At 43.6% G+C, this 264,237-nt stretch overlaps 9 protein-coding genes and 2 long non-coding RNA genes across 16 annotated transcripts in view; 5 read left to right on the plus strand and 6 right to left on the minus strand.

Moving 5' to 3' along the window:
- Positions 1–7,010: 7,010 nt before the first annotated feature.
- Positions 7,011–19,372, minus strand: LOC118943595 (trace amine-associated receptor 6-like). The gene is made up of 3 exons (XM_036959084.1): positions 18,455–19,372; positions 7,165–7,291; positions 7,011–7,045 (listed from the first exon to the last, which is right to left on the minus strand). The coding sequence occupies exons 1-3, from the start codon at positions 19,370–19,372 to the stop codon at positions 7,011–7,013; spliced, it is 1,080 nt and encodes a 359-aa protein (XP_036814979.1).
- Positions 19,373–44,351: 24,979 nt separating this feature from the next.
- LOC110501936 (trace amine-associated receptor 13c-like) lies at positions 44,352–45,754 on the minus strand. Its single transcript, XM_021579814.2, has one exon. The coding sequence runs from the start codon at positions 45,568–45,570 to the stop codon at positions 44,608–44,610; it is 963 nt and encodes a 320-aa protein (XP_021435489.2). The 5' UTR covers positions 45,571–45,754; the 3' UTR covers positions 44,352–44,607.
- Positions 45,755–98,976: 53,222 nt separating this feature from the next.
- Positions 98,977–100,889, plus strand: LOC118943643 (trace amine-associated receptor 8c-like). The gene has a single exon (XM_036959599.1). It carries the CDS (start codon positions 99,070–99,072, stop codon positions 100,021–100,023), a length of 954 nt encoding a protein of 317 aa, XP_036815494.1. The 5' UTR covers positions 98,977–99,069; the 3' UTR covers positions 100,024–100,889.
- A 6,083-nt stretch (positions 100,890–106,972) lies between these two features.
- On the minus strand, positions 106,973–107,958 carry LOC118943614 (protein DVR-1-like). Its single transcript, XM_036959416.1, has one exon. It carries the CDS (start codon positions 107,897–107,899, stop codon positions 107,090–107,092), a length of 810 nt encoding a protein of 269 aa, XP_036815311.1. The 5' UTR covers positions 107,900–107,958; the 3' UTR covers positions 106,973–107,089.
- Positions 107,959–113,413: 5,455 nt separating this feature from the next.
- LOC110502177 (trace amine-associated receptor 8c-like) lies at positions 113,414–115,019 on the plus strand. Its single transcript, XM_036959600.1, has one exon. It carries the CDS (start codon positions 113,963–113,965, stop codon positions 114,932–114,934), a length of 972 nt encoding a protein of 323 aa, XP_036815495.1. The 5' UTR covers positions 113,414–113,962; the 3' UTR covers positions 114,935–115,019.
- Positions 115,020–120,222: 5,203 nt separating this feature from the next.
- Positions 120,223–131,116, minus strand: LOC110501935 (protein DVR-1). Its single transcript, XM_021579813.2, has 2 exons — positions 130,597–131,116; positions 120,223–121,186 (listed from the first exon to the last, which is right to left on the minus strand). Exons 1-2 carry the CDS (start codon positions 130,871–130,873, stop codon positions 120,324–120,326), a joined length of 1,140 nt encoding a protein of 379 aa, XP_021435488.2. The 5' UTR covers positions 130,874–131,116; the 3' UTR covers positions 120,223–120,323.
- Positions 131,117–137,979: 6,863 nt separating this feature from the next.
- LOC110501933 (trafficking protein particle complex subunit 10) lies at positions 137,980–166,032 on the minus strand. Of its 3 annotated transcripts, XM_036959417.1 has the most exons (23): positions 165,683–166,029; positions 163,104–163,185; positions 162,760–162,895; positions 160,512–160,711; positions 160,029–160,224; positions 159,018–159,129; positions 156,378–156,625; positions 155,234–155,380; positions 154,663–154,777; positions 154,419–154,495; positions 154,028–154,119; positions 153,679–153,819; positions 153,155–153,267; positions 152,233–152,762; positions 151,710–151,851; positions 146,551–146,709; positions 145,731–145,960; positions 145,411–145,511; positions 143,108–143,234; positions 140,635–140,799; positions 139,140–139,335; positions 138,836–139,024; positions 137,980–138,646 (listed from the first exon to the last, which is right to left on the minus strand). In XM_036959417.1, the coding sequence occupies exons 1-23, from the start codon at positions 165,744–165,746 to the stop codon at positions 138,399–138,401; spliced, it is 3,810 nt and encodes a 1,269-aa protein (XP_036815312.1). In that variant the 5' UTR covers positions 165,747–166,029; the 3' UTR covers positions 137,980–138,398. The 3 variants fall into 3 exon arrangements, with proteins under 3 accessions (XP_036815312.1, XP_036815314.1, XP_036815313.1); XM_036959419.1 differs by lacking the exon at positions 140,635–140,799 and having other exon boundaries at positions 165,683–166,032; XM_036959418.1 differs by lacking the exon at positions 146,551–146,709 and having other exon boundaries at positions 165,683–166,030.
- A 3,644-nt stretch (positions 166,033–169,676) lies between these two features.
- On the minus strand, positions 169,677–174,838 carry LOC110501943. The gene is made up of 3 exons (XR_002470275.2): positions 174,737–174,838; positions 174,226–174,312; positions 169,677–170,107 (listed from the first exon to the last, which is right to left on the minus strand). It is a non-coding gene; the product is annotated as an uncharacterized LOC110501943 (long non-coding RNA).
- A 9-nt stretch (positions 174,839–174,847) lies between these two features.
- LOC110501945 lies at positions 174,848–193,627 on the plus strand. Its single transcript, XR_002470277.2, has 3 exons — positions 174,848–175,148; positions 188,453–188,653; positions 193,373–193,627. It is a non-coding gene; the product is annotated as an uncharacterized LOC110501945 (long non-coding RNA).
- Positions 193,628–193,846: 219 nt separating this feature from the next.
- On the plus strand, positions 193,847–243,219 carry LOC110502172 (FTS and Hook-interacting protein homolog). 3 transcript variants are annotated; one of them, XR_005038845.1, is made up of 12 exons: positions 193,847–194,172; positions 207,135–207,554; positions 208,362–208,592; positions 221,547–221,792; positions 222,009–222,176; positions 223,873–223,952; positions 224,113–224,282; positions 230,914–232,290; positions 233,114–233,292; positions 235,342–235,504; positions 241,354–242,708; positions 242,745–243,219. XR_005038845.1 is itself a non-coding variant. In XM_036959420.1 (11 exons), exons 1-11 carry the CDS (start codon positions 194,044–194,046, stop codon positions 241,656–241,658), a joined length of 3,468 nt encoding a protein of 1,155 aa, XP_036815315.1. In that variant the 5' UTR covers positions 193,847–194,043; the 3' UTR covers positions 241,659–243,219. The 3 variants fall into 3 exon arrangements, 1 of the variants encoding a protein (XP_036815315.1); XR_005038846.1 differs by having other exon boundaries at positions 241,354–242,632; positions 242,783–243,219; XM_036959420.1 differs by having other exon boundaries at positions 241,354–243,219.
- A 13,726-nt stretch (positions 243,220–256,945) lies between these two features.
- The window catches only part of LOC110501934, a 12,196-nt gene continuing 4,904 nt past the window's right edge, over positions 256,946–264,237 (plus strand). For both annotated transcript variants that reach the window (XM_021579811.2, XM_021579812.2), the window contains exon 1: positions 256,946–257,290. The gene's annotated coding sequence lies outside the window, so the exon portion shown is untranslated. The remainder of the gene's footprint in view (positions 257,291–264,237) is intronic.

Below are 264,237 nucleotides of genomic sequence, written 5' to 3' on the forward strand. Positions count from 1 at the left end.
CATTACAACCAGCATGTCCAGAGATACAACCTCTCTCATCATCACCCAGTGCCTGGGCTTACCTCCGCTATACCCGCACCCCACCATACCCCTGTTTGCGCATTATGCCCTGAATATATTCTACCATGCCCAGAAACCTGCTCCTCTTATTCTCTGTCCCCAACGCCCTAGGCGACCAGTTTTGATAGCCTTCAGCCGCACCCTCATACTACTCCTTCTCTGTTCCGCGGGTGATGTGGAGGTAAACCCAGGCCCTGCATGTCCCCAGGCAGCCTCATTTGTTGACTTCTGTGATCGAAAAAGCCTTGGTTTCATGCATGTCAACATCAGAAGCCTCCTCCCTAAGTTTGTCTTACTCACTGCTCTAGCACACTCTGCTAACCCTGATGTCCTTGCCGTGTCTGAATCCTGGCTCAGGAAGGCCACCAAAAATTCTGAGATTTCCATACCCAACTATAACATCTTCCGTCAAGATAGAACTGCCAAAGGAGGAGGAGTTGCAGTCTACTGCAGAGATAGCCTGCAAAGTAATGTCATACTTTCCAGGTCCATACCCAAACAGTTCGAACTACTAATTTTGAAAATTACTCTCTCCAGAAATAAGTCTCTCACTGTTGCCGCCTGCTACCGACCCCCCTCAGCTCCCAGCTGTGCCCTGGACACCATTTGTGAATTGATCGCCCCCCATCTAGCTTCAGAGTTTGTTCTGTTAGGTGACCTAAACTGGGATATGCTTAACACCCCGGCAGTCCTACAATCTAAGCTAGATGCCCTCAATCTCACTCAAATCATCAAGGAACCCACCAGGTACAACCCTAACTCTGTAAACAAGGGCACCCTCATTGACGTCATCCTGACCAACTGGCCCTCCAAATACACCTCCGCTGTCTTCAACCAGGATCTCAGCGATCACTGCCTCATTGCCTGTATCCGCTACGGAGCCGCAGTCAAACGACCACCCCTCATCACTGTCAAACGCTCCCTAAAACACTTCTGTGAGCAGGCCTTTCTAATCGACCTGGCCCGGGTATCCTGGAAGGACATTGACCTCATCCCGTCAGTTGAGGATGCCTGGTCTTTCTTTAAAAGTAACTTCCTCACCATTTTAGATAAGCATGCTCCGTTCAAAAAATGCAGAACTAAGAACAGATATAGCCCCTGGTTCACTCCAGACCTGACTGCCCTCGACCAGCACAAAAACATCCTGTGGCGGACTGCACTAACATCGAACAGTCCCCGCGATATGCAACTGTTCAGGGAAGTCAGGAACCAATACACACAGTCAGTCAGGAAAGCTAAAGCCAACTTCTTCAGGCAGAAGTTTGCATCCTGTAGCTCCAACTCCAAAAAGTTCTGGGACACTGTGAAGTCCATGGAGAACAAGAGCACCTCCTCCCAGCTGCCCACTGCACTGAGGCTAGGTAACACGGTCACCACCGATAAATCCATGATTATCGAAAACTTCAACAAGCATTTCTCAACGGCTGGCCATGCCTTCCGCCTGGCTACTCCAACCTCGTCCAACAGCTCCCCCCCCCCCGCAGCTACTCGCCCAAGCCTCTCCAGGTTCTCCTTTACCCAAATCCAGATAGCAGATGTTCTGAAAGAGCTGCAAAACCTGGACCCGTACAAATCAGCTGGGCTTGACAATCTGGACCCTCTATTCCTGAAACTATCCGCCGCCATTGTCGCAACCCCTATTACCAGCCTGTTCAACCTCTCTTTCATATCGTCTGAGATCCCCAAGGATTGGAAAGCTGCCGCAGTCATCCCCCTCTTCAAAGGGGGCGACACCCTGGACCCAAACTGTTACAGACCAATATCCATCCTGCCCTGCCTATCTAAGGTCTTCGAAAGCCAAGTCAACAAACAGATCACTGACCATCTTGAATCCCACCGTACCTTCTCCGCTGTGCAATCTGGTTTCCGAGCCGGTCACGGGTGCACCTCAGCCACGCTCAAGGTACTAAACGATATCATAACCGCCATCGATAAAAGACAGTACTGTGCAGCCGTCTTCATAGACCTTGCCAAGGCTTTCGACTCTGTCAATCACCGTATTCTTATTGGCAGACTCAGTAGCCTCGGTTTTTCGGATGACTGCCTTGCCTGGTTCACCAATTACTTTGCAGACAGAGTTCAGTGTGTCAAATCGGAGGGCATGCTGTCCGGTCCTCTGGCAGTCTCTATGGGGGTGCCACAGGGTTCAATTCTCGGGCCGACTCTTTTCTCTGTATATATCAATGATGTTTCTCATGCTGCGGGCGATTCCCTGATCCACCTCTACGCAGACGACACCATTCTATATACTTCCGGCCCGTCCTTGGACACTGTGCTATCTAACCTCCAAACGAGCTTCAATGCCATACAGCACTCCTTCCGTGGCCTCCAACTGCTCTTAAACGCTAGTAAAACCAAATGCATGCTTTTCAACCGTTCGCTGCCTGCACCCGCACGCCTGACCAGCATCACCACCCTGGATGGTTCCGACCTTGAATATGTGGACATCTATAAGTACCTAGGTGTCTGGCTAGACTCTAAACTCTCCTTCCAGACCCATATCAAACATCTCCAATCGAAAATCAAATCAAGAGTCGGCTTTCTATTCCGCAACAAAGCCTCCTTCACTCACGCCGCCAAACTTACCCTAGTAAAACTGACTATCCTACCGATCCTCGACTTCGGCGATGTCATCTACAAAATTGCTTCCAACACTCTACTCAGCAAACTGGATGCAGTTTATCACAGTGCCATCCGTTTTGTCACTAAAGCACCTTATACCACCCACCACTGCGACTTGTATGCTCTAGTCGGCTGGCCCTCGCTACATATTCGTCGCCAGACCCACTGGCTCCAGGTCATCTACAAGTCCATGCTAGGTAAAGCTCCGCCTTATCTCAGTTCACTGGTTACGATGGCAACACCCATCCGTAGCACGCGCTCCAGCAGGTGTATCTCACTGATCATCCCTAAAGCCAACACCTCATTTGGCCGCCTTTCGTTCCAGTTCTCTGCTGCCTGTGATTGGAACGAATTGCAAAAATCGCTGAAGTTGGAGACTTTTATCTCCCTCACCAACTTCAAACATCTGCTATCTGAGCAGCTAACCGATCGCTGCAGCTGTACATAGTCTATTGGTAAATAGCCCACCCATTTTCACCTACCTCATCCCCATACTGTTTTTATTTATTTATTTTTCTGCTCTTTTGCACACCAATATCTCTACCTTTACATAAATATCTGATCATTTATCACTCCAGTGTTAATCTGCATAATTGTAATTATTTGCCTACCTTCTCATGCCTTTTGCACACAATGTATATATAGACTCCCCTTTTTTCTACTGTGTTATTGACTTGTTAATTGTTTACTCCATGTGTAACTCTGTGTTGTCTGTTCACACTGCTTTGCTTTATCTTGGCCAGGTCGCAGTTGCAAATGAGAACTTGTTCTCAACTAGCCTACCTGGTTAAATAAAGGTGAAATAAAAAAAAATAAAAAATAAAGTGTATTAAAGGTTGTAACCCATTAAAAGTAATATTCAGTTAAATTATGTATTTAGATATTGGTTCCCTTACCCTGTAAACAGTCTATGAACTTCTCTAATGAGTGACTGCAATCCACACTTTGGTTTAGATTCTCAGGGCCAACAAACAATAATGTTATAATTTTCAGACAAACACGTTACTTCCTTCAGCACACTATTAGGACAGTGTGTTTTTGGAATAAAATGTTCAATATATTTCCTTTAACGTCCTCTGTGTTGTGTGCTTATTGTTTAACCATTGATATGTTCTAGGTCATTTTGAAACCTTAAGGAGCATCAGGTACTGCTGGAATGTCTACCAATAGCATGTCCATCTTTATGTGATAAATTACACTGGTCATTGTTCAAAACATTTATAAAGTATAAAGAAAGTATAAATAGTCCTCCTTTTATATTAGGGACTGCAAAATGACTTTACTAATGATCAGTACCTGGTTTATAAGTTAATTAAAAGTTAATTAATTTAACATCTTATGAATTATCTTATGAATCAATATTGCAGACTATAAAAGTTGTTAATAAATGTGTGAATTACCAGCTTATTAAAACAAATGTGGGAGTAATAATACATGAATGATGAATAAACTATTTACTAATCCATTATACATTCTTAATTACAAAGTGTTATTATAAAGTGTTACCAATCTCTATATTAATTCAGACTCCACAGCATCAGAGAGAGCTGCTATGGCGTGACCCCTGACCTGGCAGCAGTGATGTAGTGAGAGTAGTGGAAGTGTTCATACCCAGTGTGTTGAGGTTGAAGTGTCTGCTGTGGTCTCCTGCACTGTTGTTTTTAATCATTCTTGCATATAGTAGTTATTTATAAATGTCAGAATAACTAGCTGACTAACATTTAACAATTGTGGAAGTAATGATTAATATATTGTGAACAAACTGTGAAAGGCTGACAAATGGTTTATTACTTAACATTATAGTGTTACTCTTAATTGCATATTCTTCCATTTTACCCTCAACTACTTACACAATACACCATTGTGATAGACGTTATCTGATATCATGGAGTATTGTGCATTTCAACTTTACTCCACTTGATGAAGACGCTGTGTCACAATTGCGCCACTAGAGGGAGGTGTTTAACAACATATAGAACAACTGATGACTTCCTCAGAATGTACATTTAGAATACTTACAAACTATTTATCATTGAATAACATGGAAAAACGACAGACTTCATGCCTTCTTATGCCTTCTCCATGTCCTTCAAATCCAATCCATCCAAATCATTCTGTATCAACACCACATGTATCGTTTGACGAGAACACTGAGATAAGTAATGTCAGTGTATTGTTACATCAAAGAAGCAATTACAACAATTGTATAACTTGACTATGTCAAACCTTTGTGAAACTAGGGAATAAAATTCTAGGAACTTCAGAGTTAAAATATGTTTAGCTGTCACTTTGAACCATGGATAAAATAATGCATCAATTATTATTATTATTATTTATTAAGGAATTAACAAGTGGTAGAAAACAGAGGAAAAGTGATAAATTGTCACAAAAAAAAAGACAAAAATAAGAAAAGAAATAGAGTTGAAATGCAACAAATTAGATAGTTGAAAACAACAATAGCTAGAGTTTTTGCTGCTTTTCTCTCAGACTTATTTGTCTGTACAGTTTTAACACTAGACACACTGACAGCCTCTTTTGAAAATACCTTTCTGGCCTGTGATCTGGCCACCACAAAGATTTTCATATAAAGTGTTATAATAACCGAGCACGGGACAACCATTGTAATTACAAGATCAGTGATATTAACCCAGATTCACCCTTTCAACAGTAAAACATTATTTCAAACACCTACTGGATACCTGTACATTTACAAAATATTGTATATTAGCAGCACGGTATATGATACAACAACACCAGGTAATGGATATACAACACACGTCAGCATACAAATGCACAACACAATATATTACATACCGTACAGAAAACTGTAATGTTAGTACACAAGTCACACATTTACATATTCACATATTATTCAAAACATGCAGTGCTCTGTCATAATGACACTTATATCACTCTACCAATTAAAGGCTCTGTCATAATGACACCAATTAAAGGTGTCAAACACAAACACATCTAATACATTGTGATTTGTATTTTCTTGTTGTTTGATTTATTCACACAGCGTGGGTCACCATTGAGAAGTGGGTCACCATTGAGAAGTGGGTCACCATTGAGAAGTGGGTCACCATTGAGAAGTGGGTCACCATTGAGAAGTGGGTCACCATTGAGAAGTGGGTCACCATTGAGAAGTGGGTCACCATTGAGAAGTGGGTCACCATTGAGAAGTGGGTCACCATTGAGAAGTGGGTCACCATTGAGAAGTGGGTCACCATTGAGAAGTGTTAATAATTAATAAAGATACTCATGAAGAAGTAGGGTTTCAGACTAAACCTCCCCCGAACCTCACTCAAGTCTCAATCATACATCCCTCTCTATAGTGTTTTTGATAAATAACAAATAACAATATATTTTCAGAACTGTGCAAAACTGAAATTACATTTTTTTATGTGGCCTCTGGATTGGAACATCCTGATTTCATGGGGCATGATCCAGGATCAACACATATATAATATGATCCAGGGTCAATATAGACATATCTTACATGCTAAAATACTCTAATGTGACCCCTGACATGGCAGCATTGATGTAGTGAGAGCTGTGGTAGTGAGAGTAGTGGTAGTGAGAGTAGGATTAGTGAGAGTACTGATAGTGAGAGTAGTGATAGTGAGAGTAGTGGTAGTGAGAGTAGTGATAGTGAGAGTAGTGGTAGTGAGAGTACTGATAGTGAGAGTAGTGATAGTGAGAGTAGTGGTAGTGAGAGTAGTGGTAGTGAGAGTAGTGGTAGTGAGAGTAGTGGTAGTGAGAGTAGTGGTAGTGAGAGTAGGATTAGTGGTAGTGAGAGTAGTGGTAGTGAGAGTAGTGATAGTGAGAGTAGTGGTAGTGAGAGTAGTGGTAGTGATAGTAGTGGTAGTGGTAGTGAGAGTAGGATTAGTGGTAGTGAGAGTAGTGGTAGTGAGAGTAGTGGTAGTGAGAGTAGTGGTAGTGATAGTAGTGGTAGTGGTAGTGAGAGTAGTGGTAGTGAGAGTAGTGGTAGTGAGAGTAGTAGTTGTGAGAGTAGTGGTAGTGAGAGTAGTGGTAGTGAGAGTAGTGGTAGTGAGAGTAGTGGTAGTGAGAGTAGTGGTAGTGAGAGTAGTGGTAGTGAGAGTAGTGGTAGTGAGAGTAGTAGTAGTGAGAGTAGTGGTAGTGAGAGTAGTAGTAGTGGTAGTGAGAGTAGTAGTAGTGGTAGTGAGAGTAGTGTTCATAACCAGCATGTTGAGGTTGAAGTGTCTCCTGCTCTGTTGTGTTTCCATCGTTCAGCCAGGTGATAACAGGAAGAGGAATGTATCAGGTTAGAGACACAGGGTTGTTCACCACCACACTCACATGTTCTAGACCTGGTTCTGAACAAAGATACTGGTGGAGACTGGAGGGACAAAACACACATACTGTGTATTAACACGCACACACACTCACACACACACACACACACACACATACTGTACACCTACATTCTGTAGTATTCTGAGGTTGTTGTTTACGTACCATATACCTGCAGGCTGTTCTCCTTGGCTGCGTTGCTGACGTCTGTGTAGATGGATGTGTTAACTTCTTTAGAGCACGTACGTGATGCAGCCCGGGGTGGTGCTGCATCACTGACCCTGGGTTGTGGCTAATAGTGTGGAGTTGCCTAGAGGTTAGCAATTATGCCTTTAAAGTGAAATTACTCACTATTTTTTTTATTTTTTTTACTGGTCCACTGTTGATACTGTCCCAAAATGTTTTGCATATCTGATATCAAGATATTGGACTTTCAAGAAGCAAAGTCTCACCAGCCACGTCATCATGTGATGGGTTTTGCATCACACGATATTTTGCATCCTCATGTGATGTGTTTTGCATCACACGATATTTTGCATCCTCATGATGATGTGTTTTGCTTCATACAATATTTTGCATCATCAGGATGATGTGGCCGTTGACACTTTGATTCTTGTTTTTGAGTGACATTTCCTTTTAAAGCTGGAATCCGTTGCGGTGAAACTGCCAGCAACTCTTCCTGGGGTCCAGCTAAATTAAGGCAGTTTGTACAATTTAAAATACATCACAATAAATTCAAAGATTTCACAACACACTGTGTGCCCTCAGGCCCCTAGTATATGAAGTACAATATCCATGTGTACATGTGTGTATAGTACGTATGTTATTGTGTGTGTGTATGCCTGTGTCTGTCCCTATGTTTGTGTTGCTTTACAGTCCCCGCTGTCCCATAAGGTGTTTTTTAATCTGTTTATCTAATTTTACTGCTTCCATGAGTTACTTGATGTGGAATAGAGTTCCATGTAGTCATGGCTCTATGTAAATCTGTGTGCCTCCCATCATCTGTTCTGGACTTGCAGACTGTGAAGACACCTCTTGTGGCATGTATTGTGGGGTATGTATGGGTGTCTGAGCTGTGCGCAGTAGTTCAAACAGACAGACGGGACACTCAAAATGTCAATACCTCTCATAAATACAAGTAGTTATGAAGTTAATCTCTCCTCCACTTGGAGATTTGAGAGACTGACACGTCCTGTTCTGAACCTATTGCAATTTTCCGAAGTATTATTTTGTGGCACCTGACCACACAACTGAAAAGTAGTCCAGGTGCGACAAAACGAGGTTCCACTGTTAAGAAGGTAGAGCACCGCTTTATTATGGAAAGACTTCTCCTCATCTTAGTTGCTGTTATATCAATACGTTTTGACCATGACAACTGCCCTGGGGAATTCCTGATTGGACCTTGATTATGTTGGAGAGGCTTCCACTAAAGAACACCCTCTGTGTTCTGTTAGACAGATAACGCTTTAACCACAATGTAGCAGGGGGTGTAAAGCCGTAACACATGCGTTTTGCCAGCAGCAGACTATGATCGATAATGTCAAAAGCCACTCTGAAGTCTAACAAGACAGCCCCCACAATCTTTTCATCATCAATTTCTATCAGCCAATCATCAGTCATTTGAGTAAGTGTTGTGCTCGTTGAATGTTCTTCTCTACAAGCATGCTGAAATTTTGTTGTCAATTTGTTTACTGTAAATACCATTGTATCTGGTCAAACACAATTTTTTCCAAAAGTTTACCAAGGGTTGGTAACAGGCTGATTTTTCGGCTATTTGAGCCAGTAAAGGGGGCTTTACTATTCTTAGGTAGCAGAATGACTTTTGCTTCCGGCCAAGCCTGGGGGCACACACTTTCTTGTTAGCTTAAACTGAAAATATTGCAAATAGGAGTGGCAATATCGTTCGCTATTATCCTCAGTAATTTTCCATCCAGTAGTAATGCCTCAAGTACTGAGATTCAGTGCCTTAGACCGCTACGCTATTCGGACAAATTGCCCATATAGCTACATATTACCCAGTGTTCTTTGCAAGTTTTCATTTACATTTTGGTCATTTAGCGGGCGCTCTTGTCCTTAGTAACGTACAGTGCATTGCTGCGGCAGGTAGCCTAGTGGTTAGAGGGTTTGGCCAGTAACCAGAAGGTTGATGGATTGAATCCCCAGGCTGACATTGTAAAAATCTTTATTTCTGCCCCTGAGCAAGGAAGTTAACCCACCGTGCACTGAAGACGTGGATGTTGATTGTGGCAGCCACCCGCACCTTTCTGATGTTAAATGCAGAAGACACATTTCAGTTGAATGCATTCCCTTTCAAACAAGGTTGATATTAAAGAACGCATATCACAGTCATAGCAAGTAAAACATTTATGTAACCATTACTGAAAATGTTGAATTACAATGGGGCAAAAAAGTGTTTAGTCAGCCACCAATTGTGCAAGTTCTCCCACTTAAAAAGATGAGAGAGGCCTGTAATTTACATCATAGGTACACTTCAACTATGACAGACAAAATTAAAAAAAAAAAAATCCATAAAGTCACATTGTAGGATTTTTTATGAATTTATTTGCTAATTATGGTGGAAAATAAGTATTTGGTCACCTACAAACAAGCAAGATTTCTGGCTCTCACAGACCTGTAACTTCATCCTTAAGAGGCTCCTCTGTCCTCCACTCGTTACCTGTATTAATGGCACCTGTTTGAACTTGTTATCAGTATAAAAGACACCTGTCCACAACCTCAAACAGTCACACTCCAAACTCCACTATGGCCAAGACCAAAGAGCTGTCAAAGGACACCAGAAGCAAAATTGTAGACCTGCATCAGGCAGGGAAGACTGAATCTGCAATAGGTAAGCAGCTTGGTTTGAAGAAAACAACTGTGGGAGTAATTATTAGGAAATGGAAGACATACAAGACCACTGATAATCTCCCTCGATCTGGGGCTCCACGCAAGATTTCACCCCGTGGGGTCAAAATCATCACAAGAACGGTGAGCAAAAATCCCAGAACCACACGGGGGGACCTAGTGAATAACCTGCAGAGAGCTGGGACCAAAGTAACAAAGCCTACCATCAGTAACACACTACGCCGCCAGGGACACAAATCCTGCTGTGCCAGACGTGTCCCCCTGGTTAAGCCAGTACATGTCCAGGCCCATCTGAAGTTTGCTAGAGAGCATTTGGATGATCAAGAAGAATATTGGGAGAACGTCATAAGGTCAAATGAAACCAAAATATAACTTTTTGGTAAAAACTCAACTCGTCGTGTTTGGAGGACAAAGAATGCTGAGTTGCATCCAAAGAACACCATACCTAATGTGAAGCATGGGGGTGGGAACATCATGCTTTGGGGCTGTTTTTCTGCAAAGGGACCAGGACGACTGATCCGTGTAAAGGAAAGAATGAATGGGGCCATGTATCGTGAGATTTTGAGTGAAAATCTCCTTCCATCAGCAAGGGCATTGAAGATGAAACGTGGCTGGGTCTTTCAGCATGACAATGATCCCAAACACACCGCCCAGGCAACGAAGGAGTGGCTTCGTAAGAAGCATTTCAAGGTCCTGGAGTGGCCTAGCCAGTCTCCAGATCTCAACCCCATAGAACATCTTTGGAGGTAGTTGAAAGTCTGTGTTGCCCAGCAACAGCCCCAAAACATCACTGCTCTAGAGGAGATCTGCATGGAGGAATGGGCCAAAATACCAGCAGCAGTGTGTGAAAATCTTGTGAAGACTTACAGAAAACGTTTGACCTCTGGCATTGCCAACAAAGGGTATATAACAAAGTATTGAGATAAACTTTTGTTATTGACCAAATACTTATTTTCCACCATAATTTGCAAATAAATTCATAAAAAATCCTACAATGTGATTTTCTTTTTTTTTTTTTCTCATTTTGTCTGTCATAGTTGAAGTGTACCTATGATGAAAATTACAGGCCTCTCTCATCTCTTTAAGTGGGAGAACTTGCACAATTGGTGGCTGACTAAAGATTTTTTTGCGCCACTGTAGTTAATAAGTTACGGCGAGGAGTAAGTTCCCTCAGGGAACTCCACCCCCCCGTTCAGCTGAAAAGGTGGCGCAGGGAATTCAAAAATATTCTTTAGAAATATTTAACTTTCACACATTAGCAAGTCCAATACCTCAAATGAAAGATAAACATCTTGTCAGATTTTTAAAATGTTTTACAGCTGAAACACAACATATATTTATGTTAGACCACCACCAAACCAAAGAAAAAACGCAGCCATTTTTTCCCCCCAAAGATAAAATCACAAAAGCAGGATTAGAGATAAAACGAATCACTAACCTCTTGAAAATCTTCATCAGATGACACTCATATGACATGTTACACAGTACATTTATGTTTTGTTCGATAATATGCATTTTTATATCCACAAATCTCGGTTAACATTGATGCCATGTTCAGAAATTCCTCCAAAATATCCGGAGGAATTATAGAAAGCTACGCCAGATAAAAGAAATACTCATCATAAACTTTGACTAAAGATACATGTTCTGCATATAATTAAAGATACACTGGTTCTTAATGCAACCGCTGTGTCAATTTTTTTTTAAACGGTACGGATATCAAATCAAATCAAATCAAATGTATTTATATAGCCCTTCGTACATCAGCTGATATCTCAAAGTGCTGTACAGAAACCCAGCCTAAAACCCCAAACAGCGAGCAATGCAGGTGTAGAAGCACGGTGGCTAGGAAAAACTCCCTAGAAAGGCCAAAACCTAGGAAGAAACCTAGATAGGAACCAGGCTCTGAGGGGTGGCCAGTCCTCTTCTGGCTGTGCCGGGTGGAGATTATAAGAGAACATGGCCAAGATGTTCAAATGTTCAGAAATGACCAGCATGGTCGAATAATAATAAGGCAGAACAGTTGAAACTGGAGCAGCAGCACGGTCAGGTGGACTGGGGACAGCAAGGAGTCATCATGTCAGGTATTCCTGGGGCATGGTCCTAGGGCTCAGGTCCTCTGAGAGAGAGAAAGAAAGAGAGAAGGAGAGAATTAGAGAACGCACACTTAGATTCACACAGGACACCGAATAGGACAGGAGAAGTACTCCAGATATAACAAACTGACCCTAGCCCCCCGACACATAAACTACTGCAGCATAAATACTGGAGGCTAAGACAGGAGGGGTCAGGAGATACTGTGTCCCCATCCACGACACCCCCGGACAGGGCCAAACAGGAAGGATATAACCCCACCCACTTTGCCAAAGCACAGCCCCCACACCACTAGAGGGATATCTTCAACTACCAACTGACCATCCTGAGACAAGGCTGAGTATAGCCCACAAAGATCTCCGCCATGGCACAACCCAAGGGTGGGCGCCAACTCAGACAGGATGACCCCATCAGTGAATCAACCCACTCAGGTGACGCACCCCTTCCAGGGATGGCATGAGAGAGCCCCAGTAAGTCAGTGACTCAGCCCCTGTAATAGGGTTAGAGGCAGAGAATCCCAGTGGAAAGAGGAGCCTAACATTGCAATAATCTGAGACGGCGCTCAGACGTAACCGCCATGTTGGAGTGAACAGAAATACGAAATTACAACATAAATATTCCCTTACCTTTGATGATCTTTCATCAGAATGTAGTGAAAGGAGTCCTAGTTCCACAATAAATCGTTGTTTTGTTCCATAATGTCCAATACTAGTGTCCAAGTAGCTGCATTTGCTATCACTTTCAGCTCACGAGCCCAAAAACTGACTGCTGACTGACACTGACTGTTTTCCCTCCCATTAGGTCAAAGTTCACAGCAAATGCTCCATTATATTTTCCACTGAATGAGGACATCTAGCGGAAGGCGTAGGAAGTGCTTCCAGATCCATATCTTGTTGGGAAAGGAGGGAGCGGGGGCGATGACGTCAAAGTTGCCCCAACTTTCAGAATTTCACTTCTTGTTTGGAAGATTGCCTGCCCTATGAGTTCTGTTATACTCACAGACATAATTCAAACAGTTTTAGAAACTTCAGAGTGTTTTCTATCCAATAGTAATAATAATATGCATATATTAGCAATCTAGGACAGAGTTTGATGCAGTTCACTATGGGCACGCAATTCATCCAAATTGAAAATACTGCCCCTATCCTCAACAGGTTTAAGGATATTGTGGTTTTCAAAATAATTTTATTTTCAACACTTATCTTATGATATTCAGTGCATTCCACAGGCCACATTCAACAGCCTGATCAACTCTACAAACAAAATGTTTCGTACTGCATGAGGCAAATGGTGGTCACACAAGATCCTGGCTGGTGTTCTGATCCACGCCCCAACTTTTTTTTTAAGGTACGCTACATGACCAAAAGTATGTGGACACCTACTCGTTGAACATCTCATTCCAAAATCATGGGCATTAACATGGAATTGGTCGGCCCTTTGCCGTGATGACAGCCCCCACTCTTCTAGGAAGGTTTTCCACTAGATGTTGGAACATTCCATCCAGCCTCAAGAGCTATAGTGAAGTCGACCATTGATGTTGGCCGATTAGGCCTGGCTCGCAGTCGGCGTTCCAATTCATCCCAAAGGTGTTCGATGGGGTCGAGGTCAGGGCTCTTTGCAGGCATGTCAGATTCTTCCATACCGATCCCAACAATCAAACTGTTGCCACAAAGTCTAGGATGTCATTGTATGCTGTAGTGTTATTAAGATTTCCCTTCACTGGACCTAAGGGGTCTAATGGAAAAATGGAAAAAATCCGCAGACCATTATTCCTCCTCCACCAAACTTTACAATTGGCACTTTGCATTGGGGAAGGTACTGTTCACCTGGCATCCGCCAAACCCAGATTAGTCTGTCGGACTGACTGATAGGGAAACGTGATTCATCACTCCAGAGAATGCATTTTCACTGCTCCAGAGTCCAATGGTTTCATGCTTTACACAACTCCATCCGACACTTGGCATTGAGCATGGAGATCTTAGGCTTGTGTTCAGCTGCTCTGCCTTGGAAACCCATTTCATAAGGCTCCCAACGAACAGTTATTGTGCTGACGTTGCTTCCAGAGGCAGTTTGGAACTCGGAAGGGAGTGTTGCAAAGGATATTTACTCACTACGAGCTGGAGAACTTGGCCTTCCAGTTCTGTGAGCTTGTGCGGCCTACCACTTAGAAGCGGAGTCGTTGTTACCCCGAGACGTTTCTACTTCACAATAACAGCACTTACAGTTGACTTGGGCTCCTCTTGTGGGACAGAAATTTGACGAACTGAATTGTTGGTAAGGTGGCATCCTATGATGCTCTTCAGTAAGACCATTCAGCTGCCAATGTTTGTCTATGGAGATTGCATGGCAGTGTGCTCGATTTTATACACCTGTCAGCAACTGGTGTGGCTGAAAAAGCCAGATAATTTGAAGGGGTGACCCCATGCTTTTCCATATGTAGTGTATCTGTGACCAGCAGATGCATATATGTATTCCCAATCATGTGAAATCCATAGATTAGGGCTTAACAAATGTATTTCCTTATATGAATGTAACTCAGTAAAATCTTGCATTTATATTTTTGTTCAGTATAGAATAAATAAAGTTATCCCTCTGTCACAGATTGTGAATTATACTGACTTCCTCTGGCCACTGCACATAATGAAAGCAAACAGTGTTTCACTCTCCAGGAAAACATTTAAAATTGTGGCTCTTTACTCCAACACTTTGGATATGAGATCAAATGTTTAATACGAGGCGACATTATATAATGTCACCTTTTATTTGAGGGTATTTTTATACATACAATGCATTCGGAAAGTATTCAGACCCCCACATTTTGTTACGTTACAGCGCTATTCTAAAATTTGTTAAATAATGTTTTTCTCTCATCAGTTTACACACAATACCGCAATTTTTTTGCAAACGTATTAAAAATATAAACAGAAATATCTTATTTACTTAAGTATTCAGACCCTTTGCTATGACTCGAAATTGAGATAAGGTGCTTCATGTTTCCATTGATCATCCTTGAGATGTTTCTACAACTTGTTTGTAGTCCACCTGTGGTAGATTCAATTGATTGGACAAGATTTGGAAAGTCACACACTTGTCTATACAGTATAAGGTCCCGAAGAACACAGTAGCCTCCATCATTCTAAAATGGAAGAAGTTTGGAACCACCAAGACTCTTCCTAGAGCTGGCCGCCCGGCCAAACTGAGCAATCAGGTAGAAGGGCCTTGGTCATGGAGGTGACCAAGAACCTGATGGTCACTCAGACAAAGCTCCAGAGTTCCCCTGTGTAGATGGGAGAACCTTCCAGATGGACAAACATCTCTGCAGCACTCCAACAATCAGGCCTTTATTGTGGAGTGGCACGACTGAAGCCACGCCACAGTAAAATGCACATGACAGCATTGGAGTTTGCAAAATGGCACCTAAAGGACTCTCAGACCATGAGAAACAAGATTCTCTGGTCTGATGAAACCAAAATGTAACTCTTTGGCCTGAATGCCAAGCGTCAAGTCGGGTGGAAACCTGAGACCATCCCTACGGTGAAGCATGGTGGTGGCAGCATCATGCTGTAGGGATGTTTAATTCTTGTGACTAGCAATCCCGGATCTGGGAGCGTAATCATAGCCTCAAACGAATTAGCATAATGCAGCGGACATAAATACCTCTAGAAAATGTTCCTATTCATGAAAATCGCAAATGAAGTATATTGAGACACAGCTTAGCCTTTTGTTAATCACACTGTCATCTCAGATTTTCAAAATATGCGTTACAGCCAATGCTAGACAAGCATTTGTGTAAGTTTATCATGGCATAATGCTATGCTAGGCTCTGCTGGCAGCAGGCAACATTTTCACGAAAATAAGAAAAGCAATCAAATTAAATAATTTACCTTTGAAGAACTTCGGATGTTTTCAATCAGGAGACTTCCAGTTAGATAGCAAATGTTCGTTTTTTCCAAAAATATAATTTTTGTAGGCGAAAAAGCTCCCGTTTGTTCATCATGCTTGGCTGAGAAATCGACCGGAAAATGCTATCATTACAACGCCAAACTTTTTTCCAAATTAGCTCCATAATATCGACAGAAACATGACAAACGTTGTTTAGAATCAATTCTCAATGTGTTTTTAACATATATATTTGATAATATATCCGTCGAGACAATTGGTTTCTCATAAGAAGCGATTGGAAAAATGGCTACCTCAGTATTTTACGCAAGATTTTCTGCGGGAGACATCAGGTGACCACTTGCTAAATGTGGTCCCTTACGGCTATTCTTCAACAGAAATGCGTAAAAAGACGTCACAATGCTGTAGACACCTTGGGGAAAACGTAGAAAATGTAAGCTCATTCGTAGCTCATTCACAGCCATATAAGGAGTCATTGGCACGAGGCGGTTTCAAAAAATGTGGCACTTCCTGATTGGATTTTTATCTGGGTTTCGCCTGTAACATCAGTTTTGTTGCACTCACAGACAATATCTTTGCAGTTTTGTAAACGTCAGTGTTTTCTATTGTGTTTTCTATTATATGCATAGTCGAGCATCTTTTCGTGACAAAATATCTTGTTTAAAACGGGAACGTTTTTCATCCCAAAATGTAAATATCGCCCCCTAGTCGTAAAAGGTTTTAAAGTGGTTTGGACAGAGAGACTAGTCAGGATAAAGGGAAAGATGAACGGAGCAAAGTACAGAGAGATCCTTGGTGAAAACCTGCTCCAGAGCTTTCAGGACCTCAGACGGGGTCAAAGGTGCACCTCCAAAAAGAGCAACGACCATGAGCACACAACCAATACAATGCAGGAGTGACTTTGGGACAAGTCTCTGAATGTGCTTGAATGGCCCAGCCAGAGCCTGACCGAACGTCTGTGGAGAGACCTGAAAATAGCTGTGCAGAGACTCTACCCATCCAACCTCACAGAGCTTGAGAGTACCGAGAGACTGAAAAAACAATGTTGTCTCAAAGCCATCAGACTGTTAAATACCCATCACAAGTCGACTACCACCCGGTTACTCAACCCTGCACCTTAGAGGAGGTTGCCCTACAGTCTGTACATAGTCATTGAATCACTGGTCACTTTAATAATGGAACACTAGTCACTTTAATAATGTTAACACACTGCTTTACTCATCTCATATGTATATACTGTATTCTACTGTATTTTTTGTCAATACCACTCAGACATTTCTTGTCCTAATATTTATATATTTCTTAATTCCATTATTTTACATTAAGATTTGCGTGTATTGTTGTGAATTGTTAGATACTACTGCACTGTTGGAGGAACAAAAGCGTTTCACTACACCCGCAATAACGTCTGCTAAATATGTTTATGTGGCCAGTATAATTTGATTCTAATTCTTAGTCTGTACCACTCTGACATTGCTCATCCATATATTCTTAATTCCAGTCCTTTACTTAGATTTGTGTGTAGTAGGTATTTGTTGTGAAATTGTTAGATATTGTTAGATATTGCTGCACTTTCGGAACTAGTTGCATAAGCATTTCGCTACACCCACAATAACCTCTGATAAACACATGTATGTGACCAATAACATTTCATTTGATTACTAATGAGTGACTGCAATCCACACTTTGGTTTTGATAGTCACTGCCAACAAACAAGAATGTTATAATTTTCAGACAAATACATTACTTCCTTCAGCACTCTACTACAACAGTTTGACTGTGATGGAATAAAACGTTCAATATATTTCCTTTATCATCCTCTGATATGTCCTTCGTCATTTTGAGAACTCAAGGAGCATCAGGAACTGCTGGAATGTCAACCAATATCATGTCCATCTTTTTGTGAGAAATTACACTGGTCACTGTTCAAAACATTTATAAGTATTTAGAAAGTGTGTATAGTCCTCACTTTAAATTATGGACTGCAATACAACTTTACTAATGATTAGTAAATGGTTTCTAAGTTAATTTATTAAACATCTGATGAGAGATCATATAAATCATTGTTACATACTATAAAAGTTGTTTATCAATGTGTGAATAACTAGCTTATTAAAACTAATGTGGAAGTAATGAGACAATAATGATGTGTAGCCAAAATAAACATTATACATTCTTTATTACAACGTGTTATTATAAAGTGTAAACATAACAACATGCAGAATGACAGATGACGTCCTCAAAATGTGCTATTAGAACACTGACATACTATTTATCATTAACATGGAACAACCACAGCCTTAGGTATTTGGAGTACACGATCCACAATGACTACAATGTCTTTTAGAAAACAAGCTTATTCCTTCTTATGCCTTCTCCAAGTCATTCCATTCCAATCCAGCCAAATCATTCTGCATCAACACCACATGTACCCATGATGAAAACACTGAGATAAGTCATGTCAGTGTACTATTACATGAAAGAACAACAATTGTATAACAAAACGATATCAAACTTATGTTTGTCAAACTAGGGCATAAAAACATATGAACTATGAACGCCTTAAATTGAGAGATAAAATACGTTTTGCTGTCACTTTGAACCATGGATAAAGGAAAGCATAAATGATTGGATTAATTAAAGAATTAACAAGTGCCAGAAAATTGATGAAATATGATAGTAAATTATCACTTAAAATAGAAAAAAATAAGAAAATAAATAGAGATGGAATCCAACAAAATAGATAGTTGAAAACAACAATAGCTAGAGTTTTTGCTGCTTTTCTCTCAGACTTATTTGCTTGTACAGTTTTAACACCAGACACACTGGGAGTCTCTTTTGAAAATACCTTTCTGGCCTGTGATCTGGCCACCACAAAGATTTTCAAATAAAGTGTTATAATTATAGAGCACGGGACAACCATTGTAATAACAAGATCAGTGATATTAACCCAGACAGACTCTTCAACAGTATTACATTCTTTCAAACACCTACTTCGTACCTGTACATTTACAAAATATTGTATATTAGCAGCACGGTATATGATACAACAACACCAGGTAATGGATATACAACACATGATTCTTGTTATTGTTATTTTAGAGTGGTACAATAAGGGATCACACACAGCAACATAGCGGTCAATAGATATCAAGACCAAATTGCCCAGAGTTAAAGAAGTCCATAAAGAAGCAATGTAGGCATGAAACACACAGAAATATCCCCCAAAACCCCAGCATGATTCCATTGTTGCTACAGTCATTACTGGTATCACAATCAGTCCCACCAGGAGATCTGATGCAGCCAGAGAGAGGATGAGCAGGTTGGTTGGAGTGTGGAGCTGCTTGAAGTGAGAGATGGAGATGATCACCAGTATGTTCAAAAATACTGTAACTGCTGAAATCAATGAGAAGAAGATGTACAGTGTTATGTAGATAGATGTCGATAGCAAAGCCTTTCTGCAAGAAGAGTTTCTGTCCTTAAAACAGTGTTGAACATCTTCATGTTTCTCCATTTGTAATAAAAAAGTAAAAAAGCTGAGATCCTGCTCCTGCTTGGTCCTGTGTGTGACCCTGTCAGGTCAGCCTTCTGACAAACTCTGAGCTCTGCCTCTCTCCTCTCTCTATTTGTACCTGAGTTACTGACAGAAACTCCCCTCCCTGGAGTCTCTCTGCACACACACACACACACACACACACACAAACACACACACACACACACACACACATCACCACCACCACCACCAACAGCAAAACATACACAAGTGAACACACAAGTTAACAAATGGTTGGATAAACAAATCATTTGTGAAAGCATGATGTAACGTATGACAGGATTGGATGTTGCTGTGCCCTCTTAGCCTGTCCTTCAGCCTTACTGATCGTTAGAGATGAGAGAAAAGGTACATTTACTCAACTGAGTATTTTAATGGGGATGGGGAAAATACATCATGGGTGATGTTTTGGTCACTCAAAGTCTATTTTACATTTTAAACTGTGTAAGACTAACTATTTTGTGCGATGTCAGAGCTCAGTTTGGACCATAATCTACAACCTCAGGACACATGATGGCATGGTCATTGTGTAGGAAAGTTGACAATAGGAAAGTTGATGAGATGCTAATAGCAAATGCAATCAAAATAGTGGCATGCCATAGGAACATTCCATAGACTCTAAAAATGTCGATATGAACTGAATAATTAATAAATCCTGTGTCTGAGCCGCTGAATTGCGACTCCACTTTGTCTCTATACTGACATGTTTCCTGTTTGTATCACACCCTGATCTGTTTCACATGTCTTTGTGATTGTGTCCACCCCCCTCCAAGTGTTGCCCTTCATCCTCATTATCCTCTGTGTATTTATACCTGTGTTTTCTGTCTGTCTGTGCCAGTTTGTCTTGTTTGTTCAAATAAAATGTATTTATTTATATAGTCCTTCTTACATCAGTTGATGCCACAAAGTCCAGTACAGAAACCCAGCCTAAAACCCCAAACAGCAAGCAAACAGGTGTAGAACCACGGTGGCTAGGAAAATCTCCCTAGAAAGGCCAAAACCTAGGAAGAAACCTAGAGAGGAACCAGGCTATGAGGGGTGGCCAGTCCTCTTCTGTCTGTGCCGGGTGGAGATTATAACAGAACATGGCCAAGATGTTCAAATGTTCATAAATGACCAGCATGGTCAAATAATAATAATCACTGTAGTTGCCGAGGGTGCAACAAGTCAGCACCTCAGGAGTAAATGTCAGTTGGCTTTTCATAGCCGATCACTGAGAGTATCTCCACCACTCCTGCTGTCTCTAGAGAGTTGAAAACAGCAAGTCTGGGACAGGTAGCACGTCCAGTCAACAGGTCAGGGTTCCATAGCCGCAGGCAGAACAGTTGAAACAAGCAGCAGCACGGCAGGTGGACTGGGGACAGCAAGGAGTCATCATTCCAGGTAGTCCTGAGGCAAGGTCCTATGGCTCAGGTCCTCCGAGAGAGAGAAAGAAAGAGAGAAAGAGATAATTAGCGAGAGCATACTTAATTTCGCACAGGACACCAGATGAGACAGGAGAAATACTTCAGATATAACAGATTGACCCTAGCCCCCCAACACATATACTACTGCAGCATAAATACTGGAGGCTGAGACAGGAGGGGTCAGGAGTAGATACATAAGTTGTTTCTGAATTATTTTTTTCCTCCTAATCAATCTACTCACAACTCATAATGATTATTGGGTCAGAGACATGGAAAGATTTTGTCTTGGCGTTGAGCCTGAAACTGGATACCTGTTATGTGGCTATTGGCCCAGTTTTATTGCAAGACATTCTAATTGGTCAACCACAGGATAGGGTTGGGTTATAAAACAACATCCTCTCTTTGTTCTGTGGAGAGAATCACTGAGGACAGGGGAGAATGAACATCTACCTCTCAGCATAACATCTATGATTTGTCCTCTTTGAATAAACCTGTTTTCTCCCCTTGATGTGTTTTGTGGTCTGTGTTATTGAAGAGTAACATCAACTTCTAACCTAACGAAGAAAAAACAGGTTTTATTTTTTTGGCAAATGTATAAAACATTTCAAACTGAAATGTACATAAATATTCAGACCCTTTACTCAGTACCTTGTTGAAGCACCTTTGGCAGCGATTACAGGGTATGACTCTACATAATTGGCACATCTGTATTAGGGGTGTTTATCCCATTTTGCCTTGCATATCCTCCCAAGCTCATTCAGGTTGAATGGGCAGCATCACTGCACAGCTATTTTCAGGATTCTCCATAGATGTTCCATCGGCTTTAAGCCCGAGCTCTGGCAGGGCAAGTTAAGGACATTCAGGGACCTGTCCCTAAGCCACTCTTGCGTTGTCTTGGCTCTGTGCTTAGGGTCATTGTCCTGATGTTAGGTGAACTATCGCCCCAGTCTGAGGTCCTGAGCGCTCTGGAGCAGGTTTAATCAATGATCTCTCTTTACTTTGCTCCATTCATCTTTCCCTCAGTCCTGACTAGTCTCCCAGTCATTGCCACTGAAAAACTTCCCCACAGCATGATTCTTCCACCATCATGCTTCACCACAGGGATGGTGCCAGGTTTCCTCCAAACGTGACACTTGGCATTCAGAGCAAAGAGTTCAATCTTGGTATCATCAGACCATCATCAGACCATAGAATCTTGTTTCTCATGGTGTACAAGTACTTAAGGTGCCTTTTGGCAATCTTCAAGGCAATCTTCAAATCTTCAAGAATTGATTGTTGGAGTGCTGAAGAGATGGTTGTCCTTCTGGAAGGTTCGCGGATCTCCAAAGAGGAACTCTGGAGCTCTTTCAGAGTGACCATTGGGTTCTTGGTCACCTCCCTGATCAACGCCCTTCTCCCCCGATTGCTAAGTTTTGCCGGGCAGCCAGCTCTAGGAAGAGTCTTTGTGGTTTAAAACTTCTTCCATTTAAGAATGATGGAGGACACTGTGGTCTTCGGGACCTTAAATGGTGCAGACATGTTTCTCCAGATCTGTGCCTCGACACAATCCTGTCTCGGAGCTCTACGGACAATTCCTTCGACTTCATGGCTTGGTTTCTGCTCTGACATAGACTGTCAACTGTGGGACCTTACATAGACAGGTGTCTGCCTTTCCAAATCATGTCCAATCAATTGAATATACCACATGTGGACTCCAATCAAGTTGTAGAAACATCAAGGATCATCAATGGAAACAGGATGCACTTTAGCTCAATTTCGTGTCTCATAGCAAAGGGTCTGAATACTTATGTAAGTATTCATGTCTTTATTTTTAATACCTTTGCAAATTTACAACAACATTCATGGGGTAATGTGTGTAGATTGATGAGAAATAAAAATAATTGACTACATTTTCGAATAAGGCTGCAACGTAACAAAATGTGGAAAAAGTCAAGGGGTATGAATACTTTCCAAATGCAATGTATGTATGAAAATACCCTCAAATGAAAGGTGACATTTCTAAAATGTCGCCTCATATAAAACATTTGAACTCATATACAAAGTGCTGGAGTAAAGGGCTACATATTTTAGACATTTTCCTGCAGAGAAAAACAGAGGACAGGGATTACTTTCAGTATGTACAGTGGCCGGAGTAAGGCAGTGTAATTCACAATCTGTGACAGAGGGATAACTTGACTGATTCTATTCTGAACAAAAATATAGAACAGAAGGTTACAGAGTCATGATCATCATAATGATTGGACCAAGGCGCATCGTGCGTAGAGTTCCACATATTTTAATAAATCAAAACTCACCAAACAAAACAATAAAACACAAACGAAACGTGAAGCTAATAATAGTTCTAACATGCAACTATCCATAGACAAGATCCCACAAATCACAAATTAGGAAATGGCTGCCTAAATATGATCCCAAATCAGAGACAACGATAAACAGCTGTCTCTGATTGGGAACCATACCAGGCCAACATAAACCACTAATCACCTGACGAGCGAAGGGACTTTCAACGTGGCACCGTCATAGGATGCCACCTTTCCAACAAGTCAGTTCGTCAAATTTCTGCCCTGCTAGAGCTACCCCGTTCAACTGTAAGTCCTGCTATTGTTGAATGGAAACATCTAGGAGCAACAATGTCACAGCCACGAAGTGGTAGGACACACAAGCTCACAGAACTGGGAAGGCAGGACTCCTCTGTCCTCGGCTGCAACACTTACTGCCGAGTTCCAGACTGCCTCTGGAAGCAACGTCAGCAAAATAACTGTTCGTCAGGAGCTTCATGAAAGGGTTTCCATTGCCGTGCAGCAGCACACAGGCCTAAAATCACTATGCACAATGCCTAGTTTTGGCTCGTGTGGTGTAAAGCATGCCACCATTGGACTTTGGAGCAGTGAAAAATGAATTCTCTGGAGTGACAAATCTGGATTTGGCACATGACAGCTTTGGAGTTTGCCAAAAGGCACCTTAAGTACTCTTAGACCATGAGAAACAAGATTCTCTGGTCTGATGATGCCAAGATTGAACTCTTGCTCTGAATGCCAAGCTTCACGTTTGGAGGAAACCTGGCGGATGCCATGAGAATGCTTCCTGCCCCAATGCATAGTGGCATCTGTATAGTTTGGTGGAGGAAGGAAAATGATCTGGGGCTGTTTTTCATGGTTGGAGCATGACCCCTTAGATCCAGTGAAGGGAAATCTTAACATTACAGCATACAATCACATTCTAGAATTTGTTTCAACAGTTTGGGGAAAGCCATTTCCTGTAACAGCATGAAAATGCTCCCGTGCACAAAGTGAGGTCCATTCAGCAATAGGTTTGTCGAGATAGGTGTGAAAGAACCTGACTGGCCTGCACAGAGCCCTGACCTCGACCACATTGAAAACCTTTGGGATGAATTGGAATGCCGACTGCAAGTCAGGCCTAATCGGCAAAATATTGTACAATTCAAAAGGCATCATCAAACTGTATGATGATGTGGCCAGTGACACTTTGATTGTTGAAAGTCAAATATCTTGAAAAGTTGACATGAGACACTCAAATAATTTTGGGACTGTATCAACAGTGGACTAGTAAAACAAAAACAAAAAAACATAGTTTTTGAGTGTAATTTCCCTTTAGGGGCATGATCGCTAACCTCTAGGCAACTCCACACTATTAGCCACAACACAGCGTCAGTGATGCAGCACCACCCCAGGCTGCATCATGTACGTGCTCTAAAGAAGTTAACAGCCATCTACACAGACGTCAGCAACGCAGCCAAGGAGAACAGCCTGCAGGTATATGGGACGTAAACAACAACCTCAGCATACTACAACATGTAGGTGTGTGTGTGTGTGTGTGTGTGTGTTTTAATACACAATATGTGTGTTTTGTCCCTCCAGTTTCCCCATTATCTGTGGTCAGAACCAGGTCCCAGAACATGTGATTGTGGTGGTGAACAACCATGTGTCTCTAACCTGTGACATCCCTCTTCCTGTTATCACCTGGCTGAACGATGGAAACACAACAGAGCAGGAGACCGCAGCAGACATTTCCACCTCAACATGCTGGTTATGAACACTACCACTACTCTCACTACCACTACTCTCACTACTAATACTCTCAATACCACTACTCTCACTACCACTACTCTCACTACCACTACTCTCACTACACCAGAGTCTTTCGGGACGTTAGATATGTCTATATTGACCCTGGATCATATTATATATGTGTTGATCCAGGACCATGCCCCATGAAATCAGGATGTGCCAACTCAGAGAGGCCATGTATAAAACATTTCATTTCAGTTCTGTACTTGTGAAAATGTCTTGTTATTTTTCAAAAACACTATAGAAAGGGTGTAGGATTGAGATTTGAGTGAGGTTAGGGGGAGGTTAAGTCTGAAAACTTGATTAATGCCACCCCCCTATCTGCTAAATGACTTAGATGGAAAATGTGTAGCAGAGGTGAGTTAGACTCATGCTCTCATGATAAGGTAGCCCTGACTGGTACGTTAAAATCAGTGTCACACTCAATCCAGGAAGGGCTTTTCTCTTGGACTATTGGTTAAGATGTTGGTTTTCCACTCAGGATAGCACAGTTCAGATCCCATCTGTGACAGAGTCTCAATTCAGAGGTGGGGTTCTTGACCTGTGCAGGGAAGACTAGTTTAGGGGTGAGGGTTGTAACTGAGGCTGAGGCCTAATGGAAGTTGTACTCACACAAAAGACAGTAGAGCTGTACTTAGGTTCACTACAGGTTTCAATGTTTATGCTGTATTGGGGTCTTATTAGGGCCCTGGAGGAATTTGTGTGTCTCCAACACCTTTAATTAGTAGAATTCCTTAGAGTTTATGACCTCATTGTTCCAGAACCTTGCATACAGGTGATAACAGGACCCTCTGGTGTCAGAAACTTAACCAAGTCAAACTAACATCATTAAAGAGTTACACAGTAGAGACAGTATAGTCCCAATGACATCAGTCACAGAGCACAGGTTGAGTTTTGCTGATGTAATATGCTCTCTAAGAATCATTCAGAGGTGAAATATGTATTTTTTGTCTGTCATTTAGTAGTCGCTCTTATCCAGAGCGAGTTACAAGAACAATTAGGGTTAAGTGCCTTGCTCAAGGGCAGATCAACAGATTTTTCACCTAGTCGGCTCTGGGATTTGAAACACTGACCTCTCTCTTACTGGCCCAACATTTAAACAGCTAAGCTACCTGGCAACAGATTTTGAGAGTTTGCTTTAATTAATCTTCTATATACATGTATTCTATGTTCATGTTCACAAGGCTTCCTTATAAATGAGACCTTGGTCTCAATGGTGACCCACCCTGTATGAATACATTTTAAAAAGTTCATAATGTATTAGATGTGTTGTGTGTAACACCTTTAATTGGTAGAGGGATATAAGTGTCATTATGACAGAGTTTGGACATGACATGTTTGGAATAATATGTGAATATGTAAATGTGTGACTTGTGTACTAACATTACAGTTTTCCGTACAGCATGTAATATATTGTGTTGTGTTTGTGCATTTGAATGCTGACGTCTCTAAATTAATTTCCATGTAAATGGACAATGAAGTCAATGGTATTATAGTGCTAACAGAACCCTCTGGAATCTGAGAGAACAACAACAAATTAGATTTAAAAAAAAACTGAAATCAAAGTTTATTGTTCACATACACAGATCTGTGAATAAATATGTACAGTAGTAAATACCGTGGGGTCTGAAGTGATTAACATCATTGATAAAGACTATAAAATATATATATATATATGTTTTAATTATATTATTTATACAAATGCAATTGCTCAGAGAAATATTTAGTTTGCAATTAACTTTTTTTTAAGGGTAAAAATTGACCTTATAAAGATTCTGACAAAAAAAGCAGTCAAAAGGTTACTATTTAGTCCCATATTCCTAGCACGCAATGACTACATCAAGCTCGTGACTCTACAAACTTGCTGGATGCATTTGCAGTTTGTTGTTTTGAGGCTGCTGTCACCACCCAACTCAGCCCACACCGCCACAAGAAGCCATCATGCACCTGAGGAAGATGAGTTGCCTACACACCTCTCACATCTAAGAGACTACCAGCTTTCCTCCAGGCCTCCTCAGTGCTCAGGGAGTGACCACACCCTCACCTGTTGGGAGCTGATGAGGGAATACGAGTACCTACATCACGAGCAGCAAGAGATCAGTTGTGCGTACTCAGGAGGGCGTACTCTAGGCCCTCTCAACCCTCACCGCCGCTGGAGCACCGATACCGCTGCTACTCTCCTGACCACCACAGCTCTAGGCCTCCCTGGCTAGAGCCATCATCACCACAACGAGAGCGCCATCTCTGCCGGTCCTCCACGAGTTGGCCAGGCTACTCCCCTGAGAGACACTAATCCAAGACCTCTCGGCCTGAGTGTTCACCACCTCCACGGGACCACTGGAACCCCAGATATTTAACAGATCTTCATCGCTCCAGGCCCCCCCGACTGGAGTCTACGTCGTGACTGCCATAACGTTGGGAGTGCCACCTCCCCCCGACGTGATCCAGCCACTCTCCCGACTGACGTCCCTCCAGGCCCCCCAGAGGTGATCCAGCCACTCTCTGGACCGACGTCCCTCCAGGCCCCCCAGAGATGATCCAGCCGCTCTCCCGACCGACGTCCCTCCAGGCCCCCCAGAGGTGATCCAGCCGCTCTCCCGACCAACGTCCGTCCAGGCCCCCCCGGCCAAAGGCACGGGAGCGTCGGGTGCACTTCTGCTCCCGAGAGCATCCTAGCTCCCAACTATATGAACTCCTTAGAGAGCACAGTCCACAACACCAAGGTCTGCACCCTCCTCAGCCAGCTCCTCGTCTAGCCAGAGTTAAGGAGACTCCAACTCCAAATTAGAGTTACAGTATCGGGCCTTCCAGGCAGGTATAAAGTGACAAAGGATTGAGTGTCCTGCCCCTCAAGTAGGTCCAGTGTATCCTATCTCCATGGTAGGTTTAGAGTTCCCTTCCTTATTTGTAGGGTGAGAATACCCCTGCTTCCCGTTTTGCTTCCTTCCCAGTATGGTCAGGTTTAGTGTACCCTCCTTTCCCAGTAGACCAAGTATGTCCCAAGCACTAGGTCATTCTTCTCCAGACGCACTAGGTCATTGGTCTCCAATTGCACTAGATCATTGGCCTCCAGCTGCACAGGGTCATTTGTCGCCAGCTAAATTAGGTCATTGGTCTTAAGCTGCACTAGGTCATTGGTCTCTAGCTGCACTAGGTTTGTTGTCTCCAGCATGAGTCGTCCCTCAGTCCCTATCACAGCTGGGTCATCAGCCTTTTGCCCCACTAGGCTTATAGGTGCCAGTTTCTCTAGTAGGCCCAGAGCTCTCCTATTCTCCATGTCCAGCGTCAGTTTCCCTGTCATGTCCAGAGTCATTCTCCCTGTCAATTTCATAGTTGTTCTCCCTGTCAGGGTCCAAATCGTTCTCCCTGTCAGGTTCAGAGTTGTTCTCCCTGTTAGGTCCGGAGTCGTTCTCCCTTTCAGGATCAGAGTCGTTCTCCCTGTCAGGTTCAGATTCGTTCTCACTGTCAGATTCAGAGAAGTTCTCCCTTTCAGGTTCAGGGTCAGTTTCCTTCTAAGGTCCAGAGTCTGATTCCCTGCCAGGTCCAGAGTCAGTTTCACTGTAATGTCAATAATCGGTTTCCCTGTCAGGTCCTGAGATTTTCTCACTGTCAAGCCTAAAGTTATCAGCACTAGGCTCACAGCCTTCAGCCGTTCTAGTTTCATTATCTCCAGCTCTAGTCGGCCATCAGTCCACTCCTCCAACAGGCTATAGGTTCTCTGCCCCACTAGGTTTGCAGCATCTGCCCTCAGTTGGTCGGCAGCCCCCAGCCTCAGTCAGCAAGCAGTCAGCTCCCTCAGTGCTACATGCCAAACCACCTGCCCCAGTTCTTGGCCCTGGGTCTCCCGTCCCGCTAGACCCGGAGTTATCTGCTCCTCTAGGTGTGGAGTTAGACAGTTCACAGCCCTCAGCCTGCAAACAGTCACCTATACTCACGCTAGACTATACGTTCCCTGCTTGGGTTGGTTTGCAGCCTCCCACAATACCATGCTAGCAGTCCTCAGATTTTGAAGTGGTTTCGAAGTTCCCTGCCCTGCTTTGCCGTAAGCTCCCTGATATGGGGGAACCACCATTCCCTGACCCATGGGGCCTGCTGTCTCTAGTCCTGGGGGGCCACCCACCTCCTGCCTTGGACAACCCTCAGCCCTTCCTCCAGATCACTGATGATCCTCGCCCATTGGTCCCCACATGTTCCAACATGGGACTCAGCCGCAGCCAGTGAGCGGCCAACGATAGTTGTGGCTGGCATGTCACATTTCTCCGCCGCAGTAGAATAACCACCTGCTTCAGCTGTGGCCAGCCTCCGGTGTTGCACTCAGCTCCTAAGGATGGGGCCCAGCAGCCCTGCACCAGCTAAGTTAGAGGACCCCCCCCACGTGGCGTTCCATGGGGCGGCCCCAGGACTGTCTCCACATATCTCTGTACCTCCCTCGTCGGGTGGTACCTAAGCCATGCATTTTCTGCAAGGTAGGATTTGTCACGCTAAGAATAAGCTTCCCCCTGAGGCATGTGGCTTTTCAGAGACTTTGGGCTTTTAAATAATGTGGCCCCCATTAGAGACTTTGACTTTGACTTTCTTGACTTTGCGACTGTAAAAAAAGCTTTCCTGCTTCTCTCTACCTAACTTCTCCGCACAGTCCCTTCAGTTTCCCTTAAGTTAGTTTCACTTCTCAGCCTACCCAAATTATCCCTCACCAATCTTACCGCTTCCATTCCCAACCAATAAGATTGAGCATCACATCTGGACACTAAACCCACCCACTCAGGTCATAGTGTTATCATTGTCCGACAGGAGAAGGCGCACAATTTGGAGGACTTTTTACTGTCGACAGTAACACGAATATCTGAATTTTGAGCGTGCATTGCCCAGATGCGCATTTCCACATGATCTAGGAACATAACAGCTTTCTTAAATTTCACAAATCTCTGTTTTGGAAAATGTGAACAAAATGACGCTATTTACACTTTGTACAACATTTATACACTAGAATCAATGTTTCTAACTAATATCGATTCAGCAACGGCCTTTTTCAACCAGAGAAGTTGATTTTTGAGTTCAGCTGCCCTTTAACGTCTCAAAATTACCAATCACAAATCAATGGTTAAACAATAATAACACAACAGAAAGGATGTTAAAATAAATATATAGAATATTTTATTCCAAAACAGCTATACTGTTGTAATAGTGCGATATGTAACTTCAGACACCGTTTGTTTTGAGTAAAGTAACGTTTTTCGACAGCAAACGATTTGGTTTTGTCTACTAAAACCAAAGTGTGGATTGCAGTCACTTATTTGAGCAGTTCAAAGACTGCTTACCGGGTAAGGAAACCAATATGTAAATACATAACTTGATGAACATTACAGTTCTAAGCTTCTACCCCCAAGCCACATGTCTGCTGAACAACTAATCAAATGGCCACCGGACTATTACATTGACCCCCCACCTCCTCCATTTGTTTTGTACACTGCTACGGCTCGCTGTTTATTACTATGCATAGTCACTTCACCCCTACCTACATGTACAAATTACCTCTAAACCTGTACCCCCGCACACTGACTAGGTACCGGTATGCCCTGTATACGCCATGGATTACAGGGAACATCCGCACTGAGCAAAAGGCTCAGTTACCTCATTCAAAATACCTCTAACACTAATCCGGACGATTGTAAGAAATCATGCTACGTCCTCAGACGAACATCCTCAGACGAACCATCAATACTAAGATTGAATCCTATTACACCGGCTCTGACACTGTTTGAATGTTTAAAAAATATATATATTTCACCTTCTGTGAAATGTGTCAGAGCTTGAAAACTATTACAGAGGAAGAAGGGAAACTCAGCCACGAGCTGCCCAGTGAAGTGATCCTACCAGACGAGCTAAATGCATTTTAGGCTCGCTTTGAGGCAAGCAACACTGAAGCATGCTTGAGATCACCAGCCGTTCCGCACGACTGTGTGATCACGCTTTCGGTAGCTGATGTGAGTAAGACCTTTAAACAGGTCAACATTCACAAAGCTGTGGTGCCTGGCGGACATCCAGGACGTGTACTCAAAGCATGCTCGATCCAACTGGCAAGTGTCTTCACTGACATTTTCAACCTCTCCCTGATCGAGTCTGTAATACCTATATGTTTCACGGAGAGCAGCATAGTGTGCCCAAGGAGCTAACGTAACATGCCTAAATGATTACCGACCCGTAGCACTCACGTCGGTAGCCATGAAGTGTTTTGAAAGGCTTGTAATGGCTCACATCAACATCATCATCCCGGAAACCTTAGACCCACTCCATTTCGCATCCATTTTGCCCCAACAGATAAACAAATAATGCAATCACAATCACACTCCACACTGTACTTTCCCACATTGACAAAAGGTTGAACCCCACTACGACTACTCTCACTACATCACTATCAGTGCTGCCAGGTCAGGGGTCATGCCAGAGCAGCTCTCTCACATGCTGTTGAGTCAGAATGAATATGTGACCGACCGACTTGATTCTTTCCTGTGTAGCAACATTGTAAATGGTGTTTTTTACATTGAATACAAGTAGAGTCTAGTTCACACTGCTAGTTCACACCCTCTTAAGTAGTAAGGAAGTGTAGTAAACAACCAAAGATTTCAAGACTAAAAGTGGTGAAAGTAGTTGCAAAACTACACTTTATCTAGTCCTGGGCCTATGAAAGCACTGAAGCAGGAAGCATCAGTGACTCAGTCAATGAAAAAGTCAATGAAAAAGTGGTCAGATGAAGTAGATGCTAAACTACTGGACTGTTTTGCCATCACAGACTGGAACATGTTCCCGGATTCTTCCGATGGCATTGAGGAGTACACCACATCAGTCACTGGCTTTATCAATAAATGCATCAAGGACGTTGTCCCGACAGTGACTGTACGTACATTCACCAACCAGAAGCCATGGATTACAGGCAACCTCCGCACTGAGCTAAAGGCTAGAGCTGCCGCTTTCAAGGTGCGGGACTCTAACCCGGAAGCTTATAGGAAATCCCGCTATGCCCTCCGACCAACCATTAAACAGGCAAAGCGTCAATACAGGGCTAAGATTGAATCATACTACACTGGCTTCGAAGCTCGTCGGATGTGGCAGGGCTTTCAAACTATTACACACAACAAAGGGAAGCACAGCCGTGAGCTGCCCAGTGACACGAGCCTACCAGACAAGCTAAATCACATCTATACTCGCTTCGAGGCAGGCAACACTGAGGCATGCATTAGAGCGTCAGCTATTCCGGATGACTGTGTCATCAAGCTCTCCATAGCCAATGTGAGTAAGACATTGAAACAGGTCAACATTCACAACACTGCGGGGCCAGACGGATTACCAGGACATGTGCTCTGGGCATGTGCTGACCAACTGGCAGGTGTCTTCACAGACATTTTCAAAATGTCCCTGATTGAGTCTGTAATACCAAAATATGGTCAAGATAAAGGAGATGATTGTGGACTACAGGAAAAGGAGGACCTAGCACACCCCCATTCTCATCAACGGTGATGTGGTATCCACATCACCAACAAACTAACATGGTCCAAGAACACGAAGACAGTTGTGAAGAGGGCACGACAAGACTATTCCCCCTCAGGAGACTGAAAAGATATAGCATGGGTCCTCAGATCCTCAAAATGTTTAACAACTGCACCATCGAGAACATCCTGACTGGTTTCATCACTGCCTGGTATTGTAGCTGCTCGGCCTCCGACCGCAAGGCACTACAGAGGGTAGTGAGTACGGCCCAGTGTTACATTGCCCCCCTCCTCTTTGACCCTGCTGCTACTCTTTGTTTATTATCTATGCAAAGTCACTTTAACTCGACCTATATGTACTGTACATGTTATCTCAATTACCTCGACTAACCGGTGACCCCGCACATTGACTCTGTAGCAGTACACCCTGAAAATAGCCTCTCTATTGTTATTTTACTGCTGCTCTTTAATTATTTATTCATTTTTTGATGATTTATCTTAAACTTAACTTAAAACTGCATTGTTGGTTAACGGCTTGTAAGTAAACATTTCACTGTCAGGTCAACACCTGTTCCGCGCTTGTGACAAATCAAATTTAATTTGATCTGAATTGGAGAAAAAATACAATTTCAATAATCAATAATGATCAGTAAGGCTAAAGAACAGGCTAGCTGGGCACAGCAATATCCCATCTGGTAATACATTGAATCATAATTTCATTAATTATTTGTTTATCCAACCGTTTGTTCATTTGTGTGCACACGTTTGTGTGTGTGTGCGTGCGTGCGTGTGTGTGTGTGTGTGTGTGTGTGTGCAGAGAGTTCCTGGGTAGGGGAGTGGCTGTCAGTAACCCAGGGATAAATAGAGAGGCAGAGCTCAGAGTTAGTCAGAAAGCAGACCTGACAAGGTCACACACAGAACCAAACAGGAGCAGGACCTCAGCATTTTTACCAAATGGCGAATATGGAAGATGTTCAATACTGTTTTCAAGACAGAAACTCTTCTTGCAGAAAGACTTTGCTATCAACATCTATCTACATAACACTGTACATCGTCTTCTCATTGATTTCAGCAGTTACAATATTTTTGAACCTACTGGTGATCATCTCCATCTCTCACTTCAAGCAGCTCCACACTCCAACCAACCTGCTCATCCTCTCTCTGGCTGTGTCAGATCTCCTGGTGGGACTGATTGTGATACCAGTAATGACTGTAGCAATAATGGAACCATGCTGGTGTTTTGGGAAATATTTCTGTGCGTTTCAATTCTACATTACTTTTTTATGTACTTCTTTATCTCTGGGTAATTTGGTCTTGATATCTATTGACCGCTATGTTGCTGTGTATGATCCCTTATTGTACCACTCTAAAATAACAACAACAAGAATGATGTGTTGTATATCCGTTACCTGGTGTTGTTGTATCATATACGATGCTGTTATTATACAAAACTTTGTAAATGTGCAGGTACCAAGTAGGTGTTTGAAAGAATGTTTTATTGTTAAAGGAATAATCTCGGTTAATATAATTTACATTGTATTTATAATGGTTGTCCCGTGCTCTATTATTATAACACTTTACATTAAAATATTTGTGGTGGCCAGATCACAGGCCAGAAAGGTATTTTCAAAAGAGGCTGCCAGTGTGTCTTGTGTTAAAACTCTACAGGCAAATAAGTCTGAGAGAAAAGCAGCAAAAACTCTATCAATTGTTGTTTTCAACTATTTCATTTGTTGGATTCCATTTTTATTTTCTTTCTTTTTGTATTTTTTAATTGACATGTTCTTATCATATTTCCTCATTTTTCTGCCAATTGTTAATTCCTTAATTAATCCAATAATTTATGCTTTTTTTTATCCATGGTTCAAAGTGACAGCTAAACTTTTAATAAATTTGAAGATAAGACGTTCATAGTTCCTATAATTGTATTCCCTAGGTTGGCAAACAAAGGTTTGATATGGTTTTGATCTACAATTGTTGTATTTATTTATTTCAGATTTATTTCAGATAGCAATACTCTGACATTACTTATCTCAGTGTTGTCATCATAGATACAAGTGGTGTTGATACTGAATGATTTGTCTGGATTGGAATGGAATGACTTGGAGAAGGCATAAGAAGGAATAAGCTTGTTTTATAAAAGACGTTGTAGTCGTTGTGGATTGTGTATTCCAAAAACCTAAGGCTGTGGTTGTTCCATGTTACTTAATGAGAAATATAACATTCTGAGGACGTCATGCCTCATGCTATATGTTGTTTAACATCTCCCTCTAGTGGCTCAATTGTGACACAACGTCTTCATCAAGTGTATGAAAGTTGAAATGTACAATACTGCATGATATCAGATAACGTCCAGGTCTAAATAACTTCTGTATTGTGTAAGTAGTTGATGGTAAAATGTAAGAATATGCAATTATGGGTAACACTCTATAATAACATTCAGTAATAAACCATTTGTAAGGAATTTAGTCTGCTCACCTTTTAATATTATGCCCACATTTGCAAAATGTTATTCAGCTAGGTATTCTGGCATTTATAAATAACTACTACAGTATATACATTAATTATTCAACACAACAGACCAGGAGACCACAGCAGACACTACAACCTCATCATACTGGTTATGAACTGTACCCCTACTCTCACTACATCACTACTGTCAGGTCAGGGGTCACACCAGAACAGCTCTCTCAGAAGCTGTTTACGCTGAATGAATGTAGAGATTGGGAAACACACTAAATAGTTTCTAATGGATTAGTTAATAGTTTATTCATCATTCGTGTATCATTACTCCCACATTTGTTTTAGTTAGCTAGTTATTCACACATTTATTAACAACTTTTATAGTCTGTAATAATGATTCAGAAGATCATTAAGGAGATGTTTATTAATGAATATCCTTATCAACCATTTAATAATCATTAGTAAGTAATGTATAGTTTGAATTTACAGTTTGTTCACCATTTATTAATCACTACTCCCAAATGTGTTAAATGTTCGTCAGGAAGTTATTCTCACATGTGTAAATTACTAGTATTACAAGTATAACTCAATGGTGTATTGTGGAAGTAGTTGATGGTCAAATTTAAGAATATGCAAATATGGGTAACACTTTATAACAGCATTCAGTAATAAAACATGTGTAAGGAATGTACAATCAGGTAGGTATTCTATTCTCAAATGTGTAAAATACTAGTGTATGCATTAATGATTAAGCACAACAGCGCAGGAGACCACAGCAGACACTTGAACATCAACATACTGGTTATGAACACTATCACTAATCTTACACCCACTCCATCACTGCTGGCAGGTCAGGGGTCACACCGAGCAGCTCTTTCAGATGCTGTGGAGTCAGAATGAATGTAGAGATTAGTAACACTTTATAACAACACTTTGTAATAAAGAATGCATAATGGATTAGTAAATGGTTTATTCATCATTCATGTATCATTACTCCCACATTTGTTTTAGTTAGCTGGTTATTCACACATTTATTAACAACTTTTATAGTCTGTAATAATGACACATAAGATCATTCATAAGATGTTTAATGAGATAACATCCTCTGTGTTGTGTGCTTATCGTTTAATGAACTTATAAACTATTTACTAATCATTAGTACATGCATCAATGATTAAGCACAACAGTACAGGAGACCACATCAGACAGCTCAACCTCAACATACTGGTTATGAACACTACCACTACTCTCACTACCACCACTCTCATTACATCACTGCTGGCAGGTCAGGGGTCACACCAGAACAACTCTTTCAGATGCTGTGGCGTCAGAATGAATATAGAGATGGGTAACACTTTGTAATAATGAATGTATAATGTTTATTTTGACTCCACATCATTAATGTCTCATTACTCCCACATTAGTTTTAGAAAGGTAGATATTCATACATTGATCAACTTTTATAGTATGTAATAATGATTTATATGATCTCTCATCAGATGTTTAATAAATGAACACTTAAACCATTTACTAATCATTAGCAAAGCAGTCCCTAATCTAAAGTGAAGACTATTCATACTTTCTTAATACTTTATAAATGTTTTGAACAGTGACCAGTGTAATTTATCACATAAAGATGGACATGCTATTGGTAGACATTCCAGCAGTATCTGATGCTCCTTAAGTTCTCAAAATGACCTAGAACATATCTATGGTTAAACAATAAGCACAAAACACAGAGGATGTTAAATGAAATATATTGAACATTTTATTCCAAAAACACACTGTCCTAATAGTGTGCTGAAGGAAGTAACGTGTTTGTCTGAAAATTATAACATTATTGTTTGTTGGCCCTGAGAATCTAAACCAAAGTGTGGATTGCAGACACTCATTAGAGAAGTTCATAGACTGCTTACAGGGAAACAGGGGTATCAATATCTAAATACATAATTTAACTGAACATTACATTTAAAGGGTTACAACCTTTAATACACTACAAGTGAAGGTGTCATATACAATTCATGTACAAAATTCTGGAGTGAAGAGGCCAGTTGAAAAACAGTTTTACTGCAGAGTTTTACACCCACTGGGCCAACACTGGTTGAATCAATGTTGTTTTTTTATCCAACATAGAGTTGACATTGAATTCATGTCTGTGCCCAGTGGGCAGGGATTGCTTTCAGTATGTGCTGTTGCCATAGGATTGTGATTGGTCATGGGTAATTTCAGTGTAGGAAAGGATGAAACAGCGTCTGTACCACCAGTAAGTACAGATAGTAGTATAAATCCCCTCACACAGTCCCTGCAGCCAGACAACTTTCTCATGTCTTCTGGAGGGAAATGCTGTAGGAATGCTCAACCGGTGTCGCTCATTAAGCCGACAGAAACTTTCAACCAGTTCTCCACATTAAGCAGCGAGTCGTAGTCAGAGGCCGAGCCTTCTCTGGTCTCTCCTCTTCCCGTTACAGGGTCTGAGACGCCGAAGCCTCCGACCATTAGCTCTGACAAATTGAAAACCCTAATCATTGGCAACTCCGTTACCCGTAGTATTATACTTAAAACGAATCCTCCAGCAATCATACACTGTTTACCAGGGGGCAGGGCTACCGACGTTAAGGCTAATCTGAAGATGGTGCGGGCTACAGCTAAAACTGGCGAGTGTAGAGAGTATAGGGATATTGTTATCGGCACCAACGATGTTAGGATGAAACAGTCAGAGGTCACCAAGCGCAACATAGCTTCAGCGTGTAAATCAGCTAGAAAGATGTGTCGGCATCGTGTAATTGTCTCTGGCCCCCTCCCAGTTAGGGGGAGTGAGCTCTACTGTCACGTCCTGACCTAAGTTCCTTTTTTAGTTCTTCTTTAGTTCTTTCATATTCCTGTTCCTCAGATGAAGAAGATCGTAACATCTACAGCAGTCTCACAACTCAATCGCTGGTTGAAAACAGTTTTCTGCCCCTCCAAAAAGATAGAATTTGTAGATAATTGGCCCTCTTTCTGGGACTCATCCACAAACAGGAACAAGCCTGGCCTGTTGAGGAGTGATGGACTCCATCCTAGCTGGAGGGGTGCTCTCATCTTATCTACGAACATAGACTGGTCTCAAACTCCCGTAGCTCCACAATGAGACAGGGTGCGGGCCAGGCAGCAGGTTGTTAGCCAGCCTGCCAGCTTAGTGGAGTCTGCCACAAGCACAGTCAGTGTAGTCAGCTCAGCTATCCCCATTGAGTCCGTGTCTGTGCCTCGACATAGGTTGGGCAAAACTAAACATGGCGGTGTTCGCCTTAACAATCTCTCTGGAAAAAAGACCTCCTACATTCCTGCCATTATTGAAAGAGATTGTGATACCTCACATCTCGAAATAGGGCGACTCAATGTTAGATCCCTCACTTCCAAGGCAGTTATAGTCAATTAACTTATCACTGATCATAGTATTGTTGTGATTGGCCTGAGTAAAACATGGCTTAAGCCTGAAGAATTTACTGTGTTAAAAGAGGCCTCACCTCCTGGTTACACTAGTGACCATATCCCCCGCGTGTCCCGCAAGAGCGGAGGTGTTGCTAACATTTATTATGGTAAATTTCAATTTACAAAAAAAATTACTTTTCGTCTTTTGATCTTCTAGTCATGAATTCTATGCAGCCTACTCAATCACTTTTTATAGCTACTGTTTACATATAACCTTTCTCCTTCCTTCAACCCTCAACCTTCTGGCCCGTAGCCCTGAGTGGCATCGTCTGTGCCACAAAAGCATCCTGAAGTGGCAAAGTCTATACCCACATTTTTAGGGTCGCTACAGTTATTGTTATTTGTGGTCGTACACATTATTTTGAATACATGTTTTAATGTACAAATGGAGGGTCGTGAAAATATTCAGAGTAAATTGTGAACTGTCCCTAATAACTTGAGGTGCTTTTGAGATCATTGATTGATACAACTGAACTAGAAATCACATTTCTCAGTCACATTTTCTTCTGAGAAAACAACACCACAGAAATGGGAAACAACATCAACAGGATTGGGTCAGATTACAGTGTGGTTGTTCTGATGTCTGACAAATAGTATTTGTCCCCATGATGTAAGTGAGACAAAGCCTACCTCAACTTGAAGAAGTATGGTTAAAGGTTGTAACCCCTTAAACTTAATGTTTAATGAAATGAAGTATTTACATATTGGTTCCATTACCCTGTAAGCAGTCTATGAACTGCTCTAATGAGTGACTGTAATCCACACTTTGGTTTTGGTAGTCACTGCCAACAAACAAGAATGTTATCATTTTCAGACAAAACACATTACTTCCTTCAGCACTCTACTACAACAGTGTGACTGTTTTGGAATAAAATGTTCAATATATTTCCTTTAACATCCTCTGTGTTGTGTGCTTATCGTTTAACCATTGATTTGTTCTAGATTATTTTGAGACCTTAAGTAGAATCAGGTAGTATTGGAATGTGATACATTTTTGTGATAAATTACACTGGTCACTGTTTTGCACACTGGTCATTTATAAAGTATTAAGAAAGATGGAATAGTCCTCCCTTTATATTAGGGACTGCAAAACGACTTTACTGATGATTAGTAAATGGTTTAAAAGTTGATTCATTAACATCTTATGAATAATCTTATGAATCAATATTGCAGACTATAAAAGTTGTTAATAAATGTGTGAATAACTAGCTTTCTAAAACAAATGTGGGAGTAATGATACATGAATGATGAATAAACTATTTACTAATCCATTATAAATCCTTTATTACAATGTGTTATTATAAAGTGTTATCAATCTCTATATTCATTCTGACTCTCCAGCCTCTGCTGCTATTGTGTGACCCCTGACCTGGCAGCAGTGATGTAGTGAGAGTGGTGGTAGTGTCTGCTGTGGTCTCCTGCGCTGTTGTGCTTAATCATTAACACATGTTGTAGTTATTTATACATTTGAGAATACCTAGTTTATTAACATTTAATTAAAGGTGGAGTAATGATTAATACATGGTGAGCAAACTGTAAATGACTCACAAATGGTTTATTACTGAATTTATAAAGTGTTACCCATAATTGAATATTCTTGCATTTTAACATCAAGTACTTACACAATACAGAATTTATTTAGACCTGGACGTTATCTGACATCATGCAGTATTGTACATTTCAACTTTACTGCACTTAATGAAGACATTGTGTCACTATTGAGCCACTAGAGGGAGATGTTAAATAACATGTAGAATGACTCATGACGTCCTCAGAATGTACTATTAGAATATTACTATTTATCATTAAGAAACACGGAACAACCACAGCCTTAGGTTTTTGGAGTTCACAATCCACAATGACTAAAATGTATTTTATAAAACAAGCTTATGCCTTCTCCAAGTCATTCAAATCAAATCCATCCAAAACATTCTATATCAACACCACATGTATCTTTGACGAGAACACTGAGATAAGTAATGTCAGTGTACTGTTACAAGAAAGAAGCAATTACAACAATTGTATAACATAACCATGTCAATCCTATGTTTGTGAAACCAGAGTTAAAATAGGATTAGCTGTCACTTTGAACCATGGATAAAAGAAAGCATAAATTATTGCATTTATTGAGGAATAGAAGTGTCAGAAAACAGATGAAACGTGAGAATTTGTCAATTGCTGTTGTTCTGGGGTTGATTTGCACTTTTGCCACCAAAGTATGTTCAACTCTAGGAGACAGAACACATCTCCTTCCTGAGCGGTATGATTGCTGCATGGTCCCATGGTGTTTATACTTGCATACTATAGTTTGTACAGATGAACGTGGTCTACAATTTTTTTCTGAGGTCTTGGATGATTTCTTTTGATTTTCCCATGATGTCAAGCATAGAGGCACTGAGTTTGAAGGTAGGCCTTGAAATACATCCACAGGTACACCGCAGATGATGTCAATTAGCCTATCAGAAGCTTCTAAATCCACTATAGAATTTTCTGGAATTTTCCAACTGTTTAAAGGCTCAGTCAACTTAGTGTATGTAAATTTATGACCCACTGGAATTGTGATAATGCGAATTATAAGTGAAATAATCTGTCAACAATCGTTGGAAAAATTACTTGTGTCATGCACAAAGTAGATGTCCTAAACGACATGTCAAAACTATAGTTTGTTAACAAGACATTTCTGGAGTGGTTGAAAACCGAGTTTTAATGACTCCAACCTAAATGTATGTAAACTTCCAACTTCAACTGTATATTAAACACAGTGTTGTAAAAAAAATTAAAAAAAATAAAAAGGTGTAAACATCTAAAGAATACATGGGTCAAGACCCGTAATAACAAGTGCACACTGACAAGGTGTCACGGTCGTCCTCTTCATCTGAAGAGGAGAGGCGAGATGGATCGGAGGACCAAAATGCGGCGTGGTATGTGTTCATCATGAAATTTAATAAAGAAAACACTGAACACTGAAACACTACACAAAAACAATGAACAAAATAACCGTGAAGATAATGAGAACTGTGCTGAAACAAGCAATCAACATGGACAAATCACCTACAAACAAACAGTGAAACCCAGGCTACCTAAGTATGATTCTCAATCAGAGACAACTAATGACACCTGCCTCTGATTGAGAACCATACTAGGCCGAAACATAGAAATCCCCAAATCATAGAAAATCAAAAATAGACTGCCCACCCAACTCACGCCCTGACCATACTAAATCAATACAAAACAAAGGAAATAAAGGTCAGAACGTGACACACGGTAACATGTAAGCCTATACAACAGAGCACAGATCCTCACAAGACCAAGAGAAATGGAACAATAATCGACAAGGGCAATGTGGAACAAAGGACACATATTTACACATACTTATCAGGGGGAATAGGAACCAGGTCAGTGACAAAGTCCACCAAGAGGTGAGACCAGTTTCAATGTGGAACCGGCAGGGAAAGGCACTTTCCATAAGGGAGGTTTCTGGGCGTCTTACACTGGGCACAGATGGAGCAGGAAGAGACGTAACACCCTGACATCTCTAGCCAATGCACACTGAATTAAAGGTTAACTACACTAAAAAACAAACATTTCTCAGATTTATACCAGAACTGAAAAGTAATCCCCTGATGTGGTTTAAGCATTGTTGTGAACACAGATATTCCAATGTAGTTGTTTTTCTATAAATAAATAAAAAGGTTTTTAAAATCAGAAAAAAGTGAAATATCTGAAAGCTGAATAAAATAAACCAAGAAAACGGAATTAGGTGAAAAAAACTGAAAGTTGTGTGTCTTCCTGCTGCACAGCATTTTGGAGAAAGTTGAGGTCAGGTCCCAATATTGTGTATGCACCCAAGAGGGAAAGAGGTTGGGTCATCCTAGAAATGTTTTAGAGTAATACAATACATACAATTTAGCAGATGCTTTTATCCAAAGCGACTTACAGTCACTTGTGCATACAATTTTACCTATGGGTTGTCCCGGCAATCAAACCATCTATCCTGGTATTGCAATGCTCTACTGAAATGCATGACAAGGTAATACATGCTTTGTGATGCCTCAATGTCATATGATTCATAAATCCTTTATTAAGCATAGCTTATGCCACCCTTTATAAAGCACAGGTTTATTTCCTATTTGACTTAGTGGGTTATGTCACATTTGACATTAATGCTCATGTCACATAGTTAAAAGCCACATGTACGTGATAACATTTTTTTTGACATTTTTGCAAATGTATTGCAAAATAAATACAGAAATATGTAATTTACATAATTTTCACTTTTTTCATTTGAGTTGATGTTATAGAATGTCAGCTTTTATTTGAATGTATTTTCATACATACAGTGAACCCTTCATAGAGGATGACATGTGGTTGTAGATGATTTGTGACACATTAATGTAGTGTTTATAAACGCTTTATGAAGTCTTTATGAAGCCTTTATAAGCTGCTTGTGATATAAAATAGGACCCTTATGTAAATGAGATATTTCTGTATTTAATGTGCATTCACATTGTTTTCACTTTGTCATTATGAGGTGTTGCATGTAGATGATGAGAAAAAAGTGTTTTCATACATTTTAAATTCAGGCTGTAACAAGATAAAATTAGGATTAAATATAGTGGTATGAATATTTTCTGAATAATCTGTATTCAGGGAGTTTTCTGTAATGAAAAGGCTTTGGTATTATTCAGACAGATGGTCTCTTCTCAGTTTGTCAGAGGCACACTTTTCACCTTACACATAAAGTTCAGATATATGTTGTCTTAATAGAACATAAATAATTATCTTTCATATAGAATGAGTCAAGTCATCCTTCTCAGACACAGATTGTATACTACAGTACCATCCTATGGCCAACATATACTGAAAGCAGTCCCTGCCAACTGGGCACAGACGTCAATTCAATGTCTACACCATGTTGGTTGAAAAATAAACAACGTTGATTCAACCAGTGTTTGCCCAGTGGGTGTAAAACTCTGAATGCAACTTTTTTATTTTAGGGAATTTTCATATATATCTGTTTTCCCATTTAGAAATTAAAACACCTTATGTATCTATTCTCCCCATTTAAAGAAGTCATAAGTATTTGTACACCTTCACTTGTAATGTATTAAAGGTAGTAACCCTTTAAACTTAATGTTCAGTTGAATTATGTATTTAGATATTGGTTCACTTACCCTGTAATCAGTCTATGAACTGATCTTAGTCTGTGCCACTCTGACATTGCTCATCCATATATTAATATATTCTTAATTCCAGTCCTTTACTTAGATTTGTGTGTATTAGGTATTTGTTGTGAGATTGTTAGATATTGCTGAACTGTCGGAACTAGGTGCATAAACATTTCGTAACACCCGCAATAACATCAAATAAACAAATGTTTTTGACCAATAACGTTTTATTTTATTTCTACTGAGTCACTGCAATCCATCACTGCCAAGAAACAAATGAATAAACTCTTTACTAATCCATTATAAATTATTTAGTGTGATACCCACTCTCTATATTCATTCAGCGTAAACAGCATCTCAGAGTTCTGCTCTGGTGTGACCCCTGACCTGGCAGCAGTGATGGCGTGAGAGTAGTGGTACTGTTCATACCCAGTATGTTGAGGTTGAAGTGTCTGCTGTGGTCTCCTGCACTGTTGTGTTGAATAATTAATGTAAATACTGTAGTAGTTATTTACAAATGTGAGAATACCTAGCTGAATAACATTACACCAAAGGGGGCTTAATATTAAAAGGTGAGCAGACTGTAAATTCCTTACAAATGGTTTATTACTGAATGTTATTATAAAGTGTTACCCATAATTGCATATTCTTACATTTTACCATCAACTACCTACACAATACAGAAGTTATTTAGACCTGGACGTTATCTGATATCATGCATATTGAACATTTCAATTTTTCTACACTTGATAAAGACACAATTGAGCCACCAGAGGGAGGTGTTAAACAACAAATAGAACAACTCATTATGTCCTGGGAATGCACTTTTAGAATACTTACTATTTATCATCATGTAACACAGAACAACCACAGCCTTAGGTATTTGGAGTACACAATCCACAATGACTACAATGTATTTTATAAAACAAGCTTATGCCTTCTCCAAGTCATTCCAATACAATCCAGACAAATCATTCTGTATCAACACCACATGTATCTATCATGACAACACTGAGATCAGAAATGTCGATATGTTGTTACATGAAATAATTACAACAATTGTAGAACAAAACCACATCAAACCGATGTTTGCCGAACTAAGGAATAAAATTATAAGAACTATGAACCTCTTATCTTCAAAGTTAAAATAAGTTTAGTTGTCACTTTAAACCATGGATAAAGGAAAGCATAAATGATTGGATTAATTAAGGAATTAACAAATGACAGAAAACTGATGAAATATGATAATAAATGATCACGTAAAAAAGAAAAAAAATAGAAAACAAATAGAGATGGAATCCAACAAAGGAGATAGTTGAAAATGACAATAGCTAGAGTTTTTGCTGCTTTTCTCTCAGACTTATTTGCCTGTACAGTTTTAACACCAGAGACACTAGCAGCCTCTTTTGAAAATACCTTTCTGGCCTGTGATCTGGCCACCACAAAGATTTTCAAATAAAGTGTTATAATAACAGAGCACGGGACAACCATTGTAATTACAAGATCAGTGAAATTAACCCAGATTGACCCTTCAACAGTAGTACATTCTTTCAAACACCTACTTGGTACCTGTACATTTACAAAGTATGTAATATTAGCAGCACGGTATATGATACAACAACACCAGGTAATGGAAATACAACACATGATTCTCGTTGTTGTTATTTTAGAGTGGTACAATAAGGGATCACACACAGCAACATAGCGGTCAATAGATATCAAGACCAAATTGCCCAGAGATAAAGAAGTACATAAACAAGCAATGTAGATCGGAAACACACAGAAATATTTCCCAAAACCCCAGCATGGTTCCATTATTGCTACAGTCATTACTGGTATCACAATCAGTCCCACCAGGAGATCTGACACAGCCAGAGAGAGGAGAAGCAGGTTGGTTGGAGTGTGGAGCTGCTTGAAGTGAGAGATGGAGATGATCACCAGTAGGTTCAAAAATACTGTAACTGCTGAAATCAATGAGAAGAAGATGTACAGTGTTATGTAGATAGATGTCGACAGCAAAGCCTTTCTGCAAGAAGAGTTTCTGTCCTGAAAACAGTATTGAACATCTTCATGTTTCTCCATTTGTAATAAAAAGTAAAAATGCTGAGGTCCTGCTCCTGCTTGGTCCTGTGTGTGACCCTGTCAGGTCCGCCTTCTGGCAAACTCTGAGCTCTGCCTCTCTATTTATCCCTGAGTTACTGACAGAAACTCCCCTCCCAGGATTCTCTCTGCACACACACACACGCACGCATGCACACACACACACACACACACACCAACAAAACATACACAAGTGAACACACAAATGTAATGTTGGATAAACAAATAATTTGTGAAAGCATGATGTAATGTATGATGTGATTGGCTGTTGCTGTGCCCACCTAGCCTGTCCTTCAGCCTTACTGATCGTTAGAGATGAGAGAAAAGGTACATTTATTCAATTGAGCATTTTAATAGGGAAACTATAGCATGGGTGATGTTTTGGTCATTCAAAGGCTATTTTATAAGACTAACTGTTTTAGGCCATGTCAGAGCTCAGTTTGGACCATAATCCACAACCTCAGGCCACATGATGGCACTCCACATTTCAGCTGGTTAGTGTGTATGTCACGCCCTGACCATAGTTTGCTTTGTATGTTTCTATGTTTTGTTTGGTCAGGGTGTGATCTTAGTGGGCATTCTATGTTGTATGTCTCGTTTGTCTGTTTCTGTGTTTGGGCCTGATATGGTTCTCAATCAGAGGCAGGTGTTAGTCATTGTCTCAGATTGGGAACCATATGTAGGTAGCCTGTTTTGTCATTGTGGGTTGTGGGTTGTGGGTGATTGTCTATGTGTAGTGTTTGTGTTCAGCACGATTGTTCATTAGCTTCACGGTTGTCACTTTGTTCTTTTTTAGTGTTCCGCTTTGGTCCTCTCTTTCCACCGAGGACAACCGTGACAGAATCACCCACCACAAAAGGACCAAGCGGCGTGGTAACGGGCAGCAGCAGCGCCTGAAATTTCAGGACTCCTGGACATGGGAGGAGATTTTAAACGGAGAAGGACCCTGGCCACAGGCTGGGGAATATCGCAGCCCCAAAGCAGAGCTGGAGGCAGGGAAAGCTGAGCGGTGGCGATATGAGGAGGCAGCACGGCAGCGCGACAGGTACGAGAGGCAGCCCCAAACATTTTTTTGGGGGGGGACACGGGGAGTGTGGCTAAGCCAGGTAGCAGACCTGAGCTCACTCCTCGTGCTTATTATAAGCAGCACGTTACTGGTCAGGCACCGTGTTATGAGGTTAAGCGCACGGTGTCGCCAGTACGTGCCCATAGCCCGGTGCTCTATAGGGCAGCCCCCCGAAAGTGTCATGCGAGTGTGGACATCCAGCCAGGGCGTATGGTGCCTGCTCAGCGTGTCTGGTCGCCGGTACGCCGTTTCGGTCCAGGGTATCCTGCGCTGGCTCTGCGTGCTGTGTCTCCAGGGCGCTGGGAGGCTGCAGTTTATCCTATGCCTGCACTCCGCTTGTGCCAGGCAAATGTGGGAGTGGAGCCGAAGGGAGAGGTGCGCTTAGTAGGCACTAGATCTCTAGTGATTACCCACAGCCCAGTTCAACCTGTGCCTGCACTCTGGAGGGTCCGGGCTAGAGTAGTTATCCAGCCTGGGGGAGTGGTGCCAAGGCTGCACACCAGAGCTCCAGTGCTCCCCCACAGCCCGGTCCTTCAGGTGCCTACTCCTAACACCAAGCCTCCTGGAGGTCTCCTCCCTACAGGTGGTCCCGTCTGTCCAGCACCGCCTGAGCCGCCCGTCTTTCCAGTGCTGCCAGAGCCTTCCTCCTGTCCTGAGCTGCTAGAGTCTCCCATCTGTCCGGAGCTGCTAGAGTCTCCCGTCTGTCCGGAGCTGCTAGAGTCTCCCGTCTGTCCGGAGCTGCTAGAGTCTCCCGTCTGTCCGGAGCTGCTAGAGCCGCCAGTCAGCCAGGAGCTGCGACAGCCGCCAGTCAGCCAGGAGCTGCGACAGCCGCCAGCCAGCCTGGAGCTGCCAGAGCCGCCAGCCAGGAGCTTCCAGAGCCGCCAGCCAGCCAGGAGCTGCCAGAGCCGCCAGCCAGCCAGGAGCTGCCAGAGCCGCCAGCCAGCCAGGAGCTGCAAGAGCCGTCAGCCAGTCCTGAGCTACACTTCAGTCCTGAGCTACCCTTCAGTCCTGAGCTACCCCTCAGTCCTGAGCTACCCCACAGTCCTGAGCTGCCCCTCAGTCCGGAGCTGCCCCTCAGTCCGGAGCTGCTCCTCAGTTCAGTGGGGCCCTTGAGTAGGGTTGCCAGTCCTAGGTTGGCTGCGAGGGTCGCCGTGGAGTCAGAATGAATGTAGAGATTGGTAACACTTTCTAATAACACTTTGTATTAAATTATTTATAATGATTATTCCGACTCCACATCAATAATGTCTCATTACCACCACATTTATTTTGTAAGATGGTTATTCAGACATTGATAAACAACTTTTATGGTATGTAATAATGATTTCTAACTTCATTCATAAGATGTTTAATAAATGTCCTTATAAACCATGTACAAATAATTAGTAAAGTATGTTTGCAGTATCATATACCGTGATGCCAATATAAAACACCTTTACAAATGTACATGTATGAAGTAGGTGTTTGAAAGAATGATTTGTTGTTGAAAGGTCAATCTGGGGTAATATAATTGACCTTCTATTTACAATGGTTGTCCCGTGCTCTGTTATTATAACACTTTATATGAAAATCTTTGTGGTGGCCAGATCACAGGCCAGAAAGGTATTTACAAAAGAGGCTGCCAGTGTGTCTGGTGTTAAAACTGTACAGGCAAATAAGTCTGAGAGAAAAAGAAAAAAAAACTCTAGCTATTGTTGTTTTCAAGTATTTAATTTGTTGGATTCCATCTCTATTCATTTTCTTATTTTTGTCTTTTTTAAATGACAATTTATCATTTTTCATCCTTTTTCTACCACTTGTTGCAGTAATGGGGAGAGCCAGCGTTGGACTAGTAACCGAAAGGTTGCAAGTTTGCAATCCCCAAGCTGACAAGGTACAAATCTGTCGTTCTGTCCCTGAACAGGCAGTTAACCCACTGTTCCTAGACCAGTTAACCCACTGTTCCTAGACCAGTTAACCCACTGTTCCTAGACCAGTTAACCCACTGTTCCTAGACCAGTTAACCCACTGTTCCTAGACCAGTTAACCCACTGTTCCTAGACCAGTTAACCCACTGTTCCTAGACCAGTTAACCCACTGTTCCTAGACCAGTTAACCCACTGTTCCTAGACCGTCATTGAAAATAAGAATTTGTTCTTAACTGACTTGCCTAGTAAAATAAAAATAAATAGTTAATTCCTTAATAATTTTTGCATTATTTTATCTATTGGTTCAAATTGAAAGCTAAACATATTTTAACTCTGAAGTTCCTATAATTTTATTTCCTAGTTTCACAAAGGTTTGATATAGTCAAGTTATACAATTGTTGTAATTGCTTCTTTCATGTAACGATACACTGACATTACTTATCTCAGTGTTCTCGTCAAAAGATACATGTGGTGTTGATACAGCAGACACTACCATTACTCTCACTACATCACTGCTGCCAGGTCAGGGGTCACGCCATAGCAGCTCTCTCAGATGCTGTGGAGTCAGAATGAATATAGAGATTGGTAACACTTTATAATAACACTTTGTAATAAAGAACGCATAATGGATTAGTAAATAAGTCAATAGTTTATTAATCATCCATGTATCATTACTCCCACATTTGTTTTAGAAAGTTAGTTATTCACACATTTTTTTAACAACTTTTAAAGTCTGTAATAATGATACATAAAATCATTCATAAGATGTTTAATGAATTAACTTATAAACCATGTACTAATCATTAGTAAAGTAGTTTTCAATCCCTAATCTAAAGTGAGGACTATTCATACTTTCTTAATACTTTATAACTGTGTTGAACAGTGACCAGTGTAATTTATCACAAAAAGATGAACATGCTATTGGTAGATATTCCAGCAATACCTGATGCTCCTTAAGTTCTCAAAATGATCTAGAACAAATCAATGGTTAAACAATAAGCAAACAACACAGAGGATGATAAAGGAAATATATTGAACATTTTATTCCAAAACAGTCACACTGTTGTAGTAGTGTGCTGAAGGAAGTAACGTGTTTGTCTGAAAATGATGACATTCTTGTTTGTTGGCAGTGACCACCAAAACCAAAGTGTGGATTGCAGTCACTCATTAGAGAAGTTCATAGACTGTTTACAGGGAAACAGGGGAATCAGTATCTAAATATATAACTTAATTGAACATTACGTGTAAAGGGTTACAACATTTAATACACTACAAGTGAAGGTGTCCAAATACTTATGACTTCTTCAAATGGGGGACTAGATACATCATTTGTTTTTGTTCGTAAACAGTAAAACATATGTATGAAAATACCCTCAAATAAAAGGTGACATTTTATAATGTTTCCTCATGAAACATTAGATTTCATATCCAAAATGCAGGAGTGAAGAGACAACTTTAAAAACAGTTTTACTGCAGAGTTTTACACCCACTGGGCCAACACTGGTTGAATCAACGTTGTTGTATTTTAACCAACATGGAGTGGACATTGAATTGATGTCTGTGCCCAGTGGCCAGGGATTGCTTTCAGTATGTGCTGTGGTCATAGGATGGTGGTATACTTCACAATCTGTGACTGAGAGGAACAACTTTACTCATTCATACATGAAAGACAAGTTTGTCCGTTCTATTAAGTAAATGTGTATCTGAACTCTGTTTGGTGAAAGTGTGCCTCTGCCAAACTGAGAAGAGACCGTCTGTATAAATAATACCAACGCCTTTCCATTACAGGAGACACCCTGAATCGGGTACCTTCAGAAAGTATTCATACCCCTTGACTTTTTCCACATTTTGTTGTGTTACAGCCTGAATTCAAAATGAATTAAATATATATTTTTTCATCCATCTACATGTAACAATATAACTTTAATCCGTCCCCTCGCCCCTACCTGGGCGCGAACCAGGGACCCTCTGCACACAGACAACAGTCACCCTCGAAGCATTGTTACCCATCGCTCCACAAAAGCCGCGGACCTTGCAGAGCAAGGGGAACCACTACTTCAAGGTCTCAGAGCAAGTGATGTCACCCATTGAAACGCTATTTAGAGCGCACCACCGCTGACTAAGCTAGCCGTTTCACATCCGTTACACACACACACATACACACAACACCACATAACGAGAAAGTGAAAACATGTTTTTAGACATTTTTACAAAAAGGCTTCATAAAGCCTTTATAAATACTCCATAAATGCATCACAAATCATCTATAGAATATGTCATCATCTATAAAGGGTTCATAACTGTGTGCCATTAACGTCAAATGTTACATAACTCACTAGGTCAAATATGGCATAAACCTGTGCATTATAAAGGGTGCCAAAAGCAACGTGTAATAAATACGGACTGACTGTCAAATTTGAACGAATTATATTACATGTGTATGTATTAAATGAATGTATTTTCAGGTGGTGTTGGTCGTCTTACGTTTCAGTCAATCCAGGCTTACAACATGTTTTTATACATTTTTAAAATAATATGACAAAGTGACGTTTTTATAACTATTCTACGCATTATTTTATATGCGGAATATATATGCTTAATACTGAAGGGTCATGAAAAGTGGTTAAACCAATGTATGTTGCCTATTATAGTGTATTGTCAACAATTCAATCATATCTTTAACCAAAATGAGTATTTTTAATAAAAACTAAATGTACCTATTCTTAGTCCACCGTACTTTTTACTGACATATCAACCACCTGGTTAAGCACATTTTTTTTGACAATTCTTGTTTTTCAGCCTTTTTACATTTTGACTATTTATTTTCATATTCCTACCATTCAAGGTCTCTATTAACAGGAATGGTGCTATATTAATCCCTCACCAATTGAATTCCTGCCTTGTGTCTGTGTCTGGTGACTGCTTTTGAGTTCTCTTACAGCCCTTTGAATGTGCAAAGTTAGAGTCTCACAACACTGAACTGCAGCAACCAAAATCAATACAAATGATGTTAATTGATGCTGGAGGGCTGGGGGAGTTGACCAATCAGGTTTAAGGTTTGTTTCATATCCACTTCCAAATCCATTGGCTAAACATGCTCTGCCGGCCGGTTGAGAACAGGATTCAATAAAGGGTAGAGCCTTCATAAATGGTTCCATGTAGCACCAAAAAGGGATCCGCTATGGTTACAAGGAACCCTTCTTTGGTACCATATAGAACCATTTGTTTTCAGATGATCTCATACTACTGTATCTCTTCTACATCTGAAGACACAGCTGAAAATTCAGGTAAGGGGCAACTTCAGAATAGCTGCCCCCTGTTTTCTGGAGCTCAGCTGTCTTAGATGATCATCGATTGGATAGAGGGCCCTCTTGGCCCAAAGCCATGGGCAGTAACATTGAGGGCTTTCACCATTTTTAAGTAGTCAGCTGGGTGGGACTTGCTAAGTGCTAAATAAGAATTACATAATTCCATCCAGGTCAGCAGACATTCCGTAACTGCTGGTGGAACTTATCCTACCCATCTTAGCTTTATCTCTGTTCAGACACAGTAGGTGGTGCTATGCACATTTTCAGTTAATTTATGAGCTGCCAACACAGTCATAGAAGTAGAAGAAGAAGTCATTGACTACATGGAACAATCACAGATTTTCTGCAAGGTATGGTTACTGTTACAATACAGCAGTAAGACTTGTATAATAGGTGGTCCTTGTGCCCAGGTTTTGGGGGATTTGTTTGAAGCTGTTGAGGAGGGCTGACTTGATTAAATGGCTAATAGTGAATTATTCCAAAAGAGTTGTAATTTTTCATGAAATGTTCTTTCAACATAAGGGACTGTTTGTAATTTACTGGGGTAGGGGGAGGGGTGTCCCAAACATGTTTTTTTTGGGAATGTTGTGTGTTTTTTTTATTGGACACGTGGAGGGGGGGGGTAGTGTGCGTTTTACCTGGTTTACATTTGTTCTTTTGTAGGTTTTACTGAATCATTTCTTCCATCCTAGTCAAATGTTCTCATTGCTTGCTTGTGCTTTTTGTAGTTCCTTTTTGCACTACAGTTTTCCGTAAAATAAAAAGGCCCTGTGGTGTGTTTGTTTCATTCCATTTGGATCAGTTGTGTGTCTACACTCAGCAGTTTATAAGGTCTAGAAAGGCTGTATTTGTACTTCTCATACTGAGATGCTTTGTCTGTTGCAGATACAGTGTCTTGCGAAAGTATTTGGCCCCCTTGAACTTTGCGACCTTTTGCCACATTTCAGGCTTCAAACATAAAGATATAAAACTGTATTTTTTTGTGAAGAATCAACAACCAGTGGGACACAATCATGAAGTGGAACGACATTTATTGGATATTTCAAACTTTTTTAACAAATCAAAAACTGAAAAATTGGGCGTGCAAAATTATTCAGCCCCCTTAAGTTAATACTTTGTAGCGCCACCTTTTGCTGCGATTACAGCTGTAAGTCGCTTGGGGTGTCTCTATCAGTTTTGCACATCGAGAGACTGATATTTAATAGATACCATTTGCTTTTTGAAAACAATTGCATCTGGGGTTCCTTCACAAACATTGGTTAATTTTGACCCAAAACCAATGAGTAATAAATGAGGGGGACAAAGTCAATAAACATTTGGTTTCTTTATTTCAGATAAAGGCCTATGTTGACTGTGACGTTGTCAGGTCCTGAACTAAGTTCCTTTTTTATGTCTCTATTTTAGTTTGGTCAGGGCGTGAGTTGGGGTGGACATTCTATGTTTTGGTTCTGTGTGTTTATATTTCTATGTGTTTGGCCTGGTTTGGTTCCCAATCAGAGGCAGCTGTCAATCGTTGTCTCTGATTGAGAACCATACTTAGGTAGCCTGTTTTCCCACTATGATTTGTGGGCAGTTGTTTTCTGTTTTTGTATTAGTTACCAGACAGAACTGTTTCGGTTGTTCGTTTTGTTACTTTGTATTTTAGTGCTGTTGAATAAAATTACGAACACTTACCACACTGCATATTGGTCCTACTCCTCCTCAGACAAAGAGGAGATCCGTTAGAGACGTAAAATGGCTGTGGAGAAGAAGGCGGATCTATGTGTCCCCAACTGATTTTGTTTTTATGTTTGTTTATTTGCGTTGTTTGTAACTTGTTTTTTTTACTTATTTTGTTCAGAGAGATGGTACCGCTTCCATCTCTTATGACCGAAAATAACTTCTGGATATCAGGACTGTGATTACTCACCACAGGCTGGCAGAGTCCTTTTTTTTCATTTAACGATTCTGACAAGCCCGATGCGAATGATATCCTGCTTTCTCGGGAACAGGCCTAGATCCCCGTGATTTGCGATTGAATAAACCCCACTTCCTTCCATTCTGCTAGCAAATGTGCAATATTTGGAGAATAAAATGTATGACCTAGATGGAAGATCAAACTACCAACGGGACATTCAAAACTGTAATATCTTATGCTTCACGGAGACGTGGCTGAACAACGACACTATCAACATACAGCTGGCTGGTTATAAGTTGTACCAGTAGGATAGAACAGCGGCTTCTGGTAAGACGAGGGGCGACGGGCTATTTATTTTTGTAAATAACAGCTGGTGTACGTTATCTAAGGGAGTTTCGAGCTATTGCTCGCCTGAGGTAGAGTATCTCAAGATAAGCTGTAGACCACACTATCTACCTAGAGTTTCATCTGTATTTTTCATAGCTGTTTTACATACCACCACAGACTGAGGCTGGCACTAAGACATCATTGAATGGGCTGTATTCCACCATAAGAAAACAAGAAAACTCTCACCCAGAGGCGGCGCTCCTAGTAGCCGGGGACTTTAATGCAGGGCAACTTTAATACATTTTTCCAAATTTCTATCAGCATGTTAAATGTGCAAGCAGAGGGAGTAAAAACTCTGGACCACCTTTACTCCAGACACAGAGATGCATACAAAGCTCTCCCTCGCCCTCCATTTGGCAAATCTGAATATAATTCTATCCTCCTGATTCCTGCTTACGAGCAAAAACTAATGCAGGATGCACCAGTGACTAGATCAATAGAGTGGTCAGATGAAGCAGATGATAAGCGACAGGACTGTTATGCTAGCACAGACTGGAATATGTTTCAGGATTCCTCCAATGGCATTGAGGAGTGCACCACATCAGCTATTGGCTTCATCAATAAGTGCATCGATGACGTCCTCCCCACAGTGACCGTATGTACATATCCCAACCAGAAGCCATGGATTACAGGCAGCATCCGCACTGAGCTAAAAGCTGGAGCTGCCACTTTGAAGGATCAGGATTCTAATCCGGAAGCTTACAAGAAATCCCGCTATGCCCTCCGACGAACCATCAAACCGTCAAGTGTCAATACAGGACAAAGATCGAATTGTACTAAACCGGCTCTGGTGCTCGTCGGATGTGGCAGGGCTTGCAAACCATTAGACTACAAAGGGAAGCACATCCAAGAGCTTCCCAGTGATACGAGCCTACCAGATGCGATAAACTACTTCTATGCTCGCTTCGCAAATAACACTGAATCATGCATGAAAGCACCAGCTGTTCCGGAAGACTGTGTGATTGCCATCTTCGCAGCCGATGTGAGTAAGACCTTTAAACAGATCAACATTCACAAGGCCACAGGGCCAGACGGATCACCAGGATGTGTACTGCAATCATTGGTAACCAACTGGCAAGTGTCTTCACTGACATTTTCATCCTCTTCCTGTCCAAGTCTGTAATACTAACATGTTTTAAGCAAACCACGTAGTTCCTGTGCCCAAGAAAACTAAGGTAACCTGCCTAAATGACTAACAACCCGTAGCACTCTTGTCTGTAGCCATGAAGTGCTTTGAATAGCTGGTCATGTCTCACATCAACATCATTATCCCAGAAACCCTAGACCCGCACCAATTTGCCTTCCGCTCCAACAGATCCAAAGATAATGCAATCTCTATTGCACTTCACACTGCCCTTTCCCACCTGGACAAAAGGAACACCTATGAGAATGCTATTCATTAACTACAGTTCAGTGTTCCACACAATAGTGCCCTCAAAGCTCTTCACTAAGCGAAGAACCCTGGGACTAAACACCTCCCTCTGCAACTGGATCCTGGACTTCCTGATGGGCTGCCAACAGGTTGTAAAGGTAGGTAACAACACATCCACCACGCTGATCCTCAACACAAAGGCCTCTCAGGGGTGCGTGCTCAGTCCCCTCCTGTACTCCCCTTTCACTCATGACTGCACAGCTTGGTATGACTCCAGCACCATTAAGTAGGCCTGACCACCGACAACAAAGAGCCAGCATATAGGGAGGAGGTCAGAGTCCGTGTGGTTAAAGGACAACAACCTCTCCCTCAACGTTATCAAGACAAAGAAGATGATTGTGGACTACAGGAAAAAGAGGACCGAGCACACCCCCATTGTCATCGACTGGGCTGCAGTGGAGCAGGTTGAGAGCTTCAAGTTCCTTGGTGTCCACGTCACCAACAAACTAACATGGTCCAAGCACGCCAAGACAGTCATGAAGAGGGCACGACAAAACCGATTTTCTCCCTCAGGTGACTGAAAATATTTGGCATGGGTCCTCAGATCCTCCAAAAGGTTCTACAGCTGCACCATAGAGAGCATCCTGACTGGTTGCATCACTGCCAGGTATGGCAACTGCTCGGCCTCTGACCGCAAGGCACTACAGAGGGTAGTGAGTACGGCCCAGTACATCACTGGGGCCAAGGTTCCTGCCATCCAGGGCCTCTATACCAAGAGGAAGACCCTAAAAATTGTCAGCCACCCTAGTAATAGACTGTTCTCTCTGCTACCACACGGCAAGCGGTACTGGAGCACCAAGTCTAGGTCCAAGAGGCTTCTAAACAGCTTCTACCCCCAAGCCATAAGACTCCTGAACATCTAATCAAATGGCTACCAGACCATTTGCATTGCCCCCCCCCCTACTTTTACACCGCTGCTACTCTCTGTTGTTATCATCTATGCATAGTCACTTTAAATACTCTACCTACTGTGACGGCCCTGAATTATTCTGAACCGTCTCAGTACTTCTCCTTCCAATAGGGTGCTTTCCCTTTAATTCCCAATTAAATAGCCAGCATCAGCTGCGCAAAAGGGGGGTTTGTGATGGAGACGTGACTGAGGATGTGTTCCCGAAGCTTCTCTATTCCGGTTGTTTTGTTGCTGTTAAACGTGTGTTTTGTAGCCTGAGAGAGTTTACCCAGGATCGGATCCACTCTTTGCGTCCGTGGACTACACCTCTCCATTCTTCGTGGCCTTTCTCCGCTGGAGATCTATTGGCGGATTGTCTGACTGACCGACTGACTACCACCTTTTTTGTATACGGTATTTCATTTGTTTTGATATGATGTATACGGTGATGATTTATGTAGTTAGATGTAGTTGAGGACTTAGTAAGAGCTGATACGCTTTAAAGTTCTGTGGTAAAATTGTTATATTGATTGTATGATTTAATACTGGGTTTACGCTACACGGAATGAACGGACAAACATTGCGTGACAAAAGTCACTTGAGTTCACTGAACTCCTTTACCGGGCTGGACTCTTTTTAGGCCCGAGGTACAGGACATTTCTGGAGGAACCAGAACTCATTGTGTTATATTATTATGTGTGTGTAATCCATTGATGTTGCTAATACAACCCACGCAAAAGAATACAGTTGTTTTTTGAAGTTCTTTTCAATGTTTTAAGGGTTTATGAAAAGTTTATTTCCCTCCTGACGTTTACATAAGTCCTTTGTATTGGTGTAGACTTGACGGACCAGATGGGACTCATTCCCTCCCAAACTAAAAGGAGAAACCAATGTTTTCTCTGGTAGGCACAACCTACCTGGCACCCCTATAAATAATAACCTCAAGTCAAAACCGTTACACTACATGTACATACTGTATTACCTCAACTAACCGGTACCACCCTGTCTCGCTATTGTTATAAATACTTGTTACTTTTATTGATACTTTTACTTATTCTTATACTTGTTCTTCTTGTTACTTTTTGTTATTTCTTATTCATATTTTTTTAACTGTATTGTTGGTTAGGGGCTTGTAATTAAGCATTTCACTGTAATGTCTACACATGTTGTATTCGGGGGATGCGACTAATAAAATTTGATTTGACATTCCAAAAATTGCAAATTGAAACCTAGCTGTGAACCTAATGTCTCATTTTGTCTGTCCTCTGCAGGTAGACTGGTGTCAGGCTGGAGCGGCAGCTGCCACGGCTGTGTAGAGAATAATCTGTTCTTCAACATCTCTGTCCTGCAGCCAGTGGAGCAGCTTTCTCTGGCACAGTTGGAAATGAAGATCCAGTGGAAACCAAGGCTCCTCCTGGTCCCACAGCCCTCAGCATGTCCCTGTACAAGGTGCCACAAGACCAATCGCAGACTGTTGCTGTCCCAGTAGGTGCAACTGGAACCACTCTAAAACATTTCCTGTAAAATGTACAGTAACTTACAGGAAGCAATTGGCCAGTAAGTTACTGTAATTTATTTTACAGTACAGTGACTGTAATCAATTTTATGGCAATTAATTTTATCGTAATACAAATGTTACTGTAGTCTACTTTTACAGTATATTACTGGAATTGCCTATGTAGCTACATATTACCCAGTGTTCTTTGCAAGTTTTCATTTTTACATTTTGGTCATTTAACGGGCGCTCTTGTCCTTGGTAACGTACAGTCAGTGCATTCAACCAAGGTTGATTAAAAAAGAACGCGTATCACAGACATAGAAAGTAAACGATTTCTGTAACCATTACTGATAATGTTGTTTTAGTTAATTAAGGATATTGTGGTTTTCAAAATAATTGTAATTACAACACTATCTTATGATATACAGTGTATTTGGAAAGTATTCAGACCTCTTGACTTTGTCCACATTTTGTTAATAAGTGCCCCATGGTGGGGTTATGGTATGGGCAGGCATAAGCTACGGGCAACAAACCAATTCCATTTTATCGATGACAATTTGAATGCACAGAGATACAGTACGAGATCCTGAGGCCCATTTTAGTTCCATTCATCCGCCGCCATCACCTCATGTTTCAGCATGATAATTCACACCCCCATGTCGCAATGATCTGTGCACAACTCCTGGAAGTTGAAAATGTCCCAGTTCTTCAGTGGCCTCATACTCCCCAGACATGTCACATATTGATCTGCTCTGGAATGATGTGTACGGGAGCATGTTCCAGTTCCCGACAATACAGCCATTGAAAAGGAGTGGAACAACATTCCACAGGACCTTCTATTTCACGTTTATTTAACTAGGCAAGCCAGTTGAGAACAAATTCTTATCTACAGTGACGGCCTACACCAGCCAAACCTGTGCCAATTGTTCAACCGCCTTATGGGACTCCCTGTTGTGATACAACCTGGATTCGAACAAGGGTGTCGGTACTGACACTTCTAGCACTGATATGCAATGCGCCACTCGAGAGCCCAATCAACACTGCAAAGGAGATGTTTTTCCCTGCATGAGGCAAATTGTGGTTACATGAGATACTGACTGTTTTTCTGATCCACCCCTCTACTTGTACACTTCATGACCAAAATAATGCTCCTGCTCGTCGAACATCTCATTCCAAAATCATGGGCATTAATATGGAGCTAGTCCTCCTTTGCCGCTACTACACACTCCACTCTTCTGGGAAGGCTTTCCACTAGATGTTGGAACATTGCTGCGGGGACTTGCTTCCATTCAGCCACAAGTTAATTTGGCCATTGATGTCGGGCGATTAGGCCTGGTTTTCAGTCGGCGTTCCAATTCATCCCAAATGTGCTCGATGGGGTCGAGGTCAGGGCTCTGTGCAGTCCGGTGAGGTTCTTCCACACAGATCTCAAAAAAACATTTATTTATGGACCTCACTTTGTGCACGGTGGCTTTTTCATGCTGAAACAGGAAAGAGCATTCCCCAAACTGTTGCCACAAAGTCTAGAATGTCATTGTATGCTATAGTGTTAAGATTTCCCTTCACTGGCACTAGGGGGCCTAGTTCAAACCATGAAAAACATCCCCAGACCATTATTCCTCCTCCACCAAACTTTACAGTTGGCACTATGCATGGGGCAGGTAGAGTCCTCCTGGAATCCGCCAAACCCAAATTCGTCCATCGGAATGCCAGAGAGTGAAGCGTGACTCATCACTCCAGAGAAGGTGTTTCCACTGCTCCAAAGTCCAATGACAAAGTGCTTTACACCACTCGAGCCAACACGGCATTGTGCATGGTGATCTTAGGCTTGTTTTCGGCTGCTCGGCCATGGAAACCAATTTCATGAAGTTCCCGATGAACAGTTCTTGTGCTGACGTTGCTTCCAGAGGCAGTTTGGAACTTGGTAGTGAGATATGCAACCGAGGAAAGAGGATTTTTACTCACTACGTGCTGGAGCACTCGGCCTTCCCGTTCGGTGACGTTGTGCGGCCTACCACTTAGCGGCTTAGTCATTGTTGCTCCTAGACGTTTCTTTTTCAAAACAACAGCCCTTACAGTTGACCGGGGCAGCTCTAGCAGAGCAGAAACTTGACGGACTGACTTGTTGGAAAGGTGGTATCCTATGAAGGTGCCACATTGATAGTCACTTAGCTCTTCAGTAAGACCATTCTACTGCCAATGTTTGTCTATGGAGATTGCAAGACGGTGGGCTCAATTTTATACACCTGTCAGCAACGGGTGTGGCTGTAATAACCAGTTCAACTAATTTGAAGGGGTGTCCCCATACTCTTTTATATAGAGTATATCGGGGACCAACAGATGCATATCTGTATTCCCAATCATGTGAAATCCATAGATTAGGGCCTGACACATTTTATATATTCCTTATGACTGTAAATCAGTAAAATATTGCATTTATATTTTTGTTAGGTATAGAATCAATTAAGATTGTGAATTCTACTGCCTTCCTCTGGCTACTGCAAATACTGACGTAATCCCTGTCCTCTATTTCACTCTGCAGTGTCCACATCCAAAGTGCTTTACTCCAGCACTTTGGATATGAGAGTTTATTTAACATGAGGTGACCTTATAGATTGTCAGATTTTATTTGAGGGTATTTTCATACATACAGTGCATTCATAAAGTATTCAGAACCCCTGGCTTTTTACACAGTTTGTTACATTACTGCCTTATTCTAAAATGTTTTAAATATTTTTTTATCTCTTCAATCTCCACACAAAACCCCCCAAATAGTTTTTTTGAAATGTTTCCAAATGTATTAAAAATAAAAATAGAAATACCTTATTTACATAAGTATTCAGACCCGTTGTTATGCAACACGAAATTGAGCTAAATAGCATCCTGTTTCCATTGATCATCCTGGAGATGTTTCTACAACTTGATTGGAGTCCACCTGTGGTAGATTCAATTGATTGGATGTGATTTGGGCTGCCGAGTGGAGGAGCGGTCTAAGGCACCGCATCTCAGTGTTAGACGTGTCACCACAGACACCCTGGTTCAAATCCAGCTGTAATACAACTGGTCGTTATTGGAAGTCCAATAGGACGGCACCAAATTGGCCCAGCGTCCTTTGGCTTTGGCCGGTGTAGGCTGTCATTGTAAAAAATAATTTGTTCTTTAACTGACTTACCTAGTTAAATAAAATTACTTTTTGGAAAGGCACACACCTGTCTACATAAGGTCCCGCGGTTGACAGTGCATGTCAGAGCAGAATCCAAGCCATGAGGTCGAAGGAATTGTCTGTAGAGCTCCGAGACAGGAAAGAGTTGAGGCACAGATCTGTGGAAGGTTACCAAAACTTTTCTTCAGCATTGAAGGCCCCCAAGAACACAGTGGCCTCCATTCTTAAATGGAAGAAGTTTGGAACCACAAAAGCTGAACTGGCTAGAGCTGGCTGCCCATCCAAACTGAGCAATCGGGTAGAAGGACCTTGGTCATGGAGGTGACCAAGTACCTGATGGAGAGCTCCAGAGTTCCTCTGTGGATATGGGAGACCCTTCCAGAAGGACAAACATCTCTGCAGCACTCCAACAATCAGGCCTTTATTGTAGAGTGGCCAGACTGAAACCACACCACTGTAAAAGGCACATAACGGCCTTGGAGTTTGCCAAATGGCACTTAAAGGACTCTTTTGGCACCTAAATGGCACCTAAAGGAAACCAAAAATGAACTCTTTGGCCTGAATGCCAAGCATTGCTTTGGGAGGAAACCTGACACCATCCATACGGTGAAGCATAGTGGTGGCAACATCATGCTGTCGGGATGTTTTTCAGTGGAAGCGACTGAGACTAGTCAGGATAAAGGGAATGGGAGAAAATCCCCAAATACAGGTGTGCCAAGCTTGTAGCATCATACCCTGTATTAGCTGGCTAAGATGCTTCAACAAGGTACAGAGTAAAGGGTCTGAATACTTAGGGCTCTACAGAGGGTGGTGCTGTCTGTCCAACGCATCACCGGGGGCACCCTGCCTGCCCTCCAGGACACCTACAGTACCCGATGTCACAGGAAGGCCAAAAAGATCATCAAGGACGTCAACCACCAGAGCCACAGCCTGTTCACCCCACTACCATCCAGAAGGCGAGGTCAGTACAGGTGCATCAAGTCTGGGACCGAGAGAACGAAAAACAGCTTCTATCTCAAAGCCATCAGACTGTTAATTAACCATCACTAGCCGACTATCACCATGTTACTCAACCTTGCACCTTAGAGGATGCTGCCCTGTGTACATAGACATGGAATCCCTTGTCACTTTCATAATGGAACACTAGTCACTTTAATAATGTTTACATACTGCTTTACTCATCTCATATGTACGTATATGTATTCTAGTGTATTTTTTGTCAATACCACTCAGACATTACTTGTCCAAATATGTATATATTTCTTAATTCCCTTCTTTGACTTTCAGATGTGTGTGTATTGTTGTGAATTGTTAGATACTACTGCACTGCTAGGAAGAAAAGTACTTCACTACACCCGCAGTAACATCTGCTAAACATGTGTATTTGACCAATAAAATGTGATTTGATTTGATTTTGTAGTGCATTACAGGTAGTAACCCTTTAAACGTAATGTTCAGTTAAGATATATATTTAGATATTGGTTCCTTTACCCTGTAAACAGTCTATAAACTGCTCTTAGTCTATACCACTCTGACATTGCTCATCCATATATTCATATATTCTTAATTCCAGTCTTTTACTTATATTTGTGTGTATTAGGTATTTGTTGTGAAATTGTTAGATATTACTTGTTAGATGTTGCTGCACTGTCAGAACTAGATGCACAAGCATTTCGCTACAACCACAAAAACATATGCTAAACACACGTTTGTGACAAATTATATGTGATTTGATTTCTAAAGAGTGACTGAAATCCACACTTTGGTTTTGGTGGTCACTGCCAACAAACAAGAATGTTATCATTTTCAGACAAACACATTATTTCCTACAGCACACTACTACAACAGTGTGACTGTTTTGTTTTTGTTTTTTCAATATCTTTCCTTTAACATCCTCTATGTCCATTGATATGTTCTAGGTCATTTTGAGAACTTAAGGAGCATCAAGAACTGCTAGAATATCTACCAATAGCATGTCCATCTTCTTGTGATAAATTACACTGGTCACTGTTCAAAACATTTATAAAGTTTTAAGAAAGTATGAATAGTCCTCCCTTTAGATTAGGGACTGAAAACTACTTTACTAATGATCAGGTAATGGTTTATGCGTTCATTTATTAAACATCTGATGAGACATCATATAAATCATTATTACATACTATAAAAGTTTATCAATGTATGAATATCTACCTTTCTAAAACTAATGTGGGAGTAATGAGACATTGATGATGTGGAGTCAAAATAAACATCATACATTCATTATTACAAAGTGTTACCCATCTCTATATTCATTCTGACGCCACAGCATCTGAGAGAGCTGTTCTGGTGTGACCCCTGACCTGGCAGCAGTGATGTAGTGAGAGTCGTGGTAGTGAGAGTAGTGGTACTGTTCATAACCAGAATGTTGAAGTTGAGCTGTCTGATGTGGTCTCCTGCACTGTTGTGCACTGTTGTGCTTAATCATTAATGCTTTAGTAAATATATTTATTTATAAATTAATTAATTAAACATCTTATGAATGATCTTATGTATCATTATTACAGACTTTAAAAGTTGTTAATAAATGTGTGAATAACTAGCTTTCTAAAACAAATGTGGGAGTAATGATACATGATTGATGAATAAACTATTTACTAATCCATTACACGTTCTTCATTACAAAGTGTTACCAATCTATATATTCATTCTGACTCCACAGCATCTGAGAGCTGCTCTTGCGTGACCCCTGACCTGGCAGAAGTGATGTAGTGGTTGTAAGATTAGTGGTAGTGAGAGTAGTGGTACTGTTCATACCCAGTATGTTGATGTTCAAGTGTCTGCTGTGGTCTCCTGCAATGTTTTGATTAATCATTAATGCATAGACTAGTAATTTATACATTTGAGAATAACTTCCTGACTAACATTTAACAAATTTGGGAGTAATGATTAATAAATGGTGAACAAACTGTAAATTCCTTACAAGTAGATTATTACGAACATTATAAAGTGTTACCCATATTTGCATATTCTTAAATTTGACCATCAACTACTAACACAATACACCATTGAATTATACTTGGATGATATCATGATATCATGCATATTGTATATTTACATTTTACTACACTTGTTGAAGGCGTTGTGTTCCAATTGAGCCACTAGAGGGAGATGTTAAACATACAGTACATAATGACTCATGACGTTCTCAAAATATACTTTTAGAATAGTTACATGCTGTTTATCATTAAATAACATTAACATGGAACAACCACATACTTTGTTATTTGGAGCATACAACAAAAAATGACTACAAAGTAATTTATAAAACAAGCTTAACCCTTCTTATGCCTTCGCCAAGTCATTCCAATTCAATCCAGTCAAATCACTCTGTATAAACACTACATGTACCTAAACACTGAGCTAAGTCATGTCAGCGTATTGTTACATGAATGAGATACTTACAACAATTGTATAACAAAAAAATATCAAATTTATGTTTGAACAATGAACGCCTTAAATTCAGAGATAAAATAAGTTTAACTGTCACTTTAAACCATGGATAAAGGAAAGCATAAATGATTGGATTAATTAAGGAATTAACAAATGACAGAAAACTGATGAAATATGATAATAAATTATCACTTAAAAAAGAAAAAAAAAAGAAAACAAATAGAGATGGAATCCAACAAATGAGATAGTTGAAAATGACAATAGACAGAGTTTTTGCTGCTTTTCTCTCAGACTTATTTGCTTGTACAGTTTTAACACCAGAAACTCTGTGAACCTCTATAGAAAATACCTTTCTGGCCTGTGATCTGGCCACCACAAAGATTTTCAAATAAAGTGTTATAATAACAGAGCACGGGACAACCATTGTAATTACAATGTCAGTGATATTAACCCAGACTGACCCTTCAACAGTAGTACATTCTTTCAAACACCTACTTGGTACCTGTACATTTACAAAATATTGTATATTAGCAGCACGGTAGATGATACAACAACACCAGGTCATGGATATACAACACGTGATTCTTGTAGTTGTTATTTTAGAGTGGTACAATAAGGGATCACACACAGCAACATAGCGGTCAATAGATATCAAGACCAAATTGCCCAGAGATAAAGAAGTACATAAAGAAGCAATGTAGATCTGAAACACACAGAAATATTCCCCAAAATCCCAGCATGATTCCATTGTTGCTACAGTCATTGCTGGTATCACAATCAGTCCAACCAGGAGATCTGATGCAGCCAGAGAGAGGAGGAGCAGGTTGGTTGGAGTGTGGAGCTGCTTGAAGTGAGAGATGGAGATGATCACCAGTATGTTCAAAAATACTGTAACTGCTGAAATCAATGAGAAGAAGATGTACAGTGTTATGTAGATAGATGTCGACAGAAAAGCCTTTCTGCAAGAAGAGTTTCCGTCTTGAAAACAGTATTGAACATCTTCATGTTTCTCCATTTGTAATAAAAAGTAAAAATGCTGAGGTCCTGCTCCTGCTTGGTCCTGTGTGTGACCCTGTCAGGTCCGCCTTCTGACAAACTCTGAGCTCTGCCTCTCTATTTATCCCTGAGTTACTGACAGAAACTCCCCTCCCTGGAGTCTCTCTGCACACACACACACACACACACACACACACACACACACACACACACACACACACACACACACACACACACACACACACACACAACCCCCAACAAAACATACACAAGTGAACACACAAATGAACAAATGGTTGGATAAACAAATCGTTTGTGAAAGCATGATGTAATGTATGACGGGATTCGATGTTGCTGTGCCCACCTAGCCTGTCCTTCAGCCTTAAGATCGTTAGAGATGGGAGAAAAGGTACATTTATTCAACTGAGCATTTTAATGGGGAAAATATAGCATGGGTGATGTTTTGGTCTCTCAAAGGCTATTTTACATTTTAAACTGTGTAAGACTGACTATTTTGGGCGATGTCAGAGCTCAGTTTGGTCCATAATCCTCAGGACACATGATGGCACGTCACATGTCAGCTGGTCAGTGTATAGGAAAGTTGAAAGTAGGGAAGTTGATGAGATAACATAAGTTTATGGTGTACATGCTAATAGCAAATGCAATCAAAATAGTGACATTCCATAGGAACATTCCATAGACTATAAAAATGTCGATCTGAACTGAATTATTAAAAAATCCCGTGTCTGAGCCATTCAATTGCGACTCCACTTTGTCTCTCTACTGACATTTTGCCTGTTTGTGTCACACCCTGATCTGTTTCACCTGTCTTTGTGATTTGTGTCCACCCCCCTCCAGGTGTTGCCCTTCTCCTCATTATCTCCTGTGTATTTATACCTGTGTTTTCTGTCTGTCTGTGCCAGTTCGTCTTGTTTGTTCAAATCAAATGTATTTATATATATAGTCCCTCCTACATCAGTTGATGCCACAAAGTCTGCCTGCCGTCCTGTACCTTTCCCGCACTCCTCTGGACTATTGACCCCTGCTTGCCTTAACCTGTCTGTTTGCCTGCCCCTTTGGGATTTTTAAACTTTTTGATATCCAACGTGGTCTGAATCTGGTTCTTACCTTCATATCTGATAGTATGAATTTGCCCTGACTGACCCAGTAGACCCAGACCAGCTGAGCAACGACATCTCCTCCCAAGGAGCCTCCATTGGTAGGCATGAGGAATTTCTTCGTGGGCTGATGGAGGGGGTTCAAACGTTGGCTGAGCACCATGACCGGGCGTTGGACATGATACAGGAACAATTCCGCCGGTTGTCTGGGGGGCATCCTGCCACGGTGGCAAACCCACTCCCCTCCAGTAACTCGGCGGGTAGCAGCGCCGCCCCACCGGCTACTCCACCTTCCTTGGATCCCTGGATATCTCCCCGGATATCTCCCACGAAACTCTTTAATAGAGAGCTGAGCACCTGTTGGGCGTTTTTTTAGCAAAGTGTGTCGTCATTTTCAAGCTTCAGCCCTCCTCCTTCCCCTCGGATCGCTCCAAAATAGCCTACCTCATCATGTTGATGTCTGGAAGGGCTTTCACCTGCTCTACCGCCTTGTGGGATCAGCAGCCGGCCATATGCGTGAGCCTGGGGGGTTTCGTGGGAGAAGTGACAAAGGTTTTCGAAGCCCCGTTCTCCAGGATAGAAGCTGCCCGGAGTTTAATCCAGCTCCGGCAGGACTCCCGCACTGTGGCCGACTATGCAGTGGATTTCCGCACGTTGACAACGGAGAGTGCGTGGAGCCCAGAAGCATTATTCGACATGTTCCTGCAAGCCGTCTTGGAGGAGGTTGAGGACGAGCTTGCGGCTCGGGAGTTACCCATGGATCTTGGATCCCTCATCGTTTTGACCATCCACATCGATGGGTGATTGCTGGAATGACAGATGAGCAGTGAATTCGATGTCGCGCGCCCGTCCAGAGATTCCACCTCGCCTTCGAGCCATCCTGCAAGTCCACCAAGGTTTCCCGACGTTCCTCGAGAGTCACCAAAAAGGGGAGAGGAACTGTTTCCCAACACCATGCAACTAGGCAGAGCTGGGCTGTCGCCAGCAGAACGGCAACACAGGATCAGCACAAGGAGCTGTCTTGCGGGACTTTTGGTCATTTTTTATTATCATGTCCACTAAGTATCACATGTATATACTGTCATGTATTTGGCATCATTAAAAGTAAAGACTGTTATTTTAACAAATCAATTCTCTGTAATTATTATTACATGATTAAACTAATCATGTAAATGTAGTCAACTAGGAAGTTGGGGCACCAAGGAAAATCTTAACATTACAAAGTCATAATTTTCCTAATATAACGCTTCAGATATTTTAATAGTAGTCCTCTAATTAATGAAGTTTCTTTACCTCACATTAGTCGCATTCCAAACTTTGTCAATTGTTGGTTATCTGCACGGACCCAGCCTTTACTATGAATCATCCATACACCTAATTGTCAGGTAGTGGGTGTAGCTGGTGCATAAAATCAGGCACAGGAGAGCAGAGATGAGTGAACAACGCACTTAATAAATAGCACAAAGTAAACATACCAATGTGCGAACAATAATGGTTGCCACAAAACACGGTGAAAACAGCATCCGGAAAAAAACAACCGGAAATGTACCAATCTGAACAATAAACAATCACACACAAAGACATGGGGGAAACAGAGGGTTAAATACATGACCAGTGATTTTGAAATGAAAACCAGGTGTGTGGGAAACAAAGACAAAACAAATGGAAAATGAAAAGTGGATAAACGATGGCTAAAAGGTCGGCGACGTCGACTTCCGAGTGCAGTCTGAACAAGGAGAGGAACCGACTTCGATGGAAGTTGTGACAGTACCTCCCCCCCTTGACGCGCGGCTCAGGGATGACCCGGAGGGCGAGGTGCAGGTCGATCCGGACGGAGACGGTGGAACTCCTGCAGCATTGAAGAGTCCAACACATCCTCCACCGGAATACAGCATCTCTCCTCTGGACCGTGCCCCTCCCACTCCACAAGGTACTTAAGGCCCTTTGCCTGACGCCTCGAGTCCAGAGGGGGCGGAGGGTTCTCCTGCGCCTCAGGCTCCGTGGAGCAGACGAGCCACCACCGGCCTGAGGAGAGACACATGGAATGAGGGGTTAGTACGGTAATGGGGGGAAGCTGCAACCTGCAAGATACCTCGTTCAGTCTCCTCAGGACTTTAAATGGCCCCACAAACGGCGGGACCAGCTTCCGGCAAGGCAGGCGGAGGGGCAGGTTTCGGGTCGAGAGCCAGACCCGGTCCCCAGTGCGAACACTGGGGCCTCACTGCGGTGACGTCCGCGCTGGATTTCTGGCGCAGCACAGCCCACTGAAGGTGAACATGAGCGGTGTCCCATGTCTCCTCCGCGCGTCAGAACCAGTCGTCCACCGCAGGAGCCCCGATCTGGCTCTGATGCCAAAGCGCCAGAACCGGCTGGTACCCCAGTACGCACTGGAAGGGGAGAGGTTAGTAGAGGAGTGTCGGAGCGAGTTCTGGGCCATCTCTGCCCAGGTCAATAACGCCGCCCACTCCCCTGACCGGTCCTGGCAATAAGACCTCAGAAAGCTACACACATCCTGGTTCACTCTCTCCACCTGCCCGTTACTCTCGGGGTGAAAACCCGAGGTAAGGCTGACCGAGACCCCCAGACGTTCCATGAATGCCCTCCAGACCCTCGACGTGAACTGGGGACCCCGATCAGACACTATATCCTCAGGCACCCCGTAGTGCAGGAAGACGTGTGTAAACAAGGCCTCCGCAGTCTGTAGGGCCGTAGGAGACCGGGAAAAGGGAGGAGATGACAGGACTTCATAGTTCCGCTCCGCCGGGCTGAGTTTCTTTGAGAAAAAGCACAGGGGCGGAGCTTCGGTTGCGTGCCCCGAGTGCTGAGAGTGCACAGCTCCTATCCCAGCCTCAGATGCGTCCACCTCCACTATGAACGCCAAAGAGGGGTACGGATGGGCCAGCACGGGAGCCGAGGTAAACAGAGCCCTTAGGTGACCAAAAGCCATGTCCGCCTCAGCCGACCACTGCAAACGTACAGGACCCCACTTCAGCAGTGAGGTAATGGGAGCCGCCACCTGGCCAAAACCCCAAATAAACCTCCGGTAGGAATTGGCAAACCCTAAACATCGCTGCACCTCCTTTACCGAGGTGGGAGTTGGCCAATTACTCACAGCTGAAATGTGATCACTCTCCATCTCAACCCCTGAGGTGGAAATGCGGTACCCTACAAAGGAGATGGCCTGCTGGAAGAACAGGCAATTCTCAGCCTTGATGTACATGCTCCAACAATAGTCCAAGCACTCTGCGCACCAAGGACACATGCTCGACGTGTGTAGCTGAGTATATCAGAATGTCATCAATATACACCACTATACCTTGCCTGTGCAGGTCCCTGAAAATATAGTCTACAACTGCTTGGAAAACTAATGGAGCATTCATCAACACGTATGGCATGACGAGGTACTCATAATGTCCTGAGGTGGTACTGAACGCCGTCTTCCACTCGTCACACTCCCGGATACGCACCAGCTTGAACACGCTCCTGAGATCTAGTTTCGTGAAGAAGCGCGCCCCATGCATAGACTCAATCGCCGTGGTGGGTAGCGGGTAACTGTACCTCACCGTGATTTGATTTAGACCTCGATAGTCAATGCACGGGCGCAGACCTCCCTCCTTCTTCTTCACAAAAAAATAAACTCGAGGAGGCAGGTGAAGTGGAGGACCGAATGTACCCCTGACGCAGGGATTCGGAGACATATGTCTCCGTAGCCGCCGTCTCCGCTTGTGACAGGGGAAACACATATATATGTTTGTTTTGGGCTTCGTCCCCGTCAAGTCCTTGACCAGAGCTGCCAGAGTCTCCTGTCTGTTCTGAGCTGCCAGAGCTGCCAGTCTGTCCTGAGCTGCCAGAGCCGTCAGTCAGCCAGGACCTGCCAGAGCCGTCAGTTAGCCAGGAGCTGCCAGAGCCGTCAGTCAGCCAGGAGCTGCCAGAGCCGTCAGTCAGCCAGGAGCTGCCAGAGCCGCCTGTCACGCCAGCAATGCCGGAGCCTCCCGCCTGTCCGGCGCTGCCGGAGTCGTCTTTCACTCCGGCACTGCCAGAGTCTCCCGCCTGTCCGGCGCTGCAGGAATCTCCCGTCCATTCGGGACCCATTGCTAGGGTCCCCAGTCTGAGGTCGGCGGCAAGGGTCACTGCTCGTAAGATGCCACGGGGGCGGTTGAGGAGGCGGACAAAAACTATGGTGAAGTGGGGTCCACTTCCCGCGCCAGAGCCGCCACCGCGGACAGACGCCCACCCAGACCCTCCCCTATAGGTTCAGGTTTTGCGGCCAGAGTCCGCACCTTTGGGGGGGGGGGGGGGGGGGGGGTACTGTCACATTCTGACCTTAGTTCCTTTGTTTTGTCTTTGTTTAGTCTGGTCAGGGCTTGAGTTGGGGTGGGCAGTCTATGGTTTTTTTTCTATGTTGGTTTCTGTGTTCGGCCTAGTATGCTTCTCAATCAGAGGCAGGTGTCGTTAGTTGTCTCTGATTGAAAATCATACTTAGGTAGCCTTTTTCCACCTGTGTTTCGTGGGTCAGTGTTTGTCGCCACACGAGACTGTTTCGTTTATTCACGTTATTTGTTTTGTTCCAGTGTTCTGTTGTGTTTGATTAAACATTATGGACACTTACCACGCTGCATTTTGGTCCTCCGATCCTTCTCGCTACTCCTCCTCAGAAGAGGAGGGCGAGATTCGTTACACATTAGCTAAATATTTGCAATACAACACTTCCTCACGTCTTTGGAAATAGTTGTTAAATAATAGTATTTGTGAATTAAATGTTAGATATATTTCCTTAAACATCCTGTGTTGTGTATTTATTATTTTAACACTGTCACGCCTACTCCCGCTAACCAACGGTCCTCTCAACCCACATTACACACACCTGGCATTCATCGTTGCACAAACCTGGACTTAATCACCACCCTGACTACTCTCCTTTTATACAACAACCAGTAGCCTCATTCATCAGGCAGTGATGGTTTTGTTCACCTTCAGTGTGCGTCTCCCGTTTTCTTTATCTGCTTTTTCTCGTCATTAAACGTACCTTCTGTTCCTGACTCCTAGCGTGTACGTTACAGAATACTGCCTTACAAAATATGGAAGCAGCAGAAGATATCAGCATCTTCCAGTGTCACGCCTTGACCTGAGAGAGCCTATTCATGTCTCTATTTTGGTTTGGTCAGGGTGTGATTTGGGTGGGCAGTCTATGTTTTGTTTTCTATGTTTCTTTATTTCTATGTTTTGGCCGGGTATGGTTCTCAATCAGGGACAGCTGTCTATTGTTGTCTCTGATTGGAAACCATACTTAGGCAGACCTTTTTCCCACCTGTCTCTGTGGGTAGTTGACTTTGTTTATGGCACATAGCCTTTAGCTTCACGGTTTGTTTTGTGGTGTTTATTGTTTTGTTTGGCGTCTTTTCTAATAAAGAGAATATGTACGCTCACGACGCTGCACCTTGGTCCTCTTCATTCAACAGTCGTGACAGTTAGAGGCATCATAGCCCTGTTAAGCTTCACGGTCGTTTTGTATTGTTTATTGTTTTTGTTGGCGACATTCTAATAAAAAGGAATTTGTACGCTCGCCACGCTGCACCTCTGTCCACTTCTTACGACGCCCGTGACAGAACTACCCACCACTAAATGACCAAGCAGCGTGGTAAAAAGGAGGACTGGACATGGGATGACATCCTGGATGGCAAAGGATTCTGGATATGGGAGGAGATCCTGGCCGGAAGGGATCGCCTTCCATGGGAACAGGTTGAAGCAGCCAGGAAAGCGGAGGCAGCTGGTAAAGGGGCCCATCGTTACGAGGGAGCATGGCTAGCAAGGAAGCCCGAGAAGCAGCCCCCAAACATTTTTGGGAGGGGGCACACGGGGAAATTGGCGGAGACCTGAGCCAACTCCCCGTGCTTACCGTTGGGAGAAGCGTGGTACTGGTCAGGCACCGTGTTATGCGGTGGAGCGCACGGTATCTCTAGTGCAAGTTCACAGCCCAGTGCGCTACATCCCAGCTCCCACTATCTGCTGGGATAGGGTGAGCATCCAGCCAGGAAGGATGGTGCCGGCTCAGCGCGCCTGGTCTCCAGTGCGTCTCTTTGGCCCAGGATATCCTGCGCCAGCTCTGCGCACTGTCTCCGGTACGTCTGCACAGCCCAGTGCATCCTGTGTCAGATAACCATCCAGCCAGGAAGGGTCATGCAGGCTCTACGCTCGAGACCTCCAGTGCGCCTCCACGGCCCAGTGTATTGGGTGCTTCCGCCAATAACAAGCCTCCAGTATGTCTCCCCAGCCTGGTGAATCCTGTGCCTGCACCCAGAAGCAAGCCTCCAGTATGTCTCCCCGGCCTGGTGAGTCCTTTGCCTGCGCCCAGAATGAAGCCTCCAGTGATGATCCATGGCAAGAAGCCTTCAGTGATGATCCATGGCAAGAAGCCTCCAGTGATGATCCATGGCTCCAGTCCGGAGCCAACAGCGATGGTCTCCAGTCCGGATCCCGCAATGAGCGTGCCCAGTCTGGGGCCTGCAACGAGGGTGCCCAGTCCGGGGCCCGCAATGAGATGCCCAGTCCGGGTTCCGCAATGAGGAGCCCAGTCCGGGGCCCGCAACGAGGGTCCCTATTCCGGGTCCTGCAGAGAGGGTCCCCAGTCCGGGGTTGGCGGCGAGGGACCCCACACCAGAGGCGCTACCATTGTGGAGTGAGCCAGAGGTGGAGAGGGGTCTACGTCCCGCACCAGAGCCGCCACCGCAGATAGATGCTCACCCGGACCCTCCCCCATAAGTTCAGGTTTTGCGACCGGAGTCCGCACTTTTGGGGGCGGGGGTATTGCCAAGCCCTGACCCGAGAGAGACTTTTTTTTATATCTCTATTTTGGTTTGGTCAGGACTGCTTTTGTTGACTTTTTTTTAGCCCACTCGCAGAACAGAACAGCTCCCCTCCTTTGTAAAGGACACCAGCAGTATGATCTCTATCATTGAATCTCTTGAGTACTATATCTCTTGACACAATGATGAAAATAATCATGGCCTCTAAACCTTCAAGTTGCATACTGGACCCTATTCCAACTAAACTACTGAAAGAGCTGCTTCCTGTGCTTGGTCCTCCTATGTTGAACATAATAAACGGCTCTCTATCCACCGGATGTGTACCAAACTCACTAAAAGTGGCAGTAATAAAGCCTCTCTTGAAAAAGCCAAACCTTGACCCAGAAAATATAAAAAACTATCGGCCTATATCGAATCTTCCATTCCTCTCAAAAAATTTTGAAAAGGCTGTTGCGCAGCAACTCACTGCCTTCCTGAAGACAAACAATGCATACGAAATGCTTCAGTCTGGTTTTAGACTCCATCATAGCACTGAGACTGCACTTGTGAAGGTGGTAAATTACATTTTAATGGCATCGGACCGAGGCTCTGCATCTGTCCTCGTGCTCCTAGACCTTAGTGCTGCTTTTGATACTATCGATCACCACATTCTTTTGGAGAGATTGGAAACCCAAATTGGTCTACACGGACAAGTTCTGGCCTGGTTTAGATCTTATCTGTCGGAAAGATATCAGTTTGTCTCTGTGAATGGTTTGTCCTCTGACAAATCAACTGTAAATTTCGGTGTTCCTCAAGGTTCCGTTTTAGGACCACTATTGTTTTCACTATATATTTTACCTCTTGGGGATGTTATTTGAAAACATAATGTTAACTTTCACTGCTATGCGGATGACACACAGCTGTAAATTTCAATGAAACATGGTGAAGCCCCAAAATTGCCCTTGCTAGAAGCATGTGTTTCAGACATAAGGAAGCAGATGGCTACAAACTTTCTACTTTTAAATTCAGACAAAACAGAGATGCTTGTTCTAGGTCCCAAGAAACAAAGATATCTTCTGTTGAATCTGACAATTAGTCTTAATGGTTGTAAAGTCTTCTCAAATAAAACTGTGAACTGTGACCTCAGAGTTACTCTGGACCCTGATCTCTCTTTTGAAGAACATATCAAGACCATTTCAAGGACAGCTTTTTTCCGTCTACGTAAAATTGCAAAAATCTGAAACTTTCTGTCCAAAAATGATGCAGAAAAATTAATCCGTGCTTTTGTCACTTCTAGGTTAGACTACTGCAATGCTCTACTTTCCGGCTACCCGGATAAAGCACTAAATAAACTTCAGTTAGTGCTAAATACGGCTGCTAGAATCCTGACTAGAACCCAAAAATGTGATCATATTACTCCAGTGCTAGCCTCCCTACACTGGCTTCCTGTCAAAGCAAGGGCTGATTTCAAGGTTTTACTGCTAACCTACAAAGCATTACATGGGCTTGCTCCTACCTATCTCTCTGATTTGGTCCTGCAGTACATACCTACATGTGCGCTACGGTCACAAGACGCAGGCCTCCTAATTGTCCCTAGAATTTCTAAGCAAACAGCTGGAGGCAGGGCTTTCTCATATAGAGCTCCATTTTTATGGAACGGTCTGCCTACCCATGTGAGACGCAAACTCGGTCTCAACCTTTCAGTCTTTACTGAAGACTCATCTCTTCAGTGGGTCATATGAATGAGTGTAGTCTGGCCCAGGAGTGGGAAGGTGAACGGAAAGGCTCTGGAGCAACAAACCGCCCTTGCTTTCTCTGCCTGGCCGGTTCCCCTCTTTCCACTGGGATTATCTGCCTCTAACCCTATTACAGGGGCTGAGTCACTGGCTTACTGGGGCTCTCTCATGCCGTCCCTGGAAGGGGTGCGTCACCTGATTGGGTTGATTCACTGATGTGGTCATCCTGTCTGGGTTGGCGCCCCCCCTTGGGTTGTGCCATGGCGGAGATCTTTGTGGGCTATACTCAGCCTTGTCTCAGGATGGTAAGTTGGAGGTTGAACATATCCCTCTATTGGTGTGGGGGCTATGCTTTGGCAAAGTGGGTGGGGTTATAACCTTCCTGTTTGGCCCTGTCCGGGGGTGTCCTCGGATGGGGCCACAGTGTCTCCTGACCCCTCCTGTCTCAGCCTCCAGTATTTATGCTGCAGTAGTTTGTGTCGGGGGGCTGGGGTCAGTTTGTTATATCTGGAGTACTTCTCCTGTCCTATTCGGTGTCCAGTGTGAATCTAAGTGTGCGTTCTCTAATTCTCTCCTTCTCTCTTTCTTTCTCTCTCTCGGAGGACCTGAGCCCTAGGACCATGCCCCAGGACTACCTGACATGATGACTCCTTGCTGTCCCCAGTCCACCTGACCTTGCTGCTGCTCCAGTTTCAACTGTTCTGCCCTATTATTATTTGACTATGCTGGTCATTTATGAACATTTGAACATCTTGGTCATGTTCTGTTATAATCTCCACCCGGCACAGCCAGAAGAGGACTGGCCACCCCACATAGACTGGTTCCTCTCTAGGTTTCTTCCTAGGTTTTGGCCTTTCTAGGGAGTTTTTCCTAGCCACCGTGCTTCTACACCTGCATTGCTTGCTGTTTGGGGTTTTAGGCTGGGTTTCTGTACAGCACTTTGAGATATCAGCTGATGTACGAAGGGCTATATAAATACATTTGATTTGATTTGATTTCTTTCATAACCAAGTGTCCCCAAACATTTGAACGGTAGTGTATATACATTACATAGATGCATAACGTCAATACATAGACACAAATACATTACATAGACTCAGTAAAAAAAGAAACGGTCCTTTTTCAGGACCCTGTCTTTCAAAGATAATTCGTAAAAATCCAAACATCTTCACAGACCTTCATTGTAAAGGGTTTAAACACTATTTCCCATGCTTGTTCAATGAAACATTAACAATTAATAAACAATTAATGAACATGCACCTACATAGATACATTACATAGATGCAGATGCATTACATAGGTACAGTGGGGCAAAAAAGTATTTAGTAAATCACCAATTGTGCAAGTTCTCCCACTTAAAAAGATGAGAGAGGCCTGTCATTTTCATCATAGGTACACTTCAACTATGACAGATAAAATGAGAAAAAAATCCAGAAAATCACATTGTAGGATTTTTAATGAATTTATTTGCAAATTATGGTGGAAAATAAGCATTTGGTCAATAACAAAAGTTTAACTCAATAGTTTGTTATATACCCTTTGTTGGCAATGACAGAGGTCAAATGTTTTCTGTAAGTCTACACAAGGTTTTCACACACTGTTGCTGGTATTTTGGCCCATTCCTCCATGCAGATCTCCTCTAGAGCAGTGATGTTTTGGGGCTGTTGCTGGGCAACACAGACTTTCAACTCCCTCCAAAGATTTTCTATGGGGTTGAGATCTGGAGACTGGCTAGGCCACTCCAGGACCTTGAAATGCTTCTTACGAAGCCACTCCTTCGTTGCCCGGGCAGTGTGTTTGGGATCATTGTCATGCTGAAAGACCCAGCCACATTTCATCTTCAATGCCCTTGATGATGGAAGGAGGTTTTCACTCAAAATCTAACGATACATGGCCCCATTCATTCTTTCCTTTACACAGATCAGTCGTCCTGGTCCCTTTGCAGAAAAACAGACCCAAAGCATGATGTTTCCACCCCCATGCTTCACAGTAGGTATGGTGTCCTTTGGATGCAACTCAGCATTATTTGTCCTCCAAACACGACGAGTTGAGTTTCTACCAAAAAGTTATATTTTGGTTTCATCTGACCATATGACATTCTCCAATTCTCTAAATTTTCGTCTCATCAGACCACATGACCTTCTCCCATTCTGCCTCTGGATCATACAAATGCTCTCTAGCAAACTTCAGACGGGCCTGGACATGTACTGGCTTAAGCAGGGGGACACGTCTGGCACTGCAGGATTTGAGTCCCTGGCGGCGTAGTGTGTTACTGATGGTAGGCTTTGTTACTTTGGTCCCAGCTCTCTGCAGGTCATTCACTAGGTCCCCCCGTGTGGTTCTGGGATTTTTGCTCACTGTTCTTGTGATCATTTTGACCCCACGGGGTGATATCTTGCGTGGTCTTGTATGTCTTCCATTTCCTAATAATTGCTCCCACAGTTGATTTCTCCAAACCAATCTGCTTACCTATTACAGATTCAGTCTTCCCAGTCTGGTGCAGGTCTACAATTTTGTTTATTGTGTGCTTTGACAGCTCTTTAGTCTTGGCCATAGTGGAGTTTGGAGTGTGACTGTTTGAGGTTGTGGACAGGTGTCTTTTATACTGAGAACAAGTTCAAACAGGTGCCATTAATGCAGGTAACGAGTGGAGGACAGAGGAGCCTCTTAAAGAAGAAGTTCCAGGTCTGTGAGAGCCAGAAATCTTGCTTGTTTGTAGGTGACCAAATACTTATTTTCCACCATAATTTGCAAATAAATTCATTAAAAATCCTACAATGTGATTTTCTGGAAATGTTTTTCTCATTTTGTCTGTCATAGTTGAAGTGTACCTATGATGAAAATTACAGGCCTATCTCATATTTTTAAGTGGGAGAACTTTCACAATCTGTGGCTGACTAAATACTTTTTTGCCCCACTGTATATTGCATAAATACATTTCATAGATACAGATACATAGCTAGATTACGTAGATACAGATACATTACAGATCAGATACATAACATTGGTGCATTACACAGATACATTACATAGATACGTTACATGATTAAAAATGTTATTTCACCTTTATTTAACCAGGTAGGCAAGTTGAGAACAAGTTCTCATTTACAATTGCGACCTGGCCAAGATACAGCAAAGCAGGTCGACACATACAACGAGTTACACATGGAGTAAAACAAACATACAGTCAAAAAAACTGTAGAAAAATAAGTCTATATACAATGTGAGCATATGAGGTGAGATAAGGGAGGTAAAGCCAAAAAAAGGCCATGGTGGCGAAGTAAATACAATATAGCAAGTAAAACACTGGAATGGTAGATTAGCACTGGAAGAATGTGCAAGGTAGAGATAGAAATAATGGGGTGCAAAGAAGCAAAATTAATAAATAAATGAAGAGGTAGTTGTTTGGGCTAAATTATAGATGGGCTATGCACAGGTGCAGTAATATGTGAGCTAATCTGACAGCTTGTGCTTAAAACTAATGAGGGAGATAAGTGTTTCCAGTTTCAGAGATTTTTGTAGTTCGTTCCAGTCATTGGCAGCACAGAACTGGAAGGAGAGGCGGCCAAAAGAGAAATTGGCTTTGGGGGTGACCAGAGAGATATACCTGCTGGAGCGCATGCTACAGGTGGGTGCTACTATGGTGACCAGCGAGCTGAGAGAAAGGGGGACTTTACCTGGCAGGGTCTTGTAGATGACCTGGAGCCAGTGGGTTTCGCGAAGAGTATGAAGCGAGGGCCAGCCAACGAGAGCGTACAGGTCGCAGTGGTGGGTAGTATATGGGGCTTTGATGACAAAACGGATGGCACTGTGAAGGACTGCATCCAATTTATTGAGTAGGGTATTGGAGGCTATTTTGTAAATGACATTGCCGAAGTCGAGGATCGGTAGGATGGTCAGTTTTACGAGGGTATGTTTGGCAGCATGAGTGAAGGATGCTTTGTTGCGAAATAGGAAACCAATTCTAGATTTAACTTTGGATTGGAGATGTTTGATGTGAGTCTGGAAGGAGAGTTTGATAATATGTAAAATCGGCAGTGTTTCCTACTTACAAAGCATGTCTGTAATTTTTATCATAGGTACATGTCAACTGTGAGAGATGGAATCTAAAACAAAAATCCAGAAAATCACATTGTATGATTTTTAAGTAATTAATTTGCATTTTATTGCATGACATAATTGTTTGATACATCAGAAAAGCAGAACTTAATATTTGGTACAGAAACCTTTGTTTGCAATTACAGAGATCATACATTTCCTGTAGTTCTTGACCAGGTTTGCACACACTGCAGCAGGGATTTTGGCCCACTCCTCCAGACAGACCTTCTCCAGATCCTTCAGGTTTCGGGGCTGTCGCTGGGCAATACAGACTTTCAGTTCCCTCCAAAGATTTTCTATTGGGTTCAGGTCTGGAGACTGGCTAGGCCTCTCCAGGACCTTGAGATACTTCTTACGGAGCCACTTCTTAGTTGCCCTGCCTGTGTGTTTCGGGTCGTTGTCATGCTGGAAGACCCAGCCACGACCCATCTGCATTGCTCTTACTGAAGGAAGGAGGTTGTTGGCCAAGATCTCACGATACATGGCCCCATCCATCCTCCCCTCAATACGGTGCAGTTGTCCTGTCCCCTTTGCAGAAAAGCATCCCCAAAGAATGATGTTTCCACCTCCATGCTTCACGGTTGGGATGGTGTTCTTGGGGTTGTGCTCATTCTTCTTCTTCCTCCAAACACGGCAAGTGGAGTTTAGACCAAAAATCTAAATTTTTGTCTCATCAGACCACATGACCTTCTTCCATTCCTCCTCTGGATCATCCAGATGGTCATTGGCAAACTTCAGATGGGCCTGGACATGCGCTGGCTTGAGCAGGGGGACCTTGCGTGCGCTCCAGGATTTTAATCCCTGACGGCGTAGTGTGTTACTAATGGTTTTCTTTGAGACTGTGGTCCCAGCTCTCTTCAGGTCATTGACCAGGTCCTGCCGTGTAGTTCTGGGCTGATCCCTCACCTTCCTCATGATCATTGATGGCCCACGAGGTGAGATCTTGCATGGAGCCCCAGACCGAGGGTGATTGACCGTCATCTTGAATTTCATCCATTTTCTAATAATTGCGCCAACAGTTGTTGCCTTCTCACCAAGCTGCTTGCCTATTGTCCTGTAGCCCATCTCAGCCTTGTGCAGGTCTACAATTTTATCCCTGATGTCCCTACACAGCTGTCTGGTCTTGGCCATTGTGGAGAGGTTGGAGTCTGTTTGATTGAGTGTGTGGACAGGTGTCTTTTATACAGGTAACGAGTTCAAACAGGTGCAGTTAATACAGGTAATGAGTGGAGAACAAGAGGGATTCTTAAAGAAAAACTAACAGGTCTGTGAGAGCCGGAATTCTTACTGGTTGCTAAGTGATCAAATACTTATGTCATGCAATAAAATGCAAATTAATTTATTAAAAATCATACAATGTGATTTTCTGGATTTTTGTTTTAGATTCTGTCTCTCACAGTTGAAGTGTACCCATGATAAAAATTACAGACCTCTACATGCTTTGTAAGTAGGAAAACCTGCAAAATTGGCAGTGTATCAAATACTTGTTCTCCCCACTGTACATGACATAGATACATGACATAGATACAGACACATTACATAGATTCAGACACATTAAATAGATACTTTACATAGACACATTATATGTCACACCTGCTCCCGCTCTTCCTCCCTGGCACTCGAGGGCGCCAGGCTGCCCTGCATTGCGCACACCTGCCACCATCATTTCTGCACACCTGCCTTCCCTTGTCACGCACATCAGTGATATTGGACTCACCTGGACTCAATCACCTGTTTATTACCTTCCCTATATTTGTCAGTTCCCCAGCTCTGTTCCTCCCTGCTGTTTTGATTGTTATTTTTCTGTGTTACCCGTGTGCTGACGCTGTTCCTGTGTCATTCAATGTCCGTTCCATATTAAATGTTTGACTCCCCGTACCTGCTTCACCTCTCCAGTGTCATCCCTTGACAACATAGATACATTACATAGACACATTACATACATAGATTACATAGATACAGACACATTACATAGATACATTACATAGATACAGACACATTACATATATAGATTACATAGATACAGACACATTACATATATAGATTACATAGATACAGACACATTACATATATAGATTACATAGATACAGACACATTACATAGACACATTACATATATAGATGACATAGATACAGACACATTACATAGACACATTACATAGATACAGATACAATACATAGATACAGACACATTAAATATATATATTTTACATAGATACAGTACATACCGTTGAAGTCGGAAGTTTGCAGCCCCATCACAGAGATACAGACCGAAAAAGGTTGTACTTTTCATACATTAGCCAGCTTTTGACCTTCTTTTTAAAATTGGTTTTGGCTGGTACGGCTTTGAGTTATTGTAGTAGTTTGTTCCATTTAACAGTGCCAGTATGTATAAATGTAGTTGAACTGTTATATTTAATATAGTGAATATTAGACTTTCTGACTCAGGTTTTATGATGGTGGACATCTTCCTTACAAATGGAAAATAGTTATATCGGTACCTGGGGGCTGAGTCTGTGATAAGTATGTGGACCAGACAAAGTTAAATTAATACTAGTCTTTTTTTTCCACAGATGGCCAGCTTAGCTGCTTAAAATGCTTGACTTCCAGAGGAGTATGAGGCGGGAGGGATTTTAAGTACAATTCTTACAAGCTTTTTGGCTGGTCTGTAGCTTAATCTTTCGATGTTTGGGGCTGCTGGTGAACTATCATGTACAGGCATAATCAACGTGACACTAGACTAGCGCACTTGCCAGAGACTTTTGGGTGACACTAGCAAGGTTTTTTATCCAATTGGCGACAGACATTTAAAAAATGGTGAAAGCCCTTAATGGTGTTGCCCAAGCCAAAACAATCTTTGGGCCAAGAAGGCCCTCTATCCACTCAATGATCAGTTCAAACAGCTGAGCTCCAGAAAACATAGGGGGCAGCTATTCTGAAGTTGCCCCTTACCTGAATTTTCAGCTGCCTCTTCAGCTGTAGAAGAGATACAGTAGTATGTGATCAGCTGAAAACAGATGGTTCTGTATGGTGCCAATTGAGAGTTCTTTATCTCGTAACCATCGCAGATCCCTTTTTGGTGAAATATTGAACACTTTGTTAAGGTTCTACCCTTTACTGAACGCTGTTCTCAGCTGGATGGTAGGGCCTGTTTTGACAATGGATTTATTATTGGATATGAAGCAAACCTTCACATGAACCTGATTGGTCAACTCCCCTAACCCTCCTGCATCAATTAACATGAACCTTTCCCATTCAGAGGGCTTTAAGAAAACTCTAAATCTGTCACCAAAGATTATTATTTATTTATTTTTGACCTTTATTTAACTAGGCAAGTCAGTTAAGAACAAATTCTTAATTTCAATGACGGCCTAGGAACAGTGGGTTAACTGCGTGTTCAGGGGCAAAAGATGTTGGATAAAAGTCAGGAATTCAATTGGTGAGGGATGAATATAGCACCATTCACTTAAGTAGAGACCGTGAACCGTAGGATTATGGTAACATAGTGGAAACATGGTGGAAGGACCTGGATTCATTGAAATGTAAGAAAACCAACACCACCTGAAAATTGATTAATTTCATTCACAGGGACATGATCGTAAGGTTCTAGTTGAAACCAACAAGCCTGCAAGATACAAAACTAATGGCAAGCGTTAGAAGCCAAATCCGATGATAGTCTCGGTAATGTGTTTTCGGACCTTCCCTTGGTCGTATTCTCGCGGGGCAGAAATCTCAGAGACCAATTGGTCAACTCTGATTTACCACCCCAAGATATTCCTGAACCATGTCTATTTGCACCCCTACTGGATGGAAATTACAAGTGTAATGGCTGTGCTCAATGCAATGGCTCTTATAAATGTAGATCCTTCAAACACCCACAAACAGGAAAATCGATCCCAATAAAAGGTGTTATTACGTGCTCCACTAAGGCAGTTATTTATCTTATAACTTGTCCTTGTGGTAAAAAAAGTATTTTTTAATAATGCTTTATTTTTAAGCATTAGAAGCCAGCCTTGCCATTGAAATGCAAAATGTGAAACTGAAGTTCTTTAGACTTCCAATATTCAAGATAACAAAATGAGACTTGGAAGGATGGCTTTGCGAAACTACAGGACACATCACGGCATATGTCATTTGGCCATAAGAAAATAACATTCAGGCAGTTGATAAGATGGTACATCTTTATGGTGTATGTTCTAATGGCATTTCATTGGAACATTCCATAGACTTGTACAAATGTCCATCTGAACTGAATTATGAAATAATTGTTCAAGTTGTGGGAGACAGTTACATCATTGGGACACATAATGTTTGCCAGAGATCACTCTGCAGTATTCTGACCCAATCATATTTTTTGTCTAATTAGTTACCTCAGATTCAAGAGGGACCAGTTAGCACTAATATGCAAGGCTCCGTAATAATGACACGTCACTCTACCAATTAAAGGTGTCAAACAAGAACACACACACACACACACACACACACACACACACACACACACACACACACACACACACACAAAGTCAGCCAGACACAAACAAACACACACACGCACACACATGCAAACATTCATGTAGTATACTGTCATTTCACCTCTCTAGTTCTCTTGATTCTCAAAGAGCATATTGCATCAGTATAACTCAATCTGTTCTCTGTGACTGATATCACTGAGACTATATTGTCTCTACTGGGTAAGCGAACACCTCTTTAATGATGTTAGTTTTACTTTTTTAAGTTTCTGACACCAGAGGGTCCTGTTATCCAATGTATCCAAGGCTCAGGAACAATGAGGTTCAAAACTCTAAGGAATTCTACCAATTAAAGGTGTTGGAGACACACAAATGCTTTCCTCCATGGCCCTAATAAGGCCCCAATACAGCATAAACATTAAAAGTGAACCTAAGTAAAGCTCTATTGTCGTTTGTGGGAGTGTAACAGTGTTCCTTCTGTACCTCTCCTCACCCTTACCTGGGCTCGAACCAGGAACCCTCTGCACACATCACCCTCGAAGCATCGTTACCTATCGCTCCACAAAAGCCGCGACCATTGAAGAGCAAGCAACAACTATTTCAAGGTCTCAGAGAGGGTGACGTCACCGATTCAAATGCTATTAGCGTGCATCCTGCTAACTAGCTAGCCATTTCACACCGGTTACATGAGCACAACTTCCATTAGGCCTCAGTCTCAATACAACCCTCAACCCTAAACAGGTCTCATCAGGAGACCATGAGTCTGACTCACCTCTGCTACACATATTACATTTTAGTCATTTAGCACATGGGGGGAGGGGGGCGGTAGTGAGAGTAGTGGTAGTGAGAGTAGTGGTAGTGAGAGTAGTGGTAGTGAGAGTAGTGGTAGTAGTGAGAGTAGTGGTAGTGAGAGTAGTGGTAGTGAGAGTAGTGGTAGTAGTGAGAGTAGTGGTAGTAGTGAGAGTAGTGGTAGTCAGAGTAGTGGTAGTGAGAGTAGTGGTAGTAGTGAGAGTAGTGGTAGTGAGAGTAGTGGTAGTGAGAGTAGTGGTAGTGAGAGTAGTGGTAGTAGTGAGAGTAGTGGTAGTGAGAGTAGTGGTAGTGAGAGTAGTGATAGTGAGAGTAGTGGTAGTGACAGTAGTGGTAGTAGTGAGAGTAGTGGTAGTGAGAGTAGTGGTAGTGAGAGTAGTGGTAGTGAGAGTAGTGATAGTGAGAGTAGTAGTAGTGAGAGTAGTGGTAGTGAGAGTAGTGGTAGTAGTGAGAGTAGTGGTAGTGAGAGTAGTAGTATTAGTGAGAGTAGTGGTAGTGAGAGTAGTGGTAGTAGTGAGAGTAGTGGTAGTGAGAGTAGTGGTAGTGAGAGTAGTGGTAGTGAGAACAGTGGTAGTAGTGAGAGTAGTGGTAGTGAGAGTAGTGGTAGTGAGAGTAGTGGTAGTAGTGAGAGTAGTGGTAGTGAGAGTAGTGGTAGTGAGAGTAGTGGTAGTGAGAGTAGTGGTAGTAGTGAGAGTAGTGGTAGTGAGAGTAGTGGTAGTAGTGAGAGTAGTGGTAGTGAGAGTAGTGGTAGTGAGAGTAATGGTAGTGAGAGTAGTGGTAGTAGTGAGAGTAGTGGTAGTGAGAGTAGTGGTAGTGAGAGTAGTGATAGTGAGAACAGTGGTAGTAGTGAGAGTAGTGGTAGTGAGAGTAGTGGTAGTAGTGAGAGTAGTGGTAGTGAGAGTAGTGGTAGTGAGAGTAGTGGTAGTGAGAGTAGTGGTAGTGAGAGTAGTGGTAGTAGTGAGAGTAGTGGTAGTGAGAGTAGTGGTAGTGAGAGTAGTGATAGTGAGAGTAGTGGTAGTGAGAGTAGTGATAGTGAGAGCAGTGGTAGTGAGAGTAGTGGTAGTAGTGAGAGTAGTGGTAGTGAGAGTAGTGATAGTGAGAGTATTAGTAGTGAGAGTAGTGGTAGTGAGAGTAGTGGTAGTAGTGAGAGTAGTGGTAGTGAGAGTAGTGATAGTGAGAGTAGTGGTAGTGAGAGTAGTGGTAGTAGTGAGAGTAGTGGTAGTGAGAGTAGTGGTAGTGAGAGTAGTGGTAGTGAGAGTAGTGGTAGTGAGAGTAGTTGTAGTGAGAGTAGTGATAGTGAGAGTAGTGGTAGTGAGAGTAGTGTTAGTGAGAGTAGTGGTAGTGAGAGTAGTGGTAGTAGTGAGAGTAGTGGTAGTGAGAGTAGTGGTAGTGAGAGTAGTGATAGTGAGAGTAGTGGTAGTGAGAGTAGTGGTAGTGAGAGTAGTGGTAGTGAGAGTAGTGGTAGTAGTGAGAGTAGTGGTAGTAGTGAGAGTAGTGGTAGTGAGAGTAGTGGTAGTGAGAGTAGTGGTAGGGAGAGTAGTGGTAGGGAGAGTAGTGATAGTGAGAGTAGTGGTAGTGAGAGTAGTGGTAGTGAGAGTAGTGGTAGTCAGAGTAGGAGTAGTGGTAGTGAGAGTAGTGGTAGTGAGAGTTGTTGTAGTGAGAGTAGTGGTAGTGAGAGTAGGAGTAGTGGTAGTGAGAGTAGGAGTAGTGGTAGTGAGAGTAGTAGTAGTGAGAGTAGTGGTAGTGAGAGTAGTGGTAGTGAGAGTAGTGGTAGTGAGATCAGTGGTAGTGAGAGTAGTGGTAGTGAGAGTAGTGGTAGTGAGAGTAGTAGTAGTGAGAGTAGTGGTAGTGAGAGTAGTGAGAGTAGTGGTAGTGAGAGTAGTGGTAGTGGTAGTGAGAGTAGTGGTAGTGAGAGTAGTTGTAGTGAGAGCAGGAGTAGTGGTAGTGAGAGTTGTGGGAGTGAGAGCAGGAGTAGTGGTAGTGAGAGCAGTGGTAGTGAGAGTAGTGGTAGTGCGAGTAGTGGTAATGAGAGTAGGAGTAGTGGTAGTGAGAGTAGTGGTAGTGAGAGTAGTGGTAGTGAGAGTAGGAGTAGTAGTAGTGAGAGTGGTGGTAGTGTGAGTAGTGGTAGTGAGAGTAGGAGTAGTGGTAGTAAGAGTAGTGGTAGGGAGAGTAGTGGTAGTGAGAGTAGGAGTAGTAGTAGTGAGAGCAGTGGTAGTAAGAGTAGTAGTAGTGAGAGTAGTGTTAGTGAGTAGTGGTAGTGAGAGTAGGAGTAGTAGTAGTGAGAGTAGTGGTAGTGAGAGTAGTGGTAGTGAGAGTAGGAGTAGTAGTAGTGAGAGTAGTGGTAGTGAGAGTAGTGGTAGTGAGTAGTGGTAGTGAGAGTAGGAGTACTAGTAGTGAGAGCAGTGGTATTGAGAGTAGTGGTAGGGAGAGTAGTGGTAGTGAGAGTAGGAGTAGTAGTAGTGAGAGCAGTGGTAGTAAGAGTAGTAGTACTACTCATCTTCCCATTATCCCCTGCGTATTTATACCTGTATTCTCTGTTTGTCTGTTGCCAGTTCGTCTTGTCTTGTCAGGTATTACCAGTGTTGTTTTCCACCTTTCTGTTTCTCTAGTTCATTTTCCTACAATGTATAAAAATATCCTCCGTGTACACCAAATAATGCATGCAGAGCAGAATTAGGTCGATACCCACTATTTATCAAAATCCAGAAAAGAGCCATTAAATTCTACAACCACCTAAAAGGAAGCGATTCCCAAACCTTCCATATCAAAGCCATCACCTACAGAGAGATGAACATGGAGAAGAGTCCCCAAAACAAGCTGGGCCTGGGGGTCTGTTCACAAACACAAACACACCCCACAGAGCCCCAGGACAGCAGCACAATTAGACCCAATCAAATCATTAGAAAACAAATCAAATCAAATTATCAAATCAGATAATTACTTGACATATTGGAAAGAATTAAGAAAAAACAGAGCAAACTAGAATGATATTTTGCCCTAAACAGAGAGTACACCGTGGCAGAATACCTGACCACTGTGACTGACCCAAACTTAAGGAAAGCTTTGAGTACGTACAGACTCAGTGGGCATAGCCTTGCTATTGAGAAAGGCCGCCGTAGGCAGACATGGCTCTCAAGAGAAGACAGGCTATGTGCACACTGCCCAAAAAATGAGGTGGAAACTGAGCTTCACTTCCTAACATCCTGTCTAATGTATGACCATATTAGAGACACATATTTCCCTCAGATTACACAGATCCACAAAGAATTTGAAAACAAACCCAATTTTGATAAACTCCCATATCTACTGGGTGAAATTCCACAGTGTGCCATCACAGCAGCAATATTTGTCACCTGTTGCCACAAAAAAAGGGCAACCAGTGAAGAACAACCACCATTGTAAATACAACCCATATTTATGCTTATTTATTTTCCCTTGTGTACCCTTAATCATTTGTACATCGTTGCAACATTGTATATATATACAGTATATATACACTCCTCAAAAAATAAAGGGAACACTAAAATAACACATCCTAGATCTGAATGAATGAAATATCCTTATTAAATACTTTTTTCTTTACATAGTTGAATGTGCTTGACAACAAAATCACACAGAAATTGTCAAAGGAAATCAAATGTATCAACCCATGGAGGTCTGGATTTGGAGTCACACTCAAAATTAAAGTGGAAAACCACACTACAAGCTGATCCAACTTTGATGTAATGTCCTTAAAACAAGTCAAAATGAGGCTCAGTAGTGTGTGTGGCCTCCACGTGCCTGTATGACTTCCCTACAACACCTGCGCATGCTCCTGATGAGGTGGAGGATGGTCTCCTGAGGGATCTCCTCCCAGACCTGGACTAAAGCATCCGCCAACTCCTGGACAGTCTGTGGTGCAACGTGACGTTGGTGGATGGAGCGAAACATGATGTCCCAGATGTGCTTAATTGGATTCAGGTCTGGGGAACGGGCGGGCCAGTCCATAGCGTCAATGCCTTCCTCTTGCAGGAACTGCTGACACACTCCAGCCACATGAGGTCTAGCATTGTCTTGCATTAGGAGGAACCCAGGGCCAACCGCACCAGCATATGGTCTCACAAGGGGTCTGAAGATCTCATCTCGGTACCTAATTGGCAGTCAGGCTACCTCTGGCGAGCACATGGAGGGCTGTGCGGCCCCCCAAAGAAATGCCACCCCACACCATGACTGACCCCCCGCCAAACCGGTCATGCTGGAGGATGTTGCAAGCAGCAGAACGTTCTCCACAGCGTCTCCAGACTCTGTCACGTCTGTCACATGTGCTCAGTGTGAACCTGCTTTCATCTGTGAAGAGCACAGGCCGCCAGTGGCAAATTTTCCAATCTTGGTGTTCTCTGGCAAATGCCAAACGTCCTGCACGGTGTTGGGCTGTAAGCACAACCCCCACCTGTGGAAGTCGGGCCGTCATACCACGCTCAAGGAGTCTGTTTCTGACCGTTTGAGCAGACACATGCACATTTGTGGCCTGCTGGAGGTAATTTTGCAGGGCTTTGGCAGTGCTCCTCCTGCTCCTCCTTGCACAAATGCGGAGGTAGCGGTCCTGCTGCTGGGTTGTTGCCCTCCTACGGCCTCCTCCACGTCTCCTGATGTACTGGCCTGTCTCCTGGTAGCGCCTCCATGCTCTGGACACTACGCTGACAGACACAGCAAACCTTCTTGCCACAGCTCGCATTGATGTTCCATCCTGGATGAGCTGCACTACCTGAGCCACTTGTGTGAGTTGTAGACTCCGTCTCATGCTACCACTAGAGTGAAAACACCGCCAGCATTCAAAATTGACCAAAACACCAGCCAGGAAGCATAGGAACTGAGAAGTGGTCTGTGGTCACCACCTGCAGAACCACTCCTTTATTGGGGGTGTCTTGCTAATTGCCTATAATTTCCACCTGTTGTCTATTCCATTTGCACAACAGCATGTGAAATGTATTGTCAATCAGTGTTGCTTCCTAAGTAGACAGTTTGATTTCACAGAAGTGTGATTGACTTGGAGTTACATTGTGTTGTTTAAGTGTTCCCTTTATTTTTTGAGCAGTGTATATATATATAATATGACATTTGTAATGTCTTTATTGTTTTGAAACTTCTGTATGTGTAATGTTTACTGTTCATTTTTATTGTTTATTTCACTTTTGTATATTATCTACCTCACTTGCTTGGGCAATGTTAACACATGCTTCCCATGCCAATAAAGCCTTGAATTGAATTGAATAATATGTATATTTGTATCCCAATCATGTGAAATCCATAGGTCTAATGAATTCATTTCAATTGACTGATTTCCATATGACTGTATGCAGTAAAATCTTGCATTTATATTTTTGTTCAGTATAGAATAAGTGAAGTTGTCCCTCTGTCACAGATTCTGAATTATACTTCCTTACTCTGGCCACTGTACATACTGAAAGTAATGCCTGTCCTCTGTTTCTCTCTGCAGGAAATTGTTTTAAAAAATGTAGCTCTTTACTCCAACACTTTGGATATGAGATCAAATGTTTAACATGAGGCAACATTATAGAATGTCACCTTTTATTTGAGGGTATTTTCATACATGAAGGGCACTATTCGGCATTTGCTGTATGATTGATGAGGATCTCCATATCGCAAATGTACGGTCCCTTACTAGACGTCCACAAATGTTTTTAAAATACATTGACGTCCTGGAGCCATGCCCCAGGGCCAGATCTACAGGGAAGTCATCAAAATAAGTCTCTCAGACATTTGTTTTCCGTTTTATTATTTGTATTTATTTTCCCGCTGTTCGGTAAAATTCCACCAGATGGCGGGTGGCTGCTTATTGCAAATGGACAAAACATCACCAACGTGACATGGCCATTTCTCCTAAATGGAAAAGACTTCGAAGACGAAACTCGGTGAGCACGGGTTTGGCCAATGGGCTGTTAGCCCAGAAACAAGATGGTGTCGAGGCCTCAAAACTTTTTGAGTTAAGGCCCATGTTCTGGGATTAAAGTTAAACAATGTTCATTAATCGCTAATTTGACACGCTTCAAGTCAAAGTACATGAACCTACGATGTCAGGAAAAAAAGAACCAGCCATTTATCTATCGTAATTCATGAGAATTAGTACAATATACAATTGGTGATGGTTAAAAAAAAAATTCAGAGATCTACGTGATTTCTGTGATTTTCTGAAATCAGACACACACACACGCAATCAATTGGCAGGGACACAGTGTGGGGCTTAGAGACACACCTGCAATAGTTACCTGCGTTCAAACTATCAAAGAACCGTCAGACCTAGACCTCTGAAACTTTCTATACAGGTTCTAGAGCTTAATTTGGTGATTTATGTGGCTCTAGAAAGTTCTCAGGAAGAGAAACTGCCTTGTACATTTGCAATTACTTCAAATTAATTTTGACCATCACAAAAATGACGATATTTAGAAAAGTCCCTGAGTTGTAAGACTAGGTGCATTGAAATCGCCTCGGCCCATAGAGACGGAACATAAAGTTTCTGTCCGATAGCTCTTTCAGGGACCCCGTAGCAATTCCAAGAAAAAGGGAATTTTCAGGACTAATTAAGGCCGCTGCTCGGGCTCCGAATGACCTATCGAGCCGAAACTCGGGATTCGGGGGTCGCCTCAGCTAGGCCTACACATAATGTCGGAACTGGACCCACAGCTAGAACGTAACTATGTGTTTTACATTTTTATTGTTGATTAAACAGAAGGCGCTGTGAATTTTGGGCCTGCTCTGAAATATGTGATAGTTGGCTTCTAAACGAGTTGGACAAAGTGGGTTTGGTGTCAGTTTGTATCAGTTTGGTGTCAGAATGATATCTTATTGACTGATGGACGCTGACTTGCTGGCTGACTTTTGTACATTTGCAATAAGTTTAAACAGTGATAAACCATCACCAAATTGACATGAAGAAATCAACACCATTGAGCGATGGAGAGGAACCACTATCACTGCCCGGCCATCCCGAGCTCAACGGGCCAGTCAATTGGGCATATCTGCACTATATTAGAGCATGTCAAATTCGTGATGCAGATACAGCTGATCATGCAGAGTATCTCTATCGCTCCTGCTGTCTCTAGATAGTTGAAAACAGCAGGTCTGGGACAGGTAGCACGCCCGGTGAACTGGTCAGGGTTCCATAGCCGCAGGCAGAACAGTTGAAATTGGAGCAGCAGCATGGTCAGGTGGACAGGGGACAGCAAGGAGTTATCAGGCCAGGTAGTCCTGAGGCATGGTCCTAGGGCTCAGGTCCTCGAAAGAAAGAAAGAAAGAAAGAAAGAAAGAAAGAAAGAAAGAAAGAAAGAAAGAAAGAAAGAAAGAAAGAAAGAAAGAAAGAAAGAAAGAAAGAAAGAAAGAAAGAAAGAAAGAAAGAAAAAGAGAGAAAAAGAGAGAGAGAATTAGAGAGAGCATACTTGAATTCACACAGGACACCAGATAAGACAGGAGAAACACTCCAGATATAACAGACTGACCCTAGCCCCCCGACACATGAACTACTGCAGCATAAATACTGGAGGCTGAGACAGGAGGGGTTTGGAGTGTGCGGCCCGTCCGATGATACCCCCGGCCAGGGCCAAACAGGCAGGATTTAACCCCACTTTTTAACCCCATTTAACCCCACCCCACTTTGCCAAAGCCCCCACACCACTAGAGGGATATCTTCAGCCACCAACTTACCATCCTGAGACAAGGCCGAGCATAGCCCATAAATATCTCAGTAACGGCACAACTCAAGGGGGGGTGCCAACCCAGAAAGGAAGATCACGTCAGTGACTCAACCCACTCAAGCGACACACCCCTCATAGGGACGGCATGGAAGAGCACCAGTAAGCCAGTAACTCAGGCCCTGTCATAGGGTTAGAGGCAGAGAATCCCAGTGGAGAGAGGGGAACCGGCCAGGCAGAGACAGCAAGGGCAGTTTGTTGCTCCAGTGCCTTTCCATTCACCTTCACACTCCTGGGCCAGACTACACTCAATCATAGGACCTACTGAAGAGATGAGTCTTCAATAAAGACATAAAGGTTGAGACCGAGTCTGCATCTCTCACATGGATAGGCAGACCATTCCATAAAAATGGAGCTCTATAGGAGAAAGCCCTGCCTCCAGCTGTTTGCTTAGAAATTCTAGGGGCAGTAAGGAGGCCTGCGTCTTGAAACCATAGCGTACGTGTAGGTATGTATGGCAGGACCATATCGGAAAGATAGGTAGGAGCAAGCCCATGTAATACTTTGCAGTTTAGCAGTAAAACCTTGAAATCAGCCCTTGCCTTAACAGGAAACCAATGTAGACAGGCTAGCACTGGAGTAATATGATCACTTTTTTTGGTTCTAGTCAAGATTCTAGCAGCCGTAGGCAAGAACACAGACCAAGACTCACAACACACAACTACTCACTATACACAATGACCAAAACTATGCATAGCAGTGAAAGTTAACATTATGTTTCCGAATGACATCACCAAGAGGTAAAATACATAGTGAAAAAATAGTGGTCCTAAAATACAGCCGTGAAGAACACCGAAATGTACAGTTGATGTGTCAGTGGACAAACCATCCACAGAGACAAACTGATATCTTTCCGACAGATAAGATCTAAAACCAGGCCAGAACTTGTCCGTGTAGACCAATTTGGGTTTCCAATCTCTCCAAAAGAATGTGATGAACGATGGTATCAAAAGCAACACAAAAGTCTAGGAGCTCGAGGACGGATGCAGAGCCTCGGCCTGATGCCATTAAGCTATGATGGGGTCTAAAACCAGACTGAGGTGTTTTGAATACATTGTTTGTCTTCAGGAAGACAGTGAGTTGCTGCGCAAGAGCTTTTTCTTACATTTGTGAGAGGAATGGAGATTCGATATAGGCTGATAGTTTTTTGTATTTTCTGGGTCATGGTTTGGCTGTTTCAAGAGAGGCTTCATTACTGCCACTTTCAGTGAGTTTGGTACACATCCGGTGAATAGAGAGCCGTTTATTTTGTTCAACATAGGAGGGCCAAGCACAGGAAGCAGATCTTTCCATAGTTTAGTTGGAATAGGGTCCAGAATGCAGCTTGAAGGTTTAGGGGCCATGAATATTTTCATCAATGTGTCGAGAGATATAATACAAAAAAACTTGAGTGTCTCCCTTGATCCTAGGTCCTGGCAGAGTTGCGCAGAGTCGGGACATCTGAGCATTGGAGGAATACGCATTGTTAAAGAGGAGTCCGTCAATTGCTTTCAAATGATCATGATCCTTTCCTCAAAGAAGTTCATGAATTTATCGCTACTGAAGTGAAAGCGATCCTATCTTGGGGAATGCTTCTTTTTAGTTAGCTTTGCAACAGAATCAAAAATAAATGTGGGATTGTTCTTATTGTCCTCAATTAAGTTGGAAAAATAGGATGATCGTGCAGCAGTTAGAGCTCTTCTTGCACGGTACTGTCTTTCCAAGCTAGTCGGAAGACTTCCAGTTTGGTGTAGCGCCATTTTCTTTCCAATTTTCTGGAAGCTTGATTCAGAGCTCGGGTATTGTCTGTATACCAGGGAGCAAGTTTCTTATGACAAATGTTTTTAGTTTTTAGGGGTGCGACTGCATCTAGGGTATTGCGCAAGGTTAAATTGAGTTCTTCAGTTAGGTGGTTAACTGATGTTGTACTCTGACGTCCTTGGGTAGGCGGAGGGAGTCTGGAAGGGCATCTAGGAATCTTTGGGATGTCAGAGAATTTATATCACGACTTTTGATGATCCTTCATTAAATAGTACCCGCAAAACACCAGTCTCAACGTCAACAGTGAAGAGGTGACTCCGGGATGCTGGCCTTCTAGGCAGAGTTGCAAAGAAAAAGCCATATCTCAGAAACTGAAATTAAAAGAAAAAATGAAAAACTTCTTATGGCTGGGGGCAGTATTGAGTAGCTTGGATGAATAAGGTGCCCAGAGGCGCCCAGAGTAAACTGCCTGCTCCTCAGTCCCAGTTGCTAATATATGCATATAATTAGTATATTTAGATGGAAAACACTCTGAAGTTTCTAAAACTGTTTGAATGATGTCTGTGAGTATAACAGAGCTCATATGGCAGGCAAAAACCTGAGAAAAAATCCAAACAGGAAGTGGGAAATCTGAGGCTTGTAGTTTTTTAACTCAGCCCCTATTGAAGATACAGTGGTTATGTTGCACTTCCTAAGGCTTCCACTAAATGTCAACCATCTTTAGAAACTTGTTTGAGGTTTCTACTGTAAAGGGGGGCTGAAAGAGAGGGGAATGAGTCAGAGGTCTGCCAGCAGCCACGGGCTGGTCACGCTCATTTCACATGAGAGGTAGCTCCCTTTCCTTTCCTTTTCTGAAGACAAAGGAATTCTCCGGTTCGAACCTTATTGAAGATTTATGTTAAAAACATCCTAAAGATTGATTCCATACATCGTTTGACATGTTTCTACGGACAATTCGTCTGCAACTAGTGAACACGCTTTGTGAGTTTTGATTTGTTTACGAAACGTGCTAACAAAAGTAGCTATTTGGACATAAATGATGGACATTATCAAACAAATCAAACATATATTGTGGAACTGGGATTCCTGGGAGTGCATTCTGATGAAGATCTTCAAAGGTAAGTGAATATTTATAATGTTATTTCTGAATTCTGTTGGCTCCAACATGGCGGATATATGTATTTGTTGTCTGAGCGCCGTTCTCAGATTATTGCATGGTTTGCCTTTTTCCGTAAAGCTTTTTTGAAATCTGACACAGCGGTTGCATTAAGGAGAAGTGTATCTAAAGTTCCATGCATAACACTTGTATTTTCATCAACATTTATAATTTGTATTTCTGTAAATGAATGTGGCTCTCTGCAAAATCACCAGATGTTTTTGGAACTACTGACCGCGCCAATGTAAACTCTGATTTGTTTTATATAAATATGAACTTCATCAAACAACACATTCTTATATTGTGTAACATGAAATCCTATGAGTGTTATCAGATGAAGATCATCAAAGGTTAGTGATTAACTTTATCACTTTTTGTGCTTTTTGTGACTCCTCTCTTTGGCTGGAAAAATGGCATTGTTTTTCTGTGGCTTTGCTCTGACCTAACATAATCATTTGTGGTGCTTTCGCTGTAAAGCCTATTTGAAATCGGACACTGTGGCGGGATTAACAACAAGATTACCTTTAAAATGGTATAAGATACTTGTATGTTTGAGGAATTTTAATTATGAGATTTCTGCTGTTTTGAATTTGGCACCCTGCACTTTCACTGGCTGTTGTCATATTGATCCCGTTAACGGGATTTCAGCCCTAAGAAGTTTTAAGATGGGCAAAATAACACTGGACTGGACAGAGGAACTTTGCCTAGCATCCCACAGTCGCCTCTTCACTGTTGACGTTGAGACTGGTGTTTTGCGGGTACTATTCAATGAACCTGACAGATTTTAAAGCTAAGCCTTCGATACTGGTAAGGCTTAGAAGGTAGGGAGGGATGTATTTTCTGTTTGTCGCTATTGTCAAAGTATGATTATTGTGATGATGAAAATGCAAGCCATGATATTGAAGCGCCGAAGTGGGTATGCTTTGTTTTTAGTTGTGTGATGCATTGGCACAGAAAACTATTGGTGAAAACGTATGTTGCGTTCCATGCATTGTATATGATTGGGATGAAAATATTGGATATCTAATATCCCCCTAGATTTTAATTGCCTGCAGCCAGATCTCATTGTGTTGTAGGCCTAATGAAACATGCAAGGAGATTGAGCTCGTCCGTGGTGGTCGGCGATCCCTCAACCTTCTGGCCCGTAGCCCACCCAGGCATCGACTGTGCCACAAAAGTATGCTGAAGTGTCAATGTCAATAACCACGTTTCTAAGCATTATTTAGAGTTAATTCAATGAGGGGGGAGGGTGTGTACATTTGTTTTTACAGTACAAGGGTTCAATGAAAATATTCCCAGTACATTTTGAACTGCCCCTAAGTGCTTTTGAGATCACTGATCGATACAACTGAGCCGAACTGGAAATCATATTTCTTAGTCACATTAAAAAAACATCAATGGGTGATTTGGTCAGAATACATCTTGGTTGTTCTGATGTCTGACAAAAAGTACTTGTCCCCATGATGTAACTGAGACAAAGTGTCCCTCAACTTGAAGAAGTGTGGTTCATAATTCAGTTCAGATGGACATTTCTAAACGTCTATGGAATGTTCCTATGGAATCCCACTATTAATTCTGATTGAATGTGCTATAAGAATGTACACAATAAAGTTATGCCATCTCATCAACTTCCTTATTATCAGCTTTCCAACACCAGCCAGCTGACATGTGGCGTGCCATCTCGTTTCCTGAGGTTGTGGATTATGTTCCAAACTGAGCACTGACATCACCAAAAACAGTAAGTCTGCACAGTTATCCTATTTCCCATGTTTAAAAACCTTTGTTTTGTGACTAAATCCTCACCCATACTATTGTATATCTTCCCATTAATATTGCTCAGAATGGTCTTCCTGACGGGCCGCCCCCAGGTGGTAAGGGTAGGTAACATCACATCCCGCAACGCTTATCCTCAAAACAGGGGGCCCCTCAGGGGTGCGTGCTCAGTCCCCTACTGTACTCCCTGTTCACTTATGTCTGCATGACCATATGACCAGGCACAACTCCAACACCATCATTACATTTGCCGATGACACAACAGTGGTAGGCCAGATCACCAACAAATATGAGACAGCCTATAGGGAGGAGGTCAGAGACCTGGACGTGTGGTGCCAGTGATCAAGACAAAGAAGATTGTGGACTACAGGAAAAGGAGGAGCGAGCATGCACTCGTCCTCATTGACGTGGCTGTAGTGGAGCAGGTTGACAGCTTCAAGTTCCTTGGTGTCCACATCACAAACAAACTATCATGGTCCATGCACACTAAGACAGTCATGAAGAGAGCACGACAAAGTCTATTCACCCTCAGGAGACTGAAAAGATTTAGCATGGGTCCTCAGATCCTCAAAAAGTTCTACAGCTGCACCATCGAGAGCATCACTGCCTGGTATTTGTAACTGCTCGGCCTCCGACCGCAAGGCACTACAGAGGGTAGTGAGTAAGGTCCAGTACATCACCGGGGCCAAGCTTCCTGCCATCCAGGACCTATATACCAGGCTGTGTTAGAGGAAGGCCCTATAAATTGTCAAAGACTCCAGCCACCCTAGTCACAGACTGTTCCCTCAGCTAACGCACGGCAAGCGGTACTGGACTGCCAAGTCTAGGTCCAAAAGGCTTCTTAATATCTTCTACCCCCAAGCCATAAGACTGCTGAACAACTAATCAAATAGCTACCCAGACTATTTGCATTGTTCCCCTCCTCTTCTACTCTGCTGCTACTCTCTGTTTATTATCTATGTATAGTCACTTTAACTCTACCTACATGTACATATTACCTCACTTACCTCGACTAACTGGTGCCCCGCACATTGACTCTGTACCGGTAGCCCCTGTATATAGCCTCCACATTGACTCTGTACCGGTACACCCTGTATATAGCCTCCACATTAACTCTGTACCGGTATGCCCTGTATATAGCCTCCACATTTACTCTGTACCGGTACACCCTGTATATAGCCTCCACATTGACTCTGTACCGGTACCCCCTGTATATAGCCTCCACATTGACTCTGTACCGGTACCCCCTGTATATAGCCTCCACATTAACTCTATACCGGTACCCCCTGTATATAGCCTCCACATTGACTCTGTACCGGTACACCCTGTATATAGCCTCCACATTGACTCTGTACCGGTACCCCCTGTATATAGCCTCCACATTGACTCTGTACCGGTACCCCCTGTATATAGCCTCCACATTAACTCTATACCGGTACCCCCTGTATATAGCCTCCACATTGACTCTGTACCGGTACCCCCTGTATATAGCCTCCACATTGAATCTGTACCGGTACACCCTGTATATAGCCTCCACATGGAGGTGTGCCTCGATATTGTTATTTTACTGCTCTAATTATTTGTTACTGTTATTTTTTACTTATCTATTTTTCACTTAAAATGTATTTTTTCTTAAAACTGCATTGTTGGTTAACTGCTTGTAAAGTAAGCATTTCACTGTAAGGTCAACACCTTATCGGCACTGTTGACAAATAACATTTGATTTGAATTGGAGAAAATGTACCTTTTCTCTCATCTCTAACTATCAGTAAGAATGAATGACAGGCCAGCTGGGCACAGCAACATCCAATCCTGTCATACATTACATCATGCTTTCATTAATTATTTGTTTGTGTGTGTGTGTGTGTGTGTGTGTGTGTGTGTGTGTGTGTGTGTGTGTGTGTGTGTGTGTGTGTGTGTGTGTGTGTGTGTGTGTGTGTAGAGACGCTGGGGAGGGGAGTGTCTGTCAGTAAATCAGGGATAAATAGAGAGGCAGAGCTCAGAGTTTGTCAGAAGGCTGACCTGACAGGGTCACACACAGGACCAATCAGGAGCAGGACCTCAGCATTTTTACTTTTTATTACAAATGGAGAAACATGAAGATGTTCAATACTGTTTTCAAGACGGAAACTCTTCTTGCAGAAAGGCTTTGCTATCGACATATATCTACATAACACTGTACATCTTCTTCTCATTGATTTCAGCAGTTACAGTATTTTTGAACCTACTGGTGATCATCTCCATCTCTCACTTTAAGCAGCTCCACACTCCAACCAACCTGCTCATCCTCTCTCTGTCTGTGTCAGATCTCCTGGTGGGACTGATTGTGATACCAGTAGCGACTTTAACAATAATGGAACCATGCTGGGGATTTGGGGAATATTTCTGTGTGTTTCAATTCTACATTACTTTTTTATGTACTACTTTATCGCTTGGCAATTTGGTCTTGATATCTATTGACCGCTATGTTGCTGTGTGTGATCCCTTATTGTACCACTCTAAAATAACAATAACAGGAACTATCTGTTGTATATCCGTTTCCTGGTGTTGTTGTATCACATGCGATGCTGTTATTATACAAAACTTTGTAAATGTGCAGTTACCAAGTAGGTGTTTGAAAGAATGTGTTATTGTTGAAGGAATAACATGGGTTAATATAATTTACATTGTATTTATAATGGTTGTCCCATGCTCTATTATTATAACACTTTATTTGAAAATCTTTGTGGTGGCCAGATCACAGGCCAGAAAGGTGTTTTCAAAAGAGACCGCCAGTGAGTCTGGTGTTAAAACTGTACAGGCAAATAAGTCTGAGAGAAAAGCAGCAAAAACTCTAGCTATTGTTGTTTTCACCTATCTCCTTTCTTGGATTCCATCTCTATTTATTTACTTTGTTTTTTCTGTTATAGGTGATCATTTAATATCATATTTCACTAGTTATCTGGCATTTGTTAATTCCTTAATTAATCCAATAATTTATGCTTTTTTTTATCCATGGTTTAAAGTGACAGCTAAACTTATTTTAACTTTAAAGTTATAAGACGTTCATAGTTCCTATAATATGATTTCCTAGTTCGGCAAACATAGGTTTGATATAGTTTTGTTCTACAATTGTTGTAATTATTTCATGTAACAATACACCGACATTACTTATCTCACTGTTGTCATCATAGATACATGTGGTGTTGATACAGAATGATTTGTCTGGATTGGAATGGAATGACTTGGAGAAGTTATAAGGAGGCATAAGCTTGTTTTATTAAAGACATTGTAGTCATTGTGGATTGTGTACTCCAAATACCTAAGTCTGTGGTTGTTCCGTGTTAATGATAAATAGTATGTAAGTATTTTAATAGTACATTCTGAGGACGTCATGAGTTGTTCTATATGTTGTTTAGCATCTCCCTCTAGTGGCTTAATTGTGACACAACGTCTTCATCAAGTGTAGTAAAGTTGAAATGCACAATACTGCATGATATCAGATAACGTCCAGGTCTAAATAACTTCTGTATTGTGTAAGTAGTTGATGGTAAAATGTAAGAATATACAATTATGGGTAACACTTTATAATAACATTCAGTATTAAACCAGGTGTAAGGCATTTCCAGTTTGCTCACCATTTAATATTAAGGCCACATTTGTGAAATGTTACTCAGCTAGGTTTTCACACATTTATAAATAACTACTACAGTATAAATATGAATTATTCAACACAACAGTGCAGGAGACCACAGCAGACACTTCAACCTCAACATACTGGGTATTGTCACAGGCCGGCTAATAGCCTTTTGGCAAAAATGAGGGGACACGAGCAGGTATAGCCCAATCAAAAAGGTTCTTTATTATAAAGAAAAAACTATTAACTTTAAACAAAGAAAAAGGAATGAGGTGTGAAAGTATCATAATGTAGGGTGTATGTAAAGTGCAGGGATGCGTGAATCTGTGTGTGTGTGAATATGACTGAGTGAAAACTAAGTAAAACTACAAAGGAACAAACAAGACAGGATCATACCTGGAGGAGCAGAGAGCGAGAGCGAAAGCGAGAGAGAGAGAGAGAGAGAGAGAGAGAGAGTGATTAGTGAAGCAGTGTAAATACCCTGAGTCCAGGTAACTTGTCACGGTGCTGACTTTTGCCTGTAGTCTGCAGCATAGGCCTCTATCCCGTCCTCTGGCTGGGCAGAGTACTTTAGGATTTTAGTCACTTCGGTGTAACAAGGGCCTAGCCATGCGGTCCTACCAACCCTTCTATTTATTCGTAATGGCCCTTCGCGTGAGTTGGGTTTGTTCCTTCGTTCACGTTGTCACTCCCTTTATTTCCCGGGCTAGTATGGGGCCTTGGATAAATGTACTCTTTCTTAGCATTCTAAGTTTATAGATTCTTCCTATACTCCCTTACCTTGAGTCTTGTTCTCTTATATATCAATACCTAATAACTAATCTTCTGTTAGTTATTATGCTCGTCAGCAAGTAGTCACTCGGAAACTAGTATTGGTATATGTTTTGACTCTCCTAAAAATATATTATTGTCCACACAATGAAATATTCTTTAGTGCAATCACTTTAACCTATAACCAGGGTCACTTTCTGTTCAGTGAGAGAGTCAAAGTTCAATTAATTTTCTCATTGTGCTTCTCTTGCAGTATACTCAGAATTATGTAGGACTCAGTCCAATGTTAAGTCCCTCAGTACTGATGACCATAAGTCTTCCTCCGTTGGGGCGTTGGTTTGGTAGAGCTGTTTATACCACTCCTCCTCAGGTTTCACATAGGTTGGTTCTTGTTTTATTTCCAGTTCTTTCAGAGCATGTTCGTTTGGCTCCCCCTGCTGGTCACTTTCCATTGTGGCAGTTTCTTCCTGCACTCCCCAGTCAATAGTTAGTCCTAGAGCCCATAGATGTGGCTCTGGATCTGGGCCGGTTACTGGGGGAGGGGTCCGATCTCTTTTGGTTTTTGCCACAGACTCCAATTACTAGCGACCCTCCTCTGCCTGCAGGAGGAACCGCCCCTGCACTGCAGAGGAGGAGGAGCCGTGACAGTATGAACAATACCACTACTCTCACTACATCACTGCTGCCAGGTCAGGGGTCACACCAGAGCAGCTCTCTCAGATGCTGTTTACTCTGAATGAATATAAAGAGTGGGTTTCACAATAAATAATTTATAATGGATCAGTAAATTGTTTATTCATAATTTATGTAATTAATCTGATATTTAAGTAAACTGGTAATTCACATAATTATAAACAACTTTTATAGTACATAATGATTCATAAGATCATTCCAAAGATGTGAAATAAATGTATTTTAACCATTTAATACTCAGTAAAGTAGCTTTTCCCCTAATCTAAAGTGAAGACTATTCTTTATAAATGTTTTGAACAGTGACCAGTGTAATTTATCACATAAAGATGGACATGCTATTGGTAGACATTCCAGCAGTACCTGATGCTCCTTAAGGTCTCAAATTGACCTGGAACATATCAATGGTTAAACAATAAGAACACAACACAGAGGACGTTAAAGGAAAGATATTGAACATTTTATTCCAAAAACAGTCACACTGTTGTAGTAGTGTGCTGAAGGAAGTAATATGTTTTGTCTGAAAATGATAACATTCTTGTTTCTTGGCAGTGATGGATTGCAGTCACTCAGTAGAAATAAAATAAAAAAATGTTGTCAAAAACGTGTTTATCCGATGTTATTGCAGATGTAGTGAGAGGTTTATGCACCTAGTTCCGACAGTGAAGCAATATCTAACTAGTAATATCTAACAATTTAACAACAAATACCTAATACACTCAAATCTAAGTAAAGGGAATGGAATTAAGAATATATGGATGAGCAATGTCAGAGTGGTATAGACTAAGAGCAGTTTGTAGACTGCTTACAGGGTAATGGAACCAATATCTAAATATATATCTTAACTGAACATTACATTTCAAGGGTTACTACCTTTAATACACTACCAAACCAAACCAAATCATATTTTATTGGCCACATACAAATATTCAGCTGAGGTTATTGAGGGTGTAGTGAAATCATTTTGTTCCAACAGTGCAGTAGTATCTAACAATTCACAATAATACACACAAATAAAAGTAAAATAATATAATTAAAAAATATAAATATTTTGATAAGCAATGTCTGAGTGGTATTGACAAAATACATATGAGATAAGTAAAGCTAGTGTTCCATTATTAAAGTGACCATGGATTCCATGTCTACAGTGCCTTGCGAAAGTATTCGGCCCCCTTGAACTTTGCGACCTTTTGCCACATTTCAGGCTTCAAACAAAGATATAAAACTGTATTTTTTTGTGAAGAATCAACAACAAGTGGGACACAATCATGAAGTGGAACGACATTTATTGGATATTTCAAACTTTAACAAATCAAAAACTGAAAAATTGGGCGTGCAAAATTATTCAGCCCCTTTACTTTCAGTGCAGCAAACTCTCTCCAGAAGTTCAGTGAGGATCTCTGAATGATCCAATGTTGACCTAAATGACTAATGATGATAAATACAATCCACCTGTGTGTAATCAAGTCTCCGTATAAATGCAGCTGCACTGTGATAGTCTCAGAGGTCCGTTAAAAGCACAGAGAGCATCATGAAGAACAAGGAACACACCAGGCAGGTCCGAGATACTGTTGTGAAGAAGTTTAAAGCCAGATTTGGATACAAAAAGATTTCCCAAGCTTTAAACATCCCAAGGAGCACTGTGCAAGCGATAATATTGAAATGGAAGGAGTATCCGACCACTGCAATTCTACCAAGACCTGGCCGTCCCTCTAAACTTTCAGCTCATACAAGGAGAAGACTGATCAGAGATGCAGCCAAGAGGCCCATGATCACTCTGGATGAACTGCAGAGATCTACAGCTCAGGTGGGAGACTCTGTCCATAGGACAACAATCAGTCGTATATTGCACAAATCTGGCCTTTATGGAAGAGTGGCAAGAAGAAAGTCATTTCTTAAAGATATCCATAAAAAGTGTTGTTTAAAGTTTGCCACAAGCCACCTGGGAGACACACCAAACATGTGGAAGAAGGTGCTCTGGTCAGATGAAACCAAAATGGAACTTTTTGGCAACAATGCAAAACGTTATGTTTGGCGTAAAAGCAACACAGCTCATCACCCTGAACCACCATCCCCACTGTCAAACATGGTGGTGGCAGCATCATGGTTTGGGCCTGCTTTTCTTCAGCAGGGACAGGGAAGATGATTAAAATTGATGGGAAGATGGATGGAGCCAAATACAGGACCATTCTGGAAGAAAACCTGATGGAGTCTGCAAAAGACCTGAGACTGGGACGGAGATTTGTCTTCCAACAAGAAAATGATCCAAAACATAAAGCAAAATCTACAATGGAATGGTTCAAAAATAAACATATCCAGGTGTTAGAATGGCCAAGTCAAAGTCCAGACCTGAATCCAATCGAGAATCTGTGGAAAGAACTGAAAACTGCTGTTCACAAATGCTCTCCATCCAACCTCACTGAGCTCGAGCTGTTTTGCAAGGAGGAACGGGAAAAAATTTCAGTCTCTCGATGTGCAAAACTGATAGACATACCCCAAGCGACTTACTGCTGTAATCGCAGCAAAAGGTGGCGCTACAAAGTATTAACTTATGGGGGCTGAATAATTTTGCACGCCCAATTTTTCAGTTTTTGATTTGTTAAAAAAGTTTGAAATATCCAATAAATGTCCTTCCACTTCATGATTGTGTCCCACTTGTTGATTCTTCACAAAGAAATACAGTTTTATATCTTTATGTTTGAAGCCTGAAATGTGGCAAAAGTTCGCAAAGTTCAAGGGGGCCGAATACTTTCGCAAGGCACTGTATGTACATAGGGCAGCATACTCTAAGGTGTAGGGTTGAATAACTGGGTGATAGTCTGCTTGTGCTGGCTATTTAACAGTTTGAGGGCCTTGAGTGCCAGCTTTGATGCACCTGTACTGACCTCGCCTTCTGGATGACAGCGGGGTGAACAGGGTGTGGCTCAGGTGGTTGATGTCCTTGATGATCATTGGGCAGACCACACCACTCTCTGGAGAGTCATAAGAATTCAACAAGGTACTGAGTAAAGGATCTGAAGCACATTTGCCAGTGATTCCAGGGTATGACGCTACAAGCTTGGCACACCTATATTTGGGGAGTTTGGCCCATTCTTCTCTGCAGATCCTCTCAAGCGCTGTCAGGTTGGCTGGGGAGCGTCGCTGCAGCTATTTTTAGGTCTCTCCAGAAATCTTCAATCGGGTTTAAATCCGGGCCACAAAAACATTGAGACTTGTCCCGAAGCCAATCCTGCGTTGTCTTAGCTGTGTGTTAGGGTCGTTGTTCTGTTGGAAGGTGAACTTTCGACCCAGTCTGAGAACCTGCTCCAGAGCTATCAGGACTAATTAAAGGGTAATAAGGCTGGTGGAACTCTACATAGAGGGTTCTAGGATGAACACTCCAAAGATTCTAAGCTGAGACATGGAATTGTTTTAAGATGGTCATACTATGGATCATTTAGCTATTTTTTTTTATCCATTTTAAAATAAAGCTGTAATGTAACAAAATGTGGAAAAGGTAAAGGGGTCTGAATACTTTCCCAACACACTGTGTACATGGTAAAAACAGATACTTCCTTTTGATTTATTTTTGGACTCTATTTGTTGGCACTAAATTATTTCCATACTTCCCTTCATTTTTAAAAACTGGTACGGGGTTACCTTGAGGCGAGTCTCGTGAGTCTTGAGGGCATCATACAAAACAACCAACATGTAGGAGTTTGTGAGAGTCGACGGCGTGGTCATATTAGTTTGTTGTCCAAACCGTTCGGATGCTACAGACAGAAGTTTTCCCATCGGAGGTACCAACTTCAGACAAGGCCCGTGAAACTTGTGGGCCTAGAGACGCTACAGACATTGTCTTGTCGTGAAAAATACCGATTTTAGGAATATCGCTGTAGCTCTGCCACCTTCCACCGCAGATGCAACATCGGTGGATTGAAATGCAGCCTGTGCCAAAAACCATACATCTCCGGCTTAAAGATGGATTTTGATGGGGAGGCCTGCTTCGTCAGAGGGCTTTCAACATGTTGCAATAGTCAACACATTAACATCAACACGCCACAGGATATACTCATTGGACTTTAGGCTCTGAGCTGAACTCCCAGCAGAGCCCACCTCATAGCCTATGGGATATTCATTGAAGAGGTGGATGGTAAATGTGATCTGCATAACATACCTCTGTAACGCCTTGTCTGTATGCCTGCAAAACAGACACAAAAGTGAGCAGTTCAGTCATCTGCATCCAGTACAGATCGTCTTCACCATAGTCTTACCTCTTCGTTGGTTGATATTGTGTCCCATTTTCTGTTTTAGAAAGATTTGCACAAATATGAAAACGCTAGATGGTATCATCATAAAACAGACAAGGGACAAACTTAAATTGAGGACATCTTTACTTGATTCATAAAGTGTATTCCTTTTAAAATGGTAAGACATGTATTTAAAAAAACAAAAAAAAATGAAATTCTATACCATTGCCTCATATGAAAATGTTAAGCTCAAATCCAAAAAGCTAGTTTGAGTCAAGATACATTTTATTTCATTGTACTTTTACCACTTGTTCCCAATTGGTAGTTATAGTATTGTTCCATCGCTGCAACTCCCCTACGGACTCGGGAGAAGGTAATCATGCAGCAACAAGACATTAATTACGTGGATAACAAGAAAATAAATTGTTTGGGGGTTGATACATTTTTTCATTAGCAAATCAAGTCTTTGGAAATTACAAACTTTAGAAGCCTTTGTAAACCGTGAATGCACAAGATTGCATTTCCCGCTCAGCAACAAAAGCGTGATCAAATTAAGATCCTACATCAGTATATGACAGAAGTAGGTCTCCTCTATAAAGTAAATTTTTATCTGAACTTTGTTTGGTGAAAATGTGCCTCTGCCAAACTGAAAAGAGATCATCTGTCAGAATAATACCAAAGCCTTTTCATTACAGGAGAATCAATGGATAAGCGTTTTATTACGGGTAAAAATGTTAAAAACAACAATTCAAACTTCTCTACAATCCACACCACCAACCAGCAATCACACCGAATGCATTTTATCTGCAGCCACACTCATCCACCACCATGTCCTGGTAATGACGTAGGACTACGTTGTCGTTGTTGTCGTAGTAGAGCATGGATACAGGTGACAGGCGGATGGGTACGCAGCAGGGCTGGGGTGTGCTGTGGGGGTCCAGGGAGTGCACCAGAGTCTGCAGGATGGCATGGTTAGTGCCGTTCAGGCTCTCGCTCAGTGGGAACGGGCACTCTCCGTGGCAGTAGTTGGCAAGGTAGCCCTGCGGAGCGATGATCCAGTCCTGCCAGCCCACATCCTTGAATTCAATGTAGAGGCGGCGCGGCTTACACACGTTGCTGGGTGTAACCGGCAGATAGACGGCGCTCCTCTTCTGCTGAGAGCGGCACTGGAGTGGATTCAGGGATACAACCACCAGGGAGGCATGGAACTGTGGGAGGGTTACGGTCGGCCCTAACGGGACGGAGTTCACCAGGTTCTGGGACATGAAGATGTCCGTCGCCAAGGTGTGGACAGGGTGTAACTGCAGCTCCAGCACCAGGCCGTAGTTATGACCCGGTTTACGCCAGTTCTGTGCCAGTGCTGTGAGGTCCAAGGTGAGGGATCCGGCCTCTGGTTCCAGCTGCACCGACTGTGACAGCACCAGCCTGCGGTGGGCCTCGTGGCTCGCTCCCCTCAGGGTCGCACGCAACACCTTGTACAGGGACACGCTGAGCGCCTGTGGGCCCAGGAGGAACCTTGGTGTGCGGAACATGTCCCACTGGAACTTGATTTCCAGCTGCGCCAGAGAGAGCTGCTCCACGGGCTGCAGCACAGACATGTTGAAGAACATGTATTTCTCCACACAGCCGTGGCAGCTGCCGCTCCAGCCTGACACCAGCCTACCTGCAGAGGACAGACAAAAAAACAAAAAAAAAGGACATTAGGTCTACACTCTAGAAGTAGGACCTAGGTTTCAATTGACAACTTTATTAGCACTGTTAAGGCTATAGCCAATAAACAAAGCAAATTCTCATACTTTGTCCCCCTCGTTTATTTTACCGAGGTAGACAGTTTCAAGTTGGATATTTGACAGATATTCACACTTTCAAGCCTCAATAGCTTTCATACCACTTGAGCCACAGACTCCAAATAAGTGCCATGATGTTGGAAACATTGCAACAGGTCTTATTTTCACGATTTGGACATTACACTTTCCAAAGCTAATAAACATGTGGAAATGCGAGCAGCATTTTGTATTCCTAGTTGAATTAGTTAGGGAGCGTCGACAAAGTACAAACTTCTTTTACATTCAAATTTAAATTGCTCCTTAGTCATGTGACCTACTGACCACAAAGGTTCAGAATGTCCACTGGCTATACCTTCATATCGCACACTCGGTCTACTTTCATCTCATGCTTAAAATCTGTAGGCGTCGCAGACCATTTTACATGCGTGTTAAAAAAATTAAAATAAAATGTTTGAAGTTAACAAATGTTGCAGCCTCGCAATAACGATCTTTCACATGGACACTGAAAAGATCCGCAAATGGCTGTATGTGGTTTGGATCAAGGACAGGAGAGGTGTTCAAGCGGAGGTACTTAAAGGAAGGCGCACAGGTAGGCCTCATGAAAAACAATGTTTCATATGCTCTTTTTAAATCACAGTAATTTGTCAGTCCAAGTGAGCTTGATAACGTGAAAGAATCCTTTTCATAGCATCACTTTCATAATACTGTACATGAAGACAAATCCTTCTATGTTGAGTATTAGAACCCAGTTTACAGAACCTGATATTTGAGTGCATTCACCACAAGCTACCTGCAGACAACTTACAAAATGCAATAGTGCATTTGAGGGTTTTTTTTTCTGATAGTAGTTATGATGCATTGCCTACTATTTCTAACTGGAAAATGATGTGAGTAAAATCCTTTTTCCAAAATTGATTTAGGTACATTTTTGTGAAGAGGTATGAGTGTTGTGATATGGGTCATTGAATAGTAAAATAATTTAATGAATCAATACATTTCTATATTGCTTCCTCGGTATCTGCATGAACCATCAGGCCAAGTGTTTTTGGTTGTTCCTGTACCGGTACCCCCTGTATATAGCATCCACATTGACTCTGTACCGTAATACCCTGTATATAGCCTCCACATTGACTCTGTACCGTAACACCCTGTATATAGCCTCCACATTGACTCTGTACCGTAATACCCTGTATATAGCCTCCACATTGACTCTGTACTGGTACCCCCTGTATATAGCCTCCACATTGACTCTGTACCGTAATACCCTGTATATAGCCTCCACATTAACTCTGTACCGGTACCCCGTGTCTATAGCCTCCACATTGACTCTGTACCAGTAAACCCTGTATATAGCCTCCACATTGACTCTGTACCGGTACACCCTGTATATAGCCTCCACATTGACTCTGTACCGGTACACCCTGTATATAGCCTCCGCATTGACTCTGTACTGATACCCCCTGTATATAGTCTACACATTGACTCTGTACCAGTAAACCCTGTATATAGCCTCCACATTGACTCTGTACTGATACCCCCTGTATATAGTCTCCACATTGACTCTGTACCGTAACACCCTGTATATAGCCTCCACATTGACTCTGTACCAGTAAACCCTGTATATAGCCTCCACATTGACTCTGTACCGGTACCCCCTGTATATAGCCTACACATTGACTCTGTACCCCCTGTATATAGCCTCCACATTGACTCTGTACCTGTACACCCTGTATACAGCCTCCACATTGACTCTGTACCGGTACCCCCTGTATATAGTCTCCACATTGACTCTGTACCAGTAAACCCTGTATATAGCCTCCACATTGACTCTGTACCAGTAAACCCTGTATATAGTCTCCATATTGACTCTGTACCGGTACCCCCTGTATATAGCCTCCACATTGACTCTGTACCAGTAAACCCTGTATATAGCCTCCACATTGACTCTGTACCAGTAAACCCTGTATATAGCCTCCACATTAACTTTGTACCGGTACCCCCTGTCTATAGCCTCCACATTGACTCTGTACCGGTACCCACTGTCTATAGCCTCCACATTGACTCTGTACCAGTAAACCCTGTATATAGCCTCCACATTGACTCTGTACCAGTAAACCCTGTATATAGCCTCCACATTGACTCTGCACCTGTAAACCCTGTATATAGCCTCCACATTGACTATGTACCGGTACCCCCTGTATATAGCCTCCACATTAACTCTGTACCAGTACCCCCTGTCTATAGCCTCCACATTGACTCTGTACCAGTAAACCCTGTATATAGCCTCCACATTGACTCTGTACCGGTACCCCCTGTATATAGCCTCCACATTAACTCTGTACCAGTACCCCCTGTCTATAGCCTCCACATTGACTCTGTACCAGTAAACCCTGTATATAGCCTCCACATTGACTCTGTACCGGTACACCCTGTATATAGCCTCCACATTGACTCTGTACCTGTACCCCCTGTATATAGTCTCCACATTGACTCTGTACCGGTACCCCCTGTCTATAGCCTCCACATTGACTTTGTACCAGTAAACCCTGTATATAGCCTCCACATTGACTCTGTACCAGTAAACCCTGTATATAGCCTCCACATTGACTATGCACCTGTAAACCCTGTATATAGCCTCCACATTGACTATGTACCGGTACCCCCTGTATATAGCCTCCACATTAACTCTGTACCAGTACCCCCTGTCTATAGCCTCCACATTGACTCTGTACCAGTAAACCCTGTATATAGCCTCCACATTGACTCTGTACCAGTAAACCCTGTATATAGCCTCCACATTGACTCTGCACCTGTAAACCCTGTATATAGCCTCCACATTGACTATGTACCGGTACCCCCTGTATATAGCCTCCACATTAACTCTGTACCAGTACCCCCTGTCTATAGCCTCCACATTGACTCTGTACCAGTAAACCCTGTATATAGCCTCCACATTGACTCTGTACCAGTAAACCCTGTATATAGCCTCCACATTGACTCTGTACCGGTACCCCCTGTATATAGCCTACACATTGACTCTGTACCCCCTGTATATAGCCTCCACATTGACTCTGTACCTGTACACCCTGTATACAGCCTCCACATTGACTCTGTACCGGTACCCCCTGTATATAGTCTCCACATTGACTCTGTACCAGTAAACCCTGTATATAGCCTCCACATTGACTCTGTACCAGTAAACCCTGTATATAGTCTCCATATTGACTCTGTACCGGTACCCCCTGTATATAGCCTCCACATTGACTCTGTACCAGTAAACCCTGTATATAGCCTCCACATTGACTCTGTACCAGTAAACCCTGTATATAGCCTCCACATTAACTTTGTACCGGTACCCCCTGTCTATAGCCTCCACATTGACTCTGTACCGGTACCCACTGTCTATAGCCTCCACATTGACTCTGTACCAGTAAACCCTGTATATAGCCTCCACATTGACTCTGTACCAGTAAACCCTGTATATAGCCTCCACATTGACTCTGCACCTGTAAACCCTGTATATAGCCTCCACATTGACTATGTACCGGTACCCCCTGTATATAGCCTCCACATTAACTCTGTACCAGTACCCCCTGTCTATAGCCTCCACATTGACTCTGTACCAGTAAACCCTGTATATAGCCTCCACATTGACTCTGTACCGGTACCCCCTGTATATAGCCTCCACATTAACTCTGTACCAGTACCCCCTGTCTATAGCCTCCACATTGACTCTGTACCAGTAAACCCTGTATATAGCCTCCACATTGACTCTGTACCGGTACACCCTGTATATAGCCTCCACATTGACTCTGTACCTGTACCCCCTGTATATAGTCTCCACATTGACTCTGTACCGGTACCCCCTGTCTATAGCCTCCACATTGACTTTGTACCAGTAAACCCTGTATATAGCCTCCACATTGACTCTGTACCAGTAAACCCTGTATATAGCCTCCACATTGACTATGCACCTGTAAACCCTGTATATAGCCTCCACATTGACTATGTACCGGTACCCCCTGTATATAGCCTCCACATTAACTCTGTACCAGTACCCCCTGTCTATAGCCTCCACATTGACTCTGTACCAGTAAACCCTGTATATAGCCTCCACATTGACTCTGTACCAGTAAACCCTGTATATAGCCTCCACATTGACTCTGCACCTGTAAACCCTGTATATAGCCTCCACATTGACTATGTACCGGTACCCCCTGTATATAGCCTCCACATTAACTCTGTACCAGTACCCCCTGTCTATAGCCTCCACATTGACTCTGTACCAGTAAACCCTGTATATAGCCTCCACATTGACTCTGTACCGGTACCCCCTGTATATAGCCTCCACATTAACTCTGTACCAGTACCCCCTGTCTATAGCCTCCACATTGACTCTGTACCAGTAAACCCTGTATATAGCCTCCACATTGACTCTGTACCGGTACACCCTGTATATAGCCTCCACATTGACTCTGTACCTGTACCCCCTGTATATAGTCTCCACATTGACTCTGTACCGGTACCCCCTGTCTATAGCCTCCACATTGACTTTGTACCAGTAAACCCTGTATATAGCCTCCACATTGACTCTGTACCAGTAAACCCTGTATATAGCCTCCACATTGACTCTGCACCTGTAAACCCTGTATATAGCCTCCACATTGACTATGTACCGGTACCCCCTGTATATAGCCTCCACATTAACTCTGTACCAGTACCCCCTGTCTATAGCCTCCACATTGACTCTGTACCAGTAAACCCTGTATATAGCCTCCACATTGACTCTCTACCGGTACCCCCTGTATATAGCCTCCACATTAACTCTGTACCAGTACCCCCTGTCTATAGCCTCCACATTGACTCTGTACCAGTAAACCCTGTATATAGCCTCCACATTGTCTCTGTACCGGTACACCCTGTATATAGCCTCCACATTGACTCTGTACCTGTACCCCCTGTATATAGTCTCCACATTGACTCTGTACCGGTACCCCCTGTCTATAGCCTCCACATTGACTTTGTACCAGTAAACCCTGTATATAGCCTCCACATTGACTCTGTACCGGTACACACTGTATATAGCCTCCACATTGACTCTGTACCTGTACACCCTGTATATAGTCTCCACATTGACTCTGTACCGGTACCCCCTGTCTATAGCCTCCACATTGACTCTGTACCAGTAAACCCTGTATATAGCCTCCACATTGACTCTGTACCGGTACACCCTGTATATAGCCTCCACATTGACTCTGTACTGATACCCCCTGTATATAGCCTCCACATTGACTCTGTACCGGTACCCCCTGTATATAGTCTCCACATTGACTCTGTACTGATACCCCCTGTATATTGCCTCCACATTGACTCTGTACCTCGATATTGTTATTTTACTGCTCTAATTATTTGTTACTGTTATTTTTTACTGATCTATTTTTCACTTATAATGTATTTTTTCTTAAAACTGCATTGTTGGTTAACGGCTTGTAAAGTCAGCATTTCACTGTAAGGTCAGCGCTGTTGACAAATAACATTTGATTTGAATTGGAGAAAATGGCCAGCTGGGCACAGCAATATCCAATCCCGTATCACATTACATCATGCTTTCATTATTTATTTGTTTATCCAACCGTGTGTGTGTGTGTGTGTGTGTGTGTGTGTGTGTGTGTGTGTGTGTGTGTGTGTGTGTGTGTGTGTGTGTGTGTGTGTGTGTGTGTGTGTGTGTGTGTGTGTGTGTAGAGACGTTGGTGAGGGGAGTTTCTGTCCATAACTCAGGGATAAATAGAGAGGCAGAGCTCAGAGTTTGTCAGAAGGTGGACCTGACAGGGTCACACACAGGACCAAGCAGGAGCAGGACCTCAGCATTTTTACTTTTTATTACAAATGGAGAAACATGAAGATGTTCAATACTGTTTTCAGGACAGAAACTCTTCTTGCAGAAAGGCTTTGCTATCGACATCTATCTACATAACACTGTACATCTTCTTCTCATTGATTTCAGCAGTTACAGTATTTTTGAACCTACTGGTGATCATCTCCATCTCTCACTTCAAGCAGCTCCACACTCCAACCAACCTGCTCATCCTCTCTCTGGCTGTGTCAGATCTCCTGGTGGGACTGATTGTGATACCAGTAGCGACTTTAACAATAATGGAACCATGCTGGGGATTTGGGGAATATTTCTGTGTGTTTCAATTCTACATTACTTTTTTATGTACTACTTTATCACTTGGCAATTTGGTCTTGATATCTATTGACCGCTATGTTGCTGTGTGTGATCCCTTATTGTACCACTCTAAAATAACAATAACAGGAACTATCTGTTGTATATCCATTACCTGGTGTTGTTGTATCATATACGATGCTGTTATTATACAAAACTTTGTAAATGTACAGACACCCAGTAGGTGTTTGACAGAATGTGTTATCGTTGAAGGAATAACATGGGTTAATATAATTTACATTGTATTTATAATGGTTGTCCCGTGCTCTATTATTATAACACTTTATTTGAACATCTTTGTGGTGGCCACATCACAGGCCAGAAAGGTATTTTCAAAAGAGGCTGCCAGTGTGTCTGGTGTTAAAACTGTACAGGCAAATAAGTCTGAGAGAAAAGCAGCAAAAACTCTAGCAATTGTTGTTTTCACCTATCTAATTTCTTGGATTCCATCTCTATTTATTTACTTTGTTTTTTCTGTTATAGGTGATCATTTAATATCATATTTCACTAGTTATCTGGCATTTGTTAATTCCTTAATTAATCCAATAATTTATGCTTTCTTTTATCCATGGTTCAAAGTGACAGCTAAACTTATTTTAACTTTGAAGATAAGACGTTCAGAGTTCCTATAATATGATTCACTAGTTCGGCAAACGTTTGTTTGATATAGTTTTGTTCTACAATTGGGGAATTATTTAATGTTTCAATACACCGACATGACTTATCTCAGTGTTGTCATGATAGATACATGTGGTGTTGATACAGAATGATTTGTCTGGATTGGAATGGAATGACTTGGAGAGGTTATAAGAAGGCATAAGAATGAATAAGCTTGTTTTATTAAAGACATTGTAGTCATTGTGGATTGTGTACTCCAAATACCTAAGTCTGTGGTTGTTCCGTGTTAATGATAAATAGTATGTAAGTGTTCTAATAGTACATTCTGAGGACACCATGAGTTGTTCTATATGTTGTTTAACATCTCCCTCTAGTGGCTCAATTGTGACACAACGTCTTCATCAAGAGTAGTAAAGTTCAAATGTACAATACTGCATGATATCAGATAACGTCCAGGTCTTAATAAATTCTGTATTGTATGAGTAGTTGATGGTAAAATGTAAGAATATGCAATTATGTTTTACACTTTATAATAACATTCAGTAATAAACCATTTGTAATGAATTTAGTCTGGTCACCTTTTAATATTAAGCCCCCTTTTGTGTAATGTTATTCATCTAGGTATTCTCACATTTATAAATAACTACTACAGTATAAATATGAATTATTCAACACAACAGTGCAGGAGACCACAGCAGACACTTCAACCTCAACATACTGGGTATTGTCACAGGCCGGCTAATAGCCTTTTGGCAAAAATGAGGGGACACGAACAGGTATAGCCCAATCAAAAAGGTTCTTTATTGTAAACAAAACTATTAACTTTAAACAAAGAAAAAGGAATGAGGTGTGAAAGTATCATAATGTGAGGTGTATGTAAAGTGCAGGGATGCGTGAATCTGTGTGTGTGTGTGTGAATATGACTGATTGAAAACTAAGTAAAACTACAAAGGAACAAACAAGACAGGATCATACCTGGAGGAGCAGAGAGAGAGAGAGAGAGAGAGAGAGAGAGAGAGAGAGAGAGAGAGTGATTAGTGAAGCAGTGTAAATACCCTGAGTCCAGGTAACTTGTCACGGTGCTGACTTTTGCCTGCCGTCTGCAGCATAGGCCTCTATCCCGTCCTCTGGCTGGGCAGAGTACTTTAGGATTTTAGTCACTTCGGTGTAACAAGGGCCTAGCCGTGCGGCCCTACCAACCCTTCCATTTATTCGTAATGGCCCTTCGCGTGAGTTGGGTTTGTTCCTTCGTTCACGTTGTCACTCCCTTTATTTCCCGGGCTAGTATGGGGCCTTGGATAAATGTACTCTTTCTTAGCATTCTAAGTTTATAGATTCTTCCTATACTCCCTTACCTTGAGTCTTGTTCTCTTATATATCAATACCTAATAACTAATCTTCTGTTAGTTATTATGCTCGTCAGCAAGTAGTCACTCGGAAACTAGTATTGGTATATGTTTTGACTCTCCTAAAAATAAATTATTGTCCACACAATGAAATATTCTTTAGTGCAATCACTTTAACCTATAACCAGGGTCACTTTCTGTTCAGTGAGAGTCAAAGTTCAATTAATTTTCTCATTGTGCTTCTCTTGCAGTATGCTCAGAATTATGTAGGACTCAGTCCAATGTTAAGTCCCTCAGTACTGATGACCATAAGTCTTCCTCCGTTGGGGCGTTGGTTTGGTAGAGCTGTTGTTACCACTCCTCCTCAGGTTGGTTCTTGTTTTATTTCCAGTTCTTTCAGAGCCTGTTCGTTTGGCTCCCCCTGCTGGTCACTTTCCATTGTGGCAGTTTCTTCCTGCACTCCCCAGTCAATAGTTAGTCCTAGAGCCCATAGATGTGGCTCTGGATCTGGGCCGGTTACTGGGGGAGGGGTCCGATCTCTTTTGGTTTTTGCCACAGACTCCAATTACTAGCGACCCTCCTCTGCCTGCAGGAGGAACCGCCCCTGCACTGCAGAGGAGGAGGAGCCGTGACAGTATGAACAATACCACTACTCTCACTACATCACTGCTGCCAGGTCAGGGGTCACACCAGAGCAGCTCTCTCAGATGCTGTTTACTCTGAATGAATATAAAGAGTGGGTTTCACAATAAATAATTTATAATGGATCAGTAAATTGTTTATTCATAATTTATGTAATTAATCTGATATTTAAGTAAACTGGTAATTCACATAATTATAAACAACTTTTATAGTACATAATGATTCATAAGATCATTCCAAAGATGTGAAATAAATGTATTTTAACCATTTAATACTCAGTAAAGTAGCTTTTCCCCTAATCTAAAGTGAAGACTATTCTTTATAAATGTTTTGAACAGTGACCAGTGTAATTTATCACATAAAGATGGACATGCTATTGGTAGACATTCCAGCAGTACCTGATGCTCCTTAAGGTCTCAAATTGACCTGGAACATATCAATGGTTAAACAATAAGAACACAGAGGACGTTAAAGGAAAGATATTGAACATTTTATTCCAAAAACAGTCACACTGTTGTAGCAGTGTGCTGAAGGAAGTCATATGTTTTGTCTGAAAATGATAACATTCTTGTTTCTTGGCAGTGATGGATTGCAGTCACTCAGTAGAAATAAAATAAAAAATGTTGTTGCAGATGTAGTGAGAGGTTTATGCACCTAGTTCCGACAGAGAAGCAATATCTAACTAGTAATATCTAACAATTTAACAACAAATACCTAATACACTCAAATCTAAGTAAAGGGAATGGAATTAAGAATATATGGATGAGCAATGTCAGAGTGGTATAGACTAAGAGCAGTTTGTAGACTGCTTACAGGGTAATGGAACCAATATCTAAATATATATCTTAACTGAACATTACATTTCAAGGGTTACTACCTTTAATACACTACCAAACCAAACCAAATCATATTTTATTGGCCACATACAAATATTCAGCTGAGGTTATTGAGGGTGTAGTGAAATCATTTTGTTCCAACAGTGCAGTAGTATCTAACAATTCACAATAATACACACAAATAAAAGTAAAATAATATAATTAAAAAATATAAATATTTTGATAAGCAATGTCTGAGTGGTATTGACAAAATACATATGAGATAAGTAAAGCTAGTGTTCCATTATTAAAGTGACCAGTGATTCCATGTCTATGTACATAGGGCAGCATACTCTAAGGTGTAGGGTTGAATAACTGGGTGGTAGTCTGCTTGTGCTGGCTATTTAACAGTTTGAGGGCCTTGAGTCCCAGCTTTGATGCACCTGTACTGACCTCGCCTTCTGGATGACAGCGGGGTGAACAGGGTGTGGCTCAGGTGGTTGATGTCCTTGATGATCATTGGGCAGACCACACCACTCTCTGGAGAGTCATAAGAATTCAACAAGGTACTGAGTAAAGGATCTGAAGCACATTTGCCAGTGATTCCAGGGTATGACGCTACAAGCTTGGCACACCTATATTTGGGGAGTTTGGCCCATTCTTCTCTGCAGATCCTCTCAAGCGCTGTCAGGTTGGCTGGGGAGCGTCGCTGCAGCTATTTTTAGGTCTCTCCAGAAATCTTCAATCGGGTTTAAATCCGGGCCACAAGAACATTGAGACTTGTCCCAAAGCCAATCCTGTGTTGTCTTGGCTGCGTGTTAGGGTCGTTGTTCTGCTGGAAGGTGAACTTTCGACCCAGTCTAAGAACCTGCTCCAGAGCTATCAGGACTGATTAAGGGGTAATAAGGCTGGTGGAACTCTACATAGAGGGTTCTAGGATGAACCCTCCAAAGATTCTAAGCTGAAACATGGAATTGTTTTAAGATGGTCATACTATGGATCATTTAGCTATTTTTTTTTATCCATTTTAAAATAAAGCTGTAATGTAACAAAATGTGGAAAAGGTAAAGGGGTCTGAATACTTTCCCAACACACTGTGTACATGGTAAAAACAGATACTTCCTTTTGATTTATTTTTGGACTCTATTTGTTGGCACTAAATTATTTCCATACTTCCCTTCATTTTTAAAAACTGGTACGGGGTTACCTTGAGGCGAGTCTCGTGAGTCTTGAGGGCATCATACAAAACAACCAACATGTAGGAGTTTGTGAGAGTCGACGGCGTGGTCATATTAGTTTGTTGTCCAAACCGTTCGGATGCTACAGACAGAAGTTTTCCCATCGGAGGTACCAACTTCAGACAAGGCCCGTGAAACTTGTGGGCCTAGAGACGCTACAGACATTGTCTTGTCGTGAAAAATACCGATTTTAGGAATATCGCTGTAGCTCTGCCACCTTCCACCGCAGATGCAACATCGGTGGATTGAAATGCAGCCTGTGCCAAAAACCATACATCTCCGGCTTAAAGATGGATTTTGATGGGGAGGCCTGCTTCGTCAGAGGGCTTTCAACATGTTGAAATAGTCAACACATTAACATCAACACGCCACAGGATATACTCATTGGACTTTAGGCTCTGAGCTGAACTCCCAGCAGAGCCCACCTCATAGCCTATGGGATATTCATTGAAGAGGTGGAGGATGGTAAATGTGATCTGCATAACATACCTCTGTAACGCCTTGTCTGTATACCTGCAAAACAGACACAAAAGTGAGCAGTTCAGTCATCTGCATCCAGTACAGATCGTCTTCACCATAGTCTTACCTCTTCGTTGGTTGATATTGTGTCCCATTTTCTGTTTTAGAAAGATTTGCACAAATATGAAAACGCTAGATGGTATCATCATTAAAACAATCATACAAGGGACAAACTTAAATTGAGATCTTTGATTCATAAAGTGTATTCCTTTTAAAATGGTAAGACATGTATTTAAAAAATACACCAAAAAAATGAAATTCTATACCATTGCCTCATATGAAAATGTTAAGCTCAAATCCAAAAAGCTAGTTTGAGTCAAGATACATTTTATTTCATTGTACTTTTACCACTTGTTCCCAATTGGTAGTTATAGTATTGTTCCATCGCTGCAACTCCCCTACGGACTCGGGAGAAGGTAATCATGCAGCAACAAGACATGAATTACGTGGATAACAAGAAAATAAATTGTTGGGGGGTTGATACATTTTTTCATTAGCAAATCAAGTCTGTGGAAATTACAAACTTTAGAAGCCTTTGTAAACCGTGAATGCACAAGATTGCATTTCCCGCTCAGCAACAAAAGCGTGATCAAATTAAGATCCTACATCAGTATATGACAGAAGTAGGTCTCCTCTATAAAGTCAATTTTTATCTGAACTTTGTTTGGTGAAAATGTGCCTCTGCCAAACTGAAAAGAGATCATCTGTCAGAATAATACCAAAGCCTTTTCATTACAGGAGAATCAATGGATAAGCGTTTTATTACGGGTAAAAATGTTAAAAACAACAATTCAAACTTCTCTACAATCCACACCACCAACCAGCCATCACACCGAATGCATTTTATCTGCAGCCACACTCATCCACCACCATGTCCTGGTAATGACGTAGGACTACGTTGTCGTTGTTGTCGTAGTAGAGCATGGATACAGGTGACAGGCGGATGGGTACGCAGCAGGGCTGGGGTGTGCTGTGGGGGTCCAGGGAGTGCACCAGAGTCTGCAGGATGGCATGGTTAGTGCCGTTCAGGCTCTCGCTCAGTGGGAACGGGCACTCTCCGTGGCAGTAGTTGGCAAGGTAGCCCTGCGGAGCGATGATCCAGTCCTGCCAGCCCACATCCTTGAATTCAATGTAGAGGCGGCGCGGCTTACACACGTTGCTGGGTGTAACCGGCAGATAGACGGCGCTCCTCTTCTGCCGAGAGCGGCACTGGAGTGGATTCAGGGATACAACCACCAGGGAGGCATGGAACTGTGGGAGGGTTACGGTCGGCCCTAACGGGACGGAGTTCACCAGGTTCTGGGACATGAAGATGTCCGTCGCCAAGGTGTGGACAGGGTGTAACTGCAGCTCCAGCACCAGGCCGTAGTTATGACCCGGTTTACGCCAGTTCTGTGCCAGTGCTGTGAGGTCCAAGGTGAGGGATCCGGCCTCTGGTTCCAGCTGCACCGACTGGGACAGCACCAGCCTGCGGTGGGCCTCGTGGCTCGCTCCCCTCAGGGTCGCACGCAACACCTTGTACAGGGACACGCTGAGCGCCTGTGGGCCCAGGAGGAACCTTGGTGTGCGGAACATGTCCCACTGGAACTTGATTTCCAGCTGCGCCAGAGAGAGCTGCTCCACGGGCTGCAGCACAGACATGTTGAAGAACATGTATTTCTCCACACAGCCGTGGCAGCTGCCGCTCCAGCCTGACACCAGCCTACCTGCAGAGGACAGACAAAAAAACAAAAAAAAAGGACATTAGGTCTACACTCTAGAAGTAGGACCTAGGTTTCAATTGACAACTTTATTAGCACTGTTAAGGCTATAGCCAATAAACAAAGCAAATTCTCATACTTTGTCCCCCTCGTTTATTTTACCGAGGTGGACAGTTTCAAGTTGGATATTTGACAGATATTCACACTTTCAAGCCTCAATAGCTTTCATACCACTTGAGCCACAGACTCCAAATAAGTGCCATGATGTTGGAAACATTGCAACAGGTCTTATTTTCACGATTTGGACATTACACTTTCCAAAGCTAATAAACATGTGGAAATGCGAGCAGCATTTTGTATTCCTAGTTGAATTAGGGAGCGTCGACAAAGTACAAACTTCTTTTACATTCAAATTTCAATTGCTCCTTAGTCATGTGACCTACTGACCACAAAGGTTCAGAATGTCCACTGGCTATACCTTCATATCTCACACTCGGTCTACTTTCATCTCATGCTTAAAATCTGTAGGCGTCGCAGACCATTTTACATGCGTGTTAAAAAAATAAAAATGTTTGAAGTTAACAAAATGTTGCAGCCTCGCAATAACGATCTTTCACATGGACACTGAAAAGATCCGCAAATGGCTGTATGTGGTATGGATCAAGGACAGGAGAGGTGTTCAAGCGGAGGTACTTAAAGGAAGGCGCACAGGTAGGCCTCATGAAAAACAATGTTTCATATGCTCTTTTTAAATCACAGTAATTTGTCAGTCCAAGTGAGCTTGATAACGTGAAAGAATCCTTTTCATAGCATCACTTTCATAATACTGTACATGAAGACAAATCCTTCTATGTTGAATATTAGAACCCAGTTTACATAACCTGATAATGACTTGATATTTGAGTGCATTCACCACAAGCTACCTGCAGACAACTTACAAAATGCAATAGTGCATTTGAGGGGTTTTTTTTCTGATGAAAGTAGCATTGCATACTATTTCTAACTGGAAAATTATGTGAGTAAAATCCTTTTTCCAAAATTGATTTAGGTACATTTTTGTGAAGAGGTATGAGTGTTGTGATATGGGTCATTTAATAGTAAAATAATTTAATGAATCAATACATTTCTATATTGCTTCCTCGGTATCTGCATGAACCATCAGGCCAAGTGTTTTTGGTTGTTCCTGTACCGGTACCCCCTGTATATAGCCTCCACATTGACTCTGTACCGGTACCCCCTGTATATAGCCTCCACATTGACTCTGTACCGATACCCCCTGTATATAGCCTCCACATTGACTCTGTACCGGTACCCCCTGTATATAGCCTCCACATTGACTCTGTACCGATACCCCTGTATATAGCCTCCACATTGACTCTGTACCCCCTGTATATATCCTCCACATTGACTCTGTACCGGTACCCCCTGTATATAGTCTCCACATTGACTCTGTACCGGTACCCCCTGTATATAGCCTCCACATTGACTCTGTACCCCCTGTATATATCCTCCACATTGACTCTGTACCGATACCCCCTGTATATAGCCTCCACATTGACTCTGTACGGATACCCCCTGTATATAGCCTCCACATTGACTCTGTACCGGTACCCCCTGTATATAGTCTCCACATTGACTCAGTACCGGTACCCCCTGTATATAGTCTCCACATTGACTCTGTACCGATACCCCCTGTATATAGCCTCCACATTGACTCTATACAGGGTGTTCCGGTACATAGCCTCCACATTGACTCTGTACCGGTACCCCCTGTATATAGCCTCCACATTGACTCTGTACCGTATACACCCTGTATATATCCTCCACATTGACTCTGTACCGTATACACCCTGTATATAGCCTCCACATTGACTCTGTACCGGTACCCCCTGTATATAGCCTCCACATTGACTCTGTACCGGTACCCCCTGTATATAGCCTCCACATTGACTCTGTACCCCCTGTATATATCCTCCACATTGACTCTGTACCGGTACCCCCTGCATATAGCCTCCACATTGACTCTGTACCCCCTGTATATAGCCTCCACATTGACTCTGTACCAGTACCCCCTGTATATAGCCTCCACATTGACTCTGTACCGTAATACCCTGTATATAGCCTCCACATTGACTCTGTACCAGTACCCCCTGTATATAGCCTCCACATTGACTCTGTACCGGTACACCCTGTATATAGCCTCCACATTGACTCTGTACCGATACCCCCTGTATATAGCCTCCACATTGACTCTATACCGGTACCCCCTGTATATAGCCTCCACATTGACTCTGTACCGGTACCCCCTGTATATAGCCTCCACATTGACTCTGTACCGATACCCCCTGTATATAGCCTCCACATTGACTCTGTACCGATACCCCCTGTATATAGCCTCCACATTGACTCTATACCGGTACCCCCTGTATATAGCCTGTAATATTTCTATATTGCTTCCTCGGTATCTGCATGAACCATCAGGCCAAGTGTTTTTGGTTGTTCCTGCGGGACAGAAAGAGAAAGGAGGAATCGGAACACGCTGCATTCAAATTCAGGTCATGTTTATTCCATTGTACTGGATCTAATACATACATTCATAAGTGTAATAATTTATGAAATACTGTGAAAAACTCTTGGCTGCTGGCTCGGTCATTTTCAGACATGCGCAGAGCAGACTGAAAGGGGAAGGGTAGCTCTTGACTTGAACCACAGGGGTTCTCTGTCTAGAGAGTATTCCAAAAGGCACAGACACACCCCTTGACTTGCAATTGGCACCGTTGACCTGTATGTATTCTCTCCTGATTGCCTCTGTGGTGCACAGTCTGGCAGTCTGACTAAAGTGACAGAGGTATGAGGAGACATCCTCCTTTATTTATGGGAGCAAATATTTCCTAACACGTTGGATCCTATTCTTGGACAGTTAGAGGACAATGCATCAGTCCACATTTTTTTTTGAGTAACCTCAACCTTGTGGGTCTTTGGGCCAATAAAGTGCCAACTCAATTCTACCACTGACTAGTCTCTCATGCCACTGTGAACGGGGACACAGTCGTTTTTTAATCTAAACCAGACTTTTTTTTTACTGTAGTACACGAACCCCTAATTGGGTCTCTTTTCTTGACACACAGAGGCAGTTTACCAGATAAAAGGTCAGGAAGACCAAAAAGTAGATTGTTTTAAGGGTGTATTACGTCCTGTGCTGCCCCACTGTCATATCCATTCTGGATTCTGAGTGGTAAAATCATAGCTGAAAAATGCCTCTATGTATGTGTATACATTTTCCGCCAAGACAGAACTGCCAAAGGGGGTGGAATTGCAATCTACTGCAGAGACAGCCTGCAGAGTTCTGTCATGCTACCTAGGCCTGTGCCCAATCTACTGCAGAGACAGGCCTGCAGAGTTCTGGAGACAGCCTGCAGAGTTCTGTCATGCTACCTAGGCCTGTGCCCAATCTACTGCAGAGACAGGCCTGCAGAGTTCTGTCATGCTACCTAGGCCTGTGCCCAATCTACTGCAGAGACAGGCCTGCAGAGTTCTGGAGACAGCCTGCAGAGTTCTGTCATGCTACCTAGGCCTGTGCCCAATCTACTGCAGAGACAGGCCTGCAGAGTTCTGTCATGCTACCTAGGCCTGTGCCCAATCTACTGCAGAGACAGGCCTGCAGAGTTCTGGAGACAGCCTGCAGAGTTCTGTCATGCTACCTAGGCCTGTGCCCAATCTACTGCAGAGACAGCCTGCAGAATTCTGTCATGCTATCCAGGTTTGTGCCCAAGCAGTTCGAGCTTCTACTTTCAAAAATCCACCTTTCCAGAAATAAGTCTCTGTTTGTTACAGACCCCCCTCAGCTCCCAGCTGCGCCCTGGACACCATATGTGGATTAATTGCCCCCCCATTCATCTTCAGAGTTTGTACTGTTAGGTGACCTAAACTGGGATATGCTTAACGACCCGGTCGTCCTACAATCTAAACTAGATGCCCTCAATCTCACACAAATTATCAAGGAACCTACAAGGTACAACCCCAAATCCGTGAACTCGGGCACCCTCATAGATATCCTGACCAACCTGTCCTCTAAATACACCTCTGCTTTCTTCAACCAGGATCTCAGCGATCACTGCCTCATTGTCTGCGTCAGTAATAGGACCGCGGTCAAACGACCACCCCTCATCACTGTCAAACGCTCCCTAAAACACGTCAGCGAGCAGGCCTTTCTAATCGACCTGGCCCGGGTATCCTGGAAGGATTTGACCTCAGTCTGTCAGTTGAGGATGCCTGGTTATTCTTTAAAAAGTGCTTTCCTCATCATCTCAAATAAGCATGCCCAATTCATAAAATGTAGAACCTCCTTGGTTCACTCCAGACCTGTCTGCCCTTGACCAACACAAAAACATCCTGTGGCGTTCTGCATTTGCATCGAATAGCCCCCGCGATATGCAACATTTCATGGAAGTAAGCAATTGTTAGGAACAAATATACACAGGCAGATAGGAAAGCAAAGACAAGCTTTTTCAAACAGAAATTTGCATCCTGTAGCACAAACTCTACAATGTTCTGAGACACTAAAATCCATGGAGAATAAGAGCACCTCATCCCAGCTACCCACTGCACTGAGACTAGGAAACACTCACCACCAATAAATCTACGATTATCGAGAATTTCAATAACCATTTTTCTCCACCTGGCTATCCCTACCCCGGTCATCAGCTCTGCACCCCCAATAGCAACTTGCCAAAGCCTCTCCCATTTCGCCTTCACCCAAATCCAGATGGCTGATGTTCTGAAAGAGCTGCAAAATCTGGACCCCAACAAATCAGCCGGGCTAAACAATCTGGAACATCTCTTTCTAAAATTTCCCACCACAATTGTTGCAACCCCTATTACTAGCCTGTTCAACCTCTTTTTCGTATTGTCTGAGATTCCCAAAGATTGGAAAGCTGCCGCAGTCATCCCGCTCCTCAAAGTGAGTCACTCCAGACCCAAACTGCTACAGACCTATATCTATCCTACCCTGCCTTTCTAAGGTCTTCGAAAGCCAAGTTAACAGACAGATCACCGACCATATTGAATCTCACCCTACCTTCTCCTCTATGCAATCTGGTTTCCGAGCTGATCATGGGTGCACCTCAGCCATGCTCAAGGTCCTAAACGATATCATAATCGCCATCGACAAAAGACAACACTGTGCAGCCGTCTTCATCGACCTGGCCAAGTCTTTCGACTCTGTCAATCACCGCATTCTTATCGGCAGCCTCAATAGCCTTGGCTTCTCAAATGACTGTCTTGCCTGGTTCACCAACTACTTCTCTGATAGAGTTCAGTGTGTCAAATCGGAGGGCCTGTAGTCCGGACCTCTGGCAGTCTCTGCGGGTACCACAGGGTTAAATCCTCTTTTCTCCGTACACATCAATGCCATACAACTCTCCTTCCGTGGCCGCCAACTGCTCTTAAAAGCAAGAAACTAAATGCATGCTCTTCAACCAATCGCTGCCCGCACTTAGAATACGTGGACAACTACCTAGGTGTCTGACTAAACTCTCCTTCAAGACTCATTAGGCATCTCCAACCCAAAATTAAATCAGCTTCCGATTTCGCAACAAAGCATCCTTCACTCATGCTGCCAAACATACCCTTGTAAAACTGACTATCCTACCGATCCTTGAATTCGGCGATCTCATTTACAAAATAGCCTCCAACACTCACCTCAGGAAATTGGATGCAGTCTATCACAGTGCCATCCGCTTTGTTACCAAAGTCCCATATACTACCCACCACTGCGACCTGTATGTTCTCGTTGGATGGCCCTCGCTACATATTCGTCACCAAACCCACTGGCTCCAGGTCATCTATAAGTACTTGCTAGTTAAAGCTCCGCCTTAGCTCACGGGTCACCATAGCAGCACCCACCCGTAGCACGCGCTCCAGCAGGTATATTTCACTGGTCACCCCCAAAGCCAATTCCTCCTTTGGCTGCTGAAGCTGGAGACTCATCTCCCTCACTATCTTTAAGCATCTGCTAGCAGAGCAGCTTACAGATCATTGCACCTGTACATAGCCCATCTGTAAATAGCCCATCTAACTACCTCACCCCCATATTGTTATATATATATATATATATATTTATTTATTTATTTTTGCTCCTTTGCACCCCAGTATCTCTACTTGCACATTCATCTTCTGCACATCTGTCACTCCTGTGTTTATTTGCTAAATTGTAATTATTTCGCCACTACTGCCTATTTATTGCCTTACCCCCTACTCTTACTTCATTTGCACACACATATAGACTTTTCTATTGTGTTATTGATTGTACGTTTGTTTATTCCATGTGTAACTGTGTTGTTGTTTGTGTCACACTGCTTTGCTTTATCTTGGCCAGGTCGCAGTTGTAAATGAGAACCTTTTCTCAACTGGCCTACCAGGTTGAGTAAAGGTGAGATAAAAAAAAAAAAAAATACTGTATGTGGGAATGTCTTATGTCCGTCCTACATGTAGTGTTGGTACATGGAATATCCCTCAACTACATATATCATAAAACTTATATTTGCAATAGCAATTTATGTTCAACAACTGACATTTTCAGATATTATTTTGACACACACTTTGGTGCTTACAATTCATTCTCTGTTGTCAGATTGTGGGTACTGTCATTCGTGATATGACTTTAAGTACATACTGAACTTTCAATTTTTTTTTGTTTTTCTTAAAGTCTACAAACGCTCTACATTTACTCACTCTGATAGGGTTGGATCCTATTTGCTACTTTTATCATTGTCCTGTAAATGGTTCAGAGCCTATAATTTAGGCTGTGTGTGTGTGTGTGTGTGTGTAGAATGGGGCATAAAGGAAATTACCTCTACTACTAAATTACTACTAGATTATAGTGATAAGGAAAACAGCATACAAATTTGGCTTGTGTATTCATTTGCCTATAGCTAATCAGAATTCCATTATGTTTACATAAAATACTTCAAAATGAGAAGATCCTGCCATGGTATAGAGGACTGGGTGGACATAAAGTGGAAAGGAGGGGAAATAACTCCCACCATGCAGCAGGACACCTTCAGCTGCGGGGTCTTTGTAATGCAGGTTTGATAGTTATATTTTCAATAATGAATGGTTAGCTGTTATGTGAGTTTTTTCTACCCATTTTATTTTTTGGTGAAGATGGCCAAGGAAGTTGCACAGACCTTCCAACATCCCCTCCCAAATTGATATGGAACTTTCAAAAACACATGGAGCGAACTGCGAAAATAAATGGCTGAGGATATACAAAAAAAAATATCTGGTATGTAATGACATTTAATTCAAAGTTAATGTAAATTATTTATTTTTATGTAGTTGTGTGGGACAGCCATATGTTCAGTTCATGCCTATGATTTGAGTTCAACAAAGCCAACAACTTCTTCATGTGTGCCACTGATAAAGAACCTGGATGTGGCCCAAAGACTGACCGGGTTGGTAACTTTTGACAACAGTGACAGCATGTAAGACAATTTATGATGTAATACAATGGATGGCTAATTCGTCATTCATCATTGATATTATTTATAACGTGTTGCGCTTTGTATTGTTTTAGATTGAATGGTTTGCATGGCAACGGTGGTTCCATGTGCTATGTCTAGGAATGAAGACAAGAGTTCAGAGTAGAGAACACAAACAGGAAGTACAGTTTGTTGTTGAACATGTATGCTATAGCCCATCCACACTGAAGAGGCTCTGACATGTACATCAACCAGGGATAAAGAGAAAGTTAACACTGAAATGTTTCATACTTAATTGAAAGGGTCTGTTGACATGTTGAAAAAGATTAAAGGTCTACAATTTCTGTTTAATTTGTCAATATTACATTTTTTTATTCATTTATTTACTGGCCACCATTACTGTGGTTACATGTTCAGTATATGTACGGACCAGCAAACCCACTGCAGCCTACCTCACTCTCCATCCCTGCATTGGACCAGTAATAGCGTGACTCTCGTACTTTGCCCTTATGTTTGATATTATCTGTCTCTCTCCTATTGTGTACCGCTGTTAAATACTGCGGAAAAATAAAACCATGGAAAATAAGTACTTAACTACCAATTATTGTAGATCAATATCAAAGAAAAGGGTTAACACGGGACTGAACCCCGTAATTGTCAAACTAATATTAATGTACAACAATATAGAAGAGACATGACTAGAGGTTATGCAATATGGGTGTATATCCACCGCACGCTTCTTAGGTGTGTAATGGACATGACCAAGGAGCTGTTGAAATGTGTATGTTACACCACGTGATTTTACATCAGGGTAGTCAGTGTACATTCTGCACCATGTTTGAAGTCGGTAGGTCACAAGACCAAGGAGCTAATTAACTTTTCTACATTTAAAATGTCAATGTTAAATCATGTGAGATGAAAATGGACAAACTACAGGGTGTGCAATGTGTAAGGGCACTGAGTGGACATTCTGCACCTGGTTTGGAGTCAGTAGGTCACATGACCAAGGAGCTATTGAAAGTTCCATGAAGTTTGAAAAATTAATGGAAAATCATGCGAGATGAAATAAACGGTGCGCAATAGAAGGGGTTGGGTTATTCTGAACCTTGTTTGAAGTCACTAGGTCACATGACCAATGAACTACTGACATTCCAAAATGTCAATAAATCACAACATGTGCAATGTGTCTATGCCATGGGGTCAGCTACACCCAGTTGTTAAAGTTTGAGGGGTAATGGGTAAAGAGTTATAGAAATATTTGATTTGTCACTACGTTGACGGAAAACTACAGGCGAAAATCCGTCGAATATTCAACCGGAAACTGTCTTTACCTCGGTGGTTAATTTTGGCCCCAAAACAACGTGAGTGAAGGTATTCCTAAATAACAAACATGTTCGAAAATTGATTGTGTATAGAGCTATGTAACTCAATAATGAATTGATCTCACATTGTAATTATGATAATATTTTCAAACCCGACGTTCTCTCGGTCATCCACTGAAGGGGCAATCTGCCTTCCCAACAATGTTTACCACGCCACTTTTTCGGTAAACAGCGGAGACATGTGGGTGTAGAAATGTAACCTAAACACGTAAATGCATACAGACGCCATGAAGGCCCATACATTATATCAAAATGAGAGTTTTAACCATGTTCAGGCTATACAGTTCACAATTACATTTAAAATGGTTACTTAATTGTTTTACAAACAGGGTAAGACAAGTTCATATTTTGGGTTTTTAGAGGGTACAACCGTTGAACTAAACGCATGGGGCATTATGTATCAGTTATATTAAATAAATAATCAATGAGTAGCCTTTATATCGTTAATTTAAAAGTAAAATAAAAAAAAATGAACGTAACAATCGCAGAACACAGAACACAGTACTATGGGGGAGCCGCATGATGGAAGGAGAGACATAGGGATAAAGCTCACCTTGGTCCTGCACAAATCGAACAATGTTTCCGCGAACTCCATACTCAGACACCATGCACGGGTCTCTTTCGTGGGTGTCGTTCTCCCGGTTGCTGGTACGTTTGAACATCCTCCACAACACCGAGGGAACGCGGCGGTGTTCTGACGGCTTTGGCCGAGCGGAGAGGCCCAACGAATTTAAAAACAAGCGCTCCTGAGTCTTCAAATCTTCTCCATTTCCTAAAGCAGACGCACTAATGGATAAAATAGCTAGGGCTAAAATAACCAAAGTCGCCATTCTTCACGTTTGACCTAGGCTTTGCTACAAACAAACTAGCCTCTACAGCGTGTGTTCTGCTTTTCTTTCTCTGTCTGCTTGTGAATTTAAAAGTCCCTGCGTGCCAATGTGTGATTGATCATTGGCGCTGATTGATTGGCATCCCGGATGGTTTCTATCGACACCTAGGTGCGAGACTGCGTAGACAAGATATGCTAATGAGGACCTATCTCAGATAAAGAGCATTTGCCTAAAATATACAAAAGTTACATTCAAGTTAGCCTACCTCAATTATGCCCGCTTTTCTTGAGTTTCTATCATTATGACAGAACGAAAACAATTGTATTTCTGCTATCTCTATCCAAATTAATCTCTGAGGATCTTGACATTAACTGTCTCCAGATGTAATGTGGCATATTTCTAGGGACACTAGAGGTGCTTCTTTCCACTGTGATGATGCCAGGTTTCCCACATTGGGATCAGGGAGCCAATGGCAATCAATATTTTAGATGTGCTGTCCAATCCAATTTCACTAGCAATATCACTGGTTCATTGATGATGATTTACCGCATCAGTTAACAAGGGCCATGGCAATGGCTGCCTCCTCTGGCTCAGACAGAAACTGGTCATAGACCAAACAAACCACTTAATAGCAACAGAGATGCGTTAATTAACTCCCTACAAATGTGTGAAATATTAGCAACAGTGGATATGGATATGTTATCTCCAGCAGGGCCATAGCTATATATGAGTATTTTTATTTTATTTATATATATATATATATATATATATATATATATATATATATATATATATAAATAAAATAAAAAGCCCATGTCACTCATTCAAACTCTGAACAGTCATCTGAGTCCCTAAATCTATATTTAAAAAAAATAAAAAAATAAATATATATATATATATATATATTTATTTTTTTATTTTTTTTAAATATAGATTTAGGGACTCAGATGACTGTTCAGAGTTTGAATAGTAAAATGGACATGATGCAATTTAGAAACTTGATTGTGAATCATCAGTTTTCCTCTTGTTATATGTCACTCACTGACAGACACTCAATTAGCCCATGTCACTCACCTTGTGCTGTGCTCACTTGAACAGGAAGACAGCGCGGCTGTCCTTCATGAGCAAATTTTGTCATCAGTCTGGCATTCTCTGGATTTATGGTGCTTTCAAAACAAATGGGAACTCGGAAAAAAACTAGGTTGAATCATGATGACGTCATTGATCTTCAGAGACCGGATTTACAATTCCGAGTTGGATGACTGTTCAAATCGTATTTTCCCAGTCGTAGCTAGTTTATTCCCGACTTCAAGTTATCTTGAACTCACTGAAGTCAAGTTTTCGCATTTCTGAGTTAATTGTTTTGAGCGCGGCACAAATCATTCTTCATTGACAGCGTGGCCAATGTTGAATTAGGGCTACACTCTAGAAGTAGGACCTAGGTTTCAATTGACAGAATTTGGAAGGTCACAGTCAATATCGGCCTTTAGCTGCATAAACAAACCAAATTCTCTCTGACCTTGTCCCCCTTGTTTCCCTTTTCATTGGTCAATTCTGGCTCTAAAACAACAGGAGTGAAGGAACTCCAGATGTAATTGTTTTCAAAAAAAACTAAATGGTCCAATATCTGTAAAATATCAAACAAGCACTGCAGTGTGGATTGTGTAGGCCCATGTAGCACGATGACTCATTTAATATTTTGTTTAAAAAAAACAGACATTCCTTCTGTCATCCACTGATCTTAAAGGGGAAATATGCAACCTTTTAGGAAAACAGCCGAGGGATGTGGCTTTAGAAATGTAGCCTAACCACTCAAATTCATACAGGCCCATCCATTTTATCAAAAGGATAGTTTTAACCATGTTTTCAGGCTATACAGTTCACAATTACATTTAGATGTCACTTAATTGTTTTACACACAGGGTAAGAGAAGCTTATATTCTTTCTCTGTCTGTCCCACATTTGCTTGTGAATTTAAATGTCCCTGCGTGCCCATGTGTGATTGATCATTGGCGCTGATTGATTGGCATCCCGGATGGTTTCTATCGACACCTAGGTGGGAGACTGCATAGACAAGATATGCTAATGAGGACCTATCTCACAGATAAAGAGCATTTGCCTAAAATCTACAAAAGTTACCTTCAATTTAGCCTACCTCAATTATGCCCGCTTTTCTTGAGTTTCTATCATTATGAGAGAACGAAAACAATTGTATTTCTGCTATCTCTATCCAAATTAATCTCTGAGGATCTTGACATTAATCAAATCACATTTATTTATAAAGCCCTTCTTACATCAGCTGATATCTCAAAGTGCTTGTACCAAAACCCAGCCTAAAACCCCAAACAGTAAGCAATGCAGGTGTAGAAGATTTTCAAAAAGTAAGTGAATATTTAATCTCCATTTGTGAATTTATGAAACCTTTGCCGGTGTAAAAATATTTTGATCTGGGGTGCTGTCCTCAAACAATCACATGGCTACTGTAAATCGGACAGTGCAGTTAGATTAACAAGAATTTAAGCTTTTAACCGATATAAGACACTTATATGTACCTAAATGTTTAATATCCATAATTTTTATGATTATATATTTGATTTGCGTTCCCTCCAGTTTCCCCGGAAGTTGTCCCGCTAGGGGAATGCCTAGCCCTAAAAAGGTTATTAAGAATTTCACTGCAAATACTTCTGCGACCCTGTGCATGTGACTAAATAAACATCGAAACTAATCTACAAAAAAATGTATAGGAGGGCACACTTGCCACTGGACTGGAAAGCCCTCTATGGGCTTTCCTATCACCATGGCAAACATCAGAGGTGCACACTCTCTGTACATTTCTATGGACAGCAGCTTTCATGACTTTTCTCCAAACAGTCTTTCTCCACTCACTCGAGAACTGAATGAGGAAACAAGCTAAAGATATGAGTCAAAGTAACGCACGCGTTGTTTGACAAAATAACTGTAATATTTACCCAATAAAAAAAAGGGAACACGTTACTTTGTACTTAGTGCAGCTGGTGGCCACACCAGATACTAACTCTGTTAGTCATCGGACACTGGACACTGTGTTTGTAGGTGCACTGACGTGAATGAAGCTACAGCAGCCATGGTGAAAATGGGTAATTTTGGCTTGTTTTTGCTGTTCTCCAAATAGCATTTTTTGAGTTTTGAAATTGTATATTTTTTAAATGCCGTAAGTAAGCGACAAATACATTAAAATTCAGACAATGAAGACGTGTTGAGAAGAGAGAGGAAGAGAGAAAATATTACCACAAATGAAAAATAATATAACATTTTAAAAAGACACTGGTGTCTGGAGGTTGGTGATGCTGGTAACTTGACATAATATGGACACAGACAGTACAATGTATATCGTCAGCAATACAGACAGTAGTAGTGGCAGTAGTGGCATAGTCAGCAGTGGCGACCCGTCATTCAGGGCAGTCGGGGCTCTGAGCCCTACATTTTTTGTTATTTTGGCATTAATACATCTCACCTATTAGTTTGCAAACAATGTACAAAAAAATTGAAAATCATTGAGTTAATAAAGCCGTATTCAAACATGGTCTCTTGTTTTGCTTTCTTGAGTAAGGCAGCTCCAAAATGCAGGTGTTTCAGTCTAGCTCAGTGCTTTCTGTGGTGGTGGGGCAGCCAGCGGAAAAATACGGAGCGTAGGGGTTGGTAATGTTCTCTAATTGCGCCGTGATTGGCTCAGTGTTCTGTCACTCATGGGGACACTATTTCTAGCTCACAAGGGTAGAGATAGAAAATTCAAGCTCCTTGTGTGCTGCCATAGGGTTACATTAGAAGTGCCCATCCAAGAAGTCTCAAGGTTATTGGCCACAGATAAAATTACATCAAATCACAGTATATCCACAGTAGCTTTGATTCGACATCATACTTTCAAAATCTTAGCTAGCAGGCACCATTTTGAATCAAGTCGACAAGCTACTGGCAAATCCTTTTTAATCCTTGTCATATGAAGACAAATAATGAAGAGAAATTATAGATAAAACGTATCGGTGCTCATCGGCCATTGGACATAAACATTACACAACAAGTTGGAAATCACAAATTCAACAATGAGTGGTGTGGAAGGAATCAGTGGTTAACTGCAAGCATTGCAGTGCAATCACTAGCCTGCTATTCAGTGGAGTGGGTGTGTGGTACCAATTCTAGGTTTAAGGGTCTCTTTTCCAAGCTTATGATAAAATGATAAACATTCAACATTCAACATTGGCCATGCTGTCAATCCAGCATAATTTCTCCATGCTTAAAACAAGTGTTAACTCGGAACTGGGAAATCTGACTTCAATGGGTTCAAGACAACTTGGAATTCAGGAAAAAACTAGCTCTGACTGGGAAAATACTTTTGAACGGTCATCCAATGCACAGTTGTAAGTCGGGAACTCGGGCCTCTTTCTAGAGCTACAACCTGAAGATCACTGACGTCATCATGATTCAACCTCGTTTTTTTCCCTCCAGAGTTCCCAGTTGTCTTGAAAGCACCATAAATCCAGAGAATGGTAGACTTTGATGACAAAGTCTGATGACAAACTTTGCCCACGAAGGACTGCCGCTTCACCTTCCTGTTCCAAGTGAGCAAAGCACAGCAAGGTGAGTCCAACAATGTATTGTACGCTGCTGCATAAATGATGTAATATGCCAGGGAGATATGTATACTGTAGCTAAGAAAGTCATACTAAGTGTATGTTGTGTGGTAAGCTGTTAGTAGCCCATGTGCCTCACCTTAATAATCTGGTCTATTTTCCCCCTCTTAATTTCACCTACTGTTCTGACTTGGTGGTGCACGTGTAGCGTATAACCTGTTTTAGAGAAATGTAATCATATAATATTGTAAGAGCTTTCATTGTCTGATTTATATGCCCCCTTTATTTATCCTAAGGTTCTGACTTGGTGTACAGGGAGAACTCTGTAAGAACGGCCCATGCTCTGAATTGTCACTGTACATTTCAAAAGTTCTGAACAAATAGTTATATTAACTATGTCTGTCCTAGCTCACTCATTAATGTCTTAATCGAAATTATGGATTTCCTCTTATCCCTTTATGCGATAGTTTGTAGAGCTTAATTGTCATTAGAAACCACATTGGTTTAAGCAAGTCAGCCACATCAGCTATGTTTTTCTAAAAGGCAGTAAATGAGGCTGAATGAACTGTTTCGCTGCCAGACAAGGCTCCGCTGAAAGACCGGTGTGGCAGTGGTAAAGTGTTGGGACTGCTGTTGGGACTCTGCTGTTTGGACAGCTTTATGTAGGTCCTAACAGTTTATGGTCACCGTTTGTCACTGTTATAGTGCAATTCATGTATTGTTTAGTGTTGTGTTGTGTAGTGGCTTTGCTGGCATGCATCCCCCAATTTTTGTTTGTTTGTTTGCCCTATCAAGATTTACATGCTAAAATCACCACTGATAGTCAGTATGCTATCTATATCTTATCTCTGCTGTAAAAGCTTTGGATGCTACTCCTCAGTCTACTGAAGTACTGCTATGCTAGGGCATAGTTTGACTTAGTCCTGACTATGTGTTCTCAGTGAGTAGTCAACCCTTCGGCTGACATGGCTCTGGGCCTTCACTGTGTATGTCGCCTGGACAACAGCAGCAGGTGACCAGACACATCTTCATCACTCCAAACACACCTACAGCCAGCGAGTACAACACTCTGACACACACAACCATCCACTCTAACACACAGGGCGGCTCACAATTGGCCCAGCGTCGTCCGGGTTAGGGTTTGGCCGGGGAAGGCCGTCATTGTAAATAAGAATTTGTTCTTAACTGACTTGCCTAGTTAAATAAAAAACATTTTTTTTTACAATTTAGTTATGGTTGATGTGAATGGACTTTAGGATGCTGAGTACAGTTTAGAGCTGAATCCAGATTAGAATTGACATGTAAATAGTAGTAGTCCTGAGTAGTGTAGAGCTGAATCCAGTTTAGAGCTGAATCCAGTTTAGAGCTGAATCCAGTTTAGAGATGAATCCAGTTTAGAGATGAATCCAGTTTAGAATTGAATCCAGATTACAGCTGAATCCAGTTTAGAATTTAATCCAGTTTAGAGCTGAATCCAGCTTAGAGCTGAATCCAGTTTAGAGCTGAATCCAGTTTAGAGCTGAATCCAGTTTAGATCTGAATCCAGCTAAGAGCTGAATCTAGTTTAGAGCTGAATCCAGTTAGAGCTGAATCCAGTTTAGAGCTGAATCCAGTTTAGAGCTGAATCCAGTTTAGAGCTGAATCCAGCTTAGAATTGGATTGCTTACTGTTGTAGAGGTTTGCAGAGAAACGACAAGGAGTCTCTTTTCATTGTCATATTTATTTACATCTTTCTGGATCGACAGGCATCTCCTCTTGGCCTTAACGAGGAGTTTGACTTGAAATCGTTTTTATAGTTCCAATAAATCTAAAATCTATTGTTTTTTTTAATCCTAATTGAAAATTGTATGTGTATTACTATAAATATTGATCACATGCTCTGTGTATGATCATATATTTTGATACATTGAATGTTAATATTGTGAAACTATGTAATACATCTGTTTCAGGAAGTGATGTCACTGAGTACTGCCCCTATATATAGGACCTTTCCACCCCCACCTGAGATATGGAGGCCTGATGAAGACCTAAGGATCAAAACGTTAGAAATAAATAATCACCTGGCAGCATCACCTGGCAGCATTACCTGGCAGCATCACCTGGCAGCATTACCTGGCAGCATCACCTGGCAGCATCACCTGGCAGCATCACCTGGCAGCATCACCTGGCAGCATGAGCAGCAGTGTGCAGCGTTTTCCTTTCTGTTTTTCAGTGAGTTTGCCTACAACTCCAGCACCTGTGGAAAGTACCTGGATGTGCGTATATTCTTCAGCTTTTGTAAATTTACTTATACATAAAACAGTATGTACAGTGGTCAGATGAGGGCAGTGTAGCTACAAATGTTAGTTATGGACTGTGGGTTTGGTGAGAATGGTGAAAGGCCAGAAGGAGACATGAACGCGTACATAGCTGAGACATACATCAGTATGTGAGCGTCCGTCCGTCAGTCAGTCAGTCAGTCCCGTCCGTCAATCACACACTCTTTACTATACTCAGGTCTTTGTTGCATTTGAGTTTAATACAGAAAGTTTGAGGAAGGACAAGATTGCCTTGGCTAAGGTCTTAGCATGTCAACAGGGTTTGACAACGTGTGTCCTCTCCCTTTTCTGAGACCAAGTAGTCAAACACAGATCTATTCACTGAGCCAAAACACAGTCTGAAGAAGAGACGGAAAACATATGTCAAGACATCAGCAGGTTGTGGTGTGTCTAGTTCATCAGGGCTCTACGGATGTGACTGTGTTCGCTCCAGGCTCGGGGGCTAGTCCAGCTAGCAGAGCCCACAGTCAGAGTCCATAGTCTGATCTTAGAACAGCTACTTTTGGGTCCCAACCAAACTTAAGAGCTCCAGAACAGCGGAGCCCCACAGGAGGTCTGGGGCAAGAGGTGATGGTAGTGGGTGTTGACCAACCACCAGGGTCACGTAGCGTTGATCTCTAGAACGCAGTCATCAGTAGAGGGAAGCACCAGGACCTGGCATCCCTGGCTGTGGTTGAACACCTGTCCCGGGCTGAAGGGCTCCAGGCGAGGCATGGGAAGAACCCTGGACTGCTGCTCCCCGCTGCCCACAGAGTGGACACTTCCCTGGCTACAGAAGCTGGCCGTGTCCCCCTGATCATCCAGAGGCCGGTCTATCAGGGAGAGCATGCCGTTTTCTACACAGCTGTCTGTGAACAGAAGGGTAAAGGGGAGTTAGCACCTGGCACAATGCATAATTAAAAACATTTAAAAACATACATTCATGTCAATGGTTGATTTGCATGAATATCCAATATACACAAGTTAGGATTTAGCCCTGTGAGAGTCAAACCTCTGTGAGAGGAGGAGAGAGCCTGAAGAAGGGAGGTAGGACTCACCTGTATCAGGTTGGCTGGCGGAGTTGGCACTGGGAGGTAGGTACTTAAACACCTTGATGTCAGGGAATGGCAGGTGGCCAGCGAACAGGGGCATCAACTCAACCTGTACCCTGTGGTTGGCATTAGCATCCGCTGGCATGGACACCAGCCCTGAGCTTCTGCCATACACCACCCAGCTACTGCCTGCCACTGGGGGAGAACAGAGATGGGTTTAATGTGCTCACCACACACACACACACACACACACACACACAATAATCCACCACTTGAAGTAAACCCACTTTCTGAGTTTATGCACACTTACCTTCATACATGAGCTTGGTGGAGCAGACCTCCTCTGTCTCTGTCTGCCCTTTTTCCTCTGTCCCTCCATCATCTTCCTCATCATCATCAGGTTCAGCCAGTCGTGTAATGGACATCTCCAGCCCACAGAGGGAGCCAGAGTGACAGTTTTGTTGACCAGCCGCAGGCATGATCTCTGCCCTCACACTGTACAGTGTCTGCAACACAACACACCAGGGTTGGGCTCAATTTTGAATTCAGGAACTGATTTGAATTTAAAAGAAGTGAAAAACAGATTTTCTGCTTTTCAGTTTACTTTCTGAATTGACTGACTAATTCCAATTGACCCCAACCCTGCAGAACACAGATATGAAGTAGAACACAGATATGAAGCAGAACACAGATGTAGAACACAGATATGAAGCAGAACACAGATGTAGAACACAGATATAAAGTAGAACACAGACGTAGAATGGAACACAGACGTAGAGTGGAACACAGACGTAGAGTGGAACACAGACGTCGAGTGGAACACAGACGCAGAGTAGAACACAGACGCAGAGTAGAACACAGACACAGAGTAGAACACAGACGTAGAGTAGAACACAGACGCAGAGTAGAACACAGACGTAGAGTAGAACACAGACGTAGAGTAGAACACAGACGTAGAGTAGAACACAGACGTAGAGTGGAACACAGTAGTCGAGTGGAACACAGACGCAGAGTAGAACACAGACGCAGAGTAGAACACAGACGCAGAGTGGAACACAGACGTAGAGTGGAACACAGACGTAGAGTAGAACACAGTAGGGTTGAACACAGTAGTCGAGTGGAACACAGACGCAGAGTAGAACACAGTAGTAGAGTAGAACACAGACGCAGAGTAGAACACAGACGTAGAGTAGAACACAGACGTAGAGTAGAACACAGACGTAGAGTGGAACACAGTAGTCGAGTGGAACACAGACGCAGAGTAGAACACAGACGCAGAGTAGAACACAGACGCAGAGTAGAACACAGACGTAGAGTGGAACACAGACGTAGAGTGGAACACAGACGTAGAGTAGAACACAGTAGGGTTGAACACAGTAAAAAAAGAAACAAAAATAGCTGTTTAGCAAAACGCTAAAGCAATCATTTTGCTATGACTGTCTGGGAGTGGTCTAAATGAGGGGCATAATTGGACGAGCCTAATGGGAGGAATATGGAACCTGAAAACTAGCTGTTATTGGTAGAGAGGTTTGAAACTCTGTTATTGGTCTATTAACTTATATGGCCTGGTGATGTCGCCAGGCAAGCTAAAACTCCAGCCATGCAAATCTGCTGATTAGTAGGACCTGTGTAGATTGTATTTTCAATCAGAAAGTACCAGGAAATAACAGATGAAAATGTTTCACACTTTTACAGTGTTAGTTTCATCAGCTGTTGTACAATATGATACAAAACACAATAAAAACAGAACTTTGACTTCACTGGGCCTTTTAAGCCGACAGGATCAGGTACATTAGGCTACTCACTGTCACTCTCTCCAGTTGAAACTCGTAGTGGTAGGGCTTGAAGGCTGAGACTTCCTCAGAAGCAGAGGAGAAGCTGGCAGAGAACACACACTGTAGACAGACTGGCATGTTTTCCTTCCACCTCACATCCCACACGCAGTAAACACTCTGCTTACTGCACACCAACTATATATAGAGAGAGAAGGACCACACTCTGCTTACTGTACACCAACTATATATAGAGAGAGAGAACCACACTGCTTACTGCACACCAACTATATATAGAGAGAGAGAACCACACTCTGCTTACTGTACACCAACTATATATAGAGAGAGAAGGACCACACTCTGCTTACTGTACACCAACTATATATAGAGAGAGAGGACCACACTGCTTACTGCACACCAACTATATATAGAGAGAGAAGGACCACACACTGCTTACTGCACACCAACTATATATAGAGAGAGAAGGACCACACACTGCTTACTGCACACCAACTATATATAGAGAGAGAGAACCACACTGCTTACTGCACACCAACTATATATATATATATATATATATATATATATATATATATATATATATATATATATATATATATATATATATATATATATATATATATATATAGAGAGAGAGAGAGAGAGAGAGAGAGAGAGAGAGAGAGAGAGAGAGAGAGAGAGAGAGAGAGAGAGAGAGAGAGAGAGAGAGAGAGAGAGAGAGAGAGAGAGAGAGAGAGAACCACACTGCTTACTGCACACCAACTATATACACTGCTCAAAAAAATTACGGGAACACTTAAACAACACAATGTAACTCCAAGTCAATCACACTTCTGTGAAATCAAACTGTCCACTTAGGAAGCAACACTGATTGACAATACATTCCACATGCTGTTGTGCAAATGGAATAGACAACAGGTGGAAATTATAGGCAATTAGCAAGACACCCCCAATAAAGGAGTGGTTCTGCAGGTGGTGACCACAGACCACTTCTCAGTTCCTATGCTTCCTGGCTGATGTTTTGGTCACTTTTGAATGCTGGCGGTGCTTTCACTCTAGTGGTAGCATGAGACGGAGTCTACAACCCACACAAGTGGCTCAGGTAGTGCAGCTCATCCAGGATGGCACATCAATGCGAGCTGTGGCAAGAAGGTTTGCTGTGTCTGTCAGTGTAGTGTCCAGAGCATGGAGGTGCTACCAGGAGACAGGCCAGTACATCAGGAGACGTGGAGGAGGCCGTAGGAGGGCAACAACCCAGCAGCAGGACCGCTAAACTCCGCCTTTGTGCAAGGAGGAGCAGGATGAGCACTGCCAGAGCCCTGCAAAATGACCTCCAGCAGGCCACAAATGTGCATGTGTAAACTCCATGAGGATGGTATGAGGGCCCGACGTCCACAGGTGGGGGTTGTGCTTACAGCCCAACACCGTGCAGGACGTTTGGCATTTGCCAGAGAACACCAAGATTGGCAAATTCGCCACTGGCACCCTGTGCTCTTCACAGATGAAAGCAGGTTCACACTGAGCACATGTGACAGACGTGACAGAGTCTGGAGATGCCGTGGAGAACGTTCTGCTGCCTGCAACATCCTCCAGCATGACCGGTTTGGCGGTGGGTCAGTCATGGTGTGGGGTGGCATTTCTTTGGGGGGCCGCACAGCCCTCCATGTGCTCGCCAGAGGTAGCCTGACTGCCATTAGGTACCCGAGATGAGATCCTCAGACCCCTTGTGAGACCATATGCTGGTGCGGTTGGCCCTGGGTTCCTCCTAATGCAAGAAAATGCTAGACCTCATGTGGCTGGAGTGTGTCAGCAGTTCCTGCAAGAGGAAGGCATTGATGCTATGGACAGACCCCTGTTCCCCAGGCCTGAATCCAATTGAGCACATCTGGGACATCTTGCACCACAGACTCTCCAGGAGTTGGCGGATGCTTTAGTCCAGGTCTGGGAGGAGATCCCTCAGGAGACCATCCGCCACCTCATCAGGAGCATGCCCAGGCATTGTAGGGAGGTCATACAGGCAAGTGGAGGCCACACACACTACTGAGCCTCATTTTGACTCGTTTTAAGGACATTACATCAAAGTTGGATCAGCCTGTAGTGTGGTTTTCCACTTTAATTTTGAGTGTGACTCCAAATCCAGACTTCCATGGGTTGATACATTTGATTTCCATTGATAATTTTTGTGTGATTTTGTTGTCAGCACATTCAACTATGTAAAGAAAAAAGGAGTTAATAAGAATATTTCATTCATTCAGATCTAGGATGTGTTGTTTTAGTGTTTATTTTTTGGAGCAGTGTATATAGAGAGAGAACCACACACTGCTTATTGTACACCAACAATACAGAGAGAGAGAGATCTTACATCAAGTGAAAGTTACAAAAGTGAAGGTCTTACATCTGTGATGAAAATAGGGCTATTGGAATATTGCTGATGTTGAGACTTGTCAGAGCTTATGTCTCTTCTGATGGTTCATTGTTAAGTTACCTGGTGTGCTTTAGTGTTGAGGGACTGCAGTTCCAGAGAAGACTCGTGATGTTTCTCTGTTAGCCTCTGGTCCATCAGGTGAAAGTTCACATCTGACACGTTCTGCAGACACACCTGGATGTACTTCCTGTGAGTCAGGTCAAAGGGTAGCGGTCAAAAGGTCAAATTCTTTCAGATCTGCAAACAGAAAACCAGCAGTACCCCGGACCTCATAGGTTAAGATTTGAATACTAGGTGTTGTTTTTTCCCCAGGTTACCTGTTCCCTGCTGATAATAGTGAGGGTTTAACTGTTCCCTGCTGATAGTAGTGAGGGTTTATCTGTTCCCTGCTGATAGTAGTGAGGGTTTAACTGTTCCCTGCTGATAGTAGTGAGGGTTTATCTGTTCCCTGCTGATAGTAGTGAGGGTTTATCTGTTCCCTGCTGATAGTAGTGAGGGTTTATCTGTTCCCTGCTGATAGTAGTGAGGGTTTAACTGTTCCCTGCTGATAGTAGTGAGGGTTTATCTGTTCCCTGCTGATAGTAGTGAGGGTTTATCTGTTCCCTGCTGATAGTAGTGAGGGTTTATCTGTTCCCTGCTGATAGTAGTGAGGGTTTATCTGTTCCCTGCTGATAGTAGTGAGGGTTTATCTGTTCCCTGCTGATAATAGTGAGGGTTTAACTGTCCCCTGCTGATAGTAGTGAGGGTTTATCTGTTCCCTGCTGATAGTAGTGAGGGTTTAACTGTTCCCTGCTGATAGTAGTGAGGGTTTATCTGTTCCCTGCTGATAGTAGTGAGGGTTTATCTGTTCCCTGCTGATAGTAGTGAGGGTTTATCTGTTCCCTGCTGATAGTAGTGAGGGTTTATCTGTTCCCTGCTGATAATAGTGAGGGTTTATCTGTTCCCTGTTGATAGTAGTGAGGGTTTATCTGTTCCCTGCTGATAGTAGTGAGGGTTTATCTGTTCCCTGCTGATAGTAGTGAGGGTTTATCTGTTCCCTGCTGATAGTAGTGAGGGTTTAACTGTTCCCTGCTGATAGTAGTGAGGGTTTATCTGTTCCCTGCTGATAGTAGTGAGGGTTTAACTGTTCCCTGCTGATAGTAGTGAGGGTTTATCTGTTCCCTGCTGATAGTAGTGAGGGTTTAACTGTTCCCTGCTGATAGTAGTGAGGGTTTATCTGTTCCCTGCTGATAGTAGTGAGGGTTTATCTGTTCCCTGCTGATAGTAGTGAGGGTTTAACTGTTCCCTGCTGATAGTAGTGAGGGTTTATCTGTTCCCTGCTGATAGTAGTGAGGGTTTATCTGTTCCCTGCTGATAGTAGTGAGGGTTTATCTGTTCCCTGCTGATAATAGTGAGGGTTTATCTGTTCCCTGCTGATAGTAGTGAGGGTTTATCTGTTCCCTGCTGATAATAGTGAGGGTTTATCTGTTCCCTGTTGATAGTAGTGAGGGTTTATCTGTTCCCTGCTGATAGTAGTGAGGGTTTATCTGTTCCCTGCTGATAGTAGTGAGGGTTTATCTGTTCCCTGCTGATAGTAGTGAGGGTTTATCTGTTCCCTGCTGATAGTAGTGAGGGTTTATCTGTTCCCTGCTGATAATAGTGAGGGTTTATCTGTTCCCTGTTGATAGTAGTGAGGGTTTATCTGTTCCCTGCTGATAGTAGTGAGGGTTTATCTGTTCCCTGCTGATAGTAGTGAGGGTTTATCTGTTCCCTGCTGATAATAGTGAGGGTTTATCTGTTTCCTGTTGATAGTAGTGAGGGTTTATCTGTTCCCTGTTGATAGTAGTGAGGGTTTATCTGTTCCCTGCTGATAGTAGTGAGGGTTTATCTGTTCCCTGCTGATAGTAGTGAGGGTTTATCTGTTCCCTGCTGATAATAGTGAGGGTTTAAATGTTCCCCGCTGATAATAGTGAGGGTTTACCTGTTCCCTGCTGATAGTAGTGAGGGTTTATCTGTTCCCTGCTGATAGTAGTGAGGGTTTATCTGTTCCCTGCTGATAGTAGTGAGGGTTTATCTGTTCCCTGCTGATAGTAGTGAGGGTTTATCTGTTCCCTGCTGATAGTAGTGAGGGTTTATCTGTTCCCTGCTGATAGTAGTGAGGGTTTATCTGTTCCCTGCTGATAATAGTGAGGGTTTATCTGTTTCCTGTTGATAGTAGTGAGGGTTTATCTGTTCCCTGCTGATAGTAGTGAGGGTTTATCTGTTCCCTGCTGATAGTAGTGAGGGTTTATCTGTTCCCTGCTGATAGTAGTGAGGGTTTATCTGTTCCCTGCTGATAATAGTGAGGGTTTAAATGTTCCCCGCTGATAATAGTGAGGGTTTACCTGTTCCCTGCTGATAGTAGTGAGTGCTTGGCCTTAAAGGGGATGTAGAAGGTGAGGGATATTGGAGTGGAGTAGATGGACCAGGGACAGTCTACAGACATCTGTGCACAGAGAACAGAGAGAGACCATGACAGAATATGTTACTCGTCTCCATTCAAAATAAGCCATCCAATTCTTTATAAATTAAGAAAAATAATATTTAACTTGACAATGTAGACAAAATGCATAACAAATCCCAAAAGTCATTGAAAATCACTATATCTACATTATTTATCCTGCATTGCTATTAACAAGATCAAACATATCTCTGTCCTCAGTACCCTCTGGTTGATGGCGGTCATGTGGTTATCGGGGTGGCTGTAGCTCCGGGGACGGTGGTGTATCTCTCCGTTTGTGAGTCTCTGGTTCTCGGGCCGGACTGGATCAGAAGGGATGACACACAGTACCTCCAGCTGAAACTCCAGGGTGTGATAGGGTGGGGTGGGAGGTAGAGAGATACTGGTCACTTTGTCAGACGACTGGATGAACAGAACACTCTCATCCACACGCTCTGCAGACGAGAGGAGAAGAGGGGAGGGTGAGGACAAAGAGAGAGAGACTCAGTGAGGGATGAGGAAGGATGATTGGTGTGGAACTAAGTTGAGAAGGAAGACACGGACGAGCAGAAAACTACAGCTAGGATCAGGATACAATTTAGAGAGGGTGCTTTCACATGTCGCCCCCCCCCCCCCCCCCCCCCTGTATAATCCGGATCCCGGAGCATTTAGTGTGCTCATCCGAGCCATAAAGCATGTAATGAAACGCAAACGAACTCTGGCTGAAATGAGTGCCGGGTATTGTGACGCAGGCATCGTAATTCGCGTGTAACTTTTTGTTCATTGTAAACAAGCTAGCTTGCTAATAATAACATCATGTAGAATATGCGTCTTGCAAATCGCATCCTGAAACTGTTATTTTCAGGGCTTGTGGAAGCAAAATTTATTTTTTTGTAGAATTCTATATTTTTTGTAGAATTCTATATTTTTTGTAGAATTCTATATTTTTTTGTAGAATTCTATATTTTTTGTAGAAACGCTCCAGGATATCGAACCAGGGAACCGAATTTCATGTGAACATTTCTCACGATTTCTCTGTTCTGACCTGCAGTGCTGTTGAAGATGGTAGCAGGGCAGGAGGAGGAGGTGAGGATGGGAATGCTGTCTATGTTAGTGAGCTGCAGGGCGTCTCCCTTCTTCACAGTGTAGTGACCTGTCTGCAGCCTGACCTTTGCCCTCTGGGGGAGGCCTGCCAGCAGCTGGTCTGAGACAGAGACAGTGTGTGTTTTTTGAAAATGGTCCGTTCAAACATTGTATTTAACATTTACAATACATGACAGTCACACAAAAACAACAACAAAACATACAATATATACAAAAACAAATTAAATGCATTACACAAAGCAGCAATGACATATATGAAATGTATCAAAAAGACAAGGAAAATACAGTATGGGCAGTGATGGAAAAAGTACCCAATTGTCATACTTGAGTAAAAAAAAAAAAAAAAATGAAAGTAACCAAGTAAAATACTACTTGAATAAAAGTCTAAAAGTATTTGGTTTTAAATATACTTAAGTATCAAAAGAAAAAGTATAAAGCATAAATCATTTTAAAGTTCTTATACAGAAGAAGGAGAACAAGTATTTGATAACCTGCAAAATCGGCAGGTTTTCCCACTTACAAAGCATGTAGAGGTCTGTCATTTTTATCATAGGTACACTTCAACTGTGAGAGACGGAATCTAAAACAAAAATCCAGAAAATCACGTTGTATGATTTTTAAGTAATTAATTAGCATTTTATTGCATGACATAAGTATTTGATACATCAGAAAAGCAGAACTTAATATTTGGTACAGAAACCTTTGTTTGCAATTACAGAGATCATACGTTTCCTGTAGTTCTTGACCAGGTTTGCACACACTGCAGCAGGGATTATGGCCCACTCCTCCATACAGACCTTCTCCAGATCCTTCAGGTTTCGGGGCTGTCGCTGGGCAATACAGACCTTCAGCTCCCTCCAAAGATTTTCTATTGGGTTCAGGTCTGGAGACTGGCTAGGCCACTCCAGGACCTTGAGCTACTTCTTACGGAGCCACTCCTTAGTTGCCCTGGCTGTGTATTTCGGGTCGTTGTCATGCTGGAAGACCCAGCCACGACCCATCTTCAATGCTCCTACTGGGGGAAGGAGGTTGTTGGCCAAGATCTTGCGATACATGGCCCCATCCATCCTCCCCTCAATACGGTGCAGTTGTCCTGTCCCCAAAGAAAGCATCCCCAAAGAATGATGTTTCCACCTCCATGCTTCACGGTTGGGAGGGTGTTCTTGGGATTGTACTCATCCTTCTTCTTCCTCCAAACACGGCGAGTGGAGTTTAGACCAAAAATGTATATTTTTGTCTCATCAGACCATATGACCTTCTCCCATTCCTCCTCTGGATCATCCAGATGGTCAGTGGCAAACTTCAGACGGGCCTGGACATGCGCTGGCTTGAGCAGGGGGACCTTGCGTGCGCTGCAGGATTTTAATCCATGACGGCGTAGTGTGTTACTAATGGTTTTCTTTGAGACTGTGGTCCCAGCTCTCTTCAGGTCATTGACCAGGTCCTGCCGTGTAGTTCTGGGCTAATCCCTCACCTTCCTCATGATCATTGATGCCCCACGAGGTGAGATCTTGCATGGAGCCCCAGACCGAGGGTGATTGACCGTCATTTTGAACTTCTTCCATTTTCTAATAATTGTGCCAACAGTTGTTGCCTTCTCACCAAGCTGCTTGCCTATTGTCCTGTAGCCCATCCCAGCCTTGTGCAGGTCAACAATTTTATCCCTGATGTCCTTACACAGCTCACTGGTCTTGGCCATTGTGGAGAGGTTGGAGTCTGTTTGATTGAGTGTGTGGACAGGTGTCTTTCATACAGGTAATGAGTTCAAACAGGTGCAGTTAATACAGGTAATGAGTGGAGAGCAGCAGGTCTTCTTAAATAAAAACTAACAGGTCTGTGAGAGACGGAATTCTTACTAGTTGGTAGGTGATCAAATACTGTCATGCAATAAAATGCAAATTAATTACTTAAAAATCATACAATGTGATTTTCTGGATTTTTGTCTCTCACAGTTGAAGTGTACCTATGATTTAAAAAAATACAGACCTCTACATGCTTTGTAAGTAGGAAAACCTACAAAATCGGCAGTGTATCAAACACTTGTTCTCCCCACTGTATATGGCAAATTAAGCATTTGTGTTTAGTAAGTCCGACAAATCAGAGGCAGTAGGAATGAGCAGGGATCTTCTCTTGATAGGTGCGTGAATTTGTCAACTTTCCTGTCCTGTTAAGCATTCAAAGTGTAACGAGTACTTTAGGGTGTCAGGAAAAATGTATGGAGTAAAAAGTACCTTACTCTCTTTAGGAATGTAGTGAAGTAAAAGTAAAAGTTGTCCAAAATATCAATAGTAAAGTATAGATAGACCAAAAAAACAACTTAAGTAGTAATTTAAAGTATTTTTACTTAAGTATTTTACACCACTGAGTATGGGTTCAGCATATTAATGTGTGTGGCAGGGTAGGCTCCTCAGAGGAGGACCATCCTACTAAGTGAATTTCCTACATTTCCTACAGTCAAGTCACCAAATAACTAATTAAAACACTGTTTTGCAATGGTCTACAGAAGCCTCAACAGCACCCTCTAGGGAAGCACCATGGTATGGTATAGCCGGAGGACAGCTAGCTTCCGTCCTCCTCTGGGTACATTGACTTCAACACAAAACCTAGGAGGCTCATGGTTCTCAACCCCTTCCATAGACTTACACAGTAATTATGACAACTTACGGAGGACGTCCTCCAACCTATCAGTGCTCTTGCAGCATGAACTTAAATGTTCATCCAATAAAAGGATCAGAGAATGAATCTAGTACTAAAAGCATAAGCTATAGCTAGCTAGCACTGCAGTGCATAAACTGTGGTGACTAGTTGAATCAAAGAAAGAAAGACAATTTAATTTCTTCAAAAATGAAGAAGCAGCAGAGAGCTAGCTATATTTCTTTTTTTTCTTAGTTTACCTTTCACTTACTTAGCTAATGCCGCTAATTTAAGTCTACTCAATAACCTGCCTCAAACAGAGAGGAATACTATATATGTTGGCTAGCAAGCTAACTGGCTAAAGCTATCCAACACTGCAACTCTTCCAAGTAAGGTATGCTTTTCGGTTTTATACATTTATTGCCACCGGGGTCCGTAGATTCTGTTGCAAAATGTTTCTTAATTAAAGGGATACTTCTGGATTTTGTCAATGAGGCCCTTTATCTACTTCCCAGATGAACTCGGAGACATAAGAATAATATCCACATGTCCAGTAAGAAGGTAGTACAGGTGTGTGGTGGTAGTACAGGTGTGAGGTGGTAGTACAGGTGTGAGGTGGTAGTACAGGTGTGAGGTGGTAGTACAGGTGTGAGGTGGTAGTACAGGTGTGAGGTGGTAGTACAGGTGTGAGGTGGTAGTACAGGTGTGTGGTGGTAGTACAGGTGTGAGGTGGTTGTACAGGTGTGTGGTGGTAGTACAGGTGTGAGGTGGTAGTACAGGTGTGAGGTGGTAGTACAGGTGTGTGGTGGTAGTACAGGTGTGTGGTGGTAGTACAGGTGTGTGGTGGTAGTACAGGTGTGTGGTGGTAGTACAGGTGTGTGGTGGTAGTACAGGTGTGTGGTGGTAGTACAGGTGTGAGGTGGTAGTACAGGTGTGAGGTGGTAGTACAGGTGTGAGGTGGTAGTACAGGTGTGTGGTGGTAGTACAGGTGTGTGGTGGTAGTACAGGTGTGAGGTGGTAGTACAGGTGTGTGGTGGTAGTACAGGTGTGTGGTGGTAGTGCAGGTGTGAGGTGGTAGTACAGGTGTGAGGTGGTAGTACGGGTGTGAGGTGGTAGTACAGGTGTGTGGTGGTAGTACAGGTGTGAGGTGGTAGTACAGGTGTGAGGTGGTAGTACAGGTGTGTGGTGGTAGTACAGGTGTGTGGTGGTAGTACAGGTGTGTGGTGGTAGTGCAGGTGTGAGGTGGTAGTACAGGTGTGAGGTGGTAGTACGGGTGTGAGGTGGTAGTACGGGTGTGAGGTGGTAGTACAGGTGTGTGGTGGTAGTACAGGTGTGAGGTGGTAGTACAGGTGTGAGGTGGTAGTACAGGTGTGAGGTGGTAGTACAGGTGTGTGGTGGTAGTACGGGTGTGAGGTGGTTGTACAGGTGTGTGGTGGTAGTACAGGTGTGAGGTGGTAGTACAGGTGTGTGGTGGTAGTACAGGTGTGTGGTGGTAGTACAGGTGTGTGGTGGTAGTACAGGTGTGTGGTGGTAGTACAGGTGTGAGGTGGTAGTACAGGTGTGAGGTGGTAGTACAGGTGTGTGGTGGTAGTACAGGTGTGAGGTAGTAGTACAGGTGTGAGGTGGTAGTACAGGTGTGAGGTGGTAGTACAGGTGTGTGGTGGTAGTACAGGTGTGTGGTGGTAGTACGGGTGTGAGGTGGTTGTACAGGTGTGTGGTGGTAGTACAGGTGTGAGGTGGTAGTACAGGTGTGTGGTGGTAGTACAGGTGTGTGGTGGTAGTACAGGTGTGTGGTGGTAGTACAGGTGTGTGGTGGTAGTACAGGTGTGTGGTGGTAGTACAGGTGTGAGGTGGTAGTACAGGTGTGAGGTGGTAGTACAGGTGTGTGGTGGTAGTACAGGTGTGTGGTGGTAGTACGGGTGTGAGGTGGTAGTACAGGTGTGTGGTGGTAGTACGGGTGTGAGGTGGTTGTACAGGTGTGTGGTGGTAGTACAGGTGTGAGGTGGTAGTACAGGTGTGTGGTGGTAGTACAGGTGTGTGGTGGTAGTACAGGTGTGTGGTGGTAGTACAGGTGTGTGGTGGTAGTACAGGTGTGAGGTGGTAGTACAGGTGTGAGGTGGTAGTACAGGTGTGTGGTGGTAGTAGTACAGGTGTGTGGTGGTAGTAGTACAGGTGTGTGGTGGTAGTACAGGTGTGATTATATCAGTCATTTGAATTGTGTGTATCATAAACTAAATTTGAGTGTTGCAATTAGTAGTTGTTTAATCTGTTAACAAACTTTATTTTTTACTTGTATCTAGTTTTTTAGTGGTTTGGTTTTCATATAAGCCCTTGGATTCCAACCATACCTGTACACCGTTTTATTAAAATGATTCAAATCTGCATCTCAAACTAAATGTGAGAGAGAGAGAAGAGAGGAGAGAGGAGAGAGGAGAGAGAAGAGAGGAGAGAGGAGAGAGGAGAGACCTGTGAGGGGCTCCACAGTGAGTTGGGGCTCCTGAGAATAGACCTCATACTGGACCAGAGGAGAGATGTGAGGGAGGACAAACTGGACCTGGCCCACTGTGGCACACAGCTGACGCAACGTGTAGGTACCGAGCTCCTGACTCTACACCAGGGGAGAGTGAGGGCGCGAGAGAGGGAGAGAAGGAGGGAGAGGGAGAGAGGGAGAGAGAGAGAGAGAGAGAGAGAGAGAGAAAGAGGGAGGGAGAGAAAGAGGGAGGGAGCGAGAGGGATGGAGCGAGAGGGAGGGAGCGAGAGGGAGGGATCGAGAGGGAGGAAGCGAGAGGGAGGAAGCGAGAGGGAGGAAGCGAGAGGGGGGAAGCGAGAGGGGGGAGAGAGGGAGCGAGCGAGCGAGAAGGAGCGAGAAAGAGAGAGAAAAGAGTCAATAGACAATCTACAATCTCAAGTGATAATGACGTCCTGTATTTGCAGTTAAAGCCCTGTCCTGTGGAAGAGGACAACCACAGCATTATAATAAGGGTCTTACTGGTACACTGAAGACAATGCTGTTGTTGCCCGGCAGCAGAGTGACATCACCACTCATTAGCATCTTTGCCCCGTCCTCCATGACAACAGGAACTGGGCTGACAAGGTTGGGCGTGTCCGGTGACGGGCTGCTGTCACGACGACGCATGACCAGGTGTGTGTTCTTACACACCATGCCGGTGGAGTTGAGTGTACGAGGGTCCGAGGGGCTGCGGTCCTGGATCTCTTCCAGCTCCAGAGAAGGGACAGCAGCGGAGGGGGGCATCGCTGAGGAGTTACCCAGGGGAAAAAGCACCGTCCCTGGGTATGGCCGTCTCTGTGGCCCCCTGGTCTTCCCGTTAGTCTCTCCCTGCTCCAGGTTAAAGTGAACACTGGCAGCCAGCTGTTCCAGAGGTACGGCCACAGGCATCAAGCTGCGCAGACACAACTCCACCTGCAGGGCGGTGCCAGAGTGCACCGTGGCTGTTGCCGGGCGGAACTGCAGCTGCTTGAGCTGGGCGAAATAACTCATACTGAGCGCCACCTTCTGGGCTGTAGAGGGATAAGAGGTGAAGGGAGAGAGAGACAGGGGCACGGTGAAATATAATAGTGTGTCAATAGATGGATCTACAACAGGGCTCCAACACTAACCAACACTAACCTAGGACACCTGACATGCAACGTTCTGGAACTTTCCGATAGAAATATGTTATGTAGAACAAACACGCCTCTCTGACATGTAGAATAAGGAATCACATCGGCTCCAATCATTGGCATTTCTATCCGCAACATTCAAAAACGTTTGGTAACCGAACGAGGCCCAGGTTTGTTACGACTGGGGTTTGAGCGAAAACCTACAGGACAGGAGAGTAGTTCTCCTGGAACAGGGTTAGACATAAATCATGTTGACTGACTAAAATAATCTGCTATGACTGGCTGCTTACCCTTGCTGTCTGTTGATTGGTCGGCGAAAGTCAGGATCTCCTGACAGAAGTGAATCCTCTCCTCATTGGTCAGATTGGCATCACCTGCCAACAAGGCACTTGTCTGCAGGTAGCTACGGGTGGGTTGTCAAGGAAACCAGCAGCCAACGGGCAATGAGAACAAGAGCTACAATATGCGAAAGAAATTGGTCCTTCAGACTAGCTTATAGTTGTAAACATCCTTTGCTATTTGTTTCTTAGTTGTTTTAATTCAACGTTTTTATGTGCTGTGTGTTATGACTGCTGCAAAAAGAATTGCCTCTCGGAGGACATCAACATTCTCTGAATCTGAATATAGAAAAAGTGAATGGCATTCATTCAAAAGAGATGACATAAATGGCAACACTTGACCTATTTGGCATTACACTTTTCTACTCATTTACATCCAGTGACAATTCCTCTGTAGGTTTCTTCCTAGGTTCCTGCCTTCCAGGGAGTTTTTCACACTGTGCTCCTGCCTCTGGTCTTTCATTGATTGGGGATACTTCTCTGTCTTCCCCAGCAGTTTCTGGCACTCAGCCATCTGCTTCCTGGTGTGAGTGACAGGTAGGCTCCACCCCTCTGATACGTATGACCCCAGAGCATTCTGCAAGAAGCTCTCCGCCTGCTCAGGATCACCTTTCCTCCTTATCGCACGCACGCACACACACACACACACGCACACACACACACCACACACAGCACACAGCACACAGCACACAGCACACAGCACACAGCAAGCACACACACACTTAAGTTACTACATGTCCTGTACTTGACTTCTTGACTGTGCAGAAGACGGTAGAAAGACATTTACAGGCGGAAGTGGAATTGATGACCATCACGGTCTCTTACATGTAGAACTCAGCCAGGCTCTTCCCAACGAGCCGCGCTGACCTCATCCTGCCAATGGCCGTGTACATCTCCACAGCAGCATGGGACAACTCCTGATGGACGGATAGAGGATGGAGGGAAGGAGGGAGGAAAGGAGGGAGGATGGAGGGAAGGAGGGAGAGAGGAAAGGAGGGAAGAAAGGAGGGATGAGGGAGGAAATTAGGAACGTAGGGAGGGAGGGAGGGAGGGAGGGAGGGAGGGGAGAAAGAAGGAAGGAGAGAAAGAAGGAAGGAGAGAGGGAGGCACAGGGGGATAAATTGATGCCGTTTAGTTTAATGAATCAAGCCGACATACTTTTTATCTGACAGCCTGTCACCACATACAAACCAACATGTTTCATATCTGAACTTACAAGATAATGTCTCTCAAACGCCTCCACAGAAGACAGGGCCTCCTTCAGTTTTTTATACGGGCTCTGCAAGCTGTGGACTGAAAGAGGAACTAGGACAAGTGAGGAATTGATCCCACTAGAGTAGTGCTCTGTACATTGCTGTTGCATTTGGCTCAGAACCTAGATCTCATCCCGTCTGCTTCGTCAATGCCAATCTACTGAGAGCCAATATCAAGCCCCCCCCCCCCCCCACACACCCCCTCACCAGTCTCAGCCTTCTCATCCCCCAGTCCAGCCAGCAGGTCCACAGTTCGGTTCAGCTCCAGAGACAGTGGACCCCTCTCTGACACCAGACCACACATATAGCCCAGAGACTTCAGCTGGGGGAGGGAGGGAGGGAGGGGAGTTGGGTTTGAAAGAAGTTAAGAAAATAAAAATATAAACTTTTAATTTAACTAGGCAAGTCAGTTAAGAACAAATTCTTATTTTCAATGACGGCCTAACAATGGGTTAAGTGCCTGTTCAGGGGCAGAAGACAGATTTTCACCTAGTCAGCTAGGGGATTCGACCCAGCGACCTTTCGGTTACTAGCCCAATGCTCTAACCACTAGGCTACCTGCCTAGGTTCAAGATGAGTAGTTATGAGTCGTTATGAGGTACATTTATAGTAGCTATAATATAACAATGCTTCAACCAATCAAAGCCCTTTTTACATCAGCATTTGTCACAAAGTGATTTACAGATACCCAGCCTAAAACCCCAAAGAGCAAGCAATGCAGAGGCAGAAGCACAGATGAAAAACTCCTTAGAAGGCAGGAACCTAGGTGGAAGCCTACCTTGTCAGTAGCATAGGCCCACAGGCCCACAGTGTGGGAGACATTAGCCTCTAGCTGGGCCTGGTCACAGCAGCCTTCTATACGATGCAGCACCTCCAGGCAGCTGAGGAAGACCCAGCAGTCTAATGCACCCTCTAGCATAGACACCTACACAACAACAACAGTTTAGCTAACAGCACACTGCAAAACGCTTGTAATTAAACAGAGATTAAAACAGAGAGAGAGAGAGAGAGAGGAGAAGCAGCAAGAAAACTCCACCCCATCACCACCCAGTAACAGTACCTCCATCACCACCCAGTAACCGTACCCCCATCACCACCCAGTAACCGTACCTCCATCACCACCCAGTAACCGTACCCCCATCACCACCCAGTAACCGTACCCCATCACCACCCAGTAACCGTACCCCATCACCACCTAGTAACTGTACCTCCATCACCACCCAGTAACCGTACCCCATCACCACCCAGTAACCGTACCCCCATGACCACCCAGTAACCGTACCCCATCACCACCCAGTAACCGTACCCCATCACCACCCAGTAACCATACCCCCATCACCACCCAGTAACCGTACCCACATCACCACCCAGTAACCGTACCCCTTTACCACGCAGTAACCGTACCCCCATCACCACCCAGTAACCGTACCCCCATCACCACCCAGTAACCGTACCCCATCACCACCCAGTAACCGTACCCCATCACCACCTAGTAACCGTACCTCCATCACCACCCAGTAACCGTACCCCATCACCACCCAGTAACCGTACCCCCATCACCACCCAGTAACCGTACCCCATCACCACCCAGTAACCGTACCCCATCACCACCCAGTAACCATACCCCCATCACCACCCAGTAACCGTACCCCCATCACCACCCAGTAACCGTACCCACATCACCACCCAGTAACCGTACCCCTTTACCACGCAGTAACCGTACCCCCATCACCACCCAGTAACCGTACCCCCATCACCACCCAGTAACCGTACCCCATCACAACCCAGTAACCGTACCCTCATCACAACCCAGTAACCGTACCTCCATCACCACCCAGTAACCGTACCTCCATCACCACCCAGTAACCGTACCCCCATCACCACCCAGTAACCGTACCTCCATCACCACCCAGTAACCGTACCTCCAGCAGGCATAGCTCCTGGACACAGTTATGCAGCAGCTCCAGGGCTCTCTGTGTCACCTCCCAGGGCCTCTGGAGGAAGATGAGCAGGGTACACTGACGACAGAACAGGTAGCTGCGTAACTCTAGCAGGCTAGCCTGCCCGCGTTGGATCCCATCTCTCTTCTCCATGTCTATGGGGCGCCTCAGGAGCAAGCCAGTCCAGCTCTTCACCGGGGAGCAGAAAGAACCCAGCCAGTTGGCACCGTCTACAAACAGACGAGCAGAAAGACACAACTATGTGCTGGTTTTAATGCATTGAGTCGCTGACTTATAAAGCTTGAGTGATTTTGGGGCATTGTTTGGGGGGTATTTTATTAGTATCTCCATCAGCTGTTTTCTGGTATTTTATTAGGATCCTCATTAGCTTTTTCAGCAGCTCCTCTTCCTGGGGTCCACACAACATGACATAATACAGAACATTATAATACAGGACAGTAATAGACAAGAACAGCTCAAGGACAGAACTACACACAGCCTACATATCAATACATACACACCAACGATCTAGGTCAGATAGGAGAGAGGCATTGTGCCGTGAGGTGTTGTTTTATCTATTTCTTGAAACCAGGTTTGTTGTTTTATTTCAGCAATATGAGATGGAAGGAAGTTCCATGCAATAATGGCTCTATATAATACTGTACGCTTTCTTGAATTTGTTCTGGATTTGGGGACTGTGAAAATACCCCTGGTGGCATGTCTGGTGGGATACGTGTGTGTGTCAGAGCTTTGTATTAGTTGACTATGCAAACAATTTGGGATTTTCAACACATTGATGTTTCTTATAAAAATAAGTGATGCAGTCAGTCTCTCCTCAACTCTTAGCTTTCTCCCCATTTTCGTGTTGGCCAATTGGTAGTTACAGTCTTGTCTCATCGCTGCAACTCCCGTATGGACTCGGGAGAGGCGAAGGTCAAGAGCCGTGCGTCCTCCGAAACACGACCCAGCCGAGACGCACTGCTTCTTGACACAAGGCCCACTTAACCCGGAAGCAAGTTGCATCAATGTGTCGGAGGAAACACCGTATGAGTCTCCCGGTCACCAATTGTGGGTCTCCCGGTCGCCAATTGTGAGTCTCCCGGTCCCGGCCAGCTGCGACAGAGCCTGGACTCGAACCAGGATCTCTAGTGGCACAACCTTAGACCACTGCACCACACGGGAGGTGGCTATATATTTATGTGGACTTTAGCTCAGTTGGTAAAGCATTCTGTTTGCAAAGCTAGGGTTGTGGGTTCGATTCCCGGGACCACTCGTCTGTAAAACGTAAGCACGCATGACTATAAATTGCTTTGGATTAAAGCGTCTGCTAAATGGCATATAATGTTATACAGTACCTTCGGAAAGTATTTAGACCCCTTGATTTTTCCACATTTTGTAACGTTACAGCCGTATATCAAAATGGATTAAAAACATGTTATCCTCGTCAATCTACACACACACACACACACATTACCCCATAATGACAAAGCAAAAACAGGTTTTTAATTATTTTTGCTACAACCCCAAAGCATGATGCTGCCACCACCATGCTTCACCGTAGGGATGCTGCCACCACCATGCTTCACCGTAGGGATGCTGCCACCACCATGCTTCACCGTAGGGATGGTGCCTCCACCATGCTTCACCGTAGGGATGGTGCCTCCACCATGCTTCACCGTAGGGATGGTGCCAGATTTCCTCCAGACATGACGCTTGGCATTCAGGCCAAAGAGTTCAATCTTGGTTTCATCAGGCAAGAGAATCTCGTTTCTCATGGTCGGAGAGTCTTTAGTTGTATTTTGGCAAACTCCAAGCGGGCTGTCATGTGCCTTTTACTGAGGAGTGGCTTCCGACTCTACCATAAAAGCCTGATTGGCCAGTACTGCAGAGATGGTTGTGATAACCTTCCAGAAGGACATCTTCACAGAGGAACTCTAAAGTTCCGTCAGAGTGACCATCGGGTACCTCCAAGACCAATACCCTTGCTCAGTTTGGCCGGGCTGCCAGCTCTAGGAAGAGTCTTGGTGGTTCCAAACTTCTTCCATTTAAGAATGATGGGAGGCCACTGTGTTCTTGGGGACCTTCAATTCTGCAGAAATGTTTTGGTACCCTTCCCCAGATCTGTGCCTCGACACAATCTTGTCTCGGAGCTCTACGGACAATTCCTTCGACCTCATGTTTTGGTTTTTGCTCTTACTTGCACAGTCATCTGTGGACTTTATATAGACAGGTGTGTGCCTTTCCAAATCATGACCAATCAATTGAATTTACCACTGGTGAACTCCAATTAAGTTGTAGAAACATCTCAAGGATGATCAATGGAAACAGGATGCACCTGAGCTCAATTTCAAGTCTCAGAGCAAAGGGTCTGAATACTTATGTAAATGTGAAATCTGTTATTTGTTTTAATTAAATTATAAAAAATGTCTAAAAACCTGATTTTGTTTTGTCATTATGGGGTATTGTGTGTAGACTGATGAGGGAGAAAAAAATACAATTTAATCAATTTTAGAATAAGGCTGTAACGTAACAAAATGTGGAAAAAGTCAAGGGGTCTGAATACTTTCCAAAGACACTTATTAGAACACCTATAAAGCTTGCGTGAGAGGGCTATACATGTACCTCCAGCCCCGAAGTTGAGAACATACTGAGTGAAGAGGGCGTCCAGCTCGTCGTACTGTAGCAGAGCATCCTCAAACTGCTGTAGCATCTCAAACACAAAGGCCAACTCCTCCTGCACACAACAAAACACAGATACACATCACACGTGATCGAACATACATACTAATCATACATGATTAGTACACACACACACACACACACACACACGCACCCATCCAAAAGCATCCCGGAGTCGCCTCTTCATTATTGACGAAGATGCCAGTTGCGGACTTGTGAGGCGTCTGTTTCTCAAACTACACACTAATGTATTTGTCCTCTTGCTCAGTTGTGCACCGGGGCCTCCCACTCCTCTTTCTATTCTGGTTAGAGCCAATTTGCGCTGTTCTGTGAAGGGAGTAGTACACAGCGTTGTACCAGATCTTCAGTTTCTTGGCAATGGACTAGCCTTCATTTCTCAGAACAAGAATAGACTGACGAGTTTCAGAAGAAAGTTATTTGTTTCTGGCCATTTTGAGCCTGTAATCGAACTCACAAATGCTAATGCTCCAGATACTCAACTAGTCTAAGGCCAGTTTTATTGCTTCTTTAATCAGAACAAAAGCTTTCAGCTGTGCCAACATAATTACAAAAGGGTTTTCTAATGGTCAACTAGCCTTTTAAAATGATAAACTTGAATTAGCTAACACAACGTGCTATTGGAACACAGGAGTGATGTTTGCTGATAATGGGCCTCTGTACGCCTATGTAGATATTCCATAAAAAAAATCAGCCGTTTCCAGCTACAATAGTCATTTACAACATTAACAATGTCTACACTGTATTTCTAATCAATTTGATGTTATTTTAATGGACAAAAAAATGTGCTTTTCTTTCAAAAACAAGGACATTTCTAAGTGACTACAAACTTTTGAATGGTAGTGTATACACTATATATATAAACACACACCCTCTTCTTCCTGTATAAAACCACAGATTCACCTGAGACACACAGACTGGCAGGTACAGACCTACCTGTACCATGAAGTAGTCACAGAAGCTCCATCCGGGCTGATTGCGTTTCTCCCGGAGGGTGCGCATGTCCTCCTCGAAGCGTCCCAGGTTCTGAGTGAAGGACATCAGCAGTAGAGTCCTCAGCTTCAGCAGGAAGGCACTCCACGACTCCTGAGACCTGGACGAATTCTTTAGAGGGTCTGACAGAACCACACAACTAGGTGAGAAAGAGAGAGGAGAGAGGAGAGAAGGAAAGAAGGAAAGAGAGAGGAGAGAAGGAGAGAGAGAGAGTAAGAGCAAATGAGAGACATTTGTATCTGATCTATCAGAACAATTCTTTCTTCTTGCTATTTGTGTTTTTCATTTCCAGCCTCCATTTTGTTTGTATCTTGTGTTGTAAAGTGTGTCCATTTTGTTTGCATCTTGTGTTGTAAAGTGTGTCCATTTTGTTTGTATCTTGTGTTGTAAAGTGTGTCCATTTTGTTTGTATCTTGTGTGTCTCACCGGTCATTCTGCTTGTTACAGAAGTCGTTGCGGATCTTGTCCACTAAGGAAGAGCGAGGCAGGATGTTGGTCTTGTTCTTCTTCTTGGCGTCGCTGGTCTCCACGACAACGATGACCCAGTCAGCTGACCCGTGGAGCCGCAGGTTGCCCTGCCACCTCATCATGTTGTCCCTGACTGACGCCTTGTACACCTCAGTGTCCTAGAGGGTTTATTGACAGTTCATTATTCATTCATTGGTTAGTCCTTTCTGAACCCCTAATAATAATACCAATAATAATATTAACAATAACAACAATAATAATACCAGCAAAAACAATAAAACCAACAATAACAATAATAATAACAACAATAACAATACTAATAACATTAACAACGACAATAATAATATCAACAATAATAATAATAATAATAATAATAATAATAACATTTGTTAATAATAACAATAACAATAATAATAACACAAATATTAATAATTATGATAATAACAATAACAGTAATAATAACAATAATAATGATAATAATGACATCATAACAATCATAATAATAACAACAATAATAATAATAATCATAATAATAACAACCATAAAGGTATTTTTTGTTGGTTCACTGTTTCAGACAATCATAAAGTAACTCTCTCACATTACGAGTAAAAACAAAAATAAACTGCTGTGTATCTCCAGTCCCTTTTCAGGGCATCAAATGCCAGGAAATAGTAATGGTGCAAACCTCTATAGGAGTCATTACTATCAAATGCCCTGGATGAATGACATGTATTATTTAATGAGTCCAAACAGCCTTGATATACTAAAAGTGCTTGTAAAACAACAAAAGGCTCTCTGCCATAGCTATCCGTCACGCACTGTTTCCCACGTCGGTCACGAGTCGCCGGCTGGACGGCACCTTCCTTAAAACAACCGCCCTTTTAGTACATCAACAAACTTCTGTTTCCTCAGCACTGCTCTGCTCTCCCTGAACAGACTGAGGGGCCAGCCAGGTTACACTCATTAGGACAGACAGACAAACTGAGGGGCCAGCCAGGTTACACTCATTGGGGCGGCAGGGTAGCCTAGTGGTTAGAGCGTTGGACTAGTAACCGGAAGGGGGTGGGGGTGAGAGTGAGAGTGAGAGTGAGAGTGAGAGTGAGAGTGAGAGAGAGAGAGAGAGAGAGAGAGAGAGACAGGACAGACAGACAGACGAGGAATAGAGGAATCCTCCTGAGACTAAACGCAAACAACATGTGAACCAGCTGGAATACACAACATGTAATGTGTTGTATCTGTCTGCCATCCATCTGCTGCCTGCACTGAGAATAATACTGATTATCCACTCTGGAGCAAATCATCTAGCTAGGCTGTTACATCCCACCGGTTATTTAATGGAGGGTAGAGTAGAATGTATGTGTGTGTGTGTGTGTGTGTGTGTGTGTGTGTGTGTGTGTGTGTGTACACGTGTTCAAGTCCCCACAAGAATAGTAAACAAATGAGAATTTTACCATCTGGGGACATTTTCTTAGTCCCCATGAGGTCAAATACTATTTCTAGGGGGTTTAGGGTTAAGGTTAATTACATTAAGGGTTAGCATTAAGGGTTAGCAGCTGGGGTTCGTTTTAGGGTTATGCTGGGGTTAGTTTTAGGGTTAGGCTGGGGTTAGTTTTAGGGTTAGGCTGGGGTTAGTTTTAGGGTTATGCTGGGGTTAGTTTTAGGGTTAGGCTGGGGTTAGTTTTAGGGTTATGCTGGGGTTAGTTTTAGGGTTAGGTTTTAGGGTTATGCTGGGGGTTAGTTTTAGGGTTAGGCTGAGGTTCGTTTTAGGGTTAGGTTTTAGGGTTAGGCTGGGGTTAGTTTTAGGGTTAAGCTGGGGTTAGATTTAGGGTTAGGCTGGGGTTAGTTTTAGGGTTATGCTGGGGTTAGTTTTAGAGTTAGGCTGGGGTTAGTTTTAGAGTTAGGCTGGGGTTAGTTTTAGGGTTAGGCTGGGGTTAGTTTTAGGGTTAGGCTGGGGTTAGTTTTAGAGTTAGGCTGGGGTTAGTTTTAGGGTTAGGCTGGGGTTAGTTTTAGGGTTAGGCTGGGGTTAGTTTTAGGGTTATGCTGGGGTTAGTTTTAGGGTTAGGCTGGGGTTAGTTTTAGAGTTAGGTTTTTGGGTTAGGGTGAAAGGGAAAACAGGATTTTGAATGGGACTGAATTGTGTGTCCCCACAAGGTTAGCGGTACAAGAATGTGTGTGTTTACAGTAAAACGGGCACGGCACCACGTACACAGCAGTCTGTCCAGTAGATATGGAGGAAGGGGAAAGTGAGGAGGGCTTTGTTTCCCTCTTTAGGGAGGAGTTCCTCTTTGAACTGGACAAAGTTGGCCTCTAAATGGATCATCTTTGGTGCTCGTCCATACGACCTAAGATAAAAAATATATATATATATATTATGGTATAGACGTTCTATAAAGGAGTTTATACATTATAATGCTTATACACTGAGATGCTCTTATCTAGCATAGACCAGTAATCCAACATTTAGTCGACAGTCATTCAACAGTTCTAACAAAAAAAAAAACCTGTTTCAATTAGACCAATTACTTCCTGGCACATCTTGTCAGCACTCACCTCTTCCACTCCATTGGTTCCCTGGGAAGCTGCTGGGCCAATGGGGTGTAGAGAGAAGTGAACAAGGCCTGGTCCCCAGCACCTGGTGGAGAAAGGGGGGAGATTAGGGAAGAGGAGGGAGGAAAGGAAGGAAGGAGGAAAGAGAGTGAGGGTAGGAGGAGAGAGAATGAGGAGAACAGAAAATCCCCTGATACCCAATAAGTACCTGTCAACACAGGATTATGCGTTCATTTAAAACAGCCAGTTGAACTTCAGGACTGTAATTGAATAGCCCTGCCCTATGATCCAGCTACACTCAATAAGCCCTGCTGGCTATCACCCCTCTGTCCTAGTGGTGTTTCCAAACCCGTCCACGGCTGAAAAAAGCACAGGTTTTGAAGATACTGACATGACAGGCGGTACCCCATCCCCCACCAGACTCCCAGAACCAACCTTTTCCTGTGTGGTTAAAGGTTGATATGTCAGGGAGTACCCCATCCCCCACCAGAGGGGGGAGCAACACCTGTTCAGAAATTTGATGCGGAGACAAATTTTGTCTCTGTAAACAGCATTCTGTTGTTACCTTGACAACAGCAAAGCAAAGCCCATTACTGGGCATTCAGGACTAAGAGACATAACAAGGCTTGACGTAATGAAGCTGTGGGAATATTCTAATACACTGTGGTACACATGCACTGGAAGAATGTAGAATGTCCCTTCTATTGCTGCTGTTTTGTGTGTCTGTCACAGGCAAACAGCCATTGGACTTCAAATCTAATTGACCTTTCAATCATACAAGTGCTGCAAGGCTGCGCTGCACCATAAAGCTGAGACTTTGCCCTTGTGAATAGGGCTGTTCAGAGACCAACGCTGTATAGCTCTGCTAGTAAATCCTGTTGTTGCCTCTAATAGTAAAACTGCACACAGCCCTGGTATGGTCCCCCCCCCCCCAGAGAGAAGAGCCCTGGTATGGTCCCCCCCAGAGAGAAGAGCCCTGGTATGGTCCCCCCCAGAGAGAAGAGCCCTGGTATGGTCCCCCCCCAGAGAGAAGAGCCCTGGTATGGTCCCCCCCAGAGAGAAGAGCCCTGGTATGGTCCCCCCCAGAGAGATCCCTCAAATGAAGTATAGGAAACCTATAGGATGCCAGTAGTATAGCCAACTAAACGCAATGATTTATGATGGAGATGGACTAGAGCTCCGACGTCTTATAAAATTACGTTTTTTAATCAAGAACGACTGATTTCATCACCCAGAGAATAGTCCGCAATTACATAAAACAATCAGTCGTTTTTTTTATTAATATATATATTTTTAAACAACTTTAAGTGACACTAGTCACCGCACCATAAATTGCAGAGTTGAGTTTAATCGGCTACTAGAAGTATGGTATATTAAGCCCATAGGTTACCAACCCAGCCAGGTCACCTGTGATTACAAGTCAGTGTTCGACGTATATCCATGTTCGAAGGGCGTTGGGAGATTACGTAGAAACAGGATACTAGGGGCAACAGTGAGCGCTGTTACCTTAAAATAGGTTTCAGTTTGGCAAGGTCCTTGTGGACGGGGATAGTGGATGGGAGTCTTTGTCTGGCACCAAAGGTTGCATGTTTCGTATCCAGTGATAGAACGTTGTTTTTGAGATTTCTGTTTTAAGTCTATCCCAAACCCTTAACCATTTGGAGTTAATGCCTGACCTTACGATTTCAGAGTTAATGCCTGAAACTTAACCTTAAACAGTTTGACGTTTGATGTTTGGAACAACTTTGAAATGTGACTTTTGAGAAAAGGTTTTTAACCTAGTAATGACGTGACTGTGAGAGCTTGTTGACCAGCCAGGGTGGTCCAGGGACAAGCAGGCCAGAGCTGTCAAGACCACCAATAGGGTCAAACCTTAAAATAACTTTTCTGAGAAGCTCACTTGAAAGGCCAACAGAGGAGATTCTCCCAACACACACACTCAGTGGAGGAAAAAGTACCCGATTGTCATACTTGAGTAAAAAACAAAGATACCTTAATGACTCAAATAAAAGTCACGTAAAAGTAAAAGTTGTGAAACATATAAATAGTGAAGTACAGATAGCAAAAAAAACCCGACTTAAGTACTACTTTAAAGTATGTTTACACCACTGCTCACACTGTAGCCACTGTCTGCATGTAGCCTGAAGACTCATTAATTTGTGTGTCCCCCGGCTAAGCCAGGTGTTATGTATCCAGTCTGAAGCAGGTGCATGATGACAGCAGGTTGATGAAACTGCATCACGAGCTGTGGCGTAAGGAGAAGGACAGCACATATGATCTGTCTACATTAGCTGATATAGTAGCGTAGCCTAATGCATATCTCATTATAAAATGATAAGGAAAGAAACTGTGATTGAAGATGGTTCAATGAGCGTTATCAATTTGTCAAGCGGCGACGGTCACTGTCCTGCAAGAAATGGTGCTGACGTTAAAAAAGCCAGCCCATTCTTTAAGGCCACTGATAGGCGGCGGCAACTGGCTGCCTTGCCTGAGCTCAGTGTCAAACTCACAAACCTCGCTACAATCGCTGCCCGGCTGAATAAAAAACGACCGCAACATCATCCCAGCAACAAAACACTCACATGTCACAATCGGCTTGTTCTCCATTGTGTAAATAATGGGCTTCTCCTCTTGAGGCTCCATCATGGATTCTGATAGTCAGTGATAGCCCCCCATGTCATGTAAAAATCCGGTTTGTTTTTAGTAAATGCTTATGCATGCAGACAGTCGTGGGGTGTAATCATTAGTCCAAACAGTTACAAAACAGTTGTGTTGAGCAACGAAAACGTTAGTTTCAATTGGACAAACTCAGGTAGGTCCATCCCCATTTCGTTCCGTTTTTCTTCCGTTTAAGAAACGTTTTGCAACAGAATCTTAATGAATACGCCACTGATGTATGGCTGGGGCTGCGTCCACTGGCCGTGTCCCGTGACACTTCCTGGAACACACCTTCACTCTACTACGTAGGGCTATGCGCAATTTAAAGGGAACGCCGCATAGAACGCTGCAGCAGCTGATGGCTCCCCTGGACGGCTCACTAAGTGAAAATGTATAAATGCCTAACCGAATCCGTTCTCATGTGGTGTTCCTAACTGGAAACAGACCAATCAATAAAATGTATCTTTTAAATAGATTTTTTCAAACATATGGATGTTTGATTACAATGACTATTCGGAATGACTGTTTAAAATAACTGTAGTAACATTTATGTAAAGTTATAATTGACAAGTAGGTGGCAGGTAGCCTAGCAGTTAAGCGTGTTCGGATAGTAACTGAAAGGTCACAGGTTCAAATCTCCGAGCTGGCAAAGTGGAAAAATCTGCCGTTCTGCCCTTGAGCATGGCAATTAACCCTCAATGACTACTGGTCCCTGGATGTTGATTATGGCAGCACCCCACAACTCTCTGATTCAGAGGGGTTGGGTTAAATGTGTTAGACACATTTCAGTTGAATGCTTTCAGGTGTGGAACTCACTAGCTTATCCCCCCTTTTCTATCGATTCACGTATAATAGAAAATATTACCGGAGTGCCAAGTCTGGGACAAAAAAGCTTCTCAACAGTTTTTACCCCTAAGTCATAAGACTCCTGAACAGGTAATCAAATGGCTACCTGGATTAGTAGCGAGTCCACGTACCCAGACTCGCTACTGTTTTTCACTGTCGCTACTGTTGTTTTTATTTCTTTACTTACCTATTGTTCACCTAATACCTTTTTTTGCACTATTGGTTAGAGCCTGTAAGTAAGCATTTCACTCAAAGGTCTACTACACCTGTTGTATTCGGCGCACGTGACAAATAAACTTTGATTTGATTTATTACTATCTGCTCCCCTATCAAGGTAAAAATGGCTATGTCGTCATGGTACGTTGGTTAGCACTTTCCTGTCAAGGTTGGTGCAGAAAGAGAACAGCTTCTTGTGGTTTTACAGTGCATTTGGAAAGTATTCAGACCCCTTGACTTTTTCCACATTTTGTTAAGTTAAAGCCTTATTCTAAAATTGATAAATACTTTTTTTCCCTCATCAATCTACACACGACACCCCACAATGAAAGTGAAAACAGGTTTTTAGACATTTTTGCAAATGTACAAATAATAAAATCCAGGCACAACCTTATTTACATAAGAATTCAGGCCCTTTGCTATGAGACTCGAAATTGAGCTCAGGTACATCCTGTTTCCATTGATCGTCCTTGAGATGTTTCTACAACTTGATTTGAGTCCACCTGTGGTAGATTCAATTGTTTGGACATGATTTGGAAAGGCACACACACCTGTCTATATAAGGTCCCACAGTTGACAGTGCATGACAGAGCCATTAGCCACGAGGTCAAAGGAATTCTCTGTAGAGCTCCGAGACAGGTTTGTGTCGAGGCACAGATCTGAGGAAGGGTACTAAAACATTTCTGCAGCGTTGAAGGTCACCAAGTAAACAGTGGCCTCCATCATTCTTAAATGGAAGACGTTTGGATGAGGTAGGATTAGCCAGTCTGGGCATGTCCCACGATGGAGGCAAACACCAGCATGGTGATCAGCAGGTCTGCCATCATAAACAGGTAGTCATGTCGCCCACAGTGGTGAAGATATGCACAGAGAACCAGAAGAAGTAGAAGTACTGGTGCCTCAGCGAGGCGAATACAGGGATGGAGATGTCGGGGTCCATCCAGCGTTCGGACCCGAAACCGATACCCAGGCCAGCCTTCCAGCATGAATATGTGTAGAGCATAAGCTTGGAGAGATGAGACCAGGGGTGAGGGTCAACCCCTGGTGAGGGTCAACTGCTTCCCGTGCACCTCCAGCCAAACGTGGCCATGGACTGAATAAAGACCAGAACCTCCTACTCTGACAGTGGGTTTTGACCAGAGGCGGTACCTCCTCTTGACAACACTTTGCTCCAATGCTTCGCATCGCTTGAAATTTAAATAAAGCTGAACCTTTTCGACCACTCAGCTTCCCACAATCCCCCTCACGTTTCTCTGCGTGCCCTCATTGGAAATAAATATCCTCAACAGGAAGCGTGCTCCAGGAAACCTGCAGGGGGAAGCACAACACAGATACAGTCTTGGTCAGAGTAGTTCATATCCAGAGAAATATAAATAGAACATTTCGTTACTAAGCCTTGGAGTCATCATCAAAGAAAACCCCAACTCTCTCTCCCAGGTCATTGGCTCTCCACAATATATCTTTTCACGTGTTTTTAAATGCATTAACAAGCACAAAGGATTATTTCCAACCCACCACTGGTATACACACACACACGCACACACACACACACACACACACACACACACAAACACACACACGCACACTCACACACACACCCACACACACACACACACAAGGTTCCACCTGTTAAAAAAATAAATCTAAATTTGACGATGGTACCAGCCATATAAAGTGTTAAACAAAAATACACAGTGTCTCCAGAAAGTCTCTCCCCCCTCTGTCTCTCCCCCCCTCCGTCTCTCTCCCCCTCCGTCTCTCCCCCTCTGTCTCTCCCCCTCTGTCTCTCCCCCCCTCCGTCTCTCCCCCTCTGTCTCTCCCCCTCTGTCTCTCCCCCCCTCCGTCTCTCCCCCTCTGTCTCTCCCCCTCTATCTCTCCCCCCCTCCGTCTCTCCCCCTCTGTCTCTCTCCCCCCTCCGTCTCTCTCCCCCTCCGTCTCTCCCCCTCTGTCTCTCCCCCTCTGTCTCTCCCCCCCTCCGTCTCTCCCCCTCTGTCTCTCCCCCTCTGTCTCTCCCCCCCTCCGTCTCTCCCCCTCTGTCTCTCCCCCTCTGTCTCTCCCCCCCTCCGTCTCTCCCCCTCTGTCTCTCTCCCCCCTCCGTCTCTCTCCCCCCTCCGTCTCTCTCCGCCCCTCCGTCTCTCCCCCTCTGTCTCTCCCCCCCTCCGTCTCTCCCCCTCTGTCTCTCTCCCCCCTCTGTCCCCCCCCCCCCCACGTCTCTCTCCCCCCTCCGTCTCTCTCCCCCCTCCGTCTCTCTCCGCCCCTCCGTCTCTCCCCCTCTGTCTCTCTCCCCCCTCCATCTCTCCCCCTCCGTCTCTCTCCCCCCCTCCATCTCTGCCCCCCTCTGTCTCTCTGCCCCCTCCGTCTCACACCCCTTGACTTGTTCCACGTGTTCTTGTGTTAAAGCCCGTGTCACTGATCGACACACAATACCCCACAATTTGGAAGTGGAATTTTGTTTTTAGAATTTTTTTTTTTTTTTTTTACAAATTATTAAAAAATGTAAAGCTGAAAATGTTTTGAGCGAATATGTATTCAAGCCTTTTGTTATGTCAAGCCTAAATAACATCAGGAGTAAAAATGTGCTTAACAAGTCACATAATAAGTTGCATGGACTCACTCGGGATGCAATAAAAGTGTTTAACATGATTTGTGAAGGATGATCTCATCTCTGTACCCCAAACATACAATTATCTGTGAAATAATTGGTCAGAGAAGTAGCCGAGTGTAAGCCACAGTGCCACGTACGATTCATCTATTGCAGGTAATCATGTCTCATTAAAATAATGTTAAATAACATAGAAAATATCCACAAAATTAACATTTCAATTGGTTTAAAAAATAAAATGGTCTATGAGGTGGTCTATTTATTCTTCTCTTTATTATCTTTCCAATCAAATCACAATTTATTTCATGTGTACAAGGTCTCAACATATTTTACACAAAGAGGAAAAACACAAAAAAATAAACAACAGAAGAAGAACAGAGAAACAGAGAAACAGTACATTGACACGAAGCGAACCCCTTGAAATGGATAACCGGCCAGCCATAGGCTACATTTGATGTAAGCATATGCAGATGAAGAGAACCCAGACGTAGAAGATGGGAAAGGTCATGACCTGTAGCCATCCATAAATACAACTCCTCTGATGGGTCAACCACCAACTCCTCCTCTGTTCCTCTGGTGATGTAGAGGTTAATCCAGGACCTGCAGTGCCTAGCTCCACTCCTATTCCCCAGGCGCTCTCTTTTGATGACTTCTGTAACCGTAACCACCAACTCCCTCCAGCCGACTAGGAGATGGAGAGAAAGAGAAATGGATGAGAGAAAGTGATGGATGAAAATCGAATTAAATCAAAGTGTATTGGCCACGTACACAGTTTAGCGGGTGCAGAGAAATGCTTGTGTTACTAGCTCCTAACAGTTCAGTAAAGGAGTACAATACATTTAGTAATATCAACGTAGAGCCGGAAAATCATCTATGCTCTCATAGGCCCTTTTCCAGTAACCCAACACACTGATACATCATTTAGTTCTCCCTCCCGCATATGCTGTGACATCACCTGGTTTAAACGTCTCTAGAGACAATATCTCTCATCATTACTCAATGCCTGAGTTTACCTCCAATGTACTCACATCCTACTCTACCTTTGTCTGTACATTATGCCTTTGTTTTATTAACTGCTTTAGCACACTCTGCCAACCCGGATGTCCTAGCCGTGTTTGAATCCTGGCTTAGGAAGACCACCAAAACCCCTGAAATTTCCATCCCTAACTATAACATTTTCCGACAAGATAGAACTGCCAAAGGGGGAGGAGTTGCAATCTACTGCAGAGATAGCTTGCAGAGTTATGTCTTACTATCCAGGTCTGTACCCAAACAATTCGAGCTTCTACTTTTAATATCCACCTTTCCAGAAACAAGTCTCTCACCGTTGCCGCTTTCTATAGCCCACCTACTGCCCCCAGCCGTGCCCTGGACACCATATGTGAATTGATTGCCCACCATCTATCTTCAGAGCTGGTGCTGCTAGGTGACCTAAACTTAACACCCCGGCGATCCTACAATCTAAGCTTGATGCCCTCAAACTCACACAAATTATCAATGAACCCACCAGGTACAATCCCAAAAACGTAAATTCTGGCACCCTCATAAATATCATCCTAACCAACTTGCCCTTCAAATACACATCTGCTGTTTTCAACCGAGATCTCAGCGATCACTGCCTCATTGCCTGCGTCTGTAATAGGTCTGTCGTCAAACGACCACCCCTCATCAATGTCAAATACTCCCTAAAACAATTCAGCGAGCAGGCCTTTATAATCGACCTGGCCTGGGTATCCTGGAAGGATATCGACCTCGTCCCGTCAGTAGAAGATGCCTGGTTATTCTTTAAAAGTGCCTTCCTCACCATCTTAAATAAGCATGCCCCATTCAAAACTGTAGAACCAGGAACAGATATAGGCCTTGGTTCTCTCCAGACCTGACTGCCCTTGACCAACACAAAAACATCCTGTGGCTTTCTGCATTAGCATCGAACAGCCCCCGTGATATGCAACTTTTCATGGAAGTCAGGAACCAATATACACAGGCAGTTAGGAAAGCTAAGGCTAGCTTTTTCAAACAGAAATTTGCATCCTGTAGCACAAACTCAAAAACGTTATGGGACGCTGTAAAGTCCACGGAGAATAAGAGCACCTCCTCCCAGCTGCCCACTGCACTGAGGCTAGGAAACACAGTCACCAACGATAAATCCACTATAAATGAGATTTCAATAAGCATTTTCTACGTCTGGCCATGCTTTCCAACTGGCTACCCCTACCCCGGTCAACAGCTCTGCACCCCCCACAGCAACTCGCCCAAGCCTCCCCATTTCTCCTTCATCAAAATCCAGATAGCTGATGTTCTGAAAGAGTGGCAAAATCTGGACCCCTACAAATCAGCCGGCCTAGACAATCTGGACCCTCTCTTTCTAAAATTATCTGCCGAAATTGTTGCAACCTCTCTTTCGTATTGTCTGAGATTACCATTGGTTGGAAAGCTGCCACAGTCATGCCCCTCTTGCTGCTTGTGATCTTTGATCCACCTCTACGCAGACGACACCATTCTGTATACCTCTTCGGACACTGTGTTAACCAACCTCCAGACGAGCTTCAATGCCATACAACTCTCCTTCCGTGGCCTCCAACTGCTCTTAAATGCAAGTAAAACTAAATGCATGCTCTTCAACCGATCGCTGCCCGCAAATGCCTGCCTGTCCAGCATCACTCCTGTCCAGCATCACTACTCTGGACAGTTCTGACTGTAAACTCTCCTTCCAGACTCACATTAAACATCTCCAATCCAAAATGAAATCTAGAATCGGCTTCCTATTTTGCAACAAAGCATCCATCACTCATGCTGCCAAACATATCCTCGTAAAACTGACCATCCTATCAATCCTCGACTTTGGCGATGTCATTTACAAAATAGCCTCCAACAACATACATACATACATACATACAGTGGGGCAAAAAAGTATTTAGTCAGCCACCAATTGTGCAAGTTCTCCCACTTAAAAAGATGAGAGAGGCCTGTAATTTCATCATAGGTACACTTCAACTATGACAGGCAAAATGAGGGGGAAAAAATCCAGAAAATCACATTGTAGGATTTTTAATGAATTTATTTGCAAATTATGGTGGGAAATAAGTATTTGGTCACCTACAAACAAGCAAGATTTCTGGCTCTCACAGACCTGTATCTTCTTCTTTAAGAGGCTCCTCTGTCCTCCACTCGTTACCTGTATTAATGGCACCTGTTTGAAGTTGTTATCAGTATAAAAGGCACCTGTCCACAACCTCAAACAGTCACACTCCAAACTCCACTATGGCCAAGACCAAAGAGCTGTCAAAGGACACCAGAAACAAAATTGTAGACCTGCACCAGGCTGGGAAGACTGAATCTGCAATAGGTAAGCAGCTTGGTTTGAAGAAATCAACTGTGGGAGCAATTATTAGGAAATGGAAGACATACAAGACCACTGATAATCTCCCTCGATCTGGGGCTCCACGCAAGATCTCACCCCGTGGGGTCAAAATGATCACAAGAACGGTGAGCAAAAATCCCAGAACCACACGGGGGGGGGGGGGACCTAGTGAATGACCTGCAGAGAGCTGGGACCAAAGTAACAAAGCCTACCATCAGTAACACACTACGCCGCCAGGGACTCAAATCCTGCAGTGCCAGACGTGTCCCCCTGCTTAAGCCAGTACATGTCCAGGCCCGTCTGAAGTTTGCTAAAGAGCATTTGGATGATCCAGAAGAAGATTGGGAGAATGTCATATGGTCAGATGAAACCAAAATATAACTTTTTGGTAAAAACTCAACTCGTCGTGTTTGGAGGACAAAGAATGCTGAGTTGCACCCAAAGAACACCATACCTACTGTGAAGCATGGGGATGGAAACATCATGCTTTGGGGCTGTTTTTCTGCAAAGGGACTAGGACGACTGTAAAGGAAAGAATGAATGGGGCCATGTATTGTGAGAATTTGAGTGAAAACCTCCTTCCATCAGCAAGGGCATTGAAGATGAAACGTGGCTGGGTCTTTCAGCATGACAATGATCCCAAACACACCGCCCGGGCAACGAAGGAGTGGCTTCGTAAGAAGCATTTCAAGGTCCTGGAGTGGCCTAGCCAGTCCCCAGATCTCAACATCATAGAAAATCTTTGGAGGGAGATGAAAGTCTGTGTTGCCCAGCAACAGCCCCAAAACATCACTGCTCTAGAGGAGATCTGCATGGAGGAATGGGCCAAAATATCAGCAACAGTGTGTGAAAATCTTGTGAAGACTTACAGAAAACGTTTGACGTCTGTCATTGCCAACAAAGGGTATATAACAAAGTATTGAGATAAACTTTTGTTATTGACCAAATACTTATGTTCCACCATAATTTGCAAATAAATTCATTACAAATCCTACAATGTTATTTTCTGGGAAAAAAAATCTAATTTTGTCTGTCATAGTTGAAGTGTACCTATGATGAAAATGACAGGCCTCTCTCATCTTTTTAAGTGGGAGAACTTTCACAATTGGTGGCTGACTAAATACTTTTTTGCCCCACTGTACATACATACATAAATACTCTGCACATCTACCATTCCAGTGTTCAATTGCTATATTGTAATTATTTCGCCACCCTGGCCTAATTATTGCTTTACCTCCCTTATCTTAACTCATTTGCACGCACTGTATATAGACTTGTTCTACTGTATTATTGACTGTATATTTGTTTATTCCCTGTGTAACTCTGTGTTGTTGTATGTGTCGAACTGCTTTGCTTTATCTTGGCCAGGTCGCAGTTGCAAATGAGAACTTGTTCTCAACTAGCCTACCTGGTTAAATAAAGGTAAACATTTTAAAACACACCTGTTGATCATGCTGGTCTGTCTCCATGGAGGGGAGCAGGTGACTCTCCAACCAGACAGCAGTCTCCAGGGACCAACTAGTGCTATCCTGCAGCAAATACCAAACAATTATGACTGCATTGATATCTTAGTTCATTTGATGGGGCCTAAACTATAAACCAATCAAACCAAGAAAGTTGTAGCCAATGGTTGTTAATTGAGCTATATTATAATATTGTAATGAAACGGCAGGGAGCAGGTCCCGAAGTCTAGAGGGCTATCGACTGTGCCGTAAATGCAAGCTCCAGCGGTAAAGTCGATATCCGCGTTTATAAACCCAGGGTCGTTAAAGTATATTCTACAATCCTCCTCTGTATAACCCTCACTCACCCACACAATCTGACACATTTATACGGATCTATGCAGCTCCAACATGACTATTATGCGTTAGGAAATGTATTTTGTTCCACACACACACACACACACACACACACACACACACGACAGGTTAAAAAAAAAAGTGCACGACTGACTTTCACATAGGACGTTCTCTTTCAAGGGCGGCGGAGAAAAGAGTACCGGGATGTGGCGGCGAATCCGGGATAGCGGTTTGTGAAAACGTCACAGCGTCCCTTGCGTGTGGGTGTGTGTCTGTGACAGAGGAAGATGGCAACGGAAAAAAAGAGAGAATGATTGTGAAATCAGAAAATGCTTTGTTGTTGTCTAAAAAGGAGTAATCTGTGCGACAAAAGGATACATTTTTTTTTAAACATTTTTTTAGGCGATCTTGTTTGCGTTCGTATGTAGTTTTGTTGTTTTGTTTGTGTAATGTTGGCTCCATTTTTACAGTGTACACCCTGATTGACTGACAGTGGAATTGCCCGTATAGCCACCGTTAGCATTTTGGCTAACTAGCAAGCTAAGTTGTTTCGTGGAAATCACTGCGTGAGTATCTGCCTGTTCAATTGAAATATGTTTCATAATTTGCCTTTTTTATTTTTTTACTTGCTAACGTTATGTAGCTATTTAGCATTCAGCTAAGTCTGAAAGTAGGAGGGAGACATCTCTATATTTAACTAGTTATCTATAATATCTGACACACAGCAGCATTTAGCTGGCTGACAGTTGCTACGTGAATTGTTATGCTCATCAACTGTTTTTATATGAACGTTTAGGCGTTGTTTTACTTGGCTAGCTAGCCAACACATTTTTCCCCAAATTGTTGTAATTGTTAACGTTTAATAAGTCATGCTGAAACTAGCTATCTTTTTTTGTTGAATAGTCATAAATTATAAACGACTAAACGTTATTCAACAATGAATGCTATTTGGTTATAATTCAACCTGATCTCATAGACTAGACGTAACGTAGTACATTTTTTACATCTGAGAGGATGAAATTAGTTTTATGTTATGTTTGGATAAGGTTACATAAGACACAGATTTTTTTTGTTGACTTAAGTCACCAATTTTAAAATATGTAACCTTTTGTACAGTTTGCAAAACATCATACACATTGTAATTCGTAACATATCATATGAAATGGATGATGGATATAAACAAAATAATACATGCCATACCAAAAAAAGTAACATCATACTAAATGGAGTGTCCTGTCTTTACGTAAGGAATAATTAAGCATTAAGGCACATGGGTGTGTGGTATATGACCTATTTAACATGGCTAAGGGCTATTCTTAATCACGATACAACACTGAGTGCCTGGATACAGCCCTTAGCCGTGGTATATTGGTCATATACCAGGTGCCTTATTGATATTATAAACTGGTTACCAATGTCATTAGAACAATAACAAATCACTTTTTTTGTCATGCCCGTGGTATACTGTCTGATATGGTCTCGGACCATCCACGGCTTGTGGTTAGAGCGTTGCGCCAGTAACCGAAAGGTTGTTAGATCGAATCCCCGAGCTGACAAGGTAACAATCTGTTGTTCTGCCCCTGAACAAGGCACTGTTCCCCGGTAGGCTGTCATTGAAAATAAGAATTTGTTCTTAAGGGACTCGCCTAGTTAAATAAAGGTTCAATTAAAACAATTAAGGAGGTATAAGCTCTATGGAAAATAATGGAAGGTGTGCGCAGTAGCGATAACCTTACACAGACTTACATCAGTTTCCAGAAATATATTTACATAGAGCTCCAAGTTAATTATGTCACAGTTATAATTTAACACATTTGCCTCTAGAAATGTGTTAAACATTCACTGAAGTCACTAGCAAGTTTACTAGATTTGCTACAGGATCTGGCTCTGACTGTAATTCCTCAGCGATGTCATGTTGGTCTTGAGAACATTTGAAACATGGCTGAGCTTTCCAGGTCAGGAGGTTTTTGAGATGGACTTGACATGCTTGCCACTCAATAATGTATCATGCGGGCACATGTCCCGTGGCCAGGCCAGCGGCGAGGGAGAGAGTGGGAGACCTTTTCCTTACACGATGTGCACAGCTTTTGACCAGAATCTTGTGGGCCCTGTTCAAAACTAGTTCAATTTAGGGTTCCATTTCAGACGCAGATACAGTGTTCAGTAAACATGACTGTGGTCAGTTAGCTTCTCTTGGAAAAATATTTTCCCTACCTCTACGTTCTGTCCTCTACGTTCTGTCCTCTACGTTCTGTCCTCTACGTTCTGTCCTCTACGTTCTGTCCTCTACGCTCTGTCCTCTACGTTCTGTCCTCTACGTTCTGTCCTCTACGCTCTGTCCTCTACGCTCTGTCCTCTACGTTCTGTCCTCTACGTTCTGTCCTCTACGTTCTGTCCTCTACGTTCTGTCCTCTACGTTCTGTCCTCTACGCTCTGTCCTCTACGTTCTGTCCTCTACGTTCTGTCCTCTACGTTCTGTCCTCTACGTTCTGTCCTCTACGTTCTGTCCTCTACGTTCTGTCCTCTACGTTCTGTCCTCTGCGTTCTGTCCTCTACGTTCTGTCCTCTACATTCTGTCCTCTACGTTCTGTCCTCTACGTTCTGTCCTCTGCGTTCTGTCCTCTGCGTTCTGTCCTCTACATTCTGTCCTCTACATTCTGTCCTCTACATTCTGTCCTCTATCTGGCCATTGGTGAGGGATAGGCGCTCAAACGTACCTTTTTCAGTAGTGATGTGTGCTTTTTTTTTAAAATTATCCTGTTTAGCTTTGTGTCAGTTATTTAAATAAATAATCAAGGTTTACAGTTTAGATTATTATTTTTTAAATCACTTGGCATTGTGTGGGTTGAATACTGTAACAACAAACGATAAAACAATACGTTCAATGATGGTAGTAACTGCTCATCACTTATCAACTATTTTATTCACTTTACTTTGATAAAATATTTCAGTTGTGTTTATTCCATTTTATTTTACTTTATTAATTATTTCCAAGTCATATCATCTCTATAGAGCTGCTGCCTATGCTTTCTGACAAAATTACTTGTTATTTAGTTCTTCAAAGGTAAATAAGGCATACTTTTATGACTGCTGAATACCAATTATCAATCACTTAGAGCGTGTACAGTTGAAGTCGGAAGTTTACATACACTTCATTTGGAGTCCATTAAAACTCGTTTTTCAATCACTCCACAAATGTCTTGTTAACAGGCCTTGAAATACATCCACAGGTACACCTCTAATTGACTCAATTAGCCTATCAGAAGCTTCTAAAGCCATGACATAATTTTCTGGAATTTTCCAAGCTGTTTAAAGGCACAGTCAACATAGTATATGTAAACTTCTGACCCACTGGAATTGTGATAGTGAAAATAATCTGTCTGGAAACAATTGTTGGAAAAATTACTTGTGTCATGCAAAAAGTAGATGTCCTAACCGACTTGCCAAAACTATAGTTTGTTAACAAGAAATTTGTGGAGTGTTTGAAACATTTAGGCTGGAGTCATTAAAACGAGTTTATGTAAACTTCTGACTTCAACTGTATACGAGAATGCTGTTCATTGACTCAACGTTTCCACACCATAGTGACCACAGAGCTCATCACTAAGCTATGGATTCTGGGACTGAACACCTCCCTCTGCAACTGGATCCTGGTCTTCCTGACGGGCTGCCCCCAGGTGGTAAGGATAGGCAACAACACGTGGGCGCTAGGCAATCTTCAACACGGGGGCCCCTCAGGGGTGCGTGGTCAGTCCCCTCCTGTATTCCCTGTTCACCCACTACTGTGTGGCCAAGCATGACTCCAACACCATCATTAAGTTTGCTGACGACACAAAGGTGGTAGGCCTGATCCCCGACAATGATGAGACAGCCTATAGGGTGAAGGTCGGAGACCTGGCAGTGTGGTGCCAGGACAATAACCTGAAAAGATTTGGCATGGGTCCCCCAGATCCTCAATGTTCTACAGTTGCACCATTGTGAGCATCCTGACCGGTGTCTGGTGGAAAGCAGACTGACCCGGTTTTTCCTCTCGGATTTTACCTGTGGTTTGTTCCAATCTAGGGTTTTTTTTTATCCTGAAAAACTCCCCAGTCCTTATGACGACAATCATACCCATAACATGATGCAGCCACCACTATGGAGAGTGGTACTCATTAATGTGTTGTATTGCATTTGCCCCCTACTCATTAGGGGCTAACGATTGGATTAGAACTAGCCGCTCTCATTTCCCCAGACACGTGCACTGCTCTGTTTCAGCACACTCAGTCATTCGTATCAGGGCATACGTTTCCTCTTCTTCAAACATAGTGTACATAATGAATCTGTAGCTAGTCATTGTTGTTCAAACTAGTCATTTCCTGTCGGCTGAGGTCATATGGTTGTTTTAGACTAATTGGCGTTGTTCAGTAGGCCTACTTTGTCTGTCCGTATAATTACTCCACTGACGTCTGTCTTGAGCTTTGCTATTATAATTTTTTTCTTGCCCAGTCATGTTTACTGAGCGACAGATCATTATGGTGTCGGCAGAGAAAAGCTTTGGAGAGGAGCAAAGTGAAACAATATGGAGCAAGAAAATTAGCCTAGCTTCTAAATCTGTGTCTGGAATACACGCAGACAGTAGTAGCCAGCCATGCAAGGGGCCTTATGTATTTGTCTATTCCGTTGATAATTGAATAAGACTAAGTAAAGTAATCATGTGCATTTTCATCTCTCAGGGTTCATTTTAACAAAGCACACTTCTGAGTTTTCCCATCACCAGTAAATCCAATTACCAGTATCAGGTTTGATAAAACGGATACGATTACGACGAGATCGGCACGCTCGGTGTCCATAACATGATGCAGCCACCACTCGGTTTGTCAATATGGAGAGCGATATTCTGTAATGTGTTGTAAATATGGAGAGCGATACTCAGTAATGTGTTGTAAATATGGAGAGCGATACTCAGTAATGTGTTGTAAATATGGAGAGTGGTACTCAGTAATGTGTTGTAAATATGGAGAGTGGTACTCAGTAATGTGTTGTAAATATGGAGAGTGATACTCAGTAATGTGTTGTAAATATGGAGAGTGATACTCAGTAATGTGTTGTAAATATGGAGAGTGATACTCAGTAATGTGTTGTATTGTAAATATGGAGAGTGGTACTCAGTAATGTGTTGTAAATATGGAGAGTGGTACTCAGTAATGTGTTGTATTGTCAATATGGAGAGTGGTACTCAGTAATGTGTTGTAAATATGGAGAGTGGTACTCAGTAATGTGTTGTAAATATGGAGAGTGATACTCAGTAATGTGTTGTAAATATGGAGAGTGATACTCAGTAATGTGTTGTATTGTAAATATGGAGAGTGGTACTCAGTAATGTATTGTAAATATGGAGAGTGGTACTCAGTAATGTATTGTAAATATGGAGAGTGATACTCAGTAATGTGTTGTAAATATGGAGAGTGGTACTCAGTAATGTATTGTAAATATGGAGAGTGATACTCAGTAATGTATTGTAAATATGGAGAGCGATACTCAGTAATGTGTTGTAAATATGGAGAGTGGTACTCAGTAATGTGTTGTAAATATGGAGAGTGGTACTCAGTAATGTATTGTAAATATGGAGAGTGGTACTCAGTAATGTGTTGTGTTGTAAATATGGAGAGTGGTACTCAGTAATGTATTGTAAACATGGAGAGTGGTACTCAGTAATGTATTGTAAATATGGAGAGTGATACTCAGTAATGTGTTGTAAATATGGAGAGTGGTACTCAGTAATGTATTGTAAATATGGAGAGTGGTACTCAGTAATGTGTTGTAAATATGGAGAGTGGTACTCAGTAATGTGTTGTAAATATGGAGAGTGATACTCAGTAATGTGTTGTGAATATGGAGAGTGGTACTCAGTAATGTGTTGTGAATATGGAGAGTGGTACTCAGTAATGTGTTGTAAATATGGAGAGTGGTACTCAGTAATGTGTTGTGTTGTAAATATGGAGAGTGATACTCAGTAATGTGTTGTGTTGTTAATATGGAGAGTGATACTCAGTAATGTGTTGTAAATATGGAGAGTGGTACTCAGTAATGTGTTGTAAATATGGAGAGTGATACTCAGTAATGTGTTGTATTGTAAATATGGAGAGTGGTACTCAGTAATGTATTGTAAATATGGAGAGTGGTACTCAGTAATGTATTGTAAATATGGAGAGTGATACTCAGTAATGTGTTGTAAATATGGAGAGTGGTACTCAGTAATGTATTGTAAATATGGAGAGTGATACTCAGTAATGTATTGTAAATATGGAGAGCGATACTCAGTAATGTGTTGTAAATATGGAGAGTGGTACTCAGTAATGTATTGTAAATATGGAGAGTGGTACTCAGTAATGTGTTGTGTTGTAAATATGGAGAGTGGTACTCAGTAATGTATTGTAAACATGGAGAGTGGTACTCAGTAATGTATTGTAAATATGGAGCGTGATACTCAGTAATGTGTTGTAAATATGGAGAGTGGTACTCAGTAATGTATTGTAAATATGGAGAGTGGTACTCAGTAATGTGTTGTAAATATGGAGAGTGGTACTCAGTAATGTGTTGTAAATATGGAGAGTGATACTCAGTAATGTGTTGTGAATATGGAGAGTGGTACTCAGTAATGTGTTGTAAATATGGAGAGTGGTACTCAGTAATGTGTTGTGTTGTAAATATGGAGAGTGATACTCAGTAATGTGTTGTGTTGTTAATATGGAGAGTGATACTCAGTAATGTGTTGTAAATATGGAGAGTGGTACTCAGTAATGTGTTGTAAATATGGAGAGTGATACTCAGTAATGTGTTGTGCTGTTAATATGGAGAGTGATACTCAGTAATGTGTTGTAAACATGGAGAGTGGTACTCAGTAATGTATTGTAAATATGGAGAGTGATACTCAGTAATGTGTTGTAAATATGGAGAGTGGTACTCAGTAATGTGTTGTAAATATGGAGAGTGGTACTCAGTAATGTGTTGTGTTGTAAATATGGAGAGTGATACTCAGTAATGTGTTGTAAATATGGAGAGTGATACTCAGTAATGTGTTGTAAATATGGAGAGTGGTACTCAGTAATGTGTTGTAAATATGGAGAGTGGTACTCAGTAATGTGTTGTAAATATGGAGAGTGGTACTCAGTAATGTGTTGTAAACATGGAGAGTGATACTCAGTAATGTGTTGTAAATATGGAGAGTGATACTCAGTAATGTGTTGTAAATATGGAGAGTGGTACTCAGTAATGTGTTGTAAATATGGAGAGTGGTACTCAGTAATGTGTTGTAAATATGGAGAGTGGTACTCAGTAATGTGTTGTAAATATGGAGAGTGATACTCAGTAATGTGTAGTAAATATGGAGAGTGGTACTCAGTAATGTGTTGTAAATATGGAGAGTGGTACTCAGTAATGTGTTGTAAATATGGAGAGTGATACTCAGTAATGTATTGTGTTGTAAATATGGAGAGTGGTACTCAGTAATGTGTTGTAAATATGGAGAGTGATACTCAGTAATGTGTTGTAAATATGGAGAGTGGTACTCAGTAATGTGTTGTAAATATGGAGAGTGGTACTCAGTAATGTGTTGTAAATATGGAGAGTGATACTCAGTAATGTGTTGTAAATATGGAGAGTGATACTCAGTAATGTGTTGTAAATATGGAGAGTGATACTCAGTAATGTGTTGTAAATATGGAGAGTGGTACTCAGTATTGTGTTGTAAACATGGAGAGTGGTACTCAGTAATGTGTTGTAAATATGGAGAGTGATACTCAGTAATGTGTTGTAAATATGGAGAGTGATACTCAGTAATGTGTTGTATTGTAAATATGGAGAGTGGTACTCAGTAATGTGTTGTAAATATGGAGAGTGGTACTCAGTAATGTGTTGTAAATATGGAGAGTGGTACTCAGTAATGTGTTGTATTGTCAATATGGAGAGTGATACTCAGTAATGTGTTGTAAATATGGAGAGTGATACTCAGTAATGTGTTGTAAATATGGAGAGTGGTACTCAGTAATGTGTTGTAAATATGGAGAGTGGTACTCAGTAATATGTTGTAAATATGGAGAGTGATACTCAGTAATGTGTTGTAAATATGGAGAGTGATACTCAGTAATGTGTTGTAAATATGGAGAGTGGTACTCAGTAATGTGTTGTAAATATGGAGAGTGATACTCAGTAATGTGTTGTAAATATGGAGAGTGGTACTCAGTAATGTGTTGTAAATATGGAGAGTGGTACTCAGTAATGTGTTGTAAATATGGAGAGTGATGCTCAGTAATGTGTTGTAAATATGGAGAGTGGTGCTCAGTAATGTGTTGTAAATATGGAGAGTGGTACTCAGTAATGTGTTGTAAATATGGAGAGTGATACTCAGTAATGTGTTGTCAATATGGAGAGTGGTACTCAGTAATGTGTTGTAAATATGGAGAGTGGTACTCAGTAATGTGTTGTGTTGTAAATATGGAGAGTGATACTCAGTAATGTATTGTAAATATGGACAGCGATACTCAGTAATGTGTTGTAAATATGGACAGCGATACTCAGTAATGTGTTGTAAATATGGACAGCGATACTCAGTAATGTGTTGTAAATATGGACAGCGATACTCAGTAATGTATTGTAAACATGGAGAGTGGTACTCAGTAATGTATTGTAAATATGGAGAGTGGTACTCAGTAATGTGTTGTGTTGTTAATATGGAGAGTGATACTCAGTAATGTGTTGTAAATATGGAGAGTGGTACTCAGTAATGTATTGTAAACATGGAGAGTGGTACTCAGTAATGTGTTGTAAATATGGAGAGTGGTACTCAGTAATGTGTTGTAAACATGGAGAGTGGTACTCAGTAATGTGTTGCATTGGATTTGCTCCAAACATAACATGTTCTATTTGGGACATAAACATTTTTTTTGCAGTATTACTTTCATTTCACTGTCAGTTAGATTAGTATTGAGGAGTAACTACAATGTTGTTGATCCATCCTCAGTTTTCTACTATCACAGCCATTCAACTCTGTAACTGTTTGAAAGTCACCATTGGCCTCATGGTGAAATCTCTGAGCGGTTTCCTTCCTCTCTGGCAACTGAGAAAGGACGCCTGTATATTTGTAGTGACTGGGTGTATTCCATCCTAAGTGTAATTAATAACTTCACCATTCTCAAAGGGCTATTCAATGTCTGCTTCTTCTTTACTCTTCCACTAAAAGGTGCCCTTCTTTGTGAGGCTTTGGAAAACCTCCCTGGTCTTTGTGGTTGAATCTGTGTTTGAAATTCACTGCTCGACTGAGCGACCTTACAGATAATTGTATGTGTGGGGCACAGAGAGAAGGTAGTCATTCAAAAACCATGTTAAACACTATTATTGCACACAGAGTGAGTCCATGCAACTTATTATGTGACTAGTTTAAGCACATGTTTACTCCTGAACGTATTTAGGCTTGACATAAAGTGGTTGAGATCTTATTGACTCAAGACATTTCAGCATTTGTTAAACAGAAACATAATGGAAAACATAATTCCACTTTGACTTGGGAGAATGTGTGTGTAGGCCTGTGACACATCTCAATTTAAACCATTTTTAAATTCAGACTGTAACAGAGTCAGCTGCTGCTGAACATGTTTCACCTAAACTGCTCCTAGGTTTGAGGGTCAGCTGCTGTTGAACATGTTTCACCTAAACTGCTCCTAGGTTTGAGGGTCAGCCGCTGCTGAACATGTTTCACCTAAACTGCTCCTAGGTTTGAGGGTCAGCCGCTGCTGAACATGTTTCACCTAAACTGCTCCTAGGTTTGAGGGTCAGCCGCTGTTGAACATGTTTCACCTAAACTGCTCCTAGGTTTGAGGGTCAGCCGCTGCTGAACATGTTTCACCTAAACTGCTTCTAGGTTTGAGGGTCAGCTGCTGCTGAACATGTTTCACCTAAACTGCTTCTAGGTTTGAGGGTCAGCTGCTGCTGAACATGTTTCACCTAAACTGCTTCTAGGTTTGAGGGTCAGCTGCTGCTGAACATGTTTCACCTAAACTGCTTCTAGGTTTGAGGGTCAGCTGCTGCTGAACATGTTTCACCTAAACTGCTTCTAGGTTTGAGGGTCAGCTGCTGCTGAACATGTTTCACCTAAACTGCTTCTAGGTTTGAGGGTCAGCTGCTGCTGAACATGTTTCACCTAAACTGCTTCTAGGTTTGAGGGTCAGCTGCTGCTGAACGTGTTTCACCTAAACTGCTTCTAGGTTTGAGGGTCAGCTGCTGCTGAACGTGTTTCACCTAAACTGCTTCTAGGTTTGAGGGTCAGCTGCTGCTGAACATGTTTCACCTAAACTGCTTCTAGGTTTGAGGGTCAGCTGCTGCTGAACGTGTTTCACCTAAACTGCTTCTAGGTTTGAGGGTCAGCTGCTGCTGAACGTGTTTCACCTAAACTGCTTCTAGGTTTGAGGGTCAGCTGCTGCTGAACATGTTTCACCTAAACTGCTTCTAGGTTTGAGGGTCAGCCGCTGCCAAAAAGCCTCACTGTGCTCAGGCAGGCTATAACATTTCTCACTTCTGCTCTTGTCGGTCAGTGTGAACAGAAAGGTTTAGTTCTGTTCACTTATTGATGGCCTCTGTCTTAGTGATGGCCTCTGTCTTATTGATGACCTCTGTCTTACTGATGACCTCTGTCTTACTGATGACCTCTGTCTTACTGATGACCTCTGTCTTACTGATGACCTCTGTCCTACTGGGATACATTTTATTTGCCATCTCATTGTTACTAGCATTGGAATCTGAGCAGCTGAACTTTGAACTTACCGACATTTTACGCCACTGAGGAATGTAACCTGAATAATGAAATCCCCTTTTGATTGTAACCGTTTTATATAGTTCTTCTTCTCTTATTTACCGACGTTAGGCCAGGGATCGAAAGGTTCACTTGATGGTTTTTATGTCTGAAATGTTGAGCCTTCAGCTTAGCTGTATCAGGGTTTTAGTTAGCTGGTGATATCTGCCTTACATTATTTTTGAGGGGTTTAATTGATTTAAAGAGCTACTGTTTTTTATTTCTCAACTGGTAATTGATGCGCGCTTCCAAATATTGATTCGCCATTCAAATGCATAGGCAACGGAGGTAGTATGCATTTTGTAAACGTATAGCTACTTCATAGTTTGAAACCTGAATGTTTTACTATATATATTAGGAGGCATGTTTTAGCCCGCAGCATACCACCCTGCATCCCACCCTACATACCACCCTGCATACCACCCTGCATCCCATGGCTGGCTTGCTTCTGAAGCTTAGTAGGGTCGGTCCTGGTCAGTCCCTAGTTGGGAGACCAGATGCTGCTGGAAGTGGTGTTGGAGGGCCAGTAGGAGGGCCAGTAGGAGGCACTCTTTCCTCTGGTCTAAAAAAATATCCCAATGCCCCAGGGCAGTGATTGGGGACACTGCCCTGTGTAGGGTGCCGTCTTTCGGGTGGGACGTTAAATGGGTGTCCTGACTCTCTGAGGTCACTAAAGATCCCATGGCACTTATCGTAAGAGTAGGGTTGTTAACCCCAGTGTCCTGGCTAAATTCCCAATCTGGCCCTCAAACCATCATGGTCACCTAATCATCCCCAGTTTACAATTTGCTCATTCATCCCCCTCCTTTCCCCTGTAACTATCCCCCAGGTTGTTGCTGCAAATGAGAATGTGTTCTCAGTCAACTTACCTGGTAAAATAATGAAAAAATAAAAAATATGACTTGCGATTGAAACCAGTAGCCTTATTGCTCTCATGTTCTATTGGTTTTCCAACTGTCTTTATCCGGTATCCAAACGAACATTCACACGTAGCTGCGCTAATAATGTTAAACTAGTATTTTTTTTTTTATCAACATTTCTGACCTCCTTGTTTATTTTGTTTTATGTTTTATGTATCCTAGGCTTACTGGTTGTAGGGATTTGTCCCACAACTTCTTTGTCGACAAGCTGACTAATAGAATAATAGGTCAACGCTTCTACTATGAGACAGTAGTAAATTGACAGGCTCATAGGCGTTGGGTCCGTAAGGCTATGGGGAAGCTAAGCTTTCCCTAAGTAAATTATCGAAGTGATATAGCCTAACTAGCCGTCTCCTGTGTCTACAGAAATAAATACAATGTTTTGAGCTTCCCCTAGCCTTGAAACATGTCGTACATTATTTATTTGATTAAAGTGTCATCTTCAGGATTCCCAGCCCACGTGGGCTTTGTTACACCTTATTTGCTTTAGCAAATAAATACACACACACACACACACACACACACAGTGCCTTTGGAAAGTATTTAGATCCCTTGACTTTACCACATTTTGTTTCGTTACAGCCTTATTCTAAAATGAATTAAATAGCTTTCCCCCCCTCATCAATCTACACACAGAATGACAAAGCAGAAAGCGCATTGGGCAGTGATTACAGCCTTGAGTCATGCATATGATTCTAAATGCTTGTCACACCTGTATTTGGGGAGTTTCTCCCATTCTTCTGAGCAGATCCCCTCATGCTCTGTCGCTGCACAGCTATTTTCAGGTCTCTCCAGAGATGTTCGATCTGGTTCAAGTCCGGGCTCTGGCTGGGCCACATTTCAGAGACATATCCCGAAGCCACTCCTGCAATGTCTTGGCTGTGTACTTAGAGTTATTGTCTTGTTGGAAGGTGTTCCCCTGAGGCACTGAGAGCTCTAGAGCAGTTTTTCATCAAGGAACTCTCTGTACTTTGCTCCGTTCATCTTTCCCATGATCCTGACTAGTCTCCCGGTCCCTGTTGCTGAGACACATCCCCACAGCATGATGATGCTGCCACCACCACCATTCTTCTGCATAAGGATGGTGACAGGTTTCTCCCAGATGTGATGCTTGGCATTTAGGCTGAAGAGTTCAATCTTGGTTTCATCAGACCAGAGAATCATGTTTCTCATGGTCTGAGAGTCCTTTTGGCAAACTCCAAGCAGGCTGTCATGTGCCTTTTACTGAGGAGAGACCTCCATCTGGCCAATCTACCATAAAGGCCTGATTGATGGAGTGCTGCAGAGATGGTTGCACTTTCCAGATGAAGATTAAATATTGCTTTATGCCTTGGCTGGGCTCCTACTTTTTACTTTGTCACTTAGTCACAACTCAGCAATCCTCTGGTGTTTGCCGCACTGGCTGTCCAAATTGCAGGCCCTTCCGACTGTAGGTGAATGCTTTTTTAAAAATGTTATTCACAATTTTATTTTAAGAATCTAATGATCCTCTGTGACCAAATCATGCGATCTGGTGTAGTAGCCTATTTTGAAAGATTTTTATTTCTTTTTTTTTGTAGACAGGAGTAGGCAAATTAGGCTCAAATTTTTTGGCAATTCAATTATCTTTAGCTGAAGCTTAGCTTATGGACGGACCACCTATGTCTGTAGCGGACTGTAGAAACACGTACTAGCAGTCATGTGTCCTGCTGGAGAGTCACTCTGGGTGTTGTGAAATAACATCCTCTTCTTACTGGCTTCTTCTCTGGCAGCCTCTCATTGGCTATTGCTGATCAGTGTTCTCAAAACGTGTTGCACATCTCAACACTACAAGAGCGTTGCGTATTTTGTTTTCCTAGTTTAAAAAATAAATACAAATAAAACATGTTCAGGAAATATCAGGACAGCTGGGATCGGTAAGCCCTCCCGATTGCGTCTGTGACCACGCGCTCTGAGACATGGAGGATTTTGGCTCCGATCTCAAGCTAGTCTGAGGCAGCTAAATCATGTAGCGTACACCCAGTTTAACACCTTCTGTGTCACTTCTGTGTCACCTCTGTCTGCGTTTCTCTCTGTCAGACTAGACCTGTGTGATACAATACACCGGCTTACCAGCTTATAACCAAACCCTCTCCTCTCTGTCTAGGTGGTGGTTGACTTTCAGTCCTGGGAGAGCAGTTGGGGCTAATCAAGGCTAAGCCAATCGCTGCTGGTTGGTGACTTGCTTGAAAAGCCAGCGTTGCACTGGAGCAGCCAGCTAGGGCCATGAGCCAGGGCTTCCTCCTCCCTCTGTGGACCGGAGCCAAAATGGAGGTTTAGCCCAGACAGACGCTGAGCAAGTGTTCAGGTAAGATGGTGTTGTTTTTGTAGAACCTGTCTCTCTCGCTGTACAAGTGGTGTAAGCAAACCTCTATGAATCATAGTGACTCTCTGAGGCGATACGATAACCTACTTTATCTCCCAGCAGCCTTTGCTCTCTTTCTCTCTCGTCCTGAGCCAAGTATAGCAGTCAGTTGTTTTGTCGTGATTTGGAACGTGGAAATGTGTGTGTGTGTGTGTGGGGGGGGGAATGTTCAAGACACCAACTGCTTCTGTGAAGAATGTAGATCGATGAGATGGAATAATGGTATGGAGATTATGCTGTCTGTGGTAGCCCACCCCGGATATTAAAGACGAATCACTCATATGTTCACTCTCAGTTCCTTTTTTAAAAAGTTGTGTTAAATGTGTCTGTCCCGTCTCAGCCACAGAGCAATACATTCCTCTCTAACTCTGTCTTTATCCCAGCTCTCTACTTTTAACGTCAGTCACGAGTGAGAGATCAACCGAGAGACTGTGTGGCTTGTACATTTTTCTCATCCCTATATGCTATAAGCAATAACTTCAGCAGAACAGTAAGTAGTACTAGGAACCCCACACAGAGTACTTACTGACTGTCCTTTTTAAGCTCTATATGACTCTAAATGGCTCTATGCTCCCCATAACTACGGTGATGAAACTAACGCTTGGATGAGACATTTGGCTACATCAGCGTTGCTCGTTACACAAACCACACTAGGTAACCACACTGTGTGGGCTGGGGCCCTGTGCTCTTCTGGGTTAGGATGGGGGGCTGGGGCCCCGTGCTCTTCTGGGTTAGGATGGGGGGCTGGGGCCCCGTGCTCTTCTGGGTTAGGATGGGGGGCTGGGGCCCCGTGCTCTTCTGGGTTAGGATGGGGGGCTGGGGCCCCGTGCTCTTCTGGGTTAGTATGGGGGGGCTGGGGCCCCATGCTCTTCTGGGTTAGGATGGGGGGCTGGGGCCCCGTGCTGCTCTTCTGGGTTAGGATGGGGGGCTGGGGCCCCGTGCTGCTCTTCTGGGTTAGGATGGGGGACTGGGGCCCCGTGCTGCTCTTCTGGGTTAGGATGGGTGACTGGGGCCCCGTGCTGCTCTTCTGGGTTAGGATGGGGGGGGGAGATGGTAGCAGTCTGTGCTAGCAAAACAGTCCTGTAGCATATCATCCGCGTCATCTGACCACTTCCGTATTGAGAGAGTCACTGGAAGTTCCTGCTTTAGTTTTTGCTTGTAAGCAGGAATCAGGAGGATAGAATTGTGGTCAGATTTACCAAATGGCAGGTGAGTGAGAGCTTTGTATGCATCTCTATGTGTGGCGTGTAGGTGGTCCAGAGTGTTTTTAATTATTTTTATAATTATTTAAAAAATATATATATTTTTCTCTGGCTGCACATGTGACATGCTGGTAGAAATGAGGTAAAACTTATTTAAGTTTGCCTGCATTAATGTCCCCGGCCACTAGGAGCACCACTTCTGGGTGAGCATGTTATTGTTTGCATATGGCCTTATAGAGTTGGTGGAGTGCTGGTCTTAGTGCCAGCATTGGTCTGTGGTGGTAAATAGACGGCTACGAATAATATAGATGAGAACTCTCTTGGTAGATAGTGTGGTCTACAGCTTATCCTGAGGTATTCTACCTCAGGCGAGCATTACCTCGAGACTTTTTAATATTAGACATCGCGCACCAGCAGTTATTGACAAATAGACACACACACACACACACACGCGTGCGCGCCCTTCGTCTTACCAGACATAGCTGCTCTGTCCTGTCGCTGCACGGAGAAGCCAGCCAGCTCTATGTTATCCGTGTCTTCGTTCAGCCACATCACGGTGAAACATAAGATATTACAGTTTATAATGTCCCGTTGGTAGTGTAGTCTTAATCATAGATAGTCCAGTTGGTTTTCCAATGATTGAACGTTGGCCAATAATATGGGGTGTAGTGGTGGTTTACCTGCTTGTCTGCAAGTTCTTACAAGGCACCCCGCCCTCCTCCGTCCAGTTCGAGGTGAGTAATCACTGTTCTGATGTCCAGAAGCTCTTTTCAGTCATAAGAGACGGTAGCAGAAACATTATGTTTAAAATAAACAATGTGAAAAAACTATCAAAATAGCACAGTTGGTTAGGAGCCCGTAAAACGGCAGGCATCGTCGATGCGGGCCGGGCGCCTGCATGTTGACCTTGGTCGTCAGTTGAACGGTGTTTCCTCTGACACATTGGTTACAGCTGGCTTCCGGGTTAAATTGGCGGGTGTTAAGAAGCGCGGTTTGTCAGATCATGTTTTGGAGGATGCATGACTTGACCTTTGCCTTCCAGCGATGAGATAAGATCAAAATTGAGGAGAAGGGGTAAAATAAAAAAAATATACAAAATAAAAACTTAACCGATTTTTAGGTTATTTCTTCATAAGCAAGGCAATATTGTGTTTATAATATGGTCATACATTTGGCAGGAGGTTAGGAAGTGCAGTTCAGTTTCAACCTCGTTTTGTGGTCAGTGTGCACATAGCCTACGGTGTCTACGGTGGCCTTTCTCAATAGCAAGGCTATGCTCACTGAGTCTGTATATTTTTACTTTTTAAAATTGATTTCACCTTTATTTAACCAGGTAGGCTAGTTGAGAACGAGTTCTCATTTGCAACTGCGACCTGGCCAAGATAAAGCAAAGCAATTCAACAACAACAGTTTTGTAAATGACAAGTTGAGGATCGGTAGGATGGTCAGTTTTACTAGGGTATGTTTGGCAGCATGAGTGAAGGATGCTTTGTTGCAAAATAGGAAGCCAATTTTAGATTTAATTTTGGATTGGAGATGCTGGAAGGAGAGTTTACAGTCTAACCAGACCCCTAGGTATTTGTAGTTGTCCACATATTCTATGTCAGATCTGTCCAGAGTAGTGATGCTGGACGGGCAGGCAGGTGCGGGCAGCGATCGGTTGAAGAGCATGCATTTAGTTTTACTTGCATTTAAGAGTAGTTGGAGGCCACGGAAGGAGAGTTGTATGGCATTGAAGGTTAGTTAAGACAGTGTCCAAAGAAGGGCCAGAGGTATACAGAATGGTGTCGTCTGCGTAGAGGTGGATCAGAGAATCACCAGCAGCAAGAGCGACATCATTGATGTATACAGAGAAGAGAGTAGGCCCGAGAATTTAACCCTGTGGCACCCCCATAGAGACTGCCAGAGGTCCGGACAACAGGCCCTCTGATTTGACACACTGAACTCTTTCAGAGAAGTAGTTGGTGAACCAGACGAGGCAATCAATTGAGAAACCAAGGCTGTTGAGTCTGCCAATAAAAATGTGGTGATTGACAGAGTCGAAAGCCTTGGCCAGGTCGATGAATACGGCTGCACAGTAATGTCTCTTTATGATATCGTTTAGGACCTTGAGCATGAGGTGCACCCATGACCAGCTCTGAAACCAGATTGCATAGCGGAGAAGGTACGGTGGGATTCGAAATGGTTGAAAATCTGTTTGTTAAATTGGCTTTCGAAGACCTTAGAAAGGCAGGGTAGAATAGATATAGGCCTGTAGCAGTTTGGGTCTAGAGTGTCTCCCCCTTTGAAGAGGGGGATGACCGTGGCAGCTTTCCAATCTTTGGGAATCTCAGACGATACGAAAGAGAGGTTGAACAGGCTAGTAATAAGGGCTGCAACAATTTCGGCAGATCATTTTAGAAAGAGAGGGTCCAGATTGTCTATTCCGGCTGATTTGTAAAGGTCCAGATTTTGCAGCTCTTTCAGAACATCAGCTATTTGGGTGAAGGAGAAATGGTGGGGGCTTGGGCGAGTTGCTGTGGGGGGTGGAGGGCTGTTGGTCGGGGTAGGGGTAGCCAGGTGGAACGCATGGCCAGCCGCAGAAAAATGCTCATTGAAATTCTCAATTATAGTGCACCTGTGCATAGCCCACCTATAATTTAGCCCAAACAACTACCTCTTTCCCTACTGTATTTTATTTATTTATTTATTTATTTTGCTCCTTTGCACCCCATTATTTGTATTTCTACTTTGCACATTCTCCCATTGCAAATCTACCATTCCAGTGTTTTACTTGCTATATTGTATTTACTTTGCCACCATGGCCTTTTTGCCTTTACATCCCTTATCTCACCTCATTTGCTCACATCGTATATAGACTTGTTTATACTATATTATTGACTGTATGTTTGTTTTACTCCATGTGTAACTCTGTGTCGTTGTATGTGTCGAACTGCTTTGCCCTATCTTGGCCAGGTCGCAATTGTAAATGAGAACTTGTTCTCAACTTGACTACCTGGTTAAATAAAGGTGAAATAAAAAAATAAAAAATAAATAGTGGATTTATCGGTGGTGGCAGTGTTTCCTAGCCTGAATGCAGTGGGCAGCTGGGAGGAGGTGCTCTTATTCTCCATGGACTTTACCATGTCCCAGAACATGTTTGAGTTTGTGCTTCAGGATGTAAATTTCTGCTTGAAAAAGCTAGCCTTTGCTTTCCTAACTGCCTGTGTATATTGGTTCCTAACTTCCCTGAAAAGTTGCATATCACGGGGGCTATTCGATGCTAATGCAGAACGCCAAAGGATGTTTTTTGTGCTGGTCAAGTACATAGTCATAGCTTTCTTTTACGTTTGTGTCTAACTGTGTTGCTGTCCTGGGGCTCTGTGGGGTCTGCATGTGTTTGTGAACACAGCCCCAGGACATCTCTGTCTGTCTCTTTGTCTGTATTGTAATAACCCTAACCTCTGTTGTGTCCCTGCAGTGCTGCGGGTCCTCTGCCTAGGCATGGAGTGGTGTTGGCTGCAGACTGGATGACAGGGTCTTCAGGGAGAGCCGACGCGCATCCCCCTGCACAGACACCCAACCCCCCAACTGACCACCGCTGACCTGTTATCACGGTGACACTGACACCGAAGTACAGCCTCACCCCTGCAACCACAGCAGAACCCCCCCCCCTCCTCTTTTTCCTCATCCCCCTCTATCTGGACTCTCCTTTTCTGACCCCCCCCCTCTGCGCATCCCTCCTCCTCTCCTGACCCCTCCTCCCTCCTCCTCCTTTCCCAACCCCCCCCCCCCCTCCTCCTCCTTTCCTGACCCCCCCCCTCTGCTGATCCCTCCTCCTCTCCTGACTCCCCTCCTCCTCCTCTCCTGACCCCTCCTCCCTCCTCCTCCTTTCCCAACCCCCCCCCCTCCTCCTCCTTTCCTGACCCCCCCCCCCCCCCCCCCCCCCCTCTGCTGATCCCTCCTCCTCTCCTGACTCCCCTCCTCCACCTCTCCTGACCTTCTCCGCCTCTCCTGAACCGCCACCTCCTCTCCTGAACCCTCTCTCAACCCCTTCCTTCTCTCCTACCCTGTAGTTCATGTGCCAGGGCCTCTCTTCCCCCCTCTTCTCTGAACCCTGATCTCTGACCCTTGATCCCTCTGGAGGTCAGGATGAGTTGGCTGAGCCGGCTGACCCCTCGAGGTCCGGGGGGCAGGTCCAGTAGGAACGTAGCACCCTCCAGTCCCTGTACTGCTGACCCAGAGACCTGCCTCATGGTGTTCGAGAACCACTGGAGACAGGTGAGACTCGAACGCTCAAATGTATACTAATTTATGGACTGGTTTAGACCTGGGATACCAGATGGGTGCAATGATATTATCAGGTAGAACAGAAAACCAGCATTAGTCTGGACCTTCAGGGTACAATTTAATTACCCCTGCTCTAGGGGAATAACCTTTTTATCACGCACGCACACACACACACAGCTACAGTATATATCTACATCTCTTTATATGCATCTCAGGGCAATAGGCATCACTACAGTTCCTGGTTCGAATCCAGGCGGTATCACATCCTGCCGTGATTGGAAGTCCTATAGGGCGGCTCAATTGGCCCAGCGTTGTCCGGGTTTGCCCCAGGGTAGGCCGTCGTTGTCAATAAGAATTTGTTATTTAACTGACTTGTCTAGTTAAATGAAAGTTGAATAAAGGTTAAATAAAATAAATGTAATTAGACATGAGACGCGTTCGAGCGCGCGTTGTCGAGACGCGTTCACGTATGACTAAGTCACTTTGGATAGAAGCTTCCGCTAAATGACAAACACACGACATGACGCACACCTGCTCGTTGAACATCTCATTCCAAAATCATGGGATTTAATATGGAGTTGGTCCGCCCTTTGCTGCTATAACAGCTTCCACTTGATCTTGGAACATTGCTGCAGGGACTTGCTTCCATTCAGCCATGAGCGTTAGTGAGGTTGGCACTGATGTTGGGGTGATTAGGCCTGGCTTTCAGTCTGCGTTCCAATTCATCCCAAACGTGTTCGATAGAGTTGAGGTCAGGGCTCTGCTGGCCAGTCAAGTTCTTCCACAACGATCTTGACAGACCATTTCTGTATGAACTTCGCTTTATGCACAGGGGCATTGTCATGCTGAAACAAGGAAGGGCCTTTCCCAAACTCTTGCCACAAAGTTGGAAGCACAGAATCGTCTAGAATGTCATGGTATGCTGTAGCGTGAAGATTTCCCTTCACTGGATCTAAGGGGCCTACCCCGAACCATGAAAAACAGCCTCAGACCATTGTGAAAAACAGCCCCAGACCATTATTCCTCTTCCACCAAACTTTACAGTTGGCACTATGCATTGGGGCAGGTAGCGTTCTCCTGGCATCCGCCAAACCAAGATTCGTCTGTCGTACTGCCAGAGGGTGAAGCGTGATTCATCACTCCAGAGAACGCGTTTCCACTGCTCCAGAGTCCAATGGTGGCGAGCTTTACACCACTCGAGCCGATGCTTGGCATTGCGCATGGTGATCTTAGGCTTCTGTGCGGTTCCTTTGCCATGGATACGCATTTCATGAAGCCCCCGACGAACAGTTCTTGTGCTGACGTTGCTTCCAAAGGCAGTTTGGAACTCGGTAGTGAGTGTTGCAACTGAGGACAGACTTTTTTTTCTTGCTACACACTTCAGCACTCGGCAGTCCCATTCTGTGAGTTTGTGTGGTCTACCACTTTGCGGCTGAGCCGTTGTTGCTCCTAGACGTTTCCACTTCACAATAACAGCACTTACAGTTGACCGGGGTAGAAATATGACAAACTGACTGTTGGAAAGGTGGCATCCTATGAAGGTGCCATGTTGAAAGTCTCTGAGCTCTTCACTATGGGCCATTCTCCTGCCAATGTTTGTCTACGTTGATTGCATGGCTGTGTGCTCAATTTTATACACCTGTCAGCAACGGGTGTGGCTGAAATAGCCAGATCCAGTCATTTTGAAGGGGTGCCCTCAGACTTTTGTGTATACATAGTGTATATTGATAGATACACATCTGAAAGCTGCCAACAGGAAGCTCTTCCATCATAATGCTACACTCTGCCTGCCAGACAGTCTGTACAGGAAGTAATAATGCTGCGGTTGACCCTGTCAAAGCTGTTGCTCTCTCTCACTCTCTCTCTCTGCCTCTCATTTGCTGAGAGGAGGGTCTCTCATTAACTCTGTTCTCTCTTTCTCCCATCTCCCAGCGCCGAGCTGACTAGGGCTTTTAGCTTAATGTGTGTAGGGGGAGGGTTATTATGTGTATGGAGAGTGGGATGCACTTTCCAGCCTTTATTGTATGTAGGGGATCAGATGAAGTGCCTGGGATAGTGTGTGTGACTGCCTGTCGAGAAGGATGGACCAGTCTGTCAACCGTTATCAGATCCCATCAGTAGAGTATTGATCCTCCCTTTTAGTCTTTAACTGCCGGTCACATCATGCCAACAGAGGCTATTCTGTTACCAGCAGAAGCAGTATCTCAAGATCTCTATTGACCCATCACTGTCAGCATCTCAAGGTCTCTATTGACCCATCACTGTCAGCATCACAAGGTCTCTATTGACCCGTCACTGTCAGCATCTCAAGGTCTCTATTGACCCATCACTGTCAGCATCTCAAGGTCTCTATTGACCTGTCACTGTCAGCATCTCAAGGTCTCTATTGACCCATCACTGTCAGCATCTCAAGGTCTCTATTGACCTGTCACTGTCAGCATCTCAAGGTCTCTATTGACCCATCACTGTCAGCATCTCAAGGTCTCTATTGACCCGTCACTGTCAGCATCTCAAGGTCTCTATTGACCCATCACTGTCAGCATCTCAAGGTCTCTATTGACCCGTCACTGTCAGCATCTCAAGGTCTCTATTGACCCGTCACTGTCAGCATCTCAAGGTCTCTATTGACCCATCACTGTCAGCATCTCAAGGTCTCTATTGACCCATCACTGTCAGCATCTCAAGGTCTCTATTGACCTGTCACTGTCAGCATCTCAAGGTCTCTATTGACCCGTCACTGTCAGGATCTCAAGGTCTCTATTGACCCAATACTGTCAGCATCTCAAGGTCTCTATTGACCTGCCATTGTCAGCATCTCAAGGTCTCTATTGACCTGTCACTGTCAGCATCTCAAGGTCTCTATTGACCCATCACTGTCAGCATCTCAAGGTCTCTATTGACCCATCACTGTCAGCATCTCAAGGTCTCTATTGACCCATCACTGTCAGCATCTCAAGGTCTCTATTGACCCATCACTGTCAGCATCTCAAGGTCTCTATTGACCCATCACTGTCAGCATCTCAAGGTCTCTATTGACCCATCACTGTCAGCATCTCAAGGTCTCTATTGACCTGTCACTGTCAACATCTCAAGGTCTCTATTGACCCGTCACTGTCAGCATCTCAAGGTCTCTATTGACCCGTCACTGTCAGCATCTCAAGGTCTCTATTGACCCGTCACTGTCAACATCTCAAGGTCTCTATTGACCCATCACTGTCAGCATCTCAAGGTCTCTATTGACCTGTCACTGTCAGCATCTCAAGGTCTCTATTGACCCGTCACTGTCAGCATCTCAAGGTCTCTATTGACCCATCACTGTCAGCATCTCAAGGTCTCTATTGACCCATCACTGTCAGCATCTCAAGGTCTCTATTGACCCATCAGTGTCAGCATCTCAAGGTCTCTATTGACCCATCAGTGTCAGCATCTCAAGGTCTCTATTGACCTGTCACTGTCAGCATCTCAAGGTCTCTATTGACCCGTCACTGTCAACATCTCAAGGTCTCTATTGACCCATCACTGTCAGCATCTCAAGGTCTCTATTGACCCATCACTGTCAGCATCTCAAGGTCTCTATTGACCTGTCACTGTCAGCATCTCAAGGTCTCTATTGACCCATCACTGTCAGCATCTCAAGGTCTCTATTGACCCATCACTGTCAGCATCTCAAGGTCTCTATTGACCCGTCACTGTCAGCATCTCAAGGTCTCTATTGACCCATCACTGTCAGGATCTCAAGGTCTCTCTCTCTCTCCACTCAGGAGCCCCTATATATCTGTCTTGTTTCACTGCTTGTACGAGTGGGTAACCTGTACGACTGCGATCAAAATATGTGTTTTGCATATCCCGAATCTCCCTCAGACAACCTAATGTGAGTGGGTTCACGCGGCCAGGGATCAGCCGCTATTGATGGTGACCCTGTAGCAATTAGGGTTCAGTGCCTTGCTCAAGGTCACATCGACAGATATTTCACCTTGTCGGTTCAGGGATACGATGGAGGATCATATTGTCTGTAGTCTACTGTACATGATGGAGGAACATATTGTCTGTCTGTAGTCTACTGTACATGATGGAGGAACATTGTCTGTAGTCTACTGTACATGATGGAGAGACATATTGTCTGTAGTCTACTGTACATGATGGAGGATCATATTGTCTGTAGTCTACTGTACATGATGGAGGAACTAACATATTGTCTGTAGTCTACTGTACATGATGGAGGAACATATTGTCTGTAGTCTACTGTACATGATGGAGGAACTAACATAGTGTCTGTAGTCTACTGTACATGATGGAGGAACATATTGTCTGTCTAGTCTACTGTACATGATGGAGGAACATTGTCTGTCTGTAGTCTACTGTACATGATGGAGGAACATATTGTCTGTAGTCTACTGTACATGATGGAGGAACTAACAGTGTCTGTAGTCTACTGTACATGATGGAGGAACTAACATATTGTCTGTAGTCTACTGTACATGATGGAGGGACATAGTGTCTGTCTGTAGTCTACTGTACATGATGGAGGAACTAACATATTGTCTGTAGTCTACTGTACATGATGGAGGAACATATTGTCTGTAGTCTACTGTACATGATGGAGGAACATATTGTCTGTCTGTAGTTTACTGTACATGATGGAGGAACTAACATATTGTCTGTAGTCTACTGTACATGATGGAGGGACATATTGTCTGTAGTCTACTGTACATGATGGAGGAACATATTGTCTGTAGTCTACTGTACATGATGGAGGAACATATTGTCTGTAGTCTACTGTACATGATGGAGGAACATATTGTCTGTCTGTAGTCTACTGTACATGATGGAGGAACATACTGTCTGTAGTCTACTGTACATGATGGAGGAACATATTGTCTGTAGTCTACTGTACATGATGGAGGAACATAGTGTCTGTCTGTAGTCTACTGTACATGATGGAGGATCTAACATATTGTCTGTAGTCTACTGTACATGATGGAGGAACATAGTGTCTGTCTGTAGTCTACTGTACATGATGGAGGAACATATTGTCTGTAGTCTACTGTACATGATGGAGGAACATATTGTCTGTCTGTAGTCTACTGTACATGATGGAGGAACATAGTGTCTGTCTGTAGTCTACTGTACATGATGGAGGAACATAGTGTCTGTCTGTAGTCTACTGTACATGATGGAGGATCTAACATATTGTCTGTAGTCTACTGTACATGATGGAGGAACATAGTGTCTGTCTGTAGTCTACTGTACATGATGGAGGATCATATTGTCTGTAGTCTACTGTACATGATGGAGGAACATAGTGTCTGTCTGTAGTCTACTGTACATGATGGAGGAACATATTGTCTGTCTGTAGTCTACTGTACATGATGGAGGAACATAGTGTCTGTCTGTAGTCTACTGTACATGATGGAGGAACATAGTGTCTGTCTGTAGTCTACTGTACATGATGGAGGAACATAGTGTCTGTCTGTAGTCTACTGTACATGATGGAGGAACATATTGTCTGTCTTTAGTCTACTGTACATGATGGAGGAACTAACATAGTGTCTGTAGTCTACTGTACGTGATGGAGGAACATATTGTCTGTCTGTAGTCTACTGTACATGATGGAGGGACATAGTGCCTGTAGTCTACTGTACATGATGGAGGAACTAACATATTGTCTCTAGTCTACTGTACATGATGGAGGAACATAGTGTCTGTCTGTAGTCTACTGTACATGATGGAGGAACATATTGTCTGTAGTCTACTGTACATGATGGAGGGACATATTGTCTGTAGTCTACTGTACATGATGGAGGGACATATTGTCTGTAGTCTACTGTACATGATGGAGGAACATATTGTCTGTAGTCTACATGATGGAGGAACATATTGTCTGTCTGTAGTCTACTGTACATGATGGAGGGACATATTGTCTGTCTGTAGTCTACTGTACATGATGGAGGGACATATTGTCTGTAGTCTACTGTACATGATGGAGGAACATAGTGTCTGTCTGTAGTCTACTGTACATGATGGAGGAACATATTGTCTGTAGTCTACTGTACATGATGGAGGAACATATTGTCTGTAGTCTACTGTACATGATGGAGGAACTAACATAGTGTCTGTAGTCTACTGTACATGATGGAGGAACATAGTGTCTGTCTGTAGTCTACTGTACATGATGGAGGAACATATTGTCTGTAGTCTACTGTACATGATGGAGGATCATATTGTCTGTCTGTAGTCTGCTGTACATGATGGAGGAACTAACATAGTGTCTGTAGTCTACTGTACATGATGGAGGAACATATTGTCTGTCTGTAGTCTACTGTACATGATGGAGGGACATAGTGTCTGTAGTCTACTGTACATGATGGAGGAACTAACATATTGTCTCTAGTCTACTGTACATGATGGAGGAACATAGTGTCTGTCTGTAGTCTACTGTACATGATGGAGGGACATATTGTCTGTCTGTAGTCTACTGTACATGATGGAGGAACATATTGTCTGTAGTCTACTGTACATGATGGAGGAACATATTGTCTGTAGTCTACTGTACATGATGGAGGGACATATTGTCTGTAGTCTACTGTACATGATGGAGGAACATATTGTCTGTAGTCTACTGTACAGGATGGAGGAACATATTGTCTGTAGTCTACTGTACATGATGGAGGGACATATTGTCTAGTCTACTGTACATGATGGAGGAACTAACATATTGTCTGTAGTCTACTGTACATGATGGAGGGACATATTGTCTGTCTGTAGTCTACTGTACATGATGGAGGGACATATTGTCTGTCTGTAGTCTACTGTAAATGATGGAGGAACATATTGTCTGTCTGTAGTCTACTGTACATGATGGAGGGACATTGTCTGTAGTCTACTGTACATGATGGAGGGACATATTGTCTGTCTGTAGTCTACTGTACATGATGGAGGGACATATTGTCTGTAGTCTACTGTACATGATGGAGGAACTAACATATTGTCTGTAGTCTACTGTACATGATGGAGGAACATATTGTCTGTCTGTAGTCTACTGTACATGATGGAGGGACATTGTCTGTAGTCTACTGTACATGATGGAGGGACATATTGTCTGTCTGTAGTCTACTGTACATGATGGAGGAACATATTGTCTGTAGTCTACTGTACATGATGGAGGAACATATTGTCTGTAGTCTACTGTACATGATGGAGGAACATATTGTCTGTCTGTAGTCTACTGTACATGATGGAGGAACATATTGTCTGTAGTCTACTGTACATGATGGAGGGACATATTGTCTGTAGTCTACTGTACATGATGGAGGAACTAACATATTGTCTGTAGTCTACTGTACATGATGGAGGGACATATTGTCTGTCTGTAGTCTACTGTACATGATGGAGGGACATATTGTCTGTCTGTAGTCTACTGTAAATGATGGAGGAACATATTGTCTGTCTGTAGTCTACTGTACATGATGGAGGGACATTGTCTGTAGTCTACTGTACATGATGGAGGGACATATTGTCTGTCTGTAGTCTACTGTACATGATGGAGGGACATATTGTCTGTAGTCTACTGTACATGATGGAGGAACTAACATATTGTCTGTAGTCTACTGTACATGATGGAGGAACATATTGTCTGTCTGTAGTCTACTGTACATGATGGAGGGACATTGTCTGTAGTCTACTGTACATGATGGAGGGACATATTGTCTGTCTGTAGTCTACTGTACATGATGGAGGAACATATTGTCTGTAGTCTACTGTACATGATGGAGGAACATATTGTCTGTAGTCTACTGTACATGATGGAGGAACATATTGTCTGTCTGTAGTCTACTGTACATGATGGAGGAACTAACATAGTGTCTGTAGTCTACTGTACGTGATGGAGGAACATATTGTCTGTAGTCTACTGTACATGATGGAGGAACATATTGTCTGTCTGTAGTCTACTGTACATGATGGAGGAACATAGTGTCTGTCTGTAGTCTACTGTACATGATGGAGGAACATATTGTCTGTCTGTAGTCTACTGTACATGATGGAGGAACATATTGTCTGTAGTCTACTGTACATGATGGAGGAACATATTGTCTGTCTGTAGTCTACTGTACATGATGGAGGAACATATTGTCTGTCTGTAGTCTACTGTACATGATGGAGGAACTACCATAGTTTCTGTAGTCTACTGTACATGATGGAGGAACATATTGTCTGTCTGTAGTCTACTGTACATGATGGAGGGACATAGTGCCTGTAGTCTACTGTACATGATGGAGGAACTAACATATTGTCTGTAGTCTACTGTACATGATGGAGGAACATAGTGTCTGTCTGTAGTCTACTGTACATGATGGAGGAACATATTGTCTGTAGTCTACTGTACATGATGGAGGGACATATTGTCTGTAGTCTACTGTACATGATGGAGGAACATATTGTCTGTCTGTAGTCTACTGTACATGATGGAGAGACATATTGTCTGTCTGTAGTCTACTGTACATGGTGGAGGAACTAACATAGTGTCTGTAGTCTCCTGTACATGATGGAGGGACATAGTGCCTGTAGTCTACTGTACATGATGGAGGAACTAACATATTGTCTCTAGTCTACTGTACATGATGGAGGAACATAGTGTCTGTCTGTAGTCTACTGTACATGATGGAGGAACATATTGTCTGTAGTCTACTGTACATGATGGAGGGACATATTGTCTGTAGTCTACTGTACATGATGGAGGGACATATTGTCTGTAGTCTACTGTACATGATGGAGGAACATATTGTCTGTCTGTAGTCTACTGTACATGATGGAGGAACATAGTGTCTGTCTGTAGTCTACTGTACATGATGGAGGAACATATTGTCTGTAGTCTACTGTACATGATGGAGGAACATATTGTCTGTCTGTAGTCTACTGTACATGATGGAGGGACATATTGTATGTAGTCTACTGTACATGATGGAGGAACATATTGTCTGTAGTCTACTGTACATGATGGAGGAACATATTGTCTGTCTGTAGTCTACTGTACATGATGGAGGAACTAACATATTGTCTGTAGTCTACTGTACATGATGGAGGGACATTTTGTCTGTCGTCTACTGTACATGATGGAGGAACATAGTGTCTGTCTGTAGTCTACTGTACATGATGGAGGAACATATTGTCTGTAGTCTACTGTACATGATGGAGGAACATATTGTCTGTCTGTAGTCTACTGTACATGATGGAGAGACATATTGTCTGTAGTCTACTGTACATGATGGAGGAACATAGTGTCTGTCTGTAGTCTACTGTACATGATGGAGGATCATATTGTCTGTAGTCTACTGTACATGATGGAGGAACATATTGTCTGTCTGTAGTCTACTGTACATGATGGAGGGACATAGTGTCTGTAGTCTACTGTACATGATGGAGGAACTAACATATTGTCTCTAGTCTACTGTACATGATGGAGGAACATAGTGTCTGTCTGTAGTCTACTGTACATGATGGAGGAACATATTGTCTGTAGTCTACTGTACATGATGGAGGAACATATTGTCTGTAGTCTACTGTACATGATGGAGGAACTAACATATTGTCTGTAGTCTACTGTACATGATGGAGGAACATATTGTCTGTCTGTAGTCTACTGTACATGATGGAGGGACATAGTGTCTGTAGTCTACTGTACATGATGGAGGAACATATTGTCTGTCTGTAGTCTACTGTACATGATGGAGGGACATAGTGTCTGTAGTCTACTGTACATGATGGAGGGACATTGTCTGTAGTCTACTGTACATGATGGAGGGACATAATTGTCTGTCTGTAGTCTACTGTACATGATGGAGGGACATATTGTCTGTAGTCTACTGTACATGATGGAGGAACTAACATATTGTCTGTAGTCTACTGTACATGATGGAGGAACATATTGTCTGTAGTCTACTGTACATGATGGAGGGACATAGTGTCTGTCTAGTCTACTGTACATGATGGAGGAACTAACATATTGTCTGTAGTCTACTGTACATGATGGAGGAACATATTGTCTGTCTGTAGTCTACTGTACATGATGGAGGAACATATTGTCTGTCTGTAGTCTACTGTACATGATGGAGGAACATAGTGTCTGTCTGTAGTCTACTGTACATGATGGAGGAACATAGTGTCTGTCTGTAGTCTACTGTACATGATGGAGGAACATATTGTCTGTAGTCTACTGTACATGATGGAGGGACATATTGTCTGTAGTCTACTGTACATGATGGAGGAACATATTGTCTGTCTGTAGTCTACTGTACATGATGGAGGAACTAACATAGTGTCTGTAGTCTACTGTACATGATGGAGGATCATATTGTCTGTAGTCTACTGTACATGATGGAGGAACATATTGTCTGTCTGTAGTCTACTGTACATGATGGAGGAACTAACATAGTGTCTGTAGTCTACTGTACATGATGGAGGAACATATTGTCTCTAGTCTACTGGAGGAACATATTGTCTGTCTGTAGTCTACTGTACATGATGGAGGAACTAACATAGTGTCTGTAGTCTACTGTACATGATGGAGGGACATATTGTCTGTAGTCTACTGTACATGATGGAGGAACATATTGTCTGTCTGTAGTCTACTGTACATGATGGAGGAACATTGTCTCTAGTCTACTGTACATGATGGAGGAAAATAGTGTCTGTAGTCTACTGTACATGATGGAGGAACATTGTCTGTCTGTAGTCTACTGTACATGATGGAGGAACATATTGTCTGTCTGTAGTCTACTGTACATGATGGAGGAACTAACATAGTGTCTGTAGTCTACTGTACATGATGGAGGAACATATTGTCTGTAGTCTACTGTACATGATGGAGGTACATATTGTCTGTAGTCTACTGTACATGATGGAGGAACATATTGTCTCTAGTCTACTGTACATGATGGAGGAACATAGTGTCTGTCTGTAGTCTACTGTACATGATGGAGGAACATATTGTCTGTAGTCTACTGTACATGGTGAAGGAACAGTCCCCACAAACACCTTAGCACTATGGGAAAGAGTAGTTTTATCTGTGACAGCATCAGTAGTTATCTACCAACCGCTTTGCAGGCATGTTTACATCTGGGTTTTAGAAGGAAGATGTGAGCTACATGCGGTAGCCCTATAGTTAGTTAATGTTAGCATAGAGGCAGCTCTATAGTTAATGTTTGCATAGAGGTAGCTCTATAGTTAATGTTTGCATAGAGGTAGCTCTATAGTTAATGTTTGCATAGAGGTTGCTCTATAGTTAATGTTAGCATAGTGGTAGCTCTGTAGTTAGGTAATGTTAGCATAGAGGAACATATTGTCTGTAGCATAGAGGTAGCTCTATAGTTAGTTAATGTTAGCATAGAGGTAGCTCTATAGTTAATGTTAGCATAGTTTTAGCTTTATGGTTAGTTAATGTTAGCATAGAGGTAGCTCTATGGTTAGTTAATGTTAGCATAGAGGTAGCTCTATGGTTAGTTAATGTTAGCTTAGAGGCAGCTCTATGGTTAGTTTATGTTAGCATAGAGGTAGCTCTATGGTTAGTTAATGTTAGCATAGAGGTAGCTCTATGGTTAGTTTATGTTAGCATAGAGGCAGCTCTATGGTTAGTTAATGTTAGCATAGAGGTAGCTCTATGGTTAGTTAATGTTAGCAAAGAGGTAGCTCTATGGTTAGTTAATGTTAGCAAAGAGGTAGCTCTATGGTTAGTTAATGTTAGCATAGAGGTAGCTCTATGGTTAGTTAATGTTAGCATAGAGGTAGCTCTATGGTTAGTTAATGTTAGCATAGAGGTAGCTCTATAGTTAATGTTAGCATAGAGGTAGCTCTATAGTTAATGTTAGCATAGAGGTAGCACTTCCATGCCTGTGATAATCATCACGTTCTCTGCTGGTGCTGCTGGCTGTTTTGACACTTTAGAAGCCACATTAATGGTAGGGAGAGCAAGTTCTTACAGACAGTGGACGTTCTCAGGGATGAAAAGTGCCTCATTTTCACAAATGTCATTTTTTTTAATACGTTTTTAGTTTATCGTGTGACGCTGACCACAAAGCGTTGTGTGGGATTGTTTCTGAAGTTAGAGCTGATTTGGAGAACCTCCAACCCAATTTGTAGAACAACGTTACCATATCATAACCAAATTAATTTAAGAGTTTGTCATTTGGGAATGTTTTCTTGGAGTGCTCGAAGTTACTATTATATGCGTTTTCTGGCGTTGAGAAATAGTTGCTACAATGCCTTTTAAGACCAGAAGGAAGTCCCCCCCCTACTAACCCTCCCAACACCACATCCAGATACACCTGGTCTCCCATCCAGGGACCGACCAGGACTGACCCTGCTTAGCTTGTGACAAACCAGCAGTGGGATGCAGGGTGGTATGTTGCTTTATTAAATGTACCGGGGGGGGGGAAAAATACAGACAGAGGTGTTTGATTACAATCATGTTATCATTGAAAATGTTTAAATTAAAACCTATTTATTTAGAATTCATTTTTTTTTGTTGCACATTTCAAAATTATTTCCTTTTGAAATATCTTTTTTTTTTGCTCCATATATTTGGGTTTACGTTTTGCTTTCAATATCATGACTTTTTGTTTTCAACATTAAGAATTTTGTTCTCGACTTCAGAAGTTTTGCTTGATCTTAATGGCACCAAAGTAACTCAATATGAGCTTCCTGCTAAGCAGCACATTCACTGAGTCAACAACAGACCCTCATGGTAACTCATTCTCACACTCTTGGGGTTTCACTCACAACACTGTGTTTTGTCAATTAGAATTTTGGGGGGGGGTAAATTTCACTAAGTGAACAATTCTCAGAAGTCGATTGGTTGATGCCCAATGCAGGTACTAATTAGTAATGCATGTGACATCCAGCCAACCCCAAGGACACTGAGGATTAAACCCCCACCCCCCATCTCTCTCCCTCCTCTACAGGTGTCCTGGGTGCTGGAGCAGCAGGATCCGTCAAGCTCTAGCGATGACCTCACCGCGGTGCGGAACCACACCGACCAGATGCTGTGCCTCCTGGCCGAGGAGCGACCGGGGGAGTGTGAGGGACCCCCCGGGGCGGTAACGTCCGGTAACGTCCCCCCCATTGGCCCCATCCTGGACCTGGTGGTGTCTGAGAACGTCCTGGAGCGTGTGGTGCAGTGGCACCTGAGGCGTGGCCTGGACCCCGACAGCCAGGGGGCGTTGCTCAAGCTGTTCGAGATGCTGATAGGCCAGTCTCAGCAGCCCTTGCTCCAACACAAGGCGGTGCTGCAACCTCTACTGGGTCTTCTGGGGGCCTGTGCTGAGCCCCAGCTGGGCTGCCCTCCCTCTCTGGAGAACAGCCTAGTGCTGCTGCTCAACCAGGTGGGTGGAACAGATTGGTTGATTGTTATTGGGAAAAGATGCTTTGAGTACAACTCGGGGGGATAACACGTGAACGCAATTCCACTTGTTTCCAACGTGGTCCCTGATGGAATACACAGAAGGCAGACAAAAGAAAAACAATGCAAAGATGGTTGGATGCGTGGATGGCATGAGATGGTTGGAGGCGTGGATGGCATTTGGAGGCGTGGCTGGCATGAGATGGTTGGAGTGGTGGATGGCATGAGATGGTTGGAGGTGTGGAGGACATGAGATGGTTGGAGTGGTGGATGGCATGAGATGGTTGGAGGCGTGGATGGCATGAGATGGTTGGAGGCGTGGATGACATGAGGTGGTTGGAGGCGTGGGTGGCATTTGGAGGCGTGGCTGGCATGAGATGGTTGGAGTGGTGGATGGCATGAGATGGTTGGAGGTGTGGAGGACATGAGATGGTTGGAGGTGTGGAGGACATGAGGTGGTTGGAGGCGTGGGTGGCATTTGGAGGCGTGGCTGGCATGAGATGGTTGGAGTGGTGGAGGACAGGAGATGGTTGGAGGTGTGGCTGGCATGAGATGGTTGGAGGCGTGGATGGCATGAGATGGTTGGAGGCGTGGATGACATGAGGTGGTTGGAGGCGTGGGTGGCATTTGGAGGTGTGGCTGGCATGAGATGGTTGGAGTGGTGGATGGCTACTGTTGAGCTGTTAAACCTTTTGTAGTTCATACCTTTTTATAGTTCATTGTGTCATGTCGTTTTGTGTGTTTTATGTTTCATGAAATGAACAAGATATTGTGATCTCAACATCACCAGATCTGTGTGTCGATGGCGCGTGCTCCTGCTGTGTTGGAGCTGTTGTTCAGGTCGGCCCCGGCCCAACACGGTCCGACCAACCTGCTCATCTTCTCCCTGCTGGTTCCCTTCATCCACCGTGACGGGGCCATCGGACAGCAGGCCCGCGACGCCCTCCTCCTCGTCATGGCAACCTCCGCCAGCAACCAGGGCGTGGCACGCTACATTGCTGAGAACTCCTACTTCTGCCCGGTGAGTGGTTTAATGTGTTTTTATTTAACTTTTGTTCAGGCAGTTGAGTCCCATTGAGACAAATGTCTCTTTTTTTTCCAAGGGAGCCCTGCATTACAACAGCAGAAAGCAATTAATTACACGTGAAAAGTTTAGACACAAAGCGAACTAATGGGGTAAGGGTGGTATGGGACATGGCTCTTTCTGTTCACGATCTATCGGTGAACGTATCGGAATCGGCCGATATTAGCTAAAAATGCGACGTCTTGTCTAGTTTTAACGGCGATGTGAAAAACCGATGTCGAAGTTGACGTGCAAAGCTATATAAAGTGACGTAATATATAACCTGACGTAATGAAGCCACGTCAAATGTTACGCCACACCCGCAACACAGCATTCCTAACCTAGCCCACAATGTCTGCAGTGTGGATCGAGCAGTCAACAAGTCGAGCAGTCATTTGAAAGAGTAAGAACATTTCAGCGAGACAACTCAAAAGGCTAAATCCACTCTAAAGCCAAGATAATTGTATTCATTGCCCTTGACCAATCAACCGTTTTCTGTCGTGGCTGATGTTGGCTTTCGCCGACTGGTTGATCACCGGTACACACCACCAAGTGTGCTATTTTTCAGATGTTGCCCTACCGGAGTTACACAGTAGTAGCGTCACTGCTATTAGCTTCAAGACATACATACTACGGAACGTCGTTTGTGTCTTTGTGTGTCAAAAAAAATACGGTAGCACTGTCAAAGCTGTACAAACAAAAGTCTGCAAACACCGCCCACGACTACACGAACAAAGTGCTACATGTTTAAACCCATGATTCACTATTGCCTCCACTAAGTTTCTCTCTGTGGGTTTGTGGGCTGCTTGTATCTCACTAAGGATCTGGAACGACGGTCTGTATCCCCTCTGACAGACACATGCTGACCCCCCCCCCCCCCCCCCGGTGATGATGATGGTGTGTCTAGTGTTGTCACGAAACAAGAATTTAGACTTTGAAACCAATACCAGGTCACAATACTCGATACCATGACAAAAAAAGAAAGCGGGGATAATTTTTTTTTTTTTAATTTAGGACTGAGAAGGTTAGTTCTGGTGACTCTATTGTTTTTTTAGGACTGAGAAGGTTAGTTCTGGTGACTCTATTGTTTTTTTAGGACTGAGAAGGTTAGTTCTGGTGACTCTTTATTTAAAGGATATTCTTTTTAAAGGGACCACACAGACATTTAGGAGCACAATGAAAGTGTGTTGTTGTTTCAATGATGATGATGATGATGATGAAGGACTAAAAGACCATGAATAAAATGTCTTTGGAGTGTTCCACGCTCAATCAAGCACAATGTACCCTCAAATATTTGAGTCACATAGGTGAGTCAAAAAAAAATTTCAGCTGTCCCTTGAAAGGGCGGATGGGTGGCACTCACGTGGTTGTCGGGGGGGGGGGGGGGGGGGGGTGTTTAAGAGAACTCTTTGCTAGCAGTTACATGCAATTTCAAAACGCAACCTAGTGTGTGTGATGTTTAAAATGTAGTTAGCCATCAAACACTAGGACAAAGTCACTCTTCAGTAGACTTCTGGGTTCATTTGACCAACTTCTGTGCCTGTGTGCTTCTGGAAATGAGTCTTTCAGCACTTCACTCACAGTGCACCACTCCCCTGGCACTAATGTAGAGGAAAGAGATGAGTAGGGATGCCAGGTTTCCTCCAGATGTGACGCTTGGCAATCAGGCCAAAGAGTTCTATCTTGTTTCTCATGGTCTGAGAGTCCTTTTAAGTGCCTTTTGGCCAACTGCAAGTGGGCTGTCATGCCTTTTAATGAGGAGTGGGTTCTGTCTGGCCACTCTACCATAAAGGCCTGATTGGTGGATTGCTGCAGAGAGGGTTGTCCTTTTGAAAGGCTCTCCCATCTCCACCGAGGAACTCGGGTTCTTCATGACCAAGGCTCTCCTCCCCCAATTGCTGTGTTTGTTAGGTTTGATACATTTTTCCGTTAGGACAAATCAAGTCTTGACATTTTTTTTGGGAATGACCAACTTTTAGAAGGCCTTTTTTTTTAAAACCTTGAATAAAGCTACAAGTTTGCATTTCCTTTCTATACAGGAAAATTCTCATCAACAAAAGTGATGAAACATAGATGTAGGGTCTTCATTTCATCTGATTTGTTTGGATTAGATTAAAGGGTGAGTTTTTACTTTACTAATGTAACAACAACAACAGTGTGGTGAAATACTTATGAGTTGTAGTCGCGATCCGATTGCCCACATGTACAAACATAGTTATGTTGTTGGCTTATTACATATATTTATTAAAGTATTTAGCTGGTATAGCTAACGTCAGCAGGCTGGTATAACAGGGCTGATGTCAGCAGGCTGGTATAACAGGGCTGACGTCAGCAGGCTGGTATAACAGGGCTAACGTCAACAGGCTGGTATAACAGGGCTAACGTCAGCAGGCTGGTATAACAGGGCTAACGTCAGCAGGCTGGTATAACAGGGCTAACGTCAGCAGGCTGGTATAACAGGGCTAACGTCAGCAGGCTGGTATAACAGGGCTAACGTCAGCAGGCTGGTATAACAGGGTTAACGTCAGCAGGCAGGTATAACAGGGTTAACGTCAGCAGGCTGGTATAACAGGGCTAACGTCAGCAGGCTGGTATAACAGGGCTAACGTCAGCAGGCTGGTATAACAGGGCTAACGTCAGCAGGCTGGTATAACAGGGCTAACGTCAGCAGGCTGGTATAACAGGGCTAACGTCAGCAGGCTGGTATAACAGGGCTAACGTCAGCAGGCTGGTATAACAGGGCTAACGTCAGCAGGCTGGTATAACAGGGCTAACGTCAGCAGGCTGGTATAACAGGGCTAACGTCAGCAGGCTGGTATAACAGGGCTAACGTCAGCAGGCTGGTATAACAGGGCTAACGTCAGCAGGCTGGTATAACAGGGCTGACGTCAGCAGGCTGGTATAACAGGGCTGACGTCAGCAGGCTGGTATAACAGGGCTAACGTCAGCAGGCTGGTATAACAGGGCTAACGTCAGCAGGCTGGTATAACAGGGCTAACGTCAGCAGGCTGGTATAACAGGGCTAACGTCAGCAGGCTGGTATAACAGGGCTAACGTCAGCAGGCTGGTATAACAGGGCTAACATCAGCAGGCTGGTATAACAGGGCTAACGTCAGCAGGCTGGTATAACAGGGCTAACGTCAACAGGCTGGTATAACAGGGCTAACGTCAGCAGGCTGGTATAACAGGGCTAACGTCAGCAGGCTGGTATAACAGGGCTAACGTCAGCAGGCTGGTATAACAGGGCTAACGTCAGCAGGCTGGTATAACAGGGCTAACGTCAGCAGGCTGGTATAACAGGGTTAACGTCAGCAGGCAGGTATAACAGGGTTAACGTCAGCAGGCTGGTATAACAGGGCTAACGTCAGCAGGCTGGTATAACAGGGCTAACGTCAGCAGGCTGGTATAACAGGGCTAACGTCAGCAGGCTGGTATAACAGGGCTAACGTCAGCAGGCTGGTATAACAGGGCTAACGTCAGCAGGCTGGTATAACAGGGCTAACGTCAGCAGGCTGGTATAACAGGGCTAACGTCAGCAGGCTGGTATAACAGGGCTAACGTCAGCAGGCTGGTATAACAGGGCTAACGTCAGCAGGCTGGTATAACAGGGCTAACGTCAGCAGGCTGGTATAACAGGGCTAACGTCAGCAGGCTGGTATAACAGGGCTAACGTCAGCAGGCTGGTATAACAGGGCTAACGTCAGCAGGCTGGTATAACAGGGCTGACGTCAGCAGGCTGGTATAACAGGGCTGACGTCAGCAGGCTGGTATAACAGGGCTGACGTCAGCAGGCTGGTATAACAGGGCTGACGTCAGCAGGCTGGTATAACAGGGCTGACGTCAGCAGGCTGGTATAACAGGGCTAACGTCAGCAGGCTGGTATAACAGGGCTAACGTCAGCAGGCTGGTATAACAGGGCTAACGTCAGCAGGCTGGTATAACAGGGCTAACGTCAGCAGGCTGGTATAACAGGGCTAACGTCAGCAGGCTGGTATAACAGGGCTAACGTCAGCAGGCTGGTATAACAGGGCTAACGTCAGCAGGCTGGTATAACAGGGCTAACGTCAGCAGGCTGGTATAACAGGGCTAACGTCAGCAGGCTGGTATAACAGGGCTAACGTCAGCAGGCTGGTATAACAGGGCTAACGTCAGCAGGCTGGTATAACAGGGCTGACGTCAGCAGGCTGGTATAACAGGGCTAACGTCAGCAGGCTGGCTGGCTAGCAACCTTGCAAGTTGATTTGTAACAAATTCATTCAGAAAGTTTTTGCTCATAAATTGGCTGAAAAAATTTATTGGAACCAGTATCACGATACCAGAATTTTGTCTTTGTACCAATACCAGGTTTAGTGTCAGGACACTCGATACCATCACGATACTTGATACCAAAACGATACAGTGCCTTGCGAAAGTATTCGGCCCCCTTGAACTTTGCGACCTTTTGCCACATTGCAGGCTTCAAACATAAAGATATAAAACTGTATTTTTTTGTGAAGAATCAACAACAAGTGGGACACAATCATGAAGTGGAACGACATTTATTGGATATTTCAAACTTTTTTAACAAATCAAAAACTGAAAAATTGGGCGTGCAAAATTATTCAGCCCCTTTACTTTCAGTGCAGCAAACTCTCTCCAGAAGTTCAGTGAGGATCTCTGAATGATCCAATGTTGACCTAAATGACTAATGATGATAAATACAATCCACCTGTGTGTAATCAAGTCTCCGTATAAATGCACCTGCACTGTGATAGTCTCAGAGGTCCGTTAAAAGCGCAGAGAGCATCATGAAGAACAAGGAACACACCAGGCAGGTCCGAGATACTGTTGTGAAGAAGTTTAAAGCCGGATTTGGATACAAAAAGATTTCCCAAGCTTTAAACATCCCAAGGAGCACTGTGCAAGCGATAATATTGAAATGGAAGGAGTATCAGACCACTGCAAATCTACCAAGACCTGGCCGTCCCTCTAAACTTTCAGCTCATACAAGGAGAAGACTGATCAGAGATGCAGCCAAGAGGCCCATGATTACTCTGGATGAACTGCAGAGATCTACAGCTGAGGTGGGAGACTCTGTCCATAGGACAACAATCAGTCGTATATTGCACAAATCTGGCCTTTATGGAAGAGTGGCAAGAAGAAAGCCATTTCTTAAAGATATCCATAAAAAGTGTAGTTTAAAGTTTGCCACAAGCCACCTGGGAGACACACCAAACATGTGGAAGAAGGTGCTCTGGTCAGATGAAACCAAAATGGAACATTTTGGCAACAATGCAAAATGTTATGTTTGGCGTAAAAGCAACACAGCTGAACACACCATCCCCACTGTCAAACATGGTGGTGGCAACATCATGGTTTGGGCCTGCTTTTCTTCAGCAGGGACAGGGAAGAAGGTTAAAATTGATGGGAAGATGGATGGAGCCAAATACAGGACCATTCTGGAAGAAAACCTGATGGAGTCTTCAAAAGACCTGAGACTGGGACGGAGATTTGTCTTCCAACAAGACAATGATCCAAAACATAAAGCAAAATCTACAATGGAATGGTTCAAAAATAAACAGCCAGGTGTTAGAATGGCCAAGTCAAAGTCCAGACCTGAATCCAATCGAGAATCTGTGGAAAGAACTGAAAACTGCTGTTCACAAATGCTCTCCATCCAACCTCACTGAGCTCGAGCTGTTTTGCAAGGAGGAATGGGGAGAGTGCAAAACTGTGTAGAGACGTACCCCAAGCGACTTACAGCTGTAATCGCAGCAAAAGGTGGCGCTACAAAGTATTAACTTAAGGGGGCTGAATAATTTTGCACGCCCAATTTTTCAGTTTTTGATTTGTTAAAAAAGTTTGAAATATCCAATAAATGTCGTTCCACTTCATGATTGTGTCCCACTTGTTGTTGATTCTTCACAAAAAAATACAGTTTTATATCTTTATGTTTGAAGCCTGAAATGTGGCAAAAGGTTGCAAAGTTCAAGGGGGCCGAATACTTTCGCAAGGCACTGTACCACGACAAGAAATAAGACCTATTTGCCAGTCACAGAATGGCACTTGGTCTTTCAAGTTCAATATCATTTCACTTTAAATGTTAGATTTTTTAACTGATTCATTTAATGAATCAATTATAACGTCATACAATTCATTTTACTTTGTTTTTTTTACCACTCTAACTACATAACGTAACGGAAATAGTGTATTTAAATGGTACATCTCTGTTGGTAAATTGGTTAAATGCAAGATGTAGCCTAGGCCTATTCACAATACAGGTGAGTGAATATTCAATAGGAGTGTGTACATGCATTGATATTTATTTATTTATTTTATTTTATTTTACCTTTATTTAACCAGGTAGGCAAGTTGAGAACAAGTTCTCATTTACAATTGCGACCTGGCCAAGATAAAGCAAAGCAGTTCGACAGATACAACAACACAGAGTTACACATGGAGTAAAACAAACATACAGTCAATAATAAAGTATAAACAAGTCTATATACGATGTGAGCAAATGAGGTGAGAAGGGAGGTAAAGGCAAAAAAAGGCCTTGGTGGCAAGGTAAATACAATATAGCAAGTAAAACACTGGAATGGTAGTTTTGCAATGGAAGAATGTGCAAAGTAGAAATAAAAATAATGGGGTGCAAAGGAGCAAAATAAATAAATAAATTAAATACAGTTGGGAAAGAGGTAGTTGATAGGGCTAAATTATATGTGGGCTATGTACAGGTGCAGTAATCTGTGAGCTGCTCTGACAGTTGGTGCTTAAAGCTAGTGAGGGAGATAAGTGTTTCCAGTTTCAGAGATTTTTGTAGTTCGTTCCAGTCATTGGCAGCAGAGAACTGGAAAGAGAGGCGGCCAAAGAAAGAATTGGTTTTGGGGGTGACTAGAGAGATATACCTGCTGGAGCGTGTGCTACAGGTGGGAGATGCTATGGTGACCAGCGAGCTGAGATAAGGGGGGACTTTACCTAGCAGGGTCTTGTAGATGACATGGAGCCAGTGGGTTTGGCGACGAGTATGAAGCGAGGGCCAGCCAACGAGAGCGTACAGGTCGCAATGGTGGGTAGTGTATGGGGCTTTGGTGACAAAACGGATTGCACTGTGATAGACTGCATCCAGTTTGTTGAGTAGGGTATTGGAGGCTATTTTGTAAATTACATCGCCAAAGTCGAGGATTGGTAGGATGGTCAGTTTTGCAAGGGTATGTTTGGCAGCATGAGTGAAGGATGCTTTGTTGCGAAATAGGAAGCCAATTCTAGATTTAACTTTGGATTGGAGATGTTTGATATGGGTCTGGAAGGAGAGTTTACAGTCTAACCAGACACCTAAGTATTTGTAGTTGTCCACGTATTCTAAGTCAGAGCCGTCCAGAGTAGTGATGTTGGACAGGCGGGTAGGTGCAGGTAGTGATCGGTTGAAGAGCATGCATTTAGTTTTACTTGTATTTAAGAGCAGTTGGAGGCCACGGAAGGAGAGTTGTATGGCATTGAAGCTTGCCTGGAGGGTTGTTAACACAGTGTCCAAAGAAGGGCCGGAAGTATACAGAATGGTGTCGTCTGCGTAGAGGTGGATCAGAGACTCACCAGCAGCAAGAGCGACCTCATTGATGTATACAGAGAAGAGAGTCGGTCCAAGAATTGAACCCTGTGGCACCCCCATAGAGACTGCCAGAGGTCCGGACAACAGACCCTCAGATTTGACACACTGAACTCTATCAGAGAAGTAGTTGGTGAACCAGTTTTGGAAGAAGAAGAAGAAGAAGAAGATGAAAAGAAATCATCTGAGGCTACGGATGGAAAAACAATCTGTTTCATTTCCATTTTGGGACATCTTTTTATTGTACTCATTTAAGATCCATGATGTCATTCACACACAGTCAGTGAAAGCTAGAGCAAAGAGGATGTTGACTGGGAGAGATAATCTGCTTTAATCAGCCATATTATGTTCCTGTATCTCAAACAAGGTACTAGGGTAGTGCATTGATGTTGGTTTCAGCTGTAAGCTAGTAAGGAAATGACTGGTTAGGGTTGGCTCTAATGACTGGTTAGGGTTGGCTCTAATGACTGGTTAGGGTTGGCTCTAATGACTGGTTAGGGTTGGCTGTGTAATGACTGGTTAGGGTTGGCTCTGTAATGACTGGTTAGGGTTGGCTCTGTAATGACTGGTTAGGGTTGGTTGTGTAATGACTAGTTAGGGTTGGCTTTGTAATGACTGGTTAGGGTTGGCTTTGTAATGACTGGTTAGGGTTGGCTGTGTAATGACAGGTTAGGGTTGGTTGTGTAATGACTGGTTAGGGTTGGCTGTGTAATGACTGGTTAGGGTTGGCTGTGTAATGACTGGTTAGGGTTGGCTCTGTAATGACTGGTTAGGGTTGGCTCTGTAATGACTGGTTAGGGTTGGCTGTGTAATGACTGGTTAGGGTTGGCTCTGTAATGACTGGTTAGGGTTGGCTCTGTAATGACTGGTTAGGGTTGGCTCTGTAATGACTGGTTAGGGTTGGCTCTGTAATGACTGGTTAGGGTTGGCTCTGTAATGACTGGTTAGGGTTGGCTGTGTAATGACTGGTTAGGGTTGGCTCTGTAATGACTGGTTAGGGTTGGCTCTGTAATGACTGGTTAGGGTTGGCTCTGTAATGACAGGTTAGGGTTGGCTTTGTTGCAGCTGTGTCTGTGCTTCACTGATTGAAACTGCTGTGTGTAATGTTGTCTGTCTGTTTGCTGTGTGTAATGCTGTCTGTCTGTTTGCTGTGTGTAATGCCGTCTGTCTGTTTGCTGTGTGTAATGCCGTCTGTCTGTTTGCTGTGTGTAATGCTGTCTGTCTGTTTGCTGTGTGTAATGCTGTCTGTCTGTTTGCTGTGTGTAATGCCGTCTGTCTGTTTGCTGTGTGTAATGCCGTCTGTCTGTTTGCTGTGTGTAATGCTGTCTGTCTGTTTGCTGTGTGTAATGCTGTCTGTCTGTTTGCTGTGTGTAATGCTGTCTGTCTGTTTGCTGTGTGTAATGCCGTCTGTCTGTTTGCTGTGTGTAATGCCGTCTGTCTGTTTGCTGTGTGTAATGCTGTCTGTCTGCTGTGTGTGGTTGGCTCTCCTCCACTCCTCCTCCCTTCCCTGTAACCCTCCTCTTGTCCACTCCGGTACTGTGTTGTGTAACCCTCCTCTTGTCCACTCCTGTACTGTGTTGTGTAACCCTCCTCTTGTCCACTCCTGTACTGTGTTGTGTAACCCTCCTCTTGTCCACTCCTGTACTGTGTTGTGTAACCCTCCTCTTGTCCACTCCTGTACTGTGTTGTGTAACCCTCCTCTTGTCCACTCCTGTACTGTGTTGTGTAACCCTCCTCTTGTCCACTCCTGTACTGTGTTGTGTAACCCTCCTCTTGTCCACTCCTGTACTGTGTTGTGTAACCCTCCTCTTGTTCTCTCCTGTACTGTGTTGTGTAACCCTCCTCTTGTCCTTTTAATGGAGTCCTCTTTGACACCTACCTTGGTCTTCCTGCTCATGAATCAGCTCAAACAAGACTGACTGCGGTCCAAACACTTAAAATAATTTCCAAAAGATAACCAAACAAAAAAACATATTTACTTTTTAACGAGACATATTTGTGCATTTAATAGTACAATTTCTAACTTATTTGCATTCAAATTGTACTTACACTTATATGTTGACTTCTCCATTGATGTTGTTTTTACGTTTTCACAGACTTTTCTTGGCGGATGTTCAATCGTTGCGAAATTGAATTATGGGTAGTTTCAGGCCCCGGCGTGAACATAATTACACACTCGCAAAGCCGACTAAAAACCAGGGCTGAGAGGCTTACTGTTGCACACTTCCCTTGCTTGGCTAATCATTTGGGCCACCCGCCAAGATGGCGACAGGGATTCCCCCAAGGGCATAAGGCGAGGGTAAGTGGACGAGGGTGTGTCTTTTAAGTGTTTGGACCACAGCCCTAGTAGTCACCAAAGTTCCAGACCATATTTTTAAAGACACATGCACACATTTAAGCAACATTACATATTTTTTTTCTTGCTATTAAATTAGATTACTTTCTTTATAATAAAATCGACATTTTTCTCTGTGTTTTGAAAAAGTTTTGAATTTGATTTCTCCCAAAGCCCAGTTCATTCATCATGGTCAAAGATTTAGATGGACGAAGGTGTGTCTTTTAAGTGTTTGGGGACCGCAGCCTCTGATTCTCTCCTCTCCTGTGCAAAATGTTGTTTCTCTCTCCCCTGCCACGTTACTGTCAACCCCAACTATATAGCCTAGTTTGCAACGACAAAGTTAAACAAAGTACTTTTGTCTTTGCTGTTTGTCTGAGACCTTCCCATGGTGTGTGGTTAGTTTACCCAGGTTGCATTACAGACTTAACCACCACTCTTGTGTAACACCCACTTCCGGCGCCGAAAGAGATGGTCGCCTCGCTTCGCGTTCTTAGTGCAAGCATTTCGCTACACTCGCATTAACATCTGCTAACCATGTGTATGCGACCAATAAAATTTGATTTGACAAGGTAAGTGAGGTGAAGTAGACAGACAAATCCATTGGCTTCCTGTACTCACCTCTCCCAGATTCCTCTCTGAACCGTTGGATTGAACTTGTCTGTCCGACGATCCAACGCTCGACGAGTCCAAATCAACAGCAACTACCAGGGAGAAGTTTCCTTTCTGTTACTGAACTGTTTTTTTTATTTATTTATTATATTTAACCTTTATTTAACTAGGCAAGGTAATTAAGAACAAATTCTTATTTACAATGACGGCCTACACCTCTGACTCTGGAGGTTTCCTCTCTGTTACTGAAAGACAACACTGGAGACCTCTGACTCTGGAGAGGTTTCCTCTCTGTTACTGAATGACAACACTGGAGACCTCTGACTCTGGAGAGGTTTCCTCTCTGTTACTGAATGACAACACTGGAGACCTCTGACTCTGGAGAAGTTTCCTCTCTGTTACTGAATGACAACACTGGAGACCTCTGACTCTGGAGAAGTTTCCTCTCTGTTACTGAATGACAACACTGGAGACCACTGACTCTGGAGAAGTTTCCTCTCTGTTACTGAATGACAACACTGGAGACCTCTGACTCTGGAGAAGTTTCCTCTCTGTTACTGAATGACAACACTGGAGACCACTGACTCTGGAGAAGTTTCCTCTCTGTTACTGAATGACAACACTGGAGACCTCTGACTCTGGAGAAGTTTCCTCTCTGTTACTGAATGACAACACTGGAGACCACTGACTCTGGAGAAGTTTCCTCTCTGTTACTGAATGACAACACTGGAGACCTCTGACTCTGGAGAAGTTTCCTCTCTGTTACTGAATGACAACACTGGAGACCTCTGACCTGGTGTGTTCAGCTTGAATGGATACGATGCAGAATCTCTTCATTTTGTGTTTTCTCTTCCAGTCTCCTGCTGCAGTGGTAGCCAGCGACAGGCCAGTCTCCTGCTGCAGTTGTAGCTAGCGACAGGCCAGTCTCCTGCTGCAGTGGTAGCCAGCGACAGGCCAGTCTCCTGCTGCAGTGGTAGCCAGCGACAGGCCAGTCTCCTGCTGCAGTGGTAGCTAGCGACAGGCCAGTCTCCTGCTGCAGTGGTAGCCAGCGACAGGCCAGTCTCCTGCTGCAGTGGTAGCCAGCGACAGGCCAGTCTCCTGCTGCAGTGGTAGCTAGCGACAGGCCAGTCTCCTGCTGCAGTGGTAGCCAGTGACAGGCCAGTCTCCTGCTGCAGTGGTAGCCAGCGACAGGCCAGTCTCCTGCTGCAGTGGTAGCCAGCGACAGGCCAGTCTCCTGCTGCAGTGGTAGCCAGCGACAGGCCAGTCTCCTGCTGCAGTGGTAGCTAGCGACAGGCCAGTCTCCTGCTGCAGTGGTAGCTAGCGACAGGCCAGTCTCCTGCTGCAGTGGTAGCTAGCGACAGGCCAGTCTCCTGCTGCAGTGGTAGCCAGCGACAGGCCAGTCTCCTGCTGCAGTGGTAGCCAGCGACAGGCCAGTCTCCTGCTGCAGTGGTAGCCAGTGACAGGCCAGTCTCCTCTTCATTGTAATCATCCCTCTGATTACAATGAAGAGCATGACGTACCACTCTGTTCTGGGCCAGCTGCAGCTTAACTAGGTCTTTCCTTGCAGCACTTGACCACACGACTGGACAATAATCAAGATTAGGCCAAACTAGAGCCTGCAGGACTTGCTTTGTGGAGTGTGGTGTCAAAAATGCTGAGCATCTCTTTATTACGGCCAGACCTCTCCCCATCTTTACAACCATTGAATCTATATGTTTTGACCATGACAGTTTACAATCTAAGGTAACGACAAGTAATTTAGTCTCCTCAACTTGTTCAACAGCCAAACCATTCATTACCAGATTCAGCTGAGGTCTCAAACTTAGGTAATGATTTGTACCAAATACAATGCTCTTAGTTTTAGAGATGTTCAGGAACAGTTTATTACTGGCCACCCATTCCATGTGTGTATGTATATAAAATATATATATTTTTGTTTAATAACTTGGAGGGGTAAATTTAATATTTTTGCTCCAAAAACGTTTTTTTGCTGCCAGTTGCTATAAAGAAATGCCCTCCACAGGACTGTCTGTGTTGGCTAGCTGTTCTCCAAGGGGCTGTGGTGTTATTAAACCAGAGACCGTTTTTCAGATTAAACGAGGAACACATTTGCCTGTAGACACTGTCCTGAGACCTGTTTTCCAATGCATGTGTATATCTCCCAGAAATGTCATCCTTCTCCCTCCTTTATTTGATCAGAAAATACATCATTAATACATGGACTGGTAGTATTTCCCGCTGAGTGTTTGTGATGTGCTGCTGACACACATGCCTGCTTTCCCTTATATTTGACACATGTTCAGCCTTGTCAAAATGAACATTTCACCTCTTAATTTAGTCCTAAACATCCACTGACCTCTCCCCCCCCCCCCCCCTCCAGGTGCTGGCCACGGGACTCAGTGCTCTCTACTCCTCCCTGCCGAGGAAGATAGAGGTACGGGGGGATGACTGGCACGCTCTGCGCAGGGAGGACTGGATGGGCGTGTCTTCTCTGGTGCTCTTCATGAACTCTCTGGAGTTCTGTAACGCTGTCATCCAGGTGGCTCACCCCCTGGTCCGCAGACAGCTGGTCGACTACGTTCACAACGGCTTCCTGGTCCCGGTCATGGGACCCGCCCTACACAAGGTAGGGGGGGGGGGGGGGACTCTCTGATTGGCTAGCCTGAGCTGATTGATTGAATTTATTAGCTAGTTAAAAAAATAGTAGTCAGCCGGAGACGACGCTCAAAAACTTGATTTTATTACTCTTCTCGTTAAAACATGTAATTTTGGCTGCCAATATCAGAGTAGTTTATTTTAATATGTATCAACCCCCCCCCCCCCCCCCATCCCCCTCCCCCAGTCATCTGTAGATGAGATGATAGCCAGTACAACCTACCTGGACCTGTTCCTGCGCAGCGTCACGGAAACGTCTCTTCTTAAAACGTTCCTGCGTTTTATCCTCATGCATCGCCACGACAACGACACCATCCTGGACACGTTGCTAACGCGCATCAGCAGCAACTCGAGGGTCAGTACTATGTAGTGTTTGTGAGTGTACAGTACTGGGGGTTCTCTGGGAGTGAGAGGGAGAAGTTGACATTTTCCAGTCATTTAGCAGAACATCTTATCTAAAGCCTCTTACAGTTAGTGCCATCAAAAGGTAGCTAGGTGAGACAACCACATCCATATCAGTAAAATGAATACAGGTGTGTCTAATGTTCTGCTGTTTCTCTCCTACAGCTGTTTCTCTCCTACTACAGCTGTGTCTAATGTTCTGCTATTTCTCTCCTACAGCTGTTTCTCTCCTACAGCTGTGTATAATGTGCTGCTGTTTCTCTCCTACAGCTGTTTCTCTCCTACAGCTGTGTCTAATGTTCTGCTGTTTCTCTCCTACAGCGGTTTCTCTCCTACAGCTGTGTCTAATGTTCAGCTTTTTCTCTCCTACAGCTGTTGCTCTCCTACAGCTGTGTCTAATGTTCTGCTGTTTCTCTCCTACAGCTGTTTCTCTCCTTACAGCTGTTTCTCTCCTACAGCTGTGTCTAATGTTCTGCTGTTTCTCTCCTACAGCTGTTTCTCTCCTACTACAGCTGTGTCTAATGTTCTGCTGTTTCTCTCCTACAGCTGTTTCTCTCCTACAGCTGTTTCTCTCCTACAGCTGTTTCTCTCCTACTACAGCTGTGTCTAATGTGCTGCTGTTTCTCTCCTACAGCTGTGTCTAATGTTCTGCTGTTTCTCTCCTACAGCTGTTTCTCTCCTACTACAGCTGTGTCTAATGTTCTGCTGTTTCTCTCCTACAGCTGTGTCTAATGTTCTGCTGTTTCTCTCCTACAGCTGTTTCTCTCCTACTACAGCTGTGTCTAATGTTCTGCTGTTTCTCTCCTACAGCTGTTTCTCTCCTACAGCTGTTTCTCTCCTACAGCTGTTTCTCTCCTACTACAGCTGTGTCTAATGTGCTGCTGTTTCTCTCCTACAGCTGTGTCTAATGTTCTGCTGTTTCTCTCCTACAGCTGTTTCTCTCCTACTACAGCTGTGTCTAATGTTCTGCTGTTTCTCTCCTACAGCTGTGTCTAATGTTCTGTTTTTTCTCTCCTACAGCTGTTTCTCTCCTACAGCTGTGTCTAATGTTCTGTTGTTTCTCTCCTACAGCTGTTTCTCTCCTACAGCTGTGTCTAATGTGCTGCTGTTTCTCTCCTACAGCTGTGTCTAATGTTCTGTTATTTCTCTCCTACAGCTGTTTCTCTCCTACAGCTGTGTCTAATGTTCTGTTGTTTCTCTCCTACAGCTGTTTCTCTCCTACAGCTGTGTCTAATGTTCTGTTGTTTCTCTCCTACAGCTGTTTCTCTCCTACAGCTGTGTCTAATGTTCTGTTATTTCTCTCCTACAGCTGTGTCTAATGTTCTGTATATTCTCTCCTACAGCTGTGTCTAATGTTCTGTATATTCTCTCCTACATATGTGTCTAATGTTCTGCGGTTTCTCTCCTACAGCTGTGTCTAATGTTCTGCATATTCTCTCCTACAGATGTGTCTAATGTTCTGTTATTTCTCTCCTACAGCTGTGTCTAATGTTCTGTTATTTCTCTCCTACAGCTGTGTCTAATGTTCTGTTATTTCTCTCCTACAGCTGTGTCTAATGTTCTGCATATTCTCTCCTACAGATGTGTCTAATGTTCTGTATATTCTCTCCTACAGCTGTGTCTAATGTTCTGCTATTTCTATCCTACAGCTGTGTATGGTGTCTTTGAGCCTGTTTAGGACTCTGCTCTCTCTCAACTGTGAAGACCTCATGTTGCAGCTCGTTCTCAGGTAGATACTGTGTGTGTGTGTGTGTGTTGTGTTACTATACTACTGCTGCTGCTACTACTGAGAATGTAACAGTGTATTGTTGTCTTACTGCATATTTTTAAGATTCTACTTGTAATTATACTTTCATTATAAATGAAATCTATTATTATTTTCATGACAGGTATCTGCTGCCCTGTACCCATGTGATGTTGAGTCAGAGGCGTGCCATCAGGGACACTGATCTCTATGGTAAATCAGCTGACAAGTTCCTGTCCCTGATCCCCGACTGCTGCCGTCTGAGCACAGCGCCCTCTGCTGAGCGGGAGGAAGAACCTGCCCTTTGGGGGAAAGGTAACTTGACTGACAGGCGACTAACCACGGTTTCTACTGAACATTTCACTCATTCGAGCAGATGCTCTCATCCAGATTAACTTACAATGTGCCCTTTTTCAATACACAAGACAAGCATAAGAAACGGTGTGTGTTTTAAACCATTGTACTTCACTTTTAACTATATGTTTTCATTATGAAGTTTTATGGAGATATTTTGTTAATTTTTTTTTATCAACGTTTAAAATATATACAGTGGGGCTAAAACAGTATTTAGTCAGCCACCAATTGTGCAAGTTCTCCCACTTAAAAAGATGAGAGAGGCCTGTAGGAAGCTAGGAAAGACCAAGAAAAGGAAGCTAGGAAAGGAAGGAAAGAGAGCTAGCCACACGGGACTCGTCTGAGGTCTGTAGCGCTGATGTGCCAACTTCTGTCTGTTGCGTCTGAACCGTTTGGGTTCTAAAACTAATATGACCCCACTGTGGAAAGGGGAGACTCTCACAAACATGTCACGGGACTCGTCTGACGGCAACCCATACACATTAATGGAAGTCGTTTTGTGGCAAATAAGGGGTTAAAAACATATGTATTTGCTGATCTTATATTTCCTAGATATAGTGAAAGGGGGGATACCTAGTCAGTTCTACATTTAACCTGGGGGGGGGGCATAATCGACATCGATGGCGCCCAGGGAACATTGAAGGGAACTGCCTTTCCCAGGGGTAGAACGACAGATTTTTAACTTGTCGGTTCGGGGATTCGATCCAACAACATTTCGTTTACTGGCCCAACACTCTAACCACTAGGCTACCTGCTGGTTACTGGCCCAACACTCTAACCACTAGGCTACCTGCTGGTTACTAGTCCAACACTCTAACCACTAGGCTACCTGCTGGTTACTGGCCCAACACTCTAACCACTAGGCTACCTGCTGGTTACTGGCCCAACGCTCTAACCACTAGGCTACCTGCTGGTTACTAGTCCAACACTCTAACCACTAGTCTACCTGCTGGTTACTAGTCCAACACTCTAACCACTAGGCTACCTGCTGGTTACTGGCCCAACACTCTAACCACTAGGCTACCTGCTGGTTACTGGCCCAACACTCTAACCACTAGGCTACCTGCTGGTTACTAGTCCAACACTCTAACCACTAGGCTACCTGCTGGTTACTGGCCCAACGCTCTAACCACTAGGCTACCTGCTGGTTACTGGCCCAACACTCTAACCACTAGGCTACCTGCTGGTTACTGGCCCAACACTCTAACCACTAGGCTACCTGCTGGTTACTGGCCCAACGCTCTAACCACTAGGCTACCTGCTGGTTACTGGCCCAACACTCTAACCACTAGGCTACCTGCTGGTTACTGGCCCAACGCTCTAACCACTAGGCTACCTGCTGGTTACTGGCCCAACACTCTAACCACTAGGCTACCTGCTGGTTACTAGTCCAACACTCTAACCACTAGGCTACCTGCTGGTTACTAGTCCAACACTCTAACCACTAGTCTACCTGCTGGTTACTAGTCCAACACTCTAACCACTAGGCTACCTGCTGGTTACTGGCCCAACGCTCTAACCACTAGGCTACCTGCTGGTTACTGGTCCAAAGCTCTAACCACTAGGCTACCTGCTGGTTACTGGCCCAACGCTCTAACCACTAGTCTACCTGCTGGTTACTAGTCCAACACTCTAACCACTAGTCTACCTGCTGGTTACTAGTCCAACACTCTAACCACTAGTCTACCTGCTGGTTACTAGTCCAACACTCTAACCACTAGTCTACCTGCTGGTTACTAGTCCAACACTCTAACCACTAGGCTACCTGCTGGTTACTAGTCCAACACTCTAACCACTAGGCTACCTGCTGGTTACTAGTCCAACACTCTAACCACTAGGCTACCTGCTGGTTACTAGTCCAACGCTCTAACCACTAGTCTACCAGCTGGTTACTAGTCCAACACTCTAACCACTAGTCTACCTGCTGGTTACTAGTCCAACACTCTAACCACTAGGCTACCTGCTGGTTACTAGTCCAACACTCTAACCACTAGGCTACCTGCTGGTTACTAGTCCAACACTCTAACCACTAGGCTACCTGCTGGTTACTAGTCCAACGCTCTAACCACTAGTCTACCTGCTGGTTACTAGTCCAACACTCTAACCCCTAGTCTACCTGCTGGTTACTGGCCCAACACTCTAACCACTAGTCTACCTGCTGGTTACTAGTCCAACACTCTAACCACTAGTCTACCTGCTGGTTACTAGTCCAACACTCTAACCACTAGGCTACCTGCTGGTTACTAGTCCAATGCTGTAACCACTAGGCTACCTGCTGGTTACTAGTCCAACACTCTAACCACTAGGCTACCTGCTGGTTACTGGCCCAACACTCTAACCACTAGGCTACCTGCTGGTTACTAGTCCAACACTCTAACCACTAGGCTACCTGCTGGTTACTGGCCCAACACTCTAACCACTAGTCTACCTGCTGGTTACTAGTCCAACACTCTAACCACTAGGCTACCTGCTGGTTACTGGCCCAACGCTCTAACCACTAGGCTACCTGCTGGTTACTGGCCCAACACTCTAACCACTAGGCTACCTGCTGGTTACTGGCCCAACACTCTAACCACTAGGCTACCTGCTGGTTACTGGCCCAACGCTCTAACCACTAGGCTACCTGCTGGTTACTGGCCCAACACTCTAACCACTAGGCTACCTGCTGGTTACTGGCCCAACGCTCTAACCACTAGGCTACCTGCTGGTTACTGGCCCAACACTCTAACCACTAGTCTACCTGCTGGTTACTAGTCCAACACTCTAACCACTAGTCTACCTGCTGGTTACTAGTCCAACACTCTAACCACTAGTCTACCTGCTGGTTACTAGTCCAACACTCTAACCACTAGGCTACCTGCTGGTTACTAGTCCAACACTCTAACCACTAGGCTACCTGCTGGTTACTAGTCCAACACTCCAACCACTAGTCTACCTGCTGGTTACTAGTCCAACACTCTAACCACTAGGCTACCTGCTGGTTACTGGCCCAACGCTCTAACCACTAGGCTACCTGCTGGTTACTGGTCCAAAGCTCTAACCACTAGGCTACCTGCTGGTTACTGGCCCAACGCTCTAACCACTAGTCTACCTGCTGGTTACTAGTCCAACACTCTAACCACTAGTCTACCTGCTGGTTACTAGTCCAACACTCTAACCACTAGTCTACCTGCTGGTTACTAGTCCAACACTCTAACCACTAGTCTACCTGCTGGTTACTAGTCCAACACTCTAACCACTAGGCTACCTGCTGGTTACTAGTCCAACACTCTAACCACTAGGCTACCTGCTGGTTACTAGTCCAACACTCTAACCACTAGGCTACCTGCTGGTTACTAGTCCAACGCTCTAACCACTAGTCTACCTGCTGGTTACTAGTCCAACACTCTAACCACTAGTCTACCTGCTGGTTACTAGTCCAACACTCTAACCACTAGGCTACCTGCTGGTTACTAGTCCAACACTCTAACCACTAGGCTACCTGCTGGTTACTAGTCCAACACTCTAACCACTAGACTACCTGCTGGTTACTAGTCCAACGCTCTAACCACTAGTCTACCTGCTGGTTACTAGTCCAACACTCTAACCACTAGTCTACCTGCTGGTTACTGGCCCAACACTCTAACCACTAGTCTACCTGCTGGTTACTAGTCCAAAACTCTAACCACTAGTCTATCTGCTGGTTACTAGTCCAACACTCTAACCACTAGTCTACCTGCTGGTTACTAGTCCAACACTCTAACCACTAGGCTACCTGCTGGTTACTGGCCCAACACTCTAACCACTAGGCTACCTGCTGGTTACTGGCCCAACACTCTAACCACTAGGCTACCTGCTGGTTACTAGTCCAACACACTAACCACTAGGCTACCTGCTGGTTACTGGCCCAACACTCTAACCACTAGGCTACCTGCTGGTTACTAGTCCAACACTCTAACCACTAGTCTACCTGCTGGTTACTAGTCCAACACTCTAACCACTAGTCTACCTGCTGGTTACTAGTCCAACACTCTAACCACTAGTCTACCTGCTGGTTACTAGTCCAACACTCTAACCACTAGGCTACCTGCTGGTTACTAGTCCAATGCTGTAACCACTAGGCTACCTGCTGGTTACTGGCCCAACACTCTAACCACTAGGCTACCTGCTGGTTACTGGCCCAACACTCTAACCACTAGGCTACCTGCTGGTTACTAGTCCAACACTCTAACCACTAGGCTACCTGCTGGTTACTGGCCCAACACTCTAACCACTAGGCTACCTGCTGGTTACTAGTCCAACACTCTAACCACTAGGCTACCTGCTGGTTACTGGCCCAACACTCTAACCACTAGGCTACCTGCTGGTTACTAGTCCAACACTCTAACCACTAGTCTACCTGCTGGTTACTAGTCCAACACTCTAACCACTAGTCTACCTGCTGGTTACTAGTCCAACACTCTAACCACTAGGCTACCTGCTGGTTACTAGTCCAGCACTCTAACCACTAGGCTACCTGCTGGTTACTAGTCCAATGCTGTAACCACTAGGCTACCTGCTGGTTACTAGTCCAACACTCTAACCACTAGGCTACCTGCTGGTTACTGGCCCAACACTCTAACCACTAGGCTACCTGCTGGTTACTAGTCCAACACTCTAACCACTAGTCTACCTGCTGGTTACTCGTCCAACACTCTAACCACTAGGCTACCTGCTGGTTACTAGTCCAATGCTGTAACCACTAGGCTACCTGCTGGTTACTGGCCCAACACTCTAACCACTAGGCTACCTGCTGGTTACTGGCCCAACACTCTAACCACTAGGCTACCTGCTGGTTACTAGTCCAACACTCTAACCACTAGTCTACCTGCTGGTTACTGGCCCAACACTCTAACCACTAGGCTACCTGCTGGTTACTGGCCCAACACTCTAACCACTAGGCTACCTGCTGGTTACTAGTCCAACACTCTAACCACTAGTCTACCTGCTGGTTACTAGTCCAACACTCTAACCACTAGGCTACCTGCTGGTTACTAGTCCAACACTCTAACCACTAGTCTACCTGCTGGTTACTAGTCCAACACTCTAACCACTAGGCTACCTGCTGGTTACTAGTCCAATGCTGTAACCACTACACTACCTGCTGGTTACTAGTCCAACACTCTAACCACTAGGCTACCTGCTGGTTACTGGCCCAACACTCTAACCACTAGTCTACCTGCTGGTTACTGGCCCAACACTCTAACCACTAGGCTACCTGCTGGTTACTGGCCCAACACTCTAACCACTAGTCTACCTACTGGTTACTAGTCCAACACTCTAACCACTAGGCTACCTGCTGGTTACTAGTCCAACGCTCTAACCACTAGTCTACCTGCTGGTTACTAGTCCAACACTCTAACCACTAGTCTACCTGCTGGTTACTAGTCCAACACTCTAACCACTAGGCTACCTGCTGGTTACTGGCCCAACACTCTAACCACTAGGCTACCTGCTGGTTACTGGCCCAACACTCTAACCACTAGGCTACCTGCTGGTTACTAGTCCAACACTCTAACCACTAGGCTACCTGCTGGTTACTAGTCCAACACTCTAACCACTACACTACATGCTGGTTACTAGTCCAACACTCTAACCACTACACTACCTGCTGGTTACTAGTCCAACACTCTAACCACTACACTACCTGCTGGTTACTAGTCCAACACTCTAAACACTAGGCTACCTGCTGGTTACTAGTCCAACACTCTAACCACTAGTCTACCTGCTGGTTACTCGTCCAACACTCTAACCACTAGGCTACCTGCTGGTTACTAGTCCAATGCTGTAACCACTAGGCTACCTGCTGGTTACTGGCCCAACACTCTAACCACTAGGCTACCTGCTGGTTACTGGCCCAACACTCTAACCACTAGTCTACCTACTGGTTACTAGTCCAACACTCTAACCACTAGGCTACCTGCTGGTTACTAGTCCAACGCTCTAACCACTAGTCTACCTGCTGGTTACTAGTCCAACACTCTAACCACTAGGCTACCTGCTGGTTACTAGTCCAACACTCTAACCACTAGGCTACCTGCTGGTTACTAGTCCAACACTCTAACCACTACACTACCTGCTGGTTACTAGTCCAACACTCTAACCACTACACTACCTGCTGGTTACTAGTCCAACGCTCTAACCACTAGGCTACCTGCTGGTTACTAGTCCAACACTCTAACCACTAGGCTACCTGCCTATAGGACAGACACTTCAAAACTTTAGTCCAAAAATAATTCACAAGGATCACAATCACAATTTTACCATTTATGAATGTGTTATTTAATGTGTTTCTATGGGCTATAGTGGTAAAGGCCAAATTCAATATATTATTAAATAATACAAAATACAAGGTAACTATGGGCATATTTAAAAAATAAAAAATAAAATAAAAATTATAATAAAATAAAAAATAAAAAAACATTTTTATTTGTAAGTTGCATTATGTTACACAACGACTCTCTTGTTTGACTCACTACTTAGATTTATATATAAATGTTGTAAATATATATCCACATAAAGTAGAATCATGACTAATGTTCCTCCCTCTGTCTGTCTGTCTGTCTGTCTGTAGTCCTGAACAGCCCCAGCTCGGAGTCTCCAGTACACCACAAACCCAGCACTCCATCCCGCTTGGCCCTCTTCATGCGCCAGCAGAGCACTGGAGGAGGGCCCTCCACCCCCTCCCCCACCGAGACGGTCCCCTCGTCGCCCGGTGCCGGCCCCAACACCCCCCTGTCCCCAGATAGCCCCATGCACCCCGTCCCAGAGGGGCTGGACTGGGAGTCGGGGTACCTGGAGTACCTCAGGGACGCACGTAGGGGGGTAGAGCTGTGCTCCTGGGCCTGCCGGAACTGGTCAGCCCCCTACGACGGAGAGGACCCCTCACCCAACACGGCCCCTCTACCGCCCCCTCCCCCTACCTCCAACCCCTCCCTGGCCATGTTCCCAGAGCACTTCTCCTTCCAGCAGGGTGGTAGTACCTCCCCCGGCCAGCAGAGGGCAGCGGTGGTGGCAGCAGCGCGGTCAGAGTGGAGCAGTACAGAGAGGGACAGTGGAGAGTGGGACGTCACCATCGGTAAGAACAGCTGTATCAGCCTCACACCCCGCACCAAGAAACGCAGCCTGCAGAGAGAGGAGGTCCACCTCCCCAAACCTCTCCATCTCCCTCCTGATTCTGCCTCGCTCCCTGACCCCTCCGCTGTTCCCCACCTCCACTCCGCCCCCACCAAGGGCGCTCAGCAGGCCATCATCAATGGGACGTTGTTGGGGGAGCAGGGGGACAGCCAGGATGGAGGGATGGAGGTTAAGAAGGTGAAGAGAGAGTTGGGCGAGCAGCGGCCCCCTGCTGGGGGGGACTCTAGTCAGAACGGGGAGGTGAGTGCCTGCCCTGCCCCTGCCCAGTCCTGCGGGTCCCTACAGGGCTTCTACGGTGAAGGGAATGGGAGTGGAGCTGCGGAAAGCTCCAGAGGTCTTCCACCACACAAACCGAGTCACACCCAGACTCCGTCTGCTTCACTGCTCTCAGAACCCCGTGCCAACTCCTCCAACGACAGGCTGACCCTCTGTGCTGCAGCATCCAGCCCTGGATCGGGACCTCCAGAGGCAATGCTCTTTAACCAGTCAGAAGCAGTGGAGCGACTGATCTCTGAGCTCCTGGATGGGGCTGGGCCTGGGGAGGGGGGCCAGCAGGGGCCTGGGGACTCTAACGGCCAGGGCATCAGCATCGAGGCCTTCACCCAGGAACTCCGGGAGCTGGAGGACAGGGTAAGGGAGAGGAGCAAGGGGGTGGGGCTGCTCAGACAGCTGGAGGAGACCACCAGAGACCCCCACTCAGGGGAACCACCGCCCCCCTCTCCCCTGGACGCTGACCTGATGGGGAGCGGGGTAGTGGCTGGAGTTGTGGGGGTGTTCAGGCCTCTAGGACAGCCATCCACTCAGCCCTACACAGGTGAGAAAGACCACCAGGGAGCAGTAGGGTTTTTGTGTCTATTAGATGATGTTGTTTACTGTTTATCTGCTGTTTACTTGCTTATGTGTGTTAAGATGTTAGTTCTCATATTTTAAATTGGTGCTTGAGGGTTGGATGCTGCTCCATTTATTTAATTATTTTGATGTTGGTTTGATGTTTTCTTTTGGTTGACTTCCTCTTTTGATGTTGGATGGCGTTGCACAGGAAATTAATGTAGACTGTTGCTTCCTCTTGATATTTAGTCTTGTTTTGTTGCCTGTTTTTTTTTTTTTTTTGGATCTTGACTTCCATTAGTGTGCATGTACACCTTCCCTCCCTCCATTCTCTCTTCCTCGCTCCCCTCTCTCTTTCCCCCTCTTCCTCGCTCCCCTCTCTCTTTCTCCCTCGCTCTCCTCTCTTTCCCCCTCTCCCTCGCTCTCCTCTCTTTCCCCCTCTCCCTCGCTCCCCTCTCTCTTTCCCCCTCTCTCGCGCTCTCCTCTCCCTTTCCCCCTCTCTCTCGCTCCCCTCTCTCTTCCCCCCTCTCCCTCGCTCCCCTCTCTCTTTCTTTCCCCCTCTTCCTCGCTCCCCTCTGTCTCCTTCCCCTCTTCCTCGCTCCCCTCTGTCTCCTTCCCTATATCTTCCTTGCTCTCTGTTTCTCCCCCAGGGAAATGAACTGTTGGCTAAATCTGCTGCAACGTATCACTTCTTACTTCTGAGACGTGTGTTTTGTTGTACATTTTGTCCCCCGTTTCAAATAAACAAAATATCTCTCCCGCTCTCTCTGGGTCCCCCTCTCTATCGCTCTCTCGCGCCTCCCCTGCAGGTCCGTTCATGGTGGTTCTGTTTGCCAAGCTGGAAAACATGCTCCAGAACTCTCTGTATGTAAACATCCTGTTGACGGGTATTCTGGGCCAGCTTGCCTGCTACCCTCAACCCCTGCTCCGATCTTTCCTCCTCAACACCAACATGGTGTTCCAGCCCAGCGTCAAGTCTCTCATACAGGTAGGAAGACATCACTATGTTCCCTAACTCGAACCCAGTGTCAAGTCTCTTATACAGGTGGTAGGAAGACATCACTATGTTCCCTAACTCGAACCCAGTGTCAAGTCTCTTATACAGGTGGTAGGAAGACATCACTATGTTCCCTAACTCGAACCCAGTGTCAAGTCTCTTATACAGGTGGTAGGAAGACATCACTATGTTCCCTAACTCGAACCCAGTGTCAAGTCTCTTATACAGGTGGTAGGAAGACATCACTATGTTCCCTAACTCGAACCCAGCGTCAAATCTCTCATATGCTGACCACACCGCTAGCGTCAAGTCTCTCATATGCTGACCACACCGCTAGCGTCAAGTGCGCGAGCGTTGAAAAATAAATGTACAATCATTGTTATTCGAACATTGCACGCACACTGCTCGAGCTCGTCAACGAGCATCTCCATAGCCAGGTGCTGAAATAGAACTGGATTCTAAGTCCCGCCTCTCCCATCTCATTGGTTTTTAGGAGCATATACCCACGTGGGTGATTTGAAAGATGAACTGAGGTTCACACTCCAGTCCAGTTGGTGGTGGTAATGCACCTTAAAGTTGGTTGAAAACTGCCATATAAAGTCCGAAGAAGAAGAAGAAGCCTGAAGGAGGAGAGATTACTAGAAACTAACTCAGTTTACCCTTTTATCTGTGGATTCATTATCAGAGTAGAGGACCTTGTGCATTTCAGCTAAAATATCAACCCAATGTTTATATCCCAGGACAAAATGAGCTGGCAACAGCAAACTAGAGAAATGGACATGAATGTTCAATGCTTTTTGACCTGTCCCCAAATTAATTTAGTTGGTTCAGAGTTCGTTTTGATATTTCAACCTGCGTGTCCTGATCACGTCTGGTGTGGGGGGGACAAAATCAACATGCGCGTGATGGTGCACGTGAACGAGGGACTGGTCAGCATGTCATACTGATAGGAAGGATCACTATGTTCCCTAACTTTGCTTCCCTCCCCTGCCTCCTCTCTCTCCCCTGCCTCCTCTCTCTTCTCTCTCCCCTGCCTCCTCTCTCTTCTCTCTCCCCTGCCTCCTCTCTCTTCTCTCTCCCCTGCCTCCTCTCTCTTCTCTCTCCCCTGCCTCCTCTCTCTCTCCTGCCTCCTCTCTCTCCCCTGCCTCCTCTCTCTTCTCTCTCCCCTGCCTCCTCTCTCTCTCCTGCCTCTTCTCTCTCCTGCCTCTTCTCTCTCCTGCCTCTTCTCTCTCCTGCCTCTTCTCTCTCCTGCCTCTTCTCTCTCTCCTGCCTCTTCTCTCTCTCCTGCCTCTTCTCTCTCTCCTGCCTCTTCTCTCTCTCCTGCCTCTTCTCTCTCTCCTGCCTCTTCTCTCTCTCCTGCCTCCTCTCTCCCCCCTGCCTCCTCTCTCTTCTCACTCTCTCCTGCCTCCTCTCTCTTCTCTCCCCTGCCTCCTCTCCTCTCTCTCCCCTGCCTCCTCTCTCTTCTCACTCTCTCCTGCCTCCTCTCTTCTCTCTCTCTCGCCTATCTCCTCTCTCTTCTCTCTTCTCTCCCCTGCCTCCTCCTCTCTCTCCCCGGCCTCCTCTCTCTTCTCTCTCTCTCCCCTACCTCCTCTCTCTTCTCTCTCTCTCCCCTACCTCCTCTCTCTCCTCTCTCTCTCCCCTGCCTCCTCCTCTCTCTCCTCTCTCTCTTCCCTGCCTCCTCCTCTCTCTCCCCGGCCTCCTCTCCTCTCTCTCCCCTGCCTCCTCTCTCTTCTCACTCTCTCCTGCCTCCTCTCTTCTCTCTCTCTCGCCTATCTCCTCTCTCTTCTCTCTTCTCTCCCCTGCCTCCTCCTCTCTCTCCCCGGCCTCCTCTCTCTTCTCTCTCTCTCCCCTACCTCCTCTCTCTTCTCTCTCTCTCCCCTACCTCCTCTCTCTCCTCTCTCTCTCCCCTGCCTCCTCCTCTCTCTCCTCTCTCTTCCCTGCCTCCTCCTCTCTCTCCCCGGCCTCCTCTCTCTTCTCTCTCTCCCCTGCCTCCTCTCTCTCTCCCCGGCCTCCTCTCTCTTCTCTCTCTCACTCCCTCAGGTCCTGGGCTCAGTGAAGAGCCGCATCGAGACGTTTGCAGCGTCCCATGAGGACTTCCCTGCCATGCTGAAGAAAGCCCAGCGCTACCTGGCTGCCAGGGGCAAGGTGGACTGGGCGGACTCACCCATGGGGATGCCCACACTGCGACGCTCTGATTCTCTGGGTGAGTGAGAGGGCCACGGACACATTGGCCCAGCGTCGTCCGGGTTAGGGGAGGGTTTGGCCCAGCGCCGTCCGGGTTAGGGAAGGGTTTGGCCCAGCGCCGTCCGGGTTAGGGGAGGGTTTGGCCCAGCGCCGTCCGGGTTAGGGGAGGGTTTGGCCCAGAGTCGTCCGGGTTAGGGGAGGGTTTGGCCGGCAGGGATGTCCTTGTCCCAACGCGCTCTAGCAACTCCTTGTGGCGGACCGGGCGCAGTGCACGCTGACACGGTCGCCAGCTGGACAGTGTTTCCTCCGACACTTTGGTGCGGCTGGCTTCCAGGTTAAGCGAGCAGTGTGTCAAGAAGCAATGCGGCTTGGCGGAGTCGTGTTTTGGAAGACGCTTGGCTCTCGACCTTTGACCTCTCCCTAATCCGTACGGGAGTTGCAGCGATGGAACAAGACTGGAACTACCATTTGGAAATCACGAAATTAGGAAGGAAAAGGGGTAAAAGTGAAAAAATATATATAAAATGTAAAAAAAAATACAAAAAGTTGATGTCTGACATGTTTTGGGTTATTTACTTATCTTCTGCTGTCAGTCTCCCTGTCCTACCCTTTCTGTATTGTCAGTCTCCCTGTGCTATCCTGTCTGTCTGTTGGGTCAGTCTCCCTGTCCTACCCTTTCTGTATTGTCAGTCTCCCTGTGCTATCCTGTCTGTCTGTTGGGTCAGTCTCTCTGTCCTACCCTTTCTGTATTGTCAGTCTCCCTGTGCTATCCTGTCTGTCTGTTGGGTCAGTCTCCCTGTCCTACCCTTTCTGTATTGTCAGTCTCCCTGTTCTATCCTGTCTGTCTGTTGGGTCAGTCTCCCTGTCCTACCCTTTCTGTATTGTCAGTCTCCCTGTGCTATCCTGTCTGTCTGTTGGGTCAGTCTCCCTGTCCTACCCTTTCTGTATTGTCAGTCTCCCTGTGCTATCCTGTCTGTCTGTTGGGTCAGTCTCCCTGTCCTACCCTTTCTGTATTGTCAGTCTCCCTGTGCTATCCTGTCTGTCTGTTGGGTCAGTCTCCCTGTGCTACCCTTTCTGTATTGTCAGTCTCCCTGTGCTATCCTGTCTGTCTGTTGGGTCAGTCTCCCTGTCCTACCCTTTCTGTATTGTCAGTCTCCCTGTGCTATCCTGTCTGTCTGTTGGGTCAGTCTCCCTGTCCTACCCTTTCTGTATTGTCAGTCTCCCTGTGCTACCCTTTCTGTCTGTTGGGTCAGTCTCCCTGTCCTACCCTTTCTGTATTGTCAGTCTCCCTGTGCTATCCTGTCTGTCTGTTGGGTCAGTCTCCCTGTCCTACCCTTTCTGTATTGTCAGTCTCCCTGTGCTATCCTGTCTGTCTGTTGGGTCAGTCTCCCTGTGCTATCCTGTCTGTCTGTTGGGTCAGTCTCCCTGTGCTATCCTGTCTGTCTGTTGGGTCAGTCTCCCTGTGCTATCCTGTCTGTCTGTTGGGTCAGTCTCCCTGTGCTATCCTGTCTGTCTGTTGGGTCAGTCTCCCTGTCCTACCCTTTCTGTATTGTCAGTCTCCCTGTGCTACCCTTTCTGTCTGTTGGGTCAGTCTCCCTGTCCTACCCTTTCTGTCTGTTGGGTCAGTCTCCCTGTGCTATCCTGTCTGTCTGTTGGGTCAGTCTCCCTGTGCTATCCTGTCTGTCTGTTGGGTCAGTCTCCCTGTCCTACCCTTTCTGTATTGTCAGTCTCCCTGTGCTATCCTGTCTGTCTGTTGGGTCAGTCTCTCTGTCCTACCCTTTCTGTATTGTCAGTCTCCCTGTGCTATCCTGTCTGTCTGTTGGGTCAGTCTCCCTGTCCTACCCTTTCTGTATTGTCAGTCTCCCTGTTCTATCCTGTCTGTCTGTTGGGTCAGTCTCCCTGTCCTACCCTTTCTGTATTGTCAGTCTCCCTGTGCTATCCTGTCTGTCTGTTGGGTCAGTCTCCCTGTCCTACCCTTTCTGTATTGTCAGTCTCCCTGTGCTATCCTGTCTGTCTGTTGGGTCAGTCTCCCTGTCCTACCCTTTCTGTATTGTCAGTCTCCCTGTGCTATCCTGTCTGTCTGTTGGGTCAGTCTCCCTGTGCTACCCTTTCTGTATTGTCAGTCTCCCTGTGCTATCCTGTCTGTCTGTTGGGTCAGTCTCCCTGTCCTACCCTTTCTGTATTGTCAGTCTCCCTGTGCTATCCTGTCTGTCTGTTGGGTCAGTCTCCCTGTCCTACCCTTTCTGTATTGTCAGTCTCCCTGTGCTACCCTTTCTGTCTGTTGGGTCAGTCTCCCTGTCCTACCCTTTCTGTATTGTCAGTCTCCCTGTGCTATCCTGTCTGTCTGTTGGGTCAGTCTCCCTGTCCTACCCTTTCTGTATTGTCAGTCTCCCTGTGCTATCCTGTCTGTCTGTTGGGTCAGTCTCCCTGTGCTATCCTGTCTGTCTGTTGGGTCAGTCTCCCTGTGCTATCCTGTCTGTCTGTTGGGTCAGTCTCCCTGTGCTATCCTGTCTGTCTGTTGGGTCAGTCTCCCTGTGCTATCCTGTCTGTCTGTTGGGTCAGTCTCCCTGTCCTACCCTTTCTGTATTGTCAGTCTCCCTGTGCTACCCTTTCTGTCTGTTGGGTCAGTCTCCCTGTCCTACCCTTTCTGTCTGTTGGGTCAGTCTCCCTGTGCTATCCTGTCTGTCTGTTGGGTCAGTCTCCCTGTGCTATCCTGTCTGTCTGTTGGGTCAGTCTCCCTGTGCTATCCTGTCTGTCTGTTGGGTCAGTCTCCCTGTGCTATCCTGTCTGTCTGTATTGTCAGTCTCCCTGTGCTATCCTGTCTGTCTGTTGGGTCAGTCTCCCTGTGCTATCCTGTCTGTCTGTTGGGTCAGTCTCCCTGTGCTATCCTGTCTGTCTGTTGGGTCAGTCTCCCTGTCCTACCCTTTCTGTATTGTCAGTCTCCCTGTGCTATCCTGTCTGTCTGTTGGGTCAGTCTCCCTGTGCTATCCTGTCTGTCTGTTGGGTCAGTCTCCCTGTGCTATCCTGTCTGTCTGTTGGGTCAGTCTCCCTGTGCTATCCTGTCTGTCTGTTGGGTCAGTCTCCCTGTGCTATCCTGTCTGTCTGTTGGGTCAGTCTCCCTGTGCTATCCTGTCTGTCTGTTGGGTCAGTCTCCCTGTGCTATCCTGTCTGTCTGTTGGGTCAGTCTCCCTGTGCTATCCTGTCTGTCTGTTGGGTCAGTCCACCTGTCCTATCTAACCACTGCCTGTCGTGTAAGTCTACCTGTCCTATCCTGTATGTCTGTATTAGAGGTCGATTATGATTGTTCAATGCCAATACTGATTTATTGGAGGACTAAAAAAATCCGATACCGATTAATTGGACGATTTGTTTTATTTTATTTATTTGTAATAATGACAATACTGAATGAACACTTATTTTAACCTAATATAATACATCAATAAAATCAATTTAGCCTCAAATAAATAATGAAACATGTTCAATTTGGTTTAAATAATGCAAAAACAAAGTGTTGGAGAAGAAAGTAAAAGTGCAATATGTGCCATGTAAGAAAGCTAACGTTTCAGTTCCTTGCTCAGAACATGAGAACATATGAAAGCTGGTGGTTCCTTTTAACATGAGTCTTCAATATTCCCAGGTAAGAAGTTTTAGGTTGTAGTTATTATAGGAATTATAGGACTATTTCTCTCTATACCATTTGTATTTCATTAACCTTTGACTATTGGATGTTCTTATAAGCACTTTAGTATTGCCAGTGTAACAGTATAGCTTCCGTCCCTCTCCTCACTCCTCCCTGGGCTCGAACCAGGAACACATCGACAACAGCTATCCTCGAGTCATCGTTACCTATCGCTCCACAAAAGCCGCAGGCCTTGCAGAGCAAGAGGAACAACTACTCCAAGTCTCAGAGCGAGTGACGTCACCGATTGAAACGCTACTATTGCGCACCCCGCTAACTAGCTAGCCATTTCACATCGGTTACACCAGCCTAATTTCGGGAGTTGATAGGCTTGAAGTCATAAACAGCGCAATGCTTGAAGCACAGCTAAGAGCTGCTGGCAAAACGCACGAAAGTGCTGTTTGAAATAATGCTTACGAGCCTGCTGGTGCCTACCATCGCTCAGTCAAACTGCTCTATCAAATATCAAATCATAGACTTAATTATAACATAATAACACACAGAAATACGAGCCTTTGGTCATTAATATGGTCCAATCCGGAAACTATCATCTCGAAAACAAAGCGTTTATTCTTTCAGTGAAATACGGAACCGTTCCGTATTTTATCTAACGGGTGGCATCCCTAAGTCTATATACTGCTGTTACATTGTACAACTTTCAATGTTATGTCATAATTATGTACAATTCTGGTGAATGAATTACTTTGTTTGTCTTAGTTAGGAATAAATGGACTTCACACAGTTCACAACGAGCCAGGTGGCCCAAACTGCTGCATATACCCTGACTGCTTGCACGGAACGCAAGAGAAGTGACACAATTTCCCTAATTATAAAACATTCATGTTAGCAGGCAATATTAACTAAATATGCAAGTTTAAAAATATATACTTGTGTATTGATTTTAAAGAAAGGCATTGATGTTTATGGTTAGGTTTGGTGCAACTACAGTGCTAAGTCATCACCCGTTTGGCGAAGTAGGCTGTGATTCGATGAGAAATTAACAGGCACCGCATCGATTATATGCAACGCAGGACACGCTAGATAAACTAGTAATATCATCAACCATGTGTAGTTAACTAGTGATTATGTTAAGATTGATTGTTTTTCATAAGATAAGTTTAATGCTAGCTAGCAACTTACCTTGGCTTCTTGCTGCCGTCGCGTAACATGCAGGCTCCTCGTGGAGTGCAATGTAAGGCAGGTGGTTAGAGCGTTGGACTAGTAACCGGAAGGTTGCAAAAACAAATCCCTGAGCTGACAAGGTGAAAATCTGTCGTTCTGCCCCTGAACAAGGCAGTTAACCCACTGTTCCTAGGCCGTCATTGTAAATAACAATGTGTTCTTAACTGACTTTCCTAGTTAAATATAAGTAAAAAAATATAAAAAAAACGGTGTCCAAAAATTCAGATTGTTGAAACCTTGAAATCGGCCTTAATTAATCGATCATTCCGATTTAATTGGTTGACCTCTAGTCTGTGTGTGTCAGTATACCTGTTCTATCCTGTCTGTCAGTTGCCCTGTCCTATCATGTGTCTGTTGTCAGTCTACCTGTCCTGTCTGTCTGTTGTCATTCTACCTGTCCTGTCTGTCTGTTGTCAGTCTACCTGTCCTGTCTGTCTGTTGTCAGTCTACCTGTCCTGTCTGTCTGTTGTCAGTCTACCTGTCCTGTCTGTCTGTTGTGTCAGTCTATCTGTCCTGTCTGTTATCAGTCTACTTGTCTGTCTGTTATCAGTTTACCTGTCTGTCTGTTATCAGTCTACCTGTCTGTCTGTTATCAGTCTACCTGTCTGTCTGTTATCAGTCTACCTGTCTGTCTGTTATCAGTCTACCTGTCTGTCTGTTATCAGTCTACCTGTCTGTCTGTTATCAGTCTACCTGCCTGTCTGTTGTCATTCTACCTGTCCTGTCTGTCTGTTGTGTCAGTCTACCTGTTGTGTCAGTCTACCTGTCCTGTATCTGTTGTGTCAGTCTACCTGTCCTGTCTCTGTTGTGTCAGTCTACCTGTCCTGTCTCTCTGTTGTGTCAGTCTACCTGTCCTGTCTGTCTGTTGTGTCAGTCTACCTGTCCTGTCTGTCTGTTGTGTCAGTCTACCTGTCCTGTCTGTCTGGTGTCAGTCTACCTGCCCTGTCTGTCTGGTGTCAGTCTACCTGTCCTATCCTAATCACATGCTGTGTCTATCTCTCTTCCAGTGAAGAGCCGGAAACCCTCACTAGGCGACCTGATCCTTCGCCACACCAACAGCCCCACGCGGGCACGCCACGCCGCCCAGCTCGCCCTGGCCCACGTACGAGACGGCGGCCAATCGCTGCACAGTGCCCTGTTCCGGGGCGGGTCAGGGGCGTCGGGGCTGGAGAAGCAGGCAGAGGCTCTGAGGGTGAAGAACGCCGTCTACTGCGCCGTCATCTTCTCCGAGTTCCTCAAGGAGCTGGCCGCTCTGGCCCAGGAGCACGCTGTCTCCATGCCCTTCCTCCAGAGCCACGACACTGAGGAGTGATGCTGTCTGTCTCCACACCCTTCCTCCAGAGCCACGACACCGAGGAGTGATGCTGTGTCTCCATCCCCTTCCTCCAGAGACATGACACCGAGGAGTGATGCTGTCTGTCTCCATGCCCTTCCTCCAGAGCCACGACACTGAGGAGTGATGCTGTCTGTCTCCACACCCTTCCTCCAGAGCCACGACACCGAGGAGTGATGCTGTGTCTCCATCCCCTTCCTCCAGAGACACGACACCGAGGAGTGATGCTGTCTGTCTCCATGCCCTTCCTCCAGAGACACGACACCGAGGAGTGATGCTGTCTGTCTCCATGCCCTTCCTCCAGAGACACGACACCGAGGAGTGATGCTGTCTGTCTCCACGCCCTTCCTCCAGAGACGTGACACTGAAGGTTGCAACCCGATTTCAACCCTCCTCCCAGAAGATTGAGAAGCATTGGATTGGTTGTAAGCGTTGTCTGGAGGGAGTTCCTTTCCACCGTTGTTAAATCTAGTGTACGTGACGTCTGGGCCTGTATCCACAAAGTGTCTAAAAGACAGACGGGATAGGGCAGGTAGACTGACACAGACAGACAGACAGTGGTTTGGATAGCGCAGGTAGACTGACACAGACAGACAGACAGACAGAGACAGACAGGATAGGACAGGTATACTGACACAAGAGACAGTGGTTAGGACAGGTAGACTGACACAAGAGACCGTGGTTAGGACAGGTAGACTGACACGCGAGACAGTGGTTAGGATAGGACAGGCAGACTGACACGTGAGACAGTGGTTAGGATAGGACAGGTAGACTGACACGTGAGACAGTGGTTAGGATAGGACAGGTAGACTGACACAAGAGACAGTGGTTAGGATAGGACAGGTAGACTGACACGAGACAGTGGTTAGGATAGGACAGGTAGACTGACACTCGACAGTGGTTAGGATAGGACAGGTAGACTGACACGTGAGACAGTATTTAGGATAGGACAGGTAGACTGACACGTGAGACAGTGGTTAGGATAGGACAGGTAGACTGACACAAGAGACAGTGGTTAGGATAGGACAGGTAGACTGACACTCGACAGTGGTTAGGATAGGACAGGTAGACTGACACGTGAGACAGTATTTAGGATAGGACAGGTAGACTGACGGGGAACTGGCATCAGTTTAGAATTTTACATCATAACGAATAAGATTGTATGAACAGATCCTAGATCGGCACTCCTTCTCTAGGACACTGTGACCATATATGGACAGATTCTAGATCGGCACTCCTTCTCTAGGACACTGTGACCATATATGGACACATCCTAGATCGGCACTCCTTCTCTAGGACACTGTGACCATATATGGACAGATCCTAGATCGACACTCCTTCTCTAGGACACTGTGACCTTATATGGACAGATCCTAGATCAGCAATCCTTCTCTAGGACACTGTGACCATATATGGACAGATCCTAGATCGGCACTCCTTCTCTAGGACACTGTGACCTTATATGGACAGATCCTAGATCAGCAATCCTTCTCTAGGACACTGTGACCATATATGGACAGATCCTAGATCGGCACTCCTTCTCTAGGACACTGTGACCATATATGGACAGATTCTAGATCAGCACTCCTTCTCTAGGACACTGTGACCATATATGGACAGATCCTAGATCAGCAATCCTTCTCTAGGACACTGTGACCATATATGGACAGATCCTAGATCAGCACTCCTTCTCTAGGACACTGTGACCATATATGGACAGATCCTAGATCAGCACTCCTCTAGGACACTGTGACCATATATGGACAGATCCTTTACTCCCTTCCACCTGCAGGGGGCAAAGTGGAGCACTGATGGGGCTGAGAGCTACAGTGAAGAGACGAGAGGGAGGGGGACAGTTCATTCGGACAATGTGAAATCAAGAATGGAAATGCTATATATATATATATATATATATATATATATATATATATATATATATATATATATATATATATATATATATATATATACACACACACACTAAATGTGAATAGATCTGTAGATCTTGGAGAGTGGTCTGTAGTGTACATACCATAGCAGGGTGGTAGTGTAGCGCTGCACCACATGTGCACATGGTGCTGAGTCAGCTCTTTCCACTCTCCCCTCTAGTGAATGATGCTCATCAGACGTGTTAAATCTTCCGTCTTTTTGAAAATCTGACTACAACAACAACAACAACAAAAAAGACCCACAACCTTAAATTTCCCCTGTTCCTGTTCGGTACGTAATTTTTCAGAGCGCTGAAACTGTAAAGTAAGTGAGCAAACTCTAGATACTCAGCGTTGATCGTCTCAACTGTAGTGGACACAACAGGAAGGGATCTGACCCAGGATGGGCTCAGAGCATCTGAAGAAGACAAACCTTTTGTTTTTAAACTCATCACCTCAGCTTGTGAGATTTAACAGGGAGGGGGAGAGGAGGAGGTCTGGAAAAGGGGAGGTGACGAGAAAGGACCCCCCCCCCCCCCCCGGTACCGTGTACTGGAAAACAAAACAAAAGTGGATTTTGATATTTGTATTTACAACCTCTCTCCATGTTTTATCATCATTTTAGATTTAATTTATATATACTTTTTTATATCAATTAATTTTTTTTCGACCTACCAATGCCATGTGGTGGCAAAATATGCGTGTGCGCCGTGCATTCTATGGCCATGCACTTGGTGTTGCCAGTCTATTTGGTCATGCACCTGGTGTTGCCAGTCTATTTGGTCATGCACCCGGTGTTGCCAGTCTATTTGGTCATGCACCCGGTGTTGCCAGTCTATTTGGTCATGCACAAGGTGTTGCCAGTCTATTTGGTCATGCACAAGGTGTTTCCAGTCTATTTGGTCATGCACCCGGTGTTGCCAGTCTATTTGGTCATGCACCCGGTGTTGCCAGTCTATTTGGTCATGCACCCGGTGTTGCCAGTCTATTTGGTCATGCACCCGGTGTTGCCAGTCTATTTGGTCATGCACCCGGTGTTGCCAGTCTATTTGGTCATGCACCCGGTGTTGCCAGTCTATTTGGTCATGCACCCGGTGTTGCCAGTCTATTTGGTCATGCACAAGGTGTTGCCAGTCTATTTGGTCATGCACCTGGTGTTGCCAGTCTATTTGGTCATGCACAAGGTGTTGCCAGTCTATTTGGTCATGCACCCGGTGTTGCCAGTCTATTTGGTCATGCACCTGTTGTTGCCAGTCTATTTGGTCATGCACAAGGTGTTGCCAGTTTATTTGGTCATGCACAAGGTGTTGCCAGTCTATTTGGTCATGCACAAGGTGTTGCCAGTCTATTTGGTCATGCACAAGGTGTTGCCAGTCTATTTGGTCATGCACAAGGTGTTGCCAGTCTATTTGGTCATGCACCCGGTGTTGCCAGTCTATTTGGTCATGCACAAGGTGTTGCCATAGGAAAGGCTGTGTTTCTGTTCTGTTGTATAAAAAACACTGCAGTGCTTTAGGCCTGGCTAACTCATTGATCCTGCTTTATAGAGTCTACTCTTCTGGTTGCTTGTCAAAGTTAGCTGGCTAACTCATTGATCATGCTTTGTAGAGTCTACCCCTCTGGTTGCTTGTCAAAGTTAGTTGGCTAAATCATTGATCCTGCTTTGTAGAATCTACCTCTCTGGTTGCTTATCAAAGTTAGCTGGCTAAATCATTGATCCTGCTTTGTAGAGTCCACCTCTCTGATGGTTCAGTGTGGGACGGAGGATGGGAAGGTTCATCGGTAGTCTGAGACTGGGAGAAAACCTTGTGCTCGTTGCTTTCAACCTCTCTTCTCTCGTGCTGGTTTTCCTCTGGAGATATTGGTTCCTCTAAAAGCTGGACATTTTGTTTTAATGCGACTACATTTATCACATTTAGTTTCCTGTTTGCAATTAACCAAATTGACGATCCGTCCATCAAATCTGTTGTTGTGTGAAATAGGCTACACAGTTTTGTTTTGGGGGGGGGGGGCAAATGTTGGGGGAAAGATACTTCAAGGAAAATATACTGTAGATCTATCACCTAGGCTAGGAACATGGAATCCAAAAGAACATAGAACAGTCACCCCAACTGTTCTATAATATAACATAGAACAGTCACCCCAACTGTTCTATAATGGAACATAGAACTTTCATAATAACCTAGTCTGAGTACCAGTCTCTCTTAGCTAACATTCTACTCCTTGCCATTACCATATTTGATACATGACATGGAGTATTTTTGCTACACCCGCAATAACATCTGCTAAACACATGTACGTGACAATTAATATGTTGATTTGATTTGTGTATAGGGAGTGGATTCTCTAGAGGCTGGTACTCAGGATAATGATAACCTTGGAACTAGCCTAACTAAGAGACTGGTACCCAGGCTAATGAAAGGCTAGTTCCAAGGTTAACTAAGAGACTGGTACCCAGGCTAATGATAACCTTGGGACTAGCCTAACTAAGAGACTGGTACCGAGGCTAATGATAACCTTGGAACTAGCCTAACTAAGAGACTGGTACCCAGGCTAATGATAACCTTGGACCTAGCCTAACTAAGCATGATGCGGTCTTAAACAGTAATACTTAACCTTACATAGGTAATATACATATCTAAAAGGTGTCATTCTTATTGTCTCTTGAGGTACCAAGTAAAGATGGCACCTTTTGTTCTTCTCTCTGGGAAACTAGTCTGTAGAAACGTTAACCATGTCAGTGTTTCCGTGCATCTAATATTGATTAGTATGCGTTGTGTTGAGAAGCTAGCCCACACGGTGTTTGAGGCTTTGCCAAGACACTTTAATTACTTTCATTTCCGTTTGTATTTTTTTTTTTTTTTTTTATCTAAGGTTTGAGGTTGTTTTTAAGTGTGTGTGTGTGTGTGTGTGTGTGTCAGTGTGTGTGTGTGAAAGTCCATCTCTAACCCTGCCTCTATATTGTCAGTATCTTGGCTCAACATTCTCTCTGGTCTGTCAGTGAAACAACTGTTTTTGCCAGTTTTTTTTTTCCCCCCAGAACATCTGTCAGAATTTAAAATGGATATGCAGGAAACTCTGGTCGACAGGTACGACTCTTGACTTTGACGTTTGATGAAAGCCATGGCTACAATAGTTCCCTTTATATCCTGTGCTGTTACTCTTATTCTGGACATGTATAACTCTCAATAATTGAATCCCCAGAATGGACGATATTCCCCAAGTCTCTCGAACAGCTACATCCAGATGTTTGAAGAGGGGGGAAAAATACAGTAATTCTATAAAAATATGAACAATATAAATCTGTATGAGAAGTCGCTAGTTCCACTAGTAGGTTCTGGGTAATCCTTGCGCTAGACTGAGAATAGAGAATGAAGCTGTTTCTGTGTCGAAGAGGGAGGGCGTAAACTACTGCAGTGTTCTCCAAAACACCATGCGTCCCTCCAGCTGTCCATCCAAACCTTCTCATTCTGTCTGTTTCCTTCACCTCCAATGTGTCCCTTTTCATTCGGTTTTATTATGTCTCAATACGTTGTGCAAGGGAAAAAAAAAGGATTTTACAGCTGGTGACCCCCCCCCCCCCCCCCCCCCCCCCCCCCCCGAGGTCACAAACTGTACCCTGGCAATGACCAAATGATTATCTCTTATCAACCGTTATCTATTTCATTTTGATCAGTCACTCGAAGTCCGTTTTTTTTTTTTTAGAACTTGTATGAATATTTTTCTTGTGAAAGAATTGCTTGTTAAAGGTTGTGTGAGTTAGTTGCACTGTTCTTTATTAGACAGTTCACTGTTCTCTTGAAGTTCTCTCCCCATCCACAAGAACGTTATGCATGCAACAAACCCTAAACTAACTCAGTTGAGGTAAATACATCTGGGTTTCAGGGTGGCCACAGCCAGTAGCTGGATCAGGTGTTGTCACCATGTTAGCATTTTCCTTGTTATTGTTAAGAAATTCAAGCAACTATTTCAATTGTGTTGATTGGTGATTTGTGAGCCTGTTCAGCTCTTTCCAGGTTTGGTCATTTATGTGTGTGTGTGTGTGTGTGTGTGTGTGTGTGTGTGTGTGTGTGTGTGTGTGTGTGGCAGCAGTAGTCTTCCTCAGTCATTGCACCTCTCTCCCTCATACAGCCATCTCTCTGAAACTGCCAGTCAGCCACTCCACATAATGCCATGCAGCCGAGGTTTGAAAAAGATCCTCTGATGTCACTTCCTGACTTCCTTTTATATTTACTGCTTATCATAATTCAAACTATGTTTGGAGAGAATGTAGTTACTGTTCCAAATGACAAGATACCACAAGAGAGCTGAACAACTCACTGTGATTATCTAGTCAAAGAGCTGACGAGGATGGATTTATGGTTCTCATCAGTATTGTGTGTGTGTGTGTCATTTTTAAAAGATTTAAGTTTCAAAAAATGTTGTTTTAAATGTAGATTTCTGGAAATTGTCTGTCAGCTGTTCTCTCTCACTTTTTTGGGGGGGTTCCTGTATTGTGAAATGATAGACTTGCCCAGATAGATCTCTCCTGGAATCTATGCAAATATGTTGTGGTGTCCTACCGCCAAGGCTGAAACGGGAGACGGACTGAGTTAACCTGTAAATAATGTATAAACCAATGGCTCTTTAGAAATACAGGGGCCATATGAATTAATCAAGAGGACTGAATGAAACACAATGCGAAATGAATGTCTGAAATATTTTTATATCATTTAAGAGCGAAGAAGAAGAAGAAGAAAAACATGAAACAAAAGCAACAAACTTTGTGGGGAAAAATCTGGAAGAAACACAGAAAATAAAGGGAATGTTTTTATTCATTTATAAATGTTTTACCCTAGCCATATGAATTGTGTCATGACGTTTCTTTATTTTGGCTTTTCTCTCCTGTGTCAATTAAGCTTCTAACACACCACACAGAACAGTTGATGTACAGATCAGTTTCCCACTTAGAGATGAGCTTTTTCTGTCTTTCACCTGTTACTCTCCTTTTTAATCATTCACACTGTGTGTGTGTGTGTGTGTGTGTGTGCGCTCTATTTCACAGCAGAACATTCTACAGATATTTATTAACGGACTCAAACTCTTGTTTATTAGCCTAGCTCCAAGCGCTGGGGTGATTGAGTGAGTCTCATGCATGTCTAGAACATTCACCACTGTCAGTGTGTTGGTTGATCTAGAACATTCACCACTGTCAGTGTGTGGGTTGATCTAGAACATTCACTACTGTCAGTGTGTTGGTTGATTTAGAACATTCACCACTGTCAGTGTGTGGGTTGATCTAGAACATTCACCACTGTCAGTGTGTGGGTTGATCTAGAACATTCACCACTGTCAGTGTGTGGGTTGATCTAGAACATTCACCACTGTCAGTGTGTGGGTTGATCTAGAACATTCACCACTGTCAGTGTGTTGGTTGTCCACCTGTTTCAATCGGAACTGTCCGACGTAGCCCGCTACCAAGGACTGGGCTTTCCTTCTCCATGACTGACGAGAGTAAGACATTTAAGCGTGTTAACCTTCGCAAGGCTGCCGGCCCAGACGGCATCCCTAGCCACGTCCTCAGAGCATGCGCAGACCAGCTGGCTGGAATGTTTACGGACATATTCGATATCTTCACTATCTGCTGTCCCCACACGCTTCAAGATGATCACCATTGTTCCTGAACTAAGCATAATTGACTGTCACCCCGTAGCACTCACTTCTGTTGTCATGAAGTGTTTTGAGAGGCTAATTAAGGATCATATCATCTCCACCTTACCCGACACCCTAGACCCACTTCAATTTGCTTACTGACCCAATAGATCCACAGACAATGCAATCGCCATCACACTGCACACTGTTCTATCCCATTATTCATTGACAATAGCTCAGCATTCAACACCATAGTACCCTCTAAGTTCATCATTAAGCTGGAGGCCCTGAGTCTGAACCCTGTCCTATACAACTCGGTCCTGGACTTCCTGATAGGCTGCCCCCAGGTGGTGAAGGTAGGAAACATCACCTCCACTCTGCTGATCTTCAACACAGGGACCCCACAAGGGTGTGTGCTCATCCCCCTCCTGTACTCCCTGTTCAACAATGACCGCGTGGCCATGCACGCCTCCATCTCAATCATCAAGTTCGCAGACGACACAACAGTAGTGGGCTTGATTACCAACAATGATGAGACAGCCTACAGGGAGGAGGTGAGACCCTGGGAGAGTGGTGCCAGGAAAATAACCTCAAAACAAAGGACCTGATCGTGGACTTCAGGAAACAGCAGAGGGAGCTCGCCTGCTATCCACATCGAAGGGACCGCATTGGAGAAGGTGGAAAGCTTCAAGTTCCTCGGCGTACACATCACTGACCATTTGAAATTGTCCACCCACACCGACAGTGTGGTGAGGAAGGTGCAACAGCACCTCTTCAACCTCAGGAGGCTGAAGAAATTTGGCTTGGCCCCTAAAACCCTCACAAACTTTTACAGATGCACAATTGAGAGCATTCTGTCGGGCTGTGTCATTGCCTGGTACGGCAACTAAACCACCCGCAACCGCAGGGCTCTCCAGGCGGTGGTGCGGTCTGCCCAACGCATCACCGGGGGCAGACAACCTGCACTCCAGGACACCTACAGCACCCACTGGAAGGCCAAAAGATCAGCAAGGACATCAACCGCCCCTGCCTGTTCACCCTGCTATCATCCAGAAGGCGAGGTCAGTACAGGTGCATCAAAGCTGGGACCGAGAGACTGAAAAACAGCTTCTGTCTCAAAGCCATCAGACTGTCAAATAGCCATCACTAGCCAGCTTCCACCTGGTTTTGCAACCCTGCAACTTAGAGGCTGCTGCCCTATAAACAGTTGAAGTCGGAAGCTTACATACACTTAGGTTGGAGTCATTGAAACTAGTTTTCCAACCACTCCACAAATTTCTTGTTAACAAACTATAGTTTTGGCAAGCCGTTGAGGACATCTACTTTGTGCATGACACAAGTCATTTTTCTAAAATATTTTTTACAGGTTATTTCACTTCTTATTCACTGTATCACAATTTCAGTGGGTCAGAAGTTTACATACACTAAGTTGAGTGTGCCTTTATAAACAGCTTGGAAAATTACGTCATGGCTTTAGAAGCTTCTGATAGGCTAAATGAGTCAATTGGAGGTGTACCTGTGGATGTATTTCACGGCCTACCTTCAAACTCAGTGCGTCTTTGCTTGACATCATGGGGAAAATCAAAAGAAATTAGCCAAGACCTCAGAAAAACAATTGTAGACCTCCACAAGTCTGGTTCATGCTTGAGAGCAATTTTCAAACACCTCAATCCCAGAACAACAGCAAAGGACCTTGTGAAGATGCTAGAGGATACAGGTACAAAAATATCTATCCACAGTAAAACGAGTCCTATATCGACATAAACTGAAAGGCTCAGCAAGGAAGAAGCCACTGCTCTAAAACCACCATAAAACAGCCAGACTACGGTTTGCAACTGCACATGGGGACAAGGATTGTACTTTTTGGAGAAATGTCCTCTGGTCTGATGAAACAAAAACAGAACTGTTTGGCCATAATGACCATCGTTATGTTTGGAGGAAAAAGGGGGAGGCTTGCAACCCGAAGAACACCATCCCAACCGTGAAGCATGGGGGTGGCAACATCATGTTGTGGGGTTGCTTTGCTGCAGGAGGGACTGGTGCACTTCACAAAATAGATGGCATCATGAGTATGGAAAAGTTTGTGGATATATTGAAGCAACATCTCAAGACATCAGTCAGGAAGTTAAAGCTTGGTTGTAAATGGGTCTTCCAAATGGACAATGACCCCAAGCATACTTCCAAAGTTGTGGCAAAATAGCTTAAGGACAACAAAGTTAAGGTATTGGAGTGGCCATCACAAAGCCCTGACCTCAATCCTATAGAAAATTTGTGGACAGAACTGAAAAAGTGTATGCGAGCAAGGAGGCCTACAAACCTGACTCACTTACACCAGCTCTGTCAGGAGGATTGGGCCAAAATTCACCCAACTTATTGTGGGAAGCTTGTGGAAGGCTACTCGAAACGTTTGACCCAAGTTAAACAATTTAAAGGCAATGCTACCAAATACTAATTGAGTGTATGTAAAGTTATGATCCACTGGGAATGTGATGAAAGAAATAAAAGCTGAAATGAATCATTCTCTCTACTATTATTCTGACATTTCACATTCTTAAAATAAAGTGGTGTATTTAACTGACCTAAGACGGAATTTTTTACTAGGATTAAATGTCAGGAATTGTGAAAAACTGAGTTTTTGAATGTATTTGGCTAAGGTTTAAGTAAACTTCAGACTTCAACTGTATATGGAATCACTAGTCCCTTTAATAATGTTTACATACTGCTTTAATTATCTCACAGTAGAATAGAATACAGTATATACATATATTTTAGTCAATGCCACTCTGACATTGAGCAAACTAATATTTATGTATTTCTTAATTCCATTATTTTACCTTTTAGATTTGTGTGTATTGTTGTGAATGGGGCGGCAGTGGTAGTAGTAGTTCCACAAGTAGGTTCTGGGTAATCTTGCGCTAGACTGGGGCGGCAGGGTAGCCTAGTGGTTAGAGTGTTGGACTAGTGACCGGAAGGTTACTGTCATTGAAAATAAGAATTTGTTCTTAACTGACTTGCCTAGTTAAATAAAGGTAAAAATGCACTGTTGAGGGTTACACCAATGCCATGATTGCTGTATATACAGTGCCTTGCGAAAGTATTCGGCCCCCTTGAACTTTGCGACCTTTTGCCACATTTCAGGCTTCAAACATAAAGATATAAAACTGTATTTTTTTGTGAAGAATCAACAACAAGTGGGACACAATCATGAAGTGGAACGACATTTATTGGATATTTCAAACTTTTTTAACAAATCAAAAACTGAAAAATTGGGCGTGCAAAATTATTCAGCCCCCTTAAGTTAATACTTTGTAGCGCCACCTTTTGCTGCGATTACAGCTGTAAGTCACTTGGGGTATGTCTCTATCAGTTTTGCACATCGAGAGACTGACATTTTTTCCCATTCCTCCTTGCAAAACAGCTCGAGCTCAGTGAGGTTGGATGGAGAGCATTTGTGAACAGCAGTTTTCAGTTCTTTCCACAGATTCTCGATTGGATTCAGGTCTGGACTTTGACTTGGCCATTCTAACACCTGGATATGTTTATTTTTGAACCATTCCATTGTAGATTTTGCTTTATGTTTTGGATCATTGTCTTGTTGGAAGACAAATCTCCGTCCCGGTCTCAGGTCTTTTGCAGACTCCATCATTCTTCCAGAATGGTCCTGTATTTGGCTCCATCCATCTTCCCATCAATTTTAACCATCTTCCCTGTCCCTGCTGAAGAAAAGCAGGCCCAAACCATGATGCTGCCACCACCATGTTTGACAGTGGGGATGGTGTGTTCAGGGTGATGAGCTGTGTTGCTTTTACACCAAACATAACGTTTTGCATTGTTGCCAAAAAGTTCAATTTAGGTTTCATCTGACCAGAGCACCTTCTTCCACATGTTTGGTGTGTCTCCCAGGTGGCTTGTGGCAAACTTTAAACAACACTTTTTATGGATATCTTTAAGAAATGGCTTTCTTCTTGCCACTCTTCCATAAAGGCCAGATTTGTGCAATATACAACTGATTGTTGTCCTATGGACAGAGTCTCCCACCTCAGCTGTAGATCTCTGCAGTTCATCCAGAGTGATCATGGGCCTCTTGGCTGCATCTCTGATCAGTCTTCTCCTTGTATGAGCTGAAAGTTTAGAGGGACGGCCAGGTCTTGGTAGATTTGCAGTGGTCTGATACTCCTTCCATTTCAATATTATCGCTTGCACAGTGCTCCTTGGGATGTTTAAAGCTTGGGAAATCTTTTTGTATCAAAATCCGGCTTTAAACTTCTTCACAACAGTATCTCGGACCTGCCTGGTGTGTTCCTTGTTCTTCATGATGCTCTCTGCGCTTTTAACGGACCTCTGAGACTATCACAGTGCAGGTGCATTTATACGGAGACTTGATTACACACAGGTGGATTGTATTTATCATCATTAGTCATTTAGGTCAACATTGGATCATTCAGAGATCCTCACTGAACTTCTGGAGAGAGTTTGCTGCACTGAAAGTAAAGGGGCTGAATAATTTTGTACGCCCAATTTTTCAGTTTTTGATTTGTTAAAAAAGTTTGAAATATCCAATAAATGTCGTTCCACTTCATGATTGTGTCCCACTTGTGGTTGATTCTTCACAAAAAAATACAGTTTTATATCTTTATGTTTGAAGCCTGAAATGTGGCAAAAGGTCGCAAAGTTCAAGGGGGCCGAATACTTTCGCAAGGCACTGTATGTGATAACCTTTTGTATGCTTGCAATGTGCAAATGATGGAAAAACACTGGGTAAATGGAGATGTACTGCTTTAGTTCTCAGGCTGAGAACTGCCTGCACCTGCTGATAGACATGCAGCCTCAAGGCCGAGATTAGTAGAGCTGAGAAACCACAGTCTAGACATGTTTTTCCCATCTTAGATACTTTGTATCTAATCCAATGCAACAATCTTAAAATATGATTGACGGTAGGTTGTCCACATCAACTAGTATAAAGAGCGTTGTCTCCTGTTTCTCCACACAGACCTTTACTGTAGACTACTGTGCAATTCTGAATGTGAATCTCTGTCTGCAATTGCATTTTATTACTAAAGAGTTTTATACCAAGGTTCCTGTGTCATCTATCTGGAGGACTGATTGTTGAAGGAAACTTACATCACCCCATGCAAAGGACCATCCAACACTGGGAACAAAAGTATTTCACTACACCCGCAGTAACATCTGATAAATATATGTATCTATTTGACCAATAACATTTGATTTGGTGTGGCGGTAATACGGTCATCATAACAGTCCTAATCCTGACAGACTGTCTAGTACTGATCATCCTGACAGACTGTCTAGTTCTGATCATCCTGACAGACTGTCTAGTTCTGATCATCCAGACAGACTGTTTAGTACTGATCATCCTGACAGACTGTTTAGTACTGATCATCCTGACAGACAGACTGTCTAGTACTGATCATCCTGACAGGGAGACTGTCTAGTTCTGATCATCCTGACAGGGAGACTGTCTAGTTCTGATCATCCTGACAGCCTGACTAGTACTGATCATCCTGACAGCCTGACTAGTACTGATCATCCTGACAGACAGACTGTCTAGTACTGATCATCCTGACAGGGAGACTGTCTAGTACTGATCATCCTGACAGGGAGACTGTCTAGTACTGATCATCCTGACAGGGAGACTGTCTAGTACTGATCATCCTGACAGAAAGACTGTCTAGTTCTGACCATCCTGACAGAGAGACTGTCTAGTTCTGACCATCCTGACAGAGAGACTGTCTAGTACTGATCATCCTGACAGAGAGACTGACTAGTTCTGATCATCCTGACAGAGAGACTGTCTAGTTCTGACCATCCTGACAGAGAGACTGTCTAGTTCTGACCATCCTGACAGAGAGACTGTCTAGTTCTGACCATCCTGACAGAGAGACTGTCTAGTACTGATCATCCTGACAGAGAGACTGTCTAGTTCTGACCATCCTGACAGAGAGACTGTCTAGTTCTGACCATCCTGACAGAGAGACTGTCTAGTTCTGATCATCCTGACAGAGAGACTGTCTAGTTCTGACCATCCTGACAGAGAGACTGACTAGTTCTGATCATCCTGACAGAGAGACTGTCTAGTACTGATCATCCTGACAGAGAGACTGTCTAGTTCTGATCATCCTGACAGAGAGACTGTCTAGTTCTGATCATCCTGACAGAGAGACTGTCTAGTTCTGACCATCCTGACAGAGAGACTGTCTAGTACTGATCATCCTGACAGAGAGACTGACTAGTTCTGATCATCCTGACAGAGAGACTGTCTAGTACTGATCATCCTGACAGAGAGACTGACTAGTTCTGATCATGAAATTTCAAGATGTTATAATACTGTTATTGTATCAAATTGTTGTTTTATGTAGCTGCACAGGGTTCTTAGAACACTGTCATCTGTGTTCTTCTGAGTTGGGCCTCTAGGGGCTCTAGGGGCGACAGGTATTCTAGTGGTTAGAGCGTTGGGACAATAACCGGAAGGTTGCGTGATTGAATCCCTTAGCTGACAAGGGGTTCGGCCCCTGAACATGGCTGTCATTGTAAATAAGAATTTGTTCTTAACTGACTTGCCTAGTTAAATAAAGGTTATAAAAAAACATTATGCTGACAGTGGATTTACGATGCATTTGGTGATAAAACCTAAAGACCGCATTCCATAGCATGAGTTGGTGTTTGTGTGCTGGGAGGAACCAGGGTGGAGATGGCTCGGGTATAGATAATGAGGGGAGGGACCAGGGTGAGGATTGCTCGGGTATGATTAATGATGAGAGGAACCAGGGTGAGGATGGCTCGGGTATGATTAATGATGAGAGGAACCAGGGTGAGGATGGCTCGGGTATGATTAATGATGAGAGGAACCAGGGTGAGGATGGCTCGGGTATGATTAATGATGAGAGGAACCAGGGTGAGGATGGCTCGGGTATGGATAATGATGGGAGGGACCAGGGTGAGGATGGCTCGGGTATGGATAATGATGAGGGGAACCTTGTTTTGGGGGCCAGACCCTGGTTTCCACACAATGAGAACAGTCTTTACAGCAGATACTGTCTGCTGTGAATTATTCATTCATTTCATACAAATCCTAACCCTGTGACCTATTCCACACATCTGTTGTTTGTCATTTAGATTAGAGGGGGGTGCGTGTCTTCGCTATAAAAAACTATTTGTATCCTTTGTGTCTGGGCTCTCAATTAATCATCTAAGGGTGATACGTTGACCAGCCATCGTTATTGTAGATTACGGTTAGCAGATGTTAATGCGAGTGTAGTGAAATGCTGTGCTTCTAGTTCCGACCGTGCAGTAATATCTAACAATTCCCCAACAACTACTTTATACACACAAGTGTAAAGTGTGTGTGGTGTGACCTGCTTTACTTATTAATAAGTTAATAAAGATGTAGTTTAATATAAGTCTGACTTGTGCGATAAGTTTGTCTCATTTGCTAGTAAAGAATTAACCACCACACTAGTACTGATCATCCTGACAGACAGACTGTCTAGTACTGATCATCCTGACTGACAGACTGTCTAGTACTGATCATCCTGACTGACAGACTGTCTAGTACTGATCATCCTGACAGACAGACTGTCTAGTACGGATCATCCTGACTGACAGAGAGACTGTCTAGTACTGATCATCCTGACTGACAGACAGACTGTCTAGTACTGATCATCCTGACTGACAGACAGACTGTCTAGTACTGATCATCCTGACAGACAGACTGTCTAGTACCTGCATATCATATGATAAAGTGTCCTTCTCATCAACATTCTCCAAACCACTACCCTCTCCTCATCAAGCCAAATCCACTGAAGGAAAAAAAACTATTTAAAAAAGGAGAAAAAAAACAGCTGTCAGGGCAGATGAATTCCTTCACTTTGTGCGTGGACTTGGAAACCGGAGGATTTTTTTTGCTGTCTCCTAGCAACACCAAACAAGAAAACAAAAGAGAGAAGTTGAGAGAGAGAAAACATTAGAGTTGAGTGGTCGTAAAGGACACCAGTGTGTGTGGGTGTGGAACAGGTGTTGGATACCTGGGCACAGGTAAGGCAATTCTGTTGTTTATATCATCATATAGTTTTTTTTAAGACAAGACAGTTCATGACTTTAGTTGATATAACTTAAAGAAATGGTTATGGTATTCAGTGGCAATTGGGATATGGTGCCATTTTATGTCTTAGTTTAAATTAGTGAAATATATTAAAGGCAAGTCTGACCAAATTCACATAGAAATGTGCGTTATAGATCTGTCGTTCTCATTGAAAGCAAGTCTTAAGACGCGGGAGATCTGTTCTGTGTGTGAATTTAGTGTTTTGCCTCTTTAGACTGTCTGTCAGAATGAACAGTACCTGACCATCTGTCAGGATTTTGTGCACCAGCTTCAAACAGCTGAAAACACAATGTTTTTGGTTATGGAAAATATATTTTACAGTGGTTTGAATGGGACAATGATTCTCTAGTTGATTGGGTTTTTTTTTCACATTAAGTTAGGCAAACTATTAGAATTTTATCAACCAGGAAATGGCAGAGCAATTTCTGCATAATGTGTCTTTTAAGTAAGGTTTAAATGTTTCTAAATATATTTCTATTTCATGCTTCAAAGTACAAGCAATTGTAATAAAATACAAACAGTGTTCAGAGTCCAAATAACAGAGACACAGTTAGTTACAATATTATTCTCCTCTACGCTTGTTGTGCCTACAGATTAAACAATATCTGCCTTCTAGCAAACGCTATTGTCCAAAGTGACCTACAGTCACGAGTGTATATATTTTACATACTGGAGGTGCCGGGAATCAAACCCACTATCCTAGCATTGCATGCGCTATGCTTTACCAACAGAACTACAGATGTAGGAACTTGATTTGAGCCAGTTTGCTACGGCAGGAAAATTATCCTGCAGCAACAGGAAATGTGGAATATAATTACTGGAAGTTTTTGTAGGGGTTGATACATTGTTTTTGTTAGGGCAAATCAAGTCTGACATTTCAAAGTGGAAAATACAAACTTTAGATGTTTTTTAAAACCTTTGAATACACTACTAAATTTGCATTTCCTGCCGAGCAGGAATATTTTCTGCAACAAAAATAATCAAATTACGATCCTACATGAGAGAGAGAACCTGATGTTGCAGCAACAGTACCTTCTCATCTATAATGTAGGGCGGTAATGTAAGGAGAACCCTGTGATGGCAAGAGAGTGTCATAGGCCGACTGTCATAGGCCGACTGCCACATAGGCAACCTGACTGACAGACACCCACCCTTAACAAACATGGGTGATATAACCCGAGATAGTCTCTACTCATCAGTGATGTATTGTCTGCTGATTTACATAACGTTTTATTCAAATGAGCGAGTTTTTAATTATTGCTTCATTTACCATGAGGAGAGATTGTAGTAGGATTTCTCATTTAGTTCCTCTACCATACCATCTGCTGAGTGTTGTATTTCCCAGACAGGATTTGTATACCTGCACCGTGTTTTACCCAATAAGAAGAAATATAATTGTAATATTTTATAACAAGTCTATAAAGTGATATAATTTATTCCTACGTAGCATCAGTAGCGGTGTGTGGGTAAAATCATTGGGGAAGCTAAGCCCCCCCCAAAAAAACACACACAAAAAAACCAGGAGCTGCCTCCACTATTCCAGCACCATTTACACTTCAACATCATCAAATCACCTCTGCTTAGTCTAATACAATAACAACTTAAAGATACCAAAAACATTTTAGTCCAATCACACGTAAGCTAAAAATGATGTGCCTGTCCATGGTTCTGATTTGTGTGTCTGTGTGTGTGTGTGTGTAAGTAGAAAAAAATCATGTTGAATCACCCTACTTGCGGAGAAACACCAATGCCATCCTCCCCTCTTTCATGTTGTCTAAATGGTCTATGACTCTGTCGTACAGCCTTACATTTTTTATTTATTGTTGTCCTAAACTACATGGCTAAAATGCTTGCTCGCTAGCCTAACTTCCTTTCATGGACAACAATGCACCAGAACAGCTAGTTAACAAATGCTTGCTCGCTAGCCTAACTTCCTTTCATGGGCAACAATGCACCATGCCAGCTAGTTAACATTAGCTTGCTCGCTAGCCTAACTTCCTTTCATGGGCAACAATGCACCAGAACAGCTAGTTAACATTAGCTTGCTCGCTAGCCTAACTTCCTTTCATGGACAACAATGCACCAGAACAGCTAGTTAACATTAGCTTGCTCGCTAGCCTAACTTCCTTTCATGGACAACAATGCACCAGAACAGCTAGTTAACATTAGCTTGCTCGCTAGCCTAACTTCCTTTCATGGGCAACAATGCACCAGAACAGCTAGTTAACAAATGCTTGCTCGCTAGCCTAACTTCCTTTCATGGGCAACAATGCACCAAGCCAGCTAGTTAACATTAGCTTGCTCGCTAGCCTAACTTCCTTTCATGGGCAACAATGCACCAGAACAGCTAGTTAACATTAGCTTGTTCGCTAGCCTAACTTCCTTTCATGGACAACAATGCACCAGAACAGCTAGTTAACATTAGCTTGCTCGCTAGCCTAACTTCCTTTCATGGACAACAATGCACCAGAACAGCTAGTTAACATTAGCTTGCTCGCTAGCCTAACTTCCTTTCATGGGCAACAATGCACCAGAACAGCTAGTTAACATTAGCTTGCTCGCTAGCCTAACTTCCTTTCATGGGCAACAATGCACCAGAACAGCTAGTTAACATTAGCTTGCTCGCTAGCCTAACTTCCTTTCATGGGCAACAATGCACCAGAACAGCTAGTTAACATTAGCTTGCTCGCTAGCCTAACTTCCTTTCATGGACAACAATGCACCAGAACAGCTAGTTAACAAATGCTTGCTCGCTAGCCTAACTTCCTTTCATGGGCAACAATGCACCATGCCAGCTAGTTAACATTCTTAACATTTAACATTTAACATTTATGAATGGAGAATTAAGTAAAACCACAAGTCCAAATCCCTGTCACCATCCATGGCTAATTTAGGAAAGGGACCATTTTAGCTAGCTAACTAGCAACCGGAGAACAACTGAACGAGATGAAACAATTTAAGTTGTTTCTGTGAATGACGTATTTCTCTTGAATCGATGCGATAGAAGTGAAGTCAAATCCAAACTGGCTCCCCTTGACACCTTTTTTTTTTTTTTTTTTTTTTGGTCCGCCAGAACCAATCACAGTTGAGCGCACTCAGTTCAGCTCAACGCTGATTGGTTATTATTTGTTTGGTTATCAAGAGGCCAAATACTCGCTGGCTTTCTCTTGCTTTCAATGCTACGGGTGGCAACGATGATTTGTCTTATCAAATCACATGGTCATTGTCATGCTAAATATGGTAGCCTACCCACCCCAAAAAAATCCTTCACTATTACTCACAAGTGGGGCTCCCGAGTGGCGCAGAGGTCTAAGACACTGAATCTCAGTGCAAGAGGCATAACTGCAGTCCCTGGTTCAAATCCAGGCTGTATCACATCCGGCTGTGATTGGGAGTCCCATAGGGCGGCGTACAATTAGCCCAGCGTCTTCCGGGTTTGGCCGGGGTAGTTGTGACCAGTAGGCCGTCATTGTAAATAAGAATTTGTTCTTAACTGAATTGCCTGGTAAAATGAAAAAAACAATGTCATACTTGTTTGGACTAGACGGCATCAGATTGATGGCCTACACACAGAGAGACAGAGGGGCACTGTTACGGTCGCTCGGAAGCTTTCTCAATGACACATTCAGCCTCTTGCGAAATTAAGGAAAATGATGAAGAGACTAAAGATAAAGATTTTTTTTAGTCCATTTTTGGGGGGAAGCCTGGCAACCCTTTGCATCCATAAATACACACCACTGTGTATAGTTATGCATTCTGTTATCTCCTCGTCACATGGCTGTTCCCAGGGGCATCTTTCTGTTATCTCCTAATCACATGACTGTTCCCAGGGGCATCGTTCTGTTATCTCCTCGTCAAATGGCTGTTCCCAGGTTCATAGTTCTGTTATCTCCTAATCACATGGCTGTTCCCAGGGGCATCGTTCTGTTATCTCCTCGTCAAATGGCTGTTCCCAGGGGCATCGTTCTGTTATCTCCTAATCACATGGCTGTTCCCAGGGGCATCGTTCTGTTATCTCCTTGTCACATGGCTGTTCCCAGGGGCATCGTTCTGTTATCTCCTTGTCACATGGCTGTTCCCAGGGGCATCGTTCTGTTATCTCCTTGTCACATGGCTGTTCCCAGGGGCATCGTTCTGTTATCTCCTAGTCACATGGCTGTTCCCAGGGTCATCGTTCTGTTATCTCCTTGTCACATGGCTGTTCCCAGGGGCATCGTTCTGTTATCTCCTAGTCACATGGCTGTTCCCAGGGTCATCGTTCTGTTATCTCCTCGTCCCATGGCTTTTCCCAGGGGCATCGTTCTGTTATCTCCTCATCACATATCTGTTCCCAGGCGCATCGTTCTGTTATCTCCTCGTCCCATGGCTGTTCCCAGGCGCATCATTATTGTTATAATACAGCAGGCAGGCAGATTGGAAGAACAAACATCTTTCTTTCACTGTTTCTCATAGTCAGTTTGTTCTAGTTTATGAATAAAATATCAAAGCAGGCTCTTCTCATTGATGTCTAATTTCTCCAGATGAGGAGAAGGGGGAATAATGTTACTGACCTGGGGACCTGTATTAGATGTTTGGTGGTGACACTCTAGGCTGACTAGCCTCACCTCCCTCTTTGGGCTGACTAGCTTCACCTCCCTCTCTGGGCTGACTAGCCTCACCTCCCTCTCTGGGCTGACTAGCTTCACCTCCCTCTCTGGGCTGACTAGCCTCACCTCCCTTTCTAGGCTGACTAGCTTCACCTCCCTCTCTAGGCTGACTAGCCTCACCTCCCTCTCTTCTATCTAGAGGATTCTGATTCTCTGTCTCCGTTTGAAATGCTAATAGATTTCTCAATGCCAATGCACTCTCTCTCTCATTCTCCTTCCTCCCTATCTCTTTCTCTTCCCCTCTCTCTCGTTCTCCTCCCTCTCTTTCTCTTCCTTCCCCTCTCTCTTTCTCTTCTCTCTTGCTCTCCTCCCTCCCTCTCTCTTTCTCTTCCCCTCTCTCTTGTTCTCCTCCCTCCCTCTCTTTATTTTCCCCTCTCTCTCATTCTTCTCTCTCCCTCTCACTTTCTCTTCTCCTCTCTCGCTCTCCTCCCTCCCTCCCTCTTTCTTTTCCCCTCTTTCTCATTCTCCCCCCTCCCTCTCACTTTCTCTTCATCTCGTTCTCCTCACTCCTTCTCACTTTCTCTTCCCCTCTCTCACTGTCCTCCCTCCCTCTCTCTTTCTCTTCTCCTCTCTCGCTGTCCTCCCTCCCTCTCTCGTTCTCTTCCCCTCTCTCTCGTTCTCCTCCCTCCCTCTCTTTCTCTTCCCCTCTCTCTCGTTCTCCTCCCTCCCTCTCTTTCTTTTCCCCTCTCTCTCATTCTCCTCCCTCTCTTCTCTTCCCCTCTCTCTTGTTCTCCTCCCTCTCTTTCTTTTCCCCTCTCTCTCGTTCTCCTCCCTCCCTCTCTTTCTTTTCCCCTCTCTCTCGTTCTCCTCCCTTCCTCTCTTTCTTTTCCCCTCTCTCTCGTTCTCCTCCCTCCCTCTCTTTCTTTTCCCCTCTCTCTCGTTCTCCTCCCTCTCTTTCTTTTCCCCTCTCTCTCGTTCTCCTCCCTCCCTCTCTTTCTCTTCCCCTCTCTCTCGTTCTCCTCCCTCCCTCTCTTTCTTTTCCCCTCTCTCTCATTCTCCTCCCTCTCTTCTCTTCCCCTCTCTCTTGTTCTCCTCCCTCTCTTTCTTTTCCCCTCTCTCTCGTTCTCCTCCCTCCCTCTCTTTCTTTTCCCCTCTCTCTCGTTCTCCTCCCTTCCTCTCTTTCTTTTCCCCTCTCTCTCGTTCTCCTCCCTCCCTCTCTTTCTTTTCCCCTCTCTCTCGTTCTCCTCCCTCCCTCTCTTTCTTTTCCCCTCTCTCTCGTTCTCCTCCCTCTCTTTCTTTTCCCCTCTCTCTCGTTCTCCTCCCTCCCTCTCTTTCTTTTCCCCTCTCTCTCGTTCTCCTCCCTCCCTCTCTTTCTTTTCCCCTCTCTCTCGTTCTCCTCCCTCCCTCTCTTTCTTTTCCCCACTCTCTCGCAGGCTACTGTCTCTTTCAACAGCGACTGTATATCATCTTTCCACAGGCATACAGTCCCGTTGGCAGTGTGGCAACAGGCGTAACTGCATGCAGGGGGTAAATTCTTCCACGGAACAATACTAATTAGCTTATATACACTGAACAAAAATATAAATGCAACGCGAAATGATTTTACTGTCAGGGTGAACAGTAAGTCAGTATTTAAGGGAATCAGTTAAATAAATAAATTAGGCCCTAATCTATGGATTTCACATGATTGGGAATACAGATATGCATCTGTACATCACAGATCAGAACCAGTCAGTGTCTGTTGTGACCTTCATTTGCGTCATACGATGTGACACATCTCCTTCGCATAGAGTTGATCAGGCTGTTTGTGGCCTGTGGAATGTTGTCCCCACTCCTCTTCAATGGCCGTGTGGAGTTGCCGGACATTGTCTGGAACTGTCCTACACAGCGATCCAGAGCACCCCAAACATGCTCAATGGGTGAATGTTTGGTGAGCATGCACAGTTTGTGCAGGAATTATTTTGTTGTGCAAACCCACAGTTTCATCCGCTGTCCGGGTGGCTGGTCTCAGAAGATCCGCCAGGTGATGAAGCCGGATGTGGAGGTCTTGAGCTGGCCTGTGGTAGTGAGACCGGTTGGACGTACTGCCAATTCTCAAAAACGACGTTGGAGGAGGCTTATGGTAGAGAAATTAACATTAAATTCTCTGGCAACCGGTCTGATGGACATTCCTGCAGTCAGCATGCCAATTGCACACTCTCTCAATACTTGAGACATCTGTGGCATTGTGTTGCGTGACAAAACTGCACATTTTAGAGTGGCCTTTTATTGTCCTCAGCACAAGGTGCACCTGT

Source organism: Oncorhynchus mykiss, chromosome 22, assembly GCF_013265735.2.
Source record: "Oncorhynchus mykiss isolate Arlee chromosome 22, USDA_OmykA_1.1, whole genome shotgun sequence".
In the NCBI taxonomy this organism is placed as follows: domain Eukaryota; kingdom Metazoa; phylum Chordata; class Actinopteri; order Salmoniformes; family Salmonidae; genus Oncorhynchus; species Oncorhynchus mykiss.

Excerpts from the sequence above, each read along its gene's own strand:
- LOC118943643 (XM_036959599.1), top strand. The coding sequence starts at position 99,070 with ATGGAGAAACATGAAGATGTTCAATACTGTTTTCAAGACGGAAACTCT.
- LOC118943595 (XM_036959084.1), bottom strand. The coding sequence starts at position 19,372 with ATGGAGAAACATGAAGATGTTCAACACTGTTTTAAGGACAGAAACTCT. Across the intron at positions 7,292-18,454 it reads TCCTTTATCCATGGTTCAAA|CCACAACCCAGGGTCAGTGA; the intron begins GTGACAGCAAAA and ends CCACACTATTAG. Across the intron at positions 7,046-7,164 it reads GAACAGCCTGCAGGTATATG|TCTCCACCAGTATCTTTGTT; the intron begins GTACGTAAACAA and ends TTGTCCCTCCAG.
- LOC110501935 (XM_021579813.2), bottom strand. The coding sequence starts at position 130,873 with ATGGCGACTTTGGTTATTTTAGCCCTAGCTATTTTATCCATTAGTGCG. Across the intron at positions 121,187-130,596 it reads TCGATTTGTGCAGGACCAAG|GTAGGCTGGTGTCAGGCTGG; the intron begins GTGAGCTTTATC and ends TGTCCTCTGCAG.
- LOC110502177 (XM_036959600.1), top strand. The coding sequence starts at position 113,963 with ATGGAGAAACATGAAGATGTTCAATACTGTTTTCAGGACAGAAACTCT.
- LOC110501933 (XM_036959417.1), bottom strand. The coding sequence starts at position 165,746 with ATGATGGAGCCTCAAGAGGAGAAGCCCATTATTTACACAATGGAGAAC. Across the intron at positions 153,268-153,678 it reads CTGCTGGGGAAGACAGAGAA|CTACCTGCAGACAAGTGCCT; the intron begins GTATCCCCAATC and ends ACCCACCCGTAG. Across the intron at positions 139,025-139,139 it reads CACCAAGCTCATGTATGAAG|TGGCAGGCAGTAGCTGGGTG; the intron begins GTAAGTGTGCAT and ends GTTCTCCCCCAG.
- LOC118943614 (XM_036959416.1), bottom strand. The coding sequence starts at position 107,899 with ATGTTCTTCAACATGTCTGTGCTGCAGCCCGTGGAGCAGCTCTCTCTG.
- LOC110502172 (XM_036959420.1), top strand. The coding sequence starts at position 194,044 with ATGAGTTGGCTGAGCCGGCTGACCCCTCGAGGTCCGGGGGGCAGGTCC. Across the intron at positions 207,555-208,361 it reads TAGTGCTGCTGCTCAACCAG|ATCTGTGTGTCGATGGCGCG; the intron begins GTGGGTGGAACA and ends CAACATCACCAG. Across the intron at positions 222,177-223,872 it reads GCATCAGCAGCAACTCGAGG|CTGTGTATGGTGTCTTTGAG; the intron begins GTCAGTACTATG and ends TCTATCCTACAG.
- LOC110501936 (XM_021579814.2), bottom strand. The coding sequence starts at position 45,570 with ATGGAGAAACATGAAGATGTTCAATACTGTTTTCAGGACAGAAACTCT.